This window comes from Thermobia domestica, chromosome 8 (genome assembly GCF_964235325.1).
Source record: "Thermobia domestica chromosome 8, izTheDome1.hap1.1, whole genome shotgun sequence".
NCBI classification, from domain to species: domain Eukaryota; kingdom Metazoa; phylum Arthropoda; class Insecta; order Zygentoma; family Lepismatidae; genus Thermobia; species Thermobia domestica.
In genome coordinates, this window is record NC_137461.1 from 168,322,197 (window position 1) to 168,610,554 (window position 288,358).

Below are 288,358 nucleotides of genomic sequence, written 5' to 3' on the forward strand. Positions count from 1 at the left end.
GAACATGTATCTGGAAAACAGAATTTCGTTGCGGATGTTCTAAGCAGATACCCTTCGGATTGCACAGAAGAGAAAAATTGTTTACGAAGTATAACCCTGAAACAGAAGGTTAATTTTTCTTAAAAAAGATAAGTAAAGAAAATTTTGTATATATTAAATTTTGAAAAATTTTATGAAGTAATATATTTTCTAGAGAGGAGAAGTCTGTAATGCCCGGGTATTATTGATCTGTACCTAGCGCATTACATGTTCAGAAAGTAGTGACATGTATTCTGGTCTGCACCTTATGGTATACATACAAAAACGAGTATTTTCAAATAATTCTAAACAATAATCCATAAATATTACCCTTTAAGTACATGCGTCGTCGTTAACAGAAATATCGTTTAATTAATGTGGTAGAAGTTTATTTAAACAAAGGAAGAAAGAAAGTTACTGATATATAAAAATCAGAGAAAAGAGTAAAGTTAATTATATGTATAGATTTATGTATATTTTTGAAAATGGGGAATTGATTATATTTATATAAAGGATAAAAATAATGGAAACCATGCTAAAATATATCTCCGATATTGTATTACCACATATCTAATTTCTTCTGGAGGACGCGACGTAACGTACTTGAGGTAAAAACTAAAACATGTAACTAGAGGTCCCATTATTGCCATGAAACTAACAGTATTATAAAGTCCTGTTTAGGGTTTTTTGTTTGTACCCTAGTAAGAATATATTTCAACAATATGAAGAATGGGGCCCCTGCATCAATTGCCTAATTATGTATTAGGGACTCATGGATTGCCGAAATTAGAGGGTCCTATTGGGGCCTTCTGTTAGTCATTTGACAAGTTGTTGCAACACAGTAAAAACAGAACACTTCCCCACCCCTCGGATAAATTACCACGCGTAAATGAAGCCGAGAGCTTTATGAAGAAAGCCCCCCGCACAGCAGTAAACAGTGTGGAAAAAAAGTTCGAACCTTCTGAATTACTTAAGGATATGCGGCTACTAGATTCTAAATGTTTCAATTAAATAAAAGAACGGCTTTCAGAGAAAGGATTTGCAGCACATGAACAAAATTAAAGCTCGATAAGGCTCAACTATCGAAAGAAATGAAATTAAATGAAATGAAATTTTGAGTTTTACGTCCCACGGTTATGCCGGTTAGGCTAAAGGAGACGGTGATGATGAGCAAGGAATGAAATGGTGGAATGAAGAAAGTGGGAGGAAACGGGAGAACCCAGAGAAAACCCACGCACACGGTGTTTGTCCACCACAAAGTTCACTTGGCGGGAGCAGGGTTTGAACCCGAGACCCCTAGAACCAGAGGTGAACGCTCTACCACGGAGCCACCGCGGCCCCTCAACTATCGAAAGAACTTGTACAATTCACAAACATGTACGAAGCTTTGACTGTTGTTTCGTAACCTTTGAAAAAAAGAAAAGAAAATTGTAAAACTACTAAACAGGAATGCATGAAAGGAAATTTCAATAACGAAGACTTCGAAGAAAAGGAACCTCAAGAAAGAGTGAAAACTGATAAAACTTGTGGCGCATCTTTGTTCTGTGTGGAAGTTATTCTATTTTACTTTATACAACAGATGACGTCATTAAATGGACTCCATGGCGTCTATAAATATGCCTTAACATTCCACAAGTGTCCCCAAGTAACATTTTCGTTACCTACCGTTGTCTATTTTTACGCATCGTTGACAAAGCCACTATCAAAATGCCAACGGCAAGTTCGACAATCCATCAACTGTCGATGCCAACAAGCGAAAACAAAACTGTTGTTTCGGCAACGCATCGAAAGACAATGTTCTATTTTGTTGTCACAATGTTGGCGTTCCGTTTTAAAACTAACACATCACCGAAGGGCTGGACGCGCGATTTGCCAACGGTGCTCATGTGTCGGTCCTCCGTCACATGTGTAACATCGTTTTCGTTGAAATTCAAGCGGTTGGCCCAAAAAGGGTTGAAAGTTAGTTTTGTCACTTCCCGGGATGCGAAGTTGAAGGTTGAAGTAATGGTCGACGCGTGTTGAATTCCTAGTTAATAGATGTTCGTCCCATGGTGTGTATAGTAATCACGACAATTTGAAGACAAAAGAAATCACAGGTAAGATAATTATATATAAATAAGAGAGTACATAAATTGTATAGAGTCAAACACAATTATAATTATAATACCGGGATAGCAGATCATTTGGCGGGGAACTGCAAAGGACTATGGTAGCGGTAAAGTGATATTATAATAATATATTAAATTAAATTATTGTGACCAGCGGTGGCCGCTGAAGGAGAGCCAATGTGCCGTGGCACTATCACAAATAATACAAAAAATATAAATAATATTTGCATCTTACTAAATAACAAACTTGTTAATTTTATGCACAATACTTGACTTGCGACCTCATCGTTGCTCACGAAAAGCTGGTTTGAGTCACACTAAGTGATTGAATGCGCTCAGAATTACTCGCACGATAGCAGTACATAGACCTATCTCTACTGTGTTCGTGCCAAGTTCTCCCGTGCTCTCCCGACTGTTCTGAAGATGGTTTGTTCGCATGCTCGTTAGTTGGAGAGCAGGAGGAAAGCACGGATAAATAACTAGCATTTTGTGCCACGATCGAAGGTGACTCGAAGCGGGAGATTGGCTTCGTCTTATGTTTTGATGCTCTAGGAAAGGGGGCTTTGGTTTGGAGTTAAGTCGCCTGGAATTCTAACACATGACTCCTGATTCATTTGTTCCTATTGCAGTGTTTCCAAACTAGTTACTTATTACATATCAATATCTACCATCTAGATTTGACCCTCCGAAAAATCGATTTGGAGTTTATTTCGTTGTGTTGTCAACCCAGGTATGATCCCCCCTCTGAAATATAAACACATTGTGCGCCTGAGTGTTTGTGGTGTTGAATGGGGTGTGTGTATGTAACTTGTCAATTATATATTTTTGCGAACTTTGATGCTGAGTATTTAAGTGTAGCAGTGGCGGATCCAGAATCGACTTCTGGGGGGCGGTGGGTTGTCATACTGCTACTTAGAGCTACTTTAACAGCTTCAAACTCTGGGATGGGTTTCATTTATGTGTATAAAATAAGAAAGTTTATACTTCTGGTGGGGGGCGATTGCCCCGCTCGTCCCCCCTGGATCCGCCACTGAAGTGTAGTGCTATTTTATTCTTTCTCTATATTTGTAACTACTTTCCGTGAAACCAGAACAATACATTACGATGAATGCGGCAAGTAATTTAGTGAAATATCCGTTTTCATCCCTATCATATAACGACAAACTAACTGGAAGCAGGAGGAAAGCAAATGCCTAATTTAAAATTGTGTGTTAAGCAAGCGATTCGCAATAAGAAAAGATTGCATCGATTTAACATCAACATATAACTGAAAACCAGTTCGAATTTGTGGATGTGATGTAGCCAATCGTTTGTTTTCCGTGTGTTGCTTGGGAAAGGGGGGTCGCAAGCTGGACAAAATCTGCTTTATGTTTATAATAAGTTCACTATAGGCACAAAGAACTTCATTCTAAAAAACTCTGTCTCTTTCCCCCCTTTCACTCACTCTCACTCTCACTCTCTCTCTCTCTCTGAACTTTGGATCGAAAAACCAAAAAAACACGTGTTTATTAATATTAAAAAATCTATCTGATGAAACCAAACCCGACCATCTAGACTCACCCTCTGCGGGCTGGCGTGGGGTCAACTTTGAAATTTCAAATAGAAATCCCAATATTTGACTGCAGATTTGGATTCTACGGCCCAAACTATGTAAGGTTTAATCAACATTTTTCCATCGATGCATAATATGGCGCACTAATCGGGGAAAACAGACGGCCCCTAAATACTCCCATTTCGTTCATGAGCTTGGTAGTATTTCCGACCTCTGTTCTCGTTCAGTGTCACTGGTTCACTTCTCTGTTCCTTCTCGTCACTGGATGGAAGCACACTACACACAGACAGAAGACACAGAGAATGGCACACAAATCCTTCATTCGGGCTTCGGGCAGTATCAGTGTTGCAAATCAGAAAATTCACAAGCGGCGAGTAGAGGGCAAAAAATAAAACAATTAAAAGTAAAAGGAAAATTAAAGAAAAGTATAGCTATTGAAGTATCTGCTTATTGCACTATGGTGTTTTTTGACTTCTGTGTCTGAGATGAAAATATATTGATATAACTGTTTTCTAATCGCTAAAATATGACATTCATTAGAGTCGATTGTACCATTCTCTGATAAAGATAAATTATCGGAATGATCCAACTTTGTCGCGGTAGTAGATCTCATCTTACACAAAATAACACATGACCACTGCGACCAGCGTTATCTTATCTAACGATTAAAATATATCAAGATAGCGTAGAATTGGCCCTATAACGTGCAAATGTTCAAATGGTGTGAAATTATCAAAAATAGCCTCTAAGTGTCAACCTAATTTATGTTTGAAATAACGGGTGAACCAAAAGTTTGGCCACGGTGGAGTAACTGGAGAAATACACTTCTGATCAAAAGATGCAAAAAAAAAGTATTTAATATGTTTCAAGTAGCTATCCGATTATATCAAACGCAACACTCTACCCCTACCTGCTGGAAAGGAGCGGGGGGGCATTGATTTTTCAAATAGAAACTCCAATGTTTTATTGAAGATTCGCAGACTACATCCCAAGTAATGTAAGGTATAATGAAAACTTTTTCGTCGATGTGTGATATCGCGCTGTAATCAGCGAAATTAGATGCTCCCCTCTTCGTTCATGACCTTGATATTAGCTCCGACCGTCTGTACAAGGTGCAGTATTTTGAGAAATATGCGTCGGATCAACAAAGTTATTCATTGGCACCGAACACGATCCCACACCCTACCGCTACGTGGAGTTAGCTGAAACATTTGAAATGGAAGCTTTTATTTCTTATTGCAGAGTCGAATTCTGCCCACAAACTGTATAAGATTTAGTCGAAACATCATTGTTGCTGTGTGACGTGGCGCTGTAATGGCGAAATCAGGAGAACTTCCTATATGAACTTTAATTAGCTTCAATGCTGTGGACATGGTGAAATAAATAAACATGTGATCAAAAAACAAACGAAAATGTGTGACTGTTCCGTTTGTTAGGGTGTTTATCGCTCCTTTTCTGCAGTGGGACGCAAGATACGAGACCTACAGTTGAAAGTGGGATCCGAACCTCTATTAGGTTTCGGATCCGAGACGTTCCCCATGAGCAATTGACGACGAAGTTCGTCCAATCGTCGTCGGTTATTGGGTGGCAGCAGCGAAAAGGGCGAGCTAGTGCTTTTTCAAAGGCGGCTGCTTATTTGTCGGCTTGGCAGCGGACACCGTGACGGCCCCGACGCTGTTCAGGAACGACAGCTATGAGACAGACGGTTGTCTTCGATGCAGCAGTGGCACAACGTCGTCTCCCGAAGCGACGGCATCATGAAGATTTTCGCCATCGTTTCGCCTGACTTGTGCGAGACGAGACTCGACACGAGACCTCAGTAAGTCTCGCGCGAGTAGTCTCACGAGACTGCTCGCGGTCTCGCATAGTTTTAGATGGGTGAAATTATTATGGAATTCTTTCTTTTCTTTTTCTCCTTTCTCTCCTCTTCCTCCTCCTCCTCCTTCTTCTTCTTCTTGTTATTATTATATTATTACCTGCTAGTAGTAGTAGTAATAGGAATTGTAGCATTAGTTGTAGTAGTAGCAATATTACTACTACTAGTAATAGTATAGCAGCAATGGTAGGAGTATAGTAGCAGCAATATAGTAGTACTAGCGGTTGTAGTAGCACCAGAACTAGTAGCAGCTGTAGTAGTAGTAGTAATTGTAGCATTAGTAGTGGTAGTTGTAGTAGTAGTAGTAGTAATAGAAGTAGTACTAATAGCAGTAGTAGTGGTAGTAGTAGTAGTCTGTAAAGGGTAGTAGTCTGTAGTAGTATTTCTTCTTTGTCTTTTTAATCCCTTCATCCTTTAATTTTTAAATGTATATAATGTATAATCAACAAATTGATCACATCGGAAACCTAGACAAGATTTGATTCTGCCGTTTCAATATAATTCCAAAACTAAAGGAGTTACCACTAAAGAGCATTGTGTGAACAGAGTGCACATTTTAATACGTATATATGGTACCACCTTAATTTCGTGGCATGGAGGCCTCTTACGTACGTTGATCGAACTTTCGTTCGGGATAGACATGATGATGGTTATAGGCATAACCTGTAATTTCGGCATTATAGTGGAGCATTTGTAAAAGAAGTGATACCTGTGTGTGCGTGTGTGTGTGTTTTTCGTTCCATTATTGTTTTCTCTTCTCACATGCAATGAGAACGTGTATGAGGGATGTGTGAATTATAACACGTTTAGTGACACATGACATGGGATTGCAACATTGGGATGGAATTGCTCCTTCGTTCATTTACATGTTAGAGCGTCGTTCACCTGAACGATTCGTTTATAAGTGGCAGGTCTTTAACGGTGACGGATCTGTTGGTAACGATTCTCGGGCTAACAGCAAAATGTCTTTCTTTTTCACCCCAAACAGTTAATTTATTTCCGCAGATTAAAGCGCCATCGACGGAAAGGTGTTGTTGAAACCTTACATAGTTTGGGCCGTACAATTCAAATCTGCAATCAAAAATTGGGAATCCATTTGAAATTTCAAAGTTGACCTCACCCCAGCCCGCAGGGGGTGGGTCTGGAGGGTCGAGTTTGGTTTCATCAGATAGTTTTTTTTAGTATTACTAAACACGTGTTTTTTTGTTTTTCGATCTGAATTTAAGTTCTTGAGTTATTCCATCGAGTTAAGTTCTCGAGTCCGGACTTTGTATTCAACTGTGTGTGTGTGTGTGTGTGTGTGTGTGTGTGTGACTGTAATAAAATAATGTTATTTGTGCCTTTACGTGTACTTTTTTATACGGATATGCGCTTATTTATTGTGTACGTTTTGGCACTACCATATAATATACTCACGAGCCGCCACTGGTTGTGACACGAGATTGAGGTCCCTCACGAGAGAATGGGAGAAACTTAGATTGGTAGAGAATTATGGTAGAGTTAGACTACTCGTTCGCTGAGCTTGTGTCAGAGAAAGAAATGAAAACCTGATATATAAAAAATGTTACAGTATACGATATGGGTACTGTTTCTGTTTTCACAGATTTCGTAGATCTTTCCATGATACAAGACGCATGAGATCAGTTTATTTCTTTTATTAATTGTTAAAGCTGGTACAGATTGGAAGTGTGAAAATTTTGTACATATTCTCCAAATAGCATTTTTCGTTGGCAAATAGTTTTGACCAACCGAGTTGTACACAGTATGCCAACAGTAACGAATTGGCGGTACTCCTGTGATGAAAATGCCGCAATTCGAATTGTTAACCTAAGAACATGCTCTAGAAGTGAAGATAAGTAGATAAATGTTGGTGTACGGGTTGTAGAATTCAGGATCGGCTCTCCAGTGAATTGTACGGTATGTAAATCAAGAAAGTAACTCGAAAGTAGTATTTTTTGTTGGCAAATGGTTGGATCAACCGATCTGTCCATAGTATGTTAATAGTAACGGATTAGCGGTACTGCTATGTTGTAAATACCGATGTTCTAATTCGTACACTTTAGAAGTGGATTTAAGTAGATAAATTTTGGTATACAGATTATAGAAGTCAAAATGGGTTGAATGAAGCAACGCAGCACCCAAGCCGCATTTTTTCGTTTGCAAATGGTTGGACCAACCGAACTTCGAAAGTATGCCAACAGTACATTTGGCAACGAAAAGGTGAAGAGTTCCTTTAGTTGGTCTCCTCTACACATTAGTGACTTTAGGTTAGCAAAATTTAGGTTATTTCAGCTTTGAAATTTTAAAATAAAGTAACGGTAATTGTTAAGATTAGTTCCTTCTCTTATACAAGGTTGTCTATGGCGGAAATCAATGTTTTATGCTTACTAGTAACGTCCACAATCGTAAACATCAAGTACAACCAGCATCAAAGATTAAAGGAGCCTCCCCCATTTCCGGGCTCAAGACGTGCTATATTAACACCTGGCCATGTTGTTTGCACGCTTAAAAAAGGGAGGAGGCCCTAAGTACAACCATGCTCAAAAACACTTGGGGGGCCCCCTGCCCTTGTATAAGCCCACAAAACAACATGGCCAGGTGTTATTATTATTGGACGTCTTGAGCCTATGAAGGGGGCCTCCTTAACCCTTTGGGCATCGTATCGTACATTTGTACGATACGCATTTTTCATGGTACATTGCGTTATTTCTCTTCTATTTGAGCTTTTTCGCCCGGTTTTCTTTTTAGTTTTTCAAGTCCAGATACATTGTAGAAGACATTACGTATGGTTTCAGACCGTCCTGCGTCCAGACATAGGAGGTGATGACGTCATAATTGTGAAATAGAAATTTTCCTTTATGAAGCCTATGTTCATTATTTTTTGGCGGGCTTATTTTTTCACGTAGAAGATTGAACTTTAACACAAACATTCAGTCCACCGAGTAGTATTTACCAGATTTTTTGTACCGATGTCAGTGCTAAAACAGGGGGGGAACCATTGGGCCAAAGGGGTTAAAAAGGGATATTTTTACCCCCAAAATCCGGTTTCTCGTCATTTTCCCGCCTCACATACATGATGGGGACACGTGAGTCATACCGTCTGAAAGGCAGTTTCATTCTGAAGAGAATGACGGTCGAATCATTATCCTAGGGTAATTAGGGACGTCTCAGGGATTTTTTGAAAAGTATACTTTTATATAGGGAAAAATGGGACATGGTGGGTATATTTTTTTTGGCGGGCTTACTTTTGCACCTAGAAGATTGAAATTGTGCACAAACATTCAGCCCACCAAGTAGTATTTACAAGATTTTTTTTCAGATTTCTGCATTAAAACAGGAAGGGTCCAGAAGGGGAAAAAATTGAAAAAAGGGATTTTTAGACAAAAATCCCATTTTTCATGATTTTCCCGCCTCAAATACATGATGGAGACACGTGAGTCATACCGTCTGAAAGGCAGTTCCATTCTAAAGAGAATGACGGTCGAATTATTATTCTAGGGTAATTAGGGACGTCTCAGTGAATTTTTTTCAAAATATACTTCTGTATGAGGTAACATGGGGAATTTTCTGAATTTTTTTTGGCGGGCTTATTTTTGCACCTACAAGATTGAAATTGTGCACAAACATTCAGTCCACCGAGTAGCATTTAACATATTTTTTCAGATTTCTGCGTTTAAACAGGGGGGTCCAGAGGGGCTAAAAGTTGAAAAAAGGGAAATTTAGACCAAAAAATCCATTTTTTCTGGAATTTCCCGCCTTAGATACATGATGGACACATGTGAATGGTACCGCCTGAAAGGCAGTTCTATTCAGAAGAGAATATGGGCGACACATGTCCCTAGGGTAATTAGGGATGTCTCAGGAAATTTTTTACCTGAGATCATAGTGTTTTGTGGTAATTTGGGGCGTTTGGGAATTTTTGATAAAATTTCTCCCGCACTTACTATTCAAGATAGAAACTTGAAATTTGGCACACTCATTCAGTATACCAAGTACTATTTATCAGATTTTTTAGATGGTTACGTTCACACAGGGGGGTCCAAGGGGGCCAAAGTTCGAGGAAAAAAATTTTCCCTCCGAAATTTTCATTTTGACATTTTTCCCGCTTCTGGTATATGGTATGAGCATGCAAGTGGTATCATTTGAAAGCCAGCTCTATTCTGAAGAGAATAAGGTATGAACCATGATCCTAGGATAAATAGTGATGACGCAGTAGCTGGTTGACTGAAAGTCTAAAAAATAGCCCAAAAAGCCAAGATCCCGAAAGGGTTCGAGTGAAAAACAAGTTTGGTGCAATAGAAAGAGTAACAAAAAATAAGAAACCCGTATTTTTAAAAATCTTCATAGGCCGTCTCGTTCAGCTTCTATAAGCATTTGTTTTTGATGAATCGCAAATCACTCTTGGGCTACGCGAGGAAGTCAATGTGAGTCAGCAACTACTCCCTTTACGCAGCTGATAAACCTTTAATTGTGCAGTGGTTAATAGATTGTGTTTTGGGTTCGTTAGCAGTCTTGCATTGTGTTGAGTTTTTGAGGGTCGTTTTTTGTAACTTGTTTTTCCTACAGAATTAGTATTAAAAAGAGTAGAGACAGCAGTAATTACGTAGTGTTGTGCGGAGCAGTGTTTCTTCCACACATGTTTTTGGTGTTGGCACTCTCCCGGAGCTCTGACAGTGTCCCCTGGCTGATACCAAAATAATACATCTATAATATAATAAATATAATAGTACTGCGTGAAAATAATATGCCCCTCCGAATACTAAATGTGATTCCCCTAGAACATTTTTTCTGAAAGAAATACTGGTGCGAAGTAGAAAACACGTGTTAGAACGTTTTCAGTTGTAATTCTTGTGCGATTAAAGCTGAGAATTTTTTTAACGTTTCCAAGTCGTAAGAAATCACCAGATCGATATAAATTATGGCTCAAGAAAATCGATAGGAAAAATTTAGTGCCAAATGAAAACACTAGTGTTTGTTCCAAACATCTTCAAGAGTCCGACTTTGAGCAGTCATGTTTATTGAAAGAAAAGCTAATGCCAGGAGAATTATTTACACGCAAGCTGAGAAACAATTCTATTCCAGGTATATTATTGAAAGGTTTAGCATCCGAGTCATTGAATAAGAGCCGATCTATGTCCAGTTACCAACGTAAAACTATCGTACAAAACGAAATTGACCGTTGTAGTTGAAACGAGACATTAGAGAGTAATAGTAACAGTGTCACTCATGAATGTGGCGGTACTGCTTTAGAAATAAACGTAAATAGAACTGCTATACAATGTGAAATGAAGAGTGAAATATACCGGCTCGTAGAAGGAATCACTTACGATGACAGTGTTTCATTGGACATTGATTTCATTTAATTTTTCAGTATGAAGTGACAATGATGAAACGGATGACGAGAGCTGTTCCGCGGAGAGCGATGCGAATGAAACAAATTTAACCGGTAAAGTATTTTTCGTGTTCTGACAAACTTTACAGATGTCATTTCATTCTTGTCACATATGTCGCGCTCCTGTACATACCTCGAACCACAAAATTATAGGGTCACCGTTAACAATTGCAACAAAACGTGAAAATGAACATTCTTATGTTTGGGAATCTTAAGAGTGATTAAAGGAAAGATATATAAGTGTTGTAGCAATCTCGTCCGCTTTTATTTACATGATATTGGTTTCGAAATTTTAGTTTCTTTCGTGAAACGCAAAATTTATTCTGTGTTAGAAAAACTACGTTTTATAATATAAAAACTTTTGTGCTACCCACCATTACATATTATCATTTTCTACATGCAGATGACATTTTTAAGTATTTCCAATCAGTTCTGGTAAAGGAAATCGCAGTTTAGAACGTGCCATCGCACCTCTCACAAACGAAATGCCTGGCACTGTGTATGGAAGCCTGCTCTCGTTGCTTGACCATGTATGACGTCATCAGAAAATCTTTGTTACTCGCTAACGACTGAACGTATCGCGATAAAACAAGCAATATTCATTTTATAATTTCCAACTTTACAAATGGAAATAATTTGAAAAACTGCATTTCTAAGTCGAACTGCTCCTTTAAGTGTCTTTGATGGTGGTTTTATTTGATGTTTACGATTGTGACCGTCACTACTAAGCATAAACATTGATTTGCGCCATAGACAACCTTGTATAAGAGAAGGAGTTAATCTTAACAAACATTAGTTTATGCCAGTTTTTCTCAAACTTTTTCCTCAGCTTACCCCTGCTAGTACGTGATTTAAACTTTGATGTGCCTCCTGCGATAGGTTTTCTCTCAAGAAAGGTGTGGTGTGACCATAGCCCGCGTAATTATTTTCTAACACGTTGGGTGTCCAACCTCGTAAAGATGTATGGAAAAGAAAGAAGGGAAGGAATTTATATCTAAACACGTGTAAATTCCTTTCCTAACACCTTTATCTTCAGGAATGTATATAAATTTTTAAAACAAATAGTTACTTTACTTTTAAATAATATAAAAAAGAAAATTTCGAAAATTAGCCGGTAGAACAAAAAATAAAACTGTTTACTTTTTACATTCCTGGAAGCGTGAGCTCCATGTTTAGAGTTTGGTACCCCTTTTAGACTTTTCTTAACACAAGGATTTTTGACTTTTATCTGCCACCTTTATCTACCAAAGAATATATGCTTCTGTGTGATTACCATAAGATTTTGAAATATCTGGCATCAATGAAACCTGACTCCATCAACCTGAAAAAGAACAAATAAGTAAATCTGGTACTCACCAATACTGATGAAACAAACGACTAAAAAACAACAACTCCATATCAATTAAAATGATGAGATATTTATTCTAAAACACTACCACTTGCACACAACCCGATATATATATATATATAACTTGGCGGATATATTTGACGCATTCAAAAAAATTATTTTGAGTTTTTTCAACCAAGCTTAAAAAGAAGTATTTTTTAAATATATAGTTCAGCGCTGTAGATTTCACCTAAATTTCACTCTAGATTTTGAGTAGTCATAAGAATGTTACTTTACTTCTTCATTTTATGATAAATTGCACGAAGTCACTATTTTTGTGATTGCAGATAACGATGATTTCACAGAAGTCTTCATATGAAGTTTTTAAACAGTAGCATTAAGGCTTCTAACAAGTCCTTCTTGCCTGTTTCACTTTAATGTGTTTGTCGAAAAAAATTAATTAAATGATTAAGTTACTTTTTATATGTAACACTGAAATCCGTTAGACTGTGAGCTATAGCTATTCGTGTCTATCACAAATTTTTCGACAAACTTAAAAAAAATAGAATATAATAAATTATATACAGACTCGTATCTAAAAAAATAAGTAATGTCTACAGTAATTAACCTAATAAACAGGTTTATAACTCACGATCTTTCCTACATATGAAATCATAACACATGAGTTACCTCTATTAAAAGTTTATTTAGAAAAAGTTCATAATTCTATGAAATATCTTTCTTTAAAAGTGCATGAGAAATACATGTTGGGTATTCTCTTCTCTAATTCCTTAATTTTTCTCTAGTTTTAGTAAACTTTATAAAGCTAAGGTTTCTCTAATTATGTGCCTGTGGCAGACAGAAGGGTTAGCCCTCACTAAAAGCGTCCTCTGTTAACCTTAACTTATAATGGGCATTGACTCACTACATCAAAAGCCCTTGCCTACGACCCTATTTCGTGTACTCCCTTAAATAGAAGACGCACTAGAAGGATATCTATCTAAGAACTTATTATAGGGATAGGTAGGTAAGGAGAATGAGTTCGCCTTATATAATAGTAGCGAAAGATCCTTAAATAGATCTGGCAGGTAAAGGTTAGATAAGAACCATACTCCCTGAATTAGAAGATGTGATTCAAAAAATCTAAAAACTCTATCAGTAGCCTCTCACGAGTCTACTTTGAGGGATCGAACCCAGGAATCTGTGTTCAGAGTATTCACAGAAACCTAATGTGTCCTGCAAGAGGAACAAATTACTTTATAACCGACCAAAGCCGTATACAGCTTCAGTTTTGAACACGTACTCAAAATTTCTAATATCAGGGAATTCTTAATCTAAATGCCATATCCACCTAAATATGGAATGTAGCATTTCAAGGATCGAATCCTGACCCTATTCTAAAGGGCCTAATTCCCTAGCAAAAATTCTATTACTTGAATTAGTATAAGAATTATTTTTCTATGTCCCTTCTTCTTACAGGACCTCATTTTAGTCCAAGAAAGAAGCCCCTTAAAAATTAAAACCTACTAGAAGGTAGAACCTAATATAGCTCATGCCTTCTGTCCTATTTAAGACTCGGAGAACCAAACGAGTCTAAGCAAAACCTCCGTAATACTTCCCCTTTTTTACTTGAAGTCATAATATTCTCTTACGGGAAGGAAAAGGCTCCCACTCGGCTCACCGAGCCGAGTTCGTCTCATATACTACATTTTTGAAGACTGTCCGAAGTCTCCCCCAAGACTGACGGTCAACTGACCCCTTCCCTGTAAAAACCTTCCGTATATATAGGAAAGCTATCGTATCAAAGCTATGTAGAAAAAACGAATGGTGTGGAGGAGGGTGTTCCCCTACCAAAATGAAGCTTTCTCTGAATGCTTTGAAATTGACTGTTATTTCATGCAACAGAGTTGCTATCTAACTATTCTTTTTACTACACATATTTTTGTAATAGCTGAAAATAGAAATAATATAAACATACATAGTAAATACAACAATTACATTAACATACAATTAACAATAACAATAATTAATAACCCAATGACCAGATCTGGATTTCTTAACCTAATAATATAATAACTTAAAACATATAACTCATAACCAATATACTTACATAAAACAATATTTAAATTTAAAGCATTATTTAAACATAAAAACCAGCAAGTGATCCAAAAGTGTCACTTGCAAATGCTACAATACTGAATCCAATAGTGAACCGAAGCGTTTTCAAAGTTCTTACATCGTATGTCTATTTGGCACGGAGGAGATTGAAGGAAATTAAAAAAAAATTGCTCTTAAAAATGAAAAACGGAGTCAAAACTTGCTCTTGGATATCGACATCAATACAGATGCACATTTAATGTTCAGTTTGCAGTAATCTTTTTTCTGTCTCACATTATTTTATCAGGAAAGTAACAAACTGAAAAACAATTTCTTTCACCGTAATTCTGAATTGTGGAACCTTTATTAGTAATGACACTGTTGAAATCCACACACACACACACACAAAACACTTTTCCTCCAGGGATAGAGGAAAACGAACTGCCTTGTCCCAAAAGCGGGAAAATGACCATCACTCCCCTTTGCTCCCCGCTGTCACTCGCTTTTTTCTCACCCTCGTTCTTTTCTTTGGAATGTCAAGACCCCTTCAAGGTTGGTGGCCTTTCAACTCTCCCTTTTTGTCAATCTCCATTTACAAAGTTAAGTGGATCGCTTTGCTGAGGGTTTTCTTGCTTCTTATAACAAGCAAGCGGTTTAAAATTGGAAAGTTCACAATTTTAACTAAAGAAAATGTTTTCCAAAATACACAAATATAAGAAAAAGAAATGAAATATTTAAATGTTACGTCCCATGGACTACACAAAGTATAAATACAAATAGTTGTATATGCACAATTATCTTTATGAGATGTGAAGTTGTATTAAAAATTGAGTTGTGTGGCCGTATTTAGTCATCCGCCCTCAAGCAGGCTGACGGATCAAACCCACCAATACCAGAGAAATAGTTTTCGTTAAGCGAGTAAAAGAAGTTTTAAAACAAATACGAGGGGCGTGTCGGAAATGGAATAAATATATACTTTGATGTATTTTCCAAAAACAGAGTTACTTTTATTACTGTATGATTCTTTATAGACACATATATTTACCAAAAGAATTAAATATTTAAATATCAATGTTTATTGGAAACTAACATATTGATATGCAAAATTAGAAAAACAATATGATTTAAATATAAAATAATTTGCATACGCAGGGCAAAAATGCCTACCACAAAATATTACCTTTGAATAGTATATTAATATCCTGGGAGATAATTAATATATTACTCACACATGTCTCTAGTCTATATCACTAAGAGATTACATAAAATAAGTTATTATTATGAAGGTAAAATACGAATATAATTTTAATAATATATAGGTATTTTATCTATAAAGAGTTTTATTTTATCTTATATATAACAATTACAATAATTCAATACATAGATGGTAACTAAGTGTTTAAGTTTAAACATAATGATTTAACTCCTATGCAATCTGTTACTTATACAAGAACTGGCATGTCTTCATTATTTATAATCCGGTTCCACTTCTTGGTTTATTTTTCTTCTTCTCTTACTTTATACTCTCTCAGGAGAAAAGTATTGCGTTTTATAACTCGTTTCCCTGTGGCCATGTCTGTCAAAGTGTAGACATTTTTATCTGACTTGTCTATTACTTTATATGGTCCTCCATATAATAACATGAGTTTTTTTGATACTCCTGCCAGAGCATTTGATTTAGGAAATAGACTTATTAAAACCTGATCTCCAATATTGTAATCAATAAGTTTGTGATGCCTGTCGAAATAAGCTTTTCTTGAAGCAGCTTTTTTCTTTGAATTCTGCTGGGCTAAATCAATGTAGTAGTATATTTCTTTTGTCTTTTCTGTCTCTCGGATCTCAAATAATTTTGCAATATCACTAGATTGTAACACTCCCAGATTAATTTCGAATGGTAACAATCCAGTGCTGAGGTGTTTTGCCAAAATTAAACACCTTTCCACTTTGCCTAAAAGTTTTGGCCAAGTGCGATGATTGCTATGTGTATATTTCTTCAGCATTCGCACTGTTGCTTTCACAGAAGTTTCTGTCATTTCTCCCTGTGGATAATAGGCACTACTCATGAAATGTTTTGCTCCTAAATACTGTATATGTGTCTTCCACGGCTTGGAATTGAACTGTGAACCGCTGTCAGTCAAAATGATTTCTAAATTAGGGCATAATTTCATAAAATCCGCCAACTTCTGAATTACCACACGAATGTTAGCACGCTTACATGGGTACAGACCCACTAATTTAGAAAATATATCTAGAAATACTAGTATGTATTGGTAACCTCCAATACCTTTCACTAGAGGCCCACAGAAATCTATGCAAATATACTTTCCAGGTCGATTTGTAAGTGCTGGGTGCATTTCTCCTGTGTAATAGCAAGTGGGTGGATTTGCCTTTTGGCAAATTGGATATGAACCACAATACTTGTGTATTGTTTGTCTTATTTTAGCCCACACATAATTCTCAATGAGCTGCGGGTCTAATTTACTGGCTGATAACTATCCATTTTCATCAGGTTTAATATTTTAATAGAGGATTTATCGTCACTTTTGGTATACAAATGTGTACCCCTAAATTATCTCTTTTAAAAAATTTTCTGTTTAAAAATTTCATATGAATGATATTTCCCTCGAACATGTTTAGATCCATCATTTCTTTTTATTTGGGATTTTATGCTGCCATAGAATGAGTCAAGAGTTTGTAATTTTGGCAACATTGATATTAGATTTTTCAAGGTATTTCTTCCAGGATGCTCATTAGAGATTCTTTTAAAACAGGTTTTACATCGATGTCGAAATCAAAATCTCCATTTGGAGGATGTCGAGAATGGAAATCAGCCATATTATCCTGTGACCGGACATGCTCAAATTCGAAATCTAAATTTGATAATGCCAAACACCAGTGGGTGACGCGTTGATTCGTTAATTTGTATAAAAGGATAAAGTTTAATGCATGGTGGTCTGATCTTACTTTAAATTTCTTCCCAATTAGGTAATGTTTAAATTTTGAAATACCTTCTACTAATGCAGGAAATTTCTTTTCTGTAGTATTATAATTTCGTTGTGGACCAGAGAACACTTTTGATGACATTCCAATAATTATCTTGTCGCCACTGTCATCAATTTCATATATCAAGCTACAACATGCGCAATCAGATGCGTCAACTTCTAAAATTATTTGTTTGTCTTTAGGGTTTTTTCAATACAACTTCCTCTTGAAAAATCAATTTTTTTTCGAAGGCTTCTTGGTGTTGCTGTTTCCACTTGAATTTTACATTTTGAATTTCTTTTCTATAGTATTATAATTTCGTTGTGGACCAGAGAACACTTTTGATGACATTCCAGTAATTATCTTGTCACCACTGTCATCAATTTCATATATCAAGCTACAACATGCGCAATCAGATGCGTCAACTTCTAAAATTATTTGTTTGTCTTTAGGGGTTTTTTCAATACAACTTCCTCTTGAAAAATCAATTTTTTATCGAAGGCTTCTTGGTGTTGCTGTTTCCACTTGAATTTTACATTTTTCTGCAGCAGCTGGAATAATGGGTGTAGTACATCTGAATACTTGTTGCTAAAACATTTGTAAAAGCCTAAATACCCTATCCATTTTCTCAGTTCTTTTACATTTCGTCATGCTGGGAAGTTTACTACTTGCTGTATTTTCTGAGGGACTATCCCAATGCCCTCTTTTGACAATTTGTGACTTAGGATTTTAAATTTGACTTTGCAAATTCACATTTCTTTAAACGCAATGTTACGCCACCTTGTTTTAACAAAGTACTCTATCAATGTGAATTAGGTGCTCTTCGAAGCTAGTAGATGCTAAAATTGTATCATCTACATAACTATTACAATAGGGTTTGACTTCGTCTCCTATTATTTTGTCCAATGCTCTAATACAAGATGAAAGACTTGTCTTTGTACCAAAGGTACTTTCCTGAAGCAATATGAAAGACCTTCATGAATGAAACCTAAATACTTTTGGTCTTCCTCACGTTTATGAAAAACTCTACTATGTCTAGCTTACTGAAGAATGCTTTGTCACCGAGAGATTGCAATATTTCTAAAGGTGGTAATAGTTGATCAGTTTCTCCTTTCATGACCTGTGGTAATTTTCTACCAGCAATACACAATCTGATTTTACCATTAGGCATTGATACCACAATTAAAGGATGAATATATTCCGAATGATGTTTCCTGATTATTTTCCACGCAAGCTAACGATTTATCTCATTTCTTACTTGATTTTGATACTTCAGTGGGTATGGGTACATTTTAGATTTTCTAGGTGTAGAATCAATTTTATGTTCGTACCCTTTAATGGTTCCGGGCTTTTCATCAAAAATATCTATGTGCTTAATCAACAGAGACGCTGATTGCTCCTTCTGCGTGACTGTTAGTTCTTTACAATTGTTTACATGATCATATATATCCTCAACAGTGCCTTTTGTTTCTATTTTTAGCCATTTATCCGGCAACAATACTCTGATTCAATTCGGTGGGAGTTGGGAATTTTTCGCATCCAACTTCAGTGTGGGGTTGCTCTCTAATAGCATTGCCCTTGAAACACTTTTTTACTCTTTGGGAATTGTCACTTTTTATACTTTCTTCTATATTCTCCCTATTACTTATTTCATTAATAATGCCACTGTATAATGATTCTTCTGTCTAACGACTATATCATCACTAGGTATATTTTGGTCACGAAAATTAACTTCTACAAAGTGGGGCTTCTGGAGTAAAAGTAGCGCTCTGGAATAATTTAAAATAGCTGACGATTCTAAAAAATTGTGATCCCAATATCAAATCACTATTTAATACTTCTACTATGAATCCTACAATTTGATATACCTTTCCTTGTATTAATACTTCCAACATAGTTTGGCCTTGCAGTGTTGAGATCTTTCTTCCAAAGGCAGATGTAACTTTGATATTATTTACCTTTAAAAAGACGGACTGTGGCTGGCCCTGGCACCTCTTAATTGTGTCCCATAGCATGCTACTTATTGCTGATAAAGAGGCACCTGAATCAAGTAGTATATTTATAGATTGTTCATAAATGATCACGTTAATCTCAGGTAGCGTCACTATATTATTTCTCACTACAGGTTCGTCTTTCGTATCCATGAGATTATCAAATATTCCATTTGATTCATGGAAAACTTTCCTATCTAATTCTACCGTTTTTCCATCTTTTAGTAATAATGCAATAGTACTTGATTCTTTCCTAGACTTATTTTCGAAATGTTTGAGTTTGTTTTATTTCCTCACATTTTGTGTATTTATTCTCATTTTCTTTACTGTAATCTAAAATTTTGACATTTCTTTCTCTATTCTCAAAATTACAAGAATTATTACCGTTCTCGAGCACACACAGTGATTTATTCGCACGTATATTTGATGCCATATCCACATGTACTACATTCAACGATTCCGCAATGTGTGCTGGGAACTTCACTGATTATTACTGGCGTTGCCTCGTACACTGGGTACATTTCTTTGTGATTGGCAACCCTGCGTTTCGCTGATATCGTAAATTTCCAACACGTGAATCTGTTCCTCTGGAATGTATGTATTTCCTCGTCTCTTCATATTGCGGTTATTGTGAGATGTAGTTCCCCTTCTAAAACCACGTTGTGTCATGGGGCAGCTCTGCTGGTTTCCAGCCGAAGAGTACTTCTGCACGGAGTGAATGACCTACTTCCTCACTGCGGTGAGGACTAGAATTTTGGAGATTATTATTTACCCTATATTCCGTTCCACCTCTTTGATTCCTATTATAAGGAACTTGTGCGTGAAGATTCCTCCTGTTTGGTCTCCGGGAACGAGCAACATTTCCTCTCTCAGTTGAGACATTCAACATATTGATACTTCTTTTCTGTTGAAATCTCTCTCGTTCATAACCGGAAGACTAACTTCACTTACAACTCCTAATAGTTCCGTAAGCGTTTTCGGTTTCGCTACTATTACGATTCGAAAAATGTACTGTGGCAGCTTTCTGGGCAATAATTTCAAAAAACAAAATTCTTCAAGAGGCGGGTTTAGTATAGAATTTTGGTGGAGGATGTTTAATAAAAATTCGGAGGGACTTTTATGGACCTTTGGGTCAAAGTGACTACTCAAAAGATTCACCCGCAGTTTAGGGAAGTATGTCAAGTATGTGTTCTTGGCTCAAGTATGTCTCTCGAAACTGTGTTACAAAATGCGAATATGCTGATATTTTGGGACACATCGCTTTGAACCATTGTAAGGCTTGACCTTTCAGAGTACGACTTACGAAAGCTAACCTTGCTTCATTAGGTACCCCTATTAGAGCAAAATAATTATCAAGATCGAGAAGAAAATTGTAAGTGTGTGTTTCATCTTTAGTGCCTTGATAACTAGGCAAGCTTAGACTCCCGATGAATAAAGGAATTCATCGCTGTTGCTAGTTGTGTTGACTGTCAACAATTGACACAGATGTTACACTTTGCATAATGGCACGCGAAACTATAGTATTCGATACAGTTTGCGTACACGATGGTAAGGACTTTTCTAGTGGAATGCCTGTGTTAGATATTGATTCTCCGTGATTTGATTCCAACAAGTTTAATCCAGAATTCATTTCTTCCATTGCTTCCACCTTCTCATTTGCTCGTGTATTCAAACTTTCAATCTTCTTCGGTTACAGTAGCTTGCACTGAGGTAATGTTAGCAAATATTTCCTCTACATCTGCCCTATTTCTCTCTACTTGGTTTAATAAACTTTCATTCTTTTCCTCAAGACTAGCCAATTTAGAGCCTACATTTATTTTAATTTCCTCGATAATTTTGTCCGTGCTGTCAAGATTTTCGGCTACCTCGCCTAACGCTCCGTTTAATTGACATGCAGTAAGTTCAAGGTCATTACGAAGCTATTGTTTTGTACTTTCTAATGATCTGTTGAGCCTACTTTTCAACACTTTATACGCATTTTCTAAGTTATGTTTAGTATTTATTACTTCCACGTTATTGTTTAATACTTTTTCATTCAGTTCCGAAATTTTATTATCCAACTCTTGATACGTTTGGTCTATCTTTGTTCTTAATTCCTGCACTTCCTTTCTAATCTCTACATGGGTGTTTTTCTAACTCAAGCTGTGACCTGTCTATTTTGCTGTTCAATTCCTGTTGTATTTTCTTCAGGAATTCTATCACCGCGTCAATATGATCACTACCTGTATCATCTACTTTATCTGTTTTTGACTTTGACGTATTACCCTCCATGTTACTACTGCTTTCTACATTAGTATTTCCTATCTCTTTTTCTGTTCAATCTTCTATTACATTATCCATAAGGAATGATGAAGATTGCTCATCACTTAAATTCATTGAGTAAGATTGCTCATCACATGTATAAGAAGATTGACGAATTTTAAAAAAGGCTATCAACCTCGTGCTAATATATAAAAGAAAGCTGAAGGGACGGTCCTCACTGATACGGATAGCATCTTAAAAAGATGGAAAGATTTCTTTGACGATTTACTGAACACGCAGCCAAAAACTAATGTGCGTGGAGAAAAGGAGATACACACCGCAGAACCGTATATTCCAGAACCCAACAGATTAGAAGTAGAAACCGCTATAAAGAAATTAATTAAACACAAATCTCCGGGTGTAGACCAAATTTCGGCTGAGTTAATTTTAGCTGAAAGAGAAAAATTTTGGAACAAGATACATAAACTTATTTTCCTTATCTGGAACAAGGAAGAATTGCCACAAGAGTGGAAAGAATCAATCATTGTTCCAATTCACAAGAAATGCGACAAAACTCACTGTAATAATTATCGAGGCATTTCTCTTCTGTCAACATTCTATAAAATCCTTTCAAACATTCTATTAGCAAGATTGACTTTATACGCAGATGAAGTTATTGGAGATTATCAGTACGGATTTAGACGATATCGATCAACTATCGACCAAGTATTTACCATTCGATAAATACTCGAAAAGAATTGGGAATACAATACCCCGGTACATCAACTATTTATTGATTTTAGAAAGATCAACGACTCAGTTAGAAAAGAAACATTATACAACGTTCTTACAGAACTTGGAATACCAAAGAAGCTAATTACATTAATTAAAATATGTTTAAGCGAATCCCAAAGTAAAGTCCGGGTAGAAAAAATTTTGTCCACGATCTTTCACGTCGAAAATGGCCTGAAACAAGGAGATGCCTTGTCGCCATTGTTATTCAACTTTGTTCTGGAATACGCTATAAGGAAAATCAAAGATAGCAACCAGGGCCTACAGTTGAACGGTATTCTCCAGGTTATGGCATATACTGATGATGTAAATTCAATAGGGTATGGAAGGAGAACAATAGAAAGAAATGCAGAGATCTTATTAAACTCTTGCAGGGACATGGGTTTAGAAGTAAATGCAGAGAAAACTAAATACACGACTAAAAGCAGCTAATTCGTGTCGGAATTCGGGTTCAAAATCTCTTGTCGTCGCGAATTCTGTCAAGGAATTTGAAGCTTAAAATATATAAAACGATAATGATGCCTGTTGTTCTGTATGGTTGCGAAACATGGTCGCTTACTCTGAGGGAAGAATATAGACTGAAAGTATTTGCTTAAGCTAATTTTTTTAAAAAAATTTATAGGGCCCAGGTCAGGAAAAAATTTAAAATTTATCGGGCCCGGCCGGGCTTGGGCCAAGAATTTTAAAAAGCTTATCGGGCCGGGCCGGGCCGGGCTCGGGCCGAAAATCTCTAAAACTTTTCGGGTCCGGGCTGGGCCGGGCCTAGGTACATTCGGGTTAGATTGGGCTCGGGCCGAAAAATTCGGCCCGTGCAGGTCTCTGCATCTGTGATTGAATGCGTACAACGCTATTTCCCTGACGAAACTGGATCGGTGTGGATTGAAAATACCCAGCGTGTTTCAGAGAGCTTACTTCAAGGAAAAAATATCGCTGATCCAATTGTAACTAGTTGTAGCTCATCTCGACAAAGGGATACGTCGAGTCCTACAACTACATGCTCTGGAAATTGCAGAGGTAAATTATAAACGTTTTATCATGTTTATGTGCATGTGTTTCATTTGAATTTGTCAAACCTCATCCAATTACTACGAGGTTGGTATATTCTTAGGGAAACTCTTATACGGCTATCTTTTTTGTGGAACTTCCTGAATCGTAGCTTTCATTCACTTTACAACCTCGCCTAAGGTCGTTATGCCCTTTACCACATGATGGCAGCAGAATCGCACAATTTATAGCATTGTGTCATCTAAGAAAACATGACCTATCAAATTTCATTATACAGATTTTTTCTCATATTTTTGGTAGTTGATTACACATTAATTAGCGTGAGTTACGGCTTCTACAAGCTTGCATACTGTATCTAATCATAGTTTATTTTCATTGATTATCAGTATGTCAGGGCTAATTGTTCTCTCATTTAAAGCATCTAATCCTGTTGCCTATTTGCTTCTCGAGTATAGAAAGGCTTAGCATATCAATGATTGAATATTGCAATAGTATATACTTAATGGATGACGATGGATAGTTGACCAAAGGTCTCCTAGTTGAGTCGTTAGACATTTGTTTCAATTTCGGTAGATTGGTAATTTAACGTCCCTTTCAGCAGCGAGGCTATTTCAAAGACGGGACCGACAGCTTAAAGTACCCTCCGAAGCATTTCACGAAATTGAGCCGAGGCATTGGGCTCGCAGCGGGATTTGAACCCGCGACCACGCGCGCCGAAAGCGGGCGCTCTAGCCACTAGGCTACAGGGGAGAAAACTAATTTTATTTGTGAGTGCTATTATTGTCCTATTTCCTAGAGGGACCAAGGATTAGTTCGGAAATTATTTTTATCTTTTTCTGCAGCATTTAAGTATTAGTTTGAGTGCATTTGTTGTGTTCATTTCTTGCTTATTCTTAAACGAGTTTCCACCGATATGGAGGTCAGTGAATTTTCATCAAAATCCTTTAAAATATCAAAGGTATTTAAATATGACTTGGTCATCAAGATATTGCACACATTGCGTGGGTTAACATCCTACTCACCAGTTTACACGATCCACGCCTTAACAGTGGACTGGACCTTTGGTTCTTTTGTCAGTTTCTCATTAACGAAAACAGCGAATGAAATGTAACTTACCAGACGCAACTAGTTTAAATCATCTTCAATGTTGCCATCTTTATAAATTAGCCGTATTCTTAGAATATTTAAATCCTAAAAATCTCTGTTAAGGCAGCAGATAGAACAATGAATTCAATGGCATTTAATGCCAAATTATATTGACTTCCAACGCTGCGAACACTTTTTATATATTTTTTATTTCTTTTGTAGTAAGCAAAATAATACAGAATGATACGAAAAAAACACAATTATGTTTATTGCAAATGAAAGAAAAATATTATTTAAAAGTAGTTCACAGTGTTGGAAGTCAATATAATTTGTCATTAAATGCTATTGAGTTCATTGTTCTATCCAAGATTGTCTGTCTTAACCAAGAGTTTTTGGATTTTAGCATTCTGGCAACACTGTGAATTTCTAAAGATGGCAACACTGAAGATGATTCAAACAAGTTTCGTCTGGTCTCAGTGTTGCCATACCTGGTACAATTGTACCAAATTCAGCCCTTTTTGTCATTCATTGGCCCGTTGGTACCACGCTGGCATTTTCAGCCCCTTTTGTGAAAAAGTTGGTACAATTCTACCCAATTTAGTACCATTTAACAAATACTTGTCACATTTTCAAAAGTGTCAGTAAGACTTTTCTTACACCTCACGTTACCTACAGTGTTGGGCTCTTAAAAATGCTGTTGAACATTCATTCTGTGACGTTGCACTGCTGAAAATTCGTATTTCGAACTATACCTGGAAACAAATGATTCTAGATATTCGCATCCGCGCCGTGTATGAAGGAGACGAGAAAGTAGTGTACTTTAAATTCTAGCTTGAAATCTTAAAAAAAAAAAAAAAAAAATTACACACACAATGAATCAAGTGTTGAATATTCTGAAGAAGACTAGCGTGTGCTCAAGTAAGTCTATGATTTATGTGTCGTTAAGATTCTACATCAAAACGATAATAGCACGAAATACAGTAATACATTGACATAGTTGCCGGCTTACCGGGCTATCTTGTTTAGTAGTGACGCCATATTGAGGAGGGGTGTTCTAGAACGTTACGGTACCTCTTTTACTTCCGTTTTATAGAGCCATGTATTACACTGGTATAAAATAATGAATTCAGCCCTTTTTGTTTTAATTTGGTACTATTTTTCAGCCCACTCCGGGGTTAGGTCCGTGGCAACACTGTCTGGTCTATTACTACGATCATGTTAATCTACAGTTCATTATTGCTTTCGTTTATGAGAAACTAACAAAAGAACAAATAGTAAATTTTTACCGGACTAAGTAAAGGAATATATGTTTTCGTTAAAATTTCTGCAGGATTAACACACAGTCACCATCAGGTGACGTTTCTAGGCAAATTTGATTTTAAGTAAGTGTAAAATTAGGAGCATTTTCTAAAACAACAAATCAGTATTGAGAAGTTCGTTTGCAGTTGACTCAAACGTCACCTGAGGATGGTTGTGAATGCAGCCGAAAAGGTTACTGAAAATAAATATTCTTTTACTTAAAGCGTTGAGCCTGTAAATTGATAAATACGATATAGATTTATACGTCTCCGAATTCTTGGAAGGTACTTATTTTGAGATAAATGTTTAGCTCTTTTAATCATAGTTTTATGTTTTGTAATCACAAACGTTGTTATGAATACACCATATTGAAAATTTCGAGCTAGTAACACGAAAATGAAACATCAGGCCCAGGAGGCCCAAAGCCAATTGCAAACAGCATATTTCCATTGCCTCCTCAAGAACACTGTGGGAGTGGATCATCGGAAATTTATTTATGTCATTATATCATATGACTCGCTCAGCTGATCTACACAACCGGCAATGTGAAAAGATTGAACTCATGGTTGTCACATGAAATGATTACTGCCGGCCAACTGGAGGACTATTGCCATTTGGAGGTGTGCAATTCTCTGAGTGTGCAGAATGACTCGGAACTTTTCCTGAATGACATTGTCCTTTCTGCTTAAAAATGGATATGCTATGACAATTGTAAACAGTTTATGGATCGTGATCAACACCTTGAATACGACCCGCTCGGGAGAGTAATACTCCCGAAAGTACGTTTTTCGCGCGCTACTCTAGCCAGCTGTTTTACGCGCTATCCTAGTCAGTCAAAATTTATATCATGGAGTATAAGGGGAACAAAACGAGCCCTGCGGGGCTTCTAACCCGTTCCTACTACTACTACTACTACTTATCTGCACAAAAGTAAGTAAATCACATTTTTGAGTATTATTTTCATATTATTTTAATTTAAAAAGTGTTATAAAAATGTTAAAAAAACTTTCCTCGGACCGGGTTTGAACTCACGCCAAAAGAGATTTTCGTTACTAGGATATAGCGCTAGCCCACTCGGCCACGAGGACCGACAACGACAATCATCTGAATTCTGCTATTTGAATTTGAATGCAACGTGGCAAGACATATATAACGCCAACCAATCAGAACTGTGTTTTCCGTTCCTACTTCCGGGAGCATTACTCTCCTGAGCTAGTCCTCCTTGAATGGTTTCCGAAAACACTTCTTCATTCACAGATCATCTTGCTACTATAATAATCTGCATGATAGAATCATGTCTTCCTCCGTTGATGTGAATCATTGCTGCGGATCGTTACAATGGTGAATTCTATTAAATCCATTGCAAATTTCCAGCAACTGTGTTGTAATGTTTTATTCCATGCACGCTAACATAGGCATTTCAATGCACGTCCTAAAAGAACGGTGCAGACTGTCCGTGATATGCAGTATGAAACTTTCCTTACTTACCACATTCTCTTGAGCTCTTTCACTGATTACTACCTTTTCTCCTGGCGCGGAAGACGGGTTCGGTTCCCGGTGGGAACTAATGCGTATTTTTATTTCAATGTTAAGCTATACTATTTGTCAAACAAATAAATGCATATTTTACGCGGGATAGTATCTTGGCCTTGTTGCTACGGATGGTATGAAAATAAAATACTACACATAATTCCATATCATTTCGCCAGTAGTTTTCTATTTGCTGATCAGTGAAAACAGTAATCCTGGACATCGTACCGAAAAATGTATTTGTTTTATCATGCACTAGCAGCGTTCACCCCGCTTCGCTGGGGTCACCCCGGAACGCAATAAACTTTGTTACTTAGATAATTTTTACTTTTTCGCTTTCAAGTGATATGATAAAAACCATAGAAGATTGGAGTAAATGTTAACATTATATCGCCTGTCATTTATGTTAACCCGCCGAGTGACACGGTCATGTGGGTTGCATATAAATACGGTTAGATTTAGCTATGATGAGCTAACAAAGGATTTGTACGTTATGGACACTTGAATGGTCAATTATCTCAAGACACTGGTAATTGAAAATTAAAGTGATATGATAAAAACCATCTAGGGTCCAAATCTTAATACCCCCCAAAAATGAAAGAAATTGGTTCAGCCGTATTAGCGTGATGAGCTAACAAAGGATTTGTACGTTTTCTTTTATATATATAGATTGTACGAAAAACACAAAGAGTGACCGCAATAAAAAAGAAACAAGGAAAAAGATTGGATGTAAAGTGCATTCACTCTCTCGACAGATCACTCAATGTATCGCTTGCGTTGTAAGTAGGTTTTGATGGTGTAGTAGGTAACAACGTGGACTTAAGTTCATGGGGTCTTCAGATCGATTCCCGCTGAAAACGTGTGTTTTATTTTCTTTACAACAATTGTTTATTATCCAGTTATACGAGAACAGCAAATTGTGTAGAAATGCATTTCTTGCAGTTCAAACCGCAGACAATGAGTTAGTGAATAACATTTTCTGTCTTTTTATAAACAATGTCCAATGTATTGTAGTCGGCAAAGCTCTACACTATAGATCTTAAAGTCACAAATTTCTGAAGAAGAGTCTATTTATTATATTATTATTATTATTATTATTATTATTATTATTATTATTATTATTATTATTATTATTATTATTATTATTATTATTATTATTATTATTAAGACAAAACAAGGATAGAAAAACCAACACACTTGAAGCCATTGATAGGAACAGAAGAGATATACTGTATGTCAGATGCTTCTTAGGTTTACACATGAAAGTAAAAATATTATTACGTTTATGAATTTGCAGATAGATTTATTATTTTACATTTCTCATATGTCTATATGTCCCTGAGGGGAGAAATTTAGAAAAAGGGGAAATTTTCTCCTGAAAAAAATCCTTTGTCCATTTGGGCGAGATTTTCCCGCTTCTGGTACATAATAGGGACATTTGAGTGCTACATTTGGAAACTCTGCTTTATAGCGAAACAAACAAGGTACAAACTATGTTTCTAAGATTAATAGGGATGCGTCACGAATTTTTTATAAAAAGCTCTAAAATTTACCCTTTTTTAAAAGCCGCCTTCGTTGTGTGTTACGTCACTGCTCCCAGGCATCGCACACGTGACTGCAAAATGCTCATAAAACATGTTCTTTGATGCTTCCATACTTGAATAAATGCAAAAAACCCTGTGTGAAAAGCTTCACTAGAGATTTATAAAGCAAATTTCGAAGGTCGACGCCAAAAAAGGGTAAACACGTCACGTAATGATTCATGCCTTTGGTTTGGAACACTTGTTAACTGTAGACTTCATGTATCACGATTCGATTTTTTTTAGCCTTTTCTACTTGTGCTCAAGAAATAAAAATTGTTCGCCGTGAACGGGAATCGATCAGCGGACCACAAGATCTTCAGACTACCTTGCTATCGAATACTCTACGAGAAACGATGGTTAGAGGAGAGAAACTGATTTATTTGTTTTGAGAGACATACGCATATTACTCTGGTCTCGTTAATTCGATGCGTATCCAAATTTACACAACTGACTCGATCTTCGAATTTTAATTGTAATTTCACCAATAAATTATTATTTAGTTTTAACGCTACATGCAGAGTTCATAAGGCATTAAAGGAACGACACAAATTACAAATAGTGATCGAATTTGCAGCTCTAGTCACAAGAACAATTTTATTCAAGGTGTCACCTCCAAAGGTGTCCAAACTCATGAGGTCGGCGCTTACGAGTTTGTAACTCACGCTCACTCGACCTCAACCTCACGAAGTGAGCGTGAGGTTAGAATGATGTGAGCGTGAGGTCAAGGCTGGTGATGTGAGCGTGAGGTCAGACTGGTGATATGAGCGTGAGGTCAGACTGGTGAGGTGAGCTTGAGGACAGACCGGTGAGGTAAGCGTGAGGTTGAAATGAGTTTGTGAGCGTGAAGTTGAGAGGTTAGGTCAAACTGATGATGTGAGCGTGAGGTCGAGTGAGTGTGAAGTCGAAATGAGTTTGTGAGCGTGAGGTTGGATCAAAGTAGACACCTGGTTCTTCCAATAGCAGGGAGAAGTATATTGTAATTCAAAAACACTGCAGATTTTTTGTTCCCTATACAAAAGCTTCTTTTTTTCTATCTGAAGATAACACCTGCTGTGAAACGACCATAGGTAAGCAGGGAGTATCTTTAGTCCGCTACTTTTTTTTTTTCATTGGCCAACTTAGGATAGAAGTTTTAGTGTCTTTGTCATCAGGTGTTTCTTAGAAGCAAATAGAAAATAATCATGGAATGTCTTGATGTTTTGTCAGGCAAACTGGAGTATTTGGCCTCGAAATTCGGTCAAGAATATTCCTAATTTAGTATCATAAAATAACCGATTAAATTAAATTGTTTTGTATTTAGCCTACCTATATTTTTAAAGATACATTACCGCCAAAACTGGTTTGAATATTTTCCTTTGTCCCTTTAACTATAGTTTTCTCTTGTGATTTCGCTTGCCATTGTTTAATAGGGGTTTTGTAGGCTACGTCAGTATTTACGAATTTTCTAGGGGGGAGGGGAATCTTGAATCTTGGTCTAGCAGTTAACCACATAAGAATTGCAGCCCTCCTCCGCCCTCGGCCGAGGGGAGCCCATCTCTTTAACTACTTGGACGCAATTTTCCCCCAAAACAGAGTGCTTAAATTCTTAGCGAGATTCCCCCTCCCCAATGAGTTTCCACACTGGTTTGCATGTCGAATATAGGGATGCGCACGAGTCGAGACACACTTTGTAAAATTCGAGACGAGTCGAGACAAACGTATTTCTCGACTCGAATTTTCGAGTCGAGTCGAGACAGCTCATAAAAATCTCGACTCGACTCGAAAATCTTTCTATAATTTTTAATATTATTTTGAAGAAAGTACTCATTCAGAAACACTCGGCACGAGAAGTTCGGAAACTGCAGGACTTGTCAGGTGTTCGAAGAGTGCTGTGGTGAGTGTCTTCAACAAGTGGCGTAACCAAGGGGAAACGACGTCCAAACGGCGAGATGTTGGGCGCCCCCACGCCATTACATATGTCGAAAGTTGTAGGCTGAGCGGACTGGTATAACAGGACAGGTAGCGAACTGCGTCGGAACTAACATCAGAGTTTAATGCTGGGCCAAGTACAAGTGTGTCTGAACTAGTGTTGAAGAATTTAAGGAAATTTTGATCCTGTTGGTAAAAAGCAGGTTTTTTTTCGATTTCTTTCCGGAAAAATTGGAAACATTGAAAAAAATAAAAAAAATATTTGTATTAGGCTAATTTTACTAGTAATGATATATAAGTTCAAAAATTTCAATATATCAAATATTAAAATATAGCACTCGAAAATAAAACTATTTCAATTATTATCTGTATTAAAATACTAGATTTACGCGATATGTTTGTCCCCACAGAAAAGTTTATATGATTGTCCCCAGTACTTTCGACTGTGAGATATTGAACCCACAAGTGCTAGAAACGTGCCGTTTTCATTGGTCGATTCCAAATTTTGTGTAAATTGTCCAGTTCTAATGAATATTAAAAAAAAACATGGCCATTAGTTTTTTATTAAATTTTTAGGGGTACACTGGAAGTACTGAAATTTTTTAAAAGTAAAGCTTCATACCCTACGAGTTATATATTCCAACATCACATAGTTGTATATAGGGGTTGTATATCTCTCAAGTGTGTTTCATGACCAAATGATAAGAAAACGAAGGATAACCATTTCTCCAGTGTAAGATGAATCTTCATTGTTTGGAGAGTTTCTTTAATGAACTCCGTATATAACTGACATAATTAATTGTGTGTGTAATTTATTTACTTATTACATAATGCATGCAAAAGGAAAGAAAACACTGGTCATATATGAATTAGAAATTCCAATCACAAGTCGGCTCAAATCTTGCAAACGGTGCGAAATATTGAAAAAAAGTTGTCGAAAAACTTTCCCCTTTATGATACCCCTTGCCGAGCTCATAATGCGCTGTATAGAGAGCACAGGTTCAGCTAGTTGACAATTAATAGTCTGCACTTATTTCTGTTATGTCCTTTATTCGCGGATGTGCATTAATTACAGAATTTACAGTTACAGTTACAGTTACATGCATTAATTACAGTTACATACAAGCCTACCAACATGAAGTGTTCTGTTCCAACATATAGGTCTCTTGAATAAAACTGAGTTCTCAATGTGCTCTTTGGTCTGGTGAAGTTTTGTTAATTTTAACCAAATTACTTCTTAAGAGAAAGAGCAGTAGGCAAATTTCAATAATACTCATACACTAAAACATATAATTACTATTATTTAATATTCTAACATAAACACTTACATAAACTTTATGTACAAAATCCTGTATGCAATGAAATACATGTTTTCTAGTGCGACAGATTATCTATTACAAACAAAATGAAAGTGACTATGTTTCTAACTTAATAACTCTTGAATCATCAGACCGACCTCGATAAAATTTTCAACATATCGGGTTCAGAATGGTTTTTATAATTTTACTTTCAAGGTGCAACTTGAGGGAAAGGGAGAGGGAAAAATGACATATTAGTGTCGAATCCACAATTTTCGGGTTCGCTGAAATGAAAAATGACACTTCTGATGCCATTTACATCAAAATTCAGCCCCACAACTTGAAGGAGGGAGGAGATATATAAAAATTATTGAAAATGACCGATATTAGTGTCGAATCGATAGTTTTCGGGGTCGCTAAGATAAACAGTGACATTTCCGGCCGTTTAAATCCAAATTCAGCACCGCAACTTGGCGGAAGGGAGAATATATATATATATATATATATATATATATATATATATATATATATATATATATATATATATACAGATGGTGATCAGGAAAATGGAAACACCTGTAGTTGGCAACACATCAGATGTATGGGTTGGCAGTGGTGTCGTGGCGCCCGCAGCGCCGGACAGCTGGTGGTGGTGTGTTAGGTCGGTCTCCATACTACGTCAGGCGCAGTGGAATAGCAGTGTCCAGTGGCTGCAGCAGACGGAGGTAGTGTAAAATGGGAGGCCTCTCAGATTTTCAAAGAGGCCAAATTGTTGGTGCGCGGTTATGTGGAGTGAGTGTGACGGTAGTGGCTACTGTGTTAGATGCGTCGCGTGGGACAGTGTCGAAGGTGATGACGGCCTACACAACACACGGGAAAAACACATCGGGGAAGCGGAACAGTGGGCGGAAGAAAATCATGAGTGACAGGTCACTCCGGGTATTAAAGCACATTGTCACGCAGAACCGTCTTGCCACTGCGGAGAAAGTGACGGAGGAACTCAATCAGCACCTCCCCCACCCTGTTTCGACAATCACAGTCCGCCGCGAATTACATGACATGAAATTTCGGGGTCGTGTTGCACTGGCCCAACCGCTCATCAGGGACCATAACGCTTTCACACGCCGCAAATGGTGCCGCGACCATGCAACTTGGACCGTTGAGGACTGGAAACTTGTGATATTGTCGGATGAGTCATCCTTCACACTATTCCCAACCACGGGCTGTGTTTATGTGTGTAGAACGCCCAAAAAAGCTTATGATCTGCAGTGTCTCCGCCCAACTGTGAAACATGGCGGCGGCTCGGTGATGCTGTGGGTCGCCATATCCTGGTTTTCATTGGGTCCTGTGGTCACACTTAGCGGACGAATCACTGCCAACAATTATGTCGCAATTTTAGGAGACCACTTGCATCCTGTGGTCCGGATGTTGTTCCCGGACAATGACGCCATCTTCCAGGATGATAATGTACCCATTTACACAGCTGGCGTTGTTGCAGCGTGGTTTCAGGAACATCGGGATGAAGTTCAACACCTTTTCTGGCCCGCCCTATTCCCAGATCTCAACATAATTGAAAATCTGTAGTCCGTCTTGGAAACACGACTCCGGCAACGATTTCCACCTCCATCCTCTCACAGAACTGGCCGATGCCCTGCACGAGGAATGGTGTAAAATTTCACTTGCTACCATTCACGACCTCCATGCCTCCATCCCACGTCGCATCAAGGCTGTTCTGAAGTCGAAAGGTGGCCCGACACCATATTAATCTGGTAAGTTGCAATTTCGTTCAGGTGTTTCCATTTTTCTGATCACCATCTGTGTATATATATATATATATATAATTTCTGTCGGTACGCAACGGTACGGCATACTGGCACCTTTTAATGCTAGCGGAATATTGCCTTTTCTGTCTGAAAAATGGGTTGACAAGAAACTTGAAAAAATACCAAATAGTAAATGTATAGGTTTATTGAAAATCAGAGGTTTTTATTTGTTTGTTTGTTTTCGTTTTCCTTTTTTCCTTTCAGGAGAAAGAGCTGCGAATCTTTGTTCCTTCTTGAAGCCAGTTAATAATATTCAGGGTTCTTTCCCTCGCTGGTATATATTCCAGCTTCCCTTTATTCATTCCTTTTTCGCACAGTAATATAAACCATAAAGGCTCTGAACCGACCAGATTATATTTGTGAAAAGACTGATGTCTCCCAACAAATTTGTCTGTCGCTAATTCAATGGCCATTAGAGCTGGAAAGTTGAGGATTGAATTCCTGAGATAAATAAAGCAATAAGGCACAAGTGGACGGTGAGCAAAAGTCAGACTCTCTCTCTCTTTCACAAATGGGCTTTCAGTAAATGGAAAGTACATTCAAGATACAGCATTCAATTATCTATACAAGCCAGCTACGAGTCTTTTGTCTCGGCCACGGGTTCAGTCCAAACTACCCTTTCCTCCTACCAATTTTACAATTTAGGATTTAGGTTCTTACGGGATGTTTAGCCTACCGAAGGACCACACAGATGTTATCGAAACTATTGTGCTATTGTTTCTTTGTACGCTTTGGCAGAATCTTCTTTGGATATCGAAGCCCGCTCACTTTAGTTTCTTGCGGACACGTTGAGAAAAGCAATTTAGTAAACGAAGCTTCGTGTCTAAATTATTTTATTTTTCGCATTGAGAAGCAACTTCAACTCGTCACGCTCTCGAGTTTGTGCTCATTTACAGATGGAAAAGATTGAAGTTCCGACCACAGCGGCTCAAGAGATCCTGTGAATCTGAACATATTGCAAGCGGCTTCGGTTTCGGGGACACTAAAATGTCGTGGGATGAATTTTCAGCAATGAAGTATCTTTCATTTAGTTGGTCGTGTGATTTGTTGCGTGGTGTCGCAGACAAGAAAGCTGTAAATATTTTCGAATTATGAAAATTTTAATTGAATCTTAAACGCACGTATAAGTGTGTAGTGTGTAGAGGAACGTTGAGTAGTTATCTCCAGATATAACAAAAAATAAAGTCGCTTTTTTAAAATTGCCAAGGACCATGTGAGTACATTTCTTATCCTATGAACCATACTTTAAAATATTATGCTGTCTTTTCGTACTTTACGTTGCTGTCTGGAATAGGCTATAAAACGTACATATTTCAACAGGGACGAATTTGGAGGTCCGAACCCCACGAAATCCTGATTTTTGTGCGAATTTAGTCTAATTCTAGGGGCGAGTTTACAAATTTTAATATAATTTATCCTCAAATTAAATTCGAAGCCCCCGAATACCCTTGACCCTTCCGAAATTAATAGGTGGCGCGGTGTCTCAGTGATAGAGCGTTCACCTCCTGTGCTTGGGGTTCCTGGTTTGATCCCAGCTAGCGCCGTATGAACTTTGTCGTGAACAAACACCGCGCTCGTGGGTTATCTCGGGATTCTCCCGTTTCTTTCCACTTTCTTCATTCCACCATTTCATTCATTTCTCATTATCACCGTCTCCTTTATTCTAACCAGCATAACCGTGGGACGTAAAACTTAAAGATTTCATTTCATTTTTCTTCCGAAAAAATTGCTGCGTACGTGCTTATATTTCAATTATCTTTCATGAAAATGCTGTTCTACTCAAAAGTGTAGGGTTCGAAGTCTGAACATTGGGAGCTAATTGTGCTATATATTGCGTTCATTATTATTATTATTATTATTATTATTATTATTATTATTATTATTATTATTATTATTATTATTATTATTATTATTATTATTACCCTGAAAGGTATGCAACCAACTTTCCAACTTTTTAACCATTGTGAACGTGAGAGAAAGAGAAAGATAGATATAGATATATATACATGATCAAAAATGGCTGTCGAATCATACTTTTCGGGGTCCCTGAGATGAACAGAAGATGCCGTGTAAATCCACAAATTCAGTCCCATTAGTACTCCTAAGACGGGACGGAAACAGGTAAAGGTAATTGGAAATTACCGACATTAGTATCGAATTAATAGTTTTGGGGTCGATAAGTTCATTGATGACAGTTTTGGTGCTCTTTATGTCCAAAATGAAACGTATTCTCCCCGTGTAAGCTATTCGGCTAGTCTGTAATAATAACGAACGGAAGTTTCACATATTCAACCCTTTAATATATTTCTCGCTGCTCAAATTTACTCACTTGTGCGGTATATGTGTGTATGTGTAAATAAGATCATATCTCTTTTTGAGTTATTCGAAAAAACATACAAATAATAAGAGAGAGGATTTTACTAGAAATCCGAAAACTAAATAAGTAAAATTAAAACCTGTTGCTTTAAGTATTTTTCCTGTTAGCAAAATACATTGTATAATGCTGCAAACATGTTACAGCAAGTAAGATTAATAGCATCAGACGAAGAAATAGTTTTTAAATTATATTTTCCGTTTTTTGCTCATATTTCCGAACAAATTTTTTTATTAATGCCTTCAAAATTTTTGGAAATTTTACCGATCTCGATAAAATTTTCAACATAGATGAGGCTGGGATGGTTTTTATTATTTCACTTTGAAGGTGCAACTTGAGGGAAGGGGAGAGGGGAAAATGATAGGTATTAGTGTCGAATTAATAGTTTTCGAGGTCACTGAGATGAACAGTGACAATTCCGGTTGTTTAAATCCAAATTCCGTCCCATTAGTACTCTAAGGGGGAATCGTGACATGTAAAGATAATTGAAAATTACGGATATTAATGTCTAATTCATAGTTTTGAGTCTCCATAAGTTCATTGGTGGCAGTTTTAGTGCCCTTTATGTCCAAAATGAAACGTATTCTCCCCGTGCGAAAAACGGGTATTCTGCTAGTCTATAAAAATAACGAACGGAAATTTCACATACTCAACCCTTTAATATATTTCTCACTGCTCAAATTTACTCACTTGTGCGGTATATGTGTCAGTGGCGGCTAATGTTAGTGTTGCAGCGTTGCGCAACGACCAAAGTATTTCAAGAAAAAATATTAATATCAATAGTAATAAAATACTTTTTAATACTTGCATATATACACTTAAAATAACATTTTTCACTTCTGTAACTGTCCGTTCCGTTAATCCGTTTCAAAAAGCGAAAAATAATCCGTTACAGAGTCTCTAATTTATATTGTGTTGCAGCGAGCATACAACGACCAGATTCCTTCAGCGCGGCAATTGGAGCAAATGTTAAGTCTCCTTTCCCCTATCTCAGAAGTTAAAGGGACTGGTCGTTGCAGTACTTCTGCAACACAGCACGGTTTCCAGTGAACGAGAAGGTTTTTGGCGCTAAATAAGATTTCTGAATTTTCTTTCACTAGCAATTAACAAATGGAATTTGTTTTTATGCATTCATATTTTTAAATTACGGGACCATACTGAAGCAAATCAATATAATGACAATTAAAAAAAGTAATTGCAGAATTGCAAAATAAGAAAGAAAATATCTAGTAGAGGATAAAACAAATGAAAGTAGACCCCCATTTACAAGTTAATTCTTAGCTTATATTGATAATGAAGGCTTTTTCTACAGTAATTTGTGAATCAAATATTAATAAGTCTGTATGTAGAATCGCTCCCCTTCCCCCCTCTGGGGAAAGTATTTTAGTATAAACATATTTTTTTTTATAAAATAAGTATATTTTATACTCTTGAAAATTTCCACATGAAACTGTATGAGGAGGAACGCCACATTGAATTTGGGACTAGTTAGCAACGCTCAGGGGCGTAACCACGAGGGGGGCCACCGGGTCCGGACCTCCCAAAAATTTCGAAACTTGACTAACATTTGTAGAATTTCTTAACGAATTATACTTGTTTAACAGAGAAACGATTGATATAGGCTAAATATTTTATTTTACACCTCATCATGTACTCTTCTTTTCTTATAAAAATAATCGTTCTATCATTTTTTCTAAAAATATAGATGACAATAAGTAAGAATTACTTATCGTCTTTTTGGGTGCAGTATAAGGCAGGTTCCATATTATGTAGACGTATTGGACCTCACTCAAATAATTTGGACCCCTCCCAGTTAACATTTCTGGGTGTAGAACTGGCAGTGCTCTTTGTTTTGAAGTTCTTTGATTTTTGGCTTCTGTTATATGCTGATCTTTCATCTGGCGGGTTTCGAGGTTTCCTTTCCAGAACATATCACATTAGTAAGCAGTTTCGCCTCATGTGGAAGTATATTGTGTTCATCGTGCATTGCGTAACAACCAAGACGGATGATTTGGAATGTAGTCTTTTCTTTTACGCACATGTGTGTGTGTTGTATGAATATGTGACATTCGGAATTCATATATCACTACCTATTTTGTATCAGCTGTTTTGGTTTTTAATTATTAGGTTTAATTTTATTGCGTGTGCTTTAATTCTGTAAATAACCTACAAATTCTCAATGAATTGTATACCATGACTTCTGTAAATAACTTACCAAAAACATTGACCAGCTTTCAACTGAGGAAAAATTTGCAATTAAGGCTTAAACAAAACAAGCAAAGTGTTGTATGAACATATATTTACTGTTATTTTTTTTTCTTATTTTGTTTATCACCTTCGATGCACCTCCCCTCTTAGCAGTACTTACCTGGAATGTCACTGTATATAGTGTATATAAAGGATCGGGGTTCGATTATAAGTTAGTGTATTTTAGAGTTGTTATATTATTATTTTTGAAGTCAATGTTAATATTGTAAAAAAGACGAATCTTTGTTCTTTAAGCTATTGATAATGTGCCAGCCAAGAACAGGATGTAGGGTCACTGAAGGGTCACACATATGTGATGATAGTGTATGTACTTTCAAAATACTCTCTTTTGTAATGGTTTCTTTTTCAAGGAAGTAAGATAATGTACGCGCGTGTACATCACGCAGTGAGAGCATGGATTACTAAGTCCGGTTTCAAAGTCTGTATGATAGGTCTCCACGTGCGTCCACGTGTCGACCTAAACTCATGTGATTATTCGATCTTTGTGCTTACGATAGTTTTATATACTAGTTGCTATACAAGGCTCGGCACATTCCGGGGAAGCACTTCGATATTGTTACTAAATTCTTCGCGGTCTGTATCGGCGACTTCTGTATCTAGCGTTACTGAATCTGAGACTACTGTATCTAGAATTACTGTATCTTGATTCGTCACAGTAACTTGTTTTATAACATCTTGTATTTTCGTCTATCTTATTAACGACATTTTTACATCGTATATTCTTATATTTTATCGTATCTGGTGTCTTGTTTTCTATCTGAAGTGGAACTTTAATAATTTTACTGAAAGAACAGTCAGTGAGATTTTGTAGTTGTTTGTTGTGGAATTTGTAACTTCTGTTTTTCTCATTAACTTCAATAAACTTATCACGCCTACCAAAAAGAGATCCTATTTTATTTGAAGAAAAAGAAGAACCTGCGCGTGACGCAAACGTCAATCATACAACAGGAAAATAAAGTGGTGGCAGCTGGGCAGGATCTCAACCGAAGTACACGAAGTTCGATTCCAGTGCACGTTCCACAGTTACCAAGTTGAACATTCATCATTGTAGTCAGAGTTCGTTCTTCGACACGAAGCTGATACGTTTTAAAATATCGTTACGTCCAGATACAGACCGCACTTCGTCGACAACACCTTTTTTACTGTGAGTGCAAGAAGCTTGCCTGTTCAAGGTGTAGCGGATACCTCGGCGTACACACCGTTCCAGTGTTCCAGTTTTATTGCATCCAGTTCCAGAGATCCAGTAAGCAGTACCATTCTCAAGTGTGGCTGGTCCCAATTGAGCAACATTCCAAGCCGAGATCTTGTGGAAATCCAGAGGCCTCATCTTTAAACCAACATCAGGAAAGTACCAGGATCGACGCCAGCAGCACCCCCCATCACAGGAAATTCAAGGTTGGTTACAATTTTCATTGCTTGTTTGAACTTCCAAAATTTTCAAGTGTTACGCCTGGAGCTAGAAAAGATTTGTTCTTTGGTCACCGCGGTTGTTGTTTACTTGTGAAGTGAATAACGTAAAATCAAGACAAGAACAGTCTAGGATAGAAGGCCTTAGTATTCACCGTTCCTCTAGGGAAGGATTAAAATATTTCATTCGTTTAATCTTGGGAATACTTGGCAAAACAGAAGGTGTAAGGAAGGTATTGTCGCTAACAAATTTTTTTGTAAATTTAAATTGTATAGTTTAACGTAAGTACTAATTGCCAATGGCTACCACTGGTAGTGCTGATTCTTCTGATACAGAAGTAGAGTATTGTAGTGTGTCAGAAGCACTAAAGTTAATTTCAGTACCATTTTCGGGAAAAAGAGAAGCATTAGAAGAATTTCTGTCTAATGTAGATGCTGCTTTTGAATTGGTTGACCCAGCTAAGCATAGTACTCTTTTGAAATTTGTTAAAGCCAAAATAACTGGGGATGCTAGATCTAAATTGTTAGTTAGAAAAACCACTACTACGTGGGAAGCTGTTAAACAAATATTAATAGAAAATTATTCCATTAGACGAACTATTGATTTTTATGCATGCCAGCTTTTTAGTGCTAGACAAACCAAAGCTGATTCAATTGCTTCATGGGCAAGTAAAGTAGATACTCTTCAAAGTCAATTACGCGAAGCCGTTGCTCGTGTTATAGATGCATCTAAATTGCCAGGAGCTATAGCACTTGTTGAAATTTTAGCTAAAGCAAGTTTTATTCAGGGGCTAACAAATGACAGAATTCAGATGATTGTAAGATCTAAAAGCGATGATGATACATCCTTAGGATATATTATCGAACTCGCTCTAGAAGAAGAAACACAGATCACTTCCCACACTTCTCTCCCCTTTTCAAATGTAAATAGTAAGAAAGCTCAAAAGAAAGAATTAGTATGTTACCTATGCCATAAGCCAGGTCACACCAAAGCTCAATGCAAATTACAGAAAAGAAAGGAAAGAGGAAATTCTTCTAATCAGTTTATGAAAACGGTACATGTTTGTGAAATTTGTCCTGAGATCGCCGCGAGAGGCACAGGATGTGTTAATGGTAATTCTCCTGAGATCGCCGCGAGAGGCACAGGAGGGGTTAATTGTAATTTTTCCGAGAGCGCCGCGCGAGGCACGGAAGGTTATAGCAATTGTTTGCATGTTGCTAGTAAAGTAAATACTAGTGGAAATACTAGTAGGGTAAATACTAGTGGAAATGAGAGAATTTGTGATAAAGAACAAAGTTCTCTGCATTTTAATGAAGTAAAAGCCTGCAGTAGTCAGATGTGCTCAAGTTGTAATGGTCAGGGAAACCGCAAATGGATGTAAATAAGCAACCTGTTTGCATCTCAGATAACACGAAGGGTTGCATAGTAACAAATCAAGAAGAAGGTACTATTACGGCATTCATTAAAGAATTGCATGCTGATGCAACTTTTCTCTTAGATACAGGCAGTGATTTAAATCTTTGGCAAATCCATGCACTTCCATGCAGTTTTAGAAAGAATATCGATACAACACAAACTGTGACATTGAAAGGATTAAACAATGTTAAAACTAGGTCACTAGGTACTATTTATCTAACGTTAGTGATAAAAGGAGTAGAATTCTCACATAAATTTCACATTATTTCGGAAGGATGCTTATCAAAAGGCAGACACATTCTTGGACGTGATTTCTTGAAACAAAAAAATTGTTTGTTAGAATTCCATCCTCCTCCTCCTCCTCCCTTGTCAACACATGCTTACCAGAAACTTGACCTTAAGGGCAGCGATAAGCTTATACTACCGTTGACATATAGTATTCCAGCTCGATGCGAGAAGTTAGTTTTTGTTCCCATAAACAGCACAGGAATTGGAATTGTAGAAAAACGAGAAATTAAACCGGGTGTTTTTCTTTCTTCTTGTTTGACAGTAGCGAAAGAAAATAAATGCATAGCTAGTGTGTTAAATGTAAATTCTTCAGTAGAGAATATTACCTTAGATCCGATAGACTTAGAGAAATTAGAAGAAAACCATGTTTTAAATATTCAGTGTGAAAAAGACAGGGTTCCACAAAAGTCAAATTCAGAAAGTTTAACTGAACGTTTAAAATTACTTCATAAGCTTTTAAGGCTAGGTCATTTACCACCCAAAGAAAAAGAAAGTATACTTGAACTTTGTGATGAATTCAATGATGTTTTCTTTCTACCAGGAGACAAACTAACTGCTACAAATGTTCTTGAACATGAAATTATTATTGATCCTAAACATGTAGGCAAAATTGTTAACAAAAAGAATTACCGAGTGCCAGAATGTCATAAGGAAGAATTAAATAGACAAATAGAAGAGTTGTTAAAACAAGACATTATAGAAGTCTCAACTTCTCCTTGGAACAGTTCTATTTTCCTTATTCCAAAGAAACTCGATGCATCAGGAAAACAGAAATATAGACTAATAGTCGATTATCGATCTGTCAATGATTTATGTGTCCATTCGTCCTTTCCGTTACCTAACATAGACGATATTTTGAGTAATTTAGCCAATGCGCGTTACTTTTCCAGTTTAGATCTCCATAGTGGGTACCATCAATGCTATATTAGGGAAAAGGATAGACCTATAACTGCATTCAGTACACCTGAAAATCATTATCAATTCAAGCGACTTGCTTTCGGTCTGGCGACAGCACCGGCCACTTTTCAAAGATTGATGAATACAGTGTTAGCAGGGCTGACAAGTACGAGTTGTTTCATCTACCTGGATGATTTAGTGGTCTTCTCTAGTTCTTTAGAAGAGCATAATAGTAGATTACGTGAGATTTTGCAAAGATTTCGCAAAAGCAACCTGCAGTTAAGTGTAGATAAGACTGAATTTTTGAAGCCAGAATTAACATACTTAGGACATGTCATTACACCTAACGGAGTAAAACCAGATCCAAGATTAGTGGAGAAAGTTCAGAACTTTCCTGTTCCTCAGAATAAGAAACAAATTAAGGGATTTCTAGGACTTACTGGATATTATAGGAAATTTCTAAAAGACTACAGTAAAATTGCTTTACCCTTAACGTCCTTATTAAAAGAAAACGTCCAGTTTTCTTGGGGAGTCAAACAACAAGTTGCATTTGATTCTCTTAAAGAGAAATTGACAACTCCTCCAATTTTGCAGTATCCTGATTTTAAAAAGCCTTTTATAATCACATCGGATGCTTCGGCATTTGCCTGCGGAGCTATTCTCTCACAGGGTGAAATAAACAAAGATCTTCCAATTGCATATGCTAGTAGAGTTTTCAATAAAGCAGAGAGATCGTATTCAGCGACTGAACGGGAACTGGCGGCTCTAGTGTGGGCTAGCAAAGTTTTTAGACCGTACATTTACGGAACAAAAGTAACTTTTGTCACAGATTGCAAGCCACTAACGTGGGTTTTTAGAGTACAAAATCCGACATCTAGACTTTTAAAATGGAGAATACTTTTAGAGGAATATCAATACGAAATTGTGTATAAGAAGGGAAGCTTAAATACAAATTCTGACGCCTTGTCACGAATGTATTCTTTAGATGTTATTGAAGAAGAAGATAGGGTATCAAATTGTGATTCACAACAGAAAGAAAAAGCTGAAGCTTTAGACTTAGAAACGAAAAACAAAATTTTAGAAGAGTTTCATACCCAAATTCTAGGTGGACATATAGGAATGAATAGATGTTATGAAAAGATTAGGAAGTACCTTTCTTTAAATAATATTGACATTAAAGAATGGCCAAAATTGAAGGAAGATGTTGAAGATTACATAAAAGGGTGTGAAATATGTCAAAAGAATAGAAACACACAACAAAAGGTAAAAATGAAGATGGTAATAACGGACACGCCCAGTACAGTTTTTGAAAAGGTCTCTTTAGATTTAGTCGGGCCTCTCCCAGAAACTTTAGAACACAGAAACAAATATTTATTGACTGTACAAGATAACCTTTCAAAATTTGTTATTGCAATTCCCATCCCTTCTCAAGATGCTGATACAATCAGCAAAGCCTTTGTCGAGAATGTAGTGCTAAAATTTGGCATTCCACACAGTATATTGTCTGATTGCGGAAGTAATTTCTTAAGCGATGTCTTCACGCGTATTTGTAAATTGTTACAAATAGAAAAACTACATACTACCCCATACCATCCGGCATCGAATGGTGGTATAGAAAAATTCCATCAGTCTTTAAAATTTTTCTTGCGATGTTATGTGGCAGAAAATCAGAATAATTGGGACGAATTAGCATCATATGCTACTTTCTGTTATAATACCACTCCTCATAGTTCCACTCAATACACTCCCTTCGAACTGTTATTCGGGAAACCTGTAAATGTACCAGGTGTATTACAAAGAAAACCTTCTGAAGTTGTATACAATTACGATGATTATGTAAAACAGTTGAAACACAAATTGCAGGAGATGCACGGATTAGCTAGAGCAAACCTCATTGACAAAAAGGAGAAAAGTAAAGAATATTATGATAGAAACGAAAACGAATGCATTTTTCAGAAAGGAGATAAAGTGTTATTATATGATGAGTCGGTCCGCCGCGGCAGATCAAAGAAACTTGACAGTCTGTGGCGGGGACCGTACGATGTAATCCGAACAAAAGGTGTAAACTGTACCTTAAAGGTTGGCAAACAAGAGATGACTGTGCATGCCAATAGATTAAAGATGTATTATTAAGTAACTCAAATTCTTCATGTTATCTTGTAAAAAAAAAAAAAAAAAAAAAAAAAAAGTAAGGAAAGTAAAATAACGTTTCTATATTTACAGGATTGTTCAAAATGATAGGACTTAAAGCTATTCTACTGGTTTCTCTTATATGTAGTAGTCTAGAGCTTGGAGCACGCATAAAGAAATTTGAAAATACGGCAGGTATTTATTATGACTCTTTAGGAGAGGTTCAGTTATATAATACTTACTGGCAATTGGTCTCTTACGTTAACTTAACTAAGCTAGATATAAGCTTTCGTAACTTGGAAACTTACGTAGATAGGACACAAAACCTGTGTAGACACTCAGTGGTGAAATCAAATAAAACAAGTTGTGCTACAGTGTTCGTAAATCAAGTCTTGACTAAGGTATCTGATATCAAAGAGGTTAAGGAAATAATAAAAGAAGTAACAAAAATTTCTTCGCAAGAAAGTAGAAGAAAACGAGGGTTAATAGATGGTATTGGTCACCTTGCTAAATTTCTATTTGGCACCTTGGACGATGAAGATGCCAATTATTATACTCAAAAAATCAATAAATTAGAAAAAGAACAATTAGATTTCTTGAAATTGAGTAAAGAGCAGATGACTATTGTTAAATCTACCCTTCAAGGTATTAATAACACTCTTCATACAGTAGAAACTAACGAAAATATTTTGAGTCAAGGTTTAGAGCATATAAGTAAAGAGATATCAAAAAGAGAGAGATATTTAAATGAAGCATTTTTGGATTTAAATTTAAAGTATACCATAAATGAACATATCGCAAAAGTTGAAAGGTATTTAAGAGATTTAAAGGATCAGTATGAAATTGTTTTGCAAGCAATTTTAAATGCACAGAAAGGTGTATTACAGCCTCACATAATCACTCCTTATCAAATAATCCAACATTGGAAGGCTAGTCAAAGTGACCTCCATAGTGCGTTATCTTTACCAATTGGGACAAGTACTAGGAATAGTTACTTGTTGTTGAAAATAATAAACTTAGATGTGTTTATCAATAATGGAATATTAGCCTATGTAATTCGTCTCCCTTTGACAGATTCCATTCGTTATCTAGTATATAAGTTAACTCCCTTCCCTACTAAAATAAAGAATACGACAAATAAATTTGTTTTTATTCAACCTGAAAAACCTTACCTTTTGGTTGATTCAATTAAACAATATTACGCAAAAATGACTGAAATTGAGTTCAATAAATGTAAGATTCTTAAACAAGATTGGTTTTTGTGTAAACAAACGTTTCCTATCTTGTCTAGCCATATAAATCAAGAGTGTGAAATGAAATTATTACAATATGTTCATTATGTTCCCATGGATTGTAATAAACATGTGATACAAATTGATCATTGTATATTCGTAACCTTAAATAACAATGAGTGGATTTTTGCTGCTCCACAGGAAGAGAAAATGACAATATTATGTAATGGATTTGAACCTTATGATTTAATTCTAACAAATTCAGGTATTATTCATCTAGATAATAATTGTAAAGCTTATGGTTTGAAGGCGATCCTCCAAACACAAACATGGTACGAAACCAATGTTACAGGTAAAGACTTTACTCCGAAATTAAATCTTACTGATAATTGTTGTGAAATATTAAATTCTCATATATACCTGGAAGATATGCAAATTAACCTACCTATCCAGCATGTAATTAATTCGGTTAGTGACTTAAAGGTAGCAAGCCATAAAATTCAGGAAGTAGAAAAGAAAATAGATGATGAACAATGGAAACTACTTCATTCTGAAAAGGTAACCCATCTCTCTTGGTTTTCATATTTTGGTACAGTTCTGATAGCTCTAATATTAATATTTTGTTGTTGTTACCGATGTAAATGTTTTCGCTTTTTCAAAAGGTATTTTGATGATGATAGTTGTTGTAAACAAATATGCATTAAACCTTTTATTATTACCAAAATAAATCAAAAACAAGATACCACTGAGCCTGTAGTTATGTCAAGAATTGCTGAGCAGATTACTGAGATTAAAGATGAGTTACAGGTAGCTGTTCCTCCTAAGAAAAGTCCTAATCTACGTAAGGAAAGGTAAAAAAAAAAAAAAAAATCTTTTAATGTTTCATATCAGACTGTGAATTTTCAGTATCCAAATTCGCAACCAAATTCGCAATTTGATATGAAAATTCAAAAAAGGAGGGAGGTGTTGTATGAACATATATTTACTGTTATTTTTTTTTTCTTATTTTGTTTATCACCTTCGATGCACCTCCCCTCTTAGCAGTACTTACCTGGAATGTCACTGTATATAGTGTATATAAAGGATCGGGGTTCGATTATAAGTTAGTGTATTTTAGAGTTGTTATATTATTATTTTTGAAGTCAATGTTAATATTGTATAAAAGACGAATCTTTGTTCTTTAAGCTATTGATAATGTGCCAGCCAAGAACAGGATGTAGGGTCACTGAAGGGTCACACATATGTGATGATAGTGTATGTACTTTCAAAATACTCTCTTTTGTAATGGTTTCTTTTTCAAGGAAGTAAGATAATGTACGCGCGTGTACATCACGCAGTGAGAGCATGGATTACTAAGTCCGGTTTCAAAGTCTGTATGATAGGTCTCCACGTGCGTCCACGTGTCGACCTAAACTCATGTGATTATTCGATCTTTGTGCTTACGATAGTTTTATATACTAGTTGCTATACAAGGCTCGGCACATTCCGGGGAAGCACTTCGATATTGTTACTAAATTCTTCGCGGTCTGTATCGGCGACTTCTGTATCTAGCGTTACTGAATCTGAGACTACTGTATCTAGAATTACTGTATCTTGATTCGTCACAGTAACTTGTTTTATAACATCTTGTATTTTCGTCTATCTTATTAACGACATTTTTACATCGTATATTCTTATATTTTATCGTATCTGGTGTCTTGTTTTCTATCTGAAGTGGAACTTTAATAATTTTACTGAAAGAACAGTCAGTGAGATTTTGTAGTTGTTTGTTGTGGAATTTGTAACTTCTGTTTTTCTCATTAACTTCAATAAACTTATCACGCCTACCAAAAAGAGATCCTATTTTATTTGAAGAAAAAGAAGAACCTGCGCGTGACGCAAACGTCAATCATACAACAAAAGGGCAATTCAGGAGAGTGTTCGAAAAAAAAAAATCCAGTTTAAATTTACAGGATATCTTATGGCAGTAGTATTGTTTGCTAGAATGAATCGTTCGCTATAATCTAGAAAAAATATTTAGTGAATTTACAAAGCTTCTGAAATTAATATTAACTGTACCTATGGCGTCAGCAAAAGACGAAAAGTTTTTTCCACATGAGAAATAATTGACACTTTCAAGGAATTGAATGCCCCAAGAAAGGTTATCACCATTGGTTATGCTTTCCATCGAAAAAGACCTGACAATAAGAATACCAGAGTTCAACCAGCATGTATTAGACAGATTTGCTCCAATCAGAGAGAGGAGAATTAATCACTTTAATTAATTAAGGTGATTAATCGGATAAAATGTTCTGCATTTTTTATTTTTTAAAAACAGAATTTTATTTAATTTAACATGTCACATAGCATTTGCATCTACAGTTATGCTGATTAGTCAGTGAGTCAACTTTATATCTTCTGTCTGTTATCGTTCGTACTGCAACACCCGAAACCACAATCCACCGGCCGCCACATATATGTGTGTATATGTAAATAAGATCATCTCTCTTTTTGAGTTATTCGAAAAATATACAAAGAATAAAGAGAGATTTTACCAGAAATCAGAAAACTAAAAAGTAGAATTAAATCTTGTTGCTTTAAGTATTTTTCCGTTAGCGAAATACATTGTATATACAGTAGGACGTCGATAGTACGAATGTCAAAAATCCGAACGCGGTCCCTAGAAGCTTTTTACATTTTGTTCTAACAACACTAGCGATAAACAAACAATAGTGTGTCCGTCGACGTTGTGTGAAGTCAGTGTTTTTACAAAAGTTCATTCATACGTAATTGTTTGTCATACATATTTTTATTTTTTATTTTCTCTTAGGCCTATAAGTTTTAAGTGTGACTTACAAGATCAGTGTATTTAGTGTACGAGCAGATTCTTCAGAAATCTTAAATGTAAGTAGCCTTACGTATTGTAATTACTGTATGTACTGAATAACCACTGTATCGATAGAAGAGCATACCGTACAGTATACGTAAGTCTAAATGGCATTTTCTTGGTCATTTGTTTGAAAATCCGAACTACCTGTCGTTCCAATTAGTTCGGATTTTCGACTTCCTACTGTATATGCAGTGGTGCCCACCCCCACCCCCTCAATTGTCTATCCGTAGATGTTCTTCCATGAAAAAAAAATATTTTCGATTAATTTTTACACCTCCTCTAACATATTTCTATAGATTTTTACCCCCCCCCCAAATATTTCAATGACGCAGTTTGCGTCATAGCCCCCCCCTGTGGTCACCCCTGGTATATGCTGCAGACATGTTACAGCAAGTAAGATGACTAGCATCAGGCCAAGAAATAGTTTTTAAATTATATTTTCCTGTTTTTGCCAATATTTCCGGACAAATGATTTTTTTCTAATGGATTCAAAATTTCCAGAAATTTTACATAAAACAAGGAAGACATCTCTATAAAATACAGGTTTGATTTAACATATTAACTAAAATGATTGTGGCCAGGCCCGTGCTGGCCCAGCGGGACACCGGGACGTGTCCCGGTGCGCCCTTCGAAACATCACATTATATATAAAAGTACATTTTTAATAATAAATTCTTACGGTTATTATTGGTAAAGAACCCATGATAAATACAGTGCGATATTTACATAAGACGCCCTTGCGAAAACACATCAAATATAAACGGTTTCATTTATTCTTCTGTATGGTACAGTTCTGTACCATAAACACATACTGTTACTGTTGGTAAAGAACTCATGAAGGGTACAGTGCGCCCTTTGCAAAGGCACCCTTGCGAAACCACATCAAAGATGAACTTTTTTTTTTTTTCTGTATGGCACAGTTCTGTACAATTAATACATACTGTTGGTGAAGAACCCGTGAAGAGTACAGTGCGCCTTTACGTAAGGAGTCCTTGTCATGTGATTATTCCTGTGTGTTTTAGAGCAGTATTGGAATAATCAGTGCCTATTGTATTTCTAAAATATAGGTATATTGATTTATTAGTATATATTTAGCTTCGTTTTGTGTGACAAAAAAATCTTACAAGAACTAAAAAATGTTTCTCTAGTAAAGAAGTTTTCACAGTTTAGCTATGTACTACCATGAGCAAAATAAATGACGCGTCTCTTTATTTTGAAGTTTTTTGAAAATATCTCCGTTTTCTTTACATGTTCGAAATTTCGGAAGGTTTCCCCAGCAGGACAGGTTAATAACAAACCCGTTTTTAATATTTGTGTTAGATATTAGCTTAAAATAAAGAAATTAGAAGCAAAAAACATTAAATCGACAGAAATCTCGAGAATTACCAACTCTGCTAAAGTGGGAAATTTTCAAGAACACGAGGGAATTCTGCATTTCAACACGAAACAGCGACATCTATGTCATTGAGAGAAATGTGGATTAAATCTACAAACTAAACTTTTAACGAATATTTCTAGTATGTCTTATTATATGCATTATCTGCAAACTCCAAATATATGAATATATGCTAAGTATTAACATAAAGATAGAGCAAATAGTGGAAATTATCTATGGAAAAGGACGAATTGGTAGGACGATCGTAATGAAATATCGTCTTTACCGGAACAGGCTCAGTTCACGTAAGAAGCAAATAGCTCAGTTAGTTAAAGCAACGAGTCTGTATGCTGAAGGTAGCGGGTTCGATCCCATTGAAATGCCGTTGTCATTTTTATCACTACACTACGGTTATTTTATTTATTTTTTTATGTGGGAAAGAATCAAATTGTAACGTATGTGTAAAACTCATGACGATACCAAAAAAAGAAAAAATGCCGTTGTCGCACTTGCATTAGCGTCCCTAATTTTGTTTGCAAACAGTTTCGTAATTATTTCCCCTGTGCTCACTGCTCACCATATGCTCACTGGCGCATAACGAATGTTTCCCAGTAAATGTTAATTCTAATTTGGAGAATTTTATAAAGTTTCACAATATTTCTCACTAGATAGTCTTCTATCTACGTGTTTGGATATTTTGATAACAGATGTCCCTATTAAATGTTTAATTTTCCCTAGATCAGGGCTGTCCAAATGGCGGCCCGCGGGCCGCATGCGGCCCGCCAAACCATTTCCTGCGGCCCACAAAGCTTTCATGATTTACGATTGTTATAACTGATAATATTTTAATTTATATTCATTCATTCATTTAATGTTTCCACTCTTCTTTCGGAATAAGGCATCCGTTTAGCGCTTCTATACAACAAAAAGGAGCAGGCATCCAAGACAACACTGGAGTCAGTAATGTAACCGTTGCTGAAAGGGGCGATTACTTCAATGAACGAATTTATATTTGATCTAGCTTTTTAAATCAGACCCTTTCTTCCTCGAACTTTGCCTAGAAGCCGTAGCGCGCAAGAAATACACCACTTCTTGTGATAAACACAATTTAGCATACTTTCCAAGCTGCAATCGTCTGACATTAGATTTTGAAAAGGAAGCGTTTAATTTTTCTGAGTTCTGTAGAAACATCGAGAGTATCATGAATGGATTTAATGCGAGATTCTCAGATTTTGACAAATTAAAAAAACTGCATAGCATTATTTACTAATGCATTGACAATAAACATCGAAGAACAAGCTCCAAACTTACAGCTCGAACTTTGTGACTTTCAGTCTGACCCATTGTTTCAGACAAGAACAAAGAAAGGAGTAGATTTTTCAGACTACTTTCTAACAAACGTTTCCCTAGCTTTTGTGTGTTGTGTTGGAAAATAGTGTCACTGTTTGGTAGTACTTATCTGTGCAAAAGTGCATTTTCCACCATGAAAATTGCAAAGAATCGCTCCAGAAGCTGCCTTGGAGATTCTTCTCTCTTACATCTGCGGGTTACATCTTTTACAAGAGGAATGGATGTAGATACCAAAGCCCTTGTAAACGCTGCTAGTCACCCTCATTAGTCACATTGAATAGGAATGTTAAATTTCAAATATATTTTTTATATTTTTCTTTTGTAGTGTAATAATAATAATAATAATATATATATATATATATATATATATATATATATATATATATATATATATATATATAATAATAATAATAATAATAATAATAATAATAATAATAATAATAATAATAATAATAATTATTATTATTATTATTATTATTATTATTATTATTATTATTATTATTATTATTATTATTATTATTATTATTATTATTATTAGCTGCGGCCCTCCACCTTACTAGTAAAGACAGTTATGGCCCTCAGGCTTATTATAATTGGACACCACTGCCCTAGATGTTTAATTACGGAAAAGTTTTACAATGTATTTGTATTGAATTGAAATTGTTTTGAATTTACTACATAAGGTAAGTAGACCCAAGGAGGAGAACTCAAGTAATTGATATTCTACGTAAAAGCAACCTATTGTAGAATGATGATGCTTCTTACCTTCAGCACATAATCTTTACGTTAGAGAGTCAGAGAGAGAAAAATCCTGTTTTTCCTCCTCTATGACCACCCATCTTAAACCTCTACATATCATTGTTCGTCTCACAAATTTCGGTGCTCCAAAAACATTCAAATAATAATAATAATAATAATAATAATAATAATAATAATAATAATAATAATAATAATAATCCTGAATATGCCATCCTTACATAATGTAAGGATATCTTAGTTTCCTAGTTTAAATCTTAAATATCTTAGTTTAAAATGCTTTCTTTAGTACTTATTTGAGCAACCATGTAGGAGGGGGTACGACTTTTTATTTTGCCCCTCTCATTTCAGTACCCTTCCAACAGAAAGTAATTTTTGATAAGCAGGACAGACAAAATGAATAAGAAATATATTTACAGCATCCTCTCCACTTTCATGACTGGAATATCACGTAATATTTTTTATTCTACGAAAGATGACCCTTTGCGGTTAGGGGTAGGTAACTAAAAAAATACCTAATATATAGCGCCCCTTGATTGTAATATTACCGCTTCTTTATTTGTACGAGGGAGCCCCTACACAATCAAGGGTGACAAAAAGAATAGGAAGAGTGTCTATTGATTCCAGTGGTGGATCCAGCACGAACTCCTGGGGGAGGGGAGGGGAAGTGAAACATTCTTTTGATGATGTGAAGCTGTCACAAATTACCATTTAACTAAACTAAACAATAGTGGGGGGAACCGGAACCCAGTCAGTTTAAATTGATGTAAAAGTTTAATTTTTGGCTTCATATTAAAGTTTTGGTTTCAAATGAGAATTTCAGTCCAAGTGGTAAATGATCAAATCTCGTGGGGCTCTTCAGTGTAGGCTAATACGGCCCCCTTATGAGAAAAGGCAAAATTATTAACATGTTTATAACTTTCGAATTTTTCGTCTATTTTAAAGAAATATTTTGCTTCGTATTAAAGTGTTGGTTCCAAATGACAAATTCAGTCCGAGTGGACAATGATCAAATCTCCGGAGGGGGGGGGGGCTCTTCAGTATAGGGGGCTACGGCTCCCTTATGGGAAAAGGCAAAAATATGAAAATGCTTATAACTTCCGAATTTTCCGTCTATTTTAAAGAAATTATTGGCTTCATATTAAAGTCTTGGCTTCAAATGACAATTTCAGTCCGTGTGGACAATGAACAAATCTCGGAGGGCTCTTCGGTGTAGGGGTTTCGGCTTTTTTATGGGACAAGATTCACGTAGTTGATATTGCAAAATTGTTTTATATATATAAGTGGAAACTTGCACCATTTGGTTAATTTTACCTCTTATGTTTTGCAGATTCATATTCTAAGCAATAGTTACTCCGCAGAGCTAAAAGAAGGCACTTACAAGTTTCATTAAAATGAAATGTCTTTTATGAGAGGAACGAACAGGCACCCAAACGTTGGTTGAGTCGTACGGTTGAAACTCGTTAAGCTCACTTCAATTATTATTATTATTATTATTATTATTATTATTATTATTATTATTATTATTATTATTATTATTAAAGCTTTTTGCTCCTAATTTAGTTATTTTACTTTATTATTTAACGAATATATTGAAAATTGTCAGAGACACGTATGCAGTAATTTATTTCGGGAGGGGTCCGACTTCAATATTAGGATAAATTATAATAAAATTTTAAAAGATAATCCCCAAAATTAGGCTAAATTTACAGAAAAGTTGGGGTTTCAGAGGGGGTCCGGACCCCCTGGACCCACCCCTAAATGCGTCCTTGTTTGTCAGTAACATTTCCTCATTTTGAAACCCTCAAAAACTTCGGATAGACTATATAAAGGAAAACGAGTTATTTTCGATAAAATATCACTTCAAGGAGACGCGACAGTTTTATTGCACATGGTGGTATCCAACGTTCACAAGGGCAAGAATTCCTTCCCTTTTATTCTTTTGCTATTGTGCTGTATCGAAAGGTCAGGTTTGTAACATATTACTCCTACGAACAAGCATGACTGGCAGATAGGAATACTGAACACAACTCCAGAGAAATGCATGCTGAACTTAAGTTTATAGCTACGCTTTGGTGATTTACCCTCAAGGTCAATCGAGTGGTAATTCAGTTCCGTCTCTGTTCTTAAGCCATGTTCGTATTACTTCGAACAGTTTTGATAATGAAAAGCATGCCTCTTAATATAACAGACTTCTTTCGCGTAAGAAATCGAAACTCAGTTGGTCAGAGCAACTAGTCTGTAAGAATTAGGTTGTTAGTTAGTTAGGAGCCCAGTACGAGTAAGGGTTTTTATTACTATTGTTTTTATCTTTTTTATGTGAGAAAAAATCAAATTGTGACATCGCGATATCAAATGTATTTGATTAGGTAGCTTTGTCTTAGCTAAACTTTAAACATCAGTAACCGTCGAAATTATTTCACTAACCGATCACTTACTGAACATTTCAAACACGTCAAACCAGTGGCATAACATGAAGGTTAACCTCTCCTCCGCAGTCCTTAGTTATGCGTCCGTACTTTCAAGGGCGGACTAAGGGCCGGGCGACTGCCCGGGGCGCCAGAGAAAGAGGGGCACCAAAACGAGCCTCAAAAAGTAAATTTATAATGTGCTTTCAACTGACGTTTTTGGTTTATATTCTTGTAAAGTAGTGGCAATTATATGATCTTTTTCCATTTCACTATGGAAGAAGAGAGTTTCATAGTACTAAGGGGGCTGTATCGAAAAATTGAGAGATGGCATGTAGAATAAAGAGTGCCGGGAATTAAGTATTGTTTGTTTGTTTGCTTGAGTTTAGCGTTCGACGGTTATGCCTTAATGGGCAAGGGAGATGTGGATACTAATTATAGTGGAATCCGAACCACTTTTATCGTTCAACAGTAATCCACCGGGAATTGGACCCGGTACCACAGAAGGCAGGCGTGCTAGCCACTAGACCAGGGGAGGTGGAGTTGGTATTGTTTATAGCGGGCCATATTCTTTGTGAAGTTTTCCTAGGTAAGGATTTCTTTTTGAAAATGGGTTTAAAACAGGGGCGTCATTTAGGGAGGGCAGGGAGGGGCATTTGCCCCCCCTGAGTTTGAGATGTATATAGATTTTATCATTAGAATAGTAGTAAATCAGTGAAAAACGCGAAATTTTACTTATATCAAGAGGTCTTGCTCCCCACCCAAAGCAAAATCTGAAATGACGCTCCTGGTTTAAACTATTAAAAACACTATGATAAAATGTAAAATATAGGCTACTACTAGGGGAAGGGCGCCAAAAAGTCACTTTGCCCGTGTGAAAATTTGGCCTGCTCCGCCCCTGCGTACTTTCTGTATACTTTTTGTCCTTGCAGCTTGTGCGGTCCCCACGCCACATTGTTGCGGGGGCGCTATTTACGCCTACCCTTCGAACGTAATTCAATAACGGTTTAAGAAATTCTACCATCAGCGTGGAAACGGGAATATATTTTTCTAATAGTCCCATAGAACTTTCACTCAGAACGCCAGTTGCAATTTTTCAGAGTGGGCTCTGGCTAAGTAGAAGGAAGATCTGCTTCCTAAGTAAGTTCCTTTCAGAAAGTTTGCGATTTCTTTAACAGTGATGTAAATAAACATACTCATCGTTATTAGCTCGACACCAAACCAATGATCGGCAAAAGTTATTCTGCCTAATTTTATAAGCGACTCAAGGGTGAAACACTTGTTAACGAAAGCAATGTTGTGTATATACTGCCTTGTTTCTGACAAGCTATAAAGTCTTTTGTAATCTTTAGACACTTTTCCTATTCTTTTTGTCACCCTTGGTTGTGTAGGGAAGCCTCGAACAAATAAAGAAGAGGTAATATTACAGTTAAGGGGCGCTATAAATATATTAGGTATTTCTTTTGTTACCTAACCATAACGGCCTAGGGTCGTCTTCAGTAGAATAAAAAATGCTACGTGATATTACATTCACGAAGGACGAAAGGATGCTCTAAATGTATTTCTTATTCATTTTGTCTGCCCTGCTTCTCAGAAATTATATACCTTGTGTTGGAGGGTGCTGAAAAGAGAGGAGGGGAAATAAAACGTCGTGCCCCCTCATACATTTTAAATTTTGTGACGTGGTTGCTCAAATTATTACTAAAGAAAGCACTATAAACTAAGATGTCTAAAGTTACAACATTATGTAATGGTGGCATATTCAGGAATAATAATAATAATAATAATAATAATAATAATAATAATAATAATAATAATAATAAATATGAATGTCTTTGGAGAGCCGAAATTATGTGACACGAATCATTATAGGTAGAGCTTTAAGATGAGTGGTCATAGGGGAGGAAAAACAGGATTTTTCTCTCTCTGACTCTCTAACGTTAAGATTATGTGCTGAAGGTAAGAAGCATCATCATTCTACAATAGTTTGCTTTTACGTAGAATATCTATTACTTGAGCTCTTCTCCTTCGGGCAACTTTGCTTATGTAGTAAATTCAAAACAATTTCAATTTAAGACAAATATTTATAGAGAAAATTAAACATTTAATAGGGAAATCTGTTATCAAAATATCCAAACACGTAGATAGAAGACTATGTAGTGAGAAATTGTGAAACTATAAAATTCTCCAAATTAGAATTAACATTTACTGGAAAACATTCGTTATGCATCAGTGAGCACAGGGGAAATAATTACGAATCTGTTTGCAAACAAAAATTAGAGACACTAATGCAAATGCGACGATATTTTCTCTCTCTTTTTTTTTGGTATCGTCATGAGTTTTACACATATGTTACAATTTGATTCTTTCCCAAATAAAAAATAAATAAAATAACCTTAGTGATAAAAATTACAACAGTCCTTCACAGGATTCGAACCGTCTACCTTCGGTATACAAACTCGTTGCTTTATCTAACTTTTTTTTTTTAAGAAAATTTATTGTAACTCAAGAATAAATTACATTGAAGTGGTTATGCTTTTGTCACAAAGAAAGGAAGTTACTAGAACAATGAGTTGGCTATAAAATTTGCAAATAGCTTATTACGTACATCCTTTGCTAATTTGGAGTATTCTTTTTGTAAATACTGTACATAGAAGGCTCCCCCTGCTTCTAAGTTGGAATTAAAAATATATTTGACGGTCGTTCCTATATACCAATTGACACTATGTTGTTTACTAACGGGATAAAAACGATAATCAGGTCTTAAAACTATGCTAATATTTATATTGCGTTCCGAACTACGAGTAAGAATGGCTAAAAAGTGACGTAACTGAGACCAGATTTTTGTGGATTCCAGACATGTCGTGATTCTATGAATCAACGTATCTATATTGTTACATCTATTGCAAAGAGCATCAGGACTAAAACCATATTTGTTTCTCTTTTCTTTAGTATCAATAACGTTATGGACAATCATAAACCAGATAGATTTGCTGGCAACACACAAGGTCGAGTCATTGATATTGGCCCAAATATTGGACCAATTACACAAGCACTCATCTAACACAATTTTAGGTGGGACATATAATCTAGTCATTTTAAAAACATACAGCTTTTTACTACTTAAAGTTTTAAAATCAAAAAGCTGAGACAGATATATATAATCACACAAAACAGTTTCCAAGTACTTACAGCTTTGAGGGAGGTCAGCCATACACAGGGGTAGACTCCTGTCTGTTCGTGCTAATACGTAAGTGAGCAGTTGTTGTGTTACACTATTAGCTTCGTCTGTGTACAAGGTCATTGAGCGAGTAACATACAAACTTGCAGCTTTTTCTTGCACATTGAACAGACCGATGCCACCTTGTGAATGTAAACAACACATTACATCATATTTAACACGAAAGACCTGATGTTTCCATAGAAACCAACCACATAAACTTTGAATTTGTTTTCCTATGAGTTGAGGCATAGGTAATACATTTGCCAAATACCAGATTTTGCTTAAGAGATAAACATTTATAAATTTAGCTCTAGAATATAAACATAGATTTCTGGATTGATTTACATAACCTGAATGACGCAGTGTGTTTACAATATTCATATAGTTATGATCAATAGTGTGCATTATGTTTGAATAAAAGGTAATTCCTAAAATTTTGATACTGTCGGCCTGAGGGAAGGTATCTATATCATTAAAATCAATACTATTGTTTATGTTTAACATATGTGATTTACAAACATTTAATCTAGCCCCAGATGCTACCTCATATTCACGAACACATTCCATCATGAGAGAATAATCTAGTTTAGAAGAGACAAAAACTGTTACATCATCTGCATAACTAGCCACCTTTATAGCAGGGTTAATAATATTTAGACCAGTTAGGCGGTCATTCATAGCATATAACAGGGGAGCAAGGCTAATAGCAAAACTCAACATTGAAAGGGGATCACCTTGTCTTATTGAACGTTTGATGGGAATGTTGTTGGATAGGTGACCGTTAACATTTAACTTCGTATGAGCGTCTTTATAAAAATATTTCATCCATGTAACAAATTGTTCATTAAAACCGAATTTTCTGAAAACAGACCATAAGTACGAGTGTTCAATATTATCAAAGGCATTTTTAAAATCTAAATTTATCAGAGCCGCTTTAAGAGCGCAATCATTACAAATAGTAATACTATCTCGAATAGTTAATAAAAGGTGATAGATGGTTTTCTGTTTAACAGCCACATATTGCAAATTTTGTAATAACTTATCCATGTAGTCCTGTAGTCTGTTTTTAATACATCTACTAAAAATTTTGATATCTGTATTAAGAAGGGATATAGGTCTATAATGGCTAACATGAGATGGTTGAGCAGTTTTAGGGATAAAGACCGTGACGGCTGTATTAGGGCGCTTGATAGTCTCTGAAGCAAAGAACCATTCATTTACAATCAATGTTAGTGTATCGCCCATTATATCCCAAAATTTAACATATAAACGGCCAGAGATAGAGTCGGGCCCAGGAGATTTTCCTTTTTTTGCAGCATTTACAGCTCTTTGTACTTCATTTTTAGTAAACGGAGCACATAAAATTTGATTGTCTTCATCATTTAGCACTGCAGGCACACTGTCAAGTAATTTATTTTCGCAGCCTGTAGCAGCAGCGACCCCAAATAACTGGTAGTAATAATCATACAGGGTGTTACGAATATTGTCCTGAGTAGTCTGAATGGAGCCTTGAGCATCTGTGAGTGACGTGATAAGTTTCCTCCGTCCACGTTTGGCTTCTGTTAACACATGTGTAAGAGAGCATTGTTCTTCTTCCGGAAACCCTGGAACTTTACTACGTAACCTAATCCCTTCCATTTTATGTTTATGGAATTGTAATAATTTGGCTTTGTATTTACGTACAGAGATAAGGGCCGAGCGATTTGTCATCGCTTCAGTTTGTGCCTCTAATAGACATCTATAATAGAAATTATAAAGTTTTCGCTTATCAGCATAAATTTCAGAGGAATACCACCTACAAAAGCTTCGGATTTTGTCCTTACAGTATTGATTCCACCACTCAATATATGTTTTAAACCACTTCTTTTGTTTAAGCCAATAAGCCCACTTTTTAGAAAAGAGCTGACAAAATGACTCATCATTGAGCAGACTTTCATTCATGTGATAATATCCCCGTCCCCGAGCAATCTTCTGGTCATTAATTTTAATTTCCATTATTAAACAGAGATGATCAGTGAAACACGTGGGATATCGGTATACAGAAACAACCTGGGATTTGAAGTTATCATTTACATAAATCCTGTCTATCCTTGAGCTCGAAGTTTTTGTAATAAATGTGTCCCCCCTTAAATCTGGGTGTTTGAAGTCCCACACATCTACCAAAGACAAATTCTTTACCAATTCATTTAAGGTAGGGCAATAATGGTAAGTTGGTTCTGTTGTGTGAGTTATACTTGAATTATGATCTCCGCCAAAGATAACATTATTTGGGCCACTAAAAAACGGCGCTACCTCATTTGCATAAAAATTATTCCGTTCTTTTCTATTATGGCTTCCACTGGGCGCATAAACATTGATTAGAGTTATATCATTAACCTGACCTTTGATAATTCGACCATTAGGATGTAATTCTACATTTGTAAGCGGGATGCCTTCTTTAACCAAAATTGCAGTACCAAGGCTATTATATGTACAATTATTATATACATTATATGATGGATGTACGTTTACAATCTTTGGACCAACTTCTTGGAGAAAAGCTACATCTATTTCAGATTTAAGTAGAAAGTCATTGAGAGCTTCAAGTTTGACTGGCGATTGTATTCCGTTGATATTTATAGTTGCTAGTTTTAAGATAGTACACATAAATATTGTTATAGAAAGTTGTCTAATGTTAGCAACACACTTCATAATACCACACCACTATTTGGCTGCAAGCACTGTGTTTCTGAATGTTTAGGTAGGAGTAGAAACTGTTGGTGACTCACCTGAAGAAGAAACTGCGGTATCAGGTAGATATTCCGTACTCACTAATTTAGCTACAGACGACCGGGTGATCCTAGGTGATACTTCTAAGGGTCCCTGATCCGTCTTCTTAGGTTGTTTTACTTGAGCTATAGCCGTTCCTGCTTTCTTCCGTTTCTTGTCTTGGGAGGCTTCCTGGGAATTCCGGGCATCAGATCCTTTTTTCCCACTAGGACAACTCACAGGGGGGAAAGGATGATCTTTTTCCTTGGACTGAACTGGGAAAATGGGACTTACAGAGGAAACTTCCGATACACTATAGATGCACTCTAGCTTCTGATCACCATCAACAACACTAGTGGAGGAGGAATCACTGTCTATCAAAAGCTTCTTTGTATCTTGTTCAATGACAACTTGATGTTCCCGTGGAAAATCTGACTCAGCCAGTGAAGAAGTACCATGTAAAGCTGGAGGGGCTGCAGATGAGGTCCTGTCCTGACTATCACTAATATCCTTGGGAGAGACGTTTTCGTTAATTGCTCCAGAACATGGTCGGCTAGGAACACTGTCTTTTGGCACTATCGGAGTAGTGTTTAGAGAACGGCCCTGTATCACAGGGGTAGTAAGCTCAGTCATTAACTTTGGAAAGTCAACATCTGACGTTAAAGTAGGCAAATTAGCAGGTTTAACCACATTGATTTCTTGGGTTGGCGAAACCCGAGAGCGTTCCTTATCACTTTCAGTATGTTCTATGGTTGTTGTTGAAACAAAGGCCCGTTTTTGACGCTGAAAACATTGATCTTGTAAATGATCTCTAGATTGGCAGTAATAACAAGTACGGTCCTGACCGAAATAAGTTACTAGGAACTTCTGGTTACGAATATCCAGGAAGGACGGTATAGGTTTAAACAAATACATAGTCACGATCTTTCGTCCAGATCTAACTTTATAAATATGAGTATCGTCATAAATTTCGTCTTTTATACTTTTACACTCTCCATAGATAGACAAGGCACGCGTGACATCAGTATCACTATATTCCGTGGGAATAGCATGTATTCGCACATAGGTTAAAGGTCGATCAGCTAATTCTAAAGTCACTGGGTATGTTCCACTATCATCGTGAAATTTAACACTATCACCATGATCTCTTAACAATTTGTCACACAACAAGTCAGACAATAACTTAATATACACACATTTACGATAAATATCCAACTCAATACTTAGTATTTGTTCTTCCTTTAACTTAAACGTAGTTTGAATAAACTCATGGATTTTTATTGTGGACGGACGGTTAGGAATCGCACGAAATCCTAATTTTAATGTATTGACACGTTTGATAGACATTTTATAATTCTAAATAAACTCACTAGTCACCACTAAACTGAAATATATTATAATCAAGTCAGCGTAAATTCCAAGCAAACACAAAGTACACTGGGCGCATTCAATGCCTCTCGCACGATACGACACTGGACGGACGACCAGCGAAAGACGTGTTACCTCTTGGGCAGCTAACACGCGACTCCCATCTCTAACTGAGCTATTTGCTTTCTTACGTAAGTTGAACCTGTTCTACAGTAAAGACGCTTTTTCATTACGATTGGGCTAACAATTCGTCTTTTTCCATAGGTAATTTCCACTATTTGCACTATCTATACGTTAATACTTACCATAGATTCATATATTTGGAGTTCGCTGATAATGCATATAATAAGACATACTAGAAATATTTCGTTAAAATTTTCGTTTGTAGATCTAATCCACGCTTCTCTCACTGACATAGATGTCGCTGCTTCGTGTTGAACTGCAGAATTCCCTCGCGTTCTTGAAAATTTCCCACTTTAGCAGAGTTGGTAATTCTCGAGATTTCTGTCGATTTAATGTTTTTTGCTTCTAATTTCTTTATTTTAAGCTAATATCTAACACAAATATTAAAAACGGGTTTGTTATTAACCTATCCTGCTGGGGAAACCTTCCGAGATTTCGAACATATAAAGAAAACGGAGATATTTTCAAAAAACTTCAAAATAAAGAGACGCGTCATTTATTTTGCTCATGGTAGTACGTTAATAAACAAACTTTGGGTTTTAATACATAAAATGGCGCCCGTACATATACAGGGTGTAACTTAATTAATCTAAACTACAGGAGGTGACTCCTGACACGGATATAAAACGAAAAGTATACACCAACCTGGGTGTAAAAATGCCTCCTTTTGGCGCCTTGATCACACGAAAATTTGTCGGAAAAATGTAAGAACAGCCATAACTCAAGAATAAAACATCGGATCGAAGTCGGGTAAAATAGAATGTCCATTATTTTTAGTCGTAGATCCCATTAGTGTACATTCGGATATAGTGCACCGGCGACGCAAGGGTGCCTCCCAAAGAAACTGGAGTATTCCTTCGAGTATTTTATCAGACGTTGAATGAGGGCAATGAACAACAATCAAGTACAAGATTTCAGCAATCAAAAGTAATAGTACATCGTTCAAATCAGAACACTTAGAATTCGAAAGAAAGAGAGATACACATGTGTGATTGATCTACTTCGTCTCAGCACAGAATAAACTCTCGGGAATAATAATAAGCACGGAATAATATAAACGAAAAAAAAAGTCTTTAACGTATCACGGTTATATCTTCTAGGCTATTGATAACGGATGATAAATAAACAGCTTTCTGTCCAAGTTACGAGTGTGTGAAAATGGAAAAAATAAGTTTAATCCAGATTAGGTTTAAAAAGATCGTGCATAGGACAGTAAGGCGGTATGTAAAGAAACATAATATGTAGTATTCAAACATGCAAAGATCATATGTGATGAACGAGTGTACAAGGGAGTTTCCAGATACATATTGGGCGAAAGTAAGCTGCATTAAAGGATTGCATCCTCGTAATATGTAATTCCGTGGAATATGATAGTTCTGTGCACAGAAACAAAAAAAAAAAAAGACGAAATACGAGATGTTATATATATGCATAATGATACAAAGAAATGCGCTGGAACAGTGTACTTAATTTATCCGTTAGGTAAATCTTCTTCCAGGGATACTTTCTGGAGTTGGAAAAACGCCAGTTATCTAATCCTGACCTACGAAAAACTACATTCCTATTGTGAATATACCAAAATAGTGTCGTACTGTAGCCCACTTATATTTTGATTTTGTCACTGGTGGAACAATGTTTTAGAAGAAAATTGTTTCTAGAAGAAAACACATGCAACAAATGGTAGAAAATATTTTTTTGACGTTCTCTATGTACTTTGGAGCTGGATGAAATACCAACACGGAGGAAAGAGAATGTGGCACTTTTGTTTAGACGTAGCAGCACTTACGGAATTATCGTCCCTTGTATGCCACTTGCAAGTGGCTCGCGGAAGGCTGTATTGCAGTTTTGATGTGGATGGCATGGCTGTGTTATAGTAGGCATCTGAAGCAACTTGTGAGTGATATAAAGTGTCCGATGCTCTGATGTTAGGTGTGGAATTGCTGCATAACAGGATAGGAAGTGTTGCGTACGACGGTAGAGTGCAGTGTCCAGGTATTCACGTCGTGTAAATCTGTAGACGTTAGTGTTTAAGTAAAATTAATTTTGTTAATCTGTATGTGCCTGCGCAATGGCAGATTACCCTGTCCACGAGCTGGCAGATATGCACCTCATTTACGGAAAGATAAGGGAAAATATCCCAGAGGCAAGGCGTTTATATCGCAACCGTCGCCCTCATAGGAGAGTAACTTTCCCTGCATTTTTCCACGCCTCCATATTCGCCTTCGGGAGATAGGGACTCTTCAATTTCCCCTACATGAAATCGGAGGAAACTGCAGCATGTGGACAGTTGAATTTGAACACAGCGTACAGGGAATGATCAAAGATCGTCCTGAAATTAGCAGTAGCCATGTGTAGGGCGTAAAAATCCACATGCAACTCTAGTGAACGATCAGCAGAGAGATTTAGTGTGAGCGCGCGGTGCAGTATGGTGGATAATTTTGTGGTAGGATCTTATTTCTTACCATCTTGGCTGTGTGGGAGTACGTATAATTTATTTTTACGTAATGTTCTCCCAAAATTGTTAGAACATGTGCCCTTGAACATAAGACAGCAGATGATTCCAGCATGACAGTGCACCTGCACATTTTGACAGGTATATGCAGACCTGTTTAAACGAAACATTCCCAGATAGTTTCATCTGGAGAGGTTCACCTGTGTTATGACCACCTCTTTCACCCTACCTCACGCCCCTTGATTTCTTATTTGGGGCGTTATGAAACGTCTTTTGTATGCAACACTAGCCACGACAGCCGAAGAACTTGACGCTCGAGTTAACATAGCTGCGGTAATCACCTCCGAAATTTCAGGTGTGTTTGACCGCACGCGGAAAAATTTGCTTCGGCAATGTCATCTTTGCAATGTGGTCAACGGTTGACAATATCAGGCTGTGAACTGTTATTCTTCATAACTGTTTCGTGTACACATACGTTTGATAAAATACTCCAAGGAATATTACTCCAGTTTCTTTGGGAGTCACCCTTGCACCGCCACTGCACTACATCCGATTGTACACTAATGAAATCTACGACTAAAAATAATGGACATTCCCTTTTGCACGATTTCGATTCGACATTTTGTTTTCGAGGATGGCTGCTGTTGCATTTTCTCGAAAATTTTCGGGTGGTCATAGCTCAGAGGCATTTCTACACTCAGGTTGCTCTATACTTTTCGTTTTATCTTCGGGGTCAGGAATCACCGCCCGACGTTTAGTATATTAAGTTCCCCAATATATATAACGAGGGCGGTGGACAAGTATACCAAATGGGCGCCCATACAAACGTAAATATATATATATATATACTGTATATATATAGTATATATATTCACGTTTGTATGGGCGCCCTTTAGGTAGACTTGTCCACCGCCCTCGTTAATGACCCAGCACGGGCCTGATTGTGGCCCTGTTATTTTAACACAATTTCCTACCATCAATGGGGAACTTCATAAGATTTCCCAAGATAATTTGAATGCGTCTTTACTAATTAAGCTAACTAGGATTATATTTTAGTTTCTTTTGTAGCCATAACTCCGTTCTATCACAGTGCTAACTTTGAAGTGTTTGGATGAGTTGTGCACAAAATTTCCCTATTCTAATACAAGAAACATAAGTACTCAATTATCTTAACTCTAAACTAGTAAATAAAAAATAGATTTAATTTTGAAAGCATAATATAATAAAATATTCGAAAATTTCAATTTTACCCAAATTTTCCGTTTTTTTTTCAAGTTCGGGAAAACCGTAAAAAACGGTTTTTTAAATCTAAAATTCCCGTTTTTCCCAGGCCTTCACAACACTAGTCTGAACACATAGTGCACCGAACACTTCTAACAATGGGCTCCGCAGCCGACGACCCATTCATGTACGAATGTTAACACCACGATATACGGCAACTACAACTGAAATGAAATGAATACGTGAACATCGTCACTGGACCTTGGTATAGTGGCAGAGCGTTGCATTGTCTGATGACCCCCGATAACTTCTTCATCATGACGATGGGAGGGTGCGAATCCGTCGTATTCCAAGGGAACAGCTCCTTGACACCTGTACTGCGGGACGGAGACAAGCTGGCTGCGGCTTAATTATTATCTGAGGAACATTCACGTGAGCATCTATGTGTTTAGTGGAGCTCGAGCAAGGCACCATGACGGCCGAGACGTATCGCACACTGCTTGCAGACTACGCACAGCCCTTCATGACGACCATGTTTCCCAACGGTAATAGCATTTTTCGACAAGATAATGCACCATGTCACAAGCCCAGGAGTGTGATGGGGTGGTTCCAGAAGCGCAGAAGCGAGTTCCAATTGATGTTCTGGACCCCCAATTTGCCAGATCTGAACCCAATCGAACACATCTGGGATGTGATTGAACGTGACGTCAGGGCACATAGCCCCTCCCCGGAATTTACGGGAAATAGGTGACCTGTGGTGTCAACTCTCTCCAGCGACCTACCAAGGATCATTGCGTGCATGCCAAGACGTGTCGCCATTGTTATCCATGTCAAAGGTCGACATACTGACAATTAGGTAGGTAGTCATAATGGTGTGGCTGATGTGCGCGTATATTTTAACTCGTATATTTTATCTCGACTCGAATTTCGAGACGTCTCGACTCGAATTCAAGTCAAGTCGAGACAAACATATTTTCGTGTCGAGACTGACTTAAATCTCGACTCGTGCGCATCCCTAGTCGAATACATTGCAGGCTACATCACTTAGTAACCCTTGTCCATTCTTTCTAAACAGGATCAGTCGATATAGTATTTTCTTCCACCTTCCGTCATAATTTTATCCTTTCAAGCCACAGAGAATACATTCATTCACGTTCACAGTTGCTGTTTTTAAACGGAAAATTATAGTATAATTAAAAGTGCGATTCTGTCATTTTGAAAGAAAATATGCCCTTTCCCCCCCCCCAAAAAAAAGTCTAACGGTTGCAACCACTGCCCTAAAACCAGCCTGTGGGGACCCCCGCCCGCTCCAAGTAGAAAATAGAATTTACATATTTTCTCGGCGAGTATTTGAGAGACATTATTACATCTTGATAAGTATATAGAATTTCGTATACACCGACTATTTACATGGAAATAAAATTCATAAAGTTAGCAAGTAGTTGTTTTTGAATAAATATAACTACGCAGAACAGTCATAAATAAATGTTTTGTATTACTAGGATAAATGTACCAGTCTTCGACCACTTAACTCATTTTCGTATAATCCTTAATTGTTGTTCAGAGAGCGGAACAATTTAGGAGGATGCAACTAGCTCTGGTGTGTTCCTAAAGCTATATTTCATCTATATTTTATCCAAAACGGAGATATCTTATACCATTTATGTAATATTAGTCGGACAAACACCGATGATTGATTTATTTTTAGTGTTCGACCAGGGCCGGATTTAATAATTTGCCGGCCCTAGGCCCAAAAGCGTTTGGCGTTCCCCTCTTCCTCCTCCGTCGATGAACAAAATTTTAACAATACAAAATATTCATATAGAAAAAACTAATTTTATAAATATCTTTTTTTCTACAAATTTTAATCATTTTCACTTTGTATCCTGTAAAGAAAGATTTGAATTGTTACAAATTCATTTTTAAAGTAAATTTACAGAGAATGATTAATTTTAGTTTTACGATACGAGCTGGTTCAATAATTCAACAAATTCGTTTCGAATTTTCGACCATAGTTTACGTAATAGTTTTAATATTGAAACTACCAAGTGTGTCTCTGAAAATGACCAGAATAACTGTTTGGACTTGAAATTTATCTAGATAGAGATTGGTAAGGCGGCAGATGTCGAGGGTCACATGCGAAAGAAAACTTAGGGAAGGGGGCGAAGCGCATCATACGGACCGGCCTCTATGCAAATGTCTACTGCAAGTATAAGGTTAAAATTTCACTTAACTTCGACCAATGATTCAAGCCATAATTTGCAAAATCAATTTTTTACAGCTTCATTTTTACTTTTATTATTATTATTATTGAATTTTGACTTTTTTGAGGGCCGCGGTGGCTCAGTGGTAGAGCGTTCACCTCTGGTGCGTAGGGACCCGGGTTCGATCCCAGCCCCCGCCAAGTGGACTTTGTGGTGGACAAACATCGTGTGCGTGGGTTTTCTCGGGATTCTCCCGTTTCCTCCCACTATTTTATCCATTACTTCATTATCACAGTCTTCTTTGGCCTAACCGGCGTAACCCTGTGACATTAAACTAAAGATTTCATTTAGAATGAAAAGTTACGAGAGATGACAACTCTGCCGTGTCGCGACAAAACGCTGTAACTTGAGTTACATTGTTTTGTCGTTATAAGCATTTTTGAATTTCCCCCACCGATACTTATGTTCACCAGGCCCAGCATTGAGCTGAGTCAAATACTTTTGAAAATATACCAAAGAGAATTTCGATGTAAGTAGGAAATTTGCCGGTCTGTAGCGACTTTACGGCTCTTTTTCTCAAAACTGCTCAGCCAAAGTTACAGCGTTTTGTCGCGACAGGGCAGAACTATTCTTAGATGCCTAACCAGATTCCAAAACCTACTTCTCGCTAGTTCTGACCTTTTTTGCAATATGTATTGTATCCGCAAGTTGTAATGTACTTCTATCATTTCCGATTTCGGTGGAAAGATAAAGGATGGTAACTAAAGGTATTATTGGTATGTTTAATTAATTGAAAAAAAAACGCTTATCTCTATTACAGTTTGTACTTTGTTAAGAGTGAATGTAAGAGCTTTTCTTAGAAAACTAAATCGATTAAAAAAAACTCACTAGCTATCTTTATATATATATATATATATATATATATATATATATATATATATATATATATATATATATATATATATATATATATATATATACCGGTATATATATATTATATATATATATAGTTTCTGATGTATATAGCTCAATACTGAGACTGAAAGTTGTAGTAAATTTATATCACTTTCGATTTTAGTACATTGTTAAAGATGAATTGTCTTCTTGGGACGCTGGATCAATTGCAAGAAACCATGTCTCGCTATATATTAGGTTACTGTCTTTGCTCTATAGTAATCAATGTTAAACCGAAAATGGCTAATTTCTACCTCTACCCATGGGTAAATCATCTTCATTAACGAACTTTTCGAAATAACTATTTTAGCTATCGATCCCAGGAGACGGAATTCAATAATTCACTTGCATTTAGTAGTTTGCGTGTTAAGCAAAAGTCGTATAGGCGTACGAACTAATATTATAATATTGCAAATCCGACTTGGGTGATCCTGATAAATCGACGTGTCTTTGTCATATTTGATTGTATTAGGTAGTAATCCTGTGGAACAGAGAACGTTGAAGTATTGAAAGTCTAGGCCGTGTTAAATGAATTGTTTTCGTTATGTTGAGAAGGTGGTATCGGTATTTCTTGATATTGAAAACAAGAAAACATCGAAAACTATCCAAATACTGAAAACTATCGAAAAATCCCATTTCAAACTATCGATCGATACATCGAAATATCGCATGTTCTACCCACGACCCTATGCGCCAAAGGTGCGCGTGCTAGCCAATAGGCTAGCGGGAAGAGCTGTGCCCAAACTCACGAGTTCGGAACTCACGCTCACTCGACCTCAACCTCACGAAGTGAGCGTGAGGTTGAGTGTGAGGTCAGACTAGTGAGGTAAGCATGACGTCAGACAGGTGGTGTGAGCGTGAGGTTGAGTGAGCGTAAGGTCGAAATGAGTTTATGAGCGTGAGATCGAAACGAGTTTGTGATCGTGAGGTTAGGTCAAAGTGGTCACCTCACCTTCCTATCTAGAAGGGCGAAACAAAATTCATTACTGCTACCAGCTAACAAATATTTATAGTCCATTTTTTGTCGTAAATAAATCTATCTGCAAATCCATAAACGTAATATTATTATTTTCATGTGTAAACTTAACAAGCATCTGTCATACAGTATATATATTCTTTTCCTGTCAATAGCTTCGACTATATGGCTTTTTCTTTTCATCTTTTGTCGTTCTAATAATAATAATAATAATAATAATAATAATAATAATAATAATAATAATAATAATAATAATAAATAGGCTGTTTTTGTCAGAAATTTGTGACTTTAAGATCTTTGCCGATGACAATACACTTGACATTGTTTATGAAAAGACCGAAAAAGTTATTCACTAACTCATTGTCCACGGTTTTAACTGCAAGAAATGTATTTCTACACAATTTGTTGTTCTCGTATGACTGGATATTAAAAAAAAAAATCTATTATTGTAAAGAAAAATAAAACATGTCTTCAACGGAAACCGATCTGAGGACCCCATGAACTTGAGTCCACGTTGTTACCTATTACACCATCAAGACCTACTTACAAGGAAAGCGATACAATGAGTGATTTGTCGAGATTCAAAGCACTTTACATCGAATCTTTTTCCTTGTTTCGTTTCTATTGCGTTCATTCTTTGTGTTTTTCGTACAATGCATGAAAAAACAAATACGTTTTTCGCTACGATGTCCAGGAATACTGTTTTAACTGATCAGCAAATAGGAAAATACTGGCGAAATGATACGGGGTAATGTGTAGTATTTTATTTTCATACCATCGATAGCAGCAAAGGGCAAAATACTAACATTTAATTGTTTGACAGGAATATATGCATTTGATTGATTGACAGATAGTACGTGTAGCTCAGGGAGCTATAGGCCTTAATGCTGAAAGGAATGCTAAACTCTAATCCAACTACCTACCTCTTCTGGTATTTCGATTACTTCTTGGCAGAGAAAAACTTTCCTGATGTCCGGCTGGTGCAACGTGCGACTTCTTTGTATCGTAGACTAGTCTTCTTTCCTTAGAGAGTGTAATGGTTGATTGAACGGTGCTACAGTCTGTTGCTTTAGCCTGAAACTACTAACTAACGTGGTATTGTAGTTACTACGTTTTTTACCTTTGAAGGCGATAAATAATTAGTTAGACATTTCAGTCATAGCAACTCAAGAGTAATATCTATTTTTGATACCTTGGTAACATTGGTATTTTTAGTTTGACTGGGTTCATTTAGCAGTATTGTTTTCGGTGATGTGACTACATCTTAACACAGGATTAAAATGCATTAGGTTCCACTGGGAATCGGTCACCCGATCACACATTTCAGACACTTGGACACAAAGAATCGCAAGGGATTTTCAGTTTCGATTTCCTTAGGTATATTGCGAATAGGTGAAACCTTTAAAAATATTTTAAAGAAAGACTACGCATGAACAAACTCTGTAATCAGTAACCCAAAAAATTTAATGAAATATTCATAAGTGTTCTCACACTACGAAAAAAGTTGCTTAAAATATTTCCTTGTAGCTTTTTAATATATTATTTCATACTCTTATCTGCTTTAGAGCATAGTTCTTGTTTATATTTATTCTATCCTTTCGAAGTGCTCGCGTTTCACGCACATAAATTTATAAAAGTTATGATCAGAAAGAAAAGTTACAAAGCCTGCAGTAAAAAGTGTATATACTATTTCATACAATCATTACAGTCAACAGATAGTACATACTTTAGGTTATTTTTCGACAGTCTCCATATCGGTTGAGATACTTGTCGCATCGTCGTATGAGTTTGAAGATTCCCTCCTGGTAAAAATCCTGTTCTTGCGTGTTCACCCACGTTGTCACCATATGTTTCATCTCCTTGTCCGAAGTGAAGCGACGGTATCCAAGGTGTTCCTTCAAGTGCGGGAACAGATGAAAGTCGCCTGAAACGAGGCCCGGGCTGTAGAGAGGGTGACGGATGATGTTCCAGCGAAACTGCTTCAACAGCGTGGTGGTCTTCCGGACTGTATGCGTGCGCGCGTTGTCGTGGAGAAGGATGACGCCCTCGGTGGGAAGTCTTGGCCGTTTCCTCCTGATTGCTTCGCGCAATCATGTCAAGGTCTCACAGTATCGGTCACTGTGCGTCCTCTTTCCAAAAGTTCTACGAGTGTGACACGGCGCTGTCCAAAAACACTATGGCCATCACCTTTTGGACAAATGGAATAACCTTAAACTTCTTTGTCTTTGGAGAGGAGAGGTGTTTCCATGTATCTTCCCCCGTGACAATGCGGTGAAGACAACAGTTCCCTTCTGCGGAGAACCTTTCCAAAAGTTGCAGACTTGCCCATGCGTTTCTCCTTATGTTGATACTGCAGAGTATCATGTATTTGGTCTAGGAATTAATTCGTGCGGTTTTACAAAAGATGGCGTAACTAGCTTATTGTCCCATAGTTTCGTTGATCCAAACATGCGTTGAAAACTACTGTCATTGAGCATCTTGTTTAGTATATGTCAGTTGCTTGAAGCGGAAACAACAACATTTTTTCTTCAACTGAAAATGGCGCATTTTGTGCCTGATAAAGTGTTTTTGCGGGGAGTTATTCTTCATTGCTTTAACATGAAGAAAAGTGCTACCGCAAGTCATCATATTTTAGTGGAAGTGTTTGGTGACCATGCTCTAGCTGAGCGAACGTGTCAGAAGTGGTTTGCACGGTTTAAAGGTGGTGATTTCAGCTTGGAAGACCAAAAGCAATTTGGACAGCCAAAAGAATTTGAAGATGAAAAATTGAGAGCATTGCTTGATCAGGATTCGTGTCAAACGCAGGACGAACTTGCAGAAGCATTTGGAGTTGAGCAAACAACAGTTTCCAAACGTCTCAAAGCCATAGGAATGATTCAAAAGATGTCTTATTGGGTTTCACATGAATTGAAAAGAAAGACGTTGAAAGAAGAAAAACCGTTTGCGAATTGCTGCTTCAAAGACAGAAAAGGAAGGGATTTTTGCATCGAATTGTAACTGGTGATGAGAAGTGGATTCATTACGAGAATCCTAAACGAAAAAAGGCCTGGGTGAAGCAAGGTGAACCAGGTCCTTCACAACCGAAACGAGATATGCATTGTCCAAAGGTTATGCTGTATATATGGTGGGATTTGAAACGTGTGGTGTACTTTGAACTTCTGAAACTTGGTGAAACTATTAATGGACACCGCTATCGACAACAATTAATGCGTTTGAAGCAAGCTCTGGCCTGAAAACGACCTTAATGGAATAACAGGCATAATAAACTTATTTATCAAGATGATAACGCTCGACCACATGTCGCAAAACCGGTCAAAACCTATTTGGAAAATGTCGGATGGAAAGTGTTACTCCACTCGCGATATTCACCAGACACTGCTCCGTCTGACTACTACTTGATCGATTGCATGAATAACGATTTGATTGGACAGCGGTTCACTTCTTCAGAAAATATCGAAAAATGGATCTTTGATTAGATTGCGTCAAAAGATGAGGAATTCTTTCGACACGGAATCCGTAAATTGCCTGAAAGATGGGAGAAAGTAGTGGCTAGCGATGGACAATATTTTTGTTAACGTATTCATTTACTTTGTTTTTGAAATAAAGCTTCAATTTTTATTAAAAACCGCACGAATTAATTCCTAGACCAAATACAATGTGACGAACGCTTCCGCACAACATTCTCAGATGCCGTAAGGTGATTCTCCTGTTGTCCTGAATCAGTTCCTCCATGTGAGCTGTATTGAAATCTGTTCTTGCCATGCTTGATCGGCCACTGTTCTTCTCGTCGGTGACGTAGAGAAAACCTTAGCATCACTCTGCAACATGCTGACGAGACATTACAGTCTCTCCGTAAATCTCTATCAGCTGTCAGTGAATTTCAGCGGTGGTTACATGTTTCGCCCATAGAAATCGAATAACTGAGCGGACTTCTCCGCGAGACCAGTTTTCCAAACGAGTCGCCATTTGTTTTTACGTAAAACCAGGTGGCGGGTGGCTGAAACTACACAGTTGTCAACTACATGTACTACAATTACCGCACACTCCTAATCCCTCTATAACAGACGATACTCCAGAAATATCGGCCTTGTAAACTTACTTTCTGATCCTTCCTCATATTAAAAAAACATATATTCTCTCTCTAGCCGAACGTATGGTCGTAATCACACTCCTGGCTTATTATGCTTCCTCCCTTCCCCCCCCCCCCAAAAAAAAAAAGTTATTTACACATGCTGAGTTAAAGCTTAACTACAGTAATTTGCCATCAAATGGTCAGATTAGTACAACCTTTTCTATTCCGTGGATTGTATAACATCTTTGGTAGTAACATTGGATGATCCTGTATAGTGAGTCGTATCTGTGCTAGTGACCTACTCTTTATCCTTCTCTGGTTATTTGAGTTCGAAACTGAAACGGAGGAGCAAGCATACAAAAGCTTTACCCACAGTACTGCTTCTGAGTAGATACGTCGACTAAAGGAAGAACTTAACAAAAGTTACATTCTTTTAGTTCTTATAAACATATAAGTATTACAAATATTCTAAGAAATGATAGAATAAAAAAAGAAAAGGAAAAAGTGAATGGGATTCGATCTAGTGTCTTTCACTCTATTCATTCACCTACGGGACTCCATTGGATAAGTTTCCTACTTTCTATCATACATTCAGACTTTCTAGCCATAGCGCGTCGATTCGAGCTTCAAAACAAGAGTACTTCTGTTTATTTCTATATTTTCTTACGAAATGTGGCAGACCCGAGATACAGAACGTAATCTCTCGAAAGCATTATTGCCATGATTTATTCAATCGAACATAATTTGGTCTTTGCTTATAATTTTATTATTTTTAAATATTTTTGGGGAACATTTTCTCACAAGGAATGATTTCTATCATCTTCACTTACTAATCATCCAACTTCAGCCAAAAGCGAGTACAGTATACGTGCAAGATTTAATGAGCATGACTACATCCCTGATATAATTTCTACTTGGAAAAAGTCTTCTAAAACAAATCTACCAAATTAGATTCAGAAATTTTGAGGGTAACTTGAACCATAGGTACCAGATAACATCTGACAGTTAAATACTTCTACGGACCACATAAGACCTAATATAAGATGTTTAATAAAAGTATCTCATAAATTCATACCTACAAAATTGGGTTCCAAAAATTTAGGAGTACCTTGGATTAAGTACATATGAAACACGTAACTTTTCAAATACAAGTGCCAAGCTTACTAGTACACGGCTCAACGTTAACAGTATTACCTCTTCAACATAATAATTTTATTTTATATCAAGGATTACAATCTTAATAAATAAATTAAACTACAATATATTTCTGTTAATATATATAAAATATATATTATATAGTCAACAATTGATAACAAATACAATACACAGTTATTTATCATATGATTCTATAAATTTTATTGTTAAGTCACACATTAACGTTATATGTATAAATATTTCATTCAAATAAAATTGATAATATTTATTTATCAATTGTTCAAATATGTAAAAACAAATTCTACTTTGAACACTTTCTTAATTAGTAGATCCAATATTCTTCTAATGTACATAGATTTATGCATCACGTTTTCGTTAGAATGAATATCACGGATTGTGTCCATAAAATACCTTTAAAAAATTGTGCCCTTTAAAATATTAAAATATATTAAAATATTTTATCTTCATAAATAATTGCCTTATTTTACCTACATTTTATCTATCCAGTGCTTATAAGACTTGTGTCAGTTTATTCTGCTTTGGTTATAAACGTCTTTAGGTTACCACACAAAATTATAATATACTAGAAAAGATGGCTAGCTGAAAAATGCATAAAAGGACATAGAAATACAAACCATTAGTTTGTAATTTCAGATAAAAGAAAGAAGAAAAAAACTCGACAAGAATTACCGTACTAATACTTTCGTATCAGCATTTGAACGAACAGTCTAAATAAGACAAAGTACATGCGAGTCAAGGTAACAGCACAAAGAACACTTTTCATATTTATAAAACTATGTTATAAGTATTAGAAAAGAAATCACATCTTGGAATATAGCAAATTAATCGACTTAAAATTTTATATACTGGCCTAGTTTTGTCAACGTGTCGTCTGTAGCTGCATAGTATTTCCAGTGGTATTTCGAAATAGAATATTAATACTTCAATATATTACTACAAGTTACTGGCTACTATTTCGAAGAATATTTGAAATATTACGTAGCTGGAGACCCCAACTTGATATTCATCCTTTGTTTAATTTGTCCTTTTTTTTTTTTTTTTAATTTGAAGGCTTAAAATAAAATATATACATAAAATGAAATAAAAAATAGAAAGATCACATAAAATAATAAGAATTACCTTTGAAAACTGAAGTTGACTTCTTAGCGGGAATGTGAAAACATGTTGAAAAGTTACTTTCGTAAATTTAGAAACGTTACTGGAAACTACGAAATTTGGTCTATTCAACTAAATTAAACTCAAAAGTTTAATTTTAGAATAATTTTCGGAAACTTGAATTATTAATGATGTGCTCTCTCTCTCTCTCTGTATATATATATATATATATATATATATATATATATATATATATATATATATATATATTAAAAATATAAACCAACGTGACTATTAAAAGGATTCTACTCTCAGAATATCGAAGCAAGAATATTATATGCTTCCAATAAACTTTAGAGAATTTTAAGAAATTTAAGTTCTTTATATATGAAATTCCTATCCTCTAATAAATTAAAATGCATAAGAAATGGTATCTCACCCGTTTCTACCAGTTAGGATACTTTTAGGCACTTCCTCAGAAAACGAAACAAACGAAATATTTTATCTACAATTACAGGCAATATAACATTTTTGTTCACATTATATGTAAGCACACCTAACAGTAGAGAAGAACAAAATGACATTCCTCTGAGAAACTGAACTTTTGCCTTTGCAGCAACTTATAAATCTGAATGTAAAAGATCCACTGTTTTTCTATACTGGTTTGAACAGCTAGCTTCAAGCCTTCTAGAGGCTCTTGCATGATTATGCACATACATGAGGCACTCTACATGCGGATATTTGTTTCACGTTGTGAAATTGCAGTCTTACAAATTTACTGCGGCTATTTCTACTTGAATAGTCAGCCAGAAAGAGGTTCTCTTTAATTATGTTACAATGCATCCCAACAATCTAAAGATTTTCCACCTGGTTTTGCACATACGAATGGTGAAGAGACATAAGGTGTTCTGAAGAAATTACAAAAAAGATAATTTTATTATAATCAAAAGAAATTTCAACCAGAAACTTGAGGACAGAAAAATTTTTGAACGAAAGTATTGCAGCAATATTACCATATTTCATTTGTATCTATCATGCACAGAGACCATAAATGTTCAAAAAGTCATTAAAATAATTCAGAAATTTTTGAAAAGTCACTTAAGTGAACGTAGTTTTGCTTTCTTTACATACGACTGTTTAGAGTGTTTCCGTGAAAATTTTTCTGTAGAATAGAAAGGTGCTTAAAAGTACATTATCATTCGATTAATTGTCTATTCTGTGCATCGAATCTATTATTTTCCACGGTCCACGGTAAAGGACAAAAAATATTCTACCTGCAGTATATCTCATAAAATATATTTTAGCAGTAACTATATTCTTTTTAAAGTTAACTCTACTTTCACAATTTTCCGGAATGAGGATTCAACTTAGATTTTAATATCCCTCACAATTCAACAAATTCTACTTTATTTTCTTCCACATACTTCCACAGAATTCCAACATTCTATCAGCACTGCAGAGTAAGTATGAACATTTCTTCTTCTTTTCCTTGTCTAAATGTTTAAGATACATAATACTAACGTTCCACTTAATCTCGAATAAAAGTTTTGTTCACAAAAGCATTATAACCTAAAATCTTCACAACAATATCGCTTCGAATTACATCCTACTGTCACACTTATTAGTATTATTATGGAGATCAATATTCAAAACAAAATAACTACACCAGATTGGAAGTAAAATCTTTGTCTGGCAACCTTTTAATACAAATGAAAACGATAGTTACAGACATCTTTTTGGGTAAAGAAAAAAAAAAAAACTGCTTGGGATCAAAGGACAGTCCTTCTGAATCTACGTACTAGTGTGTCCCAACTGTAAATTGGCTTATCCACAATTGAAACACTAGTACTTAATTTTAGATAAGCTACCTTGATATTCTCAAGATCAATTATTTAAAGCTTTCACTCATGATTACATCTAGCGTCAGTAGACGAAATGCCTTTCTTTTTTTATATTTGAAGTTAAGATAAATAACATAAAGTACCTTTCTAGTTAAGGACTTTACTTTCATTTGATACACAATTGGCTTTGTTGGGCTTAACAGAAAAAGGTTAGTAAAATATGCACATACCAGGCAGAGTTCTGAGTCAAACGTTTTGTCGGTTGTTATGTGAAGTTGGTATTGCCTTAATGTTAAGAAAGTAAAATAGAAAATAAATATTGAAAATATACGTAAACACGGTTCAAAAGTTTAGTGTATCATTGATACAGATTACTGAGTTAGTTCTTTTTCAGTTAAGGTCATAGTACTCTCACTATACTGGATGGATGCTTTTGAAGCAGTGCGATCATTATCAGCGAAGTTGAATGAATATAAAGCAAATTCGTAATTTAATCACTACTGCATAATCCTGGAATCTTAGAACTAAATCTTTATTACCTACCAAAAATTCGTGCTCATCATTATGATCGATCTTCAAACTCTGGTACTTGGAAGTTATAAACTCTGTGATAAAATTGGCGAAGAGTCCGAGTAGAAGGATGACATAACACGTCCTTCCAGTGTTTTCATCACCAATCTTTTCACACAAATTTTGTAATTTCTAGTAAAGGAATCCACCAGAGGTCGAAATATAAAGTTGTGCCATAAATATTGAAGAAATTAGTGACTACAAATTTCTGTTAGTAAATTAATGATGTTTAAAACATTGGAACTGATTTTCGTTTTTAATTTTTCATTAAAGAGTTAGCTATCAGGCACAACTGGCTTAGTATTCCATCATGTATAATTATAAGTTTTAGTGCTGTTTTGTTAACAGCTTGCATACATTTTTCTACTGTGATACAAGGCGGCGAATAACTGTGTTAGGAATTCTTGCGGATATGTGAGTAAAGACAATGAACTTTTTGGTCCGACAACTTTTCATTTCCTCAAACACACAGGAATTGAACGGGGAACAGATTTGGACTATAGCCTGGATCCACTAAAACCTCTCACTGACGTACTGCTAACTATGTCTAGTGTCCTCGTGAGGAAGGTTAGAGACTCCTGTTACAAGATTACATCTGTTTGTGTTGATCACCTACCGCAACGATACAAGGAGATAGATGTACTTATCAGCATTGACGATCACACTTTCCTCCAAGAATTTCGTGAATATAGGCACATGGTGATCAAAGAACAGCGTAATTTTAATGGCTTCCTCTAAGTTTCATTTCAGTGTGCCTTACAATATAATGACATTCAATTTTTACGTAAAACATAAGGTATAAAATGTATCATGATAATACAAACTTGCATTTGTACAATTCACATGACAAATGATGCATGTCTTTTGCTCATAATTTCAAGTAACATCAACATACCACAAAATAATTGATCAAACTTAAAATATAGCTGTTAAATAGCTTAATTCTCGTCTTTATTAACTTAATTACCTTCTGAAATACTTAAAACTAGATTTGCTAACTTATTCAGTCTACAGCAGATCTATATATCGATCTCAAAGCTACAGCTTACAATGGAAGATCCTTATCTACTAAATTATGTAAGGTACTTTACAGAATTCTGTTTAAATTTTAGTTTTCTTTTAGATATGTGCTTGCAGATGCCACAGATATAATCAAACTTCTGGTGTACATTTCTATCAGTCTTATTACTTCTTTGTGCGAAGATTAAGCTGAATGCTTTCGCATTCCTGCAATAATAATAACAATAATAATCACAATAATAAAAACAAAGCTTCTCTTAATACGTTCCATAAATTAAATCTGTTAGCTGTTTTTTTTTCTTTTTCCTCCAAGAATTCTTATATTTACGCACAGAAGCCAAAAATAAATATTTCTGCCACTTACAAGCCTTTCATATTTTGACTTATTATAAAACTAACACAGCTTAAAGCCTTCTTTATGTTATATTGAAGGATTTAATTTCACAGCATTTTAGAACAATCACGAATAGTATGGATACCCTAATCAAAGCATATTTCTAACAATAAAACAGTGAATAGAATGTACAGTATAAAGATTATAAAATATAATGACTCAAAAAGAATAATGAAAAGTATGTAAGTAGAATCATCTTATATAAGGCACTGCTTACTACATCTTACAGAAAAACAGTTACAGGAACAAGAATAGATCTACGTAAGAAAATAATGATTTCTATATAATATCTACCATTACTTTAGACAATATACTAATCAACTTTTCCACTGCTTCATATCTACCCCCAGAAGATATGGGATCTACACATTCTCTGAGAAGATCAGGAAGTTCTGGATACTGTACCACTACCTCTTCCGGAATATCATGCAGAAGTCCTCCAGGAAGAATACTCGATTTTGATTCAAGAGACAATAGCTCCTATCATAAAAGAAAGACAAGATGTAATTTACATCTGCATTTACAACGGAAGTAATACACTAAATCATACATTTGCTTTAATTTGATTTGTAAAAATGGTCTTCTTTACTGGTTGAAAAATTCATGTTTAAAGTATTCATTCTGCACAGAGTGGGCGGAAAGTAACTCCCTATTTTGAATTGTGAATCTCTATTGATGTTATGCGTAGATAGCAATGAAAGTTATCTTGCTTTACAGACTAAAGTATGCCATTTTTTCCAGATCCTGTGAAGCTATTGTTGAAGCCATAGAGCTGCCAGGACGATTAAGTATTGAGAAGAAAGCTAAAATTGCAGCAAGACTTGAAGTGTGACAATCTGTAATTCAGTTCCGCCGGTGGTGGAGGGGTCAACATGGGAGACAAGCTGTTCTGGATGCAAAAACAATTAAAAAGTGCCACAGAAAATTAATGACCACCGGAAGTGTCGTGGACATTACGAAATCAGGTAGGCCCTCGACTTCGGTATCAGAGGTAAAGGTGGCCACAATGAGGGAGATATTTGAGCGAAGCCCTTCAAAATCAACAAGGAAGGCTGCAAGAGACTGGTATCACACGCTATTCTGTGCGTGCAATTCTCTACAAAGAGTTACATTACAGCCATTGAAGACTCATTATGCCCAAAAGTTGTATCGAGATGATTACGATAGGCATGTTGAATTTTGTGAAATGACGCTCGTATGGCATGAAGATCATCCACACCTGTTTGAAAACATTCTGTGGAGTGATGAAACTATGTTTCATGTAGAAGGGTTCGTTAATAGTTATAATAGCCATTATTAGGCAGAAGGTAATTTCAAAGAGACTGTTGAAAAGATACAGGACAAGCCGAAAGTGACACTATGGTGCGGATTAACTTCTTCCCGCTTTATTGGATTCTATCTGTTGATAGACATTATGAACGCTGAAAGATGCCTGGAAATGTTAGAAACTTTTGTATGGCCTACAATTTCTCAATGGGAAGAGTCACATGAACTGTTATTTGTGCAAGATTGAGCTTTCCTTTATTACGTCTTGCCTATAAGAAAATGGCTTGATTAGCGCTTCGCAAGACGCTGAATAGGTCGCCGGGGTCCCACAGAATGCCCAGTGTGAAGTCCAGGTTTCACTCCATGGGATCTCTTTCTATGGGAGTAGCCTACAGAAGAAGTGTATTGCAGCATACCACAAACTCTTGACGAATTTGCGAATAAGATCCGTGAGATTATAAGTGGTGTTTAGTGTTGTAAAAAAACGTTTTTTTCTTCTGTGAAGTTTTTCTCACTAAAAAACACCGTTCTTTTTCATGTTTTTTTTTTCAAATGTCTTTTTTTTCTGCAACTATTATTATTGATTTATGTTGCAGATTATTGAAATAATCTACAGAACTTGAGTCGAAGCCCTCGTAACTTACAAACCGTTCGTTTGTTTGAACCTATACGAGCAAAATTGTGTGATTATTCCTTTTGGACCCAGGTCATTTTCGGCGTTTTCCTACATTTTCAATTAGTGACTTATTGCTCAAAAATAATTCATTCGATTGATATGGTTAAGGCCTTGTTTTTTAGAAAATTGATGTGGCTATTTTTTGTGTAAGTTGCATTGCAGTGTTGCTAACGGGTTGGAAATTATTGAGGGAAATGTAAGGGTGAAAATTTACAAAAATTCCCTAACCGAATTTCAAATTTTTTTGTATCTAGCACCACTGCTGCTGTATGGATCCAAGTCACCTAAAAAATTTTGGTGTGTTGACAAGGTACAGTGAAATCCTGAAGTCGCTGGCTTCCATTCAAAGAGGGAAAAAAATCTCTCTCATCATACACATGAAATTTTGACACTTTTTACGCCTCAGAAGCAAAAATCAACAGATATACCGGCGCTACAGCTTCTCTAATTATCCTATTGAAACTTTTTATGGGCGCCTTCCATTTCAACACAGGCAATAAATAAATAAATAAATAAATAAATAAGTAAATAAATAAATAAATAAATAAAAATAAAAAAATAAATAAATTTGTACCATCACCCTCTCAGATATTGTTGAAACTTTTTTATAGCAACTAGACATGTTTTTAAGAAATATCTTTTTTTTTTTTTTGTCGCAAAAAATTTTCCCGCCAAGTAATGGGCCATCGAAGACGGGAAGTACAATTTATGAATTGCAGAAGACATGGAAAATGGTCACCTTCAGAGCCCCACCATTCAACTATGGAGACAGGTAGTGTTATAATTCTTGTTGTGGTATGTACATAAGGATATAAATAAACTATATTTTATTATAGTTTGGTTTGCGCATGCTTATCTTTTCCTACATAAATTAATAAATGAACGTCAGTTTATCTGAAAAGTCGAAGTTTGCGAATTTTTTTCGAGCACTTCCGGTTCGAATTTTAAAATTCTGTTTTCACGGTTGGTAAGAGCTAGTTACCCGCTTTCCGAAAAAAGAAAAATGTATCGCTTCTGTGTGCAACCGTTTTGTCGCCAAAAAAAAAAAAAAAAAAAAAAAAAAAATCCAGAAATTGTAAAATTTTCAAAAATTACCAGTTTTGGGCGCAATTTTCTCGAAAACACCTTTTAAAATTCTGAAATTTTGTCAGATAGTTCAGCTTTACATGAATAATAAACATACTACATATCATTCTCGATCAATGCTTCATGAATTAACTATAGCCTTTTGAAATTAGCGAAGTTTCGTTAACTTTGATGTCACAGTTAGCAACACTGGGAACAGTAAAAGTGCAATAATTTGATGATGTTTGTGGTTCACATTCATTAAATGAAGAATAAAAGGTTTTCTTGACACGTTTTTTATTATTTTGATCAAAAAGGCTCTCTGAAATAGTAAAATAAGTCTTCCCCCTTCTCCTCCGTTTTTTTTTTATTCCGAAGTAATCTGAGATGGAAATTACGATTACGAAACACACAAATTTCAATTCCTCTTACTTAAAATGGTCTTCGGAAACAAAATTTCACTGATTTTTTTTCACATGGACCAATCATTTGCTTGCTTGATGTCTTTACTAATAGCACGTAACCGTGCAGATGCTCCAATAGGTGTTGATACACTCACAACTCGTCCAGGGGTGGATCCAGGGGGACGATCGCCCCCCCCTCAGAAAAAGAAACTTTCTTATTTTATATATATATATAAATAAAACCCATCCCATAAATAAATAAGAGTTTTTAGCTCTTTAGTAGCAGTATTACAAGCCCCCTCCACCCAGAAGTCTGTCCTGGATCCGCCCCTACGTAGTACATTGTCGACAGCCACAAAACACTTATCTTCACTTCTCTTATGCTCTTCTCGAAACCTGTACCTTGCTCAAGGTCCATGTGGAAGCATACACAGCACTTCAACTTCACGTAATTCATGATTCATTCATAATATTTCTGCTACGCACCACTGGTTAACATACGTATATGTATGTAACAAAAGCTCCTTTTTGCACACTTCTTAAATCTACACTTTGAATTGCAGAAGCTCGATTTTGGGGGAAGCATGAAGCTAGTTCATGGTGATCTGTTACTGCCATAAAAACATCGCCAATTTCTGAAAGCCAATGGTGACTTCGTTGAATACCAGTTACCGGCCGCACACTTTCCCATTCTTGTGTTGGTTTTTTTTTTTTTTTTTTTTTTTCGGAAGTTGTCGAATTCAGTTCTAGGCAACAACAAAACGAGAGTAATACCCAGAGTTTATATTGCGCTATAATCACGAATTCTTCTGTGGTTTTAATACTGTGTATCTGTTTTTGCCTAAGGTTATGCCGTGTTGTCACATTCTTTACACCCCCCTTCCCCGCAATACCATCGCAAAGACCCTTGCATGGCCGGTTTCACTGCAAGAACACTGCTTTATCGGACCTGTCTGCATCTCGAACATCTGAAAGCAATTTCTAAAGCGGGATGTAGCACCATCAGAAATCACTGACACGGTTTGGGAAATTGTAGACACTTATTTTCACGTTGCTGAGTTGAGTTGATTTTAGTTTAGTATTCCGTTCAGCAGCGAGGCTATATGAAATGTGAACCTACTGATTAACGTGGAATCCGAACCACATGACCTCCCGCCGCGAAGCAAACCCGGGTCTCCCACGCCAAAGGCACTTACGCCAACTGCTTATCCACGAGGGAGCTCACTTATTTTCCCGTATTCGAACCTTTTTCTATAACCTATATTTTTGCTTTTCTTCGAATATTTTTAGAATCTTGTCTATGGCTATGAATACATGAGCCGAATCGTGTGTTTTGTCGTCGCTTATTACAACAAAACTGTCAGCTGTTTCATATTCCGGTGATAACTCTGAATTTCACTTTGCAGAATAACAGTCCAGTTTTCAACGAAGTCCACATAAAGTAAAATAGAATTTGTATCTTGAAATTTTATACGATGCTTTTCGGTAGGAATTAATTCTCTTTGGATTTTCTTGATGTGGTCATGAATTACAATTCTTAAAGTTAAACCAGCAATGTATGATATGAAAACAGAAAGTGGCACAGTTTTTCAACAAGATCATTGTTTTCCCATGTGGCATACGTAACACTTTCATTTTCATCAGGATCAATAATTAAAGACCCCACACTTATTCCGTCCACTCCAGGACATTCACCACATTCTTGAAGAAGACAGCTGTCATTTTCTATGGATCATACTACTAAAGGAAATATATCACTCCTGACAGCTTCAATACAGACTGCACCTTTTATTTGTTTCAACGCAGTAGCAGCTAACTTAAAATTTGCACAATACACACACACTTCCCTCGCACTCGCACACACACTTCGACACTCACTTTAGTTGAATACTATAAAATTCCGAATGACTCATTCTTATGCTGGAATTGTTCTGTTTAAAATGTACGTAAATTTCTTTGATGGAACGCGTAAGAAAACGTTTCGATTTTTTTTTCAACTTTTTGTCCTTTTTCGATCCCTGTAATGACATCGCACTTAATTGAGACTTTGTCTGGAGCATTCCAAATCATCACTGAGCTAAAAGATTAAGATTTTTATAGATCAGAATTTATTGGATGGCCATTTCAAGTAAACTTAAAATTTGTGTGTTTCGTAATCGTAATTTCCATCTCAGATTACTTCGGAATAAAAAAACGAAGGAGGAGGAAGGTTCATTTTACTATTTCAGAGCGCCTTTTTGATCAAAATAATAAAAAACATGTCAAGAAAACCTTTTATTTCTCATTTAATGAAAGTGAACCACAAACATCATCAAATCACTGCACTTTTATTGTTTCCAGTGTTGCTAACTGTGACATCAAAGTTAACGAAACTTTACTAATTTCAAAAGGCTGCAGTTAATTCATGAAACATTAGTCGAGAATGGTATTTGGTGCGTTTATTATTCATGTAAAGTTGAACCATCTGACAAAATTTCAGAATTTTAAAAGAATGTGTTTTCGAGAAAATGGCGCCCAAAAATGGTGATTTTTGAAAATTTTACAATCTCTGGAAATTTCTGCGACAAAACGGTTGCACACAGAAGCGATACATTTTTTTTTTTTCGGAAAGTGGGTTACTAGCTCTTACCAACCGTGAAAACAGAATTTTAAAATTCGAACCGGAAGTGTTCGAAAAAAATCGCAAACTTCGACTTTTCAGATAAACTGATGTTCATTTATTAATTTATGTAGAAAAAGATACGCATGCGCAAACCAAAATATAACAAAATATAGTTTATTTATATCCTTATGTACATACCACAACAAGAATTATAATTCTACCTGTGTCCATAGCTGAATGGTGGGGCCCCGAAGTTGACCATTTTCCATGTCTTCTGCAATTCAGAAATTGTACTCCGCGTCTTTGATGGCCCATTACTTGGCGGGAAAATTTTTTGCGACAAAACAAAAAAAAAAAATATTTCTTAAAAACATGTCTAGTTGCTATAAAAAAAAAGTTTCAACAATATCTGAGATGGTGATGGTACATGCTCTGCCTGAATTGAAATGGAAGGAACCTATGGTGCGTTCTGTAGGGCAAAGAGGAAGCTTTCAGGTAGTGGTACGTTTGTTCCAATGTAGCCAGCAAGAGGGTAATAATAGAGGGGAAGAGGGAAATTTCCGAATTTTTCATCTAAAATCGGGAATTAATTGTTTTGGCTGGAAACACTGCCATCAGACAGACGAAAAGTATCTTAAAATAAACCTTAGTACTCCAAGAATATATCCTACAAGTACCATGGCGATATCTAACCAAGTAAGCATGAAATTAAAAAAAATATATATATTCTACCTCAGAAATTCACCATTTTCTTACCATTTCCAGAACATGGTTTATTATAAACCTCAACTGTACTTCCTCTAATTATTCTAGTGAAACTTTTTATGGTGCGCTGTGTAGGCTAAGGACGAGGCTTTTAGACACTGGTACGTTTGTTCGAGTGTAGCCAACAAGAAGGAAATAATAGAAACAAAAAAGGGAATTTTTCCAAAATTTGCCCCTAAAATCTGGAACTAAAATTTTCTGTAGCTGGCAACACTACTATCAGACACACACAAACTATCTTAAAATAAGCTTTTGTATCCCTCTAATATATCCTATAAGTATTGTGACGATACCTAATAAAGTAAGGATGTCAATAAAAAATATCTCATTCTACCTTTAAAAAAAATCAGTTATATTTCCAATTAGAGAACAAGGTCTACTCTAAACCTCAACTGTACTTTCCCTAATTGTCATATTGAAACTTTCTATAGTGCGTTGTGTAGGGCAAAGACGAGACTTTCAGATACTGGTACGTTTGTTCCGATGTAGCCAACAAGAGAGAAATAATAGAGACAAAACAGATAATTTTCCCAAAATTTCCCCCTAAAATCTGGAATTAAAATTTTCTGTAGCTGGCAACACTGCTACCAGACAGACGCAAACTATCTTAAATTTAACATTGGTACACCACTAATATATCATACAAGTAGTATGGCGATATTTAAGGAACAAAGCTTCTAATTACCAAAAATATATTACGGTAAACAGAAAAGTAGGGAAAAACTAGAAAAATCAAAGGTTAGAACCTAAATACGAATTTTTCGTACGCCTCCTAATTACCCCATTGTAACGATCTGTACTTGCGTTTGTTAAGTAAGGACAAATGTTCGATTGGCGTAAGTTGACTTGCACTATAGGTACGGATTTATAAACAAAAATTTCGAATTTTTTGCCCAAATTTACGGAAATGTTAATCTCCCTAATTGGCAACACTGCATGGAGGCCTCTCTAATTTATATCAACAGTTAGGTATCCATCCGAGGTATCTATCTGGCAAGTCTTAAGGAGGTCTTTCTACAACGAAGGAAGCTACAGGGAGAAAAGAAGTAAACGAAATTCGAAATTAGAAAATTCTCGAATTTTTGACAGGAGTGAAATTTAAGAAGGAAATTCGACACCAGAAGGAAAAGAAATTAATATGATAAACTATGGTCCAACCATATTTAGCAAGAATAATATCCCGATATCTTAATTAGTGTCCACACAGGAGCGGATTAAAAAAGTGACACACCCGTGTGTGCTACTTTGGCCACCTGGGCCACCGAGTATACATTTTTTTTTTTCCTACTAATCCATGTTGTTGTTGTAGTTATAGTCTCGACTAATAATAATATCCTTGTTGTAAACAATAACTTTATAAGGAAAATTTTATCTCCTTTTTACATCTTAGTTCCAACACTGTTGGTGAGAAATGCAAGGTGTTTCTAAATGAATATCGGGGTTTTGAGTCTTCGTAGTACTTATTACATTTTACGCACAATTATAAGCAATGCATCAAGTAAAACAGCATCTCAAACAGTCTTTGCTACAAGTGTTCGATGTGAGATTCATTCGTCACACGGCACACATCTAGTCGATAGGCAAGAAAGGCCCATAAACTTTCCGCCATATGGCTCAAAACATTCAATTTAGGGGAGTCTCGTTTCAACTGTACCATCTCCTGAGGATTTGCTGACGGCCAGATGCAAACATTATGAGTGTTCACATTAGCTCTTAGGTGAAATGTTGATTTATCACTGTAGACGACACGATCCAAAAAATCTTCATTATTATGCAGCAAGATTTCACTTGTGAAATTGGCCCGTAAACCGTAGTTTGTAGGCTTTAGCACGGGCCCTAATCGCCGCCCGTGGTCAAGTCCCTTGTGCATTAGTTTGCAGCCCTGCAATAATGTCCCTTATGGAGAGTTTCATAGAAATGAAAGCAACATCTTATTGCTTGTTCATAGATGACTTACATGTTCTGTGCCTTAATTCCTTAAACATTTGTATTTTGTTCTGAATTAAAACCTTTTACCTGTAAATTGTAATTTAAAAAATGTCCACAGATTCTTAATCCCGTTTCTGCTACTCCAAAACACTTACTAAACCTACAACAGTTCAGTTGGTGCTAAAAGAAATTGATATATCATGAATATCAGTACACTTACAAAATTGAATATAACTGAGGAAACCTGAAATGTCAATCTTGATACATGTATTAGAACGCAGCACGAAATGAGAATTTTTTTTAAAAAAAATTCCAGCGCTCTTCCCGCCTATGATATGACAAACTGCATTTATTTACGCATTATTCAGTGCATTGTTTGTGTATAATCTTGTTCGCTTGCTGAATGTAAAACGTAACTCACACAACGGCTGTAACAATATAATGACTTTTTTATTGTCTACCAGTACACGAACAAATTCCAGGTATGTCTTAAATTATAATCCAACTTGGCATATTATCTCAGCCGTAATGCTGTCAACGGAGCTGCCTTGGAAGCAGTTGCCCCCTCCCTTCTCAATTATGGTCCTGTCACTTATCACATACCAAGCAGGTAGCCAGCCCAAAAATGTAGGGGGAGCCCGATAGAAGTTTGAGGTTCCCGATCGAAACGTATTATAATTAATCATCATATTATAGTTCACTTGCAAGCCTACCGTGAAAATTTTAGGAGGCCAGTAAAAACTTAGAGGGGGCCCGCCCCTATGGATGCGGGACGGTTACATACTAACATGATGTAGGCCTCTCATTATTTTTTATGTTAATTATATAGCCTATTGTGGATCTCCAAATATTTGGCGGCAACAAATCTTTCGCGGAGTACGTCAAATTTCGCGTGTGGAGATACTATGATTTCATACAAGTATACAAATATCTCTTTAAGTATATTATTTCATTAATAGATAATCATTTTTTTTTACATAGTTTCTTTACCGGTCTGTTATTCTAGTATAAAATTAATAAGTTGACACCAAATCAGTTGCAAACACTGCTCAACTTACTATCACATTTAGTGACGTCATATTGTGTGGTGCTCTGGTTTTGTCAACCTAAGGTCTCCCTGTGTCTTCTGCCTGTGTGTAGCGTGCTTCTATCCAGTGACGAGAAGGAACAGAGAAGTGAACCAGTGACACTGAACGAGAACAGAGGTCGGAAATACTACCAAGCTTATGAACGAAATGGAGGTATTTAGGGGCCATTTATTATCCCCGATTATTGCGCCTTATTATGCATCGACGGAAAAGTGTTGATGAAACCTTACATAGTTTGGGCCGTAGAATCCAAATCTGCAATCAAAAATTGGGATTTCCATTTGAAATTTCAAAGTTAACCCACCCCAGCCCCAAGGGGGTGGGTCTAGAGGGTCGAGTTTGGTTTCATCAGATAGGTTTTTTTTTTTTTTTTTTTTAATATTACTAAACACGTGTTTTTTGGTTTTTCGCTCCGAAGTTCAGTTCTCGAGTTATTCCATCGTGTCTAGACTTTTGATCCACTCTCTCTCTCTCTCTCTCTCTCTCTCTCTCTCTCTCTCTATATATATATATATATATATATATATATATATATATATATATATATATATATGTGTGTGTGTGGTGTGTATGTATGTGTGTGATGGATAAAGAAAAGACTTTTACAATGTGATACAGGAAATAGATAATGTAATGGCCATATAACGTAATAAACGTTTATCAAAGAGGATAAACTATATCAAAAACTTCCGAAATTTGAGTATTTAGCAATGTCTAATTCATAGAAGCAGTGTTGGGCAAAATTAATTGAAATCAATTGCAATTGATCAATCAATTGAAAGTAATTGCTATGAAAATTAATTGCAATTGATTTCAATTTGTAATTGACAATTTCATTGCAGTAGCATGTTGACCTAACTTCTGGCCCACTTTTCCCCCCACCCCCTAACTAACAAAAACTATGAAGCCACCACTGACCATTGTACTTTAACACAGAAGGATAGCATAAAGCCCCCTAACTAACAAAAACTATGAAGCCGCCACTGTGCACTTTAACACAGAGGGATAACCCAAAGTGAGATTGAATATGCTTTTATGACATTTAAAATCATAAAAACTTACACCTAAACTTACATCTAAAACTTACATCTAAAAACTTACAATCTAAAACTATTTCTCTTCTATCTTATAGTGTCCCCATGGTAGAGTATCTATCCCATTCTTTAAAACACATCTCTTATCATCCACACAACTTAAAGCTAGCTTATTTACTTCTATACTGTACAAATCGTGCTTATAACTTCTAATCAAGTTCATCTTCTTATAATATTCTTTTTGGCTAATCAAACAGTCCTTATATTCATTAAATGTGAGTTCTTTATACACAACACTCTTCTTAACACCTTTAGCTTTCTTACAACACTTTTCTTTATCGAACTTACCTTTAAAGTCTTTATCTGTTAAATCTATTTGAGGTGCTTTTATACTGTACATCTTACTTCTTAAACCCACAAACTCTTCTATGATTGTGCCTTTAATCTCATCCTTCATCTTACCAAGTATTTTCTTATTGATTTGCGGTATCTTATATTTGTTATCTTTAGGGTAGTCACTGGTATCGAAGTAATCAATGTAGTTTTTCATGTCCTCGTACACATCTTCTGTTTGAATATGGTATATATAGCTATCAGTATCTGTATAACATACTTCTATTTTGTCTTGGTATTTTGGTTTCATCACATTGTAATGGAAGTCGTACATTAAATATTTGGATAGATCTAAGATACTCATTCCAACATATATTGGTTTATTGAAAGTTAATTTTGTTTTATTCATTATGATCGCACATAGATTCTCAGTATAAATAATTCTATCTTTAAAATTTGGTTTAGCAATTAGTTTTTCCACTCTTGTTGGATCACATTCTATTTTTATAGGTTTACATCTCTTTCTAATATTTTCCATAGTCTTTCCAAAAACTGAATTGTTCATGAGCTTATAGAAGTCTTTTTCAAAGTCATTTGTTGCTCTAGTTCTCATCTGCGTGTTTAAATCAATATATTTCTTTAACCAATCTGATTGTTCGAACTCTATTACTCGATGTATCTTGGTAAGTTTTAATCCAAGTGAAAGACATTGTTTTAGGTTTCGATAGTGAATTACATATTTTTCTTTGTCATATAGGGTTGTTAAGAGTTTTGATTGTTTTGAACCAGGTGGACACATGTTTTGAGGTGCTAATGGGTAGTCTTTGTGATAGTCATGCAATTCTTTAGGATATTCAAGATCAACTTCTAATATGTAACCAGTATCAGAATCATCAGGTATGTTTGTGAAATCTATTTCTCTTATCTCATCTTCACTTAACCATCTGAATCCCTTATACGGCATATATTGACTCATTGCCCACCCATACAAGTTATTGGCATCTAGATACATTAAGTAAGAATCTTCTTTATTCTTATTGTAATCTTCCATATACTTATTGTTTGCTTTCACATATCTTTTTGAGCATTGACTAATCCCACCTCTTATACCTTTCTCTACCATTAATACCATATCGTAATCAGTTAATAACTCTAGTTTTATAGTTGTCATCTTTAACATTGCATCCCAAGCTAAACCTGGTGCTGTCATATACCAAGCTGGATCGAGACCATAAGCTTTAAGACATGTTTCTCTAAAGTTCTCAAACACATCTGCTAATAACAACACATCGGTTTTTAGATATAAGTCATGGTATTGTCCGAGATTCTTAATTTTAAATGTTTTCCACACTTTCTTTGCATGCTTATAATCCTCATCGCTTATATGTGTGTTGTTAAGTTTGTTGTAGAATGCTTCCTTTGGTGGTAATTTTCTTTCTCTAAACCTATCCCAATTGTTAACATAATCGTACGGATAAACACCTTTTCTTGTTACAAGTTTAAATTGTTCTTCATCAGGATAGAAGTGTTGTGTGTGCACCATTTGTTCTCTCGTTAGGTTTGATGATAATTTGTCTAAACTACATGCCATAAATCTGAATGAATCTACGAATTTTAATTTGATAGTTCCAACTTTTTTACTGAATGATATGTAGCGTTGCTCGTTATTAGGTATTAATTCTATTTGTTCTTTATTACATCCTAGCTCTTTTATAAACAAGTGAGAGTCATATCCAGATAAGTTATGTATAATCACTGGTACGAACTTAGGCATTTTAACTTTTAAGTTACAGTTGTTACATAATGCAGCTACAAACTCTCCTGTTATATGATCGTGATGTTTAACTTTATGGTTTTCTGGTGTATATTTTACTTTACAGTAAGAGCAGGATTCGGATTTGTTGAACTCTTTTCTCTGACTTTTTGTTAATGGTAATTCGTTGTTTTCTTTATATATGTTCGAAATTTGTTTGGCTTCTTTCTTTAACATTCTTATGAACTTCTTAGCTGCATCTTTACCTCTATACACAACAGGATTTGTTTTACTTCCATCACTTTTTACAATATAGTAACAGAACCCAGATGGTTTGTGCTGCTGATATTTTTTAGTATATGATTCATCTTCCGGATAACATTGTTTACATCCCATAACCTTATGTAGCAGACATTCAAAATCAGCGTAAATCGTAAATGGCAACTTCATCGTAAATTGATAGTTTTTAAATTCAACGTATGTATCTTTCGGTGGCATTTCTATCTTAACAGCTTCGTGAGTGGAACAATCTTTTTCGTGTTTATCTAATGCACATTGTGAGTAAAAATATAACAAGCATCTATCACATAAGTATTTTCGAGCTCTCCATTTAGTTATTTGGCTGCTTACTAATCTACTTAGATCTTTAATCCAACAATAGTGTGTTTTAACTTGGTCTTCATTTTGTTCTTTTACATATAATAAATTCACATGGATGTCTTTCTTGTTTTTAGTATGATATAAAACGTATATTGTATATTTTCTATCATCACTATATGTATAAACGTTAAATGATATATTGAGCCGTCTTTCAATTTTTGGGATGTCACTTAGTTTTACAGGAAAATGAATATCTTTTAATATTGTTTCTAAGTCTTTAACAACTTGCTTGTACTTTGGTGGTCGTTGTGGATGTTTCTCAACAGGATGCAATGCAGAGGCAATTGAATACAAGAAACATTTTTCATCTTTGTTCTTTACATTGATAACAGCTTTTTTCTTTTTAATTTCATTTGGTAGTTCTATGTATGATGATCCTCTATATGGCGCATATTTATTAAGAGCTAACTCTAAGTAGTTTATATTTGTAAGAGCCCATCCAGAACCTCTAGCTTGGAACTCATCCATTCTTGCTCGTAATATTTGTTTAGCATCACTTAAGAATTCTTTTAGATTGGTTGATTGGAATACCTCTTTGTTATTAATGTTGAAGTAAATGTCTTGAATCTCTTTACCTTTCTTATATTGACAGCTTATTAGGAGATTAGCCTTTAACGATCCATGTTTTTGTAAGCTGATGTTCAATCTATTTATTAAAGCTTTTGATGTTGAATTGATATATTGTTCTAGAGGATCATGTTCTTTATAAGTTGTTGTAAATTTCCATGTTTCTAATCTTGATTTGAATGCTGTGCTTTTAAGTTTTACATTGATTGGTACTGATTCAACTTTGATTCTTGGTTCTTCAATTACTTCTTGTTTAAATGGGAATATATCTCTAATCTGTCTCCTGCTTTGTTCATCGTCATATTGTTTAAGAAGGTCTATCAGTTCTGCTTTTCTTAATCGGGAATATCTTCTGATTCCCCTCTCTTTACATTGGCGCCTTAACTCTACTACGGTAAATTTACTATAATTATTCATCCTATTTATTATATAGAAAATCTTTATTACTCTTCAATTTTTATCTTCACCGGGTTATTTCAGTTCATTTTCATTTATCCTAGTACAACGCTTAACATTGTACACCCCTGCCATTGTCTACATATTACGCGTTGTATTAGAACACGGCTTTCATGGGATTAACCCATCAAAGTCACATATACACATTTAAAACTGAATCATTTTTGTAAGCTTACTCATCATCATCATCATCATAATCATCACTACCATATTTATATTCATCATCACTACTCAAATCAGATGTTTTTTGTTGCATTACTAATAACTCTTTTTCCTTTAACAGTATTTGCTTCTCTAGTAGTGTTGCTAAGAGTTTAAGATCATGATGAATTAGTTCAAGTCTATCATGTAATAAATCAAAATCTTTCTCCATATTTGTTATATAGAAAACCAACAAAAATGAAATAAATTTAAAAATCTAAGAATAAAAACAAACATGACTAGTGCTAAGGAAATATTATCTTACAAACCTATATTTGATTGTGTATGTAAATATTTAGATATTGGTGGTTACAATGATAAGGACAAAATAAATTTTAGCGTGTCCATAGGTATGTTAGATCATTTGTTCAAGAAAGCCACTAAAGAAAAGAACTCATTTCTCATACAAAACATTCTCTATGCAAACGTTATGGACTTATCCGATGAGATATTAGATTCACTAACTAATGAGCAATGGTTATCTATAGGCTACGATGATTATGAGGAGGAATATAACTATGATCACATTACAGAAGACTTCATACGCAAATATCAGGAGAAAGTTAATTTGATTGAAATATGTTTATGGAAAAATTTATCGGAAGAGTTTATAAGAGAATTAGCTGATAAAGTTGATTGGGAGATTATTTCAGGAAGCCAAGACTTATCAGAAGACTTTATAAGAGAATTTGCAGATAGAGTTGATTGGAAAGAAGTATCGTATCACCAAAAGCTATCTGAAGAATTTATTAATGAGTTTATAGATAAATTTGATTTTGATGCTATATCTTACAAAAACGAACTCTCTGAAGCCTTTATACGAGAACATGCAGATAGAGTTAATTGGTGGTACATATCTGGAACTAAACAATTATCAGAAAACCTTATAAGAGATTACGCTGACAAAGTAGATTGGGAAATGATTTCAATGTCTCAAAATTTAACAGAAGAATTTATTGCAGAGTTTGAAGGTAGAGTTCATTGGCGTAACATTTCAACTTATCAAGACCTATCTATAGACTTTATATATTCATTTAGACATTACGTAGATTGGAGAGCTATAATAAGAAAATATCATAATAATCCCAATTTAGGTGATATGTTGAATGTAGCATTCGCTGTTGCAGCAGAGGGTTAATGCATAACACTTAAATTGTACTTTGATGGGTTAACCCATAAAAGCAATGGTATATTTAGTTTCTCGTACTTAAATGTCTCTTAACTGAATAAACCTGTCAACAAGATCTATATCACTTAAATCTGTGTTCATATGCGAACCGTGCCAAGTTATTCTATCATCATAGCGTTCTTTAGCTCTGTTGTATAAGTTGATAGAGTTTGGATCGTCGACGTTAAGCAGAATACTCATACTTGGATACTTAAGTTTGAGTTGTTTAATCCTACTTTCGTAATTGCATGTTTGTACTCTTCCAACCCAATACTTATATCGTTCTATTCTTTCTTTTTGATCTCGTTCTTCTTCGTCATAGTAAAGGAGTACATTCTCGAGTTGTTCTTTAGTAAGGTTTTTCTTGATAATGAATAGCCTATGTATCTTTCCTGGATCTTCTGTATATGGTGCTGCAACTGTTTTAAGATAATCAACTTTGCTTTCTAGTTCTTGATTGTACAATCGTAATTGCTCCATTTGTTGTTCTATCTCTTCTACTTTTGATTGTAACTCTTTTTGGTCTTCTTGAATCTGTTTAAAATTAGAAACGAAATAGTCTTCGATGATATCATAGCATTTGTCGTAGAAGTCTTGTGATATCCAAATAGCAATAGAGAGAAATATCTTTTTGTAGACATATGTTCCGGAGATAATAACATTTGTTTCTGCATCTCCTCCTTTTACTAAATATGTAGAAGAGCGACCGCTGGAATTCCGGCAGTCGGTTTTCTCATCGTAATACCTTATTAGTTCTTTTGATTGTTTATTTTCTAGCCAGTGTCTAAACCTCTTACCACCGCTCTGACACAGCTTAGTAGCGTTGAAATATCCTGTACTCTTATCTATAATCAGCTTGAAATCACCAAACAAACCATACCAGTAATCATCTTTAATCTGTTCGTAGCAAATATCGTTTAAACTAGGAGAATTATCCATAGTACCCATATTTATTATATAGAAAATCTTTATTTTTAACTTCATTTTCGTTACCAGCTAGTTTTTACTGTCTAAGATGAGTTTCTGAAGTTCCCAGCTTCGGAGGGACTTCGAAGTTTGTTGTATTGTGCTAATTTGACTTCATATGATGCCTGTTTGAAACCCTCGGAATTCCGATGATTAATCCCAGCCACTTCGAAGTTTGTTGTGTTGTTAATTTTTGATAATTTCCACAGCTGGAATACAAGCGCTGGAAATATATGTTATGGGGTAACGTTTCGTTACCCCCTTATCTCGTTCAAACTATCCTTTTATGGCATAATAACCATAAAAGACAAACATCTATATTTACACTACAACATTACTCTTATCTATCCAACTATTATGTGAATCATCAAACCCTAGCCATTTGACATATACTTTATCACCTTTCTTTCTCAACACTTTCTCCACCAAGTATTCATCTTTGTGTTTCGTCTTTAATAGTTCTGGTTCGTAAAATCTACCTTGCACATCCTCTTCTTCCAAATCTTTAATTCTATATGTAGGCGGATTAGATGGAATAACTTCACTAATAACAAATACTTCTGTTGACCAATTAGGTGTATATCCCTTCTCAAATAGCCCTTTCAACTTTCTTATACGAACATGATCACCTAACTTGTATTTAGGCTTAACACGCTTATATTCTTTTTGATACACTTTCTCCAATATTGTTCTCTCATTCTTCTTGTTAACTTCTATAGGTTTTAAACCAATTGTTCTATGAATTTGATGATTATACTCTTTAACTAGTGTTGGTAATATCTCTACCCATTTGTAGTTCCCTTGTGTTGTGAACCTTTTCCACATGTTCTGCTTAAGCGTTCTATTGAATCTTTCAACCACAGAAGCTTTCTTACCACTATAGGTTGAGTAGTGATTAATCTTATTTTCCTCCATCAACTTCTTAAACTCTTTATTGTAAAACTCTTTACCTTGATCTGTTTGTAAGTTACTAGGTTTTCTCGTTCTTAATATGGATTCGAATGCTTCTGTAACATTCTTCGCACTCTTATCTTTAACAGGAACAGCAAACGCATATTTCGAGAACACATCTATAATCGTTAGCAAATACTTATAACCTTTATTGATTTTGGAAACACCTTTTAATACTCCGCTATCCATTTCTACAAGATCAGCCTGCCAAAGATCATCGATACCTTTTATAACTACACTTAATCTGTCAAAGTTTTTTCTAGATGGTGTAGCGGCCGACCTGAGGCGCCTTCGGGCCGACCTAAATTTTTGCTTTTCTTACTGTTATTAAATTCATAATTACTATTTAAAAACCTTTTAATTGCTTTATTGCCATGTAATTATTGCAGGTATTAGTCAATGTTAAATTTCTCTCTTTATATTTTGTTCTTTCTGTAAAATAACTAAGCCAAACAAATACTTAAAGTTAGCTATTGTCTCGTAAAAGAAAACTCATATCTTTTTCTCCCCTCTTTACATCTTGAAAAACAAATCTAAATTGGTAACCTATAACCTTCAATTCGCTGCACGTGCAAAAAAATATCTAACCCTTGTGTCTTATCTAAAAGTCTAATGTTATTTTCTAAATACTCTCATTGTCCTCTGTTTAAGCCCAAATGTTCTCAAAAACATGGTAGACGTATAATTAACATTTTAGCGCCGAAGTTGACACTTCGAAAATACTAAATATGTCTATTTTAACACCGTATAAAATAAGTGTCTTGAAAACACTTGTATTTTTGGTATCATTGTAAAACAATTAAAAAACCTGTAAAATCTAAATAAAGCTTAATTTTCTTTGTAATATCAAATTAACCTTTAACTTTTAATTTGGATATTATGTACCAGATGACGCTAAAGCCTTATACTGTTTGTAATAACGCGCATGCGTGACTATTCTAGTTAACACCCTAAATAGTCGTTTAGATTATCAATACCCAATCTAAACGTAAAAACTAATTTCATTGCACACGAGTATCCGCCCTTTTTAAAAAGATACCACCCTACTATACTCCCACGTACGTAACGTGTGAATAAACTCCCTAAATACAAAATAGCTATACAAGCTGTTCTCAGGGGGAAATCATTATGTGTCTACGAGGCACGAGCTTCGTGCTCGTCGCCGGGGGCTCCGGCCCACTCTTCGGGCTCAGGCTTCTGTCCTTCGCCCGCCGGACTTGCGTTTCTTCTCTAACTTTGTTAGAGTCATAAAAAAAAAAACTTAGTGCATTCTCAAAGTGTGTTATTACACTGTGTTAGTGGAGAACTCCGTCATCTCCGTTCTCCTACCAAGGACCATCTCTGTTTTCATTTCGTGTGTGCAATACAGCAAGAACTTTGTTACTGTGCTGAACGTTATTTCTAGTAAGTTTACTACTACTACATGCAGGCAGTCGTAATTCAATCTCTTCATTGAACTGCCCTTGTTTCTCTTTTATCATTGGTCATATTCTGACCCCTCTCAAGTTTCACGCATACGCCACTAAACTTGTGCGTCATCTAAAGTTACCTCTAATGTATAACAACTTATTGCTTATCAACTCTTCTGCGCTATACAAAAGCAACTTACAATAAAACTCATACTACTTTTAACTCGGCGTTCCAGTCATTTAAAACGCCTATCTAAAGTTTTCAAAGTACAACCTCACCTACTCATATTCTCTCAGAAAGTACCTCCGAAGAAGCCGTTCGTCAAAATCATTATTATCACATCTCTTTCGTTCTCTGGTTCCTACGTGAACCACTACACCAATCACGCCTGTTGAGTAAACCATCACCCTTCTGTGTGTGTTCTGCGACTTCAATACTATTCCTGCATTCGCCGTGAGAATTCCAATTAAAAAAAAAAATTCATCCTCCGTAGGCAGTGAAAGCATCCTGTTGGTTTTACCGCTCAAACCAATACAAACATCTTCTGGAAATTCTTGGTCGCAACAAACATCTTATTACCACGCTAAGCTCAACTAGACTTATACAGGACTCAACGATATCTCCAGAGGCCACTTAAAACTCTTTCATCTGTGTAGGTGTTCAATTGCAAAGTAAGTGATTTAAGTTGTTTTAGTAATCTTAATTGTGCATCTTGATTCCTCGCATCGACTCAGAATCACGTCTACTTCTTTGCACCCAATATCCAATTTCAGTGTTTATGTAAAGTGATTCTACAACTAAGGTTGTTAGCAATAACTATCTCTTCCATTTTATTGTTTTATCAATTAAATTGTTATTAGGCTAAATTATTTTAATATAGCCAAGCCTAACCTTGTCTTGTAAAGTTTATGTATTTAAGGTCCATTAAGTGTGTTAATAATCCTACCTCCATTGCATTAACTTTATTTTTAATTCATTGTTGTATAATACATGCCTAATTATTAAGTTGTCGTCCCGCTACAAATATTTATTTCTTTGCACTAGTCCTAGTGTCTATTATTTTGGTGTACTAATTAATCTCGTTGTTATGTAGGCTTCACGTTAACTAGTAACCCCTTTGAAGCCGCCACTGCCCTAAAGTGCTGGCAATTACCTGCAAAACATTCACAAATCAAGGCTCCCTTATAATCTCGTAAACTCGTGCTTAAGCTTTGTAATTAATTATTATCATACCTAGGCACTCATCCTGTTCTCTCTCTCTTCCTATCAAATCACCTTGCCGACAGCCTTGTTAGTCGGACATTGTTTGAACAGGACGGACCTCCTCCCTACCATACTAATAAATTGCCGAGCCCCATAAACTGCTCAGCTCCATTACATTTTTAATGTCAAGCAACCCTCTAAGTCAAAAATATTCTTAAAACCTTTCGTGGTCCTTTATTAATTATTCTGTTAGTTTAATTTCAGCTACCTTTGGTAAAAATATTGTCGCTAATAATCTCTTTTTATGTTCGTAACCTGTGGTGGGACTCCCTCACCAGTAGCCGCAAAAATTCTAATCGCCTCCTGCCACCGGCCCCGACATAAATTTGGTGGCAGCGGTGGGATTCGATCATTAGCTCGTCATCTAATAATGTGTTAACTGATATTGATTATAGAATCCTATGTTGCTTTTGTAAATGACAAAGCAGGAGTTATTTATATTATTACTTTCATTTGTGTTAAGTAGTTTGCTTAGGGTCATTTATATTCTAAATGAGTTTCGTATAATTTAATGCTCAATTGTGTGAGTTGAAATGATAAGTTTCCTATTAATTTGCTTGAAATTTAAATCTAAAAGTAAACATTTTGTGTTGATATGTTGCGTTGGGCAAATGCCCCCTTCTACCCTGAAAGCTTAACTATCATTTTGCTTGTTCTAAAGAAGTCAATGAGGGAAGGAAAAAGAAACAGTCCATATATCAAAAGAATAGTTCGTTCCTTTTTCTTCAACACAGAGAGAAAACATCTGTTCTCTGTTAGTTTCCCCAGCTGGGCAAAACAAAACAAAAAGAAAAAGAAAAAGAAAGAGCGAGAAAAAGGAAGTGTGTTGGTTAGCGTTCCTCGGTTGTGTAATGCATTAGTATTCAAAAGAAAAAACTGTAGGGAGAAATATCAACACAATACCTTGAGAAGGTTTATGGCGCCAAATGCGGGACGGATACTTTCTTCTTCACCTATCGAGATGAAAGCTATTCCGTTCTGTATTCAAAGCTTCTCAACGTATTCTGAGTTCGATTCTTGCAATGGATTTTCGCGAGATTCATTTCAAGAATCATCAGTCGCAAGGCTGGTGTAGGAACTCCAAGTATTCAAATTCTGCTTGTGTAATTAATGAACAAGTCAGTCAAAACAAACATCATTGAAATTTTGAAATTTATTTTGAAATTTTCATTCTGTGAGTCCTTATACTCACGCGTTGTTAGTTCTTTAATTGTGGGTAAATTCTTGATCTTTCCCCGACTGGCTTCTCAGCGTTAGTGGTAAATTAAATATTATGTTAGGTGCTAAAGAGATTCCTTACACGAATTATGCGAACTAAAGCCTTAATATGTTTCGTTTCTCAGTAAAAGTTCATAATGAAATTCATTATTGTAATTTTGAAGTTTTCAAATTATTTTAAATTTTCTTGGAGGCCAATTTAATTTTATTGTTTATGAATGGACGTGCTTTTTGTTAATTATGAGAAAATTAAGTATACCTAAATTAAAAGTTTAAAAGGGCAATAAATTCAGTTAGTAATTTGTTTTAAGTAGAGACCATTCTTAATAAGTTGTTATAATATTAAGCCTAACTCGTTATTTTATTATTTTAAGTCGTGTTTAAATAAAGACAACACTAATGTGGGACACCCCTGAAGTATAGTACCCTGTATTCTAAGACCGCGAAGTCCCTTGTATTTTGATCAAATGATAAAAACGTACAATATTAGAATACGCGTTATTGCTTTTAAAGTCCATGGCATCAAAGTTTTATAATTTTAATAAAGCTCTTGTAAATTTTAATTGCCAGTGTAAGGCTATTTTATTAAGGAAAAAATACGTGAACTTAATGTAATAAAAAGACTAATCCTAACAATTCCGTTTGTGCTTAGCTATTATTATTAAGTAAGGAAACGTTTAAATAATTTATTAGTAAACATTATTAATCAATGAATCTTTTCTTATTCATTATGTTAAAAGTTAAATTATCTATAAATTTATTACTTTCCGGTCACAATAAATTCGACCGTAGTCATTGTGTTAATAATTTCATTTGTTCAGGACGTAAAACCGTGCTCTGTAGTATTGTTATTAATTTTGCTATTTCTTGCCGAGCGCTAATGCCTCGAGTTATGTAATTATTTTGTAAATTTTAGCGAGCTATCTAATTTTGGAACGTATCGTTGGAAAACACCCTGTCGGAAAATATTAAAACAATAAACATACCTCTCCCTTGTTCCAGCAGTAATTCATGGAGTCTAAATTAAGTTAAAATGCGTCAATTCCCTTTCCTAAAAAGAGTACCAATTCCATCAAACGTGATAATTAACTATAATTATCAGCCCCAAAGCGTACATTGGTCGTTCAGAGAATTGCCACCTGTTTCTATCGCTTATATTAGCTAAAAATCGTGCAATCTCTGATGCTTATACTCCGTTGAATCGATCTTATTGTACCAATTCCATCAAACGTGATAATTAACTACAATTATCAGCCCCAAAGCATAAATTGGTCGTTTTAGAGGATTGCCGCTTGTTTCTATCGCTTGTATTAGCTGAGAATCGCGCAATCTCTAATGTTAATCTTCTGTTATATCGACCTTATTGTATAATGGTGCGTCCGCGTAATTGTAAGGATGTTAAGCCGGATCTTTGAGAAGGCTTACCCCCTTAAAGGTACGGGACCCTCCTATTACATCCCAGGTCGCTATGGACCCCCTAGGTCCCGCAGCTATTTATTATCGTTCTGTTTACTAACGAACGACCAAAGAATGTTTGGTTCTTTCGGAAGAAAGCCCAGTGTTTCGTTCGAAAGACACCCTATGGTGTTAAAGTTTTAATTATGTACTTTTCAAAATGGTAATAATATATATGGAAGCTAATGTTGTATTTAAATAGTCATAAATGTTCTTGCTCGCGAGTGCCTAATCTAATCAAAGGTGCGTTTATGTAAACCTAATCCTTTTGAGCAGTCTTGCTCCCTAATGAGTCCAAGCACGAGTCCTTAAGAAAATCTAAGGTTGTCCAAAAAAATAATTAAATTCGCTTGTCCAATGTATCAAGTATTGTTATGTTTTCTAGCTTCCGAGTAAATTAGTAATGTTATAATATCATGAGAAAAAAAATGCTTTTGCAAGTCCAAAAATCGAGTTATTTTCTAAAATAAAATTCTTATCGGGCCTAAATGTCAAATACAGCCGCCCTGTTTAGTAAATAAGTGCATTATTAATCATTTTGTAATTGCATATAAACTCTTTCTTGTCTCCTATTTAAAATAATAAATCGTTCTTTTGTGCGTATAAATATCCCAAAAGATCTCTAAAATATAAATACGCGGTTAAATTCCTCAAAGTTAAAGTTATAAATAAACACAAAGTAAATGTAAGTCCCAAGGTCATATGAGTTAATATTAAAAAATAGGCTAAAAGTAATCTTTATTATACCTCTCTTGCCTCCTGCCGTCCGAGTGCCAACTTAATTTGTATCTAAGAGTCGACATCATGTCTCCTGTAAGGAATTCTCGTTGAATTGTATTAATTGTTCTTAAATGTATTTAAGTAATTATAGTCTATTGTATTTCTATAAGGTTGTGGCACATTCTATTTTTATCATTTAAATATATTAATTATTGTATTTACTAGAAATAAATATTTTAAGCTGTAATTCTAATAATATTCTAACGTGAATATACATTATAATAAATATGATAATAGTATTTAATATATTATGCGTTATAATGCATATGATAATTGTATTTTGATATCTACTATATGTAATAATTAATATAAATTTTGGTAAATATCCAGGTTGAAATTAAAACCCACCAATTGAATAATATCAATATTTTACTATAAAAGGTAGTTGTTATCATAATAAGGCAACAAAATAATTGCCTGAAGTTATAATTTAAATTCATTGTAAATTTCCAAACGTCAGTACTTCAGTTATATTGGTTCCTTTGTTAATAAAATAACGTAAAAGCAAAGTACCTCTGTGCAAAAAGTACAATTAAATATATGTTAATTTAAAATTCTATATTGTAACTCTACCTCTCTTATCAATTAACTATTTGTAGCAGTTCATTTTATAAATTGAGACAATTTATTTAATTAAGTTTATTAAGCGTCTGTTCAACTGCGTTGATTAATTATTTATGGTAGTTCATTCTATAAATTAAAATAATTTATTTAATTAATTTTGTTAAGCGTCTATTCAACTGCGTGACAATAGTCACTAAACAATAATATTAAACCACGCGTTAATTAGCATATTGTTAAATGTAAAAGTTGAAAGTTTAAACCATAATTGATCTTGTATATTAATCGTTTGCGTCATATTGTAATTCAGGTATTTTAAACGTAACTATAAAATTGCCATTTAGTTTATGAACACCCTGTATTAAGCCATGTTCCATATAAATGCTATTTAAAAAGGGTTCATTTTAAAACATTCATACGCTGCCCCGTACTGAATTCTAATTGTTTAAGAAATAAATGTTATAAAGTGTTTAAAAAAATATATATGTTCTAGTTTATCCCTTTCGTGCTAAAAGAAATCAGCCTTCATTTCATTCGAAAGCCTGTATAAAACATAAAAATTCTTCTTTTGGCCGTTCTCTGTTTAAAAAAAAACCAAACCCTTACCAGACAGGGCTGTAGTATAATTTCTTTTTTTTCACACCACCCTGACCTCAGCGTGGAGTGTAATAGCAAAAAAAAAAAAAAATAGAAAACATCTGAGCGTCAATTCCCAACTACCCTCCGGTAGTGGATAACCTTCAACCTCAGGAAGTCCCAATAACCCAATTTTGGTAAAAACTAAAAAAGCATAAAAACAAACTGGCTCCCTTTCTTATCGTGTAACTAATGGTTTGTTTTAACAATTTTAAAGTAAATAATAAAGTGTAAATTTTTAATTAATATATCAAAAAACAAAACGTAAAAAAAAAAAAAATTTACATATAGTAATAATAATAATAATAATAAAAAAATAAATTAAATACTTCATTAACTAATATAGTTATACTCTGTATACGGTAGTCTTACGATTCTATGTAGTGTTTATAATCTCTAAAATTTTTAGGTAGTTAATTCTTGTACTTTTAATAATATAAAAGTCATTCAAATCTTTTGTTAAATTTAATAATTCTATATATATACCTAGTAAAAATTTCGTTTAGGAAATGTGCAATTCCTTAAATGTCTAAAAAAATTAAGACTCCAACTACCGTAAATAATTGCAAATTAATAAAAAAAAAAAAAAAAAAAAAAATGCATGTAAATATTTATTATCTATATATACTTCCTTTGTAGTTATAATTAATTTGTAAAGCATAATTGCATGTTACTTGGGTTCAATATCTAACTATATTATTTTAGTATGGGTCATCCATCTCCTTTACATATAGGTATATCCTTTGTATATATAAAAACTCGTATTATAATAATAATAACTATAAAAACTAAGTAAAAAAAAATTATTTTAAATGTATACTGTACATAATTAAAGTCATTTGTGTTATCCCTCGCTATAATATTTTAATAGGTATAGTGTATTTATACAAAATCAGGTTATATTGGCCTTGTTAGTCTTTATATATTTTTATAAACAAAGCTTAGTTTTGTAAATATGTAAAAACAAATCGTACCAACTAGGGAACTCTTTGTATTATACGTATATAACCATTGGTAAAGCTATGTAATAATTTCTTAAATTTGTGATTCACTCACAATCAAAATTTTATATCTAAATAATTGGTAGTCTAATAATAACTTTATTTATTAACGTAGTTTAATAATAATTTTGGGTTCTCATAATTAATTCTAGTTATAGGTGTATATATATAAACATTTCTTTAACTTTTTAATTGTTTGGGTATAACCTAGGTATTAAACCTTTAAATAATCGTATATCTTCTTATATACACAAAAATATATATTTAAGCTATTTTGGAATTTTAACGAGTACTTCTGTACTACTAATATAACTACTTTTATGTCATTATTTAATTATGGTGTTACCTAATAATATATAATTATTTCAATGGATTTTTACTTTATAAACTTAAGTACTTCGATTATTTAACTATAATTGTGTATAAAATAATATTCGCTGGTATAAAAAAAAAATGTTTTACCTTTATAAAATTTACTTAAAAAATTAGTAAGTGTTGCCAACTAGGACTAAAAAATTTTAATTAAATATATCTATGTATAAGTATTAAGCAATGTTGCCAACTCTAAAGTTTAAAAACAATATTGCCACTTAATATTTTTTTTTCAAAAAAAATTTAAGCCCAAGTAGTCAAAAAAAAAAAATATTCCTCAGTTCCCTCGTCTATTTTTTTTTATTTTACGCGGGAGGACTGTAGCGGCCGACCTGAGGCGCCTTCGGGCCGACCTAAATTTTTGCTTTTCTTACTGTTATTAAATTCATAATTACTATTTAAAAACCTTTTAATTGCTTTATTGCCATGTAATTATTGCAAGTATTAGTCAATGTTAAATTTCTCTCTTTATATTTTGTTCTTTCTGTAAAATAACTAAGCCAAACAAATACTTAAAGTTAGCTATTGTCTCGTAAAAGAAAACTCATATCTTTTTCTCCCCTCTTTACATCTTAAAAAACAAATCTAAATTGGTAACCTATAACCTTCAATTCGCTGCACGTGCAAAAAAATATCTAACCCTTGTGTCTTATCTAAAAGTCTAATGTTATTTTCTAAATACTCTCATTGTCCTCTGTTTAAGCCCAAATGTTCTCAAAAACATGGTAGACGTATAATTAACATTTTAGCGCCGAAGTTGACACTTCGAAAATACTAAATATGTCTATTTTAACACCATATAAAATAAGTGTCTTGAAAACACTTGTATTTTTGGTATCATTGTAAAACAATTAAAAAACCTGTAAAATCTAAATAAAGCTTAATTTTCTTTATAATATCAAATTAACCTTTAACTTTTAATTTGAATATTATGTACCAGATGACGCTAAAGCCTTATACTGTTTGTAATAACGCGCATGCGTGACTATTCTAGTTAACACCCTAAATAGTCGTTTAGATTATCAATACCCAATCTAAACGTAAAAACTAATTTCATTGCACACGAGTATCCGCCCTTTTTAAAAAAATACCACCCTACTATACTCCCACGTACGTAACGTGTGAATAAACTCCCTAAATACAAAATAGCTATACAAGCTGTTCTCAGGGGAAAATCATTATGTATCTACGAGGCACGAACTTCGTGCTCGTCGCCGGAGGCTCCGGCCCACTCTTCGGGCTCAGGCTTCTGTCCTTCGCCCGCCGGACTTGCGTTTCTTCTCTAACTTTGTTAGAGTCATAAAAAAAAAAACTTAATGCATTCTCAAAGTGTGTTATTACACTGTGTTAGTGGAGAACTCCGTCATCTCCGTTCTCCTACCAAAAACCATCTCTATTTTCATTTCGTGTATGCAATACAGCAAGAACTTTGTTACTGTGCTGAACATTATTTCTAGTAAGTTTACTACTACTACATGCAGGCAGTCGTAATTCAATCTCTTCATTGAACTGCCCTTATTTCTCTTTTATCATTAATCATATTCTAACCCCTCTCAAGTTTCACGCATACGCCACTAAACTTGTGCGTCATCTAAAGTTACCTCTAATGTATAACAACTTATTACTTATCAACTCTTCTGCGCTATACAAAAGCAACTTACAATAAAACTCATACTACTTTTAACTCGGCGTTCCAGTCATTTAAAACGCCTATCTAAAGTTTTCAAAGTACAACCTCACCTACTCATATTCTCTCAGAAAGTACCTCCGAAGAAGCCGTTCGTCAAAATCATTATTATCACATCTCTTTCGTTCTCTGGTTCCTACGTGAACCACTACACCAATCACGCCTGTTGAGTAAACCATCACCCTTCTGTGTATATTCTGCGACTTCAATACTATTCCTGCATTCGCCGTAAAAATTCCAATTAAAAAAAAAAATTCATCCTCCGTAGGCAGTAAAAGCATCCTGTTGGTTTTACCGCTCAAACCAATACAAACATCTTCTAAAAATTCTTGGTCGCAACAAACATCTTATTACCACGCTAAGCTCAACTAAACTTATACAGGACTCAACGATATCTCCAGAGGCCACTTAAAACTCTTTCATCTGTGTAGGTGTTCAATTGCAAAATAAGTGATTTAAGTTGTTTTAATAATCTTAATTGTGCATCTTGATTCCTCGCATCGACTCAGAATCACGTCTACTTCTTTGCACCCAATATCCAATTTCAGTGTTTATATAAAGTAATTCTACAACTAAGGTTGTTAGCAATAACTATCTCTTCCATTTTATTGTTTTATCAATTAAATTATTATTAGGCTAAATTATTTTAATATAGCCAAGCCTAACCTTGTCTTATAAAATTTATATATTTAAGGTCCATTAAGTGTATTAATAATCCTACCTCCATTGCATTAACTTTATTTTTAATTCATTGTTGTATAATACATACCTAATTATTAAGTTGTCGTCCCGCTACAAATATTTATTTCTTTGCACTAATCCTAGTGTCTATTATTTTGGTATACTAATTAATCTCGTTGTTATGTAGGCTTCACGTTAACTAGTAACCCCTTTAAAGCCGCCACTGCCCTAAAGTGCTGGCAATTACCTGCAAAACATTCACAAATCAAGGCTCCCTTATAATCTCGTAAACTCGTGCTTAAGCTTTATAATTAATTATTATCATACCTAGGCACTCATCCTGTTCTCTCTCTCTTCCTATCAAATCACCTTGCCAACAGCCTTGTTAGTCGGACATTATTTAAACAGGACAAACCTCCTCCCTACCATACTAATAAATTGCCAAGCCCCATAAACTGCTCAGCTCCATTACATTTTTAATGTCAAACAACCCTCTAAATCAAAAATATTCTTAAAACCTTTCATGGTCCTTTATTAATTATTCTATTAATTTAATTTCAACTACCTTTAATAAAAATATTGTCGCTAATAATCTCTTTTTATGTTCGTAACCTGTGGTGGAACTCCCTCACCAATAGCCGCAAAAATTCTAATCGCCTCCTGCCACCGGCCCCGACAATGGTTTGTGAATTTCTTCTATAATGTCTTCTCTAACGCCTTTACCTTCTTCTAGTCAATCAGGCTTTTTAACGAATTGAGTTTTAGTAATACCACATACAGAACAAATACCTTTCTTTAGATATCTTCCATTCTTTGTTTGTTCAATTCTAATAGTATCTTTCTTCGTATCTGTTGCTTTCTTACACTTAACACAATACATCCTGTTTATTATATAGAAAATCAATAACTATCGCTGTTTAATATTATGCTATCAACATTCTCACCATCATCATCACTATCTTCGTCTTCTCTTTCTACATGCATAAGAAGCAATAGTAATTTACCATGTTTCAGATCAGAACCTTTAGATGGTCTAACTGCTAATTTATCATTTGTATTAAAGTGCAGTGGAAAAGTTTCAACTAGAGAATCATTTAAATATAGATCTATGTAATACGTATTGTAAGATGACTCTATATGCATTAACCTACCTTTATAAAGAAATTTGTATGTGATAGAGAGATTATGTATTAAAAAGAACGGAGTTTCAACATTTTCCGATATCAATCGACTATGAAGCTCTATAACATAACCCCGTTTGATGAAGTTAAGCTCTTCTTTCAACATAGCAATATCTTTTCTCACAACTGCATTATCTAACTCTGGTGTCATTTTAACATTACCAAAGATATCCATATTTATTATATAGCAAACGTCTTTAGGAAAGCTCTCTCTCTATGTACATTACAACAAACAATAATTGTCCTTCTTCCATAGCAGAATTTTTATTTGGTTTAATCGTAATTATATCGTTCTTCTTAAAGTCAAAAGGTATCTCTTTAATCAAAGTATCACCCAAATATATATCTAGAAAGTATTTATCCAAACTTAAGTCCATGTGCATTATCTTCCCATTATAGAGAAATTTGTAACCATTAGAGAGATTAAATATTCTAAAGATTGGCTCCTTAACGTTTTTAGCTCTTAATCGATATAGTAGAGGCATGGTTTCTTTCTGCATAACCAATCTAGTGGTATCCATTCTAATCTTTTGAAAATCTTCTTTCTTGATGTATGTGTCTTGTAACGTTTCTAATGCATCTTCAAATCGTTTTCTATCGTTCTCTAATTGGGTTTCTATTGACCTGAGTTGACTTATGCTAACAATATCATTTAAATTCTCCAACAATTTTAATTTTTCCTCACTAATATCAACATCACCTTTTCTATCTTTAACATTGCCAAATATATCTATACTCATTTATTATACAGAAAATGCCCATCCTAGTTTTTCAAAACATTTCTTTAACATCTCTATTTGTCTAGGTGAGCGTTTAAAATCAATATCAACATGAACATCGTGCTTTTTCAACAGATAGTGCAATACACATTTCAAGTTAATAAACAATGCTCTTTCCGGATACAGCTCCCTAAAGACCTCGTGTAAGTTTTCGAAGTCGTTTATAAGTGTTTCTTCCATATGTCGTAAGTTTAATGGTTTTTGATCCGTAAGGTGATAGTGTATTAAATAGACATCATCATAATATTTTGTGTATTTGTTTTTCTTTAGTACTTCTAGAACATCTTTTGTTGATATTAAATGTTTTGGCATATCTCCAAATTCATCATTTAACACCTTGAACACCTCTTCGGGAAAAATTCTATCCTGTAAAGCTTGCAAACGAGATAACTGTAACTTAAATCTTTTTATAGTATCATACCATGGTTTTCGTATGCAAGCAGCTTTCGTTTCTTCACAAGTACTGTAAACCCAGCCACTCTCTACAGAACAATCGCCACAAATGTAACTACTCATACCTTTTGTTAATGACTTACTACCACAATTACTGCACTCTAATGGTCTAGAGCTATAATTCGACAACAAGTCCTTTAACGTAATTATTGAATGTAACTTTTCCAACTCTTCTTCCGTGTACAAAAATTTTGGTATTAGCATTTTCCATAGATGAATAACATTATATACGTTGTTTTTATCTTTTAAGTCTATCTCACTAACTTGCTCAAAATACTGATAAAAATTATAACTAACTAGTGGATCTAGTTCATCCTCATGCTTCTCAAAATAATCTAAAAATCTATTGTGTATAGCTTCCATATTTATCTCAAAACAAAACTTTTATGGATACAAACCATAAAAGCACTTATTCATTTTTAATCATATACATAACGTCGCTAAAAGAATACCCTTGATTTAAAAGATTTAAAACCTTAACACAAAGATGACCACATATAACTGAGTTAAAGTCTTGTATTCGTTCGTCATTGTAAAAGAAGTTTTCGGTACCAAGATATTGTACCAGTTGTTTAGGAGGAACACCACCATAAGAATCGAACACGTACTTTATGTTGTTATCTTTCCAATAGCATATCCAATGAGTACCAATGTTTTCTGATTTATCAAGGTTAACTACGCCACACTCATGTACATGGGGTTTTTGTGGAAGTTCATCACTCATAAATACACCTCTAAATCGTTTTATCTTTAGTTCTTTAGCCAACCTCTCTATATCGAAGTTGGTCAATGGTTTTAGTTTTTTGACTTCTTCGGTTTACCTGCCCCCTGCTTTTCTTCCATGGCCATATTGTGTCTCTTTTGTTCTTCAAGTTCTTGTTTATTCTTCTTAGCATCCAGTACAGTTTTAGTAATCGCTGCTGCACCACCTGCTAATGAGCCAACTGCTCCTAAAGCTGCTAGAATGGCTGGAATTGTAAAGATAAAACCGCCAATATGCTCTTTCTTAATCTTTTTCATTTGTGCAGTAGTTAAAGTTAAATCCATTCCTTTACCTTCTTTAATTTTCTTAGCTTTATCGTTAAGTTGTTTCTTTGTTAATACATGATCAATATTTAGATCCTTTAGCTCGTTATAAGGAACACTAAACATACAACCTTTAATAGAACACATCTTCCTATTTATCTAAGAGAAAATCTTGGTTTGTAAAAGTACAGTTGTTGTAGCTCCACCAAAATCAATTAAGGAATCATTCTCATCTGTTATCCTTATCTCAAAATTGTCAACCTTGTCTTTGGATATAGGGAAAAATAATGGATAAGTGGGCTCGTAAATAATACTATGTTTGAACTCAGCATCTGTTTTGAATGATGCTATAATTCCTGTTTCTCTATGTGTGTATTCTGTATCTTTAACAAACATGCCATCTGCTATATTACAGTGAACATTTATAGTATCAAACGGATGAAACTTTGGCAACTTACTTCCAATATGTGTTTTGTTCTTTTCTAAAACTTCAAAAACATTAAACCCGAGGACAGTGCCTATACTCCCAATTGTAACATCATTACTATCAGTTTCAATTTTGACTCTATTTCTTAAATGATCTTCTGATAATGTTATGTTGATGGATTGAGATTTTAAATATTCATTAAGACTGTTTAAGCTGTATTGCCCTTCTGGTATAAAAACTTGTCTATCACCATATGAGAAACTGTTTTTTTCTGTTGTTATGTTTGGAGTTAGATATGTACTGTAAAACCCAACTAGTCCTATACTTAAATAGTTGCTCTTGTTGTCTAATTCGTAATGGAGTTTCTTCTTTAAAACAGAAGTATCACTCGTTAGCTTAAATACCTTAGCCATTTATTATATAATAAATGAATGAGTTTGATTTACCTAGAGATATTCCAAGAGAGAAAGTAATCAAGTTAATAGAAGATGTCATTCGAAAGTTAGAATGCAGTTTAAAGAAGAAAAAGAGAAAACTACGAATTGTTAAATATGCATACTACACTTTGATCACGTTGTCGGTTATTCTTTCTGCAACAACTGGGTTTATTAATATTTTTATACCTGTAACAATTTACTCAATATTAACAACATCTCTTGCAACTGGAAGTGCTATAATAACAGGTTTGTCTTCGAAGTTAAACATAAGCAAAAGAAAAGACGAATATAAAACCATTGTCACTTGTATTAACTCATTTAAAGAACAGTTAGAGATGATAATAACATTGAATGGTGAAATGGATGGTGAATATATAAAAGATACGTTGCTTAAGATTAGAGAACAACTTAAAGATATAAGATCATAAGATTTGCCCCGCTGTATTCGGAGGTCCAAAATGTTCTTAAAGGGTGAGCAAAACGCTCACCCTACAGTTCATCCTCAAACTGTTTGAAAGGGGGCCAGTGCTGGTGGCCCCTGATTTTCTCTATAATAAATGAGTAAGAAAACTATTAATTGGGATGTAAAAGAGATGATAAAAGAAACAACAGCTAAGAAAAGAAATGGAGAGCTTATACCTGATGATGTTCGTTGTCTTATCGTGGGTCCGTCGGCGTCTGGTAAAACGTTTTTGCTATTTAACTTCTTATTACAGCCAGGTTGGTTAAACAATAACTACTTCTACATATATTCTAAAAGCATGAATCAGCCAAAGTATGAGCAGTTAAAAGATCGATTTGAAAAGGCAGAACTAAAGTTTAAGAAGCAAATAGCAACGTTCTTAAGCGGTAATGATTCTATTGTACCTATTGATGAATGTGAAAAATACTCTGTTGTTGTGTTTGACGATTACATTTTGGAGAATCAAGATACTGTTAGAAATTACTTTACAAGAGGTAGGCATAGACATTTAGACTGTTTCTATCTTGCACAAACATATTCAAAAGTACCTAAACAGCTTATAAGAGATAACGTCAACTTCCTATGCATATTCAGACAAGATGATACTAATCTTAAACATGTGTATAATGAGTTTGTTGGGGGAGATATGTCTTATGATAAATTTAAAGAGATATGTTCAAAATGTTGGCAAGAAGATTATGGTTTCATAGTAATTGATATGACAAGGAAGGTAAACAATGGTAAGTATAAGAACAAGATAAAACACTTCTTAAACGTTTGATGTTTATTGACGTTTTACGTTTTAACGTTTGACGTTCTTTGACGTTTATTGACGTTTATTGACGTTTTTGACGTTCATTGACGTTTATTGACGTTTATTGACGTTCTTTGACGTTCATTGACGTTTGTTCTTTGACGTTCATTGACGTTTGTTCGTTTGCTATACAATAAATGGATGAGAAAGAAATTGATAAGAATATTAAGCTGAAGGAGTTCTTGATAAAGGGCTTCAAATCTTGGAAGAAAGAAAGAGCAGGTATATACGATAAATTTAAGACACAAGAACAGCCTGTAATTGATGCTATTCAAAACTTGGGAAGTGAGATCAAAGAAGTAGCAGAACAAAATAAAAATCTAATAACTGAACTTGTTCCAGTTGTACATAAGACGGCTTCAATAGATCCTAGTCTACTAGAAACACCTAAAAAGATACCTTATGATAGTTCTCCAAGCAGTAGTGATACACCTATAACGGGAGAAATAAAACAAATGAGAAAACAAATTAAAGACAAAGTGGAAGGAGTAGAACCTTTAACAACAGCACAGTCATTTGGTAAGATTGCAACGAAATATTATAGTAAAAGAAATGATACTGTGTTTGGAATAAGAACTGTAGAAGAAGATGGAAAAATAATAAATAAGATAGGAAATTTGGAAGTTAAAGTGAATGGTGATGATTTGATAATTAATGGTAAAACTTATAAAGGAACAGAAGGTCTATGGGAATTGTTAACGACGAATACTAATAAAACCATTGAAGATTATGATGATGATGATTTTGAACAGTACAAGGAAATAATAATAGACTCAGATGCCGCCTTCCAAAAATATAATCGAGATAAAAAGGTAGCATCTAGTAGAGGTTCAAAGTACATTAATATTATCAAGCCTATTTGGGATAATTATATTAAACCAACTTTACCCCCAACTCCTAAAAAGAACACGACGCCTAAAAGGAGTGGTGAAGGAATTAAACAATATACAGAGATACCTAAAGAATATGTATGGATGGATGATGTGAGAAAGTTAATTGATCGGTTAATAGTTATAGATGGAGAAGAAAGGGCTGGTAATCATAACTTTTACAATGAGAAAGTAGGTATAGTGAGTATGATTAATAATAAGCTTTCACAGTTTATTCCTAATGATCCAAAAGGTATAGGTTATTTGATTAAGATCTTAAATACGTTACCACCACGATTCTGGAATGATGAGAAGCTTGGAAAAGGACTAATGAATAAGATCTTAAACATGAAGGGGATACCAGAGTTACATATACCTGGCTTCAGATTTTGTGGGCCTTTTACGAAGCTTCAAGAAAGGTTAGAAAGAGGTGATGAAGGTATTAACCCATTAGATGAGGCCTGTAAAGAACACGATATATACTACAGAGACAATAAAGATACAGAGTCGAGACATACTGCAGATAAGGAACTGGAAACTAAAGCATGGAAAAGAGCATTTAGTAGTGATGCGCCAATTGGTGAACGATTAGCTGCTTTTGGGGTTGGTACTGCTATGAATGCTAAGGTTAAGTTGGGATGGGGGTTATAAGTTTCAGAAAATTTTTCCTCGGTCGACTTTACGACAATGCTAATATTTATATAGCTTGATGGTGTTTACCATAAAGCGCTGTTTCAAGATTTTCTTTATAATAAATGGATATTGAGAGTTATGAGTTACAGAGTTTTAAAGCTAACACAAGAACATTTAATAATTTGAATGAAGCTAACAAAGATATTGAGTTCGATTTCAACGTGGGGGATGGTTTTATACACCCACACAAAGCAGATTGTCATATGACTTTTGAAGTTGTTGGTGCATCAGCTGGAGGAACATTTGGTGCAAACGATACTATAAAACTTGTAGATAACTTCTTCCCATTCTTCTTTTCTCAAATTGAGGTTAGAAAGCATGGAGTTGTTATAGATAAAATCGAGCTACCTGGAATTACATCTACAGCTGTCGGAACATTAAAGATTTCCAAGCCAGAAGTTGAATATTTAAAACAAGCAGGATTTGAAACAGATGATAAACTTGGTCTAAGAAAGAACTTTAGTGTTTTGTATCCATTGAGATTAATTCCAGGCTTCTTAAGTGATTATAAAGAGGTTATGTGGAAAGGCGGATTGAGAATAACATTTACAAAAGCTAACAACAATAACGATGTCTTGTACAAATGGACTGGATCGGGAGCAGCTCCTCACGATGGAAAAATAACAATAAAAAGTATGGAGATAAGAATGCCTATTGTTGAATATGAGTCTAATTACGAAAACAAGTTAAAATTGAATATTCTTAAAGAACCCAAAATCATGTTTTCATTCCATACTTATCAATGTGTTCAAAAGACTGTTGTAGGTTCTTTCTTAGAGTTTGATGTTACTACTCAATTTAATTCTAGACAATTTGATATGCCTGATTTCGTAGTTGTAATGTTCCAAACTGATAGAAGTGGCAAACAAACAGCAGATGCAAGTAAGTTTGATCATTGTAAGGTGAAGAATATCTATCTTAAGAATGGGAGGAATGAGGTATTTCCAAAAGAATCAAGAAACTTAAATATTGCTAACAAGGATTACTTTAAGATGTACGAAGATTATACTGCGTTTAAGAGAATAACGTGTGGCAACACTGAAATGTACTATGACCCTAAAGAGTTTATAGACAACAGACCAATGTATGTGATTAATTGTAGTAAGAGGAAGAATGTATCAGTAAATGAAAGAACAAACATTAAGATTGTTGTAGACTTTGCTGAAGTTGTGGCTGCTAATACTATTTGTTATGCGATTTTAATTGGGCGAAAGAACTTTACATATGATCCTAAGAATGAGAAAGTAGTAGAAGAGTTTTAGTTAGTTAGCAAAATATCAACGGGCATAAGGGTATCGAAAAGATACCCTCAAACTGTTTTCATTAACGATTGTTTTATGGAAGTTTTTCCATCAAACGAAATTGACGAAAATGATTAAATATTTTTGATTTTCTATATAATAAATACGATGGCGAGTCACATTGAACTTTTAAACAAGCTTGGAAGTCTTGAGCAAAAACAAGTTATTGGATTAAGAGAATTAGAATTAAATACAGAATATAAGATTGTGAAAATAGAAAAGATTAAAACTAAGTTTGGGAAGAGCATTTTAGTTGAATGTGAAGAGTTTAAGATATTTCTTCCACCTAGATTTACAAAACACTTAACAGATAAAATGATTGATGAGATCGTTAAAGATGGAATAAAAATCAAATACACTGGTCTAAAAGAAAACTATCCAACTGTTGAGTTCTGTATGTAAATCCAAAAATGAATGAAAATGAATAAAAATATGTTGTCAGAACCAAAAAATGGTGTGATTAGAATGGATCCTCAAAAGAAGTTTATACTGACTAACAATTTCAATGTAATTGTGAAAAATGTGCAAACCGAAGTTCAAGTTGTTTTTGATATTAACGGTTGTCTATTCAGCTTGAATTACGATCAGTAGACAGAGTTTAAGAAGTCATTGTTTCCTATAGAGAACGAGATTAACAGAAGATTCCATTATCAGTATCCGAACTTGTAATTTTAAGTATGTTCTAAGTGTTTTATGGTTATAAAGCCATAAAACTGAAATCTTTAAACATACACAATGCATAAGGAGAAGCAGTACTTTTGAATGTCATTCGAATTTTAAAGATACATGTATAAATAAGAGATTTATTTGAGTTTTTCTAATTATATCCTTAGAGTTATGCAACTTATAAGACATTCGATAGATAGGAAATTTATTTGTCTATTGACTGCCGTTTGAATTTTGAAAATCGGTTAATAAACAACGGAGATATAACAAATTCGGAATAGTATCCTTAGAGGTATGCAACCCACAATACAGTCAAAAGATGGCAAATTTATTTCTCTGTCGAATATCGTTTGAATTTCAAAAATCGGTTAATATTCGGTGAAGTTACAGAGAATTTTAGAAAAAATCAAAATTTCGGGAATTTTTTACGGGTTTATTTTTGAGTTTTCGGAAAAATGTTATTCTTTAAAAAAGTCTTAGAATTTTATGTAGATTATGCTAGTATTTTTTATTTTTCAAATTTATGAATTTTATTTTTTGCAGTGTATACCAACTCATAATTTTTTATCAGAAATTTGCCAACTTTTTTATTTGATGAGTTAGCACATTATAACTATGGGGACGTAAGACTACCCTATTAAAAATATTTTGGGTAAACACTATAATATTGGGCAAGTGAGTTGGCAACACTGACATTTTTTTCTTTTTTGAACATTGATGTTTGCTAGCTAGGTGGACATTCTAAGAAGTTACTCAGCTACTCAGTAGATAGCGCTGTATATCATGTAGTTTATCACTTTGCTAATAGATGGCGTTGCTTGTAGAAGTATTTGTTCATATATAAGGCCCGATTTTCACTTGATTTCTTGAGCGTAGTGTTAGCCGAGCTCGCTCGCTTGCAGTCTGGCCAGCTGTAAGTAGTTATCGGCGTGGACGTCGTAGGTTCGAGTCGCCTCCAAGCCAGAAGAAGGATTTTCACTCTCTCATCCATAAGCAGCAAATCAGATTGAGTTGACGTGAATGGAGACTAGCGCTAGTCGGGAAAAGAAAACGAAGGCACAAGAGAAGCAGCGACAAAAGCAGCAGCAGAAAGAGAAACGGAGGCACAACAAAAGCAGCAGCAGCAGAAGCAGCAGCAGAAAGAGAAACAAACAGAAAAAGGAGCCTGAGAGGCAGCCAAAAGCAAACCAAACAAACAAATAAGAGAAAGGCGTAAGTCCTCTCAGGTCCACCTGTACACAGGTTTTGCTGCTTTTTACTTTGAAAATTTATTTATGTTATAGAGTTATTATAATTTTAAATGTCATAAAAGCATATGCGATCTCACTTTGGGTTATCCCTCTGTGTTAAAGTGCACAGTGGCGGCTTCATAGTTTTTGTTAGTTAGGGGGCTTTATGCTATCCTTCTGTGTTAAAGTACAATGGTCAGTGGTGGCTTCATAGTTTTTGTTAGTTAGGGGGTGGGGGGAAAAGTGGGCCAGAAGTTAGGTCAACATGCTACTCATTGCAATTAAATTCAATCATAAAATTTGCAATTAAATTTTCGTCAATTGTTAATTGGTCACCAGGCAATTGAAACTTTTACTTGTTAATTGTCAATCTCAAGGGTTCAACTGAAACATTTAGTTGTTAATTGCAATTGAAACTTGTAATTGTTAATTGCAACTGAAATCAGCAATTAAAACTAAAGATAAGAAGATGTGTGTATATTGTGTTGTCCACTTGTTACTGTTTTACATATTTCAAATAAGGTACTTATATGAAATGCTGGATAACTACCATCCCTTCGCCTCCTGGGAAGAAAGCCGTGAAACTCAGTATTTTTTAAATGTATTATGTTTATTGTTCTATCCCCCTCGAAAGAACTCTATATGCCCGTCAAGCATACAGTTTATGGACAGAACATTGACTGCTAAAACAACGGCCGAGAAAAACAGCGACTGCCGACAAAATCAGCGATTAGGAAATCAGATCCTATCATTAGAAAAGTCTCAAAATTAGGGGCTAATTGGGAATAATACAGTTTCCGGGGGTGGAGTATTTCCAATCATTACAATAATGAAACATATATACGATCAACTCAACGATCGGTACCGGAATTGGTCACTTGCGGTCATACACTTCCGGTACACGGTACCTAATGCAGTTTCCAGGGTTTGAGGTGTTTCTAGCTTTTGCACACGCGCAACGTATACGTTTATATCAATTAACCCGTGCTGACAAAGAAAAGCGGTCGGTACCTCAGTTGCTCACTTTCAGTTAACTACTTCCGGTATACAGTACCTAACACATATTTTGGAGGTGAGGTATTTTCAACGAATGCACACGTGCAACATAATTATTAATCAATTTACCTTGACGAAAGAAAGCGATTGGTATCGAAATTGGTTACTTCTGATCGGTCAATCCGGCACAGGGCACCTAATACATTTTCCAGGATTTTGCTATTTCTAGCTTTTGCACACATGGAATGTATATATCAATCAACTAGTGTTGACGAACACAAGCGGTCAGTACCTGTATTACTCACTTCCGGCCAACTACTTCCGGTACATAGTACATAATATTTTTTCCGGGGGTGAGGTATTTCAAACGATTACACACATGCAACATATATATCAATCACTTTGCCTTGACAAAAGCAAACGGTCAGTATTGAAATTGGTCAATTCTGATCAGCCAGTTCCCGTACATGCTACCTAATACAGGTTTTAGGGATGGGGTGTTTCAAGCGTTTGCACACATACAGTATATAAATATATGTCAAGTCGTCTTGACGAACAAAAGCGTTCGGTACCGGAAAGGGTCTATTCCGGTCAACTACTTCCCATATAGGGATGGGCACAAGCGAGTTCGAGCGAGTTTAAAAAAAAAAAAAAAAAAAAAAACTCGACTCGACTCGAAGCAGACATCTTGGAGCTCGACTCGAGAACTCGGCTCGAAAAATTTACCCCAACTCGACTCGAATTCGGATAGAGTTTCGAGTCGAGTCGAGCCAAAATGTGCCAATTCGAGCTAAATCTTTTGTGTAGTTCCAAGTATTACTCTCTTCAAGTATCCTACATAGACAATATAATTATCAATGATACTACTACTACTACAATAACTAATTATTATTATAACACCGTGTGTAAAACTGAAATATGGGCGGTTTGTATATGAATACTAAAAATTAGTTGACTGTCGATCTCGGTCCTCAAGAAGTCTTCAGGAGGCAAGGACATCGGTCACGAGGTTCTAGGTTTTTAGTTCAGGAGGAGCAAGTATTTGGCCTCGAGCCAAAAATTGTTAAAAGTTATAGGACTCCGGCCAAACGTGTTCAAAACTGCTCGACCCGGGTTTAGGGTTGTCAACGACTCAAGCCGCTTGCTCACAGCTCACTCACTATCGAGCCGAACCGAGAAGTGATCCGAGCCAACACCTCACCCAACCGATGGCTCACTCTAGCCGAACCGAACGGAGCTGATTGCTCACCCCAACCGATCCGGTTCGAGCCATCGGCTCAGTTGAGCTGACTCGAACCCAGCCGATGGACTCGTTTCAACGGAGCTGGTTCGAGCCATTGGCTCCAATTGAGCCGAGTCCATGATTCGTTCCTACCGAACCGGCTCAAGCCATCGGCTCAATTGAGCCCAGTCGATGGGTCATCCCAATGAAGCTATTTCAAGCTGTTCGCTGAGTTGAACCGAGCCGAGCCGGTTGACATCACTATCCCTGTGGGGTTGTGCTTTGGCTAAGAAATTGGACCGTGAAGTTCTCAGCCTTGACGGTAACAACTACAGTATATACTTATATTGGTGCTCACGGCGTCATTAACTTGTTCCGCCACCAACGAATTTCGACGTGCTTTGTTTTGCATCTTTTGTGCGTGTGTGTCGCTTTGTGTGCCTATTCCCACTTTTTGTGCGTCACTGCGAGTGGGTCAAAATGGGCCTACAAATATGGCGGAACAAGTTATTGCTGTTCCGCCAACAACGAATTTCGAGGTCGTTTCCTCCATATCGTTTTGTGCGTCTACTTCCACGTTTTGTGTGTCATAAGAAGTGGGGTAAAATGAGTCTCAAAGGTAGGACGAAAATGACCCACTGTTTCGCCATTAACGAATTTCGAGGTCACTTCTTTCGCATCGTTTTGTACCGGCTTCTTGTTTTGAGCGCGTATTTTCATGTTTTGTGCGCTACCGGAAGTGGATCAAAATGGGCTTCCAAGATGGGACGAAAATGTCCAAGAGTTTCGCCACTATCGAATTTCGAGGTCGTTAATTTCACATCGCGTATCCTTTTGTGCGTCTATTTCGACGTTTTGTGCGTCACTGGAAGAGGGTCAAAATGGGCCTCGGAGGTGTGACGAAAGTGACCCACTGCTCCGCCACTACCGAATTTCGAGGTCCTTCCATTCAAATCGACTAGTGCATGTTTTGTGCCGTTTTCTGCGCCTACTTCCTCGTCTTGTGCGTCACCGGAAGTGAGTTAAACGGGCCATCAAAGTGAGTTACATGACTCATTGTTTCGCCCCTATCGAATTTCAAGGTCGTTCCTTTCGCATCGTTTAGTGCCTGTTTTGTACGTTTTGTGCGTCACAGGAAGTGGGTCAAACTGGACCTACGAATATAATGGAACAAGTTGATGCTGTTTTGGCACCAACGAATTTGTAGGACGTTTCCTTCACATCGTTTAGTGTGTGTTTTGTACCGTTCTGTTCGCCTACTTCCACGTTTTGAGCATCAACAAAAATGCGTCAAAATGGTCAATCAAGGTGTGAGGAAAAGGAGCCATTGTTCCGTCACTATCGAATTTGGAGGTCGTTTCTTTCGCATCGTATAGTGCCTGTTTCGTACCGTTTTGTGCGCCTATTTCCACTTTAGTGTGGCAACGAAAATGGGTCAAAATGACCTACAAGTATAGCGGAATAAGTTAATGCAATTCCGTCACAATCGAATGTCGAGGTCGTTTCCTTCACCCTTTTTTGTGATTGATTTGTGTCGCTTTGTGCGACAGTGGAAGTGGGTCAAAATGGGCCTTGAAAGCGGGATGAATATGTCTTTCTGTCACATTTGTAGGTCCTCTTTGACCCACTTTCGGTGGCGCATAAAACGTGAAAATATGTTCAGAAATGGTACAAAACATGCACTAAATAATGCGAAAGAAGAAACCTCGAAATTCGATACTGGTGGGACAGTCGGTCGTTTTTCTTTCCACATTGAATGTCCATTTTGACCCACTACCATTGATTCACAAAACGTGGAAACAGGCTTGCAAAACGGTGGAAAACACGCACAAAACGATGTGAAGGAAGCGACCTCGAAATCGTTTCTGACGGAACAGCATGAACTTGTTCTGCCATATTTGTAGGATAACATTGACCCATTTCCGGTGACGCACAAAACGACACAAAAATGGCACTAAACGTTGCGAAAGAAACGACCTCGAAATTCAACAGTGGCGCAACAGTGGGTCATTTTCGTCCCACCTTGGAGGCCCATTTTGTCCCTCTTGCAGTGACTCACAAAACGTTGAAATAGACGCACAAAACAAGCATTAAAGGGTGTGAAATTAAAGATCTCGAAATTCGATAGTGACGGAACTCTCGGTCATTTTCGTCTCATCTTGGAAGCCCATTTTGACCCACTTCCGGTGACACACAAAATTGGAAATAGCCGCACAAAACACAATGTAAAGGAAACGACCTCGAAATTCGTTGGTGGTAGAAGAGCATTAACTTGTTTCGTTATATTCGTAGGTCCATTTCGACCACTTCCGGTGACGCACGAAACGTACAAAACAGGCATTAAACGATGCGAAAGACACGACTTCGAAATTCGATAGTGGCGGAACAATGAGTCATTTAACTCCCACTTTGAAGACCCAGTTACCTCACTTCCGGTGACGCACAAAACGAGGAAATAGGCGCAGAAAACTTTAAAGAGATAAGTACTAAAAGATGCTACAGAAACGACCTAGAAATTCGATAGTGGCGGAACAGTGGGTCATTTTCGTCACACATTGGAAGCGTATTTTGACATACCGGTAACGCACAAAACGTCGAAATGGGAGCATGAAACGGTACAAAACAGGCACTAGTCGATGCGAAAGGAACGTCATCGTTTCCTTCACGTGCAAAACTATGTGAAGGAAAGGACCTCGAAATTCGTTGTTGGTGGAACAGCATTAACTTGTTCCGTTATATTTGTAGGCCCATTTTGACCCACTCGCGGTGACGCACAAAAAGTGGGAATATGCGTACAAAATTGCATAAAACGATGCAAAAGAAACCATCTCGAAATTCGTTGGTGGCGGAACAAGTTAATGACGCCGGTGCTCACGGCATTTGACGCCGTCTCGTTATCTATCATCGTTTCGCTATCGAGACGAGACGAGATGCACTAAAAGTACCCCTCGAGATGCACTCAAAGTACGAGACAAAATGCAACCCTGTCGTGAGCACCACTCGAGCAGTATTCCACATTACTGCTTACATTTCTCATGGCTTTCGCTTTCCAGTATAATCAGATCATGATTTCAAAACGAGTTAAAACGAGCTGAACGATTGAGCTATTTGTCAAACTCGGCTCGACACTAAACTCGATATCAATTTATGGAGCTAAAAATAAAGTGAAAGTGTCCTAGTATTTTAAAAAAAATTCTTTTATGTGAAGGGGAGGCTTTCTACGTACGGAAATTGGTAGTGGGTTGATTTGGAAAAAATAATCGAAAACGATCGACGTTAGTTGAGAAACAAAAAATACAGTGATTCGCATTATATATCCACTGCTTTCTATTATAATAATTGCTGAAGCTTGTGTTTAGCGTTCAGAGTACAAGGAAATCAAGTTATGAGAAAAAGAGTCATACAATTTGTACTGTAAGCTTAATTACATGGAAATTTTAAGTTTGTACGGTACGCTTAATTATATGGAAAATTTTATACTTTTTTTTCCCCTTCACGTTGGTCTACTTTACCTTGGTTTGGGACTTTCAAATTTTATTCTTTTTCCACTGAAAAGTATCTATAATTCAACAACGAAATAATTATCAATGATATTTATAATAATTATCTATATAACTGAATTCATTGTAATTTGATCCATGAGAAACACTTTACCATTTCGTACTAGCTGGTATGCCCGTTCTTTGCACGGATCAGATATAATATCAATGTAAACAAACTGCACAACGGAAGAACAATTAAGAAACATTTCTAAAATTGGATATATTTTGTGTGAATATATATCCAACAACGTACATGTGTTTTCATTGGGAAGGCCGATGGGGGCAAAATTTGAAAGTAAATACTAACGGGAGTGTCACTATACATCTGAGCAACCCCGATAAATATGGATTCGACACAAATATTAGTCATTTTCTACTACTTTTACATGTCTCGGTAAACGCCCCCTTAGATCCCCTTGGTTCGCATTGTGTAAAAATCGCCTCTGGCCCCCAGCCGATACCGCGAAAACTATGAATATGACACTAACTTGTCATTTTCTACTGCTTTTACATATCAAGGTAAACGCCCCAATGATCCTCTGGTTCCAATTTTGAAAAAAAGAAAACCACCACCTTTGGCCCCCAGCCGATGGGATTTGTATCTGGAAATCAACGCCTGTTGGAGTATCACCATTCATCTCAGCACCAGCGATAACTATGAATTTGACACTAATATCGGTCATTTTCCATTATTTTTACATGTCTCGCAATACTCCACTCCCGGTGACTCCCGGCACGCATACAATGGTGGCTGAATTTGAAAATCATCGCTAATGAAAGTATCACCATTGATCTCAGCGACCGCGAAAACTATGGATTTGACACTATTATCGGTCATTTTGGATTACTTTTACGTTTCGGTATCCCTCCCCGTTGACCCCCGGTCCGCAGCCGAATAGAGTGAATTTGGAAGTTAATGCGATCGGAGTTTCACCATTGATCTCAGCGACAGCGAAAACTATGGATTTGACACTAATATCGGTCATTTTCTACTACTTTTACATGTTTCCGTAAACGCCCCCCTGAGACCCCTAGTTCGAATTTTGTCAAAAACGCTTCGCCTTGGTCTGGAGCCTGGACCAAGGTATCCGTGACCAAAATTTGGTAACTCTCGGTCAACTTGTCTGGTCCCCAGGCCGGTCCCGGTAAACGCCCCCTGAGACCCCCCTAGTTCGAAATTTAAAAATAAACTTCGTCTTGATCTGGGGCCTAGACCAAGTTACCCGTGACCAAATTTTCGAAACTTTCGGTCCACCCGTCTGGTCCACAGGCCGCACACAGACAGACAGACATACACACAAACAAACTCTTTATTTTGTTTATATTAGAAAGGTCAGATACACCGTTATTGTAATAGAGCGGTGCTTGAACGATTGATCGTAGAAATTCAAACTCCGATGAGTGATAATTTCATATCTTTGTTTTATTACATGTTTAAACTCTTTAGTCAGTAGAGAAGAGGGCGTGAATCATGGGGTCAGAGTTGATGACAATGGGTTTGGCGGGTCTGTGAGTCACAGTGGGTGAGAGTGGGTCATGGTGGGTCGTAGGTAAGTTGGTCGTGGCTAAAGTTTTCATTGCCCCACGCCCTCTCTGAACTACAGTGTTGAAAATTAATCAGTGAAAATCAATTGCAACTGATCAATCAATTGAAAGTAATTGCTATGGAAATCAATTGCAATTACTTCCCACTGTAATTACTTTCAATCGATTGATTAATTGCAATTGATTCTCCTTTATTAATGGCCAATTGCAATTAACAATTGACCATTACTTCAATTGTTAATTCCAATTAACAATTAAATTCACAGATTTATTGTTAATTCAATTGAAAGTTGCCCAACTGCATAGAAGGGAACGAGATAGACCAACCAAACTTACAGATGTACATACGCTGGTCCTATACTACCATATCAAATTATTAGATTTATCAATTTTATAGATTTAACAAAGGTGGTCTCGTACACCTCTCCCAAGACTTGGAGTCGGCCAATGTATCCATGTGAAAATTAAGGACAGTTATACGTGATAGTCACGTAACGTCCCAGTCAATCATAACCGAGTGCGATCAGATGTCCCAATTACTACCGCGCAATAAGATTAGTTCGTTGGTTACTGGAACTGGATACTAAAATGGATGAGTCGGTGGAATTTAGCGTTGCTTTTTAGTACCAAGGCTATATGGAACGTGGATCTACAGTTTAAAGTGGAATCCGAACTAGCAACGAGACCAGTGGGAACGTCAGTGAACATTACGGTGCGTGCCGAGAATGATAAGTTGTGTATATTATACTGTCACGACTCACCTAAAAGATATGTAAGGCGCCTAATTTCACGTTCCACGTCGACAACCTAGGGTAGTATCTTTTCCAGATAGCCATTACGTTGTGTTCCGTTAACACCCGCACATCGGCTGCACCGTTTGCGGTGGTGCTAATAGCATCAAGACTGGACCGAAGAGGAGTGGGGTAGCGTTCTCTTGTGGAAACACACAATAAACCCAGGAACACGATCGAACATGATCATTTTGGGTCCAGGTGTTTTTGTATGGTTTAATGTTGCACAATGTGGCATAGTGTTGTCATATCGACTTTCAAATTTCTAAACGCGGTATATCCACCAGTCAACATTACTGTGACACTACTCCTTCCCATGTGCGTCTTTTCAGAGGTGCACTATTTCCCGACTTTATGGATGATAATGCACAAGCGCATCGAACAGTACAACTGGCGGAGCTCTTGGAACGAGAGGATATTTGGTGATGGACTGGCCTCCTCGTTTCCTAGGCTTGAATTCCGTCGAGCCTATCCAGATACACCAAGGACCATTCAGCAATTATCAACAGCGCTGGTGAAGGAATGGAATTCCATTACACAATTCATTACCAACGTTGTGAGCAGCATGGGAGCACGTAGATGGGTGATCAAATACCCTCCTTAGGACCATTTCACTTCTGTAATGTCAGGGAGCCATCATGAGCCGTATTGACTTTAGTGTAAGTTACTATCTCTGTATAAAGTGCCATTTTCGTTCTTCTAATCAAGTGTTTGTTACATTTGTTTCCTTTATCATACTGTAGCACTATTTTCAATGTATGGTTCAAGTTTCACCGATCTACGTCACTTGGAAATGACACAGTATGTGAAAATTATTTTCGTCCTTAAGTTTTGGACACCTTCTTCTTTAGTAAGACTATCCATGGCTTTGGATTGATTATTTTAACAAAAGAAACACTGACCAAAGCTTAAAACCCACTTTATTTTAAATTATAATTTGCAACGTCTGAGGAAGGATATGTTAGATATCCGAAACCGTTACAAATCATAATTTAAAATAAGTGGGTTTTAAGCATTGACCAGTGTTTCTTTTGTTAAAACCTTCTTTTTGTTCACCTAAACTATAGTTTGGTAGGAAACATGGAAATTTTAAAACTTTTCTCTCCCTTGAGAGAGCTGTTTTATACTTTGATACGGTCTCTCTTCGTAACTACATCTAAGTATTCTATCCTTGATTTTCCTTCTGCCTTTCCCTTCATCAGCACAGTGATCCAATCGGAGTGCCGAATAAGATGGCCAAGCATGCTATTTCTTCTTTATCCTATTATCATTATGATCTGTCGTCCTTCATTAGTTTCCTTTAGTACGCCTTCATTCCTATTCCTTTCGGTCCATGATATGCACAGCATTCTGCGCCAATACCACATTTCAAACGCTTCCAGTTTGGATATTTCAGCTTTTCCAAATGTCGTCTCTGATCCGTAAAGCGCCACGCTCCATACCACGTTCGTAATAAATCATTTACAAACGTCCTCTTATAACATATTTCTTGATGTTAGGAGTCCTCTTTTCCTATTGAATGCTCGTTTAGCCTGCACTATTCTAGAACTTACGTCTTTTTCACTTCTTCCGTCCGAGGATATTAGACTTCCTAAATAGGGGAAAATTTTAATGTCTTCGATTTTTTCTCCATCTAACCATAAGTTTTCTCCTTCCTATCCTGATCTTGTGCAGTTTATCACTTTGGTTTTCTTCTTATTTATTTTCATTTTGCATTTTTTTTCCAGTTGGTAGTTCAAGTTTGAAACTGCTTCCTGCAAGCTTTTCGCTCTCCGCAATCAGTGCTATATCATCAGCAAACTTATTGTGCTGAAAACCTGATCATTTACTTTTAAGCCTTTCTCGTTTTTATCAAATAATTCTTTCATAGCCTCTTCTATATAGACGTTGAACATGAGAGATGAACGTCCACATCCTTGCCTTATTCCTTTATTTATTCTTCCTTCTTTTTGATCTCTTCCTATAACAGGTGTCTGGTTCCTGTAAATTAATCTTCTGTCTCTGTAATCCACTTTCAGATTCTTCAATGCTCTGAACATGATATTCCAATCTACGTTGTCAAAAGGTTTTTTTTTTTTTTTTCTATATCTACAAATGCTATCACAATTGGTTTGTTTATTTTGATATGCTGTTCCATGATCAACGTAGACCTAATATTGCTTCCCTTGTTCCCCTTTTTATTCTGAATCCAAACTGGTCCTCTGATACCGTTCTTCTATTCGTTGCGCGATAATTTTGCACAGTATTTTTGATAAGCGGTAAACCAAACTTAATGTTCTGTGTTCTTCGCATTTCCGTGCGCCTTTTCTCTTCGGGATAGGGACCAATATGTTTTTCTTGAACTATCTTTGTATTTTTCCCGAGATGTACATTTCATTAATAAGATTAAATAATTTCTTCTTTGTTGTTATTCCGAGATTCTTAATCACTTCCGTTTGTATTTGGTCTATTCCTTGGGCTTTACCATCTTGCGTTTTCTTCAAAGCATTGTCAAATTCGCACTGTAAAATTAATGGTCCTAATTCATTTTCATCGACGTATTCTTCCTTCTCTATCTCTTCTTCGTTCACTCTGTCTTCTTTATAGAGTTCTTCAATGTATTCCTTCTACCTTCTTGTTATCTGCTCCTCTTCTTAGCGTTGTCCCATCCGTGTCTATGATAATGTCTGTGTTTTTCATTTTCTCCCCGAACTGTTTTCTAACCTTTCTATATGTCGTTTCTGTATTGCCTTTGACTATATTTTCCAGAATTTCCTAGCACAAGTTGTTTGTCCAGTTTTCTCTGGTCTTCTTTACTTCTCTGTTGATGTGATTTCTGCACCTTCTGTATTCCTGTTTTTTGTTTGTTATGTCTTCTTTTCTATGTCTTGTACTGTCTTCTTATGTCTTGTACTGTCTTCTTTTCTCCATCATTTTCAATATTTCCGCTGTTATCAAGGGTTTATATTGGGTTCTCGTTTCTCCTTCTATGTGCTCATCGGCTGCTTTTGTAATCCCTGCTTTTATGGCTTTCCATTTCGAGTTGATTCCATCACCCACTAAATCTACCTTAGACGTCTCTTTGTCGCAGTTGCAAATTTCCTAGTCGTGTTTTCATCTCTTCTTAGGTTGATTGTGTTCCATCTTTTGTTTATTGTTACCACTCTTTTCTCCTTTAGTCCGAGTTCGCACTTCATCAAAACTAAATTATGGTCTGAATCAACGTCTGCATCTGGGTAATTCTTACTGTTCTTCACTTGATTTCTAAATGCTTGTCGGACCATTACATAGTCTATTTGGTATCTTTCTTTGTCTATTGGTCTTGTCCATGTGTATCTTCTTCTTAGTGGCTGTTCGATGAGTGTTCGTTTTACAGTCAGATTATGGCTTTTGTAGAACTCAACTAGTCGTGCACCTCTCGCATTCCTTTCTTCTAGGTCGAAATTCCCAGTTACATTCTCTTCTTTGCCTTCGCCGACTACTACGTCCCAATCATTCATGATGATTAAATTATCCTGTCTTGAACTTTTATCAATACTTCTTCTATTCGCTCATAGGTTTCTTCTACTTCCTCATCTGTGTAGCTTGATGTAGTCATATATGCTTGGATTACCGTCATATTCCTCGGTTCGGTTTTCTATCTTCAACATTACTATCCTTTCATTGTATCTCCATCTGCCCTTAACTTTCTGTCCTGCCTTCTTATTCAAGACAAAACCGACTCTTGTTGTACCGTTTACAGCTCCTGAGTAAATCATTCTGAAGTCGCCGCTCCACATGTCTTCTCCATCAGGCCATCTAACTTCGCTGATTCCCAAGATATCTATCTTCATGCGTTCCATTTATTTCTTCAAGTTTTCCACTTTTTCACACTATAACAGCGATCGCACATTCCAGGTTCCTATCCTGCAGGGGTTTCGTTTGATGACGACTGAGGAGATCCTGCTTTGTTTCCCTCCACTGCTGGGGACGACCCTCTGTGAAACAGTAGTCTCATGTTCCCTAATATTACATTTTCTTATTTCTCTCTCCATGTTGTTTTCTGGGGACTAAAAATGGTGGTGGTGTCCCAAGTCCTTTCACCTCGCAGTGAAATAGCCATAGAAGACATCCTGTCCCTGCCTGTTTTTGTCCACATCTGAGCCTTGCCGATGTCAATCATCTTCAGCCTCGGTATGGTAATGCCAAAGCTGCTTCCCACTACCATAATATTTCTCTTCTTCTGGCTCCTACCCCTAAAGACCTGTCCGGCATGGGAAGCCCTCTGATAGCGAAGCTATCTCCGGCATAGCTCTTGGGATTATTAGAGCACGCAAGCCCTCCTACACGACAAGGTGGAAATACTGAGGGAGGATTTTGGACACCAGCGTATTAAAAATAGTAAATTCGTGGAAATTATACCCAACTGTAAATATTGTACTATGCAAAAACATTCCAAATATCCACTTTTTGTCTGCATTTATCGATTCTTTACTATTTAATTACACATTCACTTTAGGATTTTCATCCGCACACATCGCACTTTAATCCACAATTCTATCATATTCAAAATGTTTCTTTTATGAACTCTCCATATCCATGTCTTATGTGAGGACTCCAACTGTACGAAATACTGGAGTAACTTGATATATGAGAGTGGATCGAAAAGTAATGCCTTCTGTGGCATAAAAAAATGTATTAATGAACGTATAATAGCAAAAGGTATTACATATCATAGCCTGAACTCTTTTTTACAGAAAACTACCGTTCAACATTGTCTCTATTATTTTGAACACATTTGCGCTATCGTCTAACCCAGGCATCAAAATCATTTTGGAAAAATTCAGGGATTTGCTTCTTGACTCGTGATTTTAAAGCTGTTTTAACTTCATCCGAATAATTCAAACTGTGATTTCGTGATATCGCAAGTCACAGTTATTATTCCTTGGGCAGAGTCATACGAGACGTTCAATGCATGAACAACATTCTGAACTGCAATGTACCTGTCTCCTCAAATCAATTCATTAGTACGTTCTCGATTCGCATCTGTGATTGATGTTGTCGGTTGACCACTTCTCGGTTTATTTGCAATTACGGTTTCTCCGTTTATCAACTTCTTCATCTAACGCTGCATATTGCTGATATCCATTATGGCGTTCCCATAACTAGTTTTGAAGGATTATGGATTTCCTTAGGAACCTTATCTTGCCAGAAATTGAATGACGACTTTCTTTCACCTTCAGATCCATGGTCCTAATCAGTTAATCTGAAACAGAGAAGACTACATTAGTAGAGTAAGGCATAGATAGCTCATGCACAGATAGTTCAATAGCTGTAATAGAAACAAAATACCGAGAGGCATTACTTTTTGATCCACCTTCGTATATTTGTGTGTATATGTCAATAACATATAAACAAGATATAGAAATTCAAATAAGCTTGCTCATTAGTAACAATGTAAAACTATTTTATTAACGCATGTTAAAATAATACCCTATTTAACAAATTGATATTAAGAATATAGCCTGATATTACGAACTTTCTGTGTGGGGCATCTATTCCAGAATGATCTCGAGTCCGTACCCACTCTGCTGGACAGTGTTTGGAAGGAAATTTTTAAGGATGGCCCATTAGTAACCACAGAAAACATCATAGACGCTGGAACTCTTGTTTACATTCGATTTCGAAGTTTAGCAGAGGTGGTATTATTTATTACACTACATTGAAACCTCTCCACATTCTCCGAAAGACTATCTGTATTTTAACCAGTAACTTTTTTGTGACTAAACATTCAAACACGTTATATTATTGTATTTTTAGCAATTGAATAAGAATATACAATGATTATTATTATTATTATTATTTAAAGAAAACACCTGAGTTGGAAACACATCAGATATCTAGGTTGGCAACAGTAATTTGTTGATATGTTATGACAAACTCCATACTACGTGAGGAACAGTAGAACGGTAATGTGCAATGAACTGAACAAGCTGCGATAGTGCAAAATGGGCGAGCTCTGGTTTCCAAAGAGAAGAAATTGTTGCCGCTCGGTTATGTGATGTGATCGTGACAAAAGTGGCAAGTGTGTCGAATGTGTTGTGAGAAACAGTGTCCAAGGTGGTGATGGCTTACTCATGCCAAAGCCATATTTGTGAAAAGGAACAGTGGTCCGAAGAAAGCATTCAGTTACAGACTCACAAAGCATTAATGCAGGCTGTCACTCACAACCGTCGTGGGACTGTGATGCAAGTGACAGAAGAACTCAACGAGCAACTCCCTCTAGTTCTGTGATGCGCATTGTGCTGGTTTTCAGTGCGTCCTGTCGACTACCACAGTCCGCAGCGTGTTGCATGACACTTACATATGAGGTCAGATTGCACGGGAGAAACTGCTAATAGGTGACCATAACGTTTTAGCACGACGCCACTGATGCTGCAAACATAAAGCATGAATCATTGATGACTGAAAGAGTGTGATATGGTCGGATGAGTCATCGTTCACCTTATTTCAAACCACGGGTCGTGTTTATGTGTGGCGGATGCCCAACGAGGTGTATGATCGCAGTGTCTTTGCTCAACCGTGAAACACTGCAAAGGTTCTGTGACACTGTGAGCCGCAATATGCAGGATTTCAGTGCGTCCTGTGCTGATGTTTGCCGGTCGTGTCATTGCCCGTGATTATGTCGCCATTTTAGATGACCATGTGCACTCTATGATCCAGATTTTGTTTCCAGGTAATGACGTAATATTCCAGAACAATAATGCACGCATTAACATTGTTGGAGCTGTTTCGGCGTTTTTAAAGAAAAATCAGGATGAACTTATCTCCGCTGGCTTGACCAATCCCTAAACCTGCATAAAATAAAACATTTGCAGTCCGTTTTGAAGACAAGGTTCCGGCACAGATCTCCTCCTCAATCCTCTCTAACGGAACTAAGTGACGCACAGTACATGGAATATTCCGTTTTTCTTTCTTTCTTTCTTTCTTTCTTTTTTTTTTTTTTTTTTTTTTAAACAATCTATACACGAGATGAAAATATTTCCCTGGCAAGGAAGAAATTTCTTGACAAGCCTGGGAAATTATCTGAGAAGAAGGGTAGATCTCCCTCCCTCGTTAGTTTGAACCCTGGTAAACACCAAAGAAGAAAGGGTTATAATTTAGTTTAGTTAATATACGTATAAGTTGTAATCTGATATATTACAAAGCTGTGACAGAGTTCATAATTTTCTTAGTTTAGTACTCGCAGCATGCTTTTCGCTTACAAAAAATGGTATAAAGAAGTTCAGATTCTTCATAACGTAATAATAATCTTCAGAGACCTTATTCGAACCTATGATGAAAATGAAAAGCTACGAGACACTGCTTACTAGCTATGAAACCACTACAATGTACACCCACTTTCCTTCTCTCTTTCTTTGTGACCACCCGCTTCCGCTTGTAGATTTGGATTATCTGTAATGCAATGTTTCTGACGTTTGCTTTCGTTATTCCTTATGATTGTCCTCAACGCGCAAATTATATATTTGCTTAGTGCCAACGTACGCACTACTCTTTTTATATATCGTGTATCTTACTCACTGTGACAAAATACAACGAAATGTATTTCTTTCTAAGACGACTTATCAAAATTTGAAAGACTTTAGGTTGCTTTTGGACTTTTCCGGAAGGTTGTCTAGGTTTTTGTGGCCAGGAGTGTACAATCTGCAGCAAAAAGCCTGCAACATGAGTATGTAAGTTTATTGTGAAACGATGAAGTCTTTTGCTCCAAAATGAGTGTGCAGGGGAGGACGCCGAGGTTTCTCCTGGCGTGACTCGTACCACTTAGACGTTATGTTGATTCCCTGCGCTGTTAGGTGTAGTTTCACAATAAACTTACATGCTCATGTTGCAATTTTTTTTGCTGCGGACTGTACCAATTACTGTTTAGTTTTGTAGCCCCACATTTTAAAGAAAGTACTTATATTGTATATCCTTCTCATTTACGACCAACCAAATTTCTCAATTGTTCTTTGCAACAAAATTTTCGAAATTCTGTAAATCTTGGTAGATATCAATGTCTTTCAAATCTTATTACTCCAATGAAACGGACAGCTACATTATAAAAAATAGGACATCTAATGAAAGTAAAGATAAGGAACAACATTTTTAGTAATTTTCACTTTGTTGGGTAAAAGACATATGTTAATGTCATATAGAAAAGTTCCTTCTTTAATACACAATATATACATATATATATTATAAAATACAAGAGGAACACATGTCATATTGAACTTCTTTAATATTTACCTGACAAGCTGCATAATAATTGTGGTCACTCATATAATGAGTACATATCTCTTCCGGTGAGAATGAAAGGCAATCATCACAAGGCACATAGCTGCTCTGATGAGGTTCCCTCCAAGATTCCAAGTCACCTGAAACGCATCATAATATTTACTATTGCTTCTCTCTATTAATTTAATGGGCTTAAAAAAATGGCTTAGGAGCTTGAGTTCAACTTCCGGTAGAAACTAAGTTATTGTCCACATTTTATATGCCCTCGGTGCTAAAAAAAGACATGTTAAACTGTAATCTATTAACTGACAATAAAAATAAGGTAGACAATGAAATAAAAGAAAATGAGGTAATACAACATAGCTATAAATTAAGATAAATAAAACTTAGATAAATAAAATATAACCCTTAAGGGATCCGATAGTACAATTTGTACCATACGGGTGTTTCGTGGTACATTGCGTTATAACTCTTCTATTTGAGCTTTTTCGTCCGTTTTTTTTTTTTTTTTTTTTTTTTTTTTTTTTTTTTTTTTGTTTTTTGTTTTTCAAGTCCAGAGGCATTGTAGAAGACCTTACGTATGGTTTCACACCTTCCTGCGTCTAGGCATAGGAGGTGATGACGTCATAATTTTAAAATATATATTTTCTCTTATTAAGCCTATGTTCATTATTTTTTGGCGGGCTTATTTTTGCACGTAGAAGATTGAAATTTTGCACAAACATTCAGTCTACCCAAATTACCGCAAAAAATCCCTTTCTTCGGGATTTTCCCGCCTTAGATACATGATGGAGACACGTGAGTCATACCGCCTGAAAGGCAGTTCTATTCTGAAGAGAATGATGGGCGAAACATGACCCCAGGGTAATTGGGGATGTCTCAGGAATTTTTTTACCTGAGATCATGGTCTTTTGCGGTAATTTGGGGCATTGTGGGGATTCTTGATAAAATTTCTCCCGCCCTTACTATTCAAGATAGAAACTTGGAATTTGGCACACACATTCAGTCTACCAAGTACTATTTATCAGATGTTTTCGAGATCTCTACGTTCACACAGGGCCGCTCCAGAGGGGCCCAAGGTGTGAAAAAAAAATTCCCTCCGAAATTTTCCCTTTGACATCAATTTTCCCTCTTTTGGTATAAGATATGGGCATGCAAGTGGTACCACTTGAAAGCCAGCTTCATTCTGAAGAGAATGAGGTATGAACCATGATCCCAGGATAAATAATGACGATGCAGTAGCTCCTTGACTGAAAGTCTAAAAAAATACCCCCAAAACCCCGGATCCCTTAAGGGATAATAGAATATTCCATTATCAGGAAAGAAAAAAACACGTAGCAGTGTCACGTGCACACCGTGTGAAGGAGATCAGATTGTGTGGTGTGATTATTCTCAATTAATCTTGAAACCAGAAGCTGTCACTTCCGGTGTTAGTAGACATTCGAGTGAGATGGAATATATTTTTGGGATGCTTAATTGATTAACGAAAACCACTTCTCGGTAACCTTTTTACCCTATGTCGAGCGACGTTAAAACCGAAAGTGGTTGATTGCAGAAAAAAATTGATATACATTACCACTTTTACTCTACAATGATCAACGTTAAGTCGGAAGTGGTTGATTTCTGCCACTTCTGGTTTGAGTAGAAGGTTAAGAAAAAAGATTATACCTATTCCTAGGACGCTAAATCGATTGCAAAAAATAGTTTTTCGTTATCTCTTACGATTTTTCTATATATAGAACAGTATTAAAACCAGAAATTGCAGTGGATTTCTGTTACTTCTGGTTTTAGCATCAACTAAAAAAAAAAATCGTTTTATAACCTTTGACTTTTGACCCTCTACATCCTTTCAAAATTAATAGTCATCCATCAGGTAGTTCATGAGATTTTTCATCTTCTGGACGAGCGGACACAATAAATGTATACAGGAGTTTTGGTAAACCAAATTCCCTAAAGAGGGCATTCGAATACTGCTTCTGACACTGCTTTATGCCAATACAATTGTTTCTTTGAATTTTGATATGTAAACTACAGTATTTTAATATTTATACGTAAACAAATAGACGTCAGAAAGAGTGTTTCAAAATAGGCTTTTGGTTAAGACAGCTGTAAAATACCTTGGGGATTACTGCGCAAGACACAAAGTAGCTGAAAAAGCAAAGTTTGAGATAATGTGGTAGGTAGATATTTTGAAACAGTATGAGATTTAAACATAAATCTCAGAAATATCGGTACAGTATCGCTGAATGACATATGTATGCAATCGGTAATTTCGAAAGTACTTTCTACATAGGGAAGTGTCAACAAGGAAATTTTCAGAACATTTAATAGGTATTTATCTATTAATGTTCTGGAATTTTATTAATTTCAGAATTATAATGTAGATTTTATTGATGTAATTTTCTTTAGAAGTTTAAAAGTTTCTCAAAATATTATTTACCGAGTCGATCACTTTCATTATGATACAAATAATAGTAATAACTAACTAACTAACTAACTAACTAACTCTATGGCCTATGGAATCCGGAGGTTCAATGCCGCGTTCACAAAAGCTCTCCACTGACTTCTATCCTTAGCTAACTGCATCCAGTTTCTACTTTGTATTCCAATCTCTGCGAGATCCATCTTAATATTGTCCTCCCATCTGCACCTAGGTCTTCCTAATGGTCGTTTTCCGTTTGGTCTTCCAGTCAAGACTTTGAAAGCGTTTTTACTTCCTTTCATTCTAGCTACATGACCCGCCCACCTAAGCCTCCTAGACTTGATGACCCTAACAATGTTGGGTAACCTGTATAAATTGTGTAGTTCCTCGTTATGAAGTTTCCGCCATTCCCCATTCACGTTCCTCTTGGGTCCGAATGTTCGTCTCAGGATCTTGTTCTCAAATACTTTCAGTCTATGTTCTTCCCTCAGAGTAAGTGACCATGTTTCGCAGCCATACAAAACAACAGGCATGATTATCGTTTTGTATATTTTAAGCTTCAAATTCCTCGACAGAATTCGCGACGACAAGAGATTTTGAACCGAATAGTAACACGAATTCCCTGCTTTTAGTCAACATTTAATTTCTTCGTGGATATGATTTTCCTCTGTTAATACTGATCCCAGATATTTGAAACTATCCACTTTATCAAAAGTATTATTTAATATTTTAACGCATCTATAATTTGCTGTATTACGGTTCCGATGCACTTCCATGTATTTAGTTTTCTCTGCATTTACTTCTAAACGCATGTCCCTGCACGCGTTTAATAAGATCTCTACATTTCCTTCTATTGTTCTCCTATCATCCCCTATTAAATTTACCATCATCAGCATATGCCATAACCTGGTGAATACCGTTCAACTCTAGGCCCTGGTTGCTATCTTTGATTTTCCTTATAGCGTATTCAAGACAAATAATAGTAATACTGAAATAAATTGCGCATCAAATTTATTGATACCCACCCCATCCTCCCAAAGAGCTTGGCGCAACACTCGAAATTTACAATTCTTCCCCATAAATTTCCCATTCCGCCCCCAAATTTCACAACTTCTTGACTAAGGCAACTGCGGAATACAACACTATACAAACTATTATGAAAATCACACAGTAACTGCAAAAGACAAAGCCTGAGGTCATGAAGCTATTACGAAACACTATAATTTTTAACTCAAGCTTCAAAGTCAGTACAGTAGTTGCTGATACAACACCCATTTTGAAAACGAAAATACATTAAATAACATACAATATAATTAAGAAGGAAAAATGAGGATTTAAACTGCATTAATTTACTTTTTAGTATTGCATTACAGTTAGACACACAAAAGTCAGATATGAAAAAGAAAAATTGATCCAAAGGTTATAGTGCAAACATCCTTCTTCAACGGCGCGGAAGACAGGGATTCGATTCCCGGCAGTAGCTCGTGTGGTTCGCATCCATCTTAAGCTGTAGGTTCACGTCTCATGTAGCCTCGCTGCTGAACGGGACGCTACACCAGCTTCACAACAATAAACTTCTTCAATGAGTGAAGTAGAGATCATCCGTAAGATATTGACCCTTGCTTTCAGAACCAGCAGTTTCAAATTGATACCTTTTAGTTCTTTCATAATTCACTAAAAGCTTCTTCCGGTGTCTATAGTACTACTTACGGTCTGCAAATGAAAAACTGGATAGTAAAATGCGTTGCACCTGTAACCATGATTTACGGAGCTTGATTCATATATATTAAGCCGAAGTCAATGTGCAACTGTATCGCGTATATACAACCTGCAATCCACAGCCGAGAAACTGACACGAGGCAAGCAACAGAATTATGTCAGTCGCGGAGTAGAGCAATGTGGTCGAGCAGCGTATTTCGATGCCGTCGAAACTGAAAAGATTCTGGGAGCGATGGTATCGCGCATCGTAGAAATGTGTCAAATGCGTAATTTTTGTGCAGATCGTGCCACTGTGAATCGTATTGTATGGAAATACGCAACACAGTTCTGGGTTCAGCGTATGACAACTTTCGAAAATCTCCCCACACTCGTGCGATGGCTAGCAAATACTGCACATCGCAGGCGACAATCAACCGCGCTATTCACACGGATTTACGCCTCATGATCGTCCACAAGAGCAGTATGGACGCCCTGAAACCATATCATGTAGCTGAGAGAAAGAGAAACAGAAGGAGGGTGTACGAACATCTCGCGGATGATCAGCGAAAGTTTGTTGTTGCCCTTGATGGGCCGCGGATTTACCTTACAGAGTGTGGTAAAGTTCTTGCCATTACATACAGGCCTGTTTACACCAAGGGCAAAACCACATTCTTCCGCCAGTGCGCAAAGTTTTCCAAAGTCTCAAGATAGTTTATGATTGTGGCCAGTTCCTCGTACGAAAGATGGAGCGAAACGTCACAATCAATGTTGTGTACTGCCAGGCGCATGTCCTGACTGAACTATATCAGCATGAAATTGTGCCGACAAGACGTAAACCAAGTTGAATTGCACCAAAAGAAGGCATCCAGCCACACAGCGAAAACCGCTGGAATTCTATCATTACATAGAACAGGAAACTTGAATTTTAGCAGTTTCCTTCTGTGACATCCCTGGCAAGAGTCCGCATGCCAGGTCAATGAACTATTGTGCTTTTGGACTTCTCAAGCGGCACCTGTCCCGTTGTCGAGTCAGCACCGTCTCCAGCCTATGGAAAGCTGTAAAGAGGAGTGGGATGCAATATCCATGGTCCAGTTGCAGCGCACTCTGCTGCAGTAAAATTCCGATGCCAGGTAATAGTCAATAGAGGTGGCCTGCAGATCTAACACAACGGTGGTGGAAACATGGCACTTCTTAGGTAAGTGGCACATTCAAATTGGCCTCTATAAACAATATAAATCTGCCTCTGTATAACCGAAGTAAACAAACTGATTCACTGATTACGACTTAATGGAACACCAGAGCAAGGGTATCTTTATCACGATAACGCCAATGGCTGACACAAGCTGCACATTAAAAATTCAAATTACAAGTGGAGTTCAAATATAAGAGATTAAACATTCCATATATAATATTTAGGGTGTTAATGTACTGTATTGAAAACTATACAAGATGATTCCTCATGATGAAGAAAAAAGTTCATATAGTGGAAAAGTGTGGTAAAAAGAGCATAGTCTCAGAGCTAGGGCCACCCAGAAGGATGCACACAAATACTGCAACACGTGTCATTTCAAACACATACCCGTGGAGTGGTAGTTGGTATCAGCGTCAAGAATGTCACACATATCAACCCAAAGAATCAATATTTCAGCAATATACAATAGATGCAATGGGATTACAAACAGGACATAATTATTAGACATACTCCAAACAGAATTCCCAGATATGCTCGGATTTAAAGGTGGATCCAGTGTAGGGAAGAAGTAAGCCTTGACAGCAGTGAGCACGTAATGTGGTAACAAAAATTAAAAGTATTAGGGACCGCCAGCTTCACGGTTCGTCGTTTTCAGAATAACACGTGCTACGATATGTTTCTTCACATATACCTTGTTTTGCTAGTAAATAATTAGGAAAAGTAAGCTAGTGTCAAGCATCCCGAAATGCGGGAAAACTGAAGTCCATTGAGGAGTTATTTTTAGAAGCAATAAAATGTCGAAGTTCACATGGTCTCTGTCATAAATTCACGGCCAGTTTGGTATAGTACAGTATGTGATTAGTTTGTGTTAAGAACTTAAAAGGTATTTAAAGGGAATGGACAAATCACCGAAATTTAACTGTGTAAAAGAAAACAAAGCCTCTTTCTTTTTTCTCATTCCTTCCCCTTTTATTTGACGATGTATTTAGTGGAAGTCCTTACAGTGTATCTTCTCGTAATGATGTTATTATATTTTGATTATCTTTTGGTAAACACATACACCAGCCCCTTCGGTAATAACATTGATTCATTTCTGTCGTTTCACTGTTAACACGTGAATAAATGACCGATCAATGCTGACTCCATGACCACTGATTACTCGAAGTGTGTGCGCCAGTTGGCTGTAGGAAAACATTTCGTCAAGACGTGTCGAAGCCAAGATATGGCCGAAAGGTATTGAGTTGATTTTGAGTTTAACGGCCCTTTTCAGCAGCGAGGCTATATGAGACGTGAACCTACTGATTAACGTGGAACCCGCACCACATGAGCTCCCGCCGGGAATCGAAAAAGGCAAAACGAGGCCACTGTACTTAGACGTACTCATAAGTACATAGTAAATGAAGCTGGTGTAACAAAGCGGACTGTCCAACTTGTCTGCAACGAATAATCTAACACGCGTATGATAAAAAACTGTGCCATAACTGCAGTGGAGGAAGATCGAAACCCAGACGGATACGCAACGATTTTCACTTATTGTCAAGGAAAAATGTTTATAAACCTGACTTTGCTATAGTCTGTGAATACAGCTCTATCTAAACCAATTTCCTAAAGAACTATACCAAGGGAACTTCATGTACTGAACATTTTGGGTAGAGAACTACGAAAGATGCTAACTGTTGCGTATAGAGCTGCACATCATCTATGCGCTCAACAATACAGACACTGGACAGTCAGGGACTGAAAATATGTTATGTGATCCAACAAGTCGGGTTTGGTTTATTTCAATGATGCACGGCAGTTGAGTACAGTAAAAGCCCAATAACGCATTTCACCCGCAGAGATGCAAAGGGAGCGGTTGAAGTTCGTGGAAATTCTGCGAGATGGCGATGTTTTCTGTACATGACTTGGGCCCACTCATACAGGTGCATATGAACACGAACAAGCATGTTTATTTGGATATTCTCGGTAACTAGATCTTTTAATTGCCTAATTTTCATGATAAATGTGGAGTGAGTGTTCCTATCTTTCAAGATAGCTGCCGTGTTCACAAGTTTCAAAGCATTTTATTTCTTTTCCTTCGCCTTTTCTGCTGTTTCTACTTTCTTGCAGGTGTGCTTTTCTACTTTCTTTCCTTGGATTCACCTTTTCATTACATTAAGCTTGTTTCTACTTCTGCTCTATTCAGGATTATTTTCTATTTTTCTATTTCTTGCATATGCTTAATCCTTCATTTGTTAGTTCTTTCGTTGCTTTAACCTTCTTACTCTTTTTTTCTTACCAATGATATACTTTCTTCTTCTAGAATGTTCGTATCTTGCAACTTATCTTGTATCTTGTCTCACTTCGGTGTTTGACTTTATCTGTGTAATAAAGTCATATCACTAGGCTTTTGGATACATGACATCTTTAATATTAAATCTCAATCCATCCCCTTCGTTATTCCGTTATTTTTCCTCTTCAAACTTTCCTCCTTCATTCTTTTCTTTGTTTCCTATACATACACCATCTCACATTCTTTATAGATGATCTTGTATACTACTCCTTTTCTTATTGTGGTGTAGGTTTTTCTGTCTTAGCTATTTTCCCTCCTACCTGAAAGGAGTGAAATATCATGTGCAGAGAATCTAATGGTAGACATACGGAAAAGAAAGAATAAAATAGGAGTAAGAATTAAACAATATAAGAGGAAACTTAATGAAAAATATACAACTACCACAAAAAGACGAGACAAGAGACAACATGACAAGATAGAAATATGAGAATAAAGTTGGTGGTGAGAAATAAAATATAAGCTATAAGGTATAAAATAAAATATGAGCTGGTGAAAACGTGGAAAGAGGAAAGAAGAATAAAATACTACGATGAGCTAGAATGAAGGACTAAGTAAAGACAAAAATGGGAAAAAATCTGAAGAGAGCAGCTCAGAACAAGAAAGTTGCTGAACAAACGTGCTGATGGTCAAAGAGCAGGAGAGAAAAAAGAAAAGTAAAAGGATCTCCGGATAAATAAGAGAAAAACCAATCTTTACCAGCTTTCACAAGAGAAAGATAATGTGAGGAAAGCAATGTAACGATACCGAAACGATACAAGAAATGCGTCTTTCTACTGTATCTATAAACCTTATATCAACGGATCTTAACATTAGTTTAGAGTAATTTTGTTTTCGTTACATTATATATTGATGTTGCCCAAGTGCCTCTCCTACATCAAACTAATTCTATATCATCAAACTAATTCTATATCAAGTATAATTTCATATCATCTGCAAATAATAAAATATGTACATTATTTATACTCACCTGTATTAACTAGACTTTTATTCACAATAATAGTATTTTCCAAGTCAATAATTCTGACCTTCCCCTTATCATCAACAGCGATATTATCTGGGGTAAGATCAGTTAAATATATTCCATATGACAGATCTTTATCCGTTAACTGTTTCATTGAGTACAATATCTGGTATGCAATATTAGCTCTCTTCCTCCAGGGTGCATCATAAAATGATAATACTGTTGGACCTGCATATTCAACAATTATGATACGTCCGCAAGCGCCATAATATTTTGGAAATGGCCAACCATCTTCCATTGGAAACATCTGAAAATAAGTTTAAAAGCTCAAAAGCAAAGCAGGAACTACTAGTGGCATGTAATTTCTATCAAGTAATTTGCACTTTGAAAGCAGTCACCCGGCACTTTTGGAGACAAAATACTCTTTTAAGGTTTTTCTTTTTCTTTTTTTTTTTTTTAATTTTAAATTTTTTATTTTTTAATCATTACACAGCTCACATTTACCGTTAGGAAGCTACGAAACATTACCATTTTAATTTCTGAAACAAGTGAATTTCGTTTCAGTGTGAAACTTCAGTAGTCTGCTAACTATGTGATTTCAATACTGAAACTGGAAGTAGTATATCTAGAACTTCTAACTCCAACAGAGGGATAAGATTAAAGATAGAACCTTTTCATCGGACGTTGAGTCTATATCAAAAGGCAATTACTCGTTACATCTTATTATCTTTGCTCTATGAGGATCAATACTGAAACCGGAAGTGGTCATGTATGACTACAATTTCCGGTTGAGATAGAAGAATAAAGCCAAAGGGTAAACATATTCTTGTGCTTTTGTCTCTTATCTATTTACGTTTGTCCACTATGGTAATCTATGACAAAACTCATTCTTGGCGTGCTGAATTCATGTTAAAAAGCCGTTTCTCGCTATTTCCTACTATTGTTATGGATATTAATACCCAAAAAACCGCCCTTCGCTATCTATACTTATTGTATTTGTTGTATGGCGGTCAACGTTGAAACTGAAAACTGTTTATTTCTATTACTTACAATTCGAATAGAGGGTTAACGAATTATGAACTTTATTATATTTTAACAAAAAGGACACTGACCAAAGCTTAAAACTTTACTTTATTTAAATTATAATTTGTAACTGTTTCGGATATCTAGCATATCCTTCTTCAGACACGATCGAAATTAATGAAAATACAGACATATATATAAATGTTGTTATAACAGAGTTTAAATTATTTAACCGTCATATATATATTCATTGTTATAAAAAATTTTAAATTCTGGACAGGGGGCTTACCAATTAATGAATCATGGCAAGGAAGTTTGAATAACATAGAGAAGAAAAAAAAAAAAAAAAGGAAAAAGAAAAAAAGGCCCTTATAAGAACCAAAAATAAAGGAAGTGATTAATTGGAAAGTGAACACGAAGACTTATAGGATGGGCTGAAGGCCTCGGTAAATAAGAAAAATAAATAAATAAATAAAAATAAAAAAGTACAACAATGACTATATATGACTGTTAAAAGAATTTAAAATTTTTTATAACAATGAATATATATATGACGGTTAAATAATTTAAACTCTGTTATAACAACATTTATATATATGTCTGTATTTTCATTAATTTCGATCGTGTCTGAAGAAGGATATGCTAGATATCCGAAACAGTTACAAATTATAATTTAAATAAAGTAAAGTTTTAAGCTTTGGTTAGTGTCCTTTTTGTTAAAACAATTAATCCAAAGCCATGAATAGTTTTATTATATTATGTAAAAATTTATGTTTTAAATATATTACAGCAGGTTGAAGTGTACACTCATCGAAGATTAATAAACAATCAACTTTTAACATAGATTTAAGGTGATAGTGTTCAAGAAAGGTTTTTGCATTAGTTTTTTTTTTTTTTTTTTTTTTTTTTTTTTTTTTTTTACAGAGAGAGAAAAAACAATTTCGAAAGAAAAGAATTCTACTGACGGGAATTAACATTTTCATATTAACAAAACAGTGCACGAGTTAATTCTGAGAAGTGGGATAAATTGCACGTGAATTCCCCGATCTGGTGAGGAAGGTGTCAAGGAACACCGAAATAGTATAGTTAATGGTACATTAAATATTAGGCACTGAAAATAAAAGAATGCATATAAAAATTATTATAAACATGCGTTAATTCATATCCTTAAAAGATTTTGTCACTTGTTTAAAATTGTTGACTAAGTATCTTGAAAAGAAATAAGTGGAACTGAACTGAGTTGAACATCCTTCTAAAGTACTGATTTTCTTATTTGTTGAAATTATAGACCTAATTAATATTGAACTGAGTTTCAATAAAACGTTATTAAATTACTCGCTGTAGTGGGATGTAAAAGCCACAATAAATAAATAAAGCTTATAATGTATTTTTTTAAAGAAAGCTTAGTTTCAAAGAAATGAAGTAAGATATTTAAAAACGTTTTAGCTTCTTGGTTATTAACGCATTACTAAACCACAATACTAACTACGATTAAAAATTACTATAAATGAGTCACGTATTTTTATGACCTTCCTTTATCAGCAAAATTGTAGTTTCCAAGTTATTTGTTGGATAAAAAAAACCGTTGGTCAGCATATTTTATCTTGCCTTATTTCTCTTTTAAAACTCTTCTTTCGGGAATTAAAAAGAACAAATTTCTCGTTTACTGTAATGCGTACAGATCAGCGTAAAACATACCATCATTGTATTTTCCGTGGGTTGTAGATTTGATTGGAATCCACGTAGTCAATTGTAAATGTATTTCAAATACAACACATGCAAAATTCCGCAAAATCTCACATTAATCATCTGATGCCTAGCATTCGGTCTCTACAAAATAAATAAAAAATTTAGCTTTAGGTTCAACGAAAGAACGCGTGAATACAAACAGGAGTTTTGAAAAGTTTATTGAACTCAATTTTATTTCTGTATGTCAATTTATGATGTTCAAGGTAGTCTTTACAAAAGTTATCTTTTTCAACGGAATAATACACTCACATATATAGAAACCTAAGTTAGAGAGTTCTGAATTTCAATGTATTATACTCACCTGTAATATAAGCGGTTCTGGATTAATTTGAACCGTCGTCCAAATGTTAGTATATATTACAGCAGGTGATGTCCCTCTATTTTTGCGTATAACTTTTTCAAATAGCTTTTGCACATCAACCTGAAGGGGACAAAACATCAAGCTGCTTCCACTCTGTGTTTGGCGCAAAGAGGAATTGAATTCGGTTAGATCTGCTATTCTACGATGAATATTTGAGAGTTTCCAAAGTACTTCATTTAGTTGACATCCTTTTCTTTCTGATATGGCTTTACAAATTCTGTTATTTAATTCTTCTAATTCCCAGTCATGTGCCAGCTTCTTTAACACAACTTTCTTCTCTTTACATTGTCCATATATTACATTTTTTGCTTTTATAAGATTCGTCACTGATGCATCAATTTTTATTTGGCCACCCAGAAGTACAGGACACATTGTGACTCCAAAACATGAAGGACATGTTTCAATTTCTGCCAAAGATTTATATGATAAACTCAGAAAACGAGTATAAATAAACCAGCCAATAGAAACGACGAAGACGAATATGGTAAGAAACAATAATCTACGTTTACGTCTCCAGTTGTTCATGAGCAGATGCCACCTGTAAATATCAATAAAACAAAGACAATGTCACATTTTAAAAGCAACTTTCTTTACAACTCTATAATGGTAACTTCGGACAGTTAATATAGCACTATTTTTGCACCTAACGTTGCAATTGAATATACATAATCATCGTAACTGTAGAGTAATATCCGTAATTATCCAAGAATTTGCCGCTTAAGAAGTTAGCAGATTCTTCAAAACAGGAATTACTTTTCAAAATTAAAGTAAATTTATATGTTTATAACTAGGCTCATAGGGGGCTAGAATCACGGCTCTTCCCAAAATTTGCCTTATTTCTGATCTCTATGCTTTACACTGCCCTCTATAAGCTTTGCTACTGGCTACGAAACTATCAAAATATACGATAAATATTATATAAATGAAACAAAATTCGACAGAAAAAAATTATCAACAACTATTTTTAGCATCAAATATCACGATTATACGACCTCTCTTAACTTGAAAGAATAAAATATTTTATTCTTTTATAACAAAAATCTACATAACTATTATTCAATTTATTCAATCCTCTACAGTTGAATTCTATACAACTTTTATCTCTAAGATGCACTTGATATAAATTTTCTGTTTACTAATATACTGATTTAACAGAAGCACCAATGAATTTACGATCACTATGCCTTCTTTCTCGCAAAGCATACAGTGAACAGGGTGATCTTGTTGGAAGGTCTAACGACTACCGTGCATTTGAAGTGTAGAAATAAATACATATTGATACTTGATATAAGAAGTATACTATCATGACATACTGACATGAATAACAAGTGATACTTTCTTTCTAAATTACAGAATCCTTCAAACAATAAATTTTGCTCCCTTTCTGTTCCCAATAATCCTTTTGTCTTAATATCAGTCTTCAATGTTAGCCAACATCATATCTTTCCTTCAGTTCTCCTAATCACCCCTATAAGATAATCCTTCCTTCAGTTCTCCTAATCACCCCTTTCTTTCGTAGGGACTCTTACATAATGCAGCATTAGTGAACACCTTCCTCCTAATCTTTAATATTGTTGTCCATAACAGGTCAAAATAAGCGTGAATTTTATGCACACTTAACATTAACAAATGCAATGGCCCAGTGATAAATCTCTCACCTCTGGCGTGTGGAGTCCATAGTTCGGTCCTAGCTTCCGCCAAGCGGATTTCGTGGTGGACAAACACCGTGTCCATGGTTTTCTTGCGGTTCTCCCGTTTCTTCTCACTTTCATCATTCCACGCTTATCACTCATTTTATCATCATTTCCCTTCGCCTTGGTGCATAAGCATTGGACGTTAAACAACATCTTGTATGAGTGTTACGTGAATATAGTTAATCTGAAAATTACATTGAGAGAGAACTAATAATAGTAGACGAAAAAGAGCACATATCATATTAACATGCTTACGAGATGGGACAGAGAAAGAGAGAGTCACGACTTTGGAAAAATTAATATAAGGAAGCAGAAACGCTGGTTCTCTTTGAACGAAAAGTATTAAAGTAACTAACCAACCTACGAAACTCAAAGTGACTTCGAGATTTCAAAGATTACAAAAATCTGCTAATCTCATGACGACACACATACAAGCTAAAAACAGAAATGAAACTCTAGAAGCCACAAACAAATAACAATTTAAGATAAAGAACTAGCACATAAACTTCTGAAAAACAAATATATACATTTATCATTAAGCTTGAGCTGAAACAAAAACTACATATTAAATACATCACATAAAATCGTCAGAATATTTCAAGCAATGAAATGAATTAAAGAACATACATTTATTGATGTTACAAGACAATGGATAAATATATATACAAAAAACCCACATAAATGTTAAAACGATGTGAGTAGGGTTACAAGACATTTTAATGCTTGATTTAAAAAGAAAATATGAAGGAAAGAAAAAGAAAACTAGTTATCCTTTGTGAAACATTTGTGATCTGGTTTCCGTCTTGCACTGAATTATAAAATATTAATTTTCAATCCACTACGAAAATGGGATTTAGCGTCCATGATACTTCAAAACTGTTGTGCGAATATTCTGATTGGGGCCTTATAGCAATTTTCCTGAAACACAGCATTTATTGTTAATTTCTACGAAAGGATTTCAATATAAAGAAACACATCATAAAGTCGGACACTGGGCAAGAATTCCTACCTACCAATATACAAGAAGATTAAATTAATTTTGCACCCATCTCCTTAGATTGAGCGAAGAGAGATGCGAGTGATTTTGCAATTAGAATATGAAAATTGAAAAAAATTCTGAATCTATATTACCATATAACAGGTCCGCTGTATATAATCGCAAAAAGTAGAAAATGGCATTGAAGTCCAGTGTATTCTCTCATAGAACTCCCACAACACTGAACTATGCATTTCCATATCGGTTTTACACAGAGGAAGGACAAGGGAGTACCCAGTTCTACGAAAATTGCAATTTGTAACGGATATTATTACAATGTCCCTACATTGACATTTGTGATCTGGTTTGTTTGTTTCACGTTGATGCTATTGAATTAATATTATAAACGAAACTGGTCAAAGGAAATAAAAGGAACTTTCAAGCAAATCAAGTTTTCAATTATCTTATTTCACTAAGAGAAATCACTGGAAAAAACTAACGAATTTCAGGATGACACTTTTAGGGCGTGAAGAAGGAACCTAACGAGAGCAAATTAATGAAAAATCAAGCTCAGGAATTCTAATTATTATTCTACTTACAGATTCCTGTAATTCATGAGTTCTCTTTAAACTTCTAAGCTTTCGACTCTTCCCTGGAGCCTTTCGTCACGGAGGTCAAAAACAGCAAGAAAAAGAACAGAAACATCGAGGAATACAAATGAAACGGACTTACCAAGGGAAGAGCTGTGTTGTACGGAAACACGTTGTCAAGTACATCAGTAATACCCAGATGAAAACTGATGCAAACTAAAATATGACGGAGTCAATTTGTGCGCCTTTCTTGTTCCTTGTTGCAAGGCTGCCAACTCATGTTATTATTTTTATTGCCATGCCAATACTGTGAAAATTTTCTAATTACCACCTTCCATTCATTACTCAACCATCCCTTATCTAAATTGAATTTCGGTTTTATTTAAATTAATAAATTTTCAAAAACCAATCTCTCTACTTCATTTCTTGCTTCAAATAAAATTTTTGAATCTTCTACCCTGTGTTGAATCTCCTTTAAATGTTTCAATAAACCTGACACTGGATTTTCCTCTTTCGAATCTCTTAATATGCTCCTTCATTCAGACTTTTAGATTTCTTTTCGTTTTGCCTATGTAACTTTCTTGGCAACTGCATTTTATTTCATAAATACTTGGCTTTACATTGGGAACCGTATAATAACTCTTAAATTTGATAATGTTCTTTTACGAACTTTTGGGGGGTTTTAAGGTTGAACGAGAACCGTATTGTGTATAGATTGTATTTAATCCAGTTAAAAATAAGCAGTCCAATCCATTTTTTATCTTTTATGTCAGTTTCAGGATTGTCAGAACTTAAATTCCATTTAACTTGATTATACCAATTATTTAATAATGAAGTATACTAATCATAAAATAATTAAGCCTGGTACCCACTCAAACTGCACAGCTTCATTAGGTGTTCAATCTCTGTCTGTAAGTCTATTTTGAAGGAAGTAAAATGTATAGCACGGAAAAAGAAATTCTACCAAACGTTTGCTTTGGTACCTGCTGAATGTGTAGATTTATAATGTACGTACTATGTACCGCCTGTGGACTTGTGGTGGACACTGGTAATGAATTTATTGTTATATCTTCTTATATTACGGTCTAAATACGTAAGACTGCCGTCTTTCTCTTTCTCAACACTGAATCGCAAATTCCTGTGAATATTATTCCATTCTTTTAATAAGTACTCCAGTTGTGAATCATCTTTGTACAAGAAAAGTACATCGTCAACATATTTATAATATCGAACTGTACCAAGTTTCCGTTCTTTCAAAACTCTACTTTCAACCAAATAGAGTATTGGATTCGCTAACAATGGTGATAAGGGGTTTTCCTTAGCCCAACCTTCCACTTGATGATATATAACCTTGAAATTATTTTTTACGCAATAAGTAAGGGGAATATTCAAACATTAAAAATAATTGACAAACCATTTAGCCAATTTACATGTGGGATGGTGTTGACCTGATGTAATAGGTCTAACGAGAACTTCTGCTCTGTGTATCTTTGGAAGGCCCTATAAAATAGGTAATCGTGTTCAGATATTTTTAGAGCTGTGCTCGTTGAATCATCTAAATTTCAGATTTGGACATGGTTTTGTTGGTGTGGCTATAACTATTTACAAGGGATTAGACTCTAATCTAACAAATGCACTTCCTTGCACTTTATCAAAGATTTTTTCCCAGTATAGATCAAAACAATGAAAGTGTTACGAAAAGTTTCAGTCCAAATTGCTAACAAACTCATGTGTTTATGCACTCAGAAACACACGTCACGATCGACTATCTCATATTGTTGTTCAATCCATATCGCCCTCCTTCTCATCTCCTTCTTTCCATTCAGACGGGAAAAACAGAAATGATGTTTACGAGCTTTAATGCTCTAAACCGTCTCTTTTATTTCTTTGTTTTGGAATGCCTTTGCCGAGACTGAATTAAAATGTTACAAAGTGTTCCCATAGCTTCATAAATGCCGTTATTTGTATTATTTCTCTTCCTCAAAAACTGTATATCACATCAAACCAGAAAGATGCTAATTGTGAAATTTATGGAAATTGTCTATCACGGCAGTAGATTTTGTGCTTCCCAAAGCCTGTAATGCGCGCACTGAGTTCTAAAAACTACTCACAGAAATGAGTGGCTACCAATGATTAATTACATTTTGTTTCCCAGTAATTGCAAGCAAATGTTCTAGGGGTGTCATTTACGCAGGACAGGAAGGTATAATTCTCCCCTCTCTTCAGTTTAATAAACACATATTGTATGATCAAATGTATAGTAAAACAATGATGTAAAAAGTGAAACTCTTATGTGAGCGGAGAATCACCCCCCCCCCAAAAAAAAAAAAAAGAAATCTAAAATAGTGCTCTTCCTATAGAGTTACGATAGCACATTCCTAGAGCGCTTACATTTTTTGTTTCAAGAGTTGAAGGTTTGCCCGTAAGTCATGTGCATTCATAATGGGCAACATTGAAAGACAGAGAGCGAATGGAGACAGGAAGGGATGATTTACCTATGCAAGTTTAGAATTGGGGAAAAATGATCGGACAGCATCCATATTAGGACGAAATCTGTGATTGTGTGAAACAGAACTAAAGTTTCCCAACTGCGAAGATCACATCAGACAATTATCGAAGTAAGGAGAAGAACACATTTTAGAGTATCCGAAGATTGCGAGGGGAGAGAAAGATCTTAAGATCTGGGAATTAAGAATTAAAAAATCTTCAGCATCCGCTACGGGTTTCGAACCACGAACCTCTTAGCTATCGAACCATGACTTTACTCATTCCGCCACGGAGAACTATACTCAGGCATTCATATACTTTTCCTTTAGCTATTTTGAGAAACTAATAGAACGGAATATTCCAAAAGTTGACTCTTTGTGCGCGCTGGTTACATTGAACGTAGGCCTCTTGTAGCTTAGTTACAGAGTGCATAATGAACTTCCCCTTGCTCAGGAACACTTTTTAAAGCAATAAAAGTTTGTTATTACTGTGTTAATTGAGTTATATTTGATAGAACTGCTGATAAATTAGTGTCAAATACTCAGACATAAGTCACCTTTTGCGAAGCTCTAGTGGAAAATAAAACAAATCGTCGTACATATGTTACACTTTTGCAAAGAACAAGTGCTTTGTTATTGCAAAGAACAAGTGTTTTTGTTATTAAAAAAAAAAAAAGGATATGGAAATATGCATAAGTGTTACTTGGATGCGATGCCATACCTTTAAAAAATACTGTTTACGTCATTGTGTTAGATGAATGGTTTGTGTAAGAGACTCCTCTGTAGATGGTCTTAGGTTCGAATGCCGACAGTTCTTATTGTTTTCAACTACGCTTATACTGTGCATTCCAGAAGTTCAAGTTTGAATTAAATGCAGTTTCAGCTAGTTTAAGCCGCAATTATTTGAAATATGAGATTTATTATTCGATCCCTGAAATAAATTTCTATCTACGCCCGTGCAAAGCAGTGGCGATTTTAAGGAGTGATCGGGGCTACGACAATTTCCCAGAAGTCATATCTCTGATAGTTCCCGATGTGATATCAGTATTTGTGCATTGACACTTTTCACTGTCAGTGTATTGAAGTTCACCCCAAAGGAACTGTTCGGAAATCTTCACTGGTTCTTCCCTTTGACCCCTATGCCAATGAGACCAACCTTGGACATATGCCATATCTGGAATATCACTATTTATGAGACTGACTCCGAAAATTACGCATTCGACACAAATATAGAATGGTTTCGATTCTTTTTTGCCTGTCACCCTCTCACTCTGACCTCCATGCAAACCAAGCTTAACTTGGACTTAAGTAGCATTGGCAGTATCACTATTCATCTTTACGACCCCGAAAACTATGAATTTGACACTAATATTGTTCATATTTTACTACTTTTACATGTCTCCTTCTCCCCTTAGTAGGGATGGTTTCAGTGTCTCGCTCACACAACTATGGAGAAATTGCAACCAACTTAAGTATAACTTACCATCTGAAAAACAACTGTGCGGGTGATCCTTTTAGGAGAGCAATTCGTTGATTACTTTTTCAATATCAATGTGGTGGCTTTCTTTTTTTTCTTTTTTTGATTCAATGCTGCAGATTGCTAAAGAGCTCAACTTCATCTGGAATAGTGTGCTATGAATAGAGCTTTTAATAGCTTTTAGATCACTGAATGCTCGCTTAGATGTTGTTCTCGTTATAGGAAAAACTTAGATACAGTTATAAAATAGTAGGGGTCTAAACAAATACGGAACACTACGAGCAATGACAAGTTATCTAAAATTAAAACTTTAGCTAATTCCTTCAAAGTTGAAATTTCACTCAATTTTTTGCTGCAGCAAAGAAGTGATAAATCTTTTGAGTAGAATTCATAGTCGTTCCACAACTTCTTTTCCATCTAAGGCTGAAGTAGTGGGAATTTTAGAAATTGAGGAAAAATTGTGAAATTATATAAAAACTTGCAAGTGGAATTACGAAACTTAAATGGGCTTCCTTTTGCCGTGGCCTCATGCACCGCGGGCCCATTAGTTAGACCACCGTTCACAGTGCATAATGCACTTTCTCCTTTTCAGGAACATTTTCTAAGATAGTAACACGTTGGAATTAAATGTAACAGCAGCTCGTGAATTAGTTGTAGCCGAAATTATTTTAAAATATGAGACGTTATTATTACATGTTTTTCTTTAACTTACAATTTTTTAACTTCGACATCAAATCTTTCAATTTAAATTTAACTCATCTTCCGAAGTCACACAATGATGAAACTTTGCATAGTGACGTCAGTCCGGTGAAAATACTATATTCCATTGTTACTCTAATATATTTGTTCATATATTTATAAATTCTTAACTAAGTAAAAACGTATGGTGGACCATATGAAGGCGGACATAGCAGAAAGAGTAATACAAATATCTCAGGTGATAAAAAATAAGGGTTTTCTTCGCAGGATTCGAACCAATTGCTCAATTGGTTTTGGTTTTCATAGCAAGCGTAAAACCACTCGGCCACCAAGCCTCACAGATTAGTCTGCTTATTAGTGCAGAACTCACTGAGACACGTACATTCACTGGTGTCGCGTAATGTATTTGATAAAACTTTGCTAACAAGTGTGCCGAATTACGTTGCCCTTGAGAGGACTGATGGTGTTGTGGGCGAGTATTTATTAACAGTGTGTAGGGATACAATCACAACTGCCATATGCCGTGGCACTGAATCCTAGTGGAGAGAGATATAGCATTGTATGCAACGCAACAGATTGACCATGTATCTTGAACACGCTCCCGTGACTCGTCAGACTTTCGTGAAGGATTGTTCACCAGGTTTCCCGCAATATTCTTGCAACAGAAACACACATATTTTCAATAGCGTTCAGATCTGGTCCAGGAGGAACCCAGTCAACTATGTCGATATCAGGTTGCCTCTGCAGCCGTATTTGAACCACATTTGAATTATGTATCGAGCTATTGTCCTGTTGACAATACGAGGGCAGGTTGATAAGTTTTCAGCCTACCCAGGTTCAGACAAAGCTAGATACAAAAGTTATGCACGTTTATAAGGCTTATAATTTGTGAAGCTACTGTGCAAAATTTGGTTTGACTAAACTGATTTAAAATTTTTTTTCAGGTTCAAAGTGAGGATGTCAGCCCACGTCCCAGAAATTAGTAAATTTGAACACCGTGCATTCACTAAGTACCTCTTTCTAAAGAGACTCTCGGCGAAGGAGATCCACAACAACCTTGTCACAACACTGGGGGACAAGGCACCATCGTATGCCACTGTGAAGAAATGGGCAGCAAACTTCAAACGTGGGCAGTTTGGTCTGAATGATGATCCACGATGTGGCAGACCAATTTTAGTGACCTCTCCCGAGATGATTGACGCCATTCGCCGGATGATTCTCGACAATCGCCGAATCCCGCTCAAACAGATCGAGGACACATTGGGCATTAGTCATGAACGGGTGTGGAAAGTTATCCATGAAGACTTGGGTATGAGGGAGGTCGCGGCAGAATGGATTCCGAAACTTTTGAACGGAGATCAGAAGCGTGAACGGGTGAAGGCAAATAAAGTAGTTCTGTCCCTATTTCAAGCGGATAAGGCCAATTTTTTGGTAACAGTGGACGAAACCTGGTTATATTTCTACGATCCCACGACGAAACAGCAATCGGCGGAATGGCGCCACAGCGGTTCTCCACGTCCGAAGATTAGGACACAGCGCTCCTCTGCTAAGGTCTTCTGGGATTGTGAAGGAATTCTATTGCTGTATTATCTGAAACTGGCAATGCAATGCCACTTATTATACACCTCTTCTGGACAAACTGAAAGCAGCACTAATGGAGAAGAGACGTGCAAAGCTATCAAAAGAGGTAATCTTTCTCCAGGACAATGAGCCCTCACACAAGGCACGTCTGACATTGCAAACATTGGAGGACCTACGGTTTCAAATACAGGAACATCCACCTTATTCGCCTGATTTGGCTCCATCACTTTTATATCTCTCCTAAATTGAAAATGTTTTTAAAGGGAACGCATTTCAATGGCGCCGATGACGTCATTTCTCAAACAGCGGTCTGGTTTGCATAGGGTTACCAGACATCAGTATTTACCAGGACAAGTCCGTATTTTTAAGGCTTGTCCTGGCGTCCGTATTTATTTTTGGAAATTTGTAAAATGTCCGTATTTTTAGCTACAAGTGATATTCATATAATCTTAGCACGTATTTGAACTGAGCTTTGTTGGGTACGCCAATCGTAAGTGAAACACGTAACTCACGGATATACGGTATGTAAAGCAACCATTATGCTTCAACATCGCTTCTGTGTGTTTTCATTTAGACTGAGGTTTTTTTCTTGGAACTGCAACTGGCAACATTGAATTTGTGATGACAATTGAGTCGCGTTTTCGCGTATGAGCAAGAAAGTGTCAGTTCAGTGTATACGTCAGAACTGAATTATTTTAGTTTGTGCACAAAGCTGTAGTGCATTGTTTCCATTTACAGTAAACAATGGGGAAGAGGAAGTGCAAATTTACTGCAGAACTAGAGAGAAAGTACAAGTGCTTCAAGAAAGGACGTACAGATGAAGAAGCTGAATGTTCAGTGTGCAAGGCCGGAACGTATGTGTCTGTTGCTAACTGAGGTGCACTGGACCTGGAAAATCACATTTCTACAATGAAGCATAAAAGTAGTACACAGGTACACCATCGTCATCCAAAATAACTGACAAATTCTCTAAAATAAATTCGCCATTGACCGACAAAATACGTGCTGCAGAAGGAACGTTAGCCTATCATACTATTGTACATCACAATAGTTATAATACAATGGATTGTTTTCCGAAATTACCAGCAAAAATATTTCCAGACTGTGAAGTAGCGAAAAAATATGTCATGTGCGCGAAAAAAGTGCGAGGCCATTATTAACAGTGAGATTGGTAATGAGTCTGTGGAGAGTTGTGTGGGAGAAACCGAGAACGTGTCTTGCATTGGCGTCAGTACAGATGGGAGTAATCATGGAAACATAAAAATGTTTCCAATAGTTATTTAATATTTCAATTTCAAACAAGGTGGATTGTAAACGAAATTCATTGATTTAAGAAATGTAACAAACGAAACAATTTCCTCCTTAATTAAAGATATGTTGTCTCAGAAGGGGATTGAAAGTGTGTGTTACATTTGGGGGTGATAATTGCAATACGAATTTTGGTGGAATACGAAGAATGAAGGTAACAATGTTTTCTCAAATTTAAAGTCCCAGGTCGATGAAAATTTTATAGGTGTTGGGTGTCCAGCACATATTTTACACAACAGCATTCAACATTGTGTCGATTTACTGTCAATTGACAATGAAAGTATTATTCTAAAAGCTTTCAACTATTTTTCTGTTTATACAGTTCGAAATGAAACACTTAAAGAGTTCTGTGTGTTTGTAAATATTAATTACAAGACATTATTGAGTCACTCCAAGACGCGGTGGTTGAATCTTTTTCCAGCCATTAAGCGGGTGCTTGAAATGTACCCAGCACTAAAATCCTATTTTCTTTCAATGGACCATCCTCCTGCAATCTTAAAGAATTTTTTCAGTAACGATTTAAATGAAGCTTACTTGTTATTTTGTCAGTCACTAATGTAGGTGTTTCAAGAGAAAATTCAACAAATTGAAAGAGGACGATTCGGTCATTAAAGTGAAGCTACGGTCTTGAGAGTGTAATTAATGTTAGAAGGTAGGCTAGAGCACAAGTTTATACCTCTCAAAGTCAAAAACGTTCTGAACAAGTTAAAGGAAAATGGGCTGCAGAAAAATGTGATAAATTTTCTGAAGAAATAAGAAGTCAAGCTTATGCTTCCTGCCTTGAGTATCTCAAAAAGTGGGTGAAGCCAATGGAAGGTTTTGCATGTTTTAAATGGTTGTATCTGGATTCGGAACCAAGTTGGTCAGAAGTGGAAGAAACTGTGAGTTATGTAAACAGAAGTGGGGTTAACATTGATTATGTTAAATTGTTTGATCAGATTGTAAATTTGAAAAACTACGTAGAAGTAAAGCAAGAAAAAACATTCATTGATACTCCAATGCACAAAACGTGGACAAACTATTTCAATACCTGTAATATTGAAAGTTTTTCTGAATTATTAAAATTGTGTGAATGTTTCTTTTCAATTCCTGCTCATAATGCAAACGTTGAAAGAATTTTTTCTTTAGTGGGTTTCAGTGGACAAAAGAGCGCAATAGGCTGGATATTGAGAGTGTAAAATGGATGGTTTGTACGAAGTTCAATTTAAAAAATTTCACATGCAGTCAGTTTTATAATTACCTTTTGAAGAGTAAGGACTTGCTGAAAAAAATTGGCTCGTCAGAAAAGTACAAATAAGTAAGCTCTATGCTATAAGTCAGATTACTGCATTTAATTTAGCACATACCATTGTTTGTTAATTTTTATATATATATTTGGTAATTTTGTATATAATTTTGTTAATTTTACTGGAAAAAAATTGGCTTTAATGGTTTCTTAAATATATCCTGTTTTTTGACCACATTTGTCCTGCTTTTCACTCATGAGTATATGGTAACCCTAGGTTTGCAGAGCATTCATCCGACTTCTATTTGTCTGGCCTGTAAGCACTGCAGCAGCGATGTGAAAAATGCATTGCACTACAAGGGGAATATGTTGAATAAAAACACCAAGCTTCGCTTCATATCTACTTGTTTTCTTCGTGAGGCCGAGAACTTATCAACCCACCCTCATATAATATGCCGTTATCTACTTGAGCTTTTATTTCCGGAAGAGATTCGTCCAGATGTTAAACATACTTGTGGGAGTTTAGGCGACCAGGAATCCTGTAGATTCCACCGAAGTTTTTCAACCTTGCATATCCATATCCAACAGTGGATTGTTACATGTCCCATTCGACTTGAACGAGAAACGTATTAAGACGCATACCTTTATCTACAAGGGTGGTAAACATCTTTCGGTCCGAAGTTTGCACTGGAAAATATATTTTCGTCTGTAAAAACGACCTCGTCTCACACATGTGAAATATTTACCTGTGCAAACGCCAGACGGTCAACCATGTAGCCTTCTGTTAGCCACTATTTAACAGCTGCCCTGTATGACATCAAACAAGAATTTGAGTATACGTCGGACAGTTGTAACATCACCTGGGAAATTGGCTTCCTCTCTTTAACTATCGGGCAGACATGAAAGGCTGCTACGACACTGAGCAATTAACCTCTGATTTGGTCTTCTTCGGCAGAGAAAAATTTGTCGTCCAGTTCCTCTTTTACGCCTTACATCTCCTCTTTCCTCACATCTCTTCCACCACCTTCGTGCTGTTGCACAGTTAGCGCCATATCTCCCGCCTGCCTCACTATAGCTCATGCCTGTATGCACAATTAAAATAATTACACTACTTTTAACAGAACCTTCGTAATGCGCCAGTTTCACACCACAAGACAAAGATAGCTGTACTTAGGTTTTAAAGGAAGGTGATTTATGTAACGTCACGTAACAGGGCGGGATTTCCTGCAATTGCCGTAGACAATATCGTACGCCTTCTGCTGGAGGTTCATGAATTTTGTAACCAAACACGTTGAGAAAGGAACTAAATTAAGGTTGTAAGATTTAATATCCAAGTTGAAACATCACAAATTAAAGAAAAGCGTGTAATAGCAAATCTCTTATCGAGAATAATTTCGGCTTGGAACTAATTACATGCGATTACATTTAATTCAAACTTGAACTTCTGAAATGCACAGTATGAGCGTAGTTAAAAACAAGAACGGTCGGGATTCGAACCGAAGACCATCTACGTGAGAGTCCCTTACACAAACCATTCATCTAAAACACTGACGTAAACACAATATTTTTTAAAGTTATGGCATGGCACTTTTATGCGCATTTCCATTGTTTCTTTTTAAACAAAAACACTTGGGGCCTTATGCAGAGTTGTACTGATTAGTGATTAGTGCCACACTAAGGAGTGCGACTAACATGTGTATGTTTCCTGTAGTAGTCAGGCCTTTACTGTGACGCTAATCATACGTCAAAATGATTCTGCATAAGGCCTTTATTCCTTTCGAAAGTCGTTTTATTTTCCACTAGAGCTTCGCAAAAAGTGATTTATGTCTGAGTATTTGGTACTAGTTTATTAGACGGTTCTATCAAGTGTAATTCAATTAACACAGTAATAACAAACTTTTACTGTCTTAAAAAGTGTTCCTGAGAAAGGGGAAGTTCATTATGTAACCTGTAACTAAGCTACAAGAGGTCTACGTTCAATGTAACCAGCGCACGCACCGAGTCAACTTTTGGAATATAACATTCTATTAATTTCTCAATGTAGCTAAAGGAAAAGTATATGAAGGATTGCGTAGAGTATTCCATAGTGAAATGAACTGTTATGGTTCGATAGCTAAGAGGTTCGTGGTTCGAAACCCGTGGCGGATGCTGAAGATTTTTTAAATTCTTAATTCCCCAGATCTTAAGATGATTCTCTCCCTTCGCAATCATCGGATGCTCTAAAATGTGTTTTTCTTAATTCGAAAAATGAAATGAAATGAAATCTTTAAGTTTTACGTCCCACGGTTATGCCGGTTAGGCTAAAGGAGACGATGATGATGAGAGATGAGTGAAATGGTGGAATGAAGAAAGTGGGAGGAAACGGGAGAACCCCGAGAAAACCCACGAGCACGGTGTTTGTCCACCACAAAGTTCACTTGGCGGAGGCTGGGATCGAACCCGGGACCCCAAGCACCAGAGGTGAACGCTCTACTACTGAGCCACCGCTTCTTAATTCGACAACTGTCTGATGTGATCTTCGCAGTTAGGAAACTTTCGTTCTTCTGTTTCACACAATCACAGATTTCGTCCTAATATGGATGCTGTCCGATCATATTTTTCTCCAATTCTAAACTTGCATATGTAAATCATCCCTCTCTGTCTCCATATTTGCATCTCTCTCTAATGTCGTCCACCATGAATGCACATGGCTACGGATCAAACCTTCTACTATTGAAACAAAATGTAAGCGCTCTAGCAATGTGCTATATCGCAACACTATAGGAGCAGCGTTATTTTAGATTTTGTTGGGGGAGGGGGATTCTCCGCCGACATAAGAGTTCCACTTTTTATATCACTGTTTTAATATACATTTGATCATACAATATGTGTTCATCAAACTGAAGGGATGAGGGAATTACACCCTCTTGTCCTACCTAAATGACGCCCCTAGAACATCTGCTTGCAATTACTGGGTAACAAAATGAAATTAATCACTGAGTAACATTCATTACTGTAAGTAGCTTTTCGAGCTCTGCGCCAGCAATACATACTTTGGGAAGCACAAAACCTACTGCCGTGATAGACAATTTCCAGAGATTTCACAAGGAGGATTTTTCTAGTTTGATGTGATATACTGTCTTTGAGGAAGGGAAATAATACAATGCATTTTTATTTTATTTATTTATTTATTTATTTATTTTTATTTTTTTTTTTTTAGATTTTGTATTATTATTGTAACATTCTTTTCTAAATTTAGGCTCTACACAGGCATTTCAGGACAAACGAATGAAAGAGACGGTTTTCGAGCTATAAAGCTTTTAAACATGGTTTCTGTTCTTTCCGTCTGAAAGGAAAGAGTATATTACGTCACACAGACTGCTTTAGACAAGGAGAGGAGGAGAACTAGTTGGATTGAATACCAGGAGCAGAAGTCGATGGGGACGTGTGTTTCGGAACGCCTAAACACACGGCACAAAAGCTTGTTAGTAATTTGGACGTAGAACTACTTGTAACACATTCATTGCTTCGAACTGTACATTTCTTTTGTAATAATGACGTATTAATTACCTATATCCGCATTAACACACCAGTTGTTATGTTCTGATAGCCACTTCTTGAAATCACTCATAAGTCTAGTGTTAAAATTTCTTGTCTTCTCTGCTTTACGTGAAGTAAGAGCGTTTAAGCCTCTGTGTTCGAATCTGAATTGTTGCCTCATGTTTTGGTCTAACTTTCTAGCACCTGTTTCAACAACAACAACAACAACAACAACAACAAAAAAAAAAAAAAAAAAAACTATTGGAGGTTTTTAAAGAATGGGGCTATACCTAAGATCTATTCTAAATAGAGATTTAAATTTTTGTGGTACCTCTATTTAGAATCTACATGTACAAAAATCTTTGATAAAGTGCAAGGAAGTGCATTTATTAGATTAGAATCTAATATCTTGCAAAAAGTTATAACCCACATCCAGGCCCGTATTTATATATTGTGCGCCCCTGTGCTCTAAATGCTCGTAATTTGCCGCTCCCCGCCGAACAGAATTCTCCCTCTCCGAAAACGATCAATATTAGAGTTCTCAGTTTTTGGGGTCGCTAAGATGAATAGTGACAGTTTTAATAAAATTCAACTTCCAAGTCATACTCCACCTCCCAGGAAGGGGACAAGATTTTAGAAGTAATCGAAACCCACAGATATCAGTGTTGCATTCATAGTTTTCGAGGTCGCTAAGTTTAATGACATCAGTTTTCATGATGTTCATCCTCATTCATTGGAGTGGGGTGGGAGAGAATGACTTTTAAAAAATAATCAGATCAGCTAGTTAGTTAGTAATTACTGTAATTAGAACAAATTAAACATATTACCATATTTCCTCGCGCTTGAGCAGTTCTCTTCGGATTGCTAGTTTTAAATATTACTTTAGTGTGACTCTTTAAAAAATTCAAAATTTTGCCGCCCCCTAAATTCTGCCGCTCTGTGCTCAAGCACAGAATAGCACTTACCTAAATATGGGCCTGCCCACACCAACAAAACCATTTCCAAATCTCAAATATTAGATGATTCAACGAGTACAGCTCTAAAAATATCTAATTTTGGATTACCTATTACATATGGTCTGCCAAAGATACACAAAGCAGAAGTTCCCATTAGATCTATTATATCAGATTAATGCCATTCCATGTGTAAACTGGATAAATTGCTTGTCAATTATTTTAAGTGTTTGAATATTCCCCTTACTTATTGCGTAAAAAATAGTTTCGAGGTTATGTATCTTCAAGTGGAAGGTTTGGCTATGGCAACCCCTTATCATTATTGTTAGCGAATCTAGTACTTCATACGTTTTAGTAGTAGAATTGAGAGAACGGAAACTTGGTACAATTCGATATTATAGATATATTGACAATATACTTTTCTTGTACAAGGATGATTCACGACCGAATTACTTTTTAAAATAATTGAACAATATTCACAGTAATTTGAGATTGGCCGTGGAGAAAGAGAAGGGTGGCACTCTTACGTACTTATACCTTAATATAAGAAGGCACAATAAAAAATTCATCACAAATGTCCTGCACAAGCCCACAGCCGGTACACAGTACATTCATTATAAATCTGCACACTCAGCAGGTACCAAAGCCAACTTTTTTTTTTTTTTTTTTTTTTTTGCATGCTATACATCTTACTTCCTTCAAAACATATTTACAGACAGAGATCGAACACCTAATGAAGCTGTGTAGTTTGAGTAGGTACCCAGTTTCATTATTTAATAATTCGTATACTACATTATTAAATAATTGGTATAATCAGGTTAAAAGTTCCGATAAACCTGAAACCGACATAAAAGATTAAAAAATGCATTGGACTGCCTTTTTTTTTTCAGATTGACAGCTGCATTAAATAGAATCTACACACAGTACGGTTTTCATATAGCCACAAACCCCCCAAAAGTTTGGAAAAAAACATTTCCCAATTTAAGACTTATTATACGGTTCCCAATGAAAAATCGGGTATTTATCAAAACTCGTAAAATGCAGTTGCCAGAAAAGTTACTTAGGCAAAACGAAAAGAAATCTAAAGGAGCATATTGGAGATTGAAAGCGGAAAATCCAGTGTCAGCTTTATCGAAACATTTAAAAGAAACGCAGCACAGGATAGAAGATTCAAAAATTTTATTTGAAGCCTGAAATGAAGTGGAGAGAGACTGGTTTTTGAAAATTTATTTATTCATTTAAAAAAAACGAAATTCAATCAAGGGATTTTAGATGACTGATGAATGGGAGTTGGGAATTAGAAAATTTTCACAGCATTGACAATAATAATAATAAAATGAGCTGACAACCTTCTAACAAGAAACAAGGAAGGCACACAAATTGGCTCCGCCATATTTTAGTTTACATTATCTTCATCTGAAGATTACTACCGTGCTTGACAATGTATTTCCATACAACACAGCTACTCCCTTGGTAAGTCCGTTCCATTTTCATTCCTTGATATTTCTATTCTTCTTCTTCTTGTTTTTAACTTCCGTAACGAAGACTCCACCGGAAGAGTCGAAAGCTTAAAAGTTTAAAGGGAATTCAGGGATTACACGAATCTGCAAGTAGAGTGCAAATTACATATTATACTGGGACACCACCTTTGTTTTCGAAGACTCGAAGGATCAGAATTTAGGAGCTTCAGGCCTACCGAAACATTTAGGAATTCCATTCATAGTATTAAAGAAGTTAAAAATCATCCACAAGATATCAAATTGAAAGTAATCTATTTAAGCCTTACCGTGCCAAACTTAAGTTTGAACGATGGCAACCTTGATAAAAACCGGGATTCTAGTACAATAGTAGCTTTACTCAAGATTTATGTTGCATTAGCGTTAAATCTATCTTGCAATTTTCGTCATGCAATTGCTCGAAGGCGTGACAATGGAGCAACTGGTTATGGGGGTGTAAGAAGTTGGGATATAAACTATACTGTGAAATGATTTCTTGACAATTTATTGACAATTTGAGTACTTTTTTCATTTTCTTCAATTATTTTACTTACTTGAAATGCTGATTCCTGAAATATGTTACAATACCAAACTTTCGGCTCTCTCTTTAAGCCTCTTTCACGGAGTATAAAAATTGGAAACGTAATAAATTATCAAGAAAATAAAAAGAAACGGACTCACCAGGATAGATCAGTGTAAAAGCACCTTGTCGACAGTTGCCTGTCACACGTGAAATGACTGCATTATCTTTTGAAATGGCGGGCTAAGTTGTAGTTCATTTATTCAGACGGGGAAGGCTAGATTTTGCCACTAAAGATGGAAAATAAGCGCAAATTAATTTGATTGGTTATTCTATGAAAGAAGCTGCTTGAATGGCAGTGTGCAATAAGCTCTCTAGTCGAATTACGGTCTCTGTACTAGCTCATATTGATACTTCTGTTGTGCCAATACCGTATTCCTTCAATTACTGCCTCATATTCCTTGCTTAATAAACTCGTATCTATATGAATAAACTTGTATCTATATAAAAGTTTTGATATTTTAGAAAAATATACACAATTTCATAAAGAAGTTTTTCTATTTCAACTTTCCTCCATATAAAATTCTTGAGTTCTCCATGCCTGTGTAGCCTACCATGGAGCTGCACTTTATCTCGTAGACCCTAATATTTCAATGGGATTGGTGCAATTGATCTTAAATTAATATAAGATACTTCTTGCTAGTTTTTTTGGGGGGGAAGGGGAGGGGGTATAATGATGGATCCAATGCAACTGCAAATCTAGTGAATATAGATAGTCCAACTCATATTTCTCTTTTCGGCGACGACAGGAGAGAAGTACGGTAATAATGAAAAAAATCAATATTCACTGGATTTAGACGTTTTATGTGCCCTACCTGACAACAAAAACGGCTTTTTGGATATTTGTTTATTTGTTCCTCCCGACGTAAATACTACCTTTTCCTCCCATCTAACTTCTCGAACTCGTAGCAGGTCCATCCTACATTTCTCTAGCTCACTTGTTACGGATTTCAGTGTAAGCTATCTCATAAAAACTTCTTATATTTCATGTTACAAATTTCATATCTGATTTATTTTGCTAAGTTCGTTACCAATGCTGGTCTAAGGCTTCTGTGAATGTTTCTGAACGAGTATCTTTTATTTTATTCATTCATTTTTTGATGGATGATGATGATAGCTTCAAGCTAAACTGCCAAGCTGGAGAACCATTCCCTCTCGTTTGCCCGCAAAGCATCAATGTTAGTAACTAAAGTAATTCATCTCATCTTATTATGATTTATTATTATTATTATTATTATTATTATTATTATTATTATTATTATTATTATTATTATTAATAATAATAATAATAATAATAATAATAATAATAAAATAGAATTTCACTCGGTTTACACGATCAATGTCGTGTGAGTCAAACACTTTCATTAATGTCTTAACTCTGTAATGATTCGGTACCCCAATCAAGCTCTATTATTATTATTAATACCGAAGCTTTCCTCATTCACACGAATGGTATATTTTAAAACTCTAACAGTTTAAATTTTTATTGAATTTAGAGTATCAGATTGGTTTGAATAATACACAAATAATAATGTATCAGATGTAAATAATTTATTACATAAACTAGTTTTAAAATTTTATCTCTAAAGAAATGAATCACTTGTCAGAATTGCTATTTGCGAGAAAATTTTAATTTAACAAACAAGAAAATTACAACTTAAGTCATTAAGCATTGTTATATAATGAAAGCAAATTTATAAAGCAATCGAAAGTTTCATGTAAATAGGTTTTCTTTATTATATGTCACAACAATTGTCTAAAAATATAACATTTTTATATGAGATATATCATAGTGTAAAAACAAGCCTCTAGAAAGCAAGATGTTCTAATTGTAACATTCACTTATCACAATATTAAAGTTTAGGTAGAGGAATAACATCAAAACAAGGTTTGCTTTTGCGTCAGGTTACAATTTTTACATAAATTAACAGACTTAATGGTGATAAACACAAAAATATAAGTAGCCTAAAGTCTTTGGAGAAGTTTGTTTTCACTACTGGTGCTATACAAAGACATGTAGCTGTGTAATATAAACATGAAAAAATATATAGGAAGACGTACATTACCTCTATTTTAGGTAGCCCTTTTTATTACTATCGCTAATATTTTCATCACTTGACTTACACTGAATTTGAGGTTCTTCGGCCATTTTTAACACTAGGATTACTTCTTTGGGCAAAGTTTGGCTCAGTTTTGCTGTAATTTTCTTTAAACTAGTGATGTGGGCATTTGGGGAGATTAAAAGCAAATGCATTAGATTTACAATGATTTGTTGCTGACTGAACTTACGAGTGATGCTGTAAACATATAGTCCAACTTACCGATTATTGAAGAAAATTTTAATCTTTTAAGTGAACCTCGTATAAAAGCACTTCTAAGAATTTTTCTTTTCGCAAACTGACGAATATGCATATATATGTGTGTGTCGCGTCTGCGACAGAAGTCTTGTTGGACCCTCTCGCTTCTCCAAATAAGGTGCTAGAATCCAGCGTAGAAAGCAAACTTAGTCTTCAAACATTCCCTTTGATAGGTTGTCATAGTTATATTTAGCTCTGACATCAACAGGTTGCATTGCGAGCCCCTCTGCTTGGTAGAAACACGGGAGATAGGGAGAAAAGCCAATCAGTTTAGCTATGGACGGGCCAACGAACAAGCCAATTTACGTTTAAATCTCAGTAACCTATAATTTTCAATCTGACTAAAACCTGAACATGATAAATAGTACGCAAACTTTGCTACGCTTCGAGTGAAATTAATTATTGTCGCTTGTGCAATGAACATGGTAACAAATACTACGTATACAGTGCGTTACACTACATTAATAACTAATATGCCATGATAATGAAAATGTTGCTTCAAAAAGAAAAGTTTTAAAACGTTTGCTTGTGAAGTGTTATGTGTAAAGTTTTCATACCTTGAAGGAAATAACAGCAATGGAGAAAACTCAGCTGATCCAGCCCAAAAGGAAAAAAATTGACATCGCATCAAATGGAATGTCGTAAACGAGGATTTCTACAAGCAACTGCCACACTTCATGGACTTGCCAGCAAACCTTCCCTTCCTCTCCCAATTATCCAAGGAGCTAACAAAAGTGAAGGAATCGTAAAGTGACAGTTAAGTTTAACCAGTAACCCGCGTCTTCCGCGTTCGTAGTGAAAATAATTGGGCCGAGTGTAAATCATATTTAATTTGCATTATCATATTTAATTTTTTAAACCAAAGTGCCAAAGTGTTATTTAACGTGTGTGTGTGTGTAGTTTCAGTGTTGTTAATTAAACGAAAACGTATAAGTCTGCATATCCTTTACCAAAATAATTATCATGATTTAAATTTATGTTTTAAGTTTAAGAGAATTTAATCTACTTTTTCTTTCCAGCATAAATGATTAATGCCTATACAACACGATAATTTTTGCATTATTAAATTGTATTGGCATTGAGAATACGATTAGAATCAGTCTTTATGTCAATTTACCCAGAATGTTCTGACCCGAACTCTGAACCGTACTGTCCAGTGGTTATATGATCGGCTTTGGTAAAATCTCCGAATCCCTATTAAAGCCTAAAGGAGACGTCCAGGACATAGAGGATCGAATCCCGGACTATCGTAAACGCCTAAGCCCTCATACGGATCCACAGGACACGAACCAATATCATTATAATGCTTCCGGAATTGTCTACAGCCTTTATTGAGCACATCTTGGTCCACTTCGGACATTTGTTCCATTGGCAACACAACAGTGTTTATCAATATTCCGCCGTAAATGAATATTTTATGTAAACTCTAATGCACGCAGTGCACACACAGTTGAGCAGTGTCCAAGCAGAGCGGACATCAATCTCATGCCTATATGCTATGGACCAGTCGATACGCTAATTGTAAATATCACAAGGTCTTGAAGCGTAGTTTTTGTACGGCGTAGGTAAATACAAGAAATGTGATTTATTTTTGTGTATGTGTACAAGGGGCGTAAACCTATGTTGTGAACCATGTATGCAACCTACCCCACTAACCGAATTTAACCTGTATGGGTTGATGCAAGTGTGTATTCGCCTAACACTTCGATACGTACAAACTAACACACAAATAAAAGTTTTAGTGTATTTCTGGTCGTTTACTGCGGAATAACGGGTCATAAATAAATTTATTGCAGGCTATTGTAGATTAAAGTCATCACAGCTGAAACATCACGATATACATATATATATTAGTGCAGTCAAATTACCAAAAAATAAGGAACAAATTAGTAACAAGCTCAAAATTGGTACAGATGTTCCGAATTATGTTTTAAACAACATACTAAAAGTCTCCTGAAATCCCACCTGACCTTGGCTCGCCATATTGGAAAATGGTCGCTGGAAGTGTCAAATGAACAATACCCAGATAAAATAGCAGTATCTTGTTAAGAAAAATGCGATCATTCGTGTGTACTCAAACATGCGACAGGTAAATTTTTCATATTTGATCAAAGTGGCTGAGTGTTTCTTAACTTTTTTGTCCTTTTTTGTAATGGTTATGGCGGTATGTTGGTATGCAATAAACACGTTATATACTGTAGTTTTTGAACTTGTAAACTTGTGTTCCCACATTTTTTACATCGGTTATGGGCCCAGGGAAGCCGACTGCGATTATAGAAACTATAGTGCATTGAACTGAAGTTTTTGTTATTGCATTATACAAGGTTTACAAGTGCTGTGCATTTGCCCCTTGTGTAGAAGAATGGCAACACAAAGTTCGCCTGATTCCGGGACAAGAACGACCTTAGTTCAAACTCATTCACTATGAATATTAGTGGAGTGCATACAAATATTTTAAAACCGGAAGGTACTAAAATGGCACTTGGAAATTTCACATGAAACTAATCCTCATAGTGTGTGGTTTGTGGAACGCAATCGAAAGTACCGGTAATGTGGATCCCGCCAAAGATCAGAAGGCATACGCTTAAATTTGTCTGACGGTACATCCTGTGTGTTACCCGCATGTTAGAAATGCAAAGACCGCCAAGGAGGCTTGGAACAATTTGAAAACCGCCTATGAGAACCAGTGTATTAGTAGAAGACTTGCTGTTAAAAGGAAACAAGCCAGATTGCGCTACGAAGATTTCGATTCGATGGACAAATACCTAGGGGAAATCATTTCGCTCACACAAGAACTAGAAGAGATTGGATGTCCAGTTGAAGACGAAGAGATTGCCGTAATGACGCTGGTTGGTTTGTCGGAGGACTTTAATCCACTAGTAATGGCCATCGAAGGAACTAAGGTGAAATTAATGAGTGAATATGTGAAGTGCAAATTGATGCAGGGTGACTTCAGAAAGAGTGAAAGTGCAAGTGCTTCCGATTCGACCAAAGAAAGTGCATATGTAGTAAAAAGCAAAAACAGCCTTGTACCCACTTGTTTCCAGTGCTCTAAGAAGGGACACATCAAGAAACAATGTCCAGAACTTAAACAGGTGAAGAAATCGCAAAAAGAGAAAAACTTTCGGAAAAGCCCTTGTACAGATTCTAGTGGAAAGTTAAATAATGTTTCACTATTGTGCAATCACACAGAGTTTTCGAATCACAGTTATGAAGATACAGATTGGTTAATAGATTCGGGATGTACTTCACATTTAACGAAACGCAAAGACTGGCTTACTAATTATTCAGAAAGTGAGCGCTTGGTTATAACGGTTGCTAACAATCAAAAGATATGTAGTAATGGTAAAGGGAATGTTAATGTAGTTTTGGAAGATAGTACAAGTAAAATCATAATAGATGCATTGTACGTTCCAGAAATAAGTACATTACACCTGTTTTCATTGATGGGACCTTGGATGTTGCAAAATATTGAGACATGCTTGAAAACGCTATTATGACACTTTTGTTGAACGAAGGGAGATTTCCTCAATATTGCAATAAGATGAGGCACCGCCGCATTATGGTCGTAATATAATCGATGGCTCAATGAACGGTTTCCCAGTTGCTGGGTAAGTCGGCATGGGAGCCGTTGCAGTTCAAATCAACACAATTTACCTTACCATCTCAGATTGTCATGAAATTTTGCACAAGGGTACTATTCATATAGACTAACAAAAAATACCAAATTTCATCTTTATATATCAACCGGTATTGTAGATAAAGCTATATAAAATTTCAAAAACTTGCCCAAAATAGTATGTTCAGTGTATTTTGAAACTGAAATTGCGGCCCTCCTAATTGAGCTAGAGAGCTGGTTGAGATGTCATTTTACAGCATTTTCGTGCCCTTTCCTGTGGTGTACATCATCATATGGGCTAATAGAGAATTCCTTTTTCAAAATCAAAATCAAAATTTTTCAAGAAGTACATATTTTAAAATTTTGATATTACTTTCATGAATAGATAGTATTGTTGTAAAGCACCTGGCAAAATATGAATCTAGGATGATAACGGGTTCATTGTTAAAAAATTCAAAACTAACACTAGAGTTTTCATTAATATCCTGTACCTAGCTGAAAAATACAAATATGCAAGGTTTTTTGTTTTACTTGTGGAAATAAATATGAAGAGTAGAGTAATGGGTTTATAATATATCATACTGACTTGTAATCTGCTAGCAATACTTATTAGCTCATATTCTAAAAACTTTAACTTAAAGCTAAGTTAAAGTGCTGATATTTTTGAACTTTAGTTTTATAAAAGTTAATAAAGTAATACTAATACAAGTTGCACAATTAAAAATATTACTATATATAAACGTCGTTTGTAAAAAGGATACATTTAGCACTGGTACAACGGCAGGGTTGACTGGTTTAAACCAGGTTTTTTTTTTTTTTTTTAGTTGTGTAAACAAAAAAAACTGTCACAAATCATGTGAATTTCATAGTGACGTTTTCACATATCTCGAATTATCTGTGTTAGTTGAATCTAATTTTCGCCTTGTAATTAAGGGGTCCCGATGAGCCCACAAAATTTCTCCCAGTTGGAAACCGAGTAGTGCTTCAGACGCTACTTTAAGCACTATGTCCACTCCTTCATGACCTCGCTATTACATAAGGACGTGTAAAGTCTAAACAAACCAAACAAACTGAAACAACTTTAGCGGGTACGCCAGGGCGTACCCAAAAATTCTGAAAAATATAAACGACTAAAAGATAATAAATATATATTTACTGCAAAGGAACAAATACTACACATTTATAGTTAAAAAAAAAAAAAAAAAAAAACATTGGCCTACTCAAAATTAAAATCCTGAAGCCGCCTCTGCTAACGAAACAAATTTTATTTTATCTATCTGCTTGCCTGAATGTCCGTTTCATAGTTATTAATATTTTTAAATTTGCTTAAATATGTTGATAAAAGGTAGGCAAACTTTTTCGACTATATCTGTACCTTAACGACTGGACTTTTTAATTTTCTTTTATACTATCTCATACTAAATTTTTAATTTTAAAATTCCAGCATTCATTGTTTGTCTAAACGCCATTTTAGCGTACTGGTAATCAGAGACTTAGGCAGGAATTTGTTTCAGGGGATACACAGCTTTCCGGAGGGGGGTTAAATTTAATGAGGGCAAATTGTATTAAAATTTTCAGATGGTTTTGCAGGGTTGGGAAAAGGAAGAGTCAAAATCTCCAAATAAACTTCAATTAGAAAACATATCAGGCTATGTCACCGCTGTCTATGAAGGAAATTGGTAGGTTCGGCATGTTTTACAGAAAAATGGAGAATTTGAAGTAAAATTAACTTCTTCATCCACCGGACTATCTCCGTTATTCTCATATTCAAGAAATGCTGATGTTCTGTGGATGTTAGTAGTGGACGCGGTGGCTCAGTGGCAGAGCGTTCACCTCTGGTGCGTGTGGTCCCGGGTTCAAACCCTGCTCCAGCCAAGTGAACTTTGTGGTGGACAAACACCGTGTGCGTGGGTTTCCTCGGGGTTCTCTCGTTTCCTCCCAATTTCTTCATTCCACCAATTCCTTCATTGCACAGCATCACCGTCTCCTTTAGCCTAGCCGACATAAGCGTGGGACGTAAAGCTCAAAAATTTTATTTCATTTCATTGTTCATTTGACACTTCCAGCGGCCATTTTCCAATATAGTACGCGAAGGTCAGGTGGGATTTTAGAGGACTTTTAGTATGTTGTTTAGAACATTATTCCCAATATCTATATGAATTTTCAGCTTGTTATTACTTTGTTCCTTTCTTCACTAAAATTTGAGCTTTATTTAGTGCACTTTTAGAAATATTGCTTTGGACAATCAAGTCGCCATGATTACCAACATGCATTAATACCAATACTTCTTCTCCATCAAATACAAAAACACTATAATCTCAATAGAATGTATTCGGAATGAATCGTGTTAATAATCAAATTAGAAGTTGCATAAAATTTTCAAACGAATATAAAGTGTGCTACCCATATTATGACTTGTAAAAAGGAAACCACAAAACATCTAATAAAGATGTACTCAGCAGGCAGTAGAACTCTCCACAAACGGCCGATTCACGATGACATAAACATTGGTGTGAACTTATTTTTATTTGCTCGGAACGAGCTGCTGGTTTCCTGAGTAGACAATTTTTACCCTATACCATTCTAGGGAATTCGTAAGCTTATTTTTCCTCCGTTTACAATTTGTTTAGCATGAAATAATCTTCTGGGTTTTTGCCACGCCAGATCGTAAAAACTGACGACGACTGTGCGTTGGTCTTTAATATAAACGTTAAAAGACGCTAGTCGTTGCAATTTTGGATGTCATGTTGGTAATGAAGACAAAGTGTGGGCTCTTCGTATGTGCTACACAACTCGTTACTTTTATCTTATTAAGTGGATAAATGGGGATCAAAATCGGGCTATGCCTTTCGTGGTAGTAATTGTTTGGCGTGAACCAACCAGCCATGCAAACGGCGGTTATTTTTGTCTAACAAAAATTGGAGTCAACGAATAGAGCTAAACTCAATACCGAGTGTCTTAATGTACCATCAACTACAAAAACCGTACCGCATGGACCTGAACTCTCGATCACTACTCCACTTTCCAAACTAGAAGAATAAAGCACAACAAACAGACGAATTACCTAAAACACCCCACGTCCTCTGACCCAAGCTATAGCGCACAATCTAAAACGAAACTTTTCGTAATTAATCAAACCAGACTGAACGACTTCATGAAAGATGTGAGTCTCACTAAGTGCCAAGCTGAATTGCTTGCATCAACGTCGAAGGAATGTAATTTATTAGGTTTCAACACTAGAATTTCAATTTTAGAAATAGGCATGAATAATTTTCTGGTTATTATGTTAGGGAAAATTTTCTCTGTATTTGTACAGATAAAATGATTTAATGTAGGAGTGCTCGGTATCGATATTTAATTATCGACTTTCTGTATGTTATAAATACCGAAAATATTGAACGATATCGAAAATATCGAACGACACCGAAATACTGCACTTAGTCCAGGATAGCTAGCAAACGAAAAAAGTAATAATCACAAAACTGTACATGTAGTTGCTTTTTTTTTTTTTTTTTTTTTTTTTTTTTTTTTTGGCTGACTGTAGCCATTAGCTTGTTATATATTTTATGGAAGACATTATTATGTTAGTGACAATTTCTTGCTGACTTTTTGTAACTGGCAAGTTTCGGTCTTTTAGTAGTATGTACTACTCTGTATAAGCTGAAGTCACTAAAAATCATTATCTGATTTGAAAAGGGAAACAGAAGTCGCTATTCGTACAAGGAGAAAGAATGAGTCAAGTTTTGTTTTCTTACTTCAAAGTGTCGTGAACCGTAACTTTTAAACAAACGATTTATCATATATGTAACATTGTGTACTACTTCAACCGTATCAAGTAACCAAATATTACATTTCGTGCCAACCTGAATAGCGTGTGTGTATCTCTCCCTCTCTATTCTTCTGATAATACAAAGGTACAATTCTTACAACTGAAGAAGAAATTCAATGTTATCAGAGTTCGTCAAGGGAAGGATACTATTTTCTTTAAAGGTTCGAATTTGTTTTAATATGATCTTATTGCTTTCTTAAGACTTACATTCCCAAAAGGACGGAAGGCAGAAGTTGTATCTTCTCTATCATCATACAAATATAATGTTTCATATTAAATTGGTGTTTGTCAATATAATTTGCAGATTATATAAACAGAGCTCTCTTGTGACCATGATTAGCATACATGCCTTCGGCCTGAGAGATTCAGATTCGATTCCCTGTGACATTTCATATGGTTAATATCCACGTTAAGTTGTAGATCAGGTCCTGTAACTCTCTAGTTTTTCAACAGTTATCAAAATAGTAAATTTTACACCTATTTTGATTAATTTTTCACTCATCTCCAAATATGATACCATAGAAGACGATGAGTTGCAATTTTGACTGGTGCCGTCTGGTATGTCCAAACGAAAACGTGAAACAGTAAAGTCGTGTGTTAGTATTGGTAAGTATAAAGTAAAGAGTTAGAAGTCCATACATGGAAAAGAATGTGATGAAATGCTCTTAGATGCAATCTACCCGCAATATCTGGAGAGAAATGCGTAAGTCTGAAATGGACTACACACAGTAACAGACACATTAGAGGGTGTGTGTTGAAAAGAATTTAAACCAACATTATCGAACATTTTTTTTTCAGTGAATTACGAAGTGATAAGAGCAAAATATTACGATTATCAACTTTTAGAAAGGTAACATATATTATGTTTATTGATTACACAACATTAAACATTCATATAAACTATTCGCATTCCGTAGTTTCCTGGTGTCGCATATTGATAAGGACAAAACACTAAACTTTAGAAATTAAAAATATTTTTTTCTAGTTTGCTACACTTAAATATACAAATTACACGTTCTTACACATTCTTCATTACACATTCTTCCACAAAAATGTAGTCCACAATAGATGACACCTGTTCTTTTAAAGCATGACTTCGCAATGCACGTAAACTACATCTTAGACATAAGTTACGTAAAGTTATCTAAATAACAATGTTATTTTCCTAAATATCAAAATGCCGTTTCAATTGTACCAACAAACATTCATCACTTTAGAGTTTTGAGTGTCAAATATTCTGTTACTACAAAAAATATCTTTAAATTATCTCCTGAAAATATTACCTTATTTTCGTTAACCGATAAAAAGTAATAGTTTTTTTTTTTTTTTTTTTTTTTAAGTCAGGATTGAATGAAAAAGATAGTCGTACGGATTATTTAGTTCCTAATCTCAAATTTTATAGTTGGTTTGGCAGCTGAGAGGGCTAAATTATCAGGGTGTCTAGCAAATTTCTCTCAATAATTTCCCGTCATTTCCCCGACTATTTCCACATTTTCCCCGACCTATCCTAAGAGAAAACTCGTAAAGTTAAGATGTAATGAAAAAATGTGCAAAATCTTGCCACATCAAAAAGTTCCTCCTTATTCATGCATGCAACGAAGTAATCTATTCACGCAACTACTTCTTTGGTAGCGACTTCTTCTGACAAGTAATTTACGATTTTTTTTCTTCAAGTTCCTTTAGTCTCTTTTGGGCTCTTCTTTTTTCAGCGGCAATTTGATTTTTTCCTGACATTTTCCTGTGGTGTTCTTTGGCCTTTTTGAATCGCGCCTATGCAGTTCTCATTGATAGTATCATCTGTTTTGGAATAGGTAGGGCCTGTACGCCACCAGCTATACTGACAGCATCATACACTACACGTTGCGTCACTAAAGAATCCTCTGACAAATTTTCTACTATTATTTTCTTGTTTACAGAAAAATCCCTTTATAAGGCTGCATTACTATGGGAAAGAATTAGGAACATCTTTACTATCTTGCAGAGGTATACATCATTTGGTGATAAGACACTCATCCAAAAATCAAGTCTGTGTTAACTTCTTCGTAAGACTCCATTTTCTCTCACATGTATCTGACCTACTAGAGCCTTGTATTCGCCGTCTACATTTCCAGCATCGGACGCTGAGAAAATATTACTTTGCATTAAAATTTCAAACGTTGCTCTCATTTGTTCAACAGCTTCTTCCTGTGAATGAGCAACGGTGAAGGGATTAAGAAAGTCAGTGGTTTTGTAAGGGAATACTTCATCGGAGTCCTCTGCTGCAGCTTCGAAACAAAATGCTTATAGCATTCACGAACTTGTTTACGAAAACACATTTCTTTTTCATTAACATTTGTACATTTCGTCAGTACTGATCTAGTTTCATACGCAAGGTCAATTTCCCTGATACGTACTAAATTAATATAGATGTTTTCATTTTTCTCCATAACATCAATCTCTTGATACTCTTCCTGTCCATCATTTTTTTTTAACGAAACATGACATCAATATCTTTAATAACTGCGTGAGGGTGCAATGTAAAAATGGAGTCATAGGAGTGTTTGACTAATATTCGGTCAGGAAAGACTCACAGTCCTCAGCCAGGAATTTAAAAAATGCTAAGTTTGCAAGGAGCAACTTGTTTAAACTTCCAGCTATTATTCTGAAACTGTTACAGTTGGGTTCTTTGTCTGTTCCTTTAACAGTCTCAACATACTTTCTCACATCTGGTAACATTTCTTGGCTCCACTTTGCTACTTTAACATTTCCCTCCCACCGAATGTAGCAAAATGGAAGAGGGAATAATGACGAACCTGTTATTTCAGAATACTGAGCACGCCTTGCTGGTACCATTTCAAACAAGTTATAAAAAGCTTTAACAAAAGAAATCCAATCCTATCTAGAATTTTGTAAGCCAGTCTTAAAACCACCGTGAACAACGTGAAGACCACACGAGCCAAGTTCAAGAAGCCGTGGAGCATCTGTACCAAGGGTGGCACAACGTTTCTCTTTAATTAGCCTTAAAAGTTGGCCCATCCATTGCAATCTGCAGAAGCTTAGATGGCTGAAGCGACTGCAATACATTCTCCAAACGATGTAGTAGGTTTGTAGCTACACTATGGTCAATAAAAGCAGAATTCAAATACCGTGTTCTGACTATGTTGTTGCTTTGATCCTAGAAGCGTACAGTCACATCCATTTGAGTCCTCTGCGCAACAGGATTTAAGTTTATGTTGCAAATATTGACACAATCCATACACGATGTTATATGACACTTTGTCCTTGTGCAACTTCATCTCGCTAGCAGCTACACTGTCTGGAAACATCCCAGTGAAAAGAACACTATTTTCAGCACTGTGTAAAGAGTTGTTATTCATCACCGCGTTTATACAACACAAAATCTCTGTGTAATACTATCCTTCAGTTTATATTTGTCCAGGGTCAAAGTACTAGTGGGAGAGCGTTTCACTAAAGCATGGAAGAGGATCAATCCTGGTGCCAGGTACGTCTACATGTGATGCGACGCAGAAATAACTTAACTTTGTTTAGGTTCTTTTGGGAAATGATACGGGCCTGTATTCTGTAACTCTTCATATCCTTACATTAGATGTTTCTTTTCGAATTTCATTCTGCTGCAGGCAATGTGTGAAAAAGTGCAATTATTACTCGTACCATAATGAAACTGTCATATGAAAACTATTATAATGAAACTGATTTTTGTGTTGCCGGACATTATGGAGTCGAAGAAAGGCCTATTTCGAAAATTAGCACGCCGTTGTTTTTATTTTCAAAAAAAAGTAAAAAAAAAAAAAAAAAAAATACAAAATATCGTTCCTAAAACAAATTAAAATTCCGAGAGGCCACTAAAATCACTATATTTCACTGATGGAAAATTTGTCTTGAATTTTTACAACAAATTTCTTGGTTTACCTTGGTATGGCCGTCTTCAATTGCACTTTTTGGCCATGACTTGTTCCTGTTAACTTTGACACGGTACAGAAAATGTTTCGAAGATTCTAAAATATTCTTGCTCAATTTTCATAAATTCTCATTCAAAAACGTGAATTCAAATTTGCCGACTTTTTTTTTTTAATTCCCGACAAATCCCCAATTTCCTGACCATTTATTTTAATTTAAATTCCCGACTGCTAGAAACCCTGATTATGTTTGTTTGGTGCTTATTTGCAATTTTAAGAGTTTGCTTTTAATTTTTCAATCCTGCTGTATTCTATTCTACTTCTTTTTCTTTATATGATATTTTTATATTATTAATGAATTTATTCAAATATATGTATCATTGAATTTTGCCTTTTTAAAGAAATATGAGAATTTAAATGTATATTTTGAGATCTCATTCCGATATTGGATTGCGGTGAGAATATTAAAACATTACGCAACGAAGCAGAATTTATTTATTTCAAGATTACTTGAATTTGAAAAGTGATTTGATCTGAGTCTTTTTTTTTAAAAAATCTTTACTTGAGATATTTATTACATACAATAAAATTACTCTGATTTAATTAGAATACAGGTATTTTTGTATAAACAATCTGGCTGAACTTGTATTTGGTGCCCAAGGTATGTATGATAGATTTAGGGGTGGTTCAATGTTAATTCAACAATCACAAGAAAGTAAGTTGTGCTCATTCCTTGTACCGACGATAATAGATCGTGCTATTATCAATGTCTATCGACTGCCATCTGCCATCGGTGTAACTATTTGATGGATTGGAAGATCAACTTTGTGGTCCTTTATCTGCGATGTTGTTACATAGCGAAATTCGTATTTTCAGACGAGGATCCGGGAGATCTACAATTATACATTTCTTTTTGTTGGCCGCCGCTTTTGGAACACCCGATATACATATATATATACAGGGTGGACTATTGATTCGATACGCCCTTATAACTTTCAAATAGAAAAAAAAAAAAACGCTGGAATTTCGTACCATGCAAATATCGACAAAGAGCCATTGTTTGACATACTCTGCAATACAACCAGATTAATACTGTCGCCATCCTACCAAAGTTTTTTTTTTTTTTTTTTTTTTTTTTTCAAATGGCATTACATCAAGTTATTGCACATTTCAAATGTACATATAAAACAAAGGTTACAATATCACACTTGTTATACTGTATTGCGAACAAGAACGTTACATTATCACAAACATACAAAAAGAAAAAAAAAAAGGATGATTCCACAACAGAAAATAACGCAAGTGAAACGAATGAGGCAATACACATCTAAGTACCTTTATGTTGGATACTACTCGAACAAACCAACTTACAAATAATTGAAATTTTAATTTTTTTCAAAGGACTTTATTCTGAAGAAGTGTTTAGATAAGTATCACATCCAATTACGAAAACAATTTTCAATAGACATAAGCCCATATCGCATTTCAGAGCAATTTGATATCTCAAACATCACGGCGGCATGAAGAAAATGGTACGATTTGATATACTGCTTAAAATGACGTATTTGTGAGAACTTTCAAAAACATTTTTTTACTTACTTTGGCTCTATAATATTACATCAATACTTTCTGCTAGATGTACTTACATGTTCTCGAAATTACATCATTGCATCATCATTAAACATTGTTGCAGACTTTACCAGTGTTTATCACATCTCCAGAGCTGCTTTTCGAACTTAAAGGTTTCAAAAAAAGTCAAATTTTCGATGCTTTGTCACTTTGTTCTTACTCATTTGAAATCTGTCATATCATGACCCTACCCTTAGGCACTAAAGTCTTTAGTACTTTAAATGTGAATTGCCCCGTCTGCCTCATTTGAGTTATTACTGATGTAGACGCTACTAAAATATAGATGTTTCTGATATTGTAGTATCAGTTTGCTGCATTGAATACCGAACGTTGTATTGTAAATTTCCGTTTAACATGTGGAGCTGAAATGTGTAATAACCTGATGCAGTGGTATTTGAAATATATATATACAACTTTATGTTAACCTGACAATACTGTAAACCTGATGGAATCACGGAGTATCAATGAATCCCTCTTTACATTTACATGGTGTAAAATTTCGGTGGTTTTAACTTATTAGTTTAAAAGTTACAAGGACGTATTAGGATAAATGATCCACTATATATGATATATTCCTTCATGTTGATTTTGGAATTATTACTTGAATAATTAATTACTTTTGTTACTTTATCTGACCAGAATATGTACTTCTTTATTAAAATTAAATTTAAGTTAATTCGTAACAGTTTCCATAACGTAACGTTATCTTCCTCAGACGTTAATTCGCATATGTATGTTCATATTAATGTAGGTAATAGACACATCATAATATTAAATTATTGATACGCAACCCCAATTGTTGCTTTTTACATAATTTTAAATTTATAATATGTAACAATAAGATATTGTTATAATTTACAGTTTCATTTTTATTTTTTTATACTATAACTGTTTTTATCAATATATATATCACTATCATTATCCTTTTTTCTTTCTTCTTCTTCTTCCCAAATATCAATTAAATTTGACGTTTCCTCTCCATTCCATGTTTTTTTATTGTTCAATTCTTTCTAACAACCATTTCCATAATTCATGAATTATGGAAAGTCCAGTTGTCTAATTCATTAATCTTTCTCTCTTAATCCTTCTCGCTTCTTTCTTTTTTCTTATTAATGTTCTATTCTCCTTTACTAAAACTTGTACCTCTAGCCAATCTATCTCATTCCTGTTTTAGATATATATATATATATATATATATATATATATATATATATCGCCTTATTCTCCCTTTTAAGTCTCACGTCATCCTTATGTTGTTTTATTCTTTCTTTAAGCTTTTTTCCTGTTTCTCCAATATATTTGGTCTAGGAATTAATTCGTGCGGTTTTACAAAAGATGGCGTAACTAGCTTATTGTCCCATAGCTTCGTTGATTCAAACATGCGTTGAAAACTACTGTCATTGAGCATCTTGTTTAGTATATGTCAGTTGCTTGAAGCGGAAACAACAACATTTTTTCTTCAACTGAAAATGGCGCATTTTGTGCCTGATAAAGTGTTTTTGCGGGGAGTTATTCTTCATTGCTTTAACATGAAGAAAAGTGCTACCGCAAGTCATCATATTTTAGTGGAAGTGTTTGGTGACCATGCTCTAGCTGAGCGAACGTGTCAGAAGTGGTTTGCACGGTTTAAAAGTGGTGATTTCAGCTTGGAAGACCAAAAGTAATTTGGACAGCCAAAAGAATTTGAAGATGAAGAATTGAGAGCATTGCTTGATCAGGATTCGTGTCAAACGCAGGACGAACTTGCAGAAGCATTTGGAGTTGAGCAAACAACAGTTTCCAAACGTTTCAAAGCCATAGGAATGATTCAAAAGATGTCTTATTGGGTTTCACATGAATTGAAAAGAAAGACGTTGAAAGAAGAAAAACCGTTTGCGAATTGCTGCTTCAAAGACAGAAAAGGAAGGGATTTTTGCATCGAATTGTAACTGGTGATGAGAATTGGATTCATTACGAGAATCCTGAACGAAAAAAGGCCTGGGTGAAGCAAGGTGAACCAGGTCCTTCACAACCGAAACGAGATATTCATTGTGCAAAGGTTATGCTGTATATATGGTGGGATTTGAAACGTGTGGTGTACTATGAACTTCTGAAACTTGGTGAAACTATTAATGGACACCGCTATCGACAACAATTAATGCGTTTGAAGCAAGCTCTGGCCTGAAAACGACCAGAATGGAATAACAGGCATAATAAACTTATTTATCAAGATGTTAACGCTCGACCACATGTCGCAAAACCGGTCAAAACCTATTTGGAAAATGTCGGATGGAAAGTGTTACTCCACCCGCCATATTCACCAGACACTGCTCCGTCTGACTACTACTTGATCGATTGCATGAATAACGATTTGATTGGACAGCGGTTCACTTCTTCAGAAAATATCGAAAAATGGATCTTTGATTAGATTGCGTCAAAAGATGAGGAATTCTTTCGACACGGAATCCATAAATTGCCTGAAAGATTGGAGAAAGTAGTGGCTAGCGATGGACAATATTTTTGTTAACGTATTCATTTACTTTGTTTTTGAAATAAAGCTTCAATTTTTATTAAAAACCGCACGAATTAATTCCTAGACCAAATATATCATATTACATTTCTTACATTTCACTTCATACACTACTCCTTCGTCTTCTTTTATGTCCTTCTTCTCATTCATTTTCTTAATCACTTCTAGAATTCTACTCCCTCCTTTTCTGTATGTGTTCACACCTCCTTTTTTTAATAAGTTCTTTAGTATCTTGTCTTTTCCCCAATGCTTTCTATTCCATGTCATTTTCTCTTTTCTTCCTTTGTCTCTTTTCTGTCTTTTCCTTCTATCCTCTTTGATTCTACTTTTCTTTATATTCTTTATGTTATAACAATTTTTCTCTAGAAGACTGTGAAACTCTCTTAAGTCTTTTTTCTTTTACTTTTCTTCACTATCTATTTCTACTATTCTCTTCTCCATATTTCTTACGAAGTTCTTTTTCGTGCTATTATCTACTCACTTCTTTTATGACAGTAAATCCCTGCCGCACATTCTTTGTTATACCATTTTGTATGCAACTTTCCTTCTTTTTTTCTATTGTCATGTTCAGGTAATTTATTGTTTTTTTAAATTATTTTTTTATTTTTATTTATTTATTTATTTATTTTTTTACTGCTGTTTCCAGGCTAATCGGTTTCTCTTCATCTTCAATGCCTTTTACAAACTTTTCTAATTGTCTTCTTGTTCCTTTCCATATTTCTAAACAGTCATTTACATACTTGCAATACAATATTAGGTTTTTCCTCCTCCTTTTATCACCTTCTGTTCCCACCTATTCATTACCATTTCAGATAGAACTGGACTTAATTTCGAACCTACACTTAAGCCTATACTTAGTTGGAGTTGCGAACCAATAATTTAATATTATGATGTTTCTATTACCTACATCAATATGAAATGCGAATTAACGTCTGAGGAAGACAACGTTACGTTGTGGAAACTGTTACGAATTAATTTAAATTTAATTTTAATAAAGAAGTACATTCTCTATAATTATATGGGCGCATGAGATGATGATTTAAATTAACAAAGAATTGGCTACTTGCCAATGAATCCTACCTTGGAAAGCCTAAGCACTTTTTAGACATTTCGGAACTCACAGCTGGTTCCTTCCTCACTGGCAAGGTGAAAGGGATTAAAACGGATAGCAGATAAAAGGTGTAAAACAAGGAATAAAATACCCCTAAATAAATAAATGTAATGTAAAAAGTCGATGTATCCTCAATTTTTCTCCAATATTGCTTTAAATTAGATTGAAACTTCTATTTTACAGCAGGATACATTTAAATATATTAGATATTACCGTTATGCTGATGACATTCTGCTACTTGTACGTGACGAAAATACACTTGTACAAATATTTGAACAATTCAACAATCAGCATCCTAGGCTGAAGTTCACCCTTGAACATGAATCTGATAATTGTCTTCCATTTTTAGACTTGCTGATTACCCGATTACACAACAAATTTATAACAAAGGTATATCGAAAACCTAATGCAGGTACTACTTACATACATCAACCGTCAGCTCATCCGCCATTGTACAAGGCCAATATTTGGAAGAATTTCTTTCGCAGAGCATTATTAATTTGTGAGCGTCAATAAGATCCTAATGGCGAAATACAGTTTTTTAAACAAAATACGACAAGGAAACGGTTATAAGTTGTGTATTTTACAAAAGTGGTTTAATCAAACACGTCGATCGTTGCAAGCCTCCAAAACAGTCACTTCCAAAGAAGCAAAAACTAGGATAGGAATTCCTTATTTTACACAATCATCGACAAAAATTCAACGTATTCTTGCAAAGCATAACATATATGCTTCAAGTATTCCCCAAAAAGTCTACAAAATCATCTCACCGAATTCAAAAGTTATTTTGTTGATCTACTAAATAAGTCAGGCATTTACTGCGTTCAATGCGAATGTGATTCCTCATATTTAGGCCAAACGAAACACAATGTTAACACTCGAATTAAGGAACATGTTAGAAAATCAAAAAAGTCACAAGAAGAGGGCATGTCGGGTTTGGCGCTTCATTTAAAACAACATATACATAATATAAAACAGGTTAAGGTGATAGGTTCAGCAAAAACAAAAAAACAGCGGGAGATTAAAAAATCATTCTTTATTTATAAATACAAACCTGCATTGAATCTTGATACTGGCAACATTGATAGAACTTGGGAACCTACCTTTGATGCCTACTTTGAATCTGGCAATATTGACGTAACATAGACACCGCGCTTTCTTTAATTCAGTCCACTCTTTTTGTACTTCGCTTTGCTCAGGATCGACTCTTTACATTACATTTATTTATTTAGTGGTATGTATTCCTTGTTTTACACCTTTTATCTCCTATCCGTTTTAATCCCTTTCACCTTGCCAGTGAGGAAGGAACCAGCTGAGTTCCGAAACGTCTAAAAAGTGCTTAAGCTTTCCAAGGGAGGATTCATTGTTAAATTGCAAATTCTTTGTTAAGTACATACTCTGGTCAGAAAAATATTAATTATTTAGATATATTCGTTCCAATACATGTACTTGATACAAAAGCCCAGGGTTTTCTGAAATACTGCACGGAATCGTCATATTTAAATCGTGAGTTCGGAATACTTGATTTTTATTGCAAACATTTACTCTGGCGATGAATCTTATTGTTTGTGTAGATAGTTTTGTCAACTTTCATTGGTACTACTTCTGTATTATCGTTGTTTAACTCTTTTTAATTATTTCAATTATTAATTTTACCATTCAGTTTAAAACTTTCTTGAGATGATTTCTTCAGAATTCGAAATACAAGACCGACTCTATATATATACATATATATATTGATCAGAACGGTTTTTTGGAAGTTATTTATACACCACACCAGCTTCATACTGGTATACAAAAAAATACTTGTTAGTTTGTTATATATTTCTTTAAAAACATTCCAAAAATTTCCACAACATGCACATATAAATACTACCAAACATGTTCCCTATTACCATTTCTTAAATACTACCAACATCTACAAGATGTCAAACTCTAAAACATGGGAGCGATAAACACCTGGAAGACATGCCTGACATGTTTTTCGTTTTGTTCTGATGTTCTAGAAGTCTCATAGCAACAAAAATCCAGCATACTGCAGAAATCTCCCATTCTGAACGCCTATCTGAAATATAGACATGCAGAACACTTTTTGTTGTAGATACCATAAGACTGCAATACACATTATAAAACGCACTGAACACAAACACAACTGTGATAGATTAAAACAAGATAAATATTAGTACATTGAATATTCATTTAAATAAATAAATAAATACCGGTGACACGGAGTGGTTCGTTTCGTAAGTTCACATGAGACATCTATGATGTTTTCACAAAGACACAGAAGAAATTAAGCAATCTATATACAGCATACTGATACAACAGAAAAGGAACATCTACACTACATGTAATATATTTTTAAAGTAAGACACACATGTATATAGTGAAAGAGAATTTAGTAAACAGCAGAAACTAAGCTGGATCTTCGAGAAATTTAACTTGCTCATTTACATTGCTGTATTTATTTTACAATCAGCCAATAAGAGATGTTTCAAAAGGCACTATTATTTGACAGCATTACGCTTAAGATTGGCATTTGAAAGCTTCAAATTCTACCAGTAGAAGCCACTATATTTCCGAGTTGAACAGATAATTCTTGTCGAAAAATTAACGTGCTTCACTGTAATGAGATAAGAGATGTGCTTTTCAATGATAATTAAAATTATAAGCTTTTTTCCCCAAAGTGACCGAAAGTTTCAACTCCATTATTTTGAAGCATAATTGTTGTTTAGAATTATAGTTAAATAATGTTCTCAATTTATAACAAGCGTCTAAATAGAAATATTACCATAAAAAATATCGTCAGTACAAATTATCATTACCCTTCCATATACTGTAGACTGGTTTTGCATGTATTGGTATAATTTTTTAAACAAAAATGTTCGTATACCCATATTCACATGTTATTGAATGACAATTTAATTTGACTAATTTCCTTCTCTTCTTTGTCCTTTCACCTCATTGCTTTGTGTACCCAGAAATATTACTTCCGACTTACGAAAGAAAACTACCTTGCATTACAAAAACTTTGAATCTACGATAAAACATTTTTTGGAAAAAAAATGTATATCACACACTATTAGATGTATGGATAATATAGGCAATCATGGTATTATACACTTTAACCTCTTTATTGATAAGCCACTTCCGGCAAAATGAACAAGATGGAAAATGAGAAACAGCAGCCGAAAGAACTACATGTAAAGTTGTGTCGCTGTGCGAACCATACTCCAACCACGAAGCACTACCGTCTTAATCAGAAGAGAGGCGACACGACTGTCGTTGGCTCCTGATGACTTCATGTCCTTGAAAGCACTTGGTTGTTGCCACATCTAGTAAGCACACCCATACGGTCAATATTTTGCCAGCTTTTAACTGATTGGGAATGTTAAAGGCTGTACGCTACATTGTAACATAGCTTCAATTCCAAGTCACGGGCTTAAAATAAATGGGTGGGGCCACCTCGGGTGTAACAACGTCGGCATTTTAATAATCTACATGCTCCCTATTAATGATAATAACTCACCCCCTTTTGCTGCAGGAAACTTCAGTTCAAATTATATTTATACTCTGGTAGGAGATAAGAAGCTTTCGGGCATGGTTTCGGTGGGAAAGTTTCCTTACCGAAGAAGCTAGACAGAAATACGCGAAGAAAGAAAGAAAGAAGAAAGAGAGCAGCTTGCTTGCTGTAGCGCTTAGGATGTCTTCATTTTAAAGTAAAGTATTGATAACTTTCTTGGCGAAAAAGAACATCAAGTTGATTTTTCTCCCTCGAAGTCAGACAGTCCAACTGCTATATGAACAAGCTCAAATATTTGGCTTTATGGGAAGTGTTCAGAGAATCAATGCTGCGACAATTCCACGAACAACTGAGCATCATTTTTCGTCTACACAGTGCCGTGTTCACGGACTTCAAAGGAGATTGATCTTTTTCGGTCTAGTATGCTTTTCATAACACATTCACAACTCACATTTAATTGCTACTGACCACGAAGAAGGCATTCTTATCTCTTACCTTTACGGGAGAAACTGTCGTGGAATACTGTTCTAATTGATGTTCCTAAGACAATGTATGGGGCATCTTTTTCTTCCTTTACATGTATATCCAAGGATACGGAAAGGTATGAATATGAGATGTACTAATAGCAAATGCTAGATCGCGTAGCTTTATTTAGCCTATCTTTAACAATTATTTCACAGCTACATTGTCAATATTTCATGGTCGATAATAATCATGCATTTGATAAGATAAGACTTTTATTGGCAAACATTTAGTAGCATCTGCTCCGTTTAATATAATAAGCACGTAAAGTTTTCCGTGATTTCTTCTAACGCTTCTTTCACTCCCACCACATTCAAACACCCTTACACGATTCCCGGTGGGGGCATTCGGTCGAAAAAGTGTAAAAGGCTTTTTTCAGGCCAGCCACCCTGAATGAGGTTTTCCTCATTCACACCAGGCAAATGCCGGGGTGGTACCTAACTTGTAGGTCCCAGGCCGCTTCATTCCTTGACCCATCCTTTCTTCCTTCCCTTTCCCCGGATTGTGTGCTCGCCGAGGGACATCATCCCTCAAAACGTGAAGGGTTAAGTGGCCTTAGGTGCCGAAAGTCCAGAAATCTAAATCCTAATCAAACACCCTTACACTTACAACAGAAATTTATCCTAGTTCTGTTTTACAGGCGCGCACACAAAACTCATCTAATGCCTGCAAATAAGCTTGTTACCTATGGAAAATAGCAGCCAGGAGCTATTGAGTAATGAAGGCTGAAGAACTAACGAACACAAGAAAGTGACCATAGTGGTGGTAGTTGAGTAGAGAAAAACTAATAGTAACCCTGAAATTACAATTCGATTTCAGTGACTTGCCTCCGATATATGCTATTACAGTATATGGATCAGATTTACTTCCAAAACAATAATGTAAATTGTTATATTGCAACGCTAATAGACAATGAACTTTCCTGACTGGATTAATATATATAACTAACTAACTAACTAACTCTATGGCCTATGGAACCCGCAGGTTCAGTGCCGCGTTCACAAAAGCTCTCCACTGACTTCTATCCTTAGCTAATTGCATCCAGTTTCTACTTTGTATTCCTATCTCTGCGAGATCCATCTTAATATTGTCCTCCCATCTGCGCCTAGGTCTTCCTAATGGTCGTTTTCCTATGGGTCTACCAGTCAAGACTTTGAAAGCGTTTCTACTTTCTTCCATTCTAGCTACATGACCTGCCCACCTAAGCCTCCTAGACTTAACGACCCTAACAATGTTGGGTAAACCGTATAAACTATGTAGTTCCTCGTTATGAAGCTTCCGCCATTCCCCATTCTCGTTCCTCTTGGGTCCGAATATTCTTCTCAGGATCCTGTTCTCAAATACTTTCAGTCCATGTTCTTCCCTCAGAGTAAGCGACCATGTTTCACAACCATACAGAACAACAGGCATGATTATCGTTTTATATATTTTAAGCTTCAAATTCCTCGACAGAATTCGCGACGACAAGAGATTTTGAACCGAATAGTAACACGAATTCCCTGCTTTTAGTCGACATTTAATTTCTTCGTGAATATGATTTTCGTCTGTTAATATTGATCCTAAATATTTGAAAGTATCCACTTTATCAAAAGTATTATTTAATATTTTAACGCCTCCACAATTTGCCGTATTACGGTCCCGACGCACTTCCATGTATTTAGTTTTCTCTGCATTTACTTCTAAACCCATGTCCCTGCAAGCGTTTAATAAGATCTCTGCATTTATTTCTATATATATATATATATATATATGCCCTTTTATGAAACGTAGACGCATGTAGGTGAGCCTAGTAACGTTTACTCAATTTCTCGAGAGGCCGTAGTTACTTATTTAGCATTCGCCTTACTTATGTATAGTTCTAAGCTGGATCTATATCTAGTTATCGTCACTTACATTTAGAAGGATTTTAGCATTACTAGTTGAACGGCTAAACTGTACAAGCCATTCTAGCCGATTTCCTTCTTTAAAATAAAATAATAATCCTTTCCATCTGCACTGTAAATGGTCTCAGGTAAAATTATGTTCACTTGGTTTCTTGAAACTTATTAACATTTTTTTTTAACATGCGAAGTGTAGTTACAATAGAAAGCAATGGTACATTAAAATTTGCATTTTGCCTATCATATAAGAAATGATAAAATGATATATCCACTAATTGTGTTTAGATTATTTTTCTGGACAATGAATGCAATCCTGAAGCTGCAGACCTTCACAATTATATCTTCGAAGATGATATTCTTCCAATAAAGGATGTAGATGTGCAGATACTGATCTTCACAGATCTGAAAACTAATTAACCTTCCGGCTTTGTTCTAATAACGTCTAGGGGTGATTATTGCAGATTCAAATATCTTTAGAGTAAAGAAAACATGAGGTATTTTAGGCTAAGATTTATAATTTATTTTCAACTTAATTTCTCTATATTTGGATTATGGGATTAGAAAGAATACAACTGAAGCCTTTAGTTAGTCCTTGTAGAGATAATAAATTGACTCATCTTCACCAATTATTGATGGAGAGGGCACGAAGACAATTTCCGCTTATTCGTCCTATACTTTCTCTTAACAACATTCACTTTAAATTCTTGGGGAGCTGTGCATATAAGCCAGTACTCTCTCTACTCTGACTCTCCATTCCTTTATTTTAAAGACTGCATCTTTGACCTCGGAAATGGCATAACACTTCACGAAAACTCTGTACTAGAGAGTTCAATTATCAGGAAACTAACTAGAATCAAAGATTGGTTAGTTTATTAGATAGGTAAAAGCAACTTTCTCTCCTGGCTCAATTTATCAAAACACCTTGGTGTTATCTTATGTAAAGATCTTTAACACAAGCAGACAGTCTAATGATCTTGATCTATAAACCAACATGTAAACATAGATATATGGTCACCTTGGTCACCCCAAGATGCAAGGTACTCTGCAAATCTTACGGACTGGCTGCCAGACTACCAGGTACGAACCTCATCTATGTTGATAATTTGATTAAGATCGGTTCGGTGGTTTAAGCGTGATGAAGTCAGAAAGACAGTCACTTTTATTTTATTTTATTTTTTTTTACATATATGTCCCCTCTTTCCCCTCCCCCACATTGTGCCGTCAAAGTAAAATGATGAAAACATCCGAGGTCCGAACTTTATCTATGTTGAAAGTTTGATCGAGATAGTCGGGTGGTCCAAGGGTTATTAACTCACGAACATGGTCATTTTTATATTTATAGATTTTTGCATATCTCCCCCTTCCTTTCCAATCCCTACGTTGTTCCGTCAAAGTGAAATGGTAAAATCCATCCCAGGCACGAACGTCATCTATGTTGAAAATTTGATCGAAATCGGTTGGGTGGTTCAAAAGATTAAGAGTCACAAACATAGTCACTTTCAATTTGGATCTGAAGTTTTTTGTTCACAGACACCGCTATTATTTTATGAATACAGGAAATTAAAATAATGTACATATTGATTTTCTTATCATCCTTAAAATCGAAATTTTCGAAAGCCCTGGGACTAGTGTCAACTTTTTCATTTACCGAGTTTGATCTAACTTACGTAGCTTCTGAGATAAATGTTTTGCTGTATATTTTGAACCCCACTCTCCTTTTATGATATGCATTTTAACGAAAACAAATTACAGCAAACGATTTTGTAACTATGGTAGTCTTCCACACTATGTGAATTCAATATTGGAACAGATCTACAACCTCCAGCTGTAACAGAGAGACTATGTGGGAGATGAAACCTGTTCATCTGACTCTGAATCCATATCAAAAGCAGTTTATTGCTGTCTCTCACAAATATTACTATATAGAAATTAATGCTGAAACAGGAAGTTTTTCTTACTCCTTACGGTATCGGTAGATAAAATCTATTTTTCAGATACTGAATTCCTATTGTAAAAAATCGCTTGGTGATTTCCACCTTCCCTCTATGAGAAACAATACTTGAAAAACTATGAGAAACTGGAAGTAATATTAGATTTCTACCATTTCCGGTTGGAATAGACGAATAACGTCTGAGATGTAAACTATTTTTTCGGCTGAATCCATGTTAAAAGCTGTTCTCGCTATTGCAGTTTTTTTTTTTTTTACTACGGTGATCAGCGCTGCAATTGGAAATAATATATTTCCACTATTTCACGTTTCAATAGAGGGATGATGTTTCAATAGAAGGATGAAGGTAGATATAAAACTTATTTTCGAGACCCAGAATTCTCATCAGAATTACTCATTATTAAGGCCCGGATTTTTATGTAAAAACACATTTTTTTTCAAACACGTACATGCCCAAAACAAAGTTTATTATCCCAATTAAGAGGTGAGGTGAGGTGATTTTAAATTTAACGTCCCGTTCAGCAGCGAGGCTGGAAGTGTAAATTACAAATTTTATTTCACATAAAAATACATATTTTCTGAAAAAAAGTTATGTAAATAAATATTTTGGACATTTTTGTTATAAATACATATTTTTAATAATTTTCCGTTTTTTTATTCTAAATTTCACAACGTCCTTTTCTTCTTTCGCTCGAAAGAAATTAACATAGGGAAAAGAATACGCTACATAAACATATCCATCGCATTTACAAGCAATTTTTCACCTGTAGAAACAGCGTCGTCATAAATTCTGCTTTTTAGCGCTGGGACAGCTTCTGCCAAACAAAGAGCTTATAAAGGAGCGCTTTGTACTTTGAAGCCATAACTGAGGAGAGGACGAGTGACCGTAGGTGAAGGGGTAGCAATCGTAGGCACAGCACTGCTAGTCTTTAAAGAACTTTTAGTTGCGAATCGCGTGACAATTGCTAGGCTGTTCGATGAATCTTTGCACATTTTGTGACTGAATGGTGTGGTGTGAAAATGTTTTGATTTTTCTGACTGATGGTGCTCCTTTCCATATGCTGCTACCTTAACATGATTCACGTGACATGTATCGCACACGCCCTATATTGATTGTGTGAAAAAAATCTGAACCCTTTATTCTAAAGTGGACAAGTTAGTGTCAAATGGGGAAACATTTTCGTAAAACCGCAAACTAGGATTGAGCTTCTCAAAGAAACAAATCCCGATCTTTCACTTCCTCCAACACTGGTCATCACGCGGTGGCATAGCTGGCTTAATGCAGTACTATATTAGCGGATCACTTTGAAGCATTCGTATCTGTAGTAACTAAACTAAACCCAGACGATACTTCATCCTTTTAGTAAGTGACAGTAGCTTAAAATGTGACTTGGCTTTCAGATCGGCCACTTTCGGTTTCTTGACTCACTCTATAAAGAAACTAGAAATACGGGAGATTTATTGAGTATTCGAGTAAAAAAAGTAGAGTGCATTAAAGAAAAGCTGAATGTTCATTCTGCTTCCAAAGCTGAAGTCGTAAGAAAAAGAATTTAAGGATTTGTTTCAGAAAAACATTGGCTATAAAACCCCATGTATAATATCTGAGGTAAGGAAAGGCCAAAACACAAGTTAAGATGTTGGTGTGAATATTATTTTGTATGCGATATGGCCCCTTCAAATACGTTAGGGGCCCTTCCAAAATTTGCGCTTTTCAAAATATGCCTTTTGAAATCGTGTGATGTAGAACGTACCTTTTCTCAATATAAGGCATTATTCCGTGACAATAACCATGGCTTTACGATGGACAGCTTGGAAAAGACGTTAGTTATTCACTGCAATGTCTATGGAATTCGCCATCTGATGAATAGGAGTACCAGTATTTATTTTTTTTTTTCATTGGGCGCTTTCCCAAGGGCGCTCCTCACTTTTCCTTGTTATTTTTTGTTAATTTTTAGCAAATATTTTTTTCATTTTTAGCACATACAAAATAAATATTTTACAGTTTTATTTAGCACATAAAATCCGAGCCCTACTCATTATATTTTACCGATTTTGCTCTATGGTAATAAATACTGAAATCGGAAGTACGAGTACATTTCCACCATTTCAGGTTGCAATAGAGTAATTGAAACTAATTTTAAAACCAACTGAAATGAATATTTGGATATAGTTATCACGTACCCCTTGGTATTCTAAAAGTGGAAGTGGAGGACCAAAGTTAATGCGAAAATTTAAGTATTTCAGATCCTATCAAGTTAAGAAGATGAAAGTTGTTAAAGAAAACTTCTCATTAAAAATAAATAGATCCGCGTTCCAGCATTTTTGAGAATCCCAGTTAAAAAAAAAAAAAAAAAAAAAACGGGGGGTGGGGTGTGATCTATAAGTTTTCTTCACACTGAAAGCGATGTTGCCTGTAGTTTGTGATACGTCACGGGAAAACGGTTAAACCGGGGTACAAAATTTCAAAGTCAGACGCACTCGCCAATCGAAAAATGATGCGTGGCCAGTATCTCTCACGTACAAATTATGAGCCTCCCTCCGCCCAACGACTTTTGGTTTGACAAAGAAAAACTTCACATTCCGTGTTTCCTCTCACTTAATGACGCGAAACAGGAACTACGCAGCCCTTTGAGTTTACGCAAAAACCATTCCTACTGAACATTGGTTGCCAGCTCTAAATTTCTAGTCGCCAATGGCGACTTGCGACCAGAAATTTTGCGCCCTGGGTTAAGCAGTTTGAAATGAATTTTTAAATTAGTTTGATTCATGGTCGTATCCTAAGGGGAATAGAGAGGGTTCAAAATTTTAGTAAGTAAAAGATACAGTATCACTAGAGCCCGTTAAATTAGGAAGATGAAATTCGATATATAAACTCCTCACTACACATAAGGGGACACGTCTCTCCCCAGTTTTGAAAATTTCGGTTTTGAGCGGAAAAGTAGGCATTTTCTATAAGTCTTTTCTTCACATTTAAATCGACGGTGCCTGTTGTTTGTGATCGTGCCACAGGGAAACGATGGAACGATTTGAAATGGATTTTTGAACCTAGTACTGGCATTTTATCATGTAACTAAAGAGGAAGGAAGTTCAACACGGATGCCTAAAATAGAATATCTTATCGGACTTTTAGTATTACACTTTCATTAATATGCATATCCCAAGTGCAACAAGTGGTTCAAATATTTTCCATAAACTTAACCTTCCCCGTGTAAAGAACAGGTAATTCACCTAGTCTGGAATAAAAAGCAACGCAACTATATTTCCTTCCTTTTTGTAATACATACACGCGCATTACTATAAATAAATAATAAAATGTGTTTCTCCAAGTGTCAATTAATTACAAATCGAAAACGCATTACATAAAAAAGGTAATTACTCAAGATTTCCTTGATCTACTTAACACTGCCGGTAATCAGATTTGGATACTCCCGAATTCTTCTTACTTATCTGGTGAAGTATGTGACGTAAAGTAAATTACCGTATGCTACAAAATTCTTTTAATCGTAAAATATATTGTAAGAAACCAAACTGGTAACTGGAAATGGGATTTTAAAAAAAAAGAAAGAAGAAAAACCTTTCTAACATTATATTTCTTCAACCCAAAATAATTTTCTTTTTAATTTAAAAAACACCCATTTAATAAAGTTATTCTGTATTTCTGGCTCCTGAATTTTAGGTACTATTCCTATGTTTGGCGTGTTTTGAGGGAAACTAATAAAATCTTCAGTCAGTGCGGGTGACCGTGGGATTTGAATCCTGAATGTAATAGGGGATCTAATGCGTAGTCTGTACTATATAGAATTACATCTTTCTACAAAAGTGTCTACTTCCGTCTTTTTAGAAATCGAAATAAGCGAGTGTCAATGTTGCAAAGTGCATCCCACGAATCGTGGATGGGGCTTCACGGATTCCCTTTGCGTGACATTTGTTTTTTTAAGTTCAGTATTAAAATATTATGCATTTAGGTTAAAGAAGAAGGGGTGATGGGTATAAAGCACGAATCTATGCAATCCAGTCAGGGCGAGTCCACGCGGGAGTGCGTCCAAAGGGAACAGGCGCATCATACGCGTTAGCGAGAGTAGTGAAAACACGTGGATTTTCGAAATGACACGTGTTCCGCTTGGAGTAAAGCGTTGTGGCATCACAAATATTTTTTACAACTATTATAAATCTCGATGAGATGAACACAAAAGAAGAACAAAATTTTGTGACCCGACTTCCGGAATTGCAGATAATCATAATTCTTTGGAGCTTTTACTTTTAAGCTGTACAGCATCAAAAATATTTTTTACGTCGCAGGTCAAATTTAGGTACATTATTTAAAATTAAAATAATTGTTGAAAAACTATAAATCTTTCACTGATTTCCTTATTGTTCTCCAAAAGATTTGCATTGGGTAACATGACAACAATAGACTTAGGATAGATGAAGTTCAAGGATGTCACTGTAAATAACTGTTAAAAAATTAACAATTCCCTCACAATTTGAATATAAATACAGCGTCTAGACATACGCAATAAAACCATAGTCCAAGAAACACAAACCACACTGGGCTAGGTGGGCACTAACAACTACGATTGCTATGTAATCATGTCACAGCAGGGCGAAGCTGGTAGGTTCGCGCGGGGGTCCATAGGAAGGGTGCAGGCGCACCAGCAAAGGTGGGTATAAACGCAAGCAATCTATCTATTAAAATGCTAAAATAGCAATTAAGAACGACTGAACTCCAACCTATAACTTTAGCTGTCAAACCTTTGATTTACGGTTATTTGTGATTTCACGTTTATAACAAAGACAAATATTTTTAAAAAGGTGTACTTTAAATAAATTACTTAAAGAGATCTTTTCCACAAAGTTTATCCTTTTAAATTATTGTTCGAAGCCTTTGCATTTTAATAAGCCTTCTCCGAAATACATGCAAATGAATTGTGCTGCCATCTCTGGAGTTTTTTAAACTATAAGTTTGTGGACGTTTATATGTTTGTGGCAAATCATTTCGACGGTGAGATCTCGGAAACTACATGCTCTAGAAAGATGACGTTTTCACTGATCGATTGCAAATTTTGCGTAGACTGTCCAGTTCTAACTCAATATTTAAAAAAAACATGGCCATTATTTATTTATTACATTTTTACGGGTACACTGGAAATGTTGAAATTAAAAAAAAAAAAATAAAAATAAATAAAGCATCATATCCTACCTATTACATATATCACTAACATTATAATTGATTGTATGTGTAATGTATTAGCTTATTTTCAAATGTATACAACGATAATCATGCCTGTTGTTCTGTGTGGTTGCGAAATATGGTCTCTTACTCGGAACGAAGAACTTAGATTGAAAGTATTTGAGAACAAGATCCTGAGACGAATATTCGGACCCAAGAGAAACGGGAATACGGAAGGCGGAATCTTCATAACGAGGAACTACATAATGTATACAGTTTATCCAAGATTGTTAGGATCATCAAATCTAGGAGGCTCAGGTGGGCAGGTCATGTAGCCAGGATGGAAGAAAGAACGAACACTTTCAAAACCTTAACTGGAAGACCAGCCGGAAAACGACCATTAGGAAGACCTTGGCGCAGATAGGAGGACAATATTACGATGGATCTCGCAGAAATGGGAATACAAAGTAGAAACTGGATCCAATTGGCTATGGATAGAAGTCAGTGGAGAGCTTTCGTGAACGCGGCATTGAACCTCCAGGTTCCATAGGCCATAGAGTTACTTAGTTTGTGTTTGCTTATTACATATTGCATGCAAGAAGAAAGAAAACACAGATCATACATGAATTAAAAACTGAAACCGGAAGTAGGCTCAAATCTTGCAAACGGTATGAGTTATTGAAAAAGTAATCGAAAAAAATCTCCTCTTTACGGTATCTCTTGCCGATTTTTACCAAGACTTCTTTCACTTGTGTCTGCAAAGGGACATGTACAGATGTGAGGAATAACAAGGAAATATTCATGCTCATATATGAATGATGCGCTATGTAAAGAGCACAGGTTCAGCTAGTGGTTGTGAAAATACGTGGGTTTCGTAGTAGTATGAGTTCCTACAGCACTTGTAATGATCTCAGGCTGTTTTACGCACCACTTATAAACATAAAATATAGCTTTTCGATGTGAGGAGCACAATGAAAAAAAAAAAAAAAAAAAAAAATCCGACTTTCAGAACTTGAGATACTTGCAATTTTTGAGTGCTTTTAGTTCTACTTTCATTTGAAAGGGATTCTGGTATCAAAAATGTATTTTCATAGTTATTATTTTTTTGGGGAGAAGAACCAATCGCATAAAAAAATCGATAAGATTTTCGGAACTTGAAATAATTACGGTAATTTCACTGACATTTGAGAAGCGATTATCTGAAGTTCCGAAAATCAGATCGCGAAAATTTCTGTACCGTCGTGTTTCTCTTGTTATAATAATTGTGAAAAACATTTGTGATGCCACAAAGCATCACTCCAATTCAAGTTCCAATAGCACTTCTAGTGATTTCACACTAGAAATATTCCGCCTGCGGAAAATAGAATCTAATATACGTAGTCATCTTTCACATGCATTTACTTAAGTTGGGTTAACTTTACAATGCCCGCTCCAGTTGGTACCGTATCCTTACGCAGGGACGAGAATTATTCTAATAACTTTAACAAAATATATTCAAACTTCCTAACCTTAAGCTAACCGGATCCTACCCTACCTTACTCTATTCTGCCCTACTCTACTAAAGCGGTCCGACTTATTGATACGCAGTTAGGTGCACTGTAAAGTTTACTCCACGAGGATAGCGCAAAACACTGTATATGGTATAAAATTACTACCTTACGTGCAGTGACGACGTCAGAGAGGGGGGAGGGGCGAGCGCCCCCCTAGTAGCAACTTCTGCTCTCCCAGACTCCTACAATCTTTAAATATTCTACATGTAGTATTTTATATCATTATCATAACCAATCTCATTGTCAAATTGTAGTCTACTTTCCATGCATTTACTATGTGACAGATTAGTCCTCAAGCTTTCTTCTTTGAGCGTCTGGGTATGCACACATATTTCTGTTTTCTAATTTAGCGCCTTTTGAGGTAAATTTTAGTTATACTTCTTTCTTTTGATTTTTACTTATTGTGCCTAGCGAACAATAGTAGATTTGGTCGACTTGTTTTCTTCTCATTGGATCAACTTCGATTGGAAACAAAATAAAGGCAAAACCAGTTACGTAACTTGTTTGTATTGATCCAGGTTTGAAGTTTTCAGTTTTATATTTTGCTTTATTTAAACGTTCTATACTTCTTTTTTCTGAAACATTATTCTCGGCTTTCAATTTTCAGAGGATGTGCTTATAACACCTTAGTTGCAACTACCAGTGCTTAATTTTTGAAGAGGATAAAAAGAGTTGTGTTTTTCCTTCCTGCAAATGATGATAATAAATTTATGCAATGAAATTGATTCCCAATAAAACGTAATGTCAGAGTGCTGATCTTTAGTTAGTAATTGGTTTATACTAGTGGTCCCTTACTTATTTTGTTTCAAAGTACTGACGTGACGTCTACCACATTGACTAGGACCTGCTGAAATATTCGTAGCTCAACCCAGAAGGAGTGCACGTGGAATGGTGAAGTTTTACTTCTACACTTCCCCCAAGAGTCAATATATTACCTTGTACAGTGCTCCAGTTTTTTCAGAAAAGTTAAAAAATCTGAAGATTTCCTTGCACCACTGTTCGTAGCACTACCCCTATCAGATCTAAAGTGGCGTCCTTTCAAGTGTTATTTAAGTTTGGGAAATAAGTACACGAAATAATTAGACGGAGCTAAATCTGCGGAATAAGAGTGATGATCTAAACATTGAAATCCTAGATTATGCAATGCCAGTTGTGTTCGCAGGGGCTTGATGAACAGGTGTATTCTCCTGAAGGAACAGAATTCCTTTCTTTTCATTTTCCGCGGCGTTGAACTTTGAATTTTTCTTTCCGTTTTGTAAGTAATGTAGAGATTCTGGATTAAATATCTGACCGTTGCGGAGGTAGTCTATGAGTACCACACCATACTTATCCCAGAAGAATGTTACAGTTTCTCAACCTACTTCTGTGTCTTGAAGTTCTTGGGGCGATGGAGAAATGAGTGTTACTACTCCATTGACTGTTGTTTCGAATCAGGATCATAGCGGTACAACCATATTTCATCTATGGTTACTATTCGTGAGCCAAATTGATCAGCATTACGATCAAATTGGAAGAAGACTTCTCTTAATGCCGTCACTCTTATTCTCCTGACATTTTCCGAGAACTTGAGCATACCCAAGCCATTCTGAATTATACTACCGACGCGTTTCAAAGAAATGCCCAGAATCTCTGACAGAAGTTTTGCCGAGAAGATAAAAACTGAGAAAGCGGGGTGCAGCCAGACCTCAGACTATAATAAGTATATCGTGAGTTTACTAGACACTTTATATAAATAATAGCTTAAATTATTTTTGTCGCTCAAAAACTGGGGTGGCCTAGGCCCTCCGGCCCCGGGCTATATCCACCACTGGCTGAAAAACTGCAATTTTCAAGAATAATGTCACAAATTGCATCCATGATTTCGAAAAGTCATTGCTTTCAATCATCATGGTTGTAAAGCATAATTTGTTGAGAAATCGCCACGATTATACTAAGCCACTTACTTCTTCACTATTGTATATAACGGGGGAGGGTCCCGTGGTGTTTCACTGATTTCCTAATTAATTTACTTCGGTGACTTTCCTTGGTGGAACAAATATGTTATAACAGTTAGGATCAGGATGTTCGTGAAATTATCTGTTTGGGCACACATAATCACTTCCGAGGCCTGAGAAAGAATAAGAATTTCATTATTAATATGAAAATTTCTATTTGTACATACAGAGATATGTTTTTCTAAACTACGGTTTCATTTTTCTTCCTAGTACCTACACTCCTTCTGGATTGGACTACAACATTTTCACCAGCTCCTCGTAAATTTTCTCTCTCTCTCTCTCTGTATATATATATATATATATATATATATATATATATATATATATATATATATATATATACCGGGTGCGTCATTTATAATGACAAACCTTGATGACGGAGAAACCAAGGGAGAGAGAGAGAGAGAGAAGCGAAACTTTGCACGAAGCAACTATACAAAGGGGTACATTGATAGACATTACTTGACATCACCGGATGAACAGTGTTGCCAACCCAATATAAAGTTATGATTTTTAAAATGGAACGACTTAAATTGTATTTCATAATTGAATTCAACACTAAAAAGGAAGACGAAAGATATGCCACCCGCAGGTCAGTGTTGCAAACTCCTCAAGAAATATCGCTAAATATGTGTCAAATTTAAACGTCTTTTGCACACACACAGGGAGTGAGGTACACTCTATTCATGGATAGAGTAGATAGTGATTGGGTTCTCCATCACATTTTGACCTATTGCCAAAAGGAATAACGAACTCATATTTGACGACACTTCAATTACGTTCTTTCACCGTCGTCCCTCTAAGTTTTTTTTTTTAATCCATTGATCACTTTCCTTTCTGTTTTGGTTTTCGTTTATCTTGTAGTTAACCTGGGCCCAGAAATTGTATTTTGGTTTATCTAGTTATATCTTTAGGAATGTTCTGTGTTACGTGCCTGCCTCACAAAGTTTTTTTTTTATTATTATTTAAGCACGAATTGACTATATGAAAGTTAAAATTTATAGACGCGCGGTATCAGGTAAAAAGATCAGTTTTTTTAATGTAATGTCGGAAGTCATTTGTTTTTCTTGTACAATGTTTGCAACCTTTTCTGAAATTATTGTTGGGGTTATTACTTAAAATGTGTGCGCGATTATTAAATATGAATATATATATATAGAGATAATTGAATACGTCGAAATGTACATGTGCTTAGTATGTGAATATGATGTTAAAGTAAAAGTATGATATTAAATGTATTATATGGATATATGTAAGAGCGCTCGTGTCAGTCCCCCCAAACGTGTATTGGTTGCTATAGTTTACAAGTAAGTCTCCGACGAATATAATAATATAGATTTTTGTCAAGAATACCGCCGTGCACTCAAATAATTTTCCTTTCTTCTGAATAGATGTAAATCATAACCTATGTAATTATTTAATGGCATGTATTAAGAAGTAACGGCAGGTCTAAATGTAACCCACATCATAACGAATATTATTCCTGAACTACCAACCTAAAACCATTGTGGAAAGTGTACCTTTAATAACTCTCACCTGCATATGTATCCTGTGACTTGACCAGTGTTTTTTTTTTTTTTTTTTTATCCTCAATGTAAATCATCATACTCCTTACACCTGTGGAAGATCGTCTTAAATTCGAACCATATATACATATATACAAAAGTGATCCTAAGGAAAGGTTTCATGACGTGTCCCAGTGTTAAACAAATAACTTGAAATTATCCAATTAATAAATTTGGAAATGGACTGACTAAGAGGAGGAACATCCTTGGCGGAAAGTGATTTCAAAATCCCTTGATGGATATAAACGTTGTAGTATGCGAGTGCAGCTATAAACTGCTAATAGTCACAAACTAAATATAGTTGATGAATGGTTTTTATAAACCAATAGTTATATATATATATATATATATATATATATATATATATATAGATAGATAGATAGATAGATAGATAGATAGATAGATATATAAACACAAACTAAGTTAAATGGAGCGAAATGTTTTTGGACACTACGAGTAGTGCGTGATTTGTGATTTGAACGCTCAGAATTATTAATATTTTATTTCTCAATGTGAGGTAGAGACTCATAAGTTCTAGTACACCTAAAAGTTTTTTTTCTTTCCTCTTTGTCCATTTTTTTTAAAGTGAAATAAGTGTCTTCTTTGCGTATGTCGCAAATCATAATTTTGCTTTAGCATGCCTAAGATATAATACATGTAATTATTTTTTTTTCTTTCCATTTGTCAATATGATCAAATGTATAAAGACTTACTAAAGTATAACCCTATGTATTCTATTGATATATAACCAAGAACTTGTGCTTTTAATATTTTCTTTATAATTATTTTTCCTTTTCACTATGAATGTAATAAACTATTTGTACCTTTGTAGTTAGTTAGTTTCCTTTAAACATATATACACTGTCCTGAGTGAGTGAGCGTGTGAATGCATGATAAATTTAATTTAAGTAATTTTAGTGATATCATTTGTCGTATTAACATCTATAATATATGTGTCATGTTTTAATATATGTGTTAAGGTAAATAACCTAGGTCATGAAGGACCGCTACTAACGGTTTAAATCGGCTCTAGGAGTGAAACGAAAATAGCAGGATGAGCCTAAATACGACATCTTTCTTCCCGGAAGTTGAAACTCTCATTGATACGATACATAAATTTATATTGAGTTTATAACTTTGATTTTTTTTCCTTGGCTAATTCATATGTGTGGTCGATCCTAGAGATACTGGATGGTTATCAATCATCATTTGGAATAACTTTACAAAGAATAATTTCGATTTTCTCCTTTCCTGGTCTAGGTCTGGGCAACCCCACGAACGTGGTGCCTGGAGCTAGGTCTGCGTGGTATGAGGGAACATGTGTCTATTCCGAAGCATTCTAAAATTGATTAATCGTTAATAACATTTAAAATGATTCCTCTTTTAACAACTTTCTCGACTTCTTACTATATTTCCGGAATTATCCAGTAATCTATTTTCTTATTAAAATACTCTATTTGTTTTCTTTCTTTTTCCTCCCTTTTCCTACCTCCTTCTGTTACCCTTCTACTTTCTTCTCTTTCTTTTCTATTTCTGAACGAAAGAAAACGGAGTCATGACTGAGAGTAGTCGCTATTGGCGCGGTCAATAAGTTGTTTCGATGAGTTTCTTCGGAAGTCCGATATGGGATAATTAACCATGAGATGAGTATGCATTGAGGGACGAACAATAACAAGAAAGTTTATTGAATTTTACTTTATTGGAAAATAATCATGATTTCAATTAGTAGGCGATGTTTCGTAATCGCCCTCGTTAAGAGAATTAATTTTAGCGACTACACTACATGCAGTTCCACTTCTTCGTTTACTACTTTTTTTTTTTTTACCGTTTTCTTTCAATTGGCGACCGTTGACTTAGGACAGTTACCATGGAAACAATTGTTTTCCCTGGTAACGGATCTGAAATTATTTATTAAACACTGTTTAGGATCGAGCACATATTGACTTGGCCACAAAAAGGTGAATAATTAAAAAGGTCACAGTGAGATTAAATAATTATAGTCATTGGCTGTTCTGCTATCTTTGTCTCTCTCTATAGAAAGGGGGAAATGAAGGAATCTGTCAAAGTTTGAATTCTAAAATTTGAAAATGCTGGAAGTTGACCCAAGGAGGGAATCAGACAGGAGTCCTTTAATCTATGAACAGTATCTGGATAGTAAGTTTTGTTAGTCTGTAAGTATATAATTGCATGTGTGTTTATATTGTGTCCTTTTTGTACGGAAGCTATGGCAACCAATAGAGAAGTTGTCGTATCACACGAGAACGCGGAAGTCTCATGTACACAATGTACGTTAGAAAGTAATGAGAAAAGAGCTCGCGTCTCCCGTAGGCTAGTGAGGTGTCACGCTGCCGTGTCGTGACAAAACGCTGTAACTTTGGCGAAGAAGCTTTGCGAAAATGAGCCTTAAAGTTTTCATCCGAAAATGTGATCTGTATTGTGTAGAACCAGTGTAACTAGGCAATAATGGTCAACCAATCAATTTTCACCAAATTTAATCACACAACGTGCATTTACGTAACATTACATGTAACCACGTGTTTCCAAAGTCAAGATACACTATTTCTACACGATACAGACCACATTTTCGGATGAAAACTTTAAGGCTCATTTTCGCAAAACTTCTTCGCCAAAGTTACAGCGTTTTGTCACGACACGGCAGCACGAGTGTGGGCTGAAATTGATTCATTTCAGTTGTACCAATTTAGAGGATACTGCTGAAAATGCAGAGAAGGTCCGGGCTGGTGAGATAATTAAATACTGTAAAGAATGTGAGGGAAAGCTCCACCAGTCGCGTGAACCCATGAGTCTATCCTCTGAGAAAGAAAATGAACATCCCGATTCAGACGGGGAGCGAGGGTATAGTACCCCGAAGAACCGAGGCCAAATATCTCCAGTGGAGATATCTGACCTCGATGATGATGAAAGAAATGGGGATTCAATTGGTGATAAAACCAAAGCAGAGCAAAGGAAGATTGTGTCATCTAATAATGACACTCTCCTCCTTTCATTACAACAGATGCTACAAAAATTGATCGGGATAATCAACAAATGAGACGCGAAATAAATGAGAAATTTGACACCTCGAACCGAGAAACCGAATCTCGATTCGAGGTACTAACTCAGAAAATAGACAACATATGTTCGGACTTTGCTTCCTCAATAACCACATTGAGAGAGCAAATGTCTACTGAAATTGATCTGGTCAGATGCGAGGCTCAGCAATCTATAAAGCAACTTCAACAGGAAACTGAGGGTAAATTCGATCATGTAAATTCAGAATTTGAACAAATAGATACCAAATTACATAAGGTCAACAATGAACTAGAAACACAGCAGGCTGAAATTGATAATTTAAAGTCCACTTTGTCAAATTTATCACTGGAAACCAAACGGGAAGTAACTGACCAAAAAATTTTGAAAATTCAGGACGAAATAGTGAATATTCAAAAAGAAATAACGAAACCCAGTCGCGAAAAATCAGAGGTAACCTATCCTTTCCCCGGTAGCGATTCCTCAGAAATATTACCTGCTATAACCACTACCTGTAGCGCAGGAAAAGAGAATCCGATGTCAGGTGATGCACGGGATATTGCGATGCACTACCCCATGCATCGGTCAGAACTAAAGTCGTAGTTTAATTGCAATAGTGTGCCGAATCAGTCGAGTGTTGTGACGACTACGGTCACTAGCGTGAGTGCACCCTCCTTACATGGAGGTATACAATCATATAGCGTGTTGCCGGGAAGAGGAGATGGGTACCATCCTGAGTCGTTGTTCACGGGTGCGGTTGGTCCGGGGATGGAGCCCAACATAGTCAATACGACCAACAGAATCCCTTTTAATTACATGGGTAATTATAACACCGCTACGACGTCGTCGGTGGTAAATCCGGTGACTACTCCGATTGTGCAGGATAATATGTTAATTCCCACTAACTATTCACCTGCTTATGTTAGTATGGGTTCCAAGGTTTCGCTGAGGGACATCGAACGTTTTCCCACGTTTGATGGGAATATCACCAATGGACAGCCTCGTGTTTTCCTGCGTAGATTGCAGCAGTGCTTGGAAATGTATCGGCTGACTGATAGAGAACGCTTGCAAATAGTTGAGAAACTTTTAATTGCAGCATCAGGCGCATGGTTTGCCTCTATTAAATACAGAATCCATACATTTGGCGATTTTCTGATCCTTTTCAAGGAAGAATACTGTAATGAGCATATAGAAAGGCTTCAAAAACGCAACCTCCAATCTTTAAGGTATGATCGAGCCAAGTATGGGTCCCTTTTGGACTATGCTTGGAAGACTATAGAATTGTACTACCAGATCGCTGAAAATCCATCGCAAGCCGAACTAGTAGACATTATAGTGAACGCTCTTCCACCAGATGAGTCGCGGGCCATTGCATCCCACTTGTGCCAAACGGTGCGAGAAGTTACGTCACGCCTAGCTGCCCTGTGTGGGAAAGAAACTGGAGGCCCACCAAAGAGGTATTTCGCCCGGCAAGCCAAAATTGTGAAACTCGTGAAAAGCAAGGCAACGGCTAGTTGCCAAACGGACTTTCTGAGTTACACCCAAGCTGGATCTCGTTACCCGAGTGGGTATGGCTCGGAAAGCAATCAATATAATGGTCGACGTCTGTACCGTAACCGACCGATGTTTAACAATCGCCGGGGTTATCGCCCCTATGACCGCACAATGGGGGAATCGAACCCGAATAGGGACGATAATAGGAGGAACTTTAACGGGGCGTACCGGAGAAGAGAAAACGGTAATGGTCAAGGCAGTAATGTTAATCATAATAGTGCAAATAGATCTCAGAATTCTGCCCCTTCGCAAATACAAACTAATGGCGGAAATAGAATTCTAACAAATGAAGGGAGCGATAGTCGAGAAACTAGATCCTAATGTAATCGGATACGCCAGTCGGCGAGTGAAACCCTATGAGTTGTCTCTTTCAATATCTCAGCTGGAACTCCTGTCCGTCCTGTTCCTTTGTGAACATTTTTAGCAGTAAAATTATTGAAAAATTGCGCTGTATTACACAATCTAAAAGGTGAAAGTATCGGAACTCACAATTTCCAGAATCTTAAGCTTTTCAACTGTACCGAGGACAAAAAACGGGAACTTCTATCTCAATACCCAAAGTGAATGTTACACTGTCTCATTTGAGTGTATGAGAGTATGAGTGAGTAGTTAGTTTATTAGTATTAATACATGTTAATTCTATTCAACAAAATTTTGTTATTCAAACAAATTTTTTTTTAACGACGCCGGGGAACTGTAATATGCCATTACAGTCTAATGTGATGATGTTTTTAATAGGAGGGTGCCCGAAATTTTTTGCACCGACTGTACTTGACGTTTAACAAAAAATTTCTGGCTGTTATATAATTCGTAATTTTGTTTGTTATTCTGTTTCAATTAACATGGAATGCTGTAAAAAATTCATTAGGAATTATAGTTTTGGGAATCAATATCTTTATTTATATATTAAATTAGTTATAAGTCTTGTATATGGATATGTAAATGGATTATTACAATTCTTACGGTGTCAGTGCGATCTGAAAATATAGATCCACCATTGGACGGAACTTTTCGAATAAATAACCAATCTAAAATTCGACAGAATTTTCAGGACCACCCTTCACCTCTCTTTTAGATACCTAGGTCCTTCTGAAATCTGGTTTAATCCAGATTTTACCAAATTTTATTCGTTTCAAAGCCCCACCGCCAAAAATGCTTTGTTTTGATTGGAGGATTCACCCACGCTATGATGTAAGAGCGCGAATATTCCCATTCCGTGCCTCGAATTTTGCTGACGACAGCCGACCCGGATCTTCCAACTCAGAAAAGTAGAAATGAGCTAGAAAAGCTGCATTAAGAAGGTAAAACTAATATAATAGTTGAATAACTATCATCCAGGAAGCCGCGGAGCCATAATTCGTTAAGTTTCATAGTAAAAAACCAGACTGAAGAACTAAAATAGGAAGCATAATTCAGTGACGCCATGTTTTGCCGATATAATTAGTGGTGGACAGGTTCTACGAAGTGCATCAGTTTGCTAGTTGTTCTTAAATATCCACGAACAGTTTCGGAAGATTAGTGTTTTCTCCCTTAAAATACTTTTATCTGTAAAACTATTCCTTTTAGAGTTACGTTAGGCCTGCCCCACTGCCGTTTGTGTTCGTGTATGTAGTGAATGTGATTTCTTTTTGTACTTATTTAGTAGTAACATGGCGGTATTTAATTTCGTTGTAGTTAAGATAGGTAGAATAATGCACGTGTAAATTTACAGTAAGGGCTCCTATCTGACTCCTGACTTGAGAGTACGGCTTCCAGCGGGATGAGTTGAACATGTAGTTTGTTCCGGGTTCCTGCCCCTTCAGGGCACGGGTCCTATTGTTAGTCAACACTTTGATATGTCCCCTCGGGGCATTAACTAAACAGTTTAAGAATGTGATTTAGTGAATACAAGGGCAAATTGGCCCTGTTCCTTTCTTTCCCTTTCCTTTCATAAACCGATAGAGCCGATTTGAAAGAAAATGGTAAAATCTGAATGTTGTTTGTGTATATTCATTAGTACAACATGTATTAATGTAGGTTGTAGTTATAGATGTGGCATGTATGTGTTTGTAATGTAGTATCAGTAGTAGCAATTGTAGTTAAGTGATGAAAGAGTGTGTGAAATAATGAAGTATGGACAGTGTATCATTCGTATTTGATCAATATCTAAACGCAACATATCGATCTATAGTAATATTAGAAAATGAGAGTGTCATAGTATCAAAATTTCCGTGTACAAGGTCACATTCAGTGGTTCAAGGGTTGATCATATCGTCGCTAGCCCCCTAGTGTCAAAAGTCAGTACTAACCGTCATTCTTATGTCGATGCTCTTAGTGATTTAGTTTCCATGGAATTGACCTTTCTTTTCGAAATAAAACCTAGTAAATATAATTCCCAGCCCATATGGATGTACAGTTAGGTTAAGTGATCCAAAATTAATGTTTTCTGAAAATTACAACATTCTACTTAGTCTAGAAATCGAAATATTTAATTAAATAAACAATACGTAATTTCTTGACAGAAGTTGGGCGATATGATGCTAGTTCTTCGCTTTGAAATTATATTAAATGTTCATTTCTTTTTTTGTGGCTGCAGAATAATTTCATTGTTGTCAGAATTTCATAAACATTAAATATTATCGCAGATAATTCTATTTTTCAGTGAACATACGTATGATTTTTTTTTCTTTCTTAATAAAGCTACCAGGTATTACATAGTATTGTGTGTGTGGTGAAAGAGTCTTGAGTTCGAGTGAGGTTGTCGTGCAGTGATCGGAATGGGAAATGTTTGTAGTGACTATAGATTTTAAAGTATTATGATGAAATGTGTATGTAGGCTGGGCGTAGATAGAGGAGACAGGGTGCTTGTAAAATATAGCGTCGTAGTAAATGGAAAAAGATGATGATATGAATATATGAATATTGTAGTAGATGAATATAGATGATAGGACACCCATATAGTTATATATATAGTAGCTCAGTGCATACTTCGCCACGTGTTGATATATATTCGTATACGTATTGAGTAGATACGTGTAGCTACAAACATCTCAGGTTCTGACCCCTGCACCGGAATATCACGCGGACAGGAGGGCGATATATAGTCGGACTATGGCGATACTTTGTAGTTTAATGTGTTATAGTAATGATCAACTATAATATCATCTGATAGCATGGGTAGCATCGTACAATCGCTGACTAGACATATTGAATAATAAATTATGGAAAGACAATAGTTATACAACAGGGCTGTAGTGAATTATATTTTTCGGTCGGTTTTAAAATAGAATATCCTGCTCCGTGAGATTTTTTTTTTCACGTTACCTACTCGGGTTAGCTTACAGTATTCATGAAGGCGACAGCTCTGACAGGGTTACGGAAACAAAACAATTAGTTATTGAAATTTATTTTCCCGTACCCGGGCATCGACCCCTCCCCCCTTGAATATTTTCGTTTTCTTTTCTCAGTTTTCAAACTAGATAGTGATGGAAATTAATCGATGCCTCAGAATTTAGCGCATTCTGCGAAGGGGAGCTATCGGTGATGTTTGGTCATTGAAATCACCGATCCAAAATTCAGTTTATTTAATTTTTTTTTATTTTGGCAAATCACTAATTAGGAATATCTTAGCTATTACTCTAGTTTCATTACTATTCTGGAATCTTTTAGTTTCCGAGAGGTCGGATGATTTTTTTTTTCTTTTGAAATTCTAAATTAGCGCCGTCTCTAACCTTCCGGAGGATTCCGGGATCTGCAAGGGTGTTGACCGGATACGGTGAGTGGTGGGATTTCCCTAAAGCCTTCGTCTTTCCGAAAATCCCATCGAGGACACAGACTTGTCTCAACTTTGCAGACATTTTTTTTCGGCTATTTATTTGGTAAGCCGAACCCTTTTTGGCATAAAAGAGAATATTTGGTTATAGTATGTTGTATACGTAAATTCGACCCCTTATCTTTCGTAGTTGTAGTGTTCTGTCTCCTCTCTTTTTACCTATACTCCTTCTACTTCTTCTCTAGTTTTTTTTTTAATTTCAACCTTCCTCCCCCCCCCATTTTGAACTTGTTACTTACGATTTATTTAACGTAAAACTCAGATCTAAAATTACCAGCTGAGACGTTGCGAGACACGATTCATGGATAGAGTAGATAGTGATTGGGGTCTCCATCACATTTTGACCTATTGCCAAAAGGAATAACGACCTCATATTTGACGAAACTTCAATTACGTTCTTTCACCGTCGTCCCTCTAAGTTTTTTTTTTTTTAATCCATTGATCACTTTCCTTTCTGTTTTGGTTTTCGTTTATCTTGTAGTTAACCTGGGCCCAGAAATTGTATTTTGGTTTATCTAGTTATATCTTTAGGAATGTTCTGTGTTACGTGCCTGCCTCACAAAGTTTTTTTTTTTTATTATTTAAGCACGAATTGACTATTTGAAAGTTAAAATTTATAGACGCGCGGTATCAGGTAAAAAGATCAGTTTTTTTAATGTAATGTCGGAAGTCATTTGTTTTTCTTGTACAATGTTTGCAACCTTTTCTGAAATTATTGTTGGGGTTATTACTTAAAATGTGTGCGCGATTATTAAATATAAATATATATATATATATAGAGATAATTCAATACTTCGAAATGTACATGTGCTTAGTATGTGAATATGATGTTAAAGTAAAAGTATGATATTAAATGTATTATATGGATATATGTAAGAGCGCTCGTGTCTGTCCCCCCAAACGTGTATTGGTTGCTATAGTTTACAAGTAAGTCTCCGACGAATATAATAATATAGATTTTTGTCAAGAATACCGCCGTGCACTCAAATAATTTTCCTTTCTTCTGAATAGATGTAAATCATAACCTATGTAATTATTTAATGGCATGTATTAAGAAGTAACGGCAGGTCTAAATGTAACCCACATCATAACGAATATTATTCCTGAACTACCAACCTAAAACCATTGTGGAAAGTGTACCTTTAATCCCTCTCACCTGCATGTTTCCTGTGATTTGACCAGTGTTTTTTTTTTTTTTTTTTTTTTTATCCTCAATGTAAATCATCATACTCCTTACACCTGTGGAAGATCGTCTTAAATTCGAACCATATATATATATATACAAAAGTGATCCTAAGGAAAAGTTTCATGACGTGTCCCAGTGTTAAACAAATAACTTGAAATTATCCAATTAATAAATTTGGAAATGGACTGACTAAGAGGAGGAACATCCTCTGGCGGAAAGTGATTTCAAAATCCCTAGATGGATATAAACGTTGTAGTATGCGAGTGCAGCTATAAACTGCTAATAGTCACAAACTAAATATAGTTGATGAATGGTTTTTATAAACCAATAGTTATATATATATATATATATAGATATATATATATATATATATATAAACACAAACTAAGTTAAATGGAGCGAAATGTTTTTGGACACTACGAGTAGTGCGTGATTTGTGATTTGAACGCTCAGAATTATTAATATTTTATTTCTCAATGTGAGGTAGAGACTCATAAGTTCTAGTACACCTAAAAGTTTTTTTTTCTTTCCTCTTTGTCCATTTTTTTTTAAAGTGAAATAAGTGTCTTCTTTGCGTATGTCGCAAATCATAATTTTGCTTTAGCATGCCTAAGATATAATACATGTAATTATTTTTTTTTCTTTCCATTTGTCAATATGATCAAATGTATAAAGACTTACTAAAGTATAACCCTATGTATTCTATTGATATATAACCAAGAACTTGTGCTTTTAATATTTTCTTTATAATTATTTTTCCTTTTCACTATGAATGTAATAAACTATTTGTACCTTTGTAGTTAGTTAGTTTCCTTTAAACATATATACACTGTCCTGAGTGAGTGAGCGTGTGAATGCATGATAAATTTAATTTAAGTAATTTTAGTGATATCATTTGTCGTATTAACATCTATAATATATGTGTCATGTTTTAATATATGTGTTAAGGTAAATAACCTAGGTCATGAAGGACCGCTACTAACGGTTTAAATCGGCTCTAGGAGTGAAACGAAAATAGCAGGATGAGCCTAAATACGACATCTTTCTTCCCGGAAGTTGAAACTCTCATTGATACGATACATAAATTTATATTGAGTTTATAACTTTGATTTTTTTTCCTTGGCTAATTCATATGTGTGGTCGATCCTAGAGATACTGGATGGTTATCAATCATCATTTGGAATAACTTTACAAAGAATAATTTCGATTTTCTCCTTTCCTGGTCTAGGTCTGGGCAACCCCACGAACGTGGTGCCTGGAGCTAGGTCTGCGTGGTATGAGGGAACATGTGTCTATTCCGAAGCATTCTAAAATTGATTAATCGTTAATAACATTTAAAATGATTCCTCTTTTAACAACTTTCTCGACTTCTTACTATATTTCCGGAATTATCCAGTAATCTATTTTCTTATTAAAATACTCTATTTGTTTTCTTTCTTTTTCCTCCCTTTTCCTACCTCCTTCTGTTACCCTTCTACTTTCTTCTCTTTCTTTTCTATTTCTGAACGAAAGAAAACGGAGTCATGACTGAGAGTAGTCGCTATTGGCGCGGTCAATAAGTTGTTTCGATGAGTTTCTTCGGAAGTCCGATATGGGATAATTAACCATGAGATGAGTATGCATTGAGGGACGAACAATAACAAGAAAGTTTATTGAATTTTACTTTATTGGAAAATAATCATGATTTCAATTAGAGGCGATGTTTCGTAATCGCCCTCGTTAAGAGAATTAATTTTAGCGACTACACTACATGCAGTTCCACTTCTTCGTTTACTACTTTTTTTTTTACCGTTTTCTTTCAAGTCCACTTTGGCTCTGGCCTATTTATACATAAATAGATTCCAAAGATACCTTTGGTTTCCATAAACTCCTCTCGTGGGATTTGTATGACTCGCTTCCCCCCAAAAAAGTGCGACATTTCAATGTATTTTGTCAAAAGTAAACATGATTAAAACGAAACAATATTTAGATTTTTTCTTTGATTGCAGTTGCATAACAACAATAAACTATAAAAAATGACAAAAGAAATATTCATAAACAAAAAAAAAAAAAAAAAAAATGCTTGAGTAATGAATGGGGAATTTACGTCTGCATATAATACGAATAATACACGAGAATGAAACGTGATAACCACAAATGTGTGTTCATTGAGATTTTACGAACACTTACACTTTTACGAACATTTTTCGTTTTTTTGATTTAAACTTTTTAAATTTAAAAAAAAAAAGCTGGTTTAAACCAGCCAACCCTGCCATGGAGTTAAGTTTAGAGTTACCCCTCCGCTTTTTATAAAAATCAGGAAAATTTACAGGAGAAATGAGGTAAGAAATTACAATTTGAAGTTTTTATTTGATGTTTAGGAATGTAAGTTCGACAGAAGAGTTATGTTTAATACGAGGAAAGATATGTGAAAGTTAGTACTATTTGTCGGATGCGGAAGCATTGCAGAAGGTTTCAGCAGCATGGTAGCTGTAAAATATGGCGAATATGGCGAACAGGTGTAACGGATGCGCAAAAATAATGAAGAAAACCTTTTAAATTTTTGTGAAACACACGGAGTACTGAAATTAATTGAAATGTAACAATGTTTAATACTTTAAGCACTGTTTTTTGTATGTTGCAAAGTCCAAGGCAATTTCAGACTGGAGGGGCAACTCTAAACTTAAGCCCTGCCATGTACTATTGGAAAATTATTTCAAAGTTTGTACACAATGGAGAATAAATAAAATGAAATGAAATTTTAAAAAACTGTCGGACACTTCTATACTTGAGCGTCATGAGTTAACACATTGACTTCAGATACTTCACTTAGTATACTGTGATTACTAGCTACCTTATGGGCCCAATTTTGCAAAACAGTTTCGAGTTTCATTAATGTAGTTTTACAGATGCTGGTTTCGTTTCGGTACAACACATTTTGAAAAATTTACAGATAAAAATCAAGACTTTGCGTGAAAAGGCATATTTACAACAACACATTTCTGCATGTGATAGAAATACAAAGTAATACAGCTGTATTTGAGGTTTATAAGCGTAGAGTTACTACTGTAAAATCATTACAAGTGTTTTACTATTGATAAAATAAGCAAGTGTATATCAAAGATGACTGTATTAGAGACTATTTTCCACCGGGGTGTATTTCTGCACAGTATACACGAAGTTGCATTTTATGTTTACAAGTGCAGCGTTACTAGGTGAAACCGTGAAAAGTGCTACTGAAACTCACCTAATTGCCAAATCCCACTTGTTTCCACTATCTTCGGTTATGCGTATGCCCACTGTCGCTGACGCGCATGCTCCCTTCGAACACATTTCGGGCTAAGGTACGAAATCACATGCTTCGCCGTGCCCAGACTCGGTTAGACAGCATTAGATGCGTTTTAATAGCCAACTAGCACAGGCTGGTTTCTGTTTTTTGCACTAGTACTTATGACATACATTCAGACACCGTATTTATACGCAGATCGTAAAATACAATTTTATCTATGCTGAACGACGTATTGTCATGTTGCCTAGGGTAATGTTTTGGAGAACAATTATAATTCCTCAACAATTATTTCGAGTAGTGTACCAAAAGTAAACCTGCATGTTTTTACGTAAACATGCATCTACCAGGTATGCACACAAGATATTTAGATTATTTATACACTAGTATTACACATTTATTTTGTAAATTTTACAAATTATGCAACCCTACAGTAAATGTGAACCAAATTCATATTACTTCGTAATAGTGTTATCTCTGCATGGACTAAAATTCAATGCTCTGCATGGATAAGTAGCGGAATTAAATAGACAGTAATATGCCTGTACCTAAGTGTAAGGTTACTAGTGTTTTACGATGGTTAAAATTAAGGGGTAAACTTTAGAATACACGCTCCAGCTGTGCATCAATAAGTACGACCGCTTTAATACTATATATTAAAGTACGATAGGGAAAGTAGATCAGAGACGTGGTAAGGCTAGAGAACTCTGGACCCATTTTGTAGATTTGTTGTGTTTGTCAAGACAGTAGCTAGAGCGCGCATTGTAAAGTTTACCCACTGTGAAAAGTGAACAATTTTAATTGCAAATGATTTCAATTCAACTACAGCAACTCTTCTTTCTTCTAAATCGTTCTTATAGTTCACGCCTTTTCTTACTGTACTGCACAATTCAAGCAAGGATGGAATTTACTTATTTTGGTGTGGAAATGAAGTATTATCTAAAACATCAATATATTTTAACGATATTCATATGATATTCTTTAAGAAATACGAAACTAAATAACCAGAAATATTTGTAGCGCACATAAAGTTGCCTCACACTACCCATTCTCCTCGTATGAATTACGTCACAGTTAATCACATACCCTAACGGTGATAATGTAGTATCCTTGACTTTTTTTTTTTTGTTATGGGGGTATAATCATCTCTCTCTCTCAATGTTTTGTTGCTCCAGGAAATCGTTCGCTGAGCAATACAAACGGTTAGATGGGGATCTATACTTGTAGAGATGATTGGTCCAGAATCAATTTGGGAAAAAAATAAGTAAACACAATAGAAACAATCACTTCATGTGGAACACTAACTATGTCGAAGATACTATATATTACAAGCTGCTATGAGTTGATTTTAGTTTAGCGTCCCTTTCAGCAGCGAGGCTATATGAGACGTGGACCTACTGATTAACGTGGAATCCGAACCACATGAGCTCCCGCCGGGAATCGAACCCGGGACTCCCACGCCAAAGGCGCGTACGCTAATCACGCGTACGCTTAGCCACGGAGGAGCTCTACAAGCTGCTATGAATAACAAGAGCACTGCACAGTTGATCACTTTGACACCATTACAAGTCGTAGTTGTTCACTATGTAGTATTGAAGCAGATGATAAACAACAAGGTGGTTTTTGTTGGATAGTAAGAAAGACACTGTTACGGGGCTAGTGAAATGAACAGAATGAATGACTGTGTTGAGTATCGGACGGTAACCAGGCGTTAGAGAGCACTGAAAGGTCAGATGGTCAATAGAACCTTCATTTTTGCCACAATAACACAAACTTAGGGGCGCTGCTGCTGTTTATATTGCTGGATGGGAGGCTGAGCAGTATTAAGGGCATACACGACGTTCAAGATTTTCGTAAAATAATGGGAAAATATTTCTGATTTTTATTGGAAGACTGATAATGATGATATTTATATCGTTTCTAAATATTTTTTCCGAAGATTAATTAATTAATTATGAAATAATTAACAATTAATTAACGATAAGCTATTCCTACTTTTCCACTAAATTAATAAAGCAAGAACAGTGAAACTAAAACATATTACTCCCTACACTTTCTCTAAGAGATCTAGTAACTTTACAAAGTTTTGTTCTTGTTTACTTAACTTTTATGTAACTTTCTTTGAAGAAGTGCGCAATTCAATTACAACAATTCTCGGCAAAACAACGCGCTGCAAAGTAACACTCTTTTTTCACTTTCCGTTACACTAAGATAGTGAATATGTTTATGAATTAATATATATAGTTCTATAGCCTGAGTGTGTCCTTTCTTTTGCAATAATTATTTACTTTTAAAATTGTACGTATTTCGAGAAAAGTAGGAATTTATTACAACATTCGATAATTTTGAATTTCCCGTCGTACGGTGGCGCCGCCATGTGAACTGTAGCCATACTTCGTCCATAAGCGTAGAAAGCATCAGTGTTACTAACCACTTGCTGCTCTTTTCTATTGTGAAGGTGGTGCGTGATTTTCTATCCGTGATAATGGCTAGAAAGAAACGACTACTGTCAAAAACGAGAAAAAGAAATAAGCAATTTAAAGCACGTCGTCTAGCGTGGAAACTACGAAAACTTGAATGTGATAATGTACCGGTAAATGCCGTTACAGAGAATTTGGAAGATACTCCACTACAGGGAGACAATAGCCTTCGGACAGACCAAGACATCGGTGAAGAATCTACGAGCTCTTCTAGAAGTTTTCAGCAGGAAGATAGTTTTAATATGAGGTAAGGATGTTTACTTAATAGTTTATATATTTTCTACACAAAAAAGCAGATTAGAATTATGTTTCTTTCAAAACTAATAATAATAATAATAATAATAATTAAAATTAATAATAATAATTAAAATTAATAATAATAATAATAATATGCTTATTATATTACTGAGAACAGCTATGTAGTAAAATTACAGCACTACGTTTTACATATCGTATGTAGACAGTGGTGTGTTCACACCGGACTCGGATATCTGTTTGAGAACTATATCCTGTCAAGAAAGTAACTTTGTATATGAACAAGTTAAATGTTCATACAAAGACTGTCACAGAATACTTTTGTACGTACAAAGGAGTTATTACGTAATCAGATTAGGAGAGAGGGCGGGTCTGCGATATGATTAGTTTTTGTTACAAGGGGAGGGGGGCAACGACTCCCGAAGAAAATTTTCTGGGGGGGGCATATAGTTGGAGCTGGTGGAATGGGGAAAAATGCAACCCCGGGTCGCAATGCTGGGTCTATACATTATACATTTTCGTGAGTCAAGGGAGGACCGTGCCCCCGTTCCCCCTTAGGGCGCCCATGGAGGGAAGGTATAAGAGCAGATCAAGTAATAAAAATAAATCATTTTAAAATTTAAATTTCGGATTGTGATTATTAATTTATAGACATTTCATTTTGTGTCTTTATGATAAAATTGGGAAAGTTTCTTATTCTCATATTGAGTTCTTTTTCCTCCACAGTACCGAAATCGAACCATTCTATGTTATCGAGCCTGAAACGGAAGTCACCAAGAAATCTGAGTTAAGTGGCCGCAGAATTGTTGATTTGGGACACGTCCTTCGGTGGTCGATGACATTACAAGGTAAACACCGTGAAGTCTGCACTTTAGGGAAATTGCGGTATCACAAAGAAAGACGTGTTGGTCTCCGTAGTTATATCAATTTCAAGTGCAGGGTATGCAACAGAGAAATAGTCATTCAACTGAAGAAACTCCCAGGTCAAAAGTTATGACAATAAATGAAAGTGCAGTTTGGGGTACTCTAACAATTGGAAGTGGTTATTCCCATCTTCAGGAGCTACTCAGTGTAATGAACATTCCATGCATGAGTAATGATCTGTTTAGTAAAACTGAACAGCACCTAGAAACGGTAAGTAATACATTTGTTTGATATGCAATAAGAATAGGCTTACAATTTCCCTCTAACAATAACTCATTCTGGAGAAAACTAGAATACTTCCTTAAACTTTATTTTGGGCCTACAACATTGTAAATTTGAACATTCAAAATTTATTATAATTACTACGTTTGCAATTGTCTTTCTAGATCTGTATTACTTACATTTCTTAAATTATAATGGAAAACTGGAATTGTAGTTCCAAAGTTTAAATTATTTTTCTATTTATTTATTTATTTATTTATTTGTATTTATTTATATGTAGTTGATTTTACATTTTCAGTAAAGACACCAAAATTGCTTCAACGCATTTTGGATTTATGTCACAAACCTTTCGACTAAGTTTGTGCTAGGAAGTCATCCTTATTTTTCTATTTCTAATTGTCTGCAGGTTTGGGCTGATAGTCTATGGTCTCAAATGAAACAAAATGGAGAAAAAGAAAGACAAATTGCAATCGAGAAGGGACATGTTGACCCCGATGGTGTTCCATACATAACAGTGTACGTTGATGGTGGCTGGAGTGAAAGGAGTTATGGTCATGGACATAATGCAGTTTCTGGAGTCAGTGGCGGCGGTTGGACGTTAAAAGTGGGGGGGCAAGACATGATCTTAACAATTGTATATCAATGTTAGATTTCCTGGTTGTTTCTAACACTGTTTGATGAAAGGTTGTATAACTAATAGGATACTATCTTTTTTCACTTAAAATGCTGTATATCGTATTTCTATTTTATTAAGTAAATTCATGAGAGCAATACAGGTAGGTAGTAGCTCTTTATAGTCTTAAACAACGAAAGTGTAAGAAGAGATTTGAGTTCTTGCTCATGAACATCTTAAAATTCTGTCTGGAAAATTGTGCGATCAGATTATTTAATAAATTTGCAAAACAAATAAATAGAAGGGATAATATTAATCATAGTAATGAATAATGACGCTTTGTTTTACAGAAGTTATATTGAAACTGAGAATTAATGAACAACTTATACTTTTAATTCCACACATGCCATTAAATCAATGTTTTTACTCTTAAAAAATGAAATACAATAAGTACTGCAAGCATATGCTATGACATTTAAAGAAATATGCAATTGGAATATTAGTTGCTTTGAATTGCAATTAAAACGCAATTCCTGTAGCTTTCTTAACTCCACGGGAAGACAAATATCCAATACGTATTCACGCAACGGCAAATATCATATGGCACCATATTTTTCTATGGAACAGTAATACATACGAAACCTTTACTAGGGTGTCCACATTCTGGAAAATAAGTGAAAGTCAGGGAGAGGTCAGGGAATGTATCAAGTTAAGTCAGGGAAATGGCAGATTGGTCAGGGAAAGTCAGGAAAAAATCGATTTAGGTCCATTGTTCAATTACTGAATTTATGAAATAGGGTTGATTTCTTTCCTGTTACTGGATGTAAAATGTAGTGTTCTCAATAATGATATTGAAGGCGGTAGTATTCTCTGATATAGTTGTTGAAACTAATTTTCTGCGAGAAACACATATCTAAGTGCATCCTGGCATATTTGCTCAAAAGGGTAGACGCTGTTCTAGAAGAATTGCATGGTGCAAAAAGAATATCTGGATAAGTGGCTGAGAACGCGAAGAAATAGTATCTCCGGCTCACAGTGAAAGCTCAGACTGAAGAATTTAAGGAACACTCGAATGAATTCATAGCCAATGACAGAGATGGTATTCGACTTGATGAGTTTTTTACTTAGTCTTAGGAAATGGGAAGAACTTCGTTGACTTATGGTCAGTTATGAAATTGTGTTTTATCTTCTTTCACGGAAACGCATTTTTTGAAAGTGGTTTCACAATAAATAAAATTCTCATTGTTGAGAACTTACAAGAAGAATCTCTGGTGGCTCAACGGATCATATATGATTCTGTGATGAGAATAGGTGGATCATCAGGATTAACAATTACAAGAGGTATGATAAATTCAGTGAGAAGTCCAATGAGACAATATCAGGTGTATTTGGAAAGGAAAAGAGAAATAAATGCTGGAGACGAGAAGAGGAGAGAGAAACGGAAGATTCAGCAACAACTAAAGAAGCTGGAGGAAGAAAAGAAAATTAACCTGCGAAGACAAGGATATTCAGATCAATGAGAAGAAAACTATGCGAGAAAGTATGAAAACAAATTTCTAAATGGGTTGCATTTAAACTGCACCAGCAAAAGTATGTGTTACATAATGTGTGTGTGTGTGTTTTTTTTTAATAATCAGTAAAATCATGTATGAACTGTTTATTACTATAGGCAATATTATAATGCTGTGTAATTGGTATTATAATGTGTATTTTTTATACCTTAAGTACTCTGTATACTGCACACTTTCGTTTGTAACTTTACATTTTGTGTAATATGTAGGCCTAATCAATATCGACCTAATGCATATGTTTGTAAATTTACATTCCTTTGGAAAGAAAATAAAAAAAGAAAAACAGGAGCGGAAGAGAACAATGCCAACTATGGGAAGTGTGGAGGCTGGGGTTTCTTTCTTTTTTCTGTATTTTTAACTTATTCAGGGGTCAGGGAAATCTGGAACTTTCGTCATGGAAAGTAAGGGAAAAGTCAGAGATCTTTTCTCCAAATTTTGTGGACATCCTGTTTACATTTCCAAATGAAATTATATAAATTAGGACGTCACTTCAAAAAAGTGGGGGGCAGCTGCCCCCTCGTGCCTCCCTAATCGCCGCCCATGTCTGGAGTGGTAAGTTGTTCTACCATTAACTTACAAGGCAGGGTACCCAGTAGGGATGCGCACGAGGCGAGTCGAGACAGAATTTTCCTGACAAAATTCGAGTCGAGACACAGCTCTTCCAATAGAGAAGAATACATTTTTCGAGTCGAGACATCACTTTTACAGCACATTTTCATTACGAGACAGCATCAAATCTTGTCTCGTGCGCATCCCTAGTACACAGGTGTAACACACCGATTGTGATACACCGGGTAATGGAAACAAAAATTCATACCACAGTAGAACGTAATCGCAGGTGGTCCACATACGTAAGATAAACAGCAACATTAATATCATTACCACACATGAATATCAACATTACATCACTACGAAAATACGCGTACAACATAACAGTAATAGTAACAATTTTGTTTCTGTGTTACTACTGCCTACACACATTTTCGTTTCCAACATCCATCTCATCGTTGTTCTCATTACGCGATATATGCAACCCACCAAGCAGTGCTGTCTCGCTGGCTGTCTATATGAACGGCGTTTGCATCCTTCCTGCGTGTTATCCCATCTTTGGGCATTGAGATAAATCTGCGTCTCTTTCGCATACGGGCAACATGCACCCAAAGCAAAAACAGGTATTTTTTGTTTTCGTTTCTTCTTTCTTCCTGCTCGTTATCACCCTTTTCGCTCATTTCCGCAACACATTGTGACAATGTTGTACACGTGATTTGTCCATTTTCGGATGTTCTGCTCTCTTCTCATGGGTGCCTACTACCTCATTGAAATGCGTCGACTATGGGTAGTATTTCGTACATTTAAACTTTTCTGATATCTCTTCTCGTTCTCGCTATATTCCACATAATCTCATTTTGACCCCATTTTTATGTCCCCATTTGACACTTTCAATGTGCTTGTTGGCCGATATATATATATATATATATATATATATATATATATATATATATATATATATAACAGGTGTCGCTTCTTTTTCGATGTTCTTTATGTCTGTGCAATCTTATCACAATCGGCGTCTTACACTAGTCTAAATTCTGTATTTTTCTAATTCCATTTATGCCATTGTTTATTATCGCGAGTTTCACAAAACTGGACAACAGTAGTTATTATCACTTCATATAGACTCTAGATATCCTGTTTATTATGCAACTGACGCGAAGAGAGCCAGTGTGAGTTACCTGTAAGTAAGAATTTGTACTTCTGAAGACGTAATCCGAAACTACTTCCGGAGATGTAACTCCCACCCACCATGATTCGGAGCGATTTTTAAATTAGCAATAAATTATGTAACTCTGATTATTAACAAAAACGCTAGTAACTGGCGAAAATATGCAGTATTATAGTTTGATATTACAGCTTTATATGAGTACGAAGAAAGAAATTATGATTCGTGCTACAAATATACGGTACTATCACCTTCTAGTGCGAAAATTCTTGTAATAGCATACTGGTATATTATAAGAATTATTATTGTTCCCACCATACTATGGTACCGTATGTATATAACAAGAACCATAATTTTCTTTCTCTTTGCTCATTAGAGCTGTAATATGGAACCATAATACCAAATATTTTCGCCATGCTGCTGTAAGTTGCAAAGTTAAGAATTATATGACTTTTATTACATACCAGTTTCGGACTAGTTTTCGTATCTTTCCTAATTCTTTTAATACCAATGTATCCATGTGAGGTCTATTAGAGAGAAGTCAATAATAATAATAATAATAATAATAATAATAATAATAATAATAATAATAATAATAATAATAATAATAATAATAATAATAATAATAATAATATAGGTATAAACATTTCATTGATATGGAGAAACAAGTGTTCGGCTGGTTTTTACGCAAATAAAAACAGCCTCACTCCAGTAACAGTTTTAGCTAAGGCTTTGCTCAATATACAGCACTCATAAAATAGGGACAGAAAACTCCTTTTCTGGCCTAGTCAGACACAAAGAAATTGTTTTCAAACCCGGAATAAATGCTTAGTGACGTCACAAACTATTACCTACTGAGGAGGCGTCCTTTCTCAACGAGGTGAAGAGGGGGAGAAGAGGGCGTCTTCTCTTTTGGGGTGGAAGGTGGCTGACCTCTTGACAAGCTATTCACTGACATTGTAACTTTCAAGGAAAGGTTTCTTTGTTGTGTATTTTTAGGAGATCCTCGCGAAACGATGAAGTCCAAACAGCTGCCACGAAGTAAATCTAAGAGCAGAGACCTGTTTTCTAGTTTGTCACAAACGCGGTCAGATAAATGATTCCATCATCTTCGGTATTACATTGAAAAGTAAAGTCTGAGCTACTTTCTCAGTGATGGGGTTACGCGGAAAGCTTTACTACCTACATGGGCTTTTGAGACACGGACATAATAATAATAATAATAATAATAATAATAATAATAATAATAATAATAATAATAATAATAATAATAATAATAATAATAATAATAATAATAATAATATTATTATTATTATTATTATTATTATTATTATTATTATTATTATTATTATTATTATTATTATTATTATTATTATTATTATTATTAACAACACTGTGTATAAACATGAAAGATAGACGGTTTATATATGAATACTATAAAAGTAGTTGATTGCCAACCTCGGAAGTCGTGAAGTCTAGGAGTCAAGGACATTGTTCACGAGCTTCTGAATTTGGGTTGAGGGTCTAGGTTGAGTATTCGGGCTCGAGCCAAACATTGTTAAAAATTATATGGCACTGGCCAAATATCTTCAAAACTGCTCGGCCCAGGTTTAGAATTGTCAACGACTCGAGCATATCGGCTCACAGCTCATTCACTATCGACCCAAACCGAGAAGTGAGCTGAGCCAACAGCTCACCCAATCAAGTCGGCTAGAGCCCTTCACTAAGTTGAGTCGAACCGAGCAGATGGCTCATCCCAACCAAGCCGATGGTTCACACCAAGCGAGCCGGCTCGAGCCATCGGCTCAGTTAAGCCGAGCCGAGCTAAGCTTGTTATAAAAAATCTCTTGTAGTCTCGCTATCGAGATGAGAGGAGATGCGAGCAGTGTCCCCTCTCGTGAGCAACAGTAAAAGTATTCCATATTGCTGCTTAGCTTACATTTCTCATGGCTTTCGCTTTCCAGTGTAATCAGGCCATGGTTTCAAAACGAGTTAAAACGAGCGAGCCATTTATCAAGCTCGACTCGACTCGAAACTCGACTCTGATTCGAGTCGAGTTTTAGCTTGACTCGTGCCCATCCCTATGCGTTAGAAAAAATGGTTGCTTATTATTATTCTGTTAAACTAATTATATGATAAAAACAATGTTGCTATGTAAAATTAAAAATACAGAATATAGAGAAACATTACACAACTGACAAAATGAGAACACATGAACTGGGGGTGAATCAAAATTTGCTAATAACTCTAAAATCGATACATGCTTTTTAAACTCTAATCAACGGGACTTTAGAATATGCAAACTGATCTAAAAGAACTCTAATATTACATACCATCAACATTACATCAACAAAGTAGGCCTGCTCATCAGAACACAGTTTATTCATATTAATTCCTTAATGAATGTCGTTAATTATGGTACCCTAGTTGTTGATAAATATTTCCCGCCGGGGCACTATTTTTAAATTCTGTTCACTATCATCTTCAGCTTTTAAGAAAAAGTATTCTTTCAAATGTTCGAACAATAAAATATTTTCGTTCTCCATCTTTATAAAAACAACACCAATCAAAGTAAAATAGACTTCCAGTACCATTGCACTCGTAGTTCACTCACTGAATGTATTGATTTGGAACTGTCAAAATCTAAGACAAAATCTTCCAGGTGCTTGCAATCAGTACACGTGATTTCCCTGAGGCTGTCCTCATCTTCCAAAAACAGCAAGTGGCACTATATTTTGTTATGTAAATATTGTAGTTACTCACTGCCATCGTTCATGCTCCATTGTTCCATTCTGAGAAATTCACTTACAGGAAAGAAACATTTGTTTCCGAAAAAAATATACATACAGTATATTGTAGTTACTCATCCGAAATGTAACGCGAAAAAAGTAACGCAAACTAGGTACGTTACTTAAAAATTTGTAACGCATTACCGTTACAGTTACTTTGGAAAAAATGTAACGCGTTACTAGGAAACGTTACTTAAAAAGTAACGCGTTACTTGCGTTACGTTACTTCCCAAGACTGCCCTCGTATATGTATATATATAGAGAGGGAAACTTGAATAAAACGGAAATTTCCCCCGGACCACCCCCTGAAATCATGACTGAATAGGAGAAACCGGGATATTCTCTAACACTGAGGTAATGCCGAACACCCAAGTTTACACCAAAGGAAACTTGTAAGAAAACAGGTGATTTTGCTGCATGCTAGCGGAGAGACCTGAACAAGTGTAGCATACATTTGATGACAGTCAATTGAGTGGATTACCAGGAAGAAGATGTTTTGTTGTGTTTGTCGATTCACTTATGAAATTGATTCAATAATCTGCGCAACGTAACTTGGCTCTCCTCTTATCTATATTATTACAGATAAGACTATATATTTCCCTATATTTGAGCATTAGTTTTTTGTAATCTTACTAGCCAGTATGCAGTCAACAATTAGTTTCAATTTTAACAATAAAATGACGCTTCATGGGGAAACGACAGACAGAATGTTCACCATTACCTGGAGTGTTCGGGATTGCCCAATGGTGTGAAATAAATTATCAAAAATTTTTAAATAGTTTTTCCTTATTGAAATGTAAGTAATACGTTAATGAAATTGGTTTGGGAAATACATCATGTCTTGGTATTGAGCGTTATTAGCTTTGTTAATTAGAATAGTTTACTATATTTATTATTTTTAGAATTATTTCTTCATTATTTCATAGTAATCCTATTTTACATATCTGATCTTTCATCATAGGCTGCATTTTTTTCTCTGTGTGTGATTCACAAAGTGTTTTACACATTTATTTAGGCTAGTAGCATTCATTAGCAGTTAGCTAATTTTGTTCAGCCAATTAACCGCATTTCAACACTGGACTAATAAAAAATACTGTCTTTGAGAGAAAACATAAATGCGTAGGGTATTTGGGGGCAAAGATCCGCGGAGGGCAAAGATCCGCAGGGCGTTTGCAGGTTAGTTTAGAATTGAACTGGCACCACTGCTTTTCAGATCACGAGTTATCATCAAGGAGAGGTGACATACGAAGTCTTGTTGCTTTACAACTAAAACCTTTAAAGCTATGAGGTAAGTTACGTTTTCGCATAGTTTGATGTAATTTAGAATAAACAATGCACTTCTTTGACGCCGGTGTTATTATAGATTTATGTATTATTATGTTTCTTTTGATATACCTAAAGATTTATTATTTTTTTAATGGAGGCAGTTCATCGAGCTCTATTGTTGTTTGGCGGGAATTAGCAGAGTTTTCCACAATGGCAAAATGGGGTAAAAATCCGCGGAGAGAGTGGGGTAAAAATCCGCTGCGGACCTTTACCCCGTTCGAACGTTTTTTAAATAAAAAGTTATATATTCTTCGAAAAATCTACCTTACTACCTATATACATAGGCCATATCGATACATATGTCGGTGACTATGCTGTGCAAGTGCTGTGTAAAAGAAGACTAATATTCGAGGCTACAGACTAACGGACTAAGTTAAATCAATACCAAATTTGGCTTGTGGTTGGGGATTCATATTGAATTACTAAATAATTTCTTCTGTTCAAAAATTAATTCTGTCTTAGGCATACTTTATAATTGCATATAGGCTATATCAGACTTTATATACTTCATTAAGTGAGTGTCTATTAAGAGAGCGACACTCAAAACACCGATATAGCGAAAATCTTATTTCTAAGGAAGTCTAACCTAACATGACGTTAGCTGAATTTTGGAAGTGTCAATGTTTTAAATTTTGGTAGTTTCCTGTGTTTTGAATATCGATGTATTGAATACAACCTCTATTATGTTTTTAAAATTTTCCTGTTTGTTCCTTTGTCGAATCGTGTGAAACTAAAAGGAAATTTAGACCTTTTATGTTGATACCTTCTGAATTAATTATAGTACTGAACTAAAATAGAGCATAGTGTAGACCTACTTTTCAGCCATAAAATTTTGATCTAACAGTAATATGTAATTAGTGTTGCCAGGAAACGAGACATTTTTCGTCTCCTGTCTCGTCTCGAAAACGAGACGAGACAGTGTTTTCATAAGAAGAGACGACACAGCTTTAAACTCTCGTCTCGACTGGTATCATATATGCTTTAATATTGCCACGAGACGAGACTTTTTCGTGTCTCGTCTCATCTTGATCAAAAACGAGAAGAGACGGGCCAATTATTTTTGAGACGAGACACGAGACGATACAGCGTTTTGACGAGACGAGACAGCCTCAAAGTCTCTTCTCGTATCGTCTCTTGGCAACACCGCATGCAATCGTGAGAATACACTGAACTATTGTCAAATGTTTATAATATCTCTGAAAAAGAATATTTTCTAATGCTAGAAATTCTCATACAAATTTCACGTTCTCGTTGCAGGAACTACAAAAGAAAGAGACAAGATTTAAGACCGCTGACCGATGCTCTTCTTCAACAAGCGCAGCAAATGAAAGCAGATGGTATGTCTGTAAGAGAAATCGGCAGAGTTCTGGGATTTGATGAGTCAACAGTTCGTAAAAGATTAAAAGTTGGTAACGGAGTTAAGTCACTTGGACGTTTCAAACGTGTGTTCACCCCAGAGCAAGAAAAGGAAATAGTGCAACATCTTAAAGATTTAGATGCCCGTTTTTATGGACTTACATTGAAGTCTCTACGGTTCCTTGCTTACGAATATGCAGAAAGAAATGGAATCACACATTCCTTCTCAAAGGAATCGAAGTTAGCTGGCAGGGACTGGACAAGGGAGTTTATGAAGAGGAATCATCTCTCTCTGCGGACTCCGAGAAAGACAAGTGTTGCTAGAACAATGGGATTCAACAGGCAACAGATGACTCAGTATTTTCAAAATTTGGTACAAATTCAGGAGAAGTATCACTTCCCGCCAAATCGTATCTATAACATGGACGAAAGTGGTTTCCAAACCGTCCCGAATAAATTACCTAAACATGTTGCTCCAAAAGGTAAACGAGAAGTGTCAAAAAATGTGTCTGCTGACAAAGGAAAAACAGTGACAGTTGCTTGTGCGATGAGTGCTACAGGACATTATGTTCCACCTTTTTTCATATTTTCACGAAAAAGGAACAATCCACTTCTTCTGAAAGATGGGCCAATCGGTTCTGCAATGGCTGTGACCGACTCTGGTTACATGAATGTGGAGACATTTTTAGTTTATCTAGATCATTTCAAAAAACACACTCAACCTTCTGCAGAAAGCCCAGTTTTGCTTATTTTAGATAATCATATATCGCATGTTTCACTCCAGGCTATTACTTTGGCCAAGAAAAACAACATACACATGGTTAGTATTCCTCCTCATAGCAGTCACCGAACCCAACCTTTGGACCGTGCTTTCTTTAGACCATTGAAAGCTTATTATGATGATTTGTGCGACAATTGGATCACATCAAATCCTGGTCAAGTATTGACGGAGTATTATGTAGCAGGTATATTTAGTCGAGCGTTCGAGAAGACAGCCACAGTAGAGAAAGCTACTCATGGATTTCGAGTAACGGGAATTCATCCGCTGGATATCAATATTTTCACTGATGAAGACTTTTTACCAGCTTCAGTAACAGAACAAGAAATTGAAATTGACACGGTTGATCTTGAAGATCCTGACCTGCGTGGAATAATCTGTTTTGAAGACAGATCGCTGGAAAACTTTCAACTTCCTCTTTCAGAAACAATGGGTAATGAAGCCACCAACGCAACTATTCCAGGAAATCCTAATCCTGTCTCTTCCAGCTCCTCAGATGGAATACGTTCCACGGCTCCTTTGAAACATCCTACAACTCTGCTTTCCGCTTCTTCTGATGGAAGCATACAAAAGTCTGCCCTGGACAATGCAACATTTGAGGCTTCAACTTCCGATAAGGTGACTGCTCCCGGTAATTCTATCCCTGGACCATCTTCCGTTGATAGAACAAGTAACAGAGCTGCACTGCAACACTTTGAGCCTGGAACTTCTAATTCTGATCAGTCACCCGTGTCTCCCTATGATATTATTCCACTTCCGAAAATAGGCCTAAGTGTTAAAAGAAACCGTACAGGAAGAAGTCTAAAATCGACTCTTCTCACTTCAACACCACACAAGGAACGACTTGAAGAACTACGACAGAGGAAGGTAGATCAAGAGAAAAATGTCTACAAACCAAAACAATCCAAAAAGAGACTCTTTCAAAATACTGGTAATCCGAAAAAGAAAATTGGTGAAGAACTGTCATCATCTGAATCAGAATCTCAATTTTCTCTTCACGAGAGCAGTGACGACTATGAATTTTCACTAACCCTATCCAGTGGTGAATCGGAAATTGAGAACGACAATATTCCAGCTGAGCTTGCAGTCGGTGACTTTGTTGTGGTCAAAGTGTATGGAAAAGCGAAATCATTCCGTTTATACGTGGCTAAAATAATAGAAGTTGACGTTGATGGCTACATAGGTGTCTTCTATAAAAGGGTTTCTCGCACCATGCGATTCAAGGAAACGGTTGAACAATCATTCTTTCATAAAGACGACGTTGTGAGGAAATTGTCCAAACCGATTGAAAGCACTTCAACTCGTTTCAAAGATATGATAGGTTTTAAGACTGATCTGAGTGATTTGTTTCTGTTCTAAAGTTTTTTGTTCAATTTCTAATGTTATTTAAGTATCGAGACCTACTTGTCAATTTAAAATACACGAATAAAACTATTTTATGTATTATGGTAACTATAACACAGTTTAATACAGTAAAAATACCAAAAAGTTTTGTAACAATTTTGTTTTTTCTGTGTGGGGAAACAATCCGCATTATAATTCACTTGCGGATTTTTACCCCATGCAATGGGGCAAAGGTCCGAAATTGCATGGGTCCATAAAATCAAATTCCCACTCAAACACAGTAACTTTGCAGGTTCTAAAATTGATGTTCAATGTAGCTGAATAAATAAAGTATCAATTTGTGGCATTTCGAGTTTCGAAATTAAAGACCATAAATCGAGAAAAGAAAAAACGTGAAAACTGCGGATCTTTGCCCCCACCTACCCTATATATGTGATTTCTACAGTTCAAAATAATGTTTTCATTTTAATGAATATTTTCCTTAATGTACCGTTATTTCTGAATTTATTTCATAAGATTGCATTTCTTTAGCCTATTATTTATTGATTTCATGTGTAATAATTTCAAAGATAATGAGGTCTGGACACATTTCTCATTAATTTGAGTTATGTTTGTAATTATAATTCCTATTAAAGTTTTAAAATACTAAATTACAGTATAATTTTAATGTATTTTAATGCATTTCCCTTCATTCGCAAAGGAAAGTTTAAAGTAAACAGTATGTTCGGGATTACCCCGACCACTGGGGCAATCCCGAACATATGAACATTTTTAAAACATCTCACTGATTTATTGAAAAATGTTATTTTTGACTTTCCTCTGCATTTTAGTAGAAAGGAAAAGCTCCAAGCTTTCTATACACAAGAAATGTTAATGTTTTATCTCTAAAAACAAAGGAGTTATTTATAATCAAAGTTTAAGTGTTCGTGAATACCCCGGTCTCCTCTACATACATACATACGGATACACATACATACTTTACTTTTATTATTCCCCTGTAACTCCCGTAGAGATGACTGGGGTGTCTTACCCCCACAGCGTTTGGATATATATATATATATATATATATATATATATATATATATATATATATATATATATATATAGACAGAGAGAGAGAGAGAGAATATGCTTTGTGAATCCCCTCTTGACGAGTTTCTGGCTACGCCTCTGGACCCTTCAGGCATTTCGGTCCTGTGTTATTCTTGTCATCTTGACGTAAGTATTGCACTAGGGATGCGCACGAGACGAGACAGGATTTTCCTGACAAAATTCGAGTCGAGACACGGCTCTTCCAGTAGAGAAATATACATTTTTCGAGTCGAGACATCACTTTTACAGCACATTTTCAAGACGAGACAGCCACAAATCTTGTCTCGTGCGCATACCTACAGTGTATATTGCACATATAGGTAGATATTCTGTGTAATGTGATTTACATTGGAAGATGAAAATATTGGTTTTAGTTCCATATGCAATAATTCTATGTGCATCGAAAGTTTTTTTTTTGACTCGTTTTTCTTATAAGGGGGCGCGGTGGCTCAGTGGTAGAGGGTTCACCTCCGATGCTTGGGGTCCCTGGTTCGATCCCAGCTCGCGCCGTGTGAACTTTGTAGTGGACAAACACCGTGCTCGTTGGTTTTCTCGGAGTACTCCCGTTTCCTCCCACTTTCTTCATTCCACCATTTCACTCATTTCTCATTATCACCGTCTCCTTTAGCCTAACCGACATAATCGTGGGACGTTAAAGTTTCATTTCATTTCATTTCGTATTTCTTATAACTAATACTACCAATAACATCTACTTTGTGGTGTACATCATCGCACAGCAGTGGCGTAGGGAAGGGGGGCCCAGAGGGGCCGGGCCCTCCCAAAGAGGTCCGACAATGTACTTTGATGTTTGTAATTTTTTATGTATTTTTATGTTTATATATTTTTTGTTTGCAATGTTTCTATATGTACCTATAACAGCACTTTTCCCCCACCCAAACACACATCCTGGCTACGCTACTGTCGCAGAGCAACGATGTTTATCAGACACTATGCATCGAAGAAAGACTTTTATAATGGAAAAGAATTCTGAAGTCACCACCATTTTCTGAACAAGACACAGCATGCTGGACTCACTCACTCTCCTCCTCGTTAGTGGTAGCACAGGAACAATACAAGACTCATAAGTTCGTAACAATTCGCATGCCATTCATATACTTTTACCGCACACAGTCTTCCTGTAACACATGCTTTGAAACCAGAAACCGGTTCCGGTTCTCCTTCCCAACAACGGGAGAGGGAGTGGGAAAACAAATTACTTTGAAATGTATGTTGTTTCAGAAATCCGCATGTGTTTTTGATCAACACTCGACCGTGTTGGTGGAAAGATTTCAAGATTGCAACGCTTAGCTTTTTACTCCTAAGACATTTTGAAAAACTTTTCAAAAACGCCACAGAGTGCGCGGTCAGTCCGCGATGACATTGCCCTCTTTAGAGAGCGCCACAAAGTTCGTGTTCCTGGAAAAACTTTAAGACGCAGGCGAGAATATAAACAATGATGTTTTCTTGTCCAATTGTGAGGGGCCTCCCATTTTCTCGTGGTGGGAATCGGTTCTAGTTGCCAATAATAAATCCCTGGTCCTGATCGTTGTTGTTGTTGGTAGGTTCGCCATTCGGTTTGTCGTTTCTGGAGCAGCATCTCGGCGAAAGAAGATGCTGGAAGCCGGAGATCAATCGGTGTGCCATGTTGTGTTGCATATCTGCTCAGGATATCTCTAACTTCGTTCCCGGGGATGTCGCAGTGTGAGGGTGTATGAATTAACGTAACCACTTGATGATTGTTATGTAATATATCAGAAGCTGTTGGCGAATATTGATTTGTAACCATGTATTGGCAGATGTCCATGGGGTTCTACATATTCCTTGTAACGCACTAAGGCTATCACTACAAATACCCACGATAGGTAGTTGTCGTTGTAGAGCGACTTTCAATGCCGTGCGAATTGCCCAGCTTTCTGCTAAATAGATGGATGTATTCGGTGGAAGTCTGTGAGTCTCTGCGTAATTAAGCGCTGGTATATAAATTCCTGCTCCAACCACAGATCCATGTTCGGTATGCTGTTTAGAAGCATCCGTGTAAATTAAAATGGTATTGGAGTGATGAGATTGAATGTGGTGTTCCCAGAGATGGCGCACTATCTGAGGCTGAGTGGAGCGAAGACGTTTGAAAGAGACCACCGGTTGCTCAAGTGTGGGAGAATGTAGAAGAGTATTATATTGTGCAGTATAACATGGTAGTTTCGGTCGTCGATGCAATTGATTGAGCCAGTTTTGAATACTAACGAATGCTCGATAAATCCAAGGTAGCTGTTTATAATATGGAAGTCGGGTATGAAGGTTGCTATTGTATTGGAATTGTAATTTCGGTAATAATAGGGATGAGGTGCAGCATATGCGTTGAAGGAGGAATTTTTTAGCCACAAAATATGTTTTCACTGGGAAAGAAATTATTCCAGCTTCTTCTAAAAGTGCTGAGGAAGGTGCCGTCTTTGGTTGTCGGAATATAATTCGCTGTGTTGTGGCTTGAAGACGGATGTGATGTTCGCTGATCCGTTTGGGTAGTGGAGAGAGTAATATTCCGCCATATTGAAGTTTTGGATCCACACATTGAGTACTGACTTGTTGCAGGGAGGATATATCTGTTCCCCACCCCTTGTAGCTTATGCAAGACAGCAACTTAAAATAAGGTTGGGCTTTAAGTGCTATTGTTTTGAGATGATGCTTCCAATTTAGTTTAAAATCGAGATGAAAACCAAGATATTGTAAAGTAGGTGTAACTGGTAAAGGAGTGTTATTTACCGTGAGATGGATGGGAGGTTGAAAACGTTTCCGGGTGAAGAGAGTGCAAGAAGATTTCGCCCAGTTGACTGACATGCCGTTTTCAGAGGTCCAGGAGTGAAGTTCTAGGAGAGCGTCGTGCAAAATGCGTATCCCGTCCACTATGTTGGAAGTTTTGACATATAACAACATGTCATCACAGTATTGTTGAATACGAATCAGTTTTCTAAGTCGTTGATGGAGAGAGAGTGGGTATATATTAAATAAAGTGGGACAGAGACTAGAGCCTTGAGGAATACCCAATGATGTTGAACGATAAGAAGAATATCTGTTATGGTATTTGATGCAGATGCGACGTTGTACCAACCAATTATGAGTATATCGGAGAAAAGGTGTAGGAAGTTGGAGTTGTGCCATGTGAGTGATGAGGCGATCGAGAATGATGGAGTCATATGCATGTTCCAGATCCAGTTTAACAGCAATCAAATACTGTCGATGTTGGAATGTGTTCCAGATATCGAGAAGAAGAGCAGCAACCGAGTCCAAAGATGACATGCCTTTCCGGTAACCAGTTAATGTGGGTGGGAAGACTGAAAAATATTCCAAGTGCCAGTTCAATTTAGAGAGAATGATCTTCTCAAACACTTTCACGACGCATGAAATAAGAGTAATCGGACGATAACTCTGAGCCAACCCGATAGGTTTGTGTGGTTTAAGTATAGGGACTACCGCTAAATCTTTCCATGAAGATGGAATGTGTCCTGTCCTCCATATCTGAGAGTAGATTTGAAGAAGTACGGATCGACCATATGGAGATAGGTCGTACAAGTGTCGATATCTAATCTGATTTCTCCCAGGAGCTGTGGATCGCCGAGCAGTTAACACCAGATTCAATTCTTGGATGGTGATATTCTTGTAGATTGGAGAATCACACTCCGGATCAAGAAGAGGTTGTATAGTTCGTCTGTCATTCAGTGGTTCTGGAGGCGTGAGAAGGCGATGAAATTCATCAATCCAAGGCGGTAGACTGTCAGTAGGAACTGCGCGTGGAGGAGATCCTGTAATTTGGTTCCGTATGAACGTCCAGATAGAAGACGAAGTAGCCTGTGGGTGGAGCGTGGCACAAAATTGTTGCCAGTGTTGTTTGCGACATTGCTGGATGTATCGTTTATACATCGCTTGGGACTGGCGATAGAGTACATATGTTTGTTGACTCTTTTCTTTAAAAAAATGCCTTTTGCTTCTGTTTACTATCATTTAGGAGTTGTTGGCAACGTCTGTTCCACCAAGGAAAATGGGAACGGGATGTTTGGGTTCGAGTCTGGCCAGGAATTTGAGAAGTAGATGTGGAGGCTTCTGATGATGCTGCTCTTATAATATGTATGAAAGAAGAGGTGTTGATAGGAGTGACTTGTACTAAAAAATACCGGAAAAGTTCGTCGGTCGCATTCTGGTATGTTGTACGATTGTATGATTGAGGAATGCGAGAAACGGTTGGAGCATATGGCGAAAGGTGAGCCGTGGGCGTTCTCGGAAAAGTAACTCCTTCAAGTGTAGTTATAATAGGAAAATGATCGCTGCCACCTGTATATCCATATACGCTCCAACTATGGTTTGCATACAGAGCAGAACTGAGGATGGTGATGTCAGGCGCACTGGGATAACCATTGAGGTTCGGGAGGCGAGTAGCAGTCCCATCATTTGCAATGAGGTGAGTTGTATGGTCCATTGCAGCGAGAAGGTTCCGAGCAGCTACGTTGGTGTAACGATTGCCCCATTTTACACTCTTACAGTTCGGATCACCCCCAATAACACAGGGACCTTGGATTGAAGTAAATAATCTTTGCCAGTAATGAGTTGTAGGAGGGCTGTCTGGTGGGGCGTAGATGTTGATAAAAGTGAGTCCAGCACACAGCACTCCGAGCACTTGTATTTTTGTTGAGCCGGTTGGTGGAAGTGTTGAGATAACACGAGCCGGTAAGGAGGTGTGGATACCCAAGGCGATCCCTCTGTAGTGGTCATCCCGAGGACGGTGATAAACTCGGTATCCAGGAATTCTTAAGTTGTCTTCAAGGCGGGTCCAGGTTTCTTGTAACAGTATGATAGCCGGAGTAAAAAAAGCGGCATATTTGCGATAAAAACACCTCCTTGCCACGAAATTGTTGGAGATTCCATTGTAGTATTCTTAACTGCTGCAACTTAGTCATTCTTGGATATGTTCCAGAAAGCGAATAATTCGTAGTAGTAGCGCCTGTAAATCTAATGCGGTAAGTGGCTGGGTGTCGGACTGAAGTTTGGGAGTTAACTGATGCAATTCCTGTAATAGTTCCTGTTCCTTGGCATGACTAGTATCACTTTCTTGGTTCCAAATTGGCTTCGAAGAGCCGGTGTACAAGGTATCTCCTCTGAACGTGCGAGTCCGTCTAACCGGAGAGGATCCTGGAGAACCTATTAAGGCACGTTCTTCTGAGGAAGAGTAATTGGTCGAGGTTGGAATAAACGATTGTTTCTGTGAAGCCGATTGGATAGAATCATGTCCAGTAGATCGTCGTCGTTTTGGAGAAAGAACGTGGCGATGTTCATCGTGGAGTTCTATTTCTTTACGAGAGGGAGGTCGTTGGGGTTTGGGAGAATAGTGGTAAAAAAGGGTGTTAACTTTCGTGGAAGAGGAAGGAATTGGCTGGCGCTCGGGCGTGAGCTGCTGAGGTAGTGCAAAGAGTGGGGAGTAGAAATTAGAGGTAGATACACACGAGGAAGGGTTAGGAGATGAGCGCTGCAAAGGAGGCACTCGTTTTTGCGCTTCGTTATAAGATAATTTTTCCAATACCATGAGTTGATTAATTCGCTCATGTCGTTTCCGGGCCGGGCAGGTGCGTTCAGTGGCTGCATGCGGTCCGTGACAATTGATGCAGCAAAGTGGCTTGATGCAAGTGTTAGTATCATGTGAATCTCCACATTTAGCGCATATTGTTTGTTTGGAGCGGCACCCAACTGTTCGGTGTCCCAGGCGTTGACACCCCCCCAGCACTGTTTGACTGGGGGGGATATACGTTGCTACTCGGAATTTCGAATAGTAGAGCGAGCATTCCTCTGGCAGATTTTGAGAAGCAAAAGTAAGTACCACTGTGGTGGTGGGGACGAACTCATTATCGCGCCGGCGATGAATGCGGCGGATATGCGTTATTTCTGCCCTACTTTTTATATGTTTTGAGTTCGGCATCCGTTATGTCAGTGTCCACCCCTGTGATCACGCCAACGGAATGTGTGGCGTAGGTTGGTATGTATGCTTTCCATCCGTTTTCTCGTAGAATCGGGTTAGTCAGAGTCATTAGCTTGCTGTCCGGTATAAAAAAGCACTTTAATTAGATTTCGTCCCGTAGGTTGAAAAGATTTTATTCCTGGAACCATATCGTGAAATAGTAATCTACCAAGACTTAAAGGGTGTTTGCGCCCAATATTTGGATTGGTATTAGAAGAAGGATCAGATGTCACGTGCACTACGAAATCAGGAAAGTGATGGTTTTGGTAAAGATTCACCGGTGGTATAGTTTCGACGGTGACCTCTGACGCTATAGGGATTGTAGATTCAGCAAATGTAGTGTCTGTGGGAGGGTCCGTGACCATGGAATGTGCAGGAGGAGGGTCTCTTCTCGATTGTTCAGCCATGATTAACTCTTCCCTATATCATATAATGCGTAATATGAATTATATGAATCAGTGTCACAAGTAGAACAAATTAAGGAAACATGTCAATTAATAACACTCAGCACTTCACTCGCGATTATGCAATCACTCGACTACACAGTACCACGCGCGAAACCGAACTGAGATGGTTTTCTTGCTTTTATTTTTGTATAATCATCTTCTACCACAGGGACAAAGACGTAGTAATGTCTTGTCTTGTCGTAGACCATTATCGGTCAAATAGGTAGGTGCATCGGCTCACTTGTCATATGTGCTACTAATGCAAAAATGGTCAAATGTGTACCTCAAACAGAGGATTTATGATTCAAAAGCAAAATAGAATAAAATACCGGACACACTCGGGAAAAGGACACAAGTCGGGGAAAAAAGTCAAAATCAGGAAAAAGTCAAAGTCGGGAAAGGAGTTCAGATAGGGAAAGAGGGCGAAAAGCCAAGGTGAACAGGGCAAAAAAGTAGAGGAAAGTGGGAAGTATAAAATGAAAAGATAAAGGAGAAATAGAAAGTGTAGAAAAAAGAAGGGAATGTATGTACGTGTAAATGGAACAGAAAGTGTAAGTGTAGTGTAAGTGTATCACTGGGTCCACTTAACCTCCTTCCTCACGGAGCACCACCCGCCACGAGGCACTCACTAGCACAACCACTGTCGAACTCCGTAGTAATGTTAACACTCAGACACTGACCAGTGTGAACACCTAGCAAAAATATTTTGTACTAACTTATGCAGAAAAAAGTACTAAAATTTTATCTGCTCCCGTTTCAGCCTATTCATCACATCTTACGATATTTATATCTTATTAGAAGGTTTCCGACAGCTCCCCATCCCCTGCGGTTGGGAGAGTGGCTCCCTACATGTTTGGAAGAACCTCCAACTTTAATTTTTTACAGTCAAAATTCGATTTCACTTTACACCTCCGAACTAAAAATCCTGGCATAATCCCTGCTTAATTGTCTGTATTAAAAAGTTACTGTAAACCACTAAAAACACAAGTATGACAAATATAGAGGATGTCGGGATAAAACAAGAAACATCATAAAATGGGTTTATTGAGAAAATTGAGTTTTTATTCCTTAATAGCCTACTGTGTAAACGGATCACCAAATATCTAATATTGTTTACTGTGGTTTACGGAGGCGACCGAACGTACCTACGTCCCAGTTCCATTCTTGTAATTACCTGTTGAAAAAAGGGGCAGTGACACTTACCAGGAACAGTGAAATTTTCGAATTTTTGTGAGATTCTTTTTTCTCTCCCAAATGTATTTTTGAGAAGAGAAGAGGAAAAAAGTACTAGATTTCTTTGTGAGCGTACTAGAACACTAAAATATTATAAAAGGTACTAGATCTAGTACGAAAGTACTAGTGGTGGTCTCAGTGACACTGACGCGTTTTAGCCAGTGATGCCATCCTGAAACAACGTGAAATCCCATCTCGAGAGGCTAAAATCCCATTTTACGTGTGAAGTTCCCACGTTGCACCAATTAAAAGTGTGCTGTAATATTAAAAATTAAATTTCTTTGTGTTAGTCACTTTTTAAAATATCTAAATGAATAATTCGTTAATTTCGAAGTTGGAACTTCTCGAAAAATCCCATATATGCTGCTTATTATCCCTTTCCGAGAAAATAAGGTCAAAACCTCCCACGATATTGGATTTTTCCGACAGGTTGGCATCACTGGTTTTAGCAGCGAGACGGATTTCTCTCTGACAGTAATCGAGCAGCAGATGGCTCTTGCAGGCCCTTTTCAGTGTTGCCAAATACCTCTAAAGAAAATAGGCTAGATGGCCTTCAGAAATGACCATTTTTACGCAGAAAATGGCTAGATTGTGAACTACTAACCTACAATCCAGATTGTAAATTGTAAACCCCTTTTTTGTGTGTAGGATTATAAGTGAGTTATAACAAAATTTGAAATGTTGAATTTTATTAGCTGAAGACTAACAAGCAACATACATGACTTTAACTTAGGTATACACGACTCCAAAATTGCATTACCACCTGCAATTCTCCTTTTCCTGCAATAGCAGGCAACCCCAAAAAGCTCGGCGGTTGGGTTGGCTGTGAATTCGAAAGGTGTTAGACCAAACCTCAATTTTGTAACAAATGTATCAGTGTTAGGGATGTGCACGAGTCGAGTCGAGTTGAGATTTAAGCCTGTCTCGACTCGTCTCGAGAAAATGTTGTCTCGACTCGAAAATATGTTTCTGTCTCGACTCGAGTCTCGACCCGACAGAACAAAATCCCCACCCAAAATTTTGAAATTTGCCGCCCAAAAAGCAAAAGCAAGTTGACCGAAGTGAATAAAATTGTGCACAGATACTGTAGACGTAAAATGAGAGAATACGGGCTTCGTATTATCCTCGAAATCATGGTTTGGTGGGGCACGGACCCCTCCAAACCTTTGATTATGAAATATCAAAAGTGCTAAAAACAGTATGCCAGAAGTGCCTAAATGGACATGAAGAATTGCAACGGAATTTTGTGTAGTGACAATATGCAAAATAAATTATTCGTTTTTTAATTTTCTGCGGAAAAACGGTTTAGAGTCAAAAGCCCCCACCCAAAATTTTAAAAATTGACACCCAAAAGGCAAACACAAGTAAACCGAAGTGAATGAATTTGTACACAAATATTGCAGAGGTAAGATGAAGGAATATGTGTTCCGTACTTTCCTGAAAAGAAGAAAAGACTTTTAGGTGGACCGAGGCGTTTGGGCGGAAGCAGTGGACCGAAGCGATTGAAATTGTGTGTAGATATTGGATATGTAAAATAAAGCCTTTCGTGTTTTACAAGTGATTTCATCCGATTTCTTCAATTTTGGCACATCAACAGTATGCAGAAACAGTATATATATTTTTTTATAGTATTTTAGGAGGCACATTTAACACTTACAATGTTTTCGTGATCAAATGTTTGGAGGGGTCCGTGCTCCACCCAACCTTTTCTCCAGGAAAATACGAAAAGTGTATACTCTCATTTTATGTCTACAATACCTATGTACAATAATTATTTCATTCACATCGGTTCATTTATTTTTGATCTCGGGCGTCAACTTTCAAAATTTCAAGTGGGAGATTTTGCCCCCTAAAACAGCTTTCCCGCAGAAAATAAAAAACCCGTATTCGTTTATTTTTTGCGTATTGTCCATAAACAAAGTTTTGTTGCAATTCTTCATGTCGTTTACACACATCTGACATACTGTTACTACCACTTTCGATATTTCGTGATCAAAGGTTTGGAGGGGTCCGTGCGTAGCGTAACACTTTTTTCCAGGAAAACACGAAACACTTATTCTCACATTTTATATCAACTATATCTGTGCACAATTTCATTCACTTCGGTTCACTTCTTTTCGTTTTTAGGGCGTCAGCTTACAAAATTTTTGTTGGGAGCTTTTGGCCCCTAAAACCGTTCTTCCGCAGAACATAAAAAACGTATTCATTTATTTTTTGAGTATTGTCCACACACAATGTTTCGTTTCAATTCTACATGTCCTTTACACACATCTGACATACTGTTACTAGCACTTTTGATATTCAGTGATCAAAGTTTGCAGTGGTCTGTGCCCCACCCAACCACTTTCTTCAGGAAAATACCGAACCCGTATTCTCTCATTTTATGTCTACAATATCTGTTCAAAATTCCATTCACTTCGGTTCACTTTTTCTTGCCTTTCGGACGTCAACTTTCAAAATTTTGGATGTAGTGCAGTAAAGATAGCCCATTTTTCTGCCAAGAAAGGAACAAATTAGTAATAAGCTGAAAATTGGTATGGAAGTAGGGAGATGTGTTAGGAATAATATACTAAATGTCCCCTAAAATCCCACTGTAGCTTTTCCCGCAATTTTGAAAAATGTCCGCCATCTTTAGATGACGACAAGGAATTTATGGAAATCGTCACCCTTTATGTTTATTCTTCTAGCCACTGTTCTAACTATCACAAAGCCATGAATCATATATGGTTGGAAAGCTTGCAAGACAGAGAATCTATGTAAATAACATATATGCCCATCGTGCTAAATTTCTAGAAGAGAAGAAGAAAACAGCTTTTTTATTTTAAAAAGATATATTTTCAGAAATCATGAGAAGTTTGCAACACTGACACTTATTGCACACCAACGAAACACCACCAAAAGATATCCTTGATATTTATCTCAATCATAGCCAACAATGACACAAATCGGTGCAATACAAGCCGAGAAAAAATATAACTTATGTTACTTTCTGATCTCTGTACAAAAGTGCGTAAGGTGAAATCAGAGTTGGCGTGGGTCAATTAAAACTTGACCCACGACCCACTGACCCACCACCCACCGTGACCCACGACCCACTGACCCACCACCCACCATGACCCACTGTGACCCACCATGACCCACTCTGACCTACACCCACGGTGACCCACTCTGACCCACCACCCACCATGAACCACTCTCATCCATTGTGACTTATTCTGACTAACCAAAATCCATCGTCATCAACTCTGAACATGATCCACGGCCTCTTCTGTACTGACTAAAGAGTTTACACTTGTAATAAAACAAGACTGTGAAATTGTCACTAATGGGAGTTTGAATTTCTAGTCAATCGCTCAAGCACCACTCTGTTAGAATAACGGTGGATCTGACCTTTATGATATAAAATGGTAAAGTGTTTGCCAGTGAGGAAATTGAAACAGTTCGAGGTGGGGGGAAATTAGTGTGTGCCTAAAATATACTTGTACTAAGAGAGTATTCTTGCAAGTGTTAATTTCTGAACGCATTCCAAAAGAAACTTCTATTCGCAGGAAAATAATCCTGTACAATATGGAAAAGGTTATGGTTTCTCAGTTCACAGTATTTTTTTCACAAAAAACTTGAAAAATCAGTTTTTCATAGTTTATAAAGGTGCTCGGGTACCCTATGTGAGAGCATCTCCATAAACTATGCTCATAATTGTAATTTGTGTAATCACTAAAACACCACGTTAAATTTAAATTACAGATATGCATAATTGCAATTATTATGAATATTTGTTCAAAGTAGTTTACCTAAAGCATAGAAGAGACTTACTCAGAAATAGGTACAAAGTTGAATAACACAAATAAGCCATTACTAATACAAGTATACATTTTCTATAACTCGTAATTTTCCACCTTAAAACAAATCTGAAATCGGGTTTATTTCCTGTTGGTAACTTTTTCGTGGTAAATCATCCGCAGCGGAATGATGTCCATCCTTCAGCCAAGAAATAACCAGCTCGTGTACTTTGAGCATGTCTAGCGGGGACCATTAACATTGATGAACAACAAGTTAGACAATGTTTGAGCACGTAGTCTATTTCTAATATCCGTCATCTGTAAATTCATAAGGGGAAATCCCCGTTCGCACTCTGTCGTGGAAATTGATAATACTTCCACCCGATTTCTGCAACTCCTTATCGACAATCTGCTTGTTAGACTTAAGTCTGATAACAATTTTTCTTAGTCAGTTTAGAAATACTCACAATCAGCAAGAAGTATAATCTCTCTATCACCATACAACATCTTTTCCATATCGACCATGTCAGTTGGCAATGTCGACTCACAGAACAGAAATTTTATCTACCACGCCTTTGATAGGGAATCTTGTGAATAAATTATCAATTAAAGCCTGATAAACTGATGATTTCTTATTTGTTTATAAATTTAATTTTTGTAATTACACATGAAGGTCTGATGCCATTACCAAGTTCCCTCCCCCGTCTAGAAAGCGAAAGGGAACGACGTTCCTGGAAAGTGTTCAGAGGTGAATGGGAATTTCCCTCCTTCCCCTTCAATTACCACACTGCTGTTTGCCATGTGCCAAATTACGATGAATTCCAATTAAATTATCATACGTAGTATAATTATTTCCTTGTTGAATTATCAATACTTTTCAGTGGAAAAAAGTATGAAATCTGAAAGTTCCAAATCAAGGTAAGTAGATCAACGTAAAGGGAAGAAAGTGTAAAATTTTCCATATAATTATGCGTACAATCCAAACTTCTAATTTCCGTGTAATTAAGCTTACAGTACAAATTTTATGCCTATTTTAGTCACAAGTTTTGGGTTGATTGCCCTGTGCTGTAAGCGCTCCATATAATAAACATAAGCTTCAGCAATTATTATAGTAGAAAGCAATGGATATATGAAGCCAAGCACTGCATTTTTTTCTGATTTTTTTTTAAATAACATAGATCGTTTTCGATCATTTTTACAAACCAACTCACTACCAATTTTCCATATATAGAAAGTGCCCCCTCACCCACACGCACATAAAGGGGCATTTTAAAAAATATGCTAGGACACAATGTTTATTTTCAATAAAGATTTAATACACTGAATTTCAGCTCCGTAAATTTAACGGCGTGCGAGATACTTATTTTTTTTGCAAAATTTCGGATCCTCACTACCTCCTTAGGATATGTAGCTATTATAATGAAAGCAATATAACATCCCAGTTTGGATTACGGCCTAACTATATACCAAAAGTAATTTAATTTGACTTTGCAATTTGACCGTGATGATCAGGCACACATAGTTACACTCAATTCTTTATATAATAATTTGTATATTACAGTGATTCAAAAATGTATTTTTTCCACTAGTTAGCTCCTCTAAAAACTCTCAGATCTCGAAAGCCAAGTAGTAGTAGAAGTCCTATTGCTATTATTACAATTACAAATATCAATATCCAAAAGTCCTGAAGTTCTTTTTTCACTTGGTTAGATATCTCACCTCAGGTAAATAGACAGAAACAAGTGGAAAAGGAAGGGAAATGAAGGTCTTGAAAGTAAAACGAAGACAAATTTACAAGTCTTCAGTAGATACTGTATACAATGCAGTGAGCAGAGAGGGTCGGTAGATCATACTGAGTCGGTGGGTCGTAGTGGGTCATGGTGGGTAGTGGGTCGCAGTGGGTCACCGTGGGTGGTGGGTCACAGTGGGTCACATACTGTTGACCCACGACCCACTGACCCACTCAGAAAACTTGACCCACTTGACCCACTGACCCACCGACCTACTGACCCACTCCATCTCTGGGTGAAATGAAGGGTACGGGGGAAAACAAGGAATGTCCATGTATGTTCTTTGTCGGGTGGTTTGTCCTCTCTCTTGGTGACTCTTGGTACTATTTGACGGTATATGCCATGCATACGTAAAAGTAGAAATGTCCATGTAAAAGGGGTAAAAGATTTAACTAACCCTATTCCTTTTGTGCGGTTTTCAATATTAAAATGCAGTTTTCTCGAAAATGCAGTTTTGTGACATTCCTTCTTTTTTTCCCTTACCCTTCACATACACTTTCACGGTTCTAGTCAGCTTCTTTTATCACATAGGACCAAGAGTCATATAACATTGGAAATCTTAAGAAACGTAAATTCGACGTGGTAACACTTATACTAATCAAGCCCAATTTGTGGAAGAAGTGTAAAACCCAAAATTTCGGGAGAAAACGTGATTTTCGCATAAATTCTTCAAACCTTGCAACACTGATAATTATTGTGTGTTAACAAAACTCAGCTACCGTTTTCACTATCGTCATTATTAGTTTACTTTTAAAATGGCCAACGTTTTATCCAATGGAGTAAGCTTTTATGGTATATAGTTTTACATCACTTAAATATAGCACAAAAATCATTTATTGACAGCATTAGAAAGTAGCAGAAATTGGTAGTCTCCTATTCATAGGAAAATCGTAATTCACACACTTAAAATCACTCTCAACTACAATAGTCATTTGAATGTAGTTTTTTAAAAATGCCTTGTTTAAACTAGAATGCAATTTTCCTCCTAGTATTCTTCAAATCCACTTAGTATTTATATTAGACGTTAGTATGCACTTTAAGAACATTTTTGTAACTAGTCCATTCGGACTTATTTTATTAGAAATCAATGAGGTTATCATTATCTCGTTCATCTCTATGGTCTTAATCATTTGGTTCTGCATTCATACATCAAATTCCTCGACAATGATATAAATTAGAGCACACAAATCCTGCTTTCCGACAATCGTACATACTTTCACAGCCCTTTTTACAGTTACAGGATATTACACGGAACGGGTTCCTTGGTCATTCTTGCTGATGCGAGAATACCTCCTAATGTTGTCCATCCATATTCAGTCGCTCGCAAATCATTTCCACGGTACTATTGAACCTGATGATATGGTGTTTCGCAGCATCACTGGTGGGTGGCAGTTTTGCCTATTGTATTTCGTTCTGAATTGGGAGCGACTTACTGCAAGGATGTATGAATGATACTGGAATTCATCCAGTAAGGTTACTATTGGTGGAGAATCGTAGTGTGTTAGTAGAAATGATGTGCCAGCTTCATAGATTGTACACTAGCATCATCATGGTTCAAAACTTCAAGTGATCGGCATGTATCTTCCCGTTTTTGAAGTAATCGCAATGGCTTTTTCTTTCCCTGTCGATACAAACCACATGATGTGTCGCATCCAGTTAAAGCATGGTAACTGAGCAAAACCGTTAGTATATTTGTCTGTGTATCTTACAACTTCTTAGTACTAAATTCTTTACTCACCTCTTGTACATATCCAATGTCGTACTGATTATTTCGAAATGTGATGTCATACTGATTATTACATTGTTCAAGCAAAATGGTTAAAATGTCAACATCCTCGCCATTACTACGACGTGCCTACAAGGATTTAAAGACTTGGCTACAGCAGTTTTAGCTATAAGTGCGTCAGCATCGCTCCTTGCTTGCTGGGTTTAAATTCCAGCTTGTGTCAACCATCAACTGACGGGCGAAACAATCCTTATTTTTGAAATTACCTAAGAATTTATCTTTTTTTTGTTAATAATATGGTTTCATTTGTGAATAACACCAAAGCTGATTGAACCTTTGACTCACGTTGCTCCCGCTCAGCGGCTTTTGTACAGTTTTCAGTGCAATACCCATAAAAAAATAATTGTTGCTTTCGTCCCTGAGTTTGTGAGTACATAGGACACATACGAGTTGTGCACGTCAAGGTACGTTCCATGTTGTGGCCAAACAACATGATGTAAAAGCACGCCTCCATCTATAACGTACACAGTGTTTTTAATTTGAGTTTTAAAATTTGTCAGATATTCAAACATGTCGTACAAAGCGGAATTTTTCGTTTTTCCCATCGATATTTCTGTGAAGAAAGAAAGTGAATAGGGTGCAAGCTCGTAAGCAAAACACTGCTGGAGTTCTTTTTCGGACCTTTACTCATATGATTCAGTTGAAGTATGGTGTTTACAGCCAGTAGCTCATCACGGATACGCACTACATTATGCATTACGGATAGTGGGATGACTTTATCTTTTTGTTTAAGTTTCACATTTCCCAAATTCTGTCCAAACATTCCTTCCATAGCAGCCAATCCGATTTCCTTAGATTTATCAGTTGACCATTTCATTACCTACCATGCCAGTGCTTAGGGACGCGAGCTCCGGATATGATGGGAATGGAGAATGCTGGCAAAACCAACGCAAGAACTTCTTTAGATGTAATATATCACGCGATCGACTGCTTTGGTACAGGTCCACATGCCGACCAATGTGAAGTTCATGCCTATCTTTGTTTAATAATATTTCAAGACATTCTCGTAAGTGGCATGCTGCTGGCACACTTGACACACACCTAGATATTATCTTTTCAGACATGCCTCTCCGATGGGTCAGTCTACCGCTGCTCTTCATTACTCTCGCTAAAACCTGCTCAATCGTCATATCACACCTGTACCACTCCAAAATATATCTTTTCTACGAATAGTGAAGTAACCGTCTCCTGCAAATAACCGGAACTGATGAAGATCCATTTCATCCTCCAACCGCAACATTTCTTGTAAGTACAGATGTGCGTATTTGGCATACAAAAGATGCTCAGCTGCATAGAAGTATGGTAACATTTCTTACATGCAGTGAAGATGAAGATTCAAGTCTCCAGTTCTTTCGAATTAAAAGACGCATAAATTCTACAAGCTGAAAGTACAGAGCGAATAACTTAAAAGATACGGCTTGTTTCTGCAGCAGCGTCAATAAATAACTTCAGGTCATTTACAATCTTGATTGACTATGAATGTTGAACAACTACATCAGTATCGATATCTTCTTCAGTCATCAGAGGAATACAAACATCTCGCAATAGATGCACAAACTCCTCAGTGCCGTCTGATTCATTAATTAAACAGTATATATTGCAATTGCTAAGGACCGTGTTGTGTTTAAAAAAATGAGCTCGCAAAGTACGAGCAATAAGAGTGGCCTGGCTTTATCTGTGGCATGGAGTTACTAGCATACACACAAGACCAAAGTTCTTCAATGTCACTACCTTTCATTATATATGCAACTGTTTCCATAAATGACTTTATAGAGTGAAAAACCCAAAAGTCTAACAACCACTGACGGTAATTCACCAGAATTTCTACATGCTGCTACAATGTCATATGCTTTAGAGTACAAAGGTTGATCCAACGTGACTAAGCACGCTTTTTTGCTTATTTCCTGCACATTCTTTGCTGACAAACATAAGCGCCGAGTATACAGCATCCATGCTTATTGGTTGAAGATAAATTAGAGGTTGAATTACTACTTAATATGTTTGATACTTATGGTTGTTGCTTGTCAGCAGCTGCATAAATCTATTCCAATTCGGGCAAGTTAGTGTCTTCAACCACTTGAGAATCATCCATGTTACATCGTATACAAGGTGGATATTCAGAACACGAAGATATCTTATATCTTCAATGATTAAATCCGAAAGGCCATTACCTTTGCGTGTGTACGTTAAAAGTGGTATTTTCCATTCATTCTTTGACAGTGTACGTTTTTTGAACCCAGGTATTGCTCAATGATATGCGAGCAACTGAATATGAATGGACAACATTAGGAGGTATCCTCGTACCAGCAAGAATGACCAAGGAACCCGCTCCGTGTAATATCATGTAACTGTATAAAGGGCTGTGAAAGTATGTACGGTTGTCGGAAAGCAGGAATTGTGTACTCTAATTTATGTCATTCTCGAGGAATGGGATGTGTGAATGCAAAATCAAATGTTGAAAAACAGAGATGAACGAGATAATGAGTAACCTCATTGATTTCTAATAAAATAAGTCCGAATGGACTAGTTACAAAAATGTTCTTAAAGTGCATACTAACGTCCAATGTAAATACTAAGTTGATTTGAAGGATACTAGGAGGAAAATTGCATTCTAGTTATGAACAAGACATTTAAAAAACTATACACTCAAATGACTACTGTAGTTGAGAGTGATTTTAAGTGTGTGAATTACGATTTTCCTATGAATAGGACACTACCAATTTCTGCTACTTTCCAATGCTGTCAATAAATGATTTTTGTGCTCTATTTAAGTGATGCAAAACTATGTATCATAAAAGCTTACTCCATTGGGAAAAACGTTGTCCATTTCAAAGTAAATTAATAATGATGATAGTGAAAACGGTGGCTGAGTTTTGTTAATATACGATAATTGTCAGTGTTGCAAGTTTTAACCCATTCAGACCTGGCGGTCACAATTGTGTACATTAAATTTCTATTGCATTAATTCTACTTAAAGCATTGTTGTGGGCATACAGGCCGATTGTTTACATTTATGTAGCTTTGCTTCACTGTTATACAAGTAGCTGCTGCGTTCTAGTGAGTAGTATGTGATAAAAGTATTGTAAATAGTCTGTGGTGTTGCAGTTTTATCAACAGGTACTACCTCGTCGATTTTATTACAATAATTAGAAGTTTCTCGTTTCTGAACTATCTTTTTGAAGTGTTTGCGTGTGTTTGTGAATATCTGTTATCTTTTGTGGTAAAATTACAAATATGACAAGCAATTCGTTATAACTTTATTTGTTGTTGAAATATAATGTACATAATTGTGCCCAAGAGGATCGTAATGAACAGATGCGTTATCAATGAAAGCTCATTGAGTATGTGTTTTTGGGTGATAATATTAGTAAGAATTGGTTTGTTTTAGCTTCGATCGGACTTATATCAACGGCATGAGACCAAAATTTTCTTATAAATTATATGGTACATTGAGGTATTGTGTACACGAATTAGAATCATGGATAAACCATCTGGTAGCAGCCCATCTCTCTCCACGGAGAAAATTTTAGATATGTTGGAGAAAGGTGACATTCCTGATTTCGATTTATCTGAAGATGAAACTGAGGAAGATTCACCGGTTATTTATTTTTAAAAAATATCAGTGTGACCGATAGCCTTCTAAATATTTAATGTACACAAATGTGTACAACGGGACACCAATGCTATATAAAAACTAAAAATTTATATGACAGTGGAGTTCAGATGTACACATTTGTGCACATAAAATATCTGGAGAACCATGGGTAACAAAAACAAAATTTCAAGCAAAATGGCATCAGAAGACCCCAATGAATTTAGAAACCACAACAAATTATTTTTTTCAAGCTTAAAAAAATTCAGGTCTGAAGGGGCTAAAGAATTTATGCGAAAATCACGTTTTGTCCCGAAATTTTGGGTTTTACGCTTCTTCCACAAATTGGGCTTGATTAATATAAGTGTTACCTCGTCGAATTTACGTTTCTTAAGATTTCCAATGATATATAACTCTTGGTCCTATGTGATAAAAGAAGCTGACTAGAACCGTGAAAAGGTATGTCACCTTATGCACTTTTGTACAAAGAGGTCAGAAAGTAACATAAGTTATATTTTTATCACGGCTTGTATCGCACCGATTTGTGTCATTGTTGGCTATGATTGAGATAAATATCAAGGATATCTTTTGGTGGTGTTTCGTTGGTGTGCAATAACTGTCAGTGTTGCAAACTTCTCATAATTTCTGAAAATATCTTTTTTTTAAATAAAAAGCTGTTTTCTTCTTCTTCTTCTAGAAATTTAGCACGATGGGCATACATGTTATTTACATAGATTCTCTGTCTTGCAAGCTTTCCAACCATATATGATTCATGGCTTTGCGATAATTAGAACAGTGGCTAGAAGAATAAACATAAGGGTGACGATTTCCATAAATTCCTTGTCGACATCTAAAGACAGCGGCCATTTTTCAAAATTGCGGCAAAAGCTACAGTTGGATTTTAGGGGACTTTTAGTATGTTATTCCTGACACATGCCCCTACTCTCATACCAATTTTCAGCTTGTTACTAATTTGTTCCTTTCTCAATCTTATCTTTACTGGGCTAATGGGAGCTTTCGCCCCGTAAAACCATCTTTTCGCGTAAAAAAACGAATTACTTTGTTTTTTGCGTATTGTCCATACGTAAAGTTTCGTTGTAATTCCTCATGTCGTTTACACACATTTGACATAGTGTTACTAGCTTTTTTCATTTTTTCTGTTCGAAGGTTTCGAGGGTCCGTGCCCCACCAAACCATTTTTTCCAAGAAAATAAGAAACTCGTATTACCTCATTTTTCGTCTGCAATATCTGTTCACAATTTCATTCACTTCGGTTCACTTCTTTTTGCCTTAAGGGCGTCAATTTTGAAAATTTTGCGTGGGAGCTTTTGCCCGCTAAAACCGGTTTTCCGCAGAAAATAAACAACCCTTATTCGTTTATTTTTTGCATATTGTCCATACATAAAGTTGTTTCAATTCTTCATGTCGCTTACAAACATGTGACATAATGGCACTATCCCTTTTAATATTTCATGATAAAAGGGTTGGAGGTGTCCGATCCCCACCCAACCCTTTTTTAATGGAAAATAGAAACACTGATTCTCTCGTTTTATGTCCACAATATCTGTGCACAATTTCATTAATATCGGTTCACTTCTTTTTGCCTTTCGGACGTCAACTTTCAAAATTTTGGGTGGGAGCTTTATTCCCTATAACCGTTTTCCCGCAGAAAATAAAAGGAACCGTATTCGTTTACTTTTTGCGTATTGTCCATACATAAACTTTCGTTGCAATTCTTCATGTCCTTTACGCATGTGACATACTGTTACTAGCACTTTGGTATTTCTTGATCAAGTGTTTGGCGGGGCTGCTTGCACCACCCAACCGTTTTTTCCGGGGAAATACGAAACTTGTTGTCCCTAATTTCATATATGTAATATCTGTGCACAATTTCATTCACTTCAGTTTACCTCTTTGTGCCTTTCAGGCGTCAAATTTCAAAATCTTGAGTGGGAGCTTTTTCCCTCTAAAACCGGTTTTTCGTAGAACATTAAAACCCGTATTCGTTTATCTTTTGCGTATTGTCCATTCACAAAGTTTCGTCAGTTTTTCATGTCCTTTACACACGTCTGACATAATGTTACTAGCACTTTTCATAATTTGAGATCAAATGTTTCGAGGGGTCGGTGCCCCACCCAACCGTTTTCTGCAGGGAAATATGAAACCCGTATCCTCATTTTACGTCTGCAATATCTGTTCACAATTTCATTCACTTCGGTTCACTTTTTCTTGCCTTTCTGGCGTAAACTTTCAAATTTTGGGTGAGCTTTCGCCCCTTAAAACCGTTTTTCCATAAAAATGTAAAAACGCGTATTCGTTTACTTTTTGGGTATCGTCAACACACAAAGTTTTGTTGGAATTCTTCATGTCCTTTACACACATTTGACATACTCTTATTAGCTCTTGTCATATTTTGTGATCAAATGTTTGGAGGGGTCCATGCCGCACCCCTTTTTTTTTCAGGAAAATACGAAACAATTATTCTCTCGTTTTACGTGTACAATATCTGTGCACAACTTCATTAACTTTGGTTGACTTGTTTTTGCCTTTTGGACGTCAACTTTCAAAATTTTGGATAGGAGTTTTGCCCCCTAAAACCGTTTTTCCGCAGAAAATTATAAGAACCGTATTCGTTTCCTGTTTGCGTATTGCCCATACACAAAGTTTCTTTGCAATTCTTCATGTCCTTTACATAGAACTGATATACTTTTGCTATCACTTTTGATATTTTCTGATCAAAGGTTTGGAGAGGTCCGTACCCCACCTAACAATCTTTTCCAGGAAAATACAAAAACTACATTACCTCATTTAATGTCTATAATATCTGTCTAAAATTTCATTCACTTCGGTTCACTTCTTCTTATCTTTCCTTATCTTTGCGAAGTTTTCTTGCAATTCTCCATGTACTTTTCCCACATCTAACATACTGTTAATAGCACTTTTCATATTTCGTGATCAAATGTTTGGAGGGGTCCATGCCGCACCCATCCCTTTTTTCCAGGAAAATACAAAACAATCATTCTCTCGTTTTTCGTCTACAATATCTCTTCACAATTTCATTCACTTCGGTTCACTTCTTTTTGCCTTTTGGACGTCAACTTTCAAAATTTTGGATGGGAGTTTTGCCCCCTAAAACCGTTTTTTCGCAGAAAATTATAAGAACCGTATTCGTTTACTTTTTGCGTATTGCCCAAACACAAAGTTTCGTTGCAATTCTTCTTGTCTTTTACATACATCTGATATACTTTTGTTATCACTTTTGATATTTCCTGATCAAAGGTTTGGAGAATTCCGTGACCCACCTAACCGTCTTTACCAGGAAAACACGAAACCTATATTACCTCGTTTCATGTCTATAATATTTGTAAAATTTCATTCACTTCGGTTCACTTCTTATCTTTCGGGCGTCAACACTCAAATTTTGGATTGTGTTCTTTTGCCCCTGATACCGTTTTCCCGCAGAAAATAAAAAAACGCATTCCTTCGGCTTTTGCGTATTGTCCGTACGTAAGATTTCGTTGCAATTCTTAATATCCCTTAGACACGTCTGACATACTGTTACTAGCACTTTTCATATTTTCTGATCAAATGTTTCGAGGGGTCGGTGCCCCTCCCAATCGTTTTCTCCAAAGAAATATGAAACCCGTATCCCCATTTTACGTCAGCAATATCTGTTCACAATTCCATTCACTTCGATTCACTTTTTCTTGCTTTTCTGGAGTAAACTTTCAGAATTTAGGTGGAAGCTTTTGCCCCTTAAAACCATTTTTACATAGAAAATATAAAAACACATATTCGTTTACTTTTTGCGTATTGTCCATACGCAAAGTTTTGTTGCAATTCTTCATGTCCTTTACACACATGTGAAATACTGTTACTAGCACTTTTCATATTTCGTGATTAAATGTTTGGAGGAGTCCGTGCCGCACCGAACCCCTTTTTCCAGGAAAATACGAAAGAATCATTCTCTCGTTTTACGTCTACAATATTTCTTCACAATTTCATTCACTTCGGTTCACTTCTTTTTTCCTTTTGGACGTCAACTTTCAAAATTTTGGATGGGAGTTTTGCCCCTTAAAACCGTTTTTCCGCAGAAAATTAAAAGAATCGTATTCGTTTACTTTTTGCATATTGCCAGTACACAAAGTTTCGTTGCAATTCTTCATGTCCTCTACATACATCTGATACACTTTTGCTATCACTTTTGATATTTTCTGATCAAAGGTTTGGAGAGGTCCGTACCCCACCTAACAATCTTTTCCAGGAAAATACAAAAACTACATTACCTCATTTAATGTCTATAATATCTGTCAAAAATTTCATTCACTTCGGTTCACTTCTTCTTATCTTTCCTGCGTCAACTTTCAAAAGTTTGGGGTGTGTTATTTTGCCCCCTGAAACTGTTTTCCCGCAGAAAATAAAAAACGTATTCCTTTGTTTTCTGCGTATTGTCCGTACGTAAAGTTTCGTTGATATTCCTCATGTCCTTTACACACGTCTCACATACTGTTACTAGCACTTTTCATATTCTGTGATCAAAGGTTTGGAGGGGTCCCTGCCGCACCCAACCCTTTTTTCCAGGAAAATTCGAAACAATTATTCTCTCGTTTTACGTCTACAATATCTGTGCGCAACTTCATTAACTTCGGTTGACTTGTTTTTGCCTTTCGGACGTCTGCTTTCGAAATATCAGGTGGGAGCTTTCGCCCCCTAAAACCGATTGTCCGCAGAAAATAAAAAGAACCGTATTTTTTGCTTTTTGCGTATTGTCCATACACAAGGTTTAGTTGCAATTCTTCATGTCGTTTACACATATCTGACATACTGTTACTAGCTCTTTCGATATTTCGTGATCAAAGGTTTGGAGGAGCCCTAGCGTAACGTAACCCTTTTTTCGAGGAAAACACGAATCACTTATTCTTATATTTTATATCAACAATATATGTGCACAATTTCATTCACTTCGGTTCACTTCTTTTTGTTTTTCGGGCGGCAACTTACAAAATTTTTGTTGGGAGCTTTTTCCCCCTACAACCGTTCTTCCGCATAAAATAAAAAATCGTATTCATTTTTTTTGCCTATTGTCCGCGCACAAAATTTCGTTTCAATTTTTCATGACCTTTACACTTATCTGACTTTGATAATTAATGGTAAAACTTATAAAGGAACAGAAGGTCTATGGGAATTGTTAACGAGGAATACTAGTAAAACCATTGAAGATTATGATGATGATGATTTTGAACAATACAAGGAAATAATTATAGAATCAGATGCCGCCTTCCAAAAATATAATCGAGATAAAAAGGTAGCATCTAGTAGAGGTTCAAAGTACATTATCTCAAGCCTATTTGGGATAATTATATTAAACCAACTTTACCCCCAACTCCTAAAAAGAACACGACACCTAAAAGGACTGGTGAAGGAATTAAACAATATACAGAAATGCCTAAAGAATATATATGGATGGATGATGTGAGAAAGCTTATAGATAGGTTAATAGTTATAGATGGAGAAGAAAAGGCTGGAAATGATAACTTTTACAATGAGAAAGTAGGTATAGTGAGTATGATTAATAATAAGCTTTCACAATTTATTCCTAATGATCCGAAAGGTATAGGTTATTTGATTAAGATCTTAAATACGCTACCGCCACGATTCTGGAATGATGAGAAACTTGGGAAAGGATTAGTAAATGATTTGATTAATAAACTCCCATTTGAATTACATATTCCAGGTTTTAGATTTTGCGGGCCTGGGACTAAGCTTCAAGAAAGGTTAGAGAGAGGTGATGAAGGTATTAACCCATTAGATGAGGCTTGTAAAGAACACGATATATACTACAGAGACAATAAAGATACAGAGTCGAGACATATTGCAGATAAGGAACTAGAAACTAAAGCATGGAAAAGAGCATTTAGTAGTGATGCGCCAATTGGTGAACGATTAGCTGCTTTTGGGGTTTGTACTGCTATGAATGCTAAGGTTAAGTTGGGATGGGGATTATAAGAGAGGTGAATTGGCGCTCTTAACTTCTGAAAATTTTTCCTCGGTCGACTTTACGACAATGCTAATATTTATATAGCTTGATGGTGTTTACCATAAAGCGCTGTTTCAAGATTTTCTTTATAATAAATGGATAGTGTTGAGAGGTACGAGTTACAGAGTTTTAAAGCTAACACAAGAACATTTAATAATTTGAATGAAGCTAACAAAGATATTGAGTTTGATTTCGACGTGGGTGATGGGTTCGTACATCCACACAAAGCAGCTTGTCATATGACTTTTGAAGTTGTTGGTGCATCAGCTGGAGGAACATTTGGTGCAAATGATACTATAAAACTTGTAGATAACTTCTTCCCATTCTTCTTTTCTCAAATTGAGGTTAGAAAGCATGGAGTTGTTATAGATAAGGTTGAGCTACCTGGGATAACATCTACAGCTGTCGGAACATTAAAGATTTCCAAGCCAGAAGTTGAATATTTAAAACAAGCAGGATTTGAAACAGATGATAAACTTGGTCTAAGAAAGAACTTTAGTGTTTTGTACCCATTAAGATTAATTCCAGGCTTCTTAAGTGATTATAAAGAGGTTATGTGGAAAGGTGGGTTGAGAATAACATTTACAAAAGCTAACAACAATAACGATGTTTTGTACAAATGGACTGGATCAGGAACAGCTCCTCATGATGGAAAAATAACAATAAAAAGTATGGAGATAAGAATGCCTATTGTTGAATACGAATCTAATTATGAAAACAAGTTAAAGTTGAATATTCTTAAAGAACCTAAGATCATGTTTTCATTCCATACTTATCAATGTGTTCAAAAGGCTGTTGCAGGTTCTTTCTTGGAGTTTGATGTTACTACTCAATTTAATTCTAGACAATTTGATATGCCTGATTTCGTAGTTGTAATGTTCCAAACTGATAGAAATGGTAAACAAACAGCAGATGCAAGTAAGTTCGATCATTGTAAGGTAAAGAATATCTATCTTAAGAATGGGAGGAATGAGGTATTTCCAAAAGAATCAAGAAACTTAGATATTGCTAACAAGGATTATTTCAAGATGTACGAAGATTATACTGCATTTAAGAGAATAACGTGTGGCAACACCGAAATGTACTATGACCCTAAAGAGTTTATAGACAACAGACCAATGTATGTGATTAATTGTAGTAAGAGAAAGAATGTATCGGTAAATGAAAGAACAAACATAAAAATTGTTGTAGACTTTTCAGAAGTTGTGGCTGGTGATACTATATGTTATGCGATTTTAATTGGGCGAAAGAACTTTACATATGATCCCAAGAATGAAAAAGTAGTAGAAGAGTTTTAGTTAGTTAGCAAAATATCAACGGTAATAAGGGTATCGAAAAGATACCCTCAAACTGTTTTCATTAACGATTGTTTGATGGAAGTTTTTCCATCAAACGAAATTGGTAAAAATGATTAAAATATTTTTGGTGAGGATAAAAATTGAAGATTGATTTTCTATATAATAAATATGATGGCAAAACACGTTGATTTTTTAAACAACCTTGGAAGTCTTGAACAAAAACAGGTTATTGGATTAAGAGAATTAGAATTAAATACAGAATATAAGATTGTGAAAATGGAAAAGATTAAAACTAAGTTTAGAAAGAGCATATTAGTCGAGTGTGAGAAGTTCAAGTTTTTTTTTCAACCTAGATTTACAAAACACTTAACAGATAAAATGATTGATGAGATCGTTAAAGATGGGATAAAAATCAAATACACTGGTTTAAAAGGTAATTATCCAACTGTTGAGTTCTGTATGTAAATCCAAAAAATGAATGAAAATGAACAAAAATATGTTGTCAGAAGTGAAAAATGGTGTGATTAGAATGGATCCCCAAAAGAAGTTTATACTTACTAACAATTTCAATGTAATTGTGAAAAATGTGCAGACCGAAGTTCAAGTAGTTTTTGATATTAACGGCTGTTTATTCAGCTTGAATTACGATCAGTGGACAGAGTTTAAGAAGTCATTGTTTCCTATAGAGAACGAGCTTAACAGAAGATTCCATTATCAGTATCCGAACTTGTAATTTTAAGTATGTTTTAAGTGTTTTATAGTTATAAAGCCATAAAACTAAGACCTTTGAATATACAGATACAACTCAGCTATTGCATGCTTTCAACTCTAGAATGTGTGGGAAGAAAAAGAGATGCGAGAAAATACATTTTTGTATATGAAACACTAGCGCGCATGTGGCAAGTTTTGGAACTAAATAGCGGCTCTGTCGACAAAGATCCTCACAGCCAAAGTCCGCCGTGTAACAGCGTGAAATGTTTCGCTCGGTTTCTGATCGTTACGAATCGTTACGAGAGAAAACTTTAGCGAAGGATACAGCGCCCGAGCTATGTGAAGCCGTTAATTTCAATACTAAGTATATGAGAGGCGACGTATATGCCGTCGTTAATCATTCTCTCTCTGTTTTCTATTGTATAAACCTCTCTGTTGTTCAGAGCTGATGGGAAGGAAAGAGCGAGAGAATGAGAGAGAAAAAAATTGGCAAGCGTCCAAGTTTTACTTCCTCCTTCTTCTTTGCTATATATGTATATGTGTGTTAGTAGCTTTTTTCTTTTTAAACTTGTTTCAGAGATGATGTAATAAGTAAATACATATAACAGCTTGCATTTCCTCATACAGCGCAGAATGAGCAGTACATCTGATCAAAGAGTATGTAGATTCTTAGAAAGCATTGTAGCTAAGTCTGACAATGAAACAGTTGAGCTAAAAATCACACAATTAAAATTAAAAAAGAAGCGAACTAAGGATAATATTAGAAATGTACAAAAACGTATGAAAGAACTATCTAAAAAGCTTCGTATGTATGAACATGATTGTGATAATATCGATATACAAATTTCAAATCTAAAAGACATAAAAACAAGTGAATTTGAAGAAGATGAAGATATGGCTGAACTAAACCTTAATCTAAGATAATACATCTCATAATATTTTTTGAAATCGGAGGGCACATATATATGGATGGTGCTCACAGAATGTTGCCATGGTTGGGGCGATATTCACCAAAAATATATATAAAATTTTGTCTTTCCATTAAAGGAACAGTAATCTAAACAAATTCTTTTAGATGTAAGTTTTTATGATTTTAAATGTCATAAAAGCATATTCAATCTCACTTGGGGGTATCCTTCTGTGTTAAAGTGCACAGTGGCGGCTTCATAGTTTTTGGGGGGCTGTTAGGGGGTAGATGGGGAAAGTGGGGTAGAACATACATATCTCCCCTACTAACAATTATTGACTGTAGGCTAGGGTAAGAGAGAAACATTGTACAACATGCTTACAGAATTTGCAATACCGAAAAAGGTATATTAATTAAGATATGTTTAAACGAATCCCAAAGTGAGGTTTGAGTAGAGAAATTCTTGTTCACGAGTGTTCACGTTGAGAATGGCCTGAAAGAATTAGATGCGTTGTCGTCATTATTATTTAACTTTGTTCTGGAGAACACTATAAGGAAAATCAAAGACAGGAATTAGGTCCTAGAGGTAAATTGTATTTACCAGGTTATGGCGTATGCTTATGATGTAAATTTAATAGGGTATAATAGAACAATAGAAAGGAATGCAATCTTACTTAACGCTTGCAGAGATATGGGCTTAAAAGTAGATGCAGAGAAAACTAAATAAATGGAAGTTCGTCGGGATCGTAATACTGCATTTTATGGATGCGTTAAATTGCCAAATAATACTTTCTTTCAACAAAGTGGATACTTTCAAATAGAATCATTATTAACAGACCAAAACCATAATCACAAAAAATTTGATTGGCAACTGAAAGCAGGGATTTCGTGTTATTATTCAGTTAAAAATCTTTTATATCGCGAATTATGTTGAGGAATTTGTAGCTTAAAATATAAAACGATAATCATACCTGTGTTGCTGTATGGTTGCGAAACATTGTCTCTGACTCTGAGGGAAAATCGCAGACAGATAGTATTTGAAAAAAGTTTCTTAAACAAATATTCGAACTCCAAGAGGAACAGGAATGGGGAATGGCGGAAACTCCATAACGATGAAGTACATAATTTTATACCGTTTACAAAAGCATTTTTAGGATCATCAAGTCTAGGAGGCACAAATTAGCTATTTACGTTAATACTAAAACAAATTTGGTGGGGATTTTGATATAGAAAGGCATCCATACTTTCTTTCAAAGTATATATATATACAGATGGTGACCAGAAAAATGGAAACACCTGAACGAAATTGCAACTTACCAGATTAATATGGTGTCGGGCCACCTTTCGCTTTCAGAACAGCCTTGGTGCGACGTGGGATGGAGGCATAGACGTCGTGAATGGTAGCAAGTGGAATTTTACACCATTCCTCGTGCAGGACATCGGCCAGTTCTGTGAGAAAGGATGGAAGCGGAAATCGTCGCCGGAGTCGTGTTTCCAAGAAGGACCACAGATGTTCAATTATGTTGAGATCTGGGGATTGGGCGGGCCAGGGGAGGTGATGAACTTTATCCCCATGTTCCTCAAACCACGCTGCAACAACGCCAGCTGTGTGAATGGGTGCATTATCATCCTGGAAGATGGCGTCATTGTCCGGGAACAACATCCGGACCATAGGATGCAAGTGGTCTCCTAAAATTGCGACATAATCGTTGGCAGTGATTCGTCCGCTAAGTGTTACCACATGACCCAATGAAAACCATGATATGTCGGCCCACAGCATCACCGAGCCGCCGCCATGTTTCACAGTTGGGCGGAGACACTGCAGATCATAAGCTTCTTTGGGCGTTCTCCACACATAAACACGGCCCGTGGTTGGGAATAGGGTGAAATATGACTCATCCGACCATATCACACGTTTGCAGTCCTCAACGGTCCAAGTTGCATGGTCGCGGCACCATTTGCGGCGTGCGAAAGCGTTATGGTTCCTGATGAGCGGTTTGGCCCGTGCAACATGATCCCGTAAGTTCATGTCATGTAATTCGCGGCTGACTGTGATTGTCCAAACAGGGTGGGGGAGGTGCTGAGTGAGTTCCTCCGTCACTTGCTCCGCAGTGGCACGACAGTTCTGCGTGACAATGCGCTTTAATACCCGGCGTGACCTGTCACTCATGATTTTCTTCCGCCCACTGTTCCGCTTCCCCGATGTAGTTTTCCCGTGTGTTGTGTAGGCCGTCATCACCTTCGACACTGTCCCACGCGACACACCTAACACAGTAGCTACTGCCTCACACTCACTCCACATAACAGCACACCAACAATTTGCCCTCTTTGAAAATCTGAGACGTATCCCATTTAACACTACCTCCGTCTGCTGCAGCCACTGGACACTGCTGTTCCACTGCTCCTGACGTAGTATGGAGACCAACCTAACACACCACCACCAGCGGTCCGGCGCTGCGGGCGCCACGACACCACTGCTAACCCATATATCTGACGTGTCAACTACAGGTGTTTCCATTTTTCTGATCACCATCTGTATATATATATATATATATATATATATATATATATATATCCGTTCGTATGGGCGCCCTTTTAGTAGACTTGTCCACCGCCCTCATTAGTATCCCAGCACGGCCCTGGTAATTGGTATAGAAAAGAAATCAAATTCATTGGTACAACATTCAAAACTACTTGAATTTAGGAGCGCCATTATGAAAAGATATCGTGTATATATTTACGTTTTGTTGGTGGTCCGAACTTTACAATTGCAGGAGCTTTCCTCTTGCGTGACCGCCTCTTGCCGTTACCAGTTAGCAACTGCCCAACTTTATTAATTGCTTTTGTCTTTAAACTATTACCAGCTTCTTTTACACGCGCACGAACCGATTCTTTAAATGGGCGATTTTCTAATACATCACCCACAACTTGCATACTGGTTTGTAATGCTTGACGTCCTATAGTTTTTGCACCTTGTTTAAGAAATGGTAAAGCAAAACGAAATAATCCTTTAAAGAAACTACCTATACCATGTCCCCTTTGATATACAGGTCCTGAAAAATATGGTATTCCACGTCCACGGTGATAAGTAACACGTCTTGCTCTCATTTTTTACTATTATTATTATTATTTAGAAGATGCAGGAGAGCGATTAAAATGTAGTGTTACGGTCATTGTCCCAGAACGAAATGGCAAATTTCGCCCTGCATGATCTTTTAATAGTATTTCAATTGTGTCAAAACAAAATTTTGCAAGTGGGATATAATGAATATCTTCAAATGTAATTGTTTGAACTTTTCCGTATTTAATATCAGAGATTGTTGCTATACTTAATAATGGTGCTTTTGTACCACCTAAAAATTGATATTGTATAATATCTGTATAAATAAAAATGTGATGTGGATATCCGATATCTACGTATGGTTGTTTGAATCCGCGAGATTCTTTCACAAGATCTGATTTTTCAGAAAAACCTAATTGTAAAGCTAATGTAGGCGACAATGTAACTGATTCTACACCTTCATCACATTCAACATGTACAACATTTGAAAAACTACATCTTATAAAACTTGATATTGCGTTTAATTCTTCTAGTAAATGATGAATGGATGGATAATATCCAACAAGAATTTTACTTTTCATAGGAATTTCATTTTTAAACTTGTACCATATAACATTTTCACCTTCGGTAACATTATAACATGTTAATGGAATATGTACTTCAATAATCCTACATACCAATCGGATTCTGATAAACGAATATTATTTTTTAATTGATTAATAAAATGTGTTGGACTATTTGTAGGATATACATCTGCACTAGCATTTGAAACTAATGTAATGTAAAAACTATCATCAATACTTTCATAAATCATTTTCGTTTAAAGTGAAGTGTTAGGTTTGAAGTTCGAAAACGAAATGGTAATTTTAACCCGTGTTCATCTTTTAAGTTCACTTCTATTGTATCAAAATATTTCTTTTCAACTTTAACATAATGTGGTGTGTGAAACACAAAAGATTTTACATGACCGTGTTGTACATTATATACACTAAGTTTTCGAACTAATGGACCTATATTTTGTTGATGTTTTACAATATCAATGCAAACATTAATTGTATTGGAAATATTATATTCTAAATCACATGGAAATTTTCCACGTGCTAATATTAAATCAACATTTTTAACTTTTGTGTACTCGCCTCATGAATAAAGGCATTTTCAATTCAATTCAATTCAACATTTTTTAACATCAAACGTATTTTCATTAATAAATCCAAAAATCTGTTGTAATCCTGGTGGAACGCCAATCATACATTGATCTTCCAATTTTAAAAAATGTTTAATAACAATTTGATTTTTATTTTGTAAATAGTGTAACATACGAATATTTTCAGGAATTAATTGTAGAATCGATTCAACTGATGAATAATATCCAGGTGTTATTGGAACATGGTAGCGTTCAACTTTATCATCGATAACACTAGTAATTATAATTTCTTCATTTTCATCAACATTGTAAAAACTTTACGGAATATTAATTTGTGTTAATGCAACAGCCCATTCCCCATCACTTAAACCAATAGGTTGTGCCCATTTAACTCGAAATGATTATGTGGTATTATTATCAAAAAGATTGCTACTTGCATTTGAAGGAAGAGTAACGTAAAAGTCGTGTGTAAACTTCGAATACATTTTGCAGACTGAATAGAATCTGATCTAATCCACGAATTCATACTTGATGGATATCCTAACCATTTTACATACATCCACCCTTTTTTACGTTTCAATACTTTTTCAATGAGATATGTTTTCTTTAAATTTATAATTACTTTCTGTAATTCTTGTGCATAAAATATTCCTTTGATTTCTTCACCATTCCAATCTTTTAATTTGTAAGTGACAGGATCTGACTTATTACATTTGTCAACAATAAATATTTGTTGTGACCATTTAGGTAAATATCCTTTTTCTAATTTATGTTTATACTTACTAACACGAACATAATCACCCGAACTAAATTTACAAGTTATATTCTTTTTATTCTTTTTATTCCCGTATAATGTTTCCCACACTTGATTCACATTGGAATCATTTACTTGTGCAGGTGCCATTTTAATACTTGAATGGTATGAATGATTATAATTTTTTACAATTTGATCTAATACATTAATATAACGATAAGTATTCTTTGCAGTAAAATAACGATACAATCTTTCTTTTAATGTACGTATAAAACGTTCTGCTAACGCGCATTTAATTTCGGAATGAACACTATAATGATTAATTTCATATTTTTTAAACAGTTGTTTTACATGACGATTATAAAATTCACCGCCTAAATCTGTTTGTACGTTAAACACAGGTAACTTGAAATTTTTAAAAAATTTTGTTATTGCTTTTACCATTTTAGGACCTTTCTTTGTTTTTAACGGAATAGAATATGCATAACGTGAAAAAATATCAATACAACATAATATATATTTATAATTATTATTATACTTTGCAATATTTTGCATATCTGCTAAATCCATTTGTAATGTTTCATTTGGTGCACTAACATAATACTTTATAGGTTGAAAAACTTTACAAACTGGTGCGTGTAATGTATAAGCATCTTGAGAAGCTAATCATTTTTTAATTTTCTTTTTAGATAACTTTTTTTGCGTTGTAATGTTTGTATACTTGATAAAGGATCAGGATTTGAATAATCATAATATATTTTTGATAATTTTGTCATTTTACATACTATATTCTTTCCAATGTTTAAATAAATTAGCAACTACTGCAGGGCTAGGAGATTTTCTTACTTTACGAATACGTTGGCTACTACTACTACTATTCACTTTTGATGCTGGTGTGCTAATAGGTGTACCAATAAATTCTTTAGGAACATTAAGATCTTCTAATAAATTTTTAAATTCATGAATACCTATAGGATTTCTGGAATATTTTATTGTACGAACAACATCATTTATTAAATATATAATATTTGAACCTGGTATTATTTTTCCTTGAATACGTACAGTGCCAGACTTATTCCACTGAATTTTATCAGAACTTGTCAACTGTTTTAATAATAGGTCTGTTTTCCTACGAAGTGTTTTCGGTACTGATTGTAAAATGTCTGATAGAAATGGTAAAATAGAAGTATTGCTATCTTGTTTGGAACTTGATGATTTTTCTTCTTCTTCTTCTTGAATGATAGGTAAAGTAATAGGTTTATGTGAAGAAGATCTATACTATAAATAACGATGCAAAGCTTGTTGATATTATTTCCACTTTTGTTGTACACTAAGATCACGACGATTTAAGATGTTATTCATTTCTTCATCTAAACGTGATTTATGTGAATCTATGGATTTAAGATTCGATTGAATTTCATGTACAGCATTTTCAGGAACTAAAATCATTTTACGTAATTCTGACATATTTAACGACTAACACAGATAACATAGCCTAACGGCAAGATTGGTAACTACATGGAAAAACAAGTGTATCAAGTTTGTCGCGCTTGCAGCGACATCTACTCTCGCTGGCAGGATAATGTAACTACTCACCAGCAGTGTAACTATCCATCTAAAGAATTCACCAATATGAGCAGTAGATCCATAGGCATAGACTAGTTACCAACATTAGCAGTGTATCCATACAGCACCTTGACGGTAGTTTATAAATAATATAATTGCCATTAAATTCAAAATGCAAATATGATGTCCTTCTAGTAGTCCAAATTTCCTATCTTTATTCATCCGATTATTTTAGTCGAAGGTCATATTAATAAGAGTTGAAATGTGGTTATTGTGTACCGTATTCGTATAATTTTATCTATTTAGAAATTGGAGGCACTCTTTTTTCACTCTACGCTTTAAGTACGAATTCAATAAAATTCAAAGAGAAAAAAAATGCTAGACTTGTCTGGCAATCGAACCTTTCCTCTACTCTTATAATGCTGGTGAGCTATCATACAATTCCAGTTCCTCCCCCATTGGCTCTGCGCTGTCCTGAACATTGAATTAGGGTTAATCTGGTCAGTATACTGTTACAGTAAGCTATAGACCGGAATGCGCCCCCTTGTACTCTCACATTTTCATTGTTCTAATTTTATTGATTTCGTACCTACAAAAGATGTAGTGAAAGAAAAATCAAACCTTTTCCCCAATTTTTTAATAAATAAAGTTATACATATACGCAATAAACACAATTAAAATATAATACTAACACGCTTTCGATCGGAATCATATAGTAAAGCTAAAAATTTCCAGATTAAGGCTGCTAGAAGGTAATTATAGCTACTTAACTTTAATTAATGTTAGGTAACTATTAATGCTATAGTTCTAAATATATACATGTATTAAAATTTCATTTAAAATTATCTTATATCTTGTTTGAGTGCATTGTATTGCTCTTCTTGCGGATAATACAGGAGTCTTTACCAGCGGCGCAAATATGTCTTCAATATTGGGGTGGATGGGACGGGAAAGGCCGTTCCCATATTTTTTTTTCTAAGCGATGTTCAAAATATGAAGTTGAAAAACAATGCTGTGGAGGATCAGGGGAGCAGAGTTGTCTTCAACATTGGGAGGCCGGCAGATTTGAGGCTTATTCTGGGGGGACATCAATTTCATTGCACATTCCTTTGTGGCAAATGGCCACAAATAATCACATTTCTCACCGAAAAACGCATTTCAAATCATAGTATTGGGGGACGGTCCCCCTCAGTTCCAAGATTGGAGGGGACAAGTCCCCCTCATCCCCCCAGGATTTGCGCCAGTGGTCGTTGCATTCCCAGCTCGCAGGACTGTTTATTTACTTTAAATTTCTCTGTTTTCTTAAAAAGTAATCGTTGTAGATTCTTTCTTATTCTGTCTCCCTAAGTGAGAAATCAATAAATTTCCTAACAAAGCTTGGTAAAACATCTTAATTGTGTTGAAAACCTTACCGGGAAGCTTGATGGTAAAGCGTTCACGTCTAGTCCATGGGTCTCTGGTTCGATTCCAGTTCGCGCCAAGTTAACTTTGTGGTGGGCAAACACCGCGTGCATGAATGTTCTCAGGGATCTCCCGTTTCCTCACCATTATCACCCATTTCATCATGATTGCATGCCTTGGCACACAGTGGATTATTAAAAAAAAAAAAACTTACCTGAATTTCAGTCTCACCTAAAACAGTCACTCCTTTCTTGCTGTTCCATAACTAAAAGGTTGACTTTTCTGCCAGAATAAGTTAAGATAACATTCAACTTGCGAAAACCTACATAGATGTAATAGTTACTTTTGCGTTGCTTTGGAATCCGCAAATTCTGTGAACATTATCACGCAATGAAGCTCCTGAGGCCGTAGTATTTGTATAACGGAAGTAAATCTTGATTAGGAGAAATTGACGATTGTAAATAAGAATCATAATTACTGCAGTTCCTTTTATTTAACATTAGTACTATGCACTTATTACATAATAACAATGCGACTTAAAAGAGCAGTCTTAATTTTACTATTTCCGCCTTATTCTTTCTTTTATTTTTCATTCTTCAATTTACAGATACAAAAACTTTATAATATTGTCTACGTTTTCCACGACATCCAGTTAAGTACTGATAATGTCAAAGTGGAAATAAGATTCCAATACAAATACAAATCCCATTAAATAGGATACAAATCTGTACATTCCACAAACAAATGTGTATACTCAAATATTTATAAGACGTATAGAGTACAAAATACTACACACTTTTTAACTCAGTAAACGATAGAAAATCATGGAAATAAACATGAAGGAAAGCAAATCATCAATTTCCATTAGAGGCAACTGTAACAAAAATGTATAAACCAATAATTACTTTTTGTTATCAATTTTTTGTATAAGGACGAGTCATAAGTCTAGCAATATTCTGGTACACGGTCAGATTAACATTCAAAGTAGGCCTATAGCTCATCGAGTTAACTATCTGGAGCTACCTTCTTACTAATTCCTGGTTTCCACGTCGATAGTCCGGAACAGCTAAATAAGAATATCATTCATATGAGGTAAAGCCCATTACGCTTAGTTTTGTGAGCAGTAACAAACAGAATACATGCACCTATCGACACAAACTTGTATAATGGTAGAAATAGTCTTGTAATCTAACGATAAATGATTAATATTTGTTATAGATACGAAACATAAAATAAATAATATTATTTTTTGTCAATAATGACCGCTTCTGTCCTACAGACCATATAGGTACTCACGTCTTCTATTTATGATTAAGGGACTGTGAAGTAGGTGGAGACAACCGATTTCCTTCTATCTCACACATAGCGTAGTTGAATCGGAAACACTGGTTCAAATCCTGAAGAGTGTAGTGACTGCGAGCATTAATACTGAAGTTCACATTGTTGTCACTATATGTGATACAAGGACGTGAAGACTTAAAAGCTTCTAGGAGTAACAACAGAACAGTTATGGTTCTTGTTTCCTTCACGTGAGGGAGAACCAAAAAATAAGGTATTTATGCCTCATCACATTCTCTCAAACGCAGAAATAAGAGCTATGACGTTTATTCCACTCAATTAATGTTCAGGTTTCTGTATTAGCTTAATGTTTCTGTTCACTTCTGATACCTGTCAAAACAAAGAGCTAATAAAAATAAATGAGATAACAAAGAGATAAAAAAGAGAATGAAATATATATGTATTTAAATTACTTCGTGGGATTCGATTATGGCAACCTGTCTTATTTCTAATATCATTATAATCTTGAAATATAAGATTAGTCAATATTCGCTAGCACACACAAAGTAACTCTATTCGAGATTATGAGGGTGTTCAACCACTTTTGACTTATTCTATTGAACTTAGTATTGACAGAAAGTAATTAAGGACATTCATATCTACTTATGTATGTTATGAGACGCGTCTCTTAATTATCCATATAGCCCAAACACATCTGTTATAGACTTTAAGAATTAGTTCAAAGTGAACATACATCTGGTGTTGGAAGGTTCAAGTATCAGCAATTCTCTCATTATGTCATTCAAATTACACTGGTTGGCATAAAAATCCTCCCACGAGGGTGAAAGGGCGTGCCGGATAGATTTCGAGACGCTGATTACGAATATCTCATCGAGAAAGTTCCAGCACGTAAGGTATTTTTTTTTTTTGGCGGGGTGCTGTTTCCAGAATTGACAGAAAAATCGTATTTTTCGTATTTAATATGTGTTTTCCGTGTTTGGAGTGCATAATTCTGAATTTTTACGAGGGTCAAAGGGTGTATCGGATAATTTCGAGAAGCTGATTACGAATATCTCATCGAGAAAGTTCCGGCACGTAAGATTTTTCTGGCGGGGTGCTGTTTCCATAATTGACAGAAAAATCGTATTTTTCGTATTTAATATGTTTTCCGTGTTTGGAGTGCATAATTCTGAATTTTTATCTTAATCCAAGAACTGTTACTAAGCTATATCCCAGGAACATTCTTTTCTCTAGCTCATGACCCCCCGGAAACGTACCCCCTTCCCTTGGGTTGCAAAGATTTATTGTCGTTCCACACTGCATACACTAAAACCTAGGCGTTATTGACGGAGAAAGGTTTCGTAATCAACTTGCGATCATTCTTCGGCTCCCTTTTGTCTAGACGACAGACAGATTGTTGAAAAAAGGCGCCAAGACATACACTACGTTGTCGCGTGAAACAAATATTTCAGTTTCGAGTTGATCTTCGTATTAGGAGGTGGTGTTACGTTGTTTGTGTATACCATGGGTGAAAAATATATCTGCGTGAAATATTGACGTTTGTGTTAAACGAACATGCCGAGAACTTGCAACAATTCGACGGATTCATTCTGCTGCATATGTGAGGAAGTGATTTTCAAGGGACAAAATAGGCCCTTGTTACCGTTCCTGAAGGCAGCTTACCATCTGTACTTCGGGTGTAAAATCGGCGATCAGGATCGCGTTTGGGCTCCGAAACAAAGTTGTAACTCGTGTGCGCGTACTCTCACAGGATGGTTGAAAGGTACACACAAATCGATACCGTTCGCCGTACCTATGGTTTGGCGCGAGCCCCGTGATCATGTTTCAGACTGTTACTTCTGCCTGACTAATATAAAAGGTTTCTCGAAAAACATGAAGCATAAAATACAGTATCCTAACTTGGATTCCGCGAGGAGACCTGTGAAACATGATGTTTGTCTGCCTGTACCCGTACCACCAGACTCATACACCCTGTGCAATGTTTCATCCGATGAAGAACCTGCTGCTTGTGAAGATGCTGCACAATCTTCGAGTACACAGTCAAATCCCAATTACGCTCCCCTGCCTGACACTAATGAACCACATGTGATAAGCCAGTAAGAGCAGAATGATCTGATCAGAGACTTAAACCTTCTCAAGTCTAAGTCCCTGTTGCTTGCATCACGACTTCAACAATGGAATCTACTAAACCAAGGTGTGAATATACCGATGTATAGGAAAAGAGAGGTGAGCCTAGTTCCTAATTTTACAAAGGATGGTGATTTGGTGTTGACATTCCATCGCTTATGGGACAATTGAAGTTGAACTACAACACTGAATATTGGAGGCTATTCGTAGATTCCTCTAGGATAAGTATCAAGGCAGTGTTACTACACAATGGCAATGAAAAGCCAGCTATCCCTATTGCTCATGCTGTACATATGAAAGAAACATACGGGAATATGCGAAACCTATTGCAGAAAATAAAGTACGAACAGTTCCAGTTATCTGTATGCTGACCTTAAGGTTATTGCCATCCTCACCGGTTTACAATGAGGTTGCACAAAGCACTGCTGCTTCTTGTGTCATTGGGATAGTCGAGCCAAAGATCAGTACGCCATCACAAAATGGCCGCCAAGGAAGCAACTGGTCCCAAGGGAGATGAACGTGGCTAATGAACGTCTTGTGGATCCGGAGAAAATATTCTACCACCCCTTCATATCAAATTAGGGCTCATGAAGGCCCTGAACCGGGATGATGAAGCATTTAATCATCTCAGAAGGCTATTCACAAAGTTCAGCGAGGCCAAGATGAAAGAATGTGTTTTTACGGGACATCAAATCAGAGATGTTTTTAAGGATACTACATTTTCTTCTAAGCTTAATGAAGTGGAAAGTGAGGCTTGGGAAGCCTTTCGAGAAGTGTGTAGTAACTTTCTAGGGAATAATAAGTCATCTGATTACAAAGACATTGTGGGTGGTTAATTACTTCATTTCGTAACATGGGATGTAATATGTCCCTAAAGTTACACTTCCTGCATTGCCACCTGTACTTCTTCCTCGAATTGTACAGCTTAGGGGAGGTCTCTGACGAACGCGGGGAAATGTTTCACCAGCAAATAGTTACCATGGAGAGGCGCTACAGTGGTAAATGGAGTGTGAATATGTTGGCAGACTTCTGTTGGAATGTGACACGCGAGACATCCTGTAGTAATTACAAGAGGAGTAGGAAAACTAAGTGACATATAAGTGTTAAACTTTAAGTTTTTATGCAATTTTATCTGCATAATTTATATTGATATTTAAATTATAACGTGAAAATTATTATGGGTGGAGAATAACATCTTTGGGCGGATATTGAATCCCCCCTCCTCTCTGAAAACTGGTACGTCCTGGAGAAAACGGGTTACGGATTCGAACTCAGGAGCTCGAAACCTATAGGAATCACCTATTTTCGTTCGTGGGAGCGAAAGAAGTTTCATTTTGCCGACCAGTGTTATCGGACCGATTAACCAGCGGTCGACATATACTAGCCAAAACGTTGTAAGATATTAGAGTACGTTTGTTTTATCTTTTCACACTTCCCGCCAGTGCATTTGGTTTTCTTTAAAGTATTTTCTGCTAGCACTCACGTGAACGTTTTAATTGAATAGACGTCTTATTGCTTTTGTCATGTACGTGACGTTAGTTGTAAGTCAGCTCATCAAAGGAGGTCATTGCTATTTGAAGTGTTCAGTTGCCACACGCGAATAGGTGTGTTACAGTGATTTGTAAGTGGTGTCGCGTTTTGCTGTGTTTCCTAGCGTATTGTAACTGTCAACTTAACCGTGGCGTGGAAACAATGCGTTTGCGAACAGATCCATCCGTTAGGCGGGAAGCGTCCCAAGATAAAACAAATGTACTCTAAAGCTATTCCATAGGAGGTGGCCACATCAGTCATACAGACTTAACTTGTCTTCGCCTAACTTCTACATATGTGATCCAATGGAGGAAATCTTATTGGACAGAAGAGCCCTCTACCAACAGGAATAACGGGTAAAAGTCTCGGGTCATCTCGATAACAAGCGTATTTCATTAGAATTCTTCGGAAGAGTTAACTTGAAAATCTAGAATTATAACGAAATTTCAGGGACTGATAAAGAAAAATCATGTGCTTCCAGAATACAGAAGCTTATAATCAGGTGGCAAATATCTGCTGCCGTAGCAGAAGACTAAATAGAAATTAGCACATTAAACTTCAGTCCATACTCTACAATTATCAAAATTCAATAAGTCACATCAGAACTGAAATAGTGATATATGGGTGTATTGTACCATGTCAAAGACAATGGTAATTATATTCTGTACTTACAGCCAGTAGTGTGTAGTTTGATATATGTTGGAATTATTTATCCTTTTCAGAACCGAAGCTATATGAGGCGTAGGCGATACAGTGGAAGGTGAAAACCGAACCACCATAATGTGTTAAAGTTTCAAACCTTTTCTATGGGAATAGAACACAGTACTCATCACGTTATCGAATAGACCAACAGGCAAGCCAATTTCAACTCTAGATTTCAACACTTGTTGAAAGAAATGAATTGCGAGTAAGTGAACGAGATCTAGCGACGAAGATAACAGCGTTTATCGAAATCGTTTTAAATACTAACATTTAATTCCAGACGCAATAAAAACGGTAATTGGTAACTTCCCATTGCAAATAATCCAGTTTTCAATATTTAGTTTTGGTGGATAATTATGTGCCAACAAAACAGAACAAAAGGAACATATGGGACTAGGATAGGAACTGAAAATACTATCCATCTTATCGTGCCGGTGCGATAACTAATTCACTACTCAACTATTCATGGATCATAAACACATAAACTTTTAAATATCACTTTCACCATAGCAGTAAATCGCAGACCATAGTCCGAGTCTGGACTCCGTTCCCCTACTTTCGAAATTCCATTCAATTCGCAACAAATGAGGATAATGTATCGAAAATTCTATTGTCCCCTCCTTTCTGATAAATCACAGTACATCCCGTTGGATAATGAACCAAAGACTTCAATGTACTTCACTTAAAACTGATTTGAAGAATGAGATTAAAAACATAATATGTTTGTATCCTCATTGCCAAAAGTGCCTTTACATCGCCGTGACGAGTATGTGACCGAGCATTACTCTAAGGAAGGGATGCCAGCATAAGAATCTGTGATTAATTTTGAAGAGTTTTTATTTTGACTAAGGAAATAACGTAGGTATAGGGAGTAAAGACACAGATTTGAAGCATCAGTGCACTGTCATCTCTGAGAAGATTTGTATTCTCAGTTTTTCAATTTATTGCCTTATATGTTAAGTTAAACACCACAACATGTCACTGATAGCGTAGATCATCTTACTTTTTAAAATTGCCTCTGTAGCCTATTTGTCCAGACATTAGTCTCTAGACATGATGTAGATAGAAGGGAATGAAAGAGATACATCGTAAGATTTATGTAATTCACTAATAGACTATAGGGACCGACTGGGCTAATTACTGCTACTAGTGCTTTTAACTCTTTAGGAATTTACTACGACATGTTCGCAGGACACTTTTCTAAGTCCTAAATCTGTGCGTGAATTATTTCATTTGCCTCACTGTAATTATTTGAGAAAGGAAACTGATTACGCTGAACGTGAATATGTTTTGCTGTCATTAAACTTTCAGCCGTAATAAATGTAAATAAGATTCTTATTATTATAAAAAAGGCAGAAGTATTTATTCCGTCTATAGAACAATATAATACAATAACTAAGCTACATCATAATCACTAACGCCAACAGGACTTTTTCCAACTGGGAAGGGGGGGGGGAGGGGCAAAAGACCGATATAGAGTTTTTCGTTTTATTCTCTATATATATTAAGTTGAAAGTCATAACATTTATCATTGATAGCGTATATAGTCTTTCCTCGCTATAGCCTATTAGTCAGAACATTCATCTCCAGATGTCAAGAGAAGAGAAAAAAGAGATATGAACAGTGGCGTAACTAATTTTACTTCGTCCTGGATCGATCGATCATCGACTTACTCATACCCGCCCCTGCACAGAGCATTTCATCTGCTGCGTTATACATACGGTTCCATGACAGAAGGGGCAAACAAAAGGGCAAAGACAGAAAATCCCGAGTCAAAACGGCCTCAGGACAAAAGGGTCTCCGCAACAAAAGGGCAGGAATCAAAAGGGCCCGAGTCGAAACGACCCCTTGGCAATGCACACACTTTTCCCAGTGCCCCTGCCATTGTTAGAATCACTTCTGGAACTCAGTTTTTTGGAATGTTGAGCAACCGTGCCGTTGCATTGCGCATGATGCCTTCTTTTGACTCATCAAAAGGGCCGGGTTAATGGGTTCCGCGACAAAATGGCCCGAGTCAGAAGGGAGCTGCCTCAAACGAGCCCGGATCAAAACATTCCCCGCTACAAAAAGACCCGAGTCAAAAAAGACCGGGTCAAAAGGTCTCCGCAACAAAATGGCCTAAGTCAAAATGGCCCGAATCAAAACACCTCTCATAAAAAGGGCTCGGGTCAAGAGGGTTCCATGACAAAAGAACCCGAGTCCAAAGGCCCTGGGTCAAACGGACCTGCGTCAAAAGGTCTCTGCAACAAAAGGGCCCAAGTCAAAAGGCCCGAATCAAAAAGCCTCTCATCACAAGGGCTCGGGTCAAAAGATCTCCGCAACAAAAAGGCCCGAGAATCGCTTGTTAACACAACGCGAATATTTGCGATTTAGGTGGCGATAATAAACATAACAATTATAATGACTGTCTGCATTTCTGCGTTACGTTACTATACTCAGAATTTTTGCGAAGTTTGGTACGGAATGACAACCAACGTCAGTAGCAGAGGCGATTCTTCAGGGAAGTGACGTTGGTAAAACTTAACATTTGCTAATGCAATCCACCAGTAGTTAACTGCGCAAAGGTATGATGTAATTTCATTTACTGTGGAAAACATTAATGATCTCAAAACAAAAGTTGAAACAAAACATACCAACCACTTTTTGTTCATTGTTATGCATATTTTGATGATTATACTTATTATTATATTTCTTTTATTATTATTATTATCATCATTAATAATAATAACAATATACAAGGTCAGTGGTAACCCATGCCTTCAAACCAGTATATGCCACTGCTTGAAACTATGAACTCTACATTAACATCGGTCGTCTAACGATCATTTTATGTTACTCCCTCCCACTCTCCCAAGGCGTGCAAAGGTGTCCTACCCCTTACCCCAAAGCATGGAAAGCAAACAATATTTTCGCAAACACAGCCAGGGGCAGAGAGGGAGTGACACAGAACGCACACTATTCGCTGTATAGCTGCAAGAGATCCATAGGTAATTATAGTTGCCCTCTTGTTACAAGGCGCTCAGTCAAGACGCACCTATCAACGTCAGTTCCGGCAGTAGAACATACGGTTGACTGATAGAAAACAAGTGTAGCATGCAACTAGTATCTTCTGTTTATTTTTCACGAATATTTTTCACCTTCATGCGTACAAGTCAAGCATTAGATTTGACATGCTGTGTATAGTATATATTCCCTAAAAAGATATGAGTACTGAAAAGGCAAAAACATGTAAATATATTTGTTTTCCTTATCCTATTAGCCAGTGGAAGTTTGTATGGTTGTTTCAACATTCTTCTTGTAGTTTCCTTAGGATTCACTTCCTCTTTTTAGTTGAGCTTTTGGTTATGAATACCACCGCGACAATCCGTGATTGTTATGATAGTGGCGTATTTTCGCCTGGATAAATTACGGAAATAATAAATAATGTAGACTCCAATGCTTTTGAAACGGACGATAAATGTAGTTTGTAGGAAGATTATAGCATCAATTTGTGTGACACGCATACCTCTTTTTATTTAAAAATATTGTGTGGTATACAATATGCTGAATTCAAGATGGCTGCCATGATGTACACTATATCATTTAACGCAGTTTCTACACCAATGCCAAATTGTAACATTTGCTTTTCCTCCCTCTGTGCGTCTCTTTGTTACTGCCCTATCATGATACATTTTTTCTATGAGATACATATGTTAAACATTGCGCATTCTGTCGCAAACAGATGATGTGTCAAAAATGAGTTCACATTCTCATTTGTGGGAATGTTATAAGAGGAGTGGGTTCGATACTTGCTTGTTCCAGTTTGTGAAGACCAACTTATAATGTAATCAGGATTTCTTTAAGAGTCTTCCTTAAAATATCATTTATTTACACAAATTAATAGGTTATAGTAAGAAACTGAGAACAAAACAAATAACACCACTTCCACGGTCCTAGCATTCGGGCGTTATAACAAACTAAAGGCATGTGCCGTATTCCCACCGTCGCTGATACGTCAGCTCACGATATACTGGTCGATACCTGTAAAAGAATACAAGGTGGGGCAGCCATGTGAGATTTACGCCAGATGGATAGTGGGAGACGAAAGTAAATGTTTGAACTTCTATATTTATAGATACCTTACCTTATGACAAACACTTTATGTCGCATACGCTTTAATCACTAAAAGAAAACATAACTTATGAAACCCATCTCATTATCATTATATTCGTTTTGAGAAAAATAGCAAGAATCGTAGAAAATATTGTATTAATATTCACTTCACTTTTGTTACATGGACCACATATGATATAAAACAACACTAATATTTTCAAAGTATTAATTGTGTAACTAGGCCCTTGTGCGGCGAGATTACGATTACGACACTATTAACGCGCGCGATATCTATGATAGACGGACGTAATGACGTGAACACCGATAAATGTTTATAAGGAGGATTTCATTTCCACTGCTAACTGAAGATGACTTGGTTAGGTGGTTTCATTTCTGGAATGCACGAAACCTCAATGAGGAGTTCCTTCATTCATTTCAAATGTAAAGCTGTTCATTACAATAATACGATAAAAGACATTATTGATTTCACAATATCACAACTGTTAAGTATACGAATTTGACGTAGCACTATTAGAAAGAGTATTCAATTGAATTGACTAATTCCACCTGAGAGCAAGACTCCTCAACCTTTTGCTTTACGGAGTTCTGGATATGCTCTCTCTTGCATTGCGACAAATAATACTCTCTCGTTTGAGAGTATTTATAGAACATTTTCATTCGTTCACTTTGACTCTCACACGATGACTTCTGCATGGCGAGTGAGTGATACTCTCTTGCGCTTCTCATCGTTGCCAGTTAACAGCGCAAGAAAATGAAATGAAATCTTTAAGTTTTACGTCCCACGGTTATGCCGGTTAGGCTAAAGGAGACGGTGATGATGAGAGATGAGTGAAATGGTGGGATGAAGAAAGTGGGAGGAAACGGGAGAACCCCGAGAAAACCCACGAGCACGGTGTTTGTCCACCACAAAGTTCACTTGGCGGAGGCTGGGATCGAACCCGGGACCCCAAGCACCAGAGGTGAACGCTCTACCACTGAGCCACCGCGCCCCCTTAACAGCGCAAGAATACACTAACAAATTAAAATATAGTTCGTAGAAAACATTAAGTTTTTGCTTCATAATATTGCTAATTATATATAATAAATGATTCATAGGTTAATAAAAATCACATTAAAACACTGATTGTTCCAATAAGTTGTACGATTGACGATTATTGATAGATTTTACATTGTCACGTAAAAATCTATCATCGTGATATCTATCTATCTATCATGTGCGTGGGCGTTGATCTCGAGAGTAGCAAAATTTCTCTTCCTAATATAGGCTGACGGGAGGAAGCGAGACTGTCTGGAAAAGTGAGGCACCTTTTGGGTGACAAATTCCTGAGCATTGTTCTCCTCCAACTAATAACTGGTTGCGTTTCATTTCCCAGAATTGATGTTGGAATAATACGAGGGTTGATTTAAAAATTCATGCCAATCCATCTTATTACAATGTTCAAGCCTAAGCTGAAGTGTAAAATCATAACCTTTTACATTTAAAACAATATTGTGTGATATGCAATATGGCGGAATTCAAGACGCCTTCCATGGTGACTACACTCCAAATTAATGCAGCTATGCAATGATACCAATTGTATGTAACATTTATTTTTCCTCCGTCCACACATGTTATTATTGTTCTGTTCCAATACTTTTCACTAACCCTGTATATAGATCCACATATGTCTTCTCACAGCAAAATTAATCTAATCTTTTGCACAGAATATTTTTATACTATACTTTGATCCAGGGGTAAAAATGGAATTTTAAAACTAAGTGGAAAGTCAACAATAGATAAAGTTTGATTGGCCTATGTCACGAGAAAACCAACTCGGAAATACGGGAGTGCAAGCAAACTTTTTTGGAGAATGACTTAAGTGCTGGCGATTGTCGCAGAACAATCCACAAGGAAACAAAACTAATATCACCATTCAAATTTCCTATTTATTACTAATAATCTTTTTTCCTTTTCACAAACACTTCAACTTACTAAAAGGATACTATCCCCTTGTGCATGCCTGATCTCCACTCTTGCTTTGATCTCAAGCTTTTTACCCGTGGAACTGTATTTACCAGGCCCTTTTGACCAGAGGTCTTTCTGATGCGGGGCCCTTTTGACTCTGGCCTTTTTGTCGCGGGGCCCTTTCGACCAGGGCCCAATTGACGCATGGTCGTTCTTACTCGTGCCCTTTGGCAGCGGGGCCCCTTTTGACCCAGGCCGGTTTGACACAGTTCCCTTTTGACTCGGGCCCTTTCGTCGCAGAGACCTTTTTACCTGGGTCCTTTCGACGCGGGGCTGGTTTCACTCGCGCCCTTTTGTAGCAGGTCCCCTTTCGACGCAGGGCCCTTCTGAATCGGACCCTTTTGTCGTGGAACTCTTTGGACCCGGGTCCTTTTGATGAGGGACGTTTTGATTTCGAAACTTTTGACTCGGCCCTTTTGTTGCGGAGACCTTTTGAAAAGGGCACTAAAGACTCGGGGCCATTTGACTCCGGCCCTTTTGTAGTTGGGCCCCTTTTAACCGGGGCCCGTTTAACGCAGTTCCGTTTTGACTAGGGCCCATTTGTCGCGGAACAATTTTGACTCGGTCCCTTTTAATGAGTTGAGCAGTGTAAAGTAAAATATTTTTAAAAAATTGATATTTGCATGATATACCGTTATCACTACAATCGACAACTGGTACTTCATTACAAAGAGAGTGTTACACAAACGTGCAGTCTTAAGATACTTTTTAACATGTATATGAATTGTCCAAGTCGAAATTGATTATCCTGAATTTAATTGTCCCTTTCTCAAACCAAAGGCCGTGGGGGGGACTCTCATAATTTGTACATGAGAGATACTGGCGACCATCATTTTTTGATTGGCGAGTGCGTCTGATTTTGAAATTTTGCACCCTGGGTTAGTACATATGTTTTTATATTTGATGAATAATATTTACTATGTTATTTCGTTGGTTGGATCAGGGCATAATTCTACTTTCAGCATCTTTCAGCATCTATTCAATATGAGACATGCACCTCTGCTTAACATGGAATTAGAACCACATGAGCACACCGGGAATTGAACCCGGGTCTCCCGTCTTGAAGTTGTGTACGCGCTTGACAATAAAAAAATACTGGTATACACGTACGTATCAATTGAATGGAACACCTGAAAAAGGGTAACTTACTAGATTACTATAGGGCTGCACTACTTTTCGCCCTTAGAACAGCTTTGATGCGACTTAATGGAGTCATAGATGAGGTTATTAGCAAGAGTGGAGTACTGCATCATTCTGCGTGTAGTTCTGTCTATGTCGAATTCGTGTCTGGAAAACTGGTATAAGTCCATTATTCGGCGGGCCAGGGGTAGTGTTGAATTTCATCTACATGTTCCTCAAATCACGACACAACTGATTTAGCTGTATGAATGGGCGCATTATCGTCCTGGAATATGTGATAATTGACCGGAAACACCATCCCACGCATAGGATACAAACAGTCCCCTAAAATCGGATCATAATTACAGCAAAGGCGAGACCGGTAAGCGTCAACATAGAACCAAGAAAGAAAGCGTCAACATAGAAGATATTGCCTCCCATATGGTCACAAAGTGTCCACCATGTTTCATGGTTGGGCGGAGACACTGCATATCATACGCTTCTCTGGGTGTCTGACCACATAAACACGGTCGTGATTTGAAATATAATGAACGAAGACTCATCCAACAATATCACACATTTCCAGACATCAGCAGTAAATGTTGCATATTCGCGTCAACATAGGCGTCGTGCTAAAGCTTTATGCTCCCTTATCAACAGTTTCAGTTGTGCAACCAACACCGTATGTCCCTATCATGCAATTCGGGGCGGAATGATTTCGACATAGGCCGTGAGAACTGGTGACTTGGGTCACTTTCATCACAGTCGCACGACAGTTCTAAGTGACAATCAGCTTTAATGTTCGGCAGTGCCTGTAACAGGGGGCTTCATTCCAACCTCTGTTCTTTTTCGCTAACGTGTTTTTGCCGTGAGTTTTGAAATGAAATGAAATGAAATTTTTGAGTTTTACGTCCCACAGTTATGCCGGTTAGGCTAAAGGAGACGGTGAATGAAATGGTGGAATGAAGAAAGTGGGAGGAAACGGGAGAACCTCGAGAAAACCCACGCAGACGGTGTTTGTCCACCACAAAGTTCACTTGGCAGGAGCAGGGTTTGAACCCGGGACCCCAAGCACTGCCGTGAGTTTTGTTGGTAGTAATAATCTTAGGCACTGACCCGCACAATACACTCAACACACATACCATTTTCGTCACACCAAAAATTTGGACTCTTTGGAAAAAAGAGGCTACCTATTTTCATTATCAAATGTCTGTTCAGATCACTGCAGACTGCTATTCTATTGCTCTTTATATATAGTTTCCCCTAACACATCACCAGCATCTTGAAGCCTCTTCTATCAGTAAACAGAAAATTGTCTTGCATTTATTTGTTGAAGTTTCAGTTCTTTTTCTAGCACTAAAATTATATCAGACGTGAACTGATAGTTCTTGAATCCGAACAAACAGGAATCTGACCCAGAACTGCTAGCGGTGCAATAAAAATGCGTTCGCTAGCTACTACTCCAGCTCGTGAGAGCTGAAGATCTTTTTTAGTTTAATGTTGCATAATTAACCATCAAGGATAAAAGAGACGGTGGATGATAGTGGAATGACAAAACGGGAAATCACCGAGAAAGTCCACTGCAAAGTCCATTTGGCTCGCCTGGACCGAGCCAAATACCCCATGCGCCACAGGTGAGTGATCTACTACTGAACCACCCATGCCCCGAAAAAAGTTATTGTATATGATATTACAGAATCACATTTTAACATTACCGTCGCAAAGAAATTTTCACAAAATGAATTTAAACCAACAATACCCACACGGACTCATGTGGATTTTGTTTTCCAAAGCCTGATGAATACTGGGTTTTTTAAAAACAAAATTCGTTTCAAATTAATTAAGTAGTAGTTATATTTCTTCATTAAGTTGCTTGAACGAGTGGATTGTTGCCGTGAACTAGCTAGAAACATGCAAAGCGATCCCTAACAAATAACACGAAGACTTAGGACTCCTAAGTCAGAGGACGTGTGTTATTTACACTAAATTTTGTTTAAAATACATACGTTTATCTAACCTAATTTGTAAGCATTAGTTCTATCTGTACTTTTTTGAACACTTTTTTTTTCAAATCAACTTTTTGCATTTCACGTAATCTCCAATAGTACCAAGCTAATGAAACAATTCTCTCATTTCTTGACAGTACTGTCATATAACCATTATTGGTACCGGTATTATATTCCATGGGGTCTTTCAGTTCTATGTGACACTTTAAGATAAATAACGCTCAAACAGAGAGAAACAGAACGCATTCTGTCATAGGGAATGACTTTTGATTGCTGAAATTTTTCGGTTCCCCTTTACCTTACAGGTATGACATATGCGTAAATTATATATAAGGAGTGTTCAAAAAGAAATGAGCCGAAGGCTGTAATGTTCACACCGGTGATAGAATTATAATATTGTTGCGTGTATAAAAAATAGGTGTTCCGACAAGAGAGCGGAAGTTCACAACCCGCGGCTAGAATCGCGTGTGCAAGCCACGCAGCGACGGAAATACGCTAGTTGTCGCCCGGTGCAAGAACTCGCCTTAGATCCTTCCTGACCAATCAAACCAAACCACTGCCCCAAATATTTGCCCAATTTGGCGACCTTCTAATCCAACGAACGGGGCATACAAATAGTATATTACCTCTAATTTCTTTATGCTAATTTGCAACACTCCAGCAGTACGACTGCTTCTAGACAATATGAGTCATTTTGCCCAGAAAATGTATTTGCAGCAATAGTAATTGTGCTCCTAATTCAAACTTGCCGTTATAAAATGCAACTTCTCAAGGTACTAACAGTACAGTTTAATCAAACGCAGGGTATATATGTAATTACTTTTTATATGCCTTCTTCACTGCTCAAATGGCTCACATGCACACCTTTAGTGCACATGTTCCTCGGTTCGACTTGCGGTAGAAATACATTTAATGAGTTGAGTTGATTTTCTGCTTAACGTCCCGTGCAGCAGCGAAGCTACATGAGACGTTGACATATTGATTAATGTAGATGCATATAGATTAATGTCGATCCAAACCCCATTAGCTCCCGCCGAAAATCTAATCCTAGTCTTTCAGGAAATACATTGAAATATAAACGCATTACGATGGTTCAAATTCCACCTTAAATTGAAGATCTGAATCTCATATAGTTTCAGTACTGAAACGGACACTAAAGTCTAATTCAACTAAACGAAAATTTTTGATTGGTTCACCTATTCTTACTCTGTACATTAAGGTGTAACAGGACTCATTTTGTAGTGCCACAGCTTTTTTGGTTAAATTTACACTTATGTTTCACTCTGCTCTTATACAAACATATTAAGTATTGCTAAATTTATGTATATATAACGAAAAAAAGTTCAGTCAGTCATATATACGTGTATCTTTGCTACTCAATTACTTTGATAAACACACAGAACCTAATTTCTATATGCTATATGTCTATATGACAAAATTTGAATTTTAGATAAAAGTTAGTAAAAATATTATTTGTGAATATTGATATTCGAACACTGAAACTTTTAAATATTTACCCTATAATGTTATAATGTAACAAACCTATTTTCTGGAATACTAAAACATGTAGCAGCACTTCTTTCCAATCGGTAATGACACAGTCGCAATGAAGTCATCCATACTGCTTTAAATAACATATATTACAACAACGGCAACATATTATAAAATAAGCGGATATTTAAGTATGATTAGAAAGAAATTGTAAACACGTTAAAACAAGACGGCTCAACATATACAAATATACTTATAAGATTTGTAAATTACTTCTCACCAAAAGTTGTATCTTGGAATCGGTTCTTATCAGAAAAAGATGGACACATTCTTAAACAAGTGAGTATTAGCACGCGAGACGGAGCGACACTATCGACAATCGCTCTCGCTCTCGCAGTGAAAGTTATGAACTAAAACAGTATACTTCCGGATTCCATTTGACTGACACGGGCCTGATGACTAAAAATACTACTTCCTACTGCTGTAAGAAATGGTCCCAAGATTAACGGTAAAAGCGCACCACCTTTTTGTAATAACAATTTCTTCTTTTTATTCAATGCAGTACGCTGCTGAGATAGAGCACGTAAGATATTTTTATGTCTACGTAAATGTTGGTTCTGACGAGAATTTAAAGGAATGTTTCCTTTTATTGTGTTTTTAGCTACTTGAGATATTGTTCTTATTAAATCCCCTGAAGCATTTTGTAAAATTCGTTTTCGTTTTGCATTCTTGCATTTGCACAGAGCACGGAGCGTGCTGTAGTGTTGTTTCACCTTCAACATCTTGATGAAGATTAAACAAAAATTTTTGTATGCATGTCTTTTACGTTAGCGTACACATACATGATTTCATTCGGGAAAATATTTGTACGTATTCGCAATGCATCGTTTGTTTTTTGTGTCAAGTCAAATAATAAATAAGTGTGAGGCTCCCGTGTTACTTCTTCGAACACACTGACGACTTCTTTACTATACCGAGGCATAATTTGCCTTGCTAAATATTGTATTTGTAATTTATCACGTGGATTTTTAAATACTATAATATACAACTCTATCCATCACGACTCTGGAACTCACTAAAGAAATAATAAACACTTCTGACCAGAGTATATACACTTGTTTATTAAAAACTAAATTACAGTGTAACAGTTTCAACAAGGTAACGTTGTCTTCATCAGAGTTAGTGTCTGATGAAGACAACGTTACGTTGTTGAAACTGTTACACTGGAATTTAGTTTTTAATAAACAAGTGTATATACTATGGTCAGAAGTGTTTATTATTACTATAATATAATGTGCATTTAAACTAATATCACGTGCATGTTCTCCTTTTTTAAATAAATTTTGAATAATAAATATTACAGTTAACTTTTTATGATGTGCATACTTTGTAAATAAATTAGCAACATTCCCATTAGTTTTTGACATTAAATCATCAAGTATTATTAATGAATTTTCTTTAATTTCAAAATTATTCATGTCAGGTATTCCCTCTACAAAACGTATTTTTGCATTTGCATCTAATTTTGGTATTACTGCACCATAACACCAAACAATATCATTAAATTTTATACTAAACATTTGATCACGTTCATTAAGTAAACGATTTACAAAACAAGTTTTACCAGCCCTTGAAGGACCAGCGATTAAAATAGTAGAGGGATGTTGAAACTTTAACATCTTGTAATCAAATGAATGCATACAATAGAGACTCTGCTTTATATACACCCTCACACTAATACATTAAATATTTTCACAATCAATTTTATGAACGAGTTTCCAATGAAACGAAAGAAAAAAGCAGAGTTTACACAGTAAACGAAATGAATAAAAAAAATCACTGGGATATAAAATTAAAGCCTGAAATGACTAGTTTATATATTTGCACAGCAAACGAAAATATAAAAATTAATTAGAAATAAATTAAAATAAATTAAAAATAAACATTTTAAAATCGATAATTGTTCGGGGGTTTCATTGCACGAAAGAGACATTCATACAAGTCACATTCACTCATTCGTGGGTCTATAACCGTAAGGTACACTTGCACGTTTTTGTATTGGTTCATCGTCAGTTATGTCCGGTTCGTCAATACGTTTTTGTTTTTTGTTGACCTCACGGTGTGTCTTTGTCTCTTTACAGCTAAAGATACGGAACCGCGGTCTACGAACGATGCTATTTGGGTTTTTTATTACTGTGGACTCTAATTGTCCAGACACTAATTTATAGAGACTCTCAAAGTTAATTTTTTGAGAGGTTATATCGTTTAGTGTTATTCCCCTAATTTTGAATATATGCCGAGCATCCCCTTGGGCATTTGTTAGCGGCATAGCGTAATTTTCACAGCCTAGACCTATAAAGGTTGTAAACTCCCAACCATCAGGAATTTCATTTGTCAGATCACCCAAATAGTTTCCGAGCGGTAACAAGGGTTTCTCATCTTTTTTCTGTAAGTACATGATACTGTCAGTGTCACAATAGATTACTCTGTCAGGTCCTACAGCCGTCAGTAGTTCGTAAAGTCTAAGTCTAGCCCACGAAGTAATAAATGCGGCTAGTATCACATTGGAAAACTCTAACGGAACGTTTTCATTTTCAATGTCTCTGTATGTGAGAATGAGATGGTCATCATCAATTGGTACCACATTTTAAATCTCATACCTTACCGTAGTTAAATACCTAAGAAATGTGCCCTCATCACTAACGATTATACTCTGTGACATGTCTGTGCGTTGCCCCCACTTTCCATACAATGAATTGAGGTATAGTTTCGCACATTGCCTCAATCCCGGGTTCATCCTAATATTGTCATAATTTAATCGTATGCCTTCATGGTCATAATATTCATCGATATATTTTTGTTTGTCTTCTTCAGTGGTACAGTAAGCAGGAAAACCAGAGGCTTCCTGCTTCATCTGAAGGAAGGAATTTACATAGGTCCCGAACAGCCCACCTGAATTCCCCTCTTCAGGATCTAAGAGTTCAAATTCCCATATTTCATGTATATCGATTATTTTGTAACCTTTTTTAAGAGCAAGGTGTAACTCTGGAGTGCAAAATGTTCCTGTGAGAGCACACTCCGCGTCACTATGGGTACATTCGTTAGTATTTTCTTCTTCCATGCATGTGCGGCAAAGACCGAAAAGTAATCGACCTCCCGCAACGTATGGGAGCCACGGAAAATAGAGGTCCTTTGTAGGCAGGATTGTGCATTTAACTACACCGTGAATACTTTCCACATCTGGAAAGTCCGACCCCGTGTGAATCTTATGTGATTTAACCGGCATAGGTTTACGCGCCATCACCCATGGATAAAGACTAGTTACATCGGCGTAGGAAATTCGCTCATCACTCGCACAATTGACGTAGGAACGAAAGACCTCCGTGCGACCACCGTTGTAACAGTTCTTAGGAATAAGAAAATCAGGCAGATTAGTACAACGTCTTGATCAAACTTTTGCACTTCCTTGTCCGTCTTTATCTTATTGTCCTAAGAACATTCCCATATTTCATATAAGGGGGGCGCGGTGGCTCAGTGGTAGAGCGTTCACCTCCGGCGCTTGGGGTCCCTGGTTCGATCCCAGCCCGCGCCGTGTGGACTTTGTGGTGGACAAACACCGTGCTCGTGGGTTTTCTCGGGGTTCTCCCGTTTCCTCCCACTTTCTTCATTCCACCATTTCATTCATTTCTCATAATCACCGTCTCCTTTAGCCTAACCGGCATAACCGTGGGACGTAAAACTCAAAGATTTTATTTCATTTTTCCATATTTCATATAGGTTTACACCTATACTTTTCAGGTACCTACGGCGCCGCATGGTTTGCTCATATCGTTTTTCCATTGTATTGTACGAGTCTTGAGCATCGTGCAAAACCGCGTCACGGTTAAAGAGAAAACAAAGCCGACAAGCATGGAAATAACACCCGTAATA

The 288,358-nt window shown here is 36.1% G+C and overlaps 3 protein-coding genes across 14 annotated transcripts; 2 read left to right on the forward strand and 1 right to left on the reverse strand.

Annotated features, from left to right (window-relative positions):
- The first annotated feature begins 38,623 nt into the window (after positions 1-38,623).
- Positions 38,624-47,754, forward strand: LOC145693343 (uncharacterized). The gene is made up of 2 exons (XM_081769240.1): positions 38,624-39,945; positions 44,783-47,754. The coding sequence occupies exon 2, from the start codon at positions 44,794-44,796 to the stop codon at positions 46,774-46,776; it is 1,983 nt and encodes a 660-aa protein (XP_081625366.1). The 5' UTR covers positions 38,624-39,945; positions 44,783-44,793; the 3' UTR covers positions 46,777-47,754.
- Positions 47,755-76,265: 28,511 nt separating this feature from the next.
- LOC145693344 (divergent protein kinase domain 2A) lies at positions 76,266-217,177 on the reverse strand. Of its 12 annotated transcripts, none has more exons than XM_081769249.1 (7): positions 217,150-217,164; positions 187,025-187,130; positions 149,190-149,409; positions 147,472-148,069; positions 144,405-144,705; positions 135,806-135,933; positions 76,266-80,656 (listed from the first exon to the last, which is right to left on the reverse strand). In XM_081769249.1, the coding sequence occupies exons 3-7, from the start codon at positions 149,207-149,209 to the stop codon at positions 80,456-80,458; spliced, it is 1,248 nt and encodes a 415-aa protein (XP_081625375.1). In that variant the 5' UTR covers positions 149,210-149,409; positions 187,025-187,130; positions 217,150-217,164; the 3' UTR covers positions 76,266-80,455. The 12 variants fall into 12 exon arrangements, 11 of the variants coding, with proteins under 11 accessions (XP_081625375.1, XP_081625376.1, XP_081625372.1 ...); XM_081769250.1 differs by lacking the exon at positions 217,150-217,164 and adding an exon at positions 217,089-217,103; XR_014132747.1 differs by lacking the exon at positions 149,190-149,409 and adding an exon at positions 132,520-132,782 and having other exon boundaries at positions 80,522-80,656; positions 217,069-217,176.
- A 2,549-nt stretch (positions 217,178-219,726) lies between these two features.
- On the forward strand, positions 219,727-220,661 carry LOC145691890 (uncharacterized). Its single transcript, XM_081767196.1, has 2 exons — positions 219,727-219,932; positions 220,351-220,661. Exons 1-2 carry the CDS (start codon positions 219,741-219,743, stop codon positions 220,591-220,593), a joined length of 435 nt encoding a protein of 144 aa, XP_081623322.1. The 5' UTR covers positions 219,727-219,740; the 3' UTR covers positions 220,594-220,661.
- Positions 220,662-288,358: the final 67,697 nt, after the last annotated feature.

Coding starts and splice junctions, on each gene's coding strand:
- LOC145693343 (XM_081769240.1), top strand. CDS start 44,794: ATGATAGGACTTAAAGCTATTCTACTGGTTTCTCTTATATGTAGTAGT.
- LOC145693344 (XM_081769241.1), bottom strand. CDS start 217,090: ATGTGCGCTACAAATATTTCTG. Junction 148,070..187,024: donor ATGTCAGGCATGTCTTCCAG/GTGTTTATCGCT, acceptor TGATATTTACAG/GTGGCATCTGCTCATGAACA. Junction 80,657..135,805: donor ATTATTATGCAGCTTGTCAG/GTAAATATTAAA, acceptor CTTTTATGATAG/GAGCTATTGTCTCTTGAATC.
- LOC145691890 (XM_081767196.1), top strand. CDS start 219,741: ATGCAACAGAGAAATAGTCATTCAACTGAAGAAACTCCCAGGTCAAAA. Junction 219,933..220,350: donor CTGAACAGCACCTAGAAACG/GTAAGTAATACA, acceptor AATTGTCTGCAG/GTTTGGGCTGATAGTCTATG.